The sequence below is a fragment of the Strigops habroptila genome, chromosome Z, assembly GCF_004027225.2.
Source record: "Strigops habroptila isolate Jane chromosome Z, bStrHab1.2.pri, whole genome shotgun sequence".
Taxonomy (NCBI): Eukaryota; Metazoa; Chordata; class Aves; order Psittaciformes; family Psittacidae; genus Strigops; species Strigops habroptila.
This window is the reverse complement of record NC_044302.2, coordinates 28,987,023-29,230,815: the sequence shown is the minus strand read 5'-3', so window position 1 is coordinate 29,230,815 and position 243,793 is coordinate 28,987,023. Positions and strand designations below refer to the sequence as shown.

General features: G+C 40.4%; 2 protein-coding genes across 4 annotated transcripts; one reads left to right on the top strand and one right to left on the bottom strand.

The window, feature by feature from the left end:
* Positions 1-24,165: 24,165 nt before the first annotated feature.
* On the top strand, positions 24,166-132,782 carry VCAN (versican). 2 transcript variants are annotated; one of them, XM_030512325.1, is made up of 15 exons: positions 24,166-24,456; positions 34,453-34,528; positions 40,680-41,051; positions 52,283-52,457; positions 52,569-52,696; positions 63,382-63,675; positions 75,703-78,879; positions 98,576-104,086; positions 105,916-106,029; positions 106,627-106,740; positions 112,459-112,617; positions 113,391-113,473; positions 128,118-128,262; positions 129,392-129,574; positions 130,047-132,782. In XM_030512325.1, the coding sequence occupies exons 2-15, from the start codon at positions 34,459-34,461 to the stop codon at positions 130,175-130,177; spliced, it is 10,656 nt and encodes a 3,551-aa protein (XP_030368185.1). In that variant the 5' UTR covers positions 24,166-24,456; positions 34,453-34,458; the 3' UTR covers positions 130,178-132,782. The 2 variants fall into 2 exon arrangements, with proteins under 2 accessions (XP_030368185.1, XP_030368186.1); XM_030512326.1 differs by having other exon boundaries at positions 24,184-24,456; positions 75,703-76,113.
* Positions 132,783-178,980: 46,198 nt separating this feature from the next.
* On the bottom strand, positions 178,981-239,967 carry HAPLN1 (hyaluronan and proteoglycan link protein 1). 2 transcript variants are annotated; one of them, XM_030512932.1, is made up of 5 exons: positions 239,894-239,967; positions 209,814-209,939; positions 197,709-198,080; positions 188,077-188,379; positions 178,981-179,514 (listed from the first exon to the last, which is right to left on the bottom strand). In XM_030512932.1, exons 2-5 carry the CDS (start codon positions 209,911-209,913, stop codon positions 179,225-179,227), a joined length of 1,065 nt encoding a protein of 354 aa, XP_030368792.1. In that variant the 5' UTR covers positions 209,914-209,939; positions 239,894-239,967; the 3' UTR covers positions 178,981-179,224. The 2 variants fall into 2 exon arrangements, with proteins under 2 accessions (XP_030368792.1, XP_030368793.1); XM_030512933.1 differs by having other exon boundaries at positions 197,709-198,083; positions 239,894-239,942.
* Positions 239,968-243,793: the final 3,826 nt, after the last annotated feature.

Below are 243,793 nucleotides of genomic sequence, written 5' to 3'. Positions count from 1 at the left end.
TGGGAAATTCCTACACGCATTGGTGTCGTAATGAACCAGGGGAATGTTGCCTTACAAACAATGAATGGATTTATGAGGAAGGCAGGTTGTTATCTCCCCCATGCTCCTCACTCCCCATCTCCTGTGTGCGCAGCCCTGGTCTGTGCCACACAGCAGAACCAAATGTGGTTGTTGTGTCCTTCCATTCAAGGTCAGAACTGACTCTAGCCCTGCACTGAATCATAATCTCTTCAGCCTCCAGATGTCAAAGTAATGATTTGCTATGATGTTTGGAGCAACAATGGGAGTAATGCTTCAACCAGTGTCAGGAAATTTCTTATTCACGTATTTAAATGTGGCACATTCATATCATCACTTTTTTAATAATGTTGTATGTTTGCAATTGCGGCAACAGAACAGCCTTTGCTGTGGAAGTCAGCATGTGGCCAGCTGTTGATATGGACAGGTATCACCCATTAAAGGGGGAATGTTAGGCATAGGTACAACTGTAGAACATCCTTCAGCTTCCTGCTGGCGATCAGTGGTAGAAAAATGTAGTTTCTCATCCAAGAGCAGGAGCTGTAACCTACAGCTGGACAAGGTCTAACTTGCATTTCAGCATGTTGTCTACCCATGTGTCTTCTTGTAAAATATCTTGGTCTCCACTTCGTTTTCTACACATTTGCATAGTGTTGCCCTGCATGGAAAGCATTTCTTGTCTTTCAGCCTAAAAGACACATTTCACTGGCTAATTATAGTATTTGGTTTCTATGGCTGAGTGCTTTTGGATTAAAATGCAGTGTTCTTGAGATATTGTTATTACGCTTGTTTGATTTGATCATAAACAGATAATAACAGACCTGGTCCCAGGGAATCAGCCCCAGCAGCTGCTTGCTCCCTCTCCTGCTCTCCCTGCCAGCCTCATTGCTCGATCTGTTGGGGAGAACATTGCAGTGCAATTGTTTGTTAGCTGTCTCCATTAACATACCAGACCCAGCAGCTTAAGGAGGACGATTGGTCATGGTGCCTCGTTTTCCTGTTCACATCTCACACTAGTTCGTTAAAATTATGAACATATTGTGAAATGAAAATAAATATAATTCAGGCTTATCCAGTGTAAAACTAGCTTAGTCATGCCGAGGTAGTGGCTGTCTACATCTGTTAATATCACCCTGACAGGCCTCAGCCTGAGACTTTTAAGACTTCAGAGGATTTTCTGAGATCTCTTGATATAAGCTCTTTCTCCCTAAAGTACAGGAACAAGGGCCAGAAAATATTTTTTGTTCTTAAAAACATGACTGCATTCAGCCCGTCAGTTGAGATGCAAGTTATGCTTTACCCTCCATTTATCCGGCACACAGGATTTGTCTTCAGAAAACCTGCTGGCCATGTGCTCACATGCTGCCTTCATAGCTGCCTACAACAGTGTACATCACCCAGCACCTGTCATGCCTGGTGCCAAAGCTCTCCAAAGACTAATTCCATTAAGAGCTGACTTGACATCAACTAGCTTTTGTCAAGGAATCTCTTCTTTTGCTCTCCCAGTGTGGTCTTAGCGTTAGGAGCAGCAAGCACCATTTGGTGCCCAGCGGATGCTGGAGGTGAGCACTCACCAGTTCCTCCTCTGAAACGTCTCCCTTCGGTGGTGGATCTGCTGAAAGTCCATAGCTGAGGTCCCACCTTCATGCAGTCAGCAAGGGAAGACAAAAGAGCAAGCCCAGTTTCTCACTGGAGTCCCACTCTGCAGGATTTGTGCATTTCACCTATGTTTTAATATCTCATGCTTCTCTCTTAGCTCTTGTGAGCTGCCCCGCTCATATGTGTTAATCTATTCAGTGTGCTGCTGATGATGGTGGTGCTACCAGCAGTGGTGTGTTGCAGGTACGCCTAAAGATGGCATTGGTTTCCGTGTGAGACAAGTAACTAAACTTTACACAAAACAAAGTGCTAACTGGTGTAACTTAGGGCGAATCTTCATTACAGAAACTGTGGAAAATAATGGTGTCATTTACCATTTAAAGCATTTTTTTCTGTTTTGAAATTTAAAATGCTGTAGAGAGTCCAGCAAGTAAGCGTTAAACCTTCTTTAAGAAGCACATATGGAAGAGGAGAATGTTGCTAAGTACAAGCCAATGCTGGATACCTTAAGCCCAGAGAGAGAACAGATGTTCTACCACCTGCGCACTCTTTTCTACCACAAAATAATTCAGATTTGGATGCTCCACACTGGATCAGTTTTTGTTTCTTTTTGAAAGCTGACTTCCCTTCTCCTTATATTTAAAGTACAAGTGGCAGCAGGGTGAAGCAGGGGGGAAGACATTAGTATTATGTCCTAGTTTTGCACAGTGCTTACAGGAAAATGTTAAAATGAAGTTTCTGTCTCTAGACTTTAATAATGTATGGTTAGTGTAAGTGTGTTATGAAAAGAACATAGTTACAGCAAGAGCATATGGCCAAATAAAAGAAGGAATCCAGCTTTTCAGAGATGCTGTTCTCATGGAAAGGGAAAGGCAAAAAACGACTGGATCATAGGTGTGTTGTTAGCTGCAGCTATTCTACTTGTTTTCCTTCCAAAATATAAGAATATTGCTTTAAGACATACAGTATGCTTCAGTGGTGATTTTTGGTGAGGAACTGTAATTCAGGCAGAGGGATGAGGTTTTAGGAAGAGACCTGAGTCAAGTGCAAACACTGTAAAACAGAATCACTGAGCACACAAGGTGTAAGGAACAGCTTAGATTGGGGACGGAATCCAATGAGTGTGCCTGGCATACGGGGTAGAAGGTGATGGAGAGGGTTCCTGGGAGACTCTCTTCTATTTGCTAATGGATCAGAGAAGCAGAACAAGTAGTGGCAAGAAAGACAGTCACAAAGTGGCTAAGTAAAGGGGTAAGTTAGATTAACCCAGATACAGTTTGTAGGTGTGGATCTTGGTAGATGTGAGCTAACAAACAGAATTAATTTTACTATTCACAGAATCCCAGACTGTTTTGGGTTGGAAGGGACCTCAAAGTTCATCCAGTTCCAACCTCCTGTCATGGGCAGGGACACCTTCCACTAGACCAGGTTGCTCCAAGCCCCATTGAACCTGGCCTTGAACACGGCCAGGGATGGGGCAGCCATAACTTGCGTTTAACTCTAAAGATGCAGCATCACTTCTGTCCACTGTTAGCCACGTAAGAGCTCTCAGCTTTGTACCGCAGTGATCCTGCTGAAGACAACAGGAGTTTTACCTCCCTTTGTGCAGAGCTTCCTAGGCACTGCCTACAACATAATGAGCTCATACTCTGCCGTGAGTGGCACACTGCCTAGACATGACAGTCCAGAATACTTTCATTTCTAAACAACTAGAAGTGAGTTTACTTTACTGACAGATAAAGATAAACAGGAGGAGGCAGCTGTAAAAAAAATTCCATTGACCACTGACATGAAAACATGTAGCTTTCCATAAAATAAGTACAAAATAAATAAAAGTGAATATTTAGGTTTTGCAAAAATACTTCCTCCCAAGCCCATTAATTTTAGAGGGTGATAGGAGCAGAATACGTGAAAAGGGAAAAGGCATGGCTTTCTAGGCTGAATTACCATACATTTCAATATTTGTATGTAGACATCTTTACTCTCTCAAATTAAACCAGTGCAGATGCCCTGCTTCTGGCTGTACATGGACCAAAGAAGAATTCTTTGAGATTCACAGAACAAGCCCAGATCCAAACAGAGTATGAAGCTCCTATTCCAAAGCCTTCAATGATCTGAAGAAAAGTATTAGTGACATAGCATGGGAAAAAGCCCTGATTTTTCTGGTTCTTTTTGTTTTGGGATTGGGCTTTTATGCTTGGTTTTGATCAGGTTTGGTATATACCTACAACAAGTGTGTGTGAGGGGATGTCGTGGTTTGAGCCCAGCTGGTAACTCGGAACCACGCAGCTGCTCGCTCACTCACCCCCTTCTTCCTGCCCCTGCTCCCGGAGGGATGGGGAGGGGAATCAGAAGAATGTAACTCCCATTGGTTGAGATAAGAGCAGTCCCGCAGCTAAGGTATAATACAAAACCACTACTGCTACCACCAATGATAATAATGATTAGGGAAATAACAAGGGGAAAGGATATAATTGCTCACCACCCGCCGACCGATACCCAGCCCGACCCGAGCAGTGATCTGGGCCTTCCGCGTAACTCCCCCCGGTTTATATACTGGGCATGACGTGCTGTGGTATGGAATACCCCTTTGGCTAGTTTGGGTCAGGTGTCCTGTCTCTGTTTCCTCCCGGCTTCCCCTCCTCCCTGGCAGAGCATGAGACTGAGAAAGTCCTTGGTTGGAGTAAACATTACTTAGCAACAACTAAAAACATTGGTGTTATCAGCGTTGTTCCCAGGCTGAAGGTTAAAAACCACAGCACTGCACCAGCTACTAAGCAGGAGAAAAATGACTGCTATAGCTGAACCCAGGACAGGGGAGCAGGTGTACACAGATGCAATCTTAGTCAATTCTCTACTTCACTTGCAAAGACCAGAAATAAATTTAGTGATGGTTGCAGTTAATCTATGCAAAGGTAAATCACTGATAGTATAAAGGAACTTAGAGCAATCTGGAAACTGGTCTGTAACCTTCTAGCAAATAAAAATACCATTTCTTTTTTTTTTTTTAATCTTCTCCAGTCCACCTTCGCCACGACTGGTACCTGGATTTAAATCCAACTGCACTTCTTATCTTGGATAACAGGCTGGTAAATGACAGATATCTTAGGGTTTTAGGTGCCTGGGAAACATGACCAAGCTCTGTACATGTTCTCTTTTGGTCACCTGCATTAAAGGTCAGATTGTCTAAGCCAGATCCTCCAGATCCTTCAGGACACTATCCCTAGAATGTAACTCCTGTCCAAAACCCAAGCCTTGTACAGCTGGCTTAAGTCATGGTAAAAAATTTTGAGCTTCTATGTAGTATTTCTCTCAGGTATCACCAGGGTTTACATGCAGCCTGAAGGTTCAAACCAGATTCTGGGGGGAAAATGTTTAAAAAAACCCCAGACAAACAAACAAAAAATCTTGAATGTCAAGCTATTCATATTCTAAAAAAATAATAATAAAAAAACCCATTCTTGTTCCTCACAGGAGATTTTACTTGTATCCGGATACCATAGTGCGTGACTACTACTCAACCACTGCAGATCATCTCATGTATACTCCTTCTTACCAAGATATAACTGACTGGTCCAAGACAAAGAGAAAAAAATACTAAAGAAAATCTAAGGAGTGAAATACTGCCAGCAAGCTCTCACAAATAAGTGATTTCCCAATGAAGATTGAAGGAAATGAATGGAAGTCCTTGGGATGGTAGAAACTATATATCAGCCATGGATCCTGAAATGGTAGCAAAAGACAGATACATGAGGCCAGGTTTGGTTAGAGATGCATCTGAAGAATGTGTAAGAGGAGTGACCACCATGAGACACGTTATTAAGCCACCTGCAGAGGCAAGCGAGCTCTTGGTGGTTGCAAGAAGGCAGCAAATAGAGCTAAACTTCAGCGATGACACAGCCTTGCAAAGCAGCAAGAAGCATGAGAAAAACTGGCTTATGTCAGTGAAAGACACTGCACAGACATCCTTTGTCTCTGAAATCACAGACACCCAACACAAACCATCTGAGCCCAGGATACTGCAGAGTATTGTCACCCTCTCTGTTGAGCAGCACACTATCAGCACTCTTAGGATCAGCATCTTCTCTTGATGCTGCAGCCACAGCGAGTGTGAGCTCATGGCATGATGGCTTGGTTAGGGTGGCAGACCTCTGTACCTTGGTTTGCCCCAGGGTTTAGATGTCTGAGTTGCTTGTGGATCAGCTGCTGTCATGCCAAGTCATTTCTCTTGTAAAAATTCACAAGAAGTCCAGGAAAAACTGGAAACAGAGAAGAAGCAGAAGTCCAAGAATTGCTTCAGATTATTTTGGGGATTTCCATCCAGGCTAGATTTTTGCTCCTTATTGTCTTTAAGTTAAAAGCCTAAATCCAAAGGAAAATTATTTTCTAAGGATGAGGAAATATTTCTTAATCCCAAAATAATTTTTGCATTGACTAAAAGCTATAAACTTTGGATCAGCCTGGAAAAGTTTGGTTTTTTTTTTTCTATTTGTCCTTTATTTCGTTTGTTTGCAACTAGCAGTTAAAAAGGAAAAAAACAGAACTCTGTTCTGTCCTCTGCTCTGGTTTTAGGCGTGAAGTGCCAATAGAGCTGCTGGGATTTATCGGAATGAAGCAATGAGCAGAGTTTGACCTTTCCCCATTCTCCCCAGGCGCCTGACTCTTCTGCCCTTGGGACCTTCTGAATATATTTAGGAAAGGTGAAGGACAGAAACTGCCTCAGAGGTGAGGTCATCTTTGGTGAAAACTTGCCTTAAAAGTTACATCTTTTGCCATCAGCATTGAGCAGTTTTTTCATGCTAAACTTTTATTTTGTTGGTTTTATGCATGAAAAGTTGGGTTGTTGTTTGGTTTTGGTTTTGGTTTTTGGGTTGTTTTTTTTTAAATATCCTGATGTATAACTTGCATTGACTAATACTAGCTGATGGATACTCCATGCCTATTACACAGGTTAAAATGGGACCTGTTTGAGTGCCTTCTTGGTGGCAAACCACCACGATTTTGGCACTTCACTTCTATCTAGCAGACATCTGCCAAATGATTAATAAAATATTAAGCTACGTCTTAGCAGGAATCCCTGTGGCACAGCCCCTTTTTATAACAGTTGGACTTTCTGTAACTGAGCAGAGCTATAAAGCTTTTGCTGGCACTAAACATACTTTTTCTGCTGGAGAAACAATATAGATAATATGTCATCATGAGAAAAAAAAGTGTTTTCCAATGCTATCATATTATGTGGAGGCATTGCTGTTACCTTGTTACTTGTTTGGTTTTTGCTGTTTTTTTTATCATGCAGAACATACAAGCAAAAACTGGCTGACAAATACTATAGTTCCTTTCAAAATATGACACAAATGGATCCTACAAACATCGGCCAACAGCTACATTCTGGGATTTGTTTTGAGTGCAAAAGAGGCAAGAGTGAGCTGAGAAATTAAGTCCCATAAATCTATCCTGTACATATTGCCAGTTTATTTACATGATACAGTGTTATGTTAGTTGAAGTGATCATAGGATAGTGCTAATAAAAGTGATTAGTTGCTTAGGCATATTTATTTAAGAAATGTAATAGATTAAAAGCCTTCTGGTCAGAGTAGATAGGCTATCATCTTTAAAGTAAAATAATTCCTGCAATTTATGACTCCTTTTGTCATAATTCAGGCTTTAAAACCATGAATCATGACTGAATTGCTGTTGACTGGGCTGTAGGCAGAGACACTCCTAAGGATAGATAAAAAGAAAGTGGAAATTTGTGATTGCTGAACTTTTCCTCTTCAAGTAGGTTTGAAAAGGCAACACTGTAGGGCTCATTTCTAGTGTTCCCCATGACTCTGACATTTTTAACTTTAAAATGTCTCTTTAGCAGCCGAAAGTGCTATCACATTATATAATACAAGCATTTGCTTTACATTTTCGTGGTAAGTCAGTGGAAAACGATATGTGTTAAAAAGACAGTAATAACATTCCTGTAATCCCTATCTATTATACTCTTCACATTACTTATTGCATTGACATTCTACATAAGCATCACAAATGTGATACTTGATCATAAATGGTGTGTGAGGCTAATTATAAAAACACAGCATACAGAGGAACAGAACAGACATTTCAGCCATCATGTGCTGATGGCCCCAAAGCCTGCAGAAAAGGGAACATAAAGGCTGATTGAGCTCATCAGGACCAGGGCTATTTCTGTCACCTCTTCTGCGGCAGCCTTCTCATAGTTGTATTTCTGCACACCAGAAATACCAGTGCCTCACCTCTGGGTAGAAAACTACTTACAAAATAAGCTGGTAAAAGGAGAAAGAGCTGCAAAAGGTGACTTAAAATTTCTCAGTCAAAATGGGATGGGGTTGGACCCTTTTTCTATATACATGTGACTCTTCACAAACTATGGGCTTTTCTGTGCATCTCTGTATAGCCTGGTGCTGAATAGGAACAAAGCGAGAACGAAGGTGAAATCACACATTGTGCAAAGAGCGGTGGATGCTGATTATGTGTGCTCAGATACAGCTGAAATGATCTGAATTTGGTCTGCTGATTTCATCTTTCTCCTTGCAAATTTCCTCTCCAAATTACAAACTACACTCAATCACTGCCTAGTGCTTGCTCACGATGAGTTCAAACCATCATCTGACTCTTACTTGCAGTGAGGCTTCCCCGTAAACATTACATGCAAGACACAAAGGTTTTAAGTGATTGCTCAATGGTGGAAGAAATACAGTATTGCTGCTCTACAGCAGTTGGGTATGGGGCAGCCATCTCTCAAATGATGTAACTCTTACTAGATACAAAGCTTCCTCAAGCTCCAAGTATTTCTATTTGAGAAGTGATAATGTAGTGATATTTTACCATGCATTTAAAGAAATGAAAGAACAGATGTGGCAGTTTGGATTTCTTTGTTTTAGAGTGGTGAGATGATGTATTTTATACCATATCCAATCCTGTGTTCTTACAACGTACAGAGATATTGAATATTTATAGCTTATCATTTTTTCCACTGAGATAGGTCACCCATTTCATACTAGTATTGATGCAAATAGGATGGGTAATTGGGAAGGCTTTTTGGAATGAGTGCTCAGATTTATTAGATAATGCCTCACACCAAACTAGAAATGGCTGCACTATTAAAATATCCTCTCTTTTTAGTTTGTCTGGCTGCTAATAGAGTATCTGTTGCTCAAAAAAAAAAAAAAAAAAATGGGCTGGCTGGACAACTTTTAATCTGAATAGGTTATTGTGTAAGTCCTTTTCTGTAAGAGCTTTCATTTGCTATCTTGGACCCAATAATGGAATTGCTCTGTATGTGGGAGCACTTTTTTGAGTTAGGAATATGAAAAACATTCTTGTGTGACTTGCTGCATGGCAGTAGAAATGTTAATATATGGGTAATATGTAAGCAGAAGGTTTCTAGTATCAAATCCTTTTGAAAGACACATGATCCATGTTTGAACTGAAGCTCCTTTATGCTACATGCCAGCAGGAGTTGTGGTACTGGTGCATGTAAGTCACAGCTTCTCGGTTCAGAACTTGCTTTTATTGGGCCAGTCCTTACAGGAACGCTATAGGTGGGCTTTTCATATAGGTCTGTGGAACCTGCTTATGTCTTTCCTCTGAGCAGGTGATAGATACATAGCCCAATCTCCCAGAGTGAAAACCTCAGTCTAAAATTGTGATCGTTCTCCTGAATCATTCATCAACATTGACTGTGCCCATAAAATGGCTGCAAATGCACTTACATTAGTTTCTTTCCATAAGCCTTCATTCAAAAAACACTTCACCTGTATATGTCATACAAAGTGCATTTGTATGAGTACCTCCATGGAATGATATGGAATTATCAGAATTACTGAAAAACTATTACATCAGGTTATATTCCTCTGTGTTTAAAATAATACCTGTTTTTTCCTGTCGTGGGGATGGGCTCAGAACACAAAAACCATGTTCGGTTTGTGACCGTTCTGTAGAGGCACCATTCAAAGGTACCGCCTGCTCTTTCTGACAGCCTATTGTACACACGCTATAAACACACTGATTTGTGGACTGATAGGACGAATGCCCAGGTTGTCTCCATTCTCCCAAAGGATCTTGCTCTCAATCCCTTCCTTCAGGCAAAAAGAACTGCGCACTTAGATTAATGCCACCTTATCTTGCCTTTCTTCAAAGCTTGCTTGAGTCAAATCAGGGCTCAGCTTTCAGCTTGCAAACTCAGAGCTGTGAACTAAGCCCCTGAACTGACTGTTAATGTATTTTTTTTCTGAGGATAATAGGCACACAATAACAAACACAGGGAATGCTACTAGTCCTCTCAATGTGCGAAGTGTGTGGTGTCTGTATGCATGGGCATGGGTGCATGAGCTCACACAAACAGGGCATCCTATCTTAGTCTATTTAATAATTGCATTATTATGTGAAGAGCTTACTGCAGTCTTCTGGGGAGGTTTAAATGCCTGGACCTGAAAACATGCATTTCGGAAAGATAGCATTTTTCCATTTAAATGCTTTCAGGTTTCCCCTTATAGAAGTGTAAGCACAGTCAACATATTCCTTTTGTTTCAGCTTTTTACTGAACACATCAAAGAATAAGCTCTTTGAAGTCAGTGGAAGAGTTCTGAGAAAATTCAAAAGACTTGGGATTAAGACCTGGGTATAGATTGTAAAAAGACACAAGACGTAAAGATACCTCCACTGTCTTCTTCTTTTAGAAAATTGGGCTAGTCTAATAATAAAATCTAATATTGACTAGTACAAGAGCAATAAAAATAATAAAATGTAGTAAAAGTATATAGATAAGTTCCAACTATGTGGTTACATATACACATCCCACAGTCAAAAATTGCAAATTAAATCTTAAGAATCCCTTTAATTCCTTGGGAAATCAGAAAAATTCAGAGATAAGACTGCAATGGCTCCTTGATTGTAGTTGTAGAAGTAACCTCCTATCAATCAATTGCTTTTGGTTCAGTGTTCCCTCCTTGTAGATTTTTCTCTGCTAGAGAGACCCAATATCTGTTCCCTTTATCCAAAAAAGGTTCCTTTCAAGAATTTGATAGCCAAGCATTTTTTAAGCTGTTAGAAGTTCACATGTTGTCTTTCAGATGTAATGACCCCTTCTGTTTCAACAGAGTATTCACACTCGTGATTTTGCCCACCCTGTAGCTGACAGCTGTAACCATGGCGCAAGCCTTCTCCCTGAATCATCAGGTCCAGAATGTGGACTGTGAAGTAATGAATATTAGTGAAAAAATACTAGTTTAAAAAAAATAAAAATTGTTTTGCTGTCTTTTTTTCCTCTTCTTCTGCCAAGAGAAAAGGTTCCTCATCAGACTCAACTGTCAGAAGTGATTGCACAGTGAACATGGCCATCTTCATTTGCAGCAGAAATGAAGTGCACTTGGGGAGTTGCCTCCATTGCATTCTGCCCTGAAAAGCCTGTCTCAGGGCAGGGAGCCTGAGTTACTTTCTTCATCAAAGCTGAAGAGTGTGCTACTGTTAGTTGGTACTAAAAGATAGTACCAGCTGTCTTTTGACAAAGAAGTGAAGACTGTAAATGAATACTGAAAAGCTACAGCACATAAGAAATAGCTAATTTTTTTCTTGACTTAGATCTTTGCTGCTTCTTTGCTGCATAAACCATTAACTCTTATGCAAAAATTATGTAAGGCCTTTCATGTAAGGTATTTCTATCCATGTTACACATTACTTTCAGTCTTAAAAGTCAATTATTGTCTTTGTAGCTTTTCAGCACCCAAGGATCATCTATAGTCAAATCATAGAATCACAGACACAATTAAATTGGAAAAGACCTTTAAGATCATCAAGTCCAATCGTTCCCCCAGCACTGCCAGGGCCACCACTAAGCCATGTCACTGAGGGCCTCATCCACATGGTGTGTGAACACTTCCAGGGACGGTGATTCCACCACTGCCCTGGGCAGCCTGTTCCAGTGCCTGACCTCCCTTTTGGGGAAGAAATTGTTCCTAATATCCAATCTAAAATAGTTAATACATTCCAACAGCAGGACATTGCTGGTGAGTCTCAGGGATGGCACTTCTGTATCCCACAGGTATTTTAATTGTGACCTTAATGATAATGAATAGCTTATTACTACCTTATATTTTAGGGGGCATTTTTGAGCTAGCTCCTTAATTTACCTTTACCATTTATTATCTGTAAATGAATGAAGCAAAATCTAAGAATCTAAAGATTTCCTCAGCTGTCTTGATTAAGAGAAGAGCTTTATTTGCTTAGGTTTTTTGATTGGATTGGAATAAACTCTATTCTCACATCAAAAGAAAAGCTTCTGCAAAAAGTTTTAGCACAAAGCAACAGAAGTAAAAATCTTTTCTTCCTCTTGTTTGCCCTTTTCAGCCCTCCTCTCTTTAGTTTCACAGTTGCTTCATTTAATTAAGAGGAACAAGGATTGTCAAGTAGATATGTGCAATGGGGGTATTAGCACCCATGATTCAGTCTCCCTCATGCTGATGGAAGTGATTATGATTTCAGAAACAGAATTAGTGCTGCTGAATGGTCCTCGGACACAATCAGCTACTCTTCGGCACTGGGAATTTGAAGAACGATCCTGTGAAAATTGATGTTGACAAGACCTCAGATCCTGTTCTTCATCAGCGCCCTGAGATACTGTAAGCATTGTTGTGTGGGAACTCAAACACAAACCAAGAGTCAGGATTTTCTCGGCTTTCAAGTCAAAATAGAAGAAGTGTTTGCCCGAGACGAGGAGAGGCCCTGGAAGGAAGCAGACCTTATACATTCAGGAAAGACACGTATGAACAGAAGATGCTGGGCAAACTTTGCAAGAAGAAGCAACGCTCCTGGAAAGCTTTCTTTAGTTTCTGTTGGCAAGTACAGCTGTAGATTTACCAGGGGCAAATGGGGCTGTAGGATCTCCACTGGCCTCAAAGCACCTCTCTATAGAGTGTCCCAATGCACTCCAGCATCTATACAGCCCTTCACATGTCCAGTAGTCCCACTGCCTGACCAGTGAAAAATCACAGTCAGTACAGCATCCACAACAATGAACGAATTCTGGTCTTCAGACACAGATCACTTTTAAGGCATTTCACCATCAGAACCGTTGGCTTCAGCTCTGTACTCACAAGCTGGAACATGCTTTTTCTTGCCAGCTTTGAAATATTATAGGTATAAAAACACTTTCGTCTTTTATCAATCCAGCATTTTGTACTGAGGATCAGTTCTTTTCTTTTTTCCCTCCTTTTTGAATACCTGGGTTCAAAATAAGGCAACCATTGCAGTGGTAGCTGCAGTGACATAATTGGTATTTGTTAATAAGGCATCAAATCTGTTGTACAAATTGGTGCACTGAAAGTCTTCAGCGTGATGCTAACGGACTGGAATATGTTAGGAAGTTTTAAAAGGCATTAATCCTGAGGGAAACTCACAGGCAGAAACCATCCAGCCCTCTGTGAATCAGGGTGAAATGATTGTGGCAGTGCAGGGAGCAGAGGGTGATCAGCACAGGCTACGCTATATGAAGGGTTTCACTAGAAATCACTCAGCCTCTTACAGCACAAAAAACAAAATTACAATGAACTGAGCAAATTCTGAGAAAAAGCATTGTTCAAGCCTTTGTATGTTGCTTTAAGCGTATGAGAGTTTATTAAACCACTCCACAAATACAAAATTGTGTGTGTTTCTGCTCAGTTTTATAAAAATACAAATACCTCTATTAAATATCTTGAGGCACTCCACAAAAAAACATACAGACCCTGCCCTACAAACTGAGATCTTGATCTTCATGCAACAGCAGTCCCACTAAACACAAAGGGAAGTGGCTAAGCACAAAAAAAACATGCAAGACTTGGCAAAATTGAGGCCCCTGAGTTCACGAAAGCACAGAGCTAATAAAGATGGATGGATAAAAAGTGTAATGGGAGTGTGCAGGTATGAATGAATATCTGGTTGCATCACAGATGATACAAATGCATCACAGTGCAAATACATCTGTGCACACATTAAACAAGAAATAATGTATAAATCCCCTCATACCCTTTTCCCATTTGCATCCCACATGCTTCTGCCAAGCCACTCAGGGCTGTGTAAAAGAGCCCACTGTTCGCCAGCAATCGGGGCTCAGAAAAAGCCACATTTTACTTATCTTTCCTCCTTTCCTCATGCCCAGATGTTTTGCAAAACAAACAAACTACATATCTACATATCATAGCCAGAACTATGTATCAGACTACATTCACTGAAAGCCTCACTGTCTGGGGCTGTACGATTCAGCAAAACCTTGGCTGGGCTGTCCACGAGCTTGCTGCTTGATTTATGTTTTCAGATGGAAACTATATGAAGCTCTTAGTTATCCTGGTTTTCTGCCAAAATCATTTTGACCTAAACTAGGCCTTATAGAAACTTAAAGCACAAGGTGAAATGCCAGATAATCCACAGCAAAACCTGGCTCTTTATTTTTTTATTTATTTTAAAGAAAGTGTAGATTTTCTCAGGCCAAACTCTGAAGTTTTCACTCATTTTAAATTTTCTCTGTGGGATGCTGTGAAAGGAGTAGCTGGAAGGCCCAAACTGGCTTTCTCCTCTTGTCTTTTTCACATGGCGTATTGATTGAGTCTGATACCAAGGCAACAAAGAAGGAATGAATGTTGAACTGGGACTGAAAGTTGTCTGTTTTCAATAACAAACTATCTCTAGAGGAAAAGATCCAGCTTTATACACGTGTAGGAGGCTGACAAGTTTCAGGAAAACAAATGCAGTGGCAAAGAAATCATTGTGGGCTTTGAGCATCTGAAAGAAAAATAAAAGCAGAGATAAGCGGAGCAGGAGAATATTCACCAATCTTTCCTTTAAAAAAAAAACAACCAACAAACCAACCCAAACCCCCCCTGTACATCAGTTTCCATCCCCTTGAGCAGATTAAAAAGAGTGGGCGACATTCATCTAACAGCATCAGAGCTTCGGGTTAATTACTGTAATTTGTAAGAAGGGAAGTGCCACCTAGCGGCACGGATCTTGCGGTTGCTCCTGTGAGAGGCATCCAGCTCCTGTGGATGGCCAGAGGTCCCCACAAGTTTGCTAAGTACTCCAGCTTCATACATGCTATTAATTCTTTATCACGTGCCAATGGGAATCATGGCACCAGGCAAACACAGGGGGCCTCCTAGTCTAATTTAGAGGGGACAATAAGGCCCAGAGACCAAAGATGGATATCCCCAGCACAGATGCATTCCTTTTAATTCTGTTTGGTTTACCAAATAGGAATTCCTCTAAGAAACCTCAACAAAGAAGTGGATTAATGAGAACCCTAGCAAAGAGTGTTTGCTGTATAAGCAATTCCAAGCCTAAGTAAAGCAATGGGGCAAAGTCTGATCAGCATTCAGCACCAAACTCAAATAAATTCTGACAGAAGTGGGTGAAAAATGCACCAGCTGCAGGTCAGCAAGAAATGCTAACAACCCCCAAACACTGGCCTGCCTATTTTCATTAATAGGCAAACAGAGAGCAAAACAAACACTTATTTTCCCCCTGCCTTTTATTGTCCTATGGAGTTTGTTTTGACACTCATCCTCCTCTAGTTATACTGTCCCCTGGTTTCTTCTGTTTTCATGGCATCTCACTGCTCCTTAATGCAAGAAAGGGAGGTTGCTATACTTCAAAGTGCTTTGTTGTAATAGCTTGGTTATAGTTGGCATACAGCAGCTATGTCTAAAGGACAGGCCAGCTTTTCCTTCACTATAAGTTGTTGCTTCCATGCTGTGGGATTTCCTCTGACTTACACGCTTTGTATTACTTGGCTTTCCCAATAGGCCCAACGCATTTTGGGGCTGTGGAATAGTTGGTGGGAACTGGTCAGAAGGCAACCTTCCCCCAGAACTGTGATCTCTCCTACCATCCCACAACCAGCATGGACCCTGGGGTGCCTGACACCATCTTCAAATGATTTGCTGATTGATCCACTGCACATAAAAAAGTGCGATATCCTGCAATTCTGGTAATAGGCAAGACATAGAAGCTGTGAAACTGGGTATGCTGCCGAGTAGCATTACTATTTGTGACCCCCACCTGCCCTTATCCCTCATATGTCTGTGCCAGGGGAAGAAAAATATGAGAAAGAAGGTGATCAAACACCCGAAAATTGGCTTTTCTTGGAATATTCTGGGAAATGATGGAGCTGAGGCCAAAGACAAGAAAAACAAATATGCCCTCTCCCAATCTGAGGAGACCCAGACCACCTCTCATCCTTTGAAATGAAATACCAGACAGGTGAGTTTGTGTATGTGCCACAGTCCCCCTCCTTTCGTGGCTCAGAGGACCTTTACCGGTGGCAGGACCAGTGGGAAGGACCAGCACCAATTACAGAATGTCCCTATGCCAGCAGATTTGGTAGAGTCTCGGGGGAACTTTTGCCCCAGTGTGAGAGGTCCTTATCGGCTCTGGAGCATGCCACCAACCCCGTTTGCTAACTCACCACGCAGAAGAGATAGCGCAAGCCGGTATCTAAGCACTTTGGGAATGGAAATGTCAACTGCTGGGGCTATTGTACTGAAGGCTTGTGCTCGGCCAGGTGTCCTGTTCAAAATAGAAAAAGAAGAGCCCTCCATTGCCCTGCTGCGCCAGACTAGGAGAAGTGGTAGGTCCACTTGGATTAGAATGGAAAAGGCTCACAAAGCTCATGGTACTTTGTTCTGATTTTGTACTGAAAAGGGCATTTTTTAGCTCCTATATCCAGTCTTACAAACACTAAAGTTGTTTCCATTCTCCTTCATCCTGGGAGACCCCACTCACCACAACAGAGCAAGCCTTTTGCTGAATATCTTGATAATAGAAACACTTCTTTTCATCCTTCTTTCAGCATCTAGAGGATAATGAAGCTGGAGAGGGGCTTTGGAATAACAGCCTGTAGGGGCAGGACAAGGGAGAATGGCTTTAAGCTGACAGAGGGGAGGTTGAGATAAGCTCTCAGGCAGAAGTTCTTCCCTGTGAGGATGGTGAGACCATGGCCCAGGTTGCCCAGAGAAGCTGTGGCTGCCCCATTCCTGGCAGTGTTCAAGGCCAGGTTGGACGGGGCTTGGAGCAACGTGGTCTAGTGGAAGGTGTCCCTGCCAGTGGCAGGGGGTTGGAACTGGATGAGCTTTAATGTCCATTCCAACCCAAACCATTCGAGGATTCTACGATTCTATATGTGTCTTCAGGAGGTGGCCATTGCTCACAGAGTGGCCAAAGTTGGTGAGCTTGGTTATAACTGAGCCCTGCAGAAAACTGCTCCTAAAAGGGCCCCGGAAACAGTGATGGGGAGGACATGGAGCTTGAGGCTCCTTGCACAGAATGCCCTAATTTGGTCTGCAGAGGCATTTTAGCAGCATTGCCTGATGCCTGGCTTCCAGGGCTTGCCAGGGGAGGTGTCTTTGTTCGCTGTACATGCCTGCTACTGCTGCTGGAGGAGACGTGACCTGCAGTGTGGTGCTGGTGCTTGTGGTGTGCACTGTGAATGGATTTTCACTTACTGACAGTTACAGGCTTCCCAAAGCACTGAGCCCATTTTCCTTTCAAAAAATGAGGTTGCTTTACAGATCACAGAGGGGGTGGTTCTGTCTTTGATTATTTTTACCTGTACATCGGGCAAACTTCAGGGCAAAGTTGTTTCCTTTTTCCAAACTTTTCTCTGGTGCCACCATGATTTATGTTCTGTGTCAATGCAAATAAGCTTCTTGGCTACTATGCTTCCTGCTCTGAAAAAAACCCCAGCATTAAAGATCACAGAACATTTAACAAAGCGTGGTAGTTTTCATCTGAGAGGAACTCCTCCAGCAGCTCCAGCAAGGATCGGAGGCTGTGCTCAGAGGTCAGCAGTGCTGGGACCCACAGCAGCAGGAGCAGAGAAGCCGTAACACTTGCTGGCAGGAGACAGGACCATGTACAGCCCTGCCTTCTCCTCAGAACCAAAGGGAAATGGTTCTCCAGTGGGAGGACTGGATATTTCTCTCTGCTTTTACACCCATCCTTTCCCCACTGAACACAAAAAGGATCACTTCCTACAGTAGGAAGTGATAAGCTTTCTGTGGGAGAAATGTTTGCAACTACCCCACGACTCTTATAAATCGTGCAAGACATATTTGCAGATGCCCTTGCCCTTTCACTTATTTATTTTAAGTGAAGGTGTCACAGATATTAGCCTGGCCACGTCTGGGAGCCAGACAGAAGATGTGGAATGCCAGAAATAGGCCTGGCTCAGCTCTTCCAACCTGCTTACACTCTCTTTTTCTCAAGGTGGGTTATGACTTTTCTTGTAGTCATGTATCTTTTCATCTTCCTTGCCTGCTAACAGCTACCAAAATTTCCGCCTTTTAATTCTGATGTGTAAAAAGGAGTCCCCAGGGAAGAGAAGTAGAGATTTTCTTGCATGGTGAGGGACAGGAGAAAAGTCTGCAGTCTCCCTTTCCTCCTCTTTTTGAGTCTTCCAGCTCTATTAAATTTTCTTGCTCCCTTTCACACACGGCAAAGGAGAAGAAACTATAGGTAGGCACTCGTGGAGTCAACGGGAACTTTCTAGTTACTTTTGTGGGCTTTGGGTTAATCACACTGCAAATGTGTGTTGTTGCTTTAGCAAAGGATGAGAAGGCCCAGGAAAAAGAGATTAGTTAAGAAAATCTCTCTTAATCTGTTTCAAGGCCCTATCAGTGTGGAACCAGACACAGTGAGTTTACTATTTGCACAATGGTGGTACCTTAGTATCATAAAAAGAGAAAAGAAAAAAAACAGAAGGAATTTATGAAAGGCTCATTTCATTTGGTAACAATAAGTGAACAAAACCATGCTCGATTATTCAGGATTACTTCTGCACTAAAGTTTATGATGCAGCCACAGAGTTATCAAAACAAAAATAATGTGTGTCGAGGATGGAGTTTATCAGAGGAAGCCCAGGACAGTATGGATTAGCACAACACTTGACTATGGCTCGGGCTGTGCCCTGCTGATAAGTTTCTAGTTTCTTTCCCCCTTTGCTTGCCTTGTCGTGTGTTTGGTCCTTATAGGGATCAGCATGGAAAAGGACCTTGGCAGTGACCTGCCCATCCTAACAACTCCTCCTCAGAATTACAAACCAGCTATTCTTTAAAGTGCCAAATCTGGCTGTGTAAAGCAGACTGCTTTTTGAGCCTGATGTGAAGATGGAGCCTGATACTTTGGCTTAAAGCAGGCAGAACCAAATGCCACCAGCTTTCCAACACAGATTCTGGTGGGATGAGCATAAGTAAAAACATCCCAACCTGGCCTCTTGTCTTTTGAGTCAAGGCAGAAACACTGAGGCAGAACAGAAACATACCATTGAAACGCAAGAGCAAAACATACTGTCGTGTTTGCCATCGTCAAGTGTTTTTGAAAGCCTCCATGTCCTGGACCTCCTCCTGATAAACTCTGTCCTGGAAGCTGACTATCTTAGTGTAGGTAATGCTGTGTCTGCATCATTACATTTAATGCAGAAATAATACCTAACCATCAATTGTGGTTTGTTTTGTTACCGGATGAAATACTCTATTCATGGTTTTTCATTGCTGAGTGCTTTCTCTCTTCCGTTACAGAGATATGGAGTAAAAATAGGTGGAGAAGGGTTTTGCCGCAAAAGAAACATTGACATAAGCCATCAAGTGCTTTATTTGAGAAAGTGGTTGTATACCCTATGGTTACCTCTGCTGCTAAGGTGGACTCCTTTATAGAGTTTTAATTTGGCTCTAAAAACTTATTTGACTAGAAGTGTAGGAAAGAAGAACTGGGAAAAGCTTTTCTTTAACACGGAATCTGAGAACTTGCAGAAGTCTATTGTTCTGAAAGATTTTGTGGTTTCTGAAAACACACTGGGTTTTAGATAACTGAATCACAGCAGAACCAGGAAGCAGCCCGTGTTTCTGCACCTTTAAGAGGAAAACTGGGCCGATGGACTCATTTTCAGCAGACCTGGCATGGCACAGCCCTCTGCAAGTAGATGGGAATGCGAAGTTACACCTTCAGAGCCAGTGGCCAAGTGGAATAACTTTGCAAGGATCTTTGATTTTCCTGAACTGACCTTAGTACTGCTGGCATCTAAATTACACAAATTATTTCCTTGACTTTTATGCAACGATTTTCACACACAGCAACTCAGGAGAGGGGAAAAAAAAAAAAAAAAAGAAAAAAAATAGGCATAGGAAAAGAAGGAAAAAAGGTAACTGTAAAGCCACAAAAGATGGCTTGAGAGAACCTATGCCAGGCAAGTTAGTGTTTCCTTGATAGACTGTATTTCAGATTCACAATATTCTTTCAAGTGTTGGGAAGATATATTTTCTTTTTTCCACAGATGTTTAATTTGATATTTGCACATTGGCTTTAGCCAAGGTCTAATTAATTTCAGATATTTCAAAACAATGGTTTCTCATAAAGAACCCTTTAGGATCTGCGTTTCACATTTAAAATGATAATCATTGTTGAGTCAGTAACATAAAACCTGTGCTTTAAAAGTGTGTAATAAAAATAGCATTTTTCTTCATCTCAGGGCTACAATGTAGCTGGAAGGATTATTTTCTTTTTTCTCTCCAATGATATTGCTTTAGGATGGAGACAAAGTGTAAACATTTTCCCTTTGTTGGGTTTTCTCACACAAATCTGAACATCTGAAAAGAATGATTTGTCATGGGAGACATTTGGCAGCCCGAGCAAAGGTTTACTGTTTCTACTTTGCCTAAAATATTTACAAAGAAAAATATCTGACATTCACAGTAAATCAGACAATGTTTCAGGCCTCTGACATAACACATGGGGGAAGTCTGCGTGGTCTCTCCGAGAGACGAGGAGAGGAGGTCCTGTTTCTGGACGTTTTTTGGTTCAGTGCTCTCGAGGGAGAAGAGGAGAGTTGAATAAAGTGGGATGACAATACCTAGGGGTTGCAGAGCGCTGTTTTTCTAGCTTGACCAGCTCCTCACTTTCCCCAGTCCTCCGTCCAAGGTCTCAAAAGCACTGGGAGGGAGAGTCTCCAGTGCAAACCACCCTTCTCTCTCCAGGGTTTCTTTCCCTCCCGGGCTGGGGATGCTCGGGATGAGTTCCCTCTTCCCTCCCACCCCACATTTTTGCAGCAGCACACCCAGAACAGGCAAAGGGGAGAGCTCCCTACCACCTCCATTACCCTGTGCCTTTGTCTCCCCATCCCACCTCCCCGTCCAGAAATCTCCATCCCCCCGCAGATACCAGCGGCCCCCGAAAAAGAGAGAGGAAGAGGGGAAGCGGCGGGAGGAGAACACTCGGGTTCTCCTCTGCGTCCTCTCTTTGTCGCCTCGCTCGGTTTCCCCCGTCGGGAAGGTGAGCGAGGGGAAGGGAAGGGAAGGAAGGGAAAGGGTCGGCCCCGCTCCTCCCGCCGCGGGGCTCCGCGCCTCCAGCCCCGGGGCCGCGAGGCTCCGCGGGGGCGCCGGGAGCTCCGCGCCGCGGAGAAGGAGGAGGAGGAAGAAGAAGGAGAGGGGGTGGAGAGAAGCAGGGGAAAGGGGTGGTTTCTGCATCCTCTGCTTTCTTCCTAGCTCCGTGAATGAGCGGCTCTGTCGCCCGGTTGCCATCAGGGCTCCCGGCATTCGGGGTGTGTGAGAAGAAAGAGAAGGGAAGAAAGGGAAGAGAGGGGAAGACATTTTCTTTAAAAAGTAGTCGCGTCTTTTCGTGAAAAATAAAAACGAGGCAAGCAAGCAGACTTGAAGCTGGGTCAGCCCCGGGGTTTAACTCCTCTTTGCTTCTTGGTGGTGCCTGTAGGCAGAGAGCAGCGCTCCCCACCACCTCCCATTCAGAAATTTCTGGTCATACCCAGTGCCTGCCGGTGCCTTCAGCTGGACCCAGTACAACGAGTGCCCCTGTGCACACAGGCAGCCACAGCATCCCCTCGTGGGGTTGTCTCACTCACTTCCCAGGGCAGCCACAGTTATGAAAAGGTGCTCATAGAGCAGCTCTGCAGGAGAGTAGAGATCTCTACACGGCAGGGCCAGCACCAGCTCCTCCTCCCTTCCTTTGCCTGGAGCAGTTGTTCAATCTCCAGTGCCCAAGAGTCAAGAAGTGGTGGAGAAGCAAGACTAGGGAAGCAGAGATGGCTTCTGCTTTGTTAAAGATCACCCCTTCTGCCTGAAGCCAAGGCAGGGAGCAGAGCAACAAAAGGTGAAGCTGGAAAGATGGGGCGGATGGTGTAAGCTAAAGGGGACAACTGAGCTACCTTCATTTTGACCATGGTGCCTGATCATTTATAAGTTTACCATTTGTCCTGGAGAAGGGGAGATACCCAAAGTCATGGGCTATGTCCTGCCCTCCTTTCCTGAGGCCTGGGGTGGTGTCAGAGAGCCTTGCCGATTCATCCAGAAAAGACCGGCCTACTGGGACTGGTGCAGATGAGATGTGTCCAGAGAGATTCTCACCTTATGCATGTCCTCAAATGCTTTCATCTGCAGCCCAAGAGGAGGCTGAGATAGTAAGGGGAGAGGAAACAGCGCCCTAAGCATGCATCTCACACACCCTTTATGTCTGGGAGGGCTGAAGAGACTTGTCTGAAGCAATGTTGGAAACATTTGATGTTAGATTTCTCCTTTCATTACAACATTGTGCTGAGGAGCTGTGTGCAGCCTCAGCAGTTGGGTTGCCACCTACACATGGTGAGGCAGGCAAGGCCAGGCTAGAAAAGAGCAGAGTTAACTCTGAGAACCCCCTTCACACGACTTAATACGAACTGCAATGCCTTTCTTAATGTGAACTGCAATGCCTTTGTGTGAATTTGCACCAAAAAGCCTCAAAAATAGGCCTGCATCTTTTTGAAAGCACAGAGTTACATTACTGTCAGTTGTAACACTGCAGAAGGTTCAAGGATGGAGACACCCATCCTTAGGTGGAGCAGGTTCAGACTATTGTTGTGGCTGCCCCATACCTGGCAGTGTTCAAGGCCAGGTTTGATGGGGCTTGGAGCAACCTGGTCTAGTGGAAGGTGTCCCTGCCTGTGGCAGGGGGTTGGAACTGGATGAGCTTTAATGTCCCTTCCAACCCAAACCAGGCTGTGATTCTATTGAGACAGGGCACTGCCCAGGAGGCACATATCCCATGCAGGGACAGACCTGTGCAAGAGGGACTAGAGGGACTGGTACCAGTGGGGTAGCCGTGGTAGGAAGGCTGCTGCACGCTGTCTGCGTTCACATGGAAAAGCAGGGTCATTCTCTCTTCAATGCGCTTGCTAGCAAGCAAGCCACTGTGGATTTACTCTCTTTTAAGGAGGAAAGACCACCAAGCTCTGTGAAGATGAGATAAGGATTCCATCCTTCTGTCCAGCTTCATTCACATGCAGGCCACAGCTCCAGCAAACCTGATCTGGTTCAAGTCACCAGGTCTCTGTTTCCCCCTGCTTGGCTGTCATAGCTTCCACCTCCATCTCCTCCAGCCTGGCACTGAGGGCGGTCTTTGGGCTTGTCCCAAACCCACTGTCAGCATAATTCTGTGCATGGAGTAAGCTGGAACGGTAACAGCAAGAGGCAATGGAAGAAAATTCCTCCTGCCTCTTCCTCACTGTTGTACCTGGGGCTGCCAAAAATCAGAGTGCCCAGAGCGCTGCAGTCAGACACACCTATTTCTCCAGGCTTTGCTTTTCTGGCTCCACATTTAAACCTTCCTGAATAAGGGGGGATTGTGGCACATGCTCCTCCGAGAGAAAGCATGCCAGAGGCACTGCTTTTGCCAGCATTTTGTGCCTGAAGGGTGCCTTAAGCTCCTGCCACGTACCAGCATAGGTACATTTTTGGGAAAGGAACTGCATGAGGAGCACAGCAGACCCTTTACTAAGTGGTAAATGTCTCTTGTAAAAGGGTGGTTTAGAGTTCTGCTTATGACTTCATCTGTGAGAGGGTTGGACGGCAAAGGCAGAGTGTAATCTTAAAAAAATAGGGGAAAGAAAAAGAGAAAAAAAAAAAGAAAAAAGAAAAATGGCTGGAGATGCGTGAAACTAGGGTGGAGGAACTTGGCTTGGGAGGCTGCCGATGTGAGGCTGCCTGTGAATTGGCACCAGCAAGGGAAGTTTGGAACAAGCACCAAGATATTCTTTCATTGCAACCTCTGCTGAGACTAGGGAAAAAAAAAGGGAGGGGGGAGAAGGGGGGGATTTCGGTCCCAGTCACTTTCCCCCATTTCAACCGGCTTCGGGAGCCAGGGTGGAGGAAGGTCTCTCCATTCTCTTCCCGGTTAATTGCTTAATTGGGGAACAATGCGCCTTTCTCACCCGCCTGCTCCTCTCCGGAGGGCCGGTGTCGGGCGAGCGGAGAAACCCGTCCCCGCCGTACAGGCTGCGGCTGCGGGGTTGGGGTGTGCGGGACCCCGAGGGCTTCCCGAGGGCTCCAGGAGGGTCGGCGAGGGGAAATTGGGGGACAGCCGGGGAGTGCTGGGGGGGGACGGACCGGGTCCGCGAAGGCAGCGCTGGGGGCTCTCCTGCGCCCAGCAGCTGTGGGAGCTTTGGAAATTGCAAGGAGGCTCTTGTGAGAGCTTGTGAACCCTCCTCTCCCCAAGCCAGCGCCCCTCCTTCTGCAGTGCTGACGGTACAACCATATAATAGTGATGGGTGGCTGAGGCTCGCATTTGAACTTGCAGGCGAGCTCCCTGTGCTCACAGCTCGGTCCAGGCTCCGCAAACCGGAGGCAGGTGCTCGCCGGCGGGGAGGGAGAGGAGTCCGAGCTCTGGGAGAAGGGGAGACCCCGGAACCACCGTCCTCTTCCAGCACTAACGAGGGGATTTACTCTTTCATGCGGCCACTGGGATCTCTGGACTAGCCCTAGCCACCACGCTGTGATTTTTTGCAGTCTCTGCAATACGCTACCTTTTAAGGTAACTAGAACTCCTTCAATGCGTGTTGGGGTTTTTTGTGTTTTTCTTTTTCTCTTTCTTTTTTTCTTTCCTTCCCCCCCCCCCCCCTTTTTTTTTTCTTCTTTCCTTTACATACGACTGCCAGCAAACACCTAGCATAAGATTTAAACCGGTTTTTTACTGCTGGTACCTGTAAGGACAAAGAGTTGTACTGCAAACCTTAAGCGGGAGGGAATAGCGATGATTGGTGAATTTAAACAACCTGGGCTAAGTTGAGCGACACGCGGGTGGAGGAAGGAAGGAGAGGAGAAGGGATGCTCGGGGACCCACCAAAATCCCCGGTGCAAAGAGGAGAACAAAGAAAACTAGGCAATAAAAGACTTTAGGGTGGGAGCCCTGACAGAAGGCTTTGACGCTAGTTCGTGTGAGGGGCTGGGAAGGTAGAGCTGCGCCTTGGTGTGCGGTGGGGCTCTGGAGGGAGGGAAGGAGGAAGGCTGCGTGTGTTCAATACACAAAGCGCCCGTGCGGTAGAAGAGGCGAGAACGGACCTTTCCTCTGGTCACTGGGTTTTCCTGCGCTGGGATAAGCGCGTGCTCAGCCTCCTCCACTCCTGCGTGTTCCTTCCACCTTCCTTCGGTTTTGTCGTTATTATTTTTTCCCCTTCCCCTGGTGTTCCTGGAAAGCCTCTCACAGGACAGAGCGGGGTTGAGGTCCTCGGGCAGCATCTCTTCGAGACAGGACAGCAAAAGGCGTCCTCTGAGCCACATTTTCGGTACTGGAAGGGGGGTAGTGGGTGAGGAGGAGGATCACCGGCTCAGTGGAGTAAAACGCACTCCGTTTTTGTGAGCACCCACAGCCCCCTTCTCGGGGCGCGGGCACTGCCTCGGGACTTCGCCTTTGTTGTACGAAGTGAGAGCATCGTGGAGGGAGATTGAGGGACTCCGGACGGCGGGAAAAAGCGGGTGTGTGTGGGGGGGGGGAGGAAGGGGGGGTCCCTGGGGGCACCGGCCCCACACAAAAGGGCGGCGGGGGGGCCAGAGCCAGCCCTCATTGTCCCCTCGACAAGTCCTCTCTGGCCGCCCCTCTTCCCTCCGGGGCACTCGGGATTAAGCCCCGGTGGCTTTTCTTTTCGTTTTCTTTTCAGGCATGAGTGTTGAAACGTGTGGAAGAGTGTGGGTGTTGGTTGGGTTTGGTTGTGTGGGGGTTTAGTTTCGGGGGTTCTTTTTTTCGTTAAAACGGGTCCGTTTCCTCCCTAAAGGAGTGAGCAAGAGGCGAGGCGAGAGGGGCACAGCGCCCGGCGGGGAGCCCTGGCTGTGGCGGCGGTGCAGGGCGGGCAGGGGGAGCGGTTCTCCTGGGGCTCGGCTCTGGGGATCTCCGACGGCTGCTGCTCAAGCGCGTCCCGGGTCCGCCGGAGGAGGGATCCCCAGGCGGGCGGAGTGAGGGGGGGAAAAAGCCTGGGAGGGGGGCGGCGGGACAGGGGTCCCGCCTCGGGCGGGCGCGGTCCCTGCCGCTCTCGAGGAACGGGCACGGTCCGGGCGCGGCGGCTGCGGCACTGCGGCGCCCCCTGGCGGATAGCGGCGGCGGTTGTCCTTTCGTACGCGCTCGTTTCCCGCCAGAGGGCTCCGGTTTCCCTCGCCTTCAAGAGGAGGGAAAAGAAAATAATCGTTAATAAATTAATGTATGAATTATATTTTTTAATTAATTGTCGCCGCTGCGTTTCGGGCTGTTAATCACGCTGCCCGGATCGACGCCGGAGCCGACAGTCGCTGTGGTGGTGGTTGACAGCGGGGCGGATTTCCCGCTGCCCGCCAGGCTCCCTCAAGCGCTCCGGGTGTGAGACGAGACACCGCCGGGGAAGGGGGCCAGGCTGCCTGCCGAGCGCCCAGTGCCGACGCCGGACAAGGAAACAAACCCTTGTCCAGCCGGCAGACTGGTCATAATGCTGAGCCCCACAATGGCGGTGCGGGGCTGTGGATGCCATAAGCTGCATCTGTACATCTTTCCCCTGCCTGTACTGGGCACTGGTGAGGCTGCACCTCAAATCCTGTGTTCAGCTCTGGGTCCCACACTACAAGAGGGGCATTGAGGTGCTGGAGCAGGTCCAGAGAAGGGCAACGGAGCTGGTGAAGGGCCTGGAGCACAAGTGTGATGAGGAACAGCTGAGGGAACTTCGGGGGGTTTAGTCTGGAGAAGAGAAGGCTCAGGGGGGACCTTATCACTCTCTACAACTACCTGAAAGGAGGATGGAGCCAGGAGGTGGCTGGTCTCTGCTCCCAAGGAACAAACAATAGGACAAGAGGAAACAGGCTCAAGCTGCGCCAGGGGAGGTTTAGACTGGATGTTATGGACAGTTTCTTCCCCAGAAGGGTGCTCAGGCATTGGAACAGGCTGCCCAGGGCAGTGGTGGAATCACCGTCCCTGGAGGTGTTCACACACCGTGTGGATGAGGCCCTTAGTGACAAGGTCCAGTGGTGGCCTTGGCAGTGCTGGGCAATGGTTGGACTTGATGATCTTAAAGGTCTTTTCCAACCCAGATGATTCTGTGATTCTATGATTTTATGCACTGGTAGGGCTAGAAATGGGAAGGATTACTTGCACATTTGTGAGTCTCAAACCCTCACTAAACTGGCACCAACTTCACTGGAGCACTTTGAAATCTTTGGCTGGAATGTGCTGTCAATGTATGGAATGTTTTATGGATGTATGGAATGTGGGGGATCTTATTCTTCATTATTATTGTAGACTCAAGCTGCATTTGAAAGACATTGAATGTTGACTGGGTTAAACTCAATTAATATAGTAGCAAGGACCTTAGGTTTTAAGACCTTGAGGGTCTTACACATCCCTCACATTACAATATGAAGTAATACAATATGAAGTGATTCCACCACTGCCCTGGGCAGCCTGTTCCAATAAAAAGCTGATATTAAATATTCTCAAATTTTTTAAACAATAAGTCCTTAAATTTATTAGTACTAACAAACTTCTCCTAGAGGACTGCTTTTCTTGTGCCATCCAAGTGGTAAATAATTATACTTCTAGCTTTTAAAATGCATGCTTGCAATCAGTGAAAACTTTCATAAAGGAAGTTTTAGTTACCTTTAGATAAAAAACTTTACCCATGGAAAGAGAAGCAATTCGGGGGCCTGGTGGAAAGTCAAGCTCATTAGCTTAAGTTCTGGAAAATGCACTCTAGTGCTGACGAGAAAGAGCACTCCACTGAAGCTGAGTGGATTAAGCTGCTTATTTGTATTAGAATACAGCAGTTTTCATTGAGAAAACGTATTGTACAAACAACTGCTATATTTCCATGTGAGCAAATGTGAGGCAGGTGCACAAATTAATGAGGGATCTAAGTCATGCTTTTACTGACAGCCTATGGCACACAGGCAGGTCTAGGGCAGGTGCTCAAATTAATGGGGAAAATAAATGGGGAAACATCCCTTTTTATGCTACAAAAAGTGCCACACACATGTTTCATAAAGAAGGAGCTTGGGACTTCATTCACTTGAGTAGAACGACAGGCTGTTCCCTTGGGATTGTGAAGGGCCTGGAGCACAAGTCTGATGAGGAACAGCTGAGGGAACGGGGTGGGGGTTAGTCTGGAGAAGAGAGGGCTCGCAGGGACCTTATCGCTCTCTACAACTATCTGAAAGGAAGATGGAGCCAGGAGGTGGCTGGTCTCTGCTCCCAAGGAACAAGCTATAGAACAAGGGGAAACAGCCTCAAGCTGCGCCAAGGAAGGTTTAGACTGGATGTTATGGACAGTTTCTTCCCCAGAAGGGTGCTCAGGCATTGGAACAGGTTGCCCAGGGCAGTGGTGGAATCACCGCCCCTGGAAGTGTTCACACACTGAGTAGGTGAAGCCCTCAGCGACATGGTTTAGTGGTGGACTTGGCAGTGCTGCAGCAATGGTTGGACTTGATGATCTTAAAGGTCTTTTCCAACCCAGATGATTCTGTGATTCTATGATTTTTTTCTTTTTGCTGCTTCTGCCACATGCCTCTGGCTCTCTTCATAATGTCGCTGCAGGGGAGAAGTGGGGCAGAAGAGGTCTGTGGGTATCCTATCCAGCAGGCGCGAATGCAGAGCCTGGTGTTTGGGGTGCTGCTGGGGTGCTTGCTCTTGGACTTCACACGCTCTCTCTGATAATCAATTTTTCCACCATGCCTCTGTGAGGCCATCGGGATGGCCCAGACCTGCTTCTGGCACAAACTAGCACAAGCCTGGGAAGCATGTCCTCAGGCTGCAGCTCCTCGGCGTCTGCCAGAGTGAGGCGCGCCAGAACATGCTGTGCTGTGGTCACTTCTCAGTCAGCTCTCCTGCCTGTGATCAGGCTGGGGCTCCAGCGCTGGAATTGTTCCCGGTGCGGCTGTCGGTGCTTGAGGAAGGGAGGATGAAGGTGCCCCTAGAACTTTCTTGGGGACTTTAGGAGGGTGTTTGTGAGTGATGATAGGCTAACCAGACACCACTGATGGGCCGGATGGCAGGCTCACTCCAACAGGTGGCAGCGCCAAGGGCTGATTAATAATTACATGGCAGAGACACGGTGAGACTGGCAAAGCTAGTTAGGCAGCACTTACAGTGAGGTTGGTACATGTCAGCAATTAACAGTCAGATGCATAAAAGGATCAAAGGCAAAGGAAAGTGCAGACTGCTTGTGTTTGAGAAAGGGTAGCAGTGATGAAGGTTTCAGGCAGAGCTCGGAAGGTAGCAAGAGTTGTGCTGCGCCTGGGGTCAGTCACTTCCAGCTCACTGTGTTTCACGGTGGAGCTGTGTAATTTTCTGCTTTACCCATTAGTAGGAGCAGCAACCTCAGTTAGCTTCTCTAGTGCCACGTTCTGTTAAAGTTTCCCCTCACCACCCCTCTTTTATTTTTTTTATTTTAAAGCTTTCAATGTGAAGCTGACTTTCACTATATGGAGGCAACAAGGGTCAATGGGCAGAAGCTCCTTTTTATGTGTTTAAGGAACATGGTCTAGCTTTCACCATACAGCTGCAGCACATATATTGAATCGGTCTCAGTGTGACCTGAGAAGCTGCAGCTTTTAAAGACAATGTCACCTCTGTGAAAGTAGCTAATTTCTCATTGTCCCAACTTCAGAGAAGTTGGGAATAGTTTTGTGATGGTAGTTCTTAGTCTGTTTCACACCAGGACAATTCATTCTGTCTTAACCTGGAGCTTAAAACAGAGACACACGATGTACTCCCATCTGGTTAAATTAGAATAGCATTGGTGTGAGATCAAGCTTACACTGTAAACTAAACACGAGCTGGAATTTCATCGGAACTTATTGCTCCTGTAAGTTTTTGCTGTGGTAAGGGAAGGTAGCAGTGTCTGCAAATATAGAAGCCCTGCTCCCTCCCCACAGAGACAACCTCTGCTGCTAGTTCTTAAACATGTGAAGTTTGTCAAGGACTTGACATCTTTTTGATTAAACTACGCTGTGCTCAGGGTTGCATCCACTTTAAAAATACAGTGCAAATTACTACTGTAGATTGGTCTGCCTGTAGTAGCTCCTAGTAAAATGGATCAGTCCAGTTGGAAACCAGCCAGCAGAAAATGCAAGTTCGGTCACATTAAGTGAGATACTTTTTTTAACAGAAGGTGGAAATTAAACACTTACTCAAGTCTTGCAGTCTTGAGTTGGCAGGATATTCTTACTGAGTCTCTAGTATTATGGTTTTCTCTTACTCTAGGTGTAGTGACACCAAGGGAGGCGGGGGTGTGTGTGGAAATGGTATGGTTAGAAGGATTTTGGCTAATTACTGTGGACTTAGGGACAGTACAGCAGGCAGCCAGCAGAGGCTTTTGCCAACTGTAGACTTCAGGAATGGGAAATAAAAACCCATTTTAGATCAGGGTTTTTTCTCTGGGGCTGCAAGGGAGCAGAGTCAGCTGCAGCCCCTGCCAGAAAAAGGGTAGGAGGCAGGAGCAGTCACATCCGCCAGTGGTGGCCTGCAAATGTGGGCAGCACTGAACGGGGACTGAGGTGGGAGCAGCAGCTTCCTCCTTGCCGGCAGCTCTTGAGCAGAATTGCTGGTACCAGAGCTCTGCTTTCATACAATCATAGAATCACAGACTGGTTTGGGTTGGAAGAGACGTTAAAGCTCATCCAGTTCCAACCCTCTGCCACGGGCAGGGACACCTCCCACTAGACCAGGTTGCTCCAAGCCCCATTGAACCTGGCCTTGAGCACTGCCAGGGATGGGGCAGCCACAGCTTCTGTGGGCAACCTGTGCCAGCGCCTCACCACCCTCACAGGGAAAAACTTGTTTCTAAGAGCTCATCTCCATCTCCCCTCTGTCAGGTTAAAGCCATTGCTCCTTGTCCTGTCCCTGCAGCCCTTTGTATAAAAGCCAGTCTCCAGGTTTCTTGTAGCCCTTTTAGGTACTAGAAGACTGTTATAAGGTCTCCCCTGGAAGCCTTCTCTTCTCTAGGCTGAACAAGTCCCCTCTACAAAGATAGGCTGACCTGAGGTGCTGAGCAAGGTACCACCATTGTGATCTGCACGCTGTCATTTGGAGGTGGTGGCAGGGGTAACTGCACATTTAATTCTGTCAGATGTAGTGGAACAGCACTCAGTAACTGAGCGTTCATGGGATTTCACCAAGGACCAGGGTGTGAAAACCCTCGTACATGGAGAACTGCATGGGAACTGTTGTTCGTGTTGCCTAAGGGCTGAAAATCAGACCTTTCCCCCAACATTTTTCATTGCTTGCATAAGTACGTAGGGGTAGAGGAGATTGAGAAAAATAAAAGGTTGAGAGATGACGTCCAGAGAGTCGAGTGGGGATTTTTTGGCAGGAGTCTCATATTAAGCTCCATGCTCAAACAGTGCAATTTTTCTTTTTTGAGCTATCCAAGCTCTTGGTGCAGCAGGTGTAATTCCTGCACTACTCAGTAAAAGGCTAAGTAGCCATCACAACCATAAACGCTCTCTCTTGTGAGTTCAGCAGTCACAGGATATCTTAGAAATTGTCCTTCTGCAGTTGTATTTCTGTTTTCATATTTCATTGTGGCTGTATGTATTGTGCTTAGTGATTGGAGGTTGAGGATATGAGGGTTCCTCAAATTGCATTTGTAATGCAGTCATCAACACGATGTTGGAGGATCAGAGCTCTGTGCTTATGGACAGAGCTCTGTGCTTATGGACAAAGAGGAATGGGAATATGAGATCTTCCCTGTACTCTGCACATGTAGTGTAGGACAGAAGCTCAATTCTAGTCCACTCAAGTCCACTTCTTTGGACTTGATGATCTTAAACATCTTTTCCAACCTAGTTGATTCTATGATTCTAGAGCTCTGAGATGGTTCTGAGGGTAGCAGCAGGGTTTGTCTTCTTACCAAATGTGAAAGCAGTTACACCACCTCTTGTCATGACTGTATTACAATGAGCTTCTGAGGGCAATAGGGCTCCAATTGGCATGTGCCACGTGTGCAGGCACTCCTGGTCAGGGCCAGTGCAGTGGTCTTAACACGCAGCCAGCCCTGTTTAGGTGCAGCACACCCATCTTCCAGGGAAAAAAAAATCCTTATTTCTTTTTCTGTGATTCCCTTGTTTCTAGTCCCAAAAGCCAAGTTTGCTTCCGGAGGAGGAGAGAGGTCAAGCATATGGGTAAACATGGAAATCTAAACTGATAAACAGTTTGTTCTAGATCTTTGTTTAGCTGTTGATGTAGCCAGTGTGTGACGCATGTGAAACACATGTGGGCAGAATATCTCAAAGGAAGGTCTGGAGCCACCCTGCTTTCACAGAGGCCAGAGCAGAGCACTGTCGGCAGGCAGGTCCAGCATTCACCACCTTTGAATGAAGTAGTCTGTTGGTCTTCTTTCTGTGCTCTCTTCAGAGCGCTTGTGTTACTGAAGGACCTAGTTGGCTGTGGATTTGGTTCTTGAGGCTTAAAGCAGTTTCAGGATACAAGGGTTGCTTGAAGGCCCTTCTAGTCTGTGCACATGTGTAGTCTCAGCACGACCTCTCTTTTTCTTTTTTTTAAATGTTGTGTAATAATGAGGATTATTTAAGGGTTTGTCTAAACAATCACATGACTGTATTTCAGAGCTTGTCCCTTACATTAAAAAGAGTTTGATGTCTGCAGCTCGTATGCAACCTCCTCACTTGTTACAATCTTCTGCAAGTCATATATAATATGCCAGAGCACAGTATAGATTTCCACAGTTAAAAAATGGACACTTTAATTTTCTCCATGTACAGCTTGGCTTGTGTAAGTGTGTGGAGAGAGAAAAACTCTGGCTGGCCGGTGTTGGGGCCATGTGTTAGAGTCTTCAGAAAAAGTTTTATGGCAGATGTAGCTCAAACTGAATGAAGTCAAAGAAGATCCCGTTCTTGTTTGAGACTCGGTCATAAAAGGCGCAAATTCCACTAAGTTAATATTGCAAAATAAGTGATATCACATTATACACTCAGCTCTATTGAACTCTGAAGGAGAGTTGGGGCGTCTTTGGCAACATGCAGTCTGCTTTAAGGAAAGCAGCTGTATTCTTTCCTCCACACCCTGGGAATAGGTTGCAGCATATGTTTCCCAGTGCAACCATCCAGATCTGGCCATCCATGCATAGCAAATGAAAAGCTCTTGGGTTTTCAGCCCTTTTGGGTGGGAATTTTTAACATGATGCTGTTATGTTAGAGATCGCCTCATTGGAAAGGCTTGGTTTGAGATGTTTTGCATCTTTTCTGAGCTGTTCAGCCGTTACAGGATAGATGCCAATTCACACAGACTCATGTGAAGTTTGGGCTGCAGCTGTAAGCTGGGGAGAAAACTTTCCTGAGGTTGAACACGTCACCAGTAGTTTTCTAAAGATGTTTGTCTGTGTGTCTTGCTATCGCGTTCAGTACAGCTTGCTGAGGTTTTAGAAAGTATTAGTAATGTTTTAACCCTAAAGCATTATACGTAAGTACTAAAGAACTACAATGCTAAAAAATATACATGTGCAGTACAAGTTTCATAGTTATAACAGACATCTATTGCATGTCTGTTTCACTATTCCTTAAAGCAGTTCAACTGTAATCTTTTGGACAGGGGAAAACTATTAGTTCAGTTTACTGGCCCAAGTAAAGAAATTAAGTAAAGAAATTAAGCAATATCACAAATTTTGTGATAAAAAAATTTCAAAGGCAGTGTTTGACAAACTGTTGTTGAAAGTAATTTTGTATGCTGGCTAGAGTACACATATGCGTAACTATGTGGAAGAGGGACTATTTATAAACCCCTTACAGTAGCTGACATTTATAGGACTTGCAATGCTTTTGTTAGTGTACTGAAATTTTCAGGATATTTACAAATTCAACATATGCAATTAAGAAGTGGAATAAAAATGAAGATATACTATTATGAACAAGATATTGTTATGTACATATGATATACATGGAAAACTCTTCAGCTGTTAGAAGGTGGAGCCTGTAAAGGAAGTGAGAAGCAAAGCCAAAGGGAACTGACATGTCTGAGTGTCACTCTGGATTTGATAACCTGAAACACATTATGAGTTTGTATTTAATAGGCACACATTGTCATTCTAAAAAATTTCCACTGTAAAATATTATATGGAGAAATCTTGATAGCAGGAAGTTATCTGGCAACTTGCAATGGGAGGAGTCATACTGTGGATGTCAACTCACCATCAAAATTCAGGAAAAGTTTGTCATGGGGAGTCCCTTCTGACATGAACCAGGTTGTTACCTGTTGACAAATGACAGGGTAGTTTGTGTGACAGACATATAACTACCCAGAGGTTGGATCTGAAGTGGCAACACCCCATCAGAAAAAAGTAACCAGGTTGTACTCATACATTGCTACCACTATATAGAAATAAACTATAAACAGTGAATAAAATGGCAGAAGATCAATATACTAAGAATTATTCTCTGTCCCAATGAACCTTTTTTTTTTAAGAAGATGAATGCTTTTAGTATCAGTGGCAAATACTGAGGTACTGAGTTACAACACTTGGTAAGGGCACAATGCAATATTAACCATGTCTTTGTTCTTTATTTGTAGGTCAAGATGTTGTTAAGTATAAAAACTATCTTATGGATGTACTCTACGTTAGTTATAACATACATGCTACCTAAAGGTAAGTCTGTTATACATCGAACCATTTATTCAAATCTCTTTTAGTGGTCTAATCAATAGGGTATTTCCCAGGATGTGGCAAATAATCAAAACTCAGGAGATTCAGTTTTTGGTCTTGCCTCTGCCACTCTTTTTTGCTGCACTGTGTAACTAACTTTGTTTCCGTGTTCTCTTCTTTTCCATACTGATTTATTTAGAAAACTCTTGGTGTATGGACATGTTTTTGGCAAGGTTTTAAATAACTGGCTGGTGTTTCCTGAAGTTTTTAAGTGTCGTTACTATAATTCAAGTAAAAATAAATTGCCATAGGATTACATTGTGTAGAGCAAAATAGATTGCCTTCTCCAAATACTCAAGAATGCATTTTAATCATTTAAATTGTGCTTCTGAAATGTGGGACCTGTTGGCCAAGCTGTCTCACACCTTTGTTTTCCATGATCCACTCAGGATCTCCTTGGACTAGATGACGTAAGGGCTGGTGGGAGGGCTAATTTTAGTGGGGGGCCGACACCTTCCATGGGAGCTTCAGCCTAGTGCCACAGAGGGAATAGTGCCAGCAGCACAGGAGTACAGCAGGTTCCTGGAAGAGACCTAGCAAGTGGTGAAACGAAATGGGGGAGGTTCTGGGCGACAGGAATACAGGTTTGGAATACCTCCAAGACAGATCCCAATGTGTGTGCTCATGTATGTTGTGCCACAGCCTTTTGGGTTTGTAGGTCACCACTTGCACCCTCTCTGTGTTCAGAGTGAAACCAGTAGCCCCAGTTTCTGCTTTGCTCTGTGATCTGTCAAGGAGCAACTGGGGACATGCCTCTGGAGTAGGCAGTCTGGCTGCCAGCCCCCTGTTGGAGTCTTCCATGAGCTAACCTGGTGACGGGTGCCTTGGGTGCTAGGGTCTCCAGCAAGGACATGTTACGGCAGCTGCAGGCCTTCAGTTTGGGTGGAAAGGAGGATCGCTTACTACTTCTCTTGGCAGTTACATGCTAACATTAACGTATGTATTCATGTGTGGTTGCCATAGCTATTTGAAAGTTTGAGTCAAACCTTTAGTAAGGAAAAGATCCCCAATGTGGCTGAGACTCACAAAATTGGGATAATAGCTTTCCCAAGCCTCAAAACAAGATTTTTCTTGATCTTCCATCCCTCCCCTTCTTTTTTTCTTTTTTTTTCCTCTCCAGGAACTCCTAAAACTGATTTTAGCCTCTGGGAGAATCAAACGTACTCATTTTTTTCCACCCCTCTTCAACATAGTTACCAACAAAGTCTTTAGGTAGTCCTGTAAGAGGAAGAAAAACACTATTGTGCTCAGTTGAGCCAACTAAAAAGAAGTGTGTTGTTTTTTCTTTCCTTTTTCCCCCATCAGGTTGGGAGCACCATCCTTTACTGTTTCCTACCATCACTTCCTCCTTAGAATAAGTAAGGCAAAGGATTCTGATAAGAAATTTAAACATAATGTTTCTCTTAGGACCAACTGAAAGTCTGTTCATGTTTACTTAGGGCATAGTTTCATGGTCTGCCTAATAGCACACACATTTTAGCACTAGATGTGATAGTCCTGCCCCTTTTCCATCCCCTGGTGCTAGTTTTCATGCTTTTCTTTGTGCTGACACTAGTGATTATGTGGGTGTGTGGCCAGCTGAAACAGGTAAGCGACTTGTTTGAAAGAGCATATGGCATTTCTTGAAGGTTATTTTTCCACTGGATCAGACCTTTGACTCAATGCCTTGCACAAATGCTAGCAGAATTCAGGGACTGGATCACTGACATGGAGTGGGATGGATCCTTATAGTGGTAGAACATGGGATGGCACCTTTAGATGTCCCCTGACTTACTCCACCTTTTGCCACCTCTTAAGTGGCTTGTGTTGTCTCCAGTGTAGACTCTTTAGTCCTTAAGCAAGTTTCATATGAACATGCTGGTAAAAGCTTCTCAGGAATATAGACCAGGTTCTGACTGGTCCTTGTTTGCCTGAATCTTTTGTAATACACTTATGTTCCTAGAATACACTGTGAGCTTTGTGGGTGTATATTTGAAGTTAAGGGACATACTTTTGCCATACAGAGTCTTAAACACATTCAAACAACCTCAGGCACTGCTACAGGTTGGGTGGAGAAGAAATTCAGAGCAGCCCTGCAGAGAAGGACTTGGGGGTGTCGGTTGACGAGAAGCTTGACAAGAGCCGGCAGTGTGCGCTTGCAGCCCAGAAAGCCAACCGTATCCTGGGCTGCATCAAAAGAAGTGTGACCAGCAGGTCAAAGGAGGTGATCCTGCCCCTCTACTCTGCTCTTGTGAGACCTCACTTGAAGTACTGCGTACAGTTCTGGTGTCCTCAACATAAAAAGGACATGGAGCTGTTGGAGCGAGTCCAGAGGAGGGCCACGAGGATGATAAGAGGGCTGGAGCACCTCCCGTATGAAGACAGGCTGAGAGAGTTGGGGCTGTTCAGCCTGGAGAAGAGAAGGCTGCATGGAGAGCTCATAGCAGCCTTCCAGTATCTGAAGAGGGTCTATAAGGATGCTGGGGAGGGACTCTTCCTTAGGGACTGTAGTGGTAGGACAAGGGGTAATGGCTTCAAACTTGAACAGGGGAAGTTTAGATTAGATATAAGGAAGAAGTTCTTTACAGTGAGGGTGGTGAAGCACTGGAATGGGTTGCCCAGGGAGGTTGTGGATGCTCCATCCCTGGCAGTGTTCAAGGCCAGGTTGGACAGAGCCATGGACCACATGGTTTAGTGCAAGGTGTCCCTGCCCATGGCAGGGGGGTTGGAACTAGATGATCTTAAGGTCCTTTCCAACCCTAACTATTCTATGATTCTAGGATTCTATGATTCTGTGTTCTGTATGTGCTATAAAATACATGTGTCTATGCCTATTATGTCTGCATGTTATGTTATTCTGTCATGGCTTTTTATATTTGTTTGGTTGGGGTATTTTTCCTCTTCAGACTTTTATTTTAAGAGTTTTGTAACATTTACAACAGAAAAATGTAAAAATTCTAGGGAAAAGACTTTGTTCTCAAGCAAGAAGTTCTTCACACGCTAAGCTGGTGCCAACCAGCTTGGTAATTTGAAAACCATCCTTTTGTTTAAGAGTATTACAAGTATTGTAGGTCCTACATAATGAGATTAAGACATGGTATAAAACAATGTCGGCAAATGCCTGCTTTTCTCAGCTTGTGTTCCAGTTTACAAAGTGTTATAAAATATTTTATTCATATTTTTGCCCACCATGTCCCTTTTGAGGAATAATCTTTGATATTCCTTGTTAAAGGAACTGATGATATTGATAGTGGCTAAAAAAGAGACATTACATGGGATGTAAGCATTGGGAAAATGCTAAAGGAACAAAAGGGTAATATGGATTAATAGAAAATATTGATGCTTTCTGTGTTGGCCAGTAAATTTTGCTTGACTAACTCAGACTGCTGCAAGAAAGCAAGCTTTTTGGGACTGTTGAGGATCATCACATAATCTTATGTTTCAGTGGCAAATATTATTTTTTTCAATAGGGAAAAGTTTCTCCCCTTTTCTTTTTCTTTTCCCCTCTTCTTACCTCCTCTTGTCAAAACAAAAAGTGCTTTTATATAGTGTTTTGTAATGCTTTCTACACATAGATGGGCATGTGTGTAGCTACATGGCCTTCTATTCTGGGATGTAGTCCAGTTTATGCTAGATCTAGTTTGCATATCATGATCATATGTGATGTTTACCAAGGGTTTCAGTCTGCTGATATGAAGACAGATTTTAAAGAGAGGAAATTTCCTCAGGGTTAGTGCTGATATTCCAGATCACTCATAACCAGAAACAGTGTTGTCAAAAGTTTATTAAAATTCTGTCAATCAGGATAATTATAACTAGGTCATTTTTCATTTAAGAAGTTCCTGTAATGTATATAGATGACAAGAGATCGTAATAAATACTAAGTATTTTGAGAGTGATTTTAATCTCCCACCTGTGCAATTTGGCAGTAATTCCATCATAATTGATAGGAGTGAGTGCTCATTCTGTTTCTTTATCTCTACCCCACTGTAACTTGGTGAAGTTTCAAGAAACTGAAAGTGATATAAAAGACAGTGGTGTTTCCATACTGTACATTTTCAGGATAAAACCAGTTCTTTCTAGTTTTTAGCAATCAATTGATTCTCAGTGAGTTGACTTTTCATTTTGTTATGAAAATAAAAATCCCCCCAACTCTCAATAGATTTATCCCCCCCCTCCCCGCCCCCCCAAAAAAAGTATATTCAATCAAAGCTTTTGAGCTAGTCTTTAGTCTGTACTAATTTCTGCAGGCTTGTCTTCAAGCTTTGTGAATTCTCTAGTCCTCAGTTTTATATTGGACCTACTTTTGTCTTTCCCTGTTTTATACACAGATTCTTGATAGGTCTGAGCCCAAAGTGTATGAAGTGATTAGTTTGACTATTACATGTGAGTTTTACCATCACTGGTCTCTGTGTATGAGTTAATGGAACAATGAAAATCTCCCTTAATCGCAGAGTGAGCATCTTGCTGGTAGATGCGCTCAGACAGTGCCATTCCATGTGAAGTTTTCAGCTGAGCTTTGGGTGCAACACAGCTGTTTTGGCACAGCACTACTCTGTTGTTACATTCTCTCTGGTCTAATCAGTTTTGATACAGTTGTCTTGACTGTATCTGCATTGTGTTCCCAAGAAGTTCCAGTCAGGTAGGCATGGATGGAAAGGATCTGAGGGACTTCCTTTCAAACTTCTGGGTCTTCCTTGGTCAGTCCATTTTTTTGTTTGTTTGTTTTTCAAGTTAGTACTTCATTGTTAAAATGCTTGACCATCAAGCTGATGATTCTTGTACTGAACGTTCTTAGATAATACAATTAATACTTTATGCTATAAAAGTCATCTCTCTCTGTTAAAAATAATTAACCTAATGAGCAATTTTCCTTTTTTCCCTGCTCTTCTTTTTCTTTATTTTTTTCCTTCTCTCTGTCTTCCCCTCAAACCTATTAGTCTTTACGGAGAGATTATATTTGTGATGATAGATAAACAGCTAGATAATTTTCATGTGTTGGTGTCTTGTATTTAACGAATCACTCTGTTGGTGGCTAGTATTTGAAATTACTGTGTTTCTAAACTTTATGAAGCCTAGCTCACTTCAAATTGAGGCTCAGCACGTTCCACCTTTCAAAAAATGTTCGCATGCAGGACAGTGAAAGAGATAAATTAGATACTGTTGTGCATCAGCTTTTAATCTTCATTAAGCCATTATATGTGATGAAATAATGCAACATAAAAAAATAAATGTTAGAAATCCTCTCTTCAGAGAGTTGCTGTGTGCAGGTTGGATGAACAGTAGTCAACTTCCCCCTCAGGATATTGTCAGATGGAAGCATTTCGCTGTAAAATGTTTGCAGCTGGCGATGTCATAAAAAATGATAAAGGTCCTATCATGTCAAATCTGAGCCAAGTAGGGGCTTTCTGTGTGCTTTGCTTCCTTTTTTGGTTGACGTCCCGAAATACTTTGTTTCTGCAATGCGTTAAAGTCCCTGAGGCTACAAGGAAATGATTTTAAAAGAATGACTCTTTGGGAGGATCTCTCTGGAAAGACTTTTATTTCAGCATGTATGCAATAAAAAGAGTTAACCCTTGAAAGAATAATGGAGTAAGGGTTGTCATCTATGCAAAGTCATGGGCTAGCTTTTACTCTTAGGACAGGAGCAAATGAACAAGCCACTGTGAGGTAAGGCAAAGTGTAAATATCAGTAGCTCCCCTGTATGCATGCTTTTGGCCAGCAATAGATACGAAGTAGCTCACCATCATTCACTCAGAGTGGTCTTCCTCCTATGAAGTAAAACCCCATAGCTCTTAAAGTTCATCTGCCATCTGAAATATCAAAACAGTTTCTGAAGAAGGTCAACAACTTGGTGGCTATAACAAATGGAGAGAATAAGTCAGAGAGAAGTGAATTAAATTTGTCCAAACAGAAAAGGGCTCCATCAGCAGCCTAGGATATTGATGCAAACTATTTTTTTTAGCTTGTATTAATCAATCCTGTTACAAATCAGATAAGGTTCATGTATTTCAGGTATTGCATGCATTGTATTGTTAAATAACAATATCTGCTTCCAATTTTGTTATTCCACTGTTGTGATTCCTCCTCTCCCTCTCTCTCCTTGTTTTCTAGCTAAAGCAGAAAAAACCACCATGATAAAGGGATCCCTCTCTGGAACTTCAGTCCTGCCATGCCTCTTTTCAACCACACCCACCATATCCTCCAGCTACGCAGCTGAGTATCTTCGAATCAAATGGTCAAAGGTTGAACTGGATAAAAGTGGAAAAGACGCAAAAGAAACCACAGTTCTGGTGGCCCAGAATGGCAACATCAAAATAGGTCAAAGCTACAAAGACAGAGTGTCTGTTCCGACCCATTCAGAGGAGACCGGTGATGCTTCACTGACTTTCTCTAAGCTGCGTGCAAGTGATGCAGGAGTGTATCGCTGTGATGTTATGTATGGAGTTGAAGACACTCAAGGCATTGTATCACTGGCTGTTGAGGGTAAGGATTTATCTATCTCATTCATGATTCCAGTAAAAACAATAAAAGTTAGTAATTAAACATATAACTAGGAACGTCAAGCACAAAGGAAGAGTTTCTTTTGTCCAAGTAATAAAGCTTGGATAGATAGGAGGAAACCCATGTAGCAGAAGCTGCAGGAAAACAAGTAGGGAGGTGGCTGCTTATGTTCTTCCAAGAGTTTGCTTGCCACTGCTATAAGGAAATAGCCTCCAAAACTCTGAGGGCATGAAGCGTACATGTAAAGAGATAGAAGAGGCAAGACTGTCAAAAGCACGTAAGTGGCAAAAGTTGCGTCTGCGCTATAGGTGTTTCTCTCCTGCTTATACAACACATGAAGTACAGTGTGGAGACTGCTTCAGAGCCTGGTGCTGTATAGCCCTGTCAGTCTGGCGCTGAGCCTGAGCTAACAAACTGTGCTGAAAGGCAGGACATATTAACAAGGACTCTGTGACATGTAAATGCCAATTCTGGACCCAAATTACTCTCTGTGCTTAGAACAACACAGTGCTGTGTGGATGTACCAGCTTGCCTGAGCCTTAGTTTGGACTCTGTCTTGCACTCCTTTGCATTTAGGTGTTTTTTGAAAGTTCAGTATTTACTCAAGTGACTGAATCCCAAAACAAACATTAATTGCTGTTAGAAATTATGGATTTGGCTATGGTTTTTTTTTTGTGAGCTTAATACTGCATTGTTCTTCCAATATGCTTAACCTAACTTGAGCAGTCTTTTGGCATTGATTCAACGAAAGGTTGTGAAGGTGTGGTCTTAATTTCGAAATACAATAAATTAGTGTAACCATTAATGTCTCTATAACTTCATAAACTCTTTAGTCCTGGAAAAGCAAAAGAAATCCTGGTTTGAACATTACTTTTCAGTAACTAGTGTACCTGGCATTCCTTACTCCTTTTCAAGTGCTCCCTTGACTGCACATACACACACACATATATATATATATGTCTCCAGGATCAGCAAATGTTTACTGCAATAAAATATGTGATGATTTATGGCAATACTTTGGCTTCTGTAGTTAGTGCTTCTGCAAAACATTGAAATGAAATGAGCTAATCAGATAATTTTTTTTTTTTTAATTGAAAGAAAATTTCACACACTCCATTTTCTTTCTGCAATTGTTCTTTTCAGGAGGGGAAAAAAGCCAGATCTTGACCAAAATGAAAAAGAGCTTTGTTAGATTGCAATTTGTGCACTCCATTTTCTGCATTAAGTAAATAAGTGCCATTTGTCAGACTCATAAGGATTTCATGTGAATGTTGCTGCTCAGATCTTCTGCCCTTATTTCAGTAAGGCTTTATGTATTTATGTGATTACAGCTTCTACTTAAAACCAAAACCACCACCACCACCAAGTCCCAAACATACTTTATTTTCATTATTTTGTCTTGATGAATCTACACCCAACTGTCATAACAGTTGGAGAGACCTACACTCTCTGTAACCTAAAGAGTTGAGGGCCAGCACAGTTCAGCACTGCGCTTTGGTCAGCTCTCCCAGGTGGAGCTGGTGCTTGCAGGGCGACCCATGAAGTGCTGCTAAAATTATCACCAGTTTTGCTAGTCTGCACATTTTTTGTTCATCACAAGTGAAACATAAAATGCATTTGTGTAGCACTCTCTTGAGGACTGAGAAAGCATGTTGCTTTAGCTTTTCAGTCAATTGAAAGTATGCATTTAAAGTGGCAACTCTGGCTCAGGTAATACTTGCTTGATCACACAGCTTAATTCTAGAGTGAAGCAGAATCGCCTTATTAAAGATAGGAAGCTTCTGCAAAATTCTCCTGTGTGGGGCAATTTAGGTATGAGAAGAAATTTTACTAGTGCTTTAGAAAGCAACATTCACTTGTTTCTTTAAGTGCCAACATTGTTCTGTGCATTAAGCCTAATTTAATAAACTTCTTAAAAATGGCCAAATGAAGTAGGCCAAATTTTGTCTGCAATATTCTCATGAAGCAAGTGAAACTGCTCTTTTGTTATCATAATAACTTTACAGGCTTTGTATGCTCGGGTTTTTTTTTGTGTAGTTTGAAAGCAATGCAGGACTTGAGTTCTAGATATTGTCAGTATTTCCATTTCTTTCCATGGTTATTCCCTCACTTGAAACTTTCAAACAAAAAGTACATTTCAGCATTAATGAAGCCTAGTAGATAAGTTTAGACAGCTGTTTCTTTTTCACATCAACCATTGCAAATAAGAGAATAAACAAGCTAACTTGAATAAGAAAAAAAAAAATACTGTAATTATTATTTCTATCCTTTCATTTAGATATGCTAGGAATACAAAAGTGCTACTCAACCCAGTGTGCATCAAATGGCTGTATTTTACCAGTGATGGAATGTATTGTGAATGAAAAATCGTATTTCTAAGTATCATTTTCTCTGTAGCATGTTTTTTCCCAGGTTAAGCTGTACAAGCTGAGCAGTGGGTATTAGTCATTGAAAGTAAACAGTAAATCTTTTAATGCCTTTTTTTTGGCCTGAGTCTCAAGACCAAGACTGTCCACAGAAGATGTGTATAACTGTGTATCTATTTTTCTTTGTGTAGCTATCACAACAGATAAATTTGATAATTTGTATGTAAATATCCAGCTAATTTGCTATTTTTACATGTCAGATGAACTTCTGAAGTTCAGAAAAGTCAGATTTATATATTATTAACAACAGTGTAAATACTAGCTTTACCAAGAACATGGAATGTAAATACAAAACTGCTGCCTTTGACCATGGCAAACCCGTATTTCAGTGCTTTGACTCAGTGCTTCAGCACTGAATCCTACCTTGCCATAACTATAATCAACTGTTGCCTAATTTATGCTCCTCAGAGATTAGGCCAAAACCAAAATCATGTCTGTATCATTTCAGACAAAATGTCTGTCTGTCCCAGTGTCTTGTTCCAATGAAAGCAGCCATAGATGATACCAAAGGGCAAACAAAACCATTTTTCCTATGTATTGTAATGTTTTTAGAGACTTGTCACCCATGAACTTCCTGAAGCAGAGGTTTTATGTTAGACCACAGCTGGATAAGATAGTTATTATTCTCAAGGAAGATGTGTATGTTTAATCACCTACATTGCCTTTGTCTCTACATCGCATATTTCTACTACGTCCTTTTTTTTTGGCGGGTAAAATCTTTCTAAAGAATGGCAGGATCATGGAAACTGCCATAATTCTATGCTTTTCCTTTGATTATGGGCACACCCTGTGCTAACCACTTGGGTATCAACAGCTGCTTATATTCTGTTCATGAGGAGATCAGAGGCATCACCAGAACACTGTGGCTTAACATGGTATCTTGTATCTGCTGAGCAGTGCTAACCTGTGTGTGCACTGTTAGCTTGCGATAGAGGTGAAATAATTTGATTTTAACACTGTTTAAACTGCTGAGCCTAAACCTAAGGCTGAACTGTCTAGTTTTCACTGGGGGTTTGTGTTTGTGTTACTAACTGGGTGACTCAGTTGTGTGTTCAGTCCTGGGGATCTAATCTGGGAAAAGTCATAGCAATGTAGGCCTAGATGGACGTGCTGGGTCACTTATTCTAGTTACTTCGGTTTTGCAAGTAACCATGTTACATACTGTGCAACATGCCTTTATTAATCCTGAAATCAAGCCAGAGTACCCATTCACACAGGTTATCAGGTGCTTTGCATATTTCACCTCTAAGATCAGTGCGGTTAGATTGAACTAATATGATACTATTTTCATTTTACAGCTGGTGAAAGTGTAAAAAAGACAAAAGAAACACTTAACTGTAGCCCAAACAGGAAGTTTTGGGGCAGCCAGATGCCTGCCCCACTCATTAATCACAACCACAGTGCTGGTCCTTGAGGCAGGGGACAGGACCAGTGCAGACAGGTCTACAGGCTCGTGTAGAGGCTGTTTCATCACACTAGATACCTCCTTTCCTGTTACTAATCATGGGAAGTGCTTTCCTTACACCCTGGTTGCTGTTGTAATTGCATCGACCTCAGGAATATTTTACATTCAAACCAGATCTAACAGTATTGCAGTGTTATATGCTTTGACTTCTTACAAGAAGAGAAATATGCAGAACAGGTCATTCATACTCATTTTTCCTTCTGTGTGTTGTCTTCTCTGCACAAACCTCTGAAATTTTCCCTTTTCCTCAGAACCAGCTTCTCCTTTATCAGTTCTTGTAATTTCACCATTCTTACAGTGTTTTGAGTGTTTTATTCTGATCCTTCTGGATGTTACTAAACCCACAAGTCATACTGTCTCATGTTAGGAGTCCTTGGCCTCACAGTTTTTGAATGCTGAATGGTCTAGTGGGAGGTGTCCCTGCCCATGGCATAGGGGTTGGAACTGGATGATATTAAGGTCCTTTCCAACCTAAACCATTCTATGATTTTGTCTTTATTCTTAGTAAGTAATTTCCTTACCACTGTGTCTTGAAAATGTCAGGTCTCAGGAGACTTCAGGTACTTGAGAGATGGTTTTCCCTTCTCAGTAGTTAACACTTCCTTTCCACCTTAAGCTGCTTTTGGGCACTACTGGATTTTCACTGTTGGGTTTTCATTGTATCCCAGTAGAAACATTTGGGAACAAGGTGGAGGTTGATGACCTTTTGAAGATCATCCCCAAGTGTTTGCTTGCCTGTTAATAATTTACCAAGTGCAGTTTCACAGTCTTGAATGCCAGGTCTGAAATCAGGAAACCTGAAGTGAGAGTGGGATTTTTTTCACCTTTGACAATTTAAGGTCACCTCCCTAGCCTAAGCTGAACGCACAGGCTGATGCTACCTTCAGCTCCTCTGATGAAAATCATGGGTTAAATGTGCTCTCTGCCAATCCATACCCCTGGTCACCAGTTAGAGAGGTTTAGATCACTAGTTTAGACTAGACTTCTAACCTTCAGTCAAAGCAAACTTTGGTGAACACTAGAAAGGATTTTATAAAAGTATTGCTATTGTCCACGTTTATTCTCTCTCTCTACTTATAAAAAGGTCTACTTCTATAAAATAGTTTTGAGGTACCTTGTGAAAAGCTGACCTAGAAATGCAAGGTAACAATGCTCTTCATTCTGCAACATAATTGAGTGTTAAATGAAATTCTCGTTTTCTGTGCTGCTATGATATTGGACAATAAAAAATAGCATGTATGACCAAGCGTAATCAAAATGAAAAAAAATCTGAACCACTCATTTTAGCTGATTTTTTGTTATGCTTCTTGTAGATGACTTAATTTAAAGGGATCAAAGTAGCAAATGGGATGCCTCCTGTTTTGCTGCTTTTTTTTTCATATCTTGCGGGTGAATATATTTTAAAGAGCACTTTATCCTTTTCTTACTGTTCTTTTGGGAGATCACTGTTAACATGCGTCACATTTTGGTAGTTTGTATTTGGCTTTGTTGCAAACCTGAGAGGCTATTTTAGTCTTTTTCTTTTTTTTAAAGACAATAAAGAAAATCCTAGACTTAAAATAGTGACCTAGTTAATGGAAACAAGCAGCAATTAGGGAAGCAGAGTAGATGGTAATTCATGTTTTCATTTTTATGCAAGCTCTTCTTTCTTACAGGCATTATAATGATAATAAATGAAAGTTGTTGGCAATGTGGGAAGCTGCCACTCACTTGTGCTGTTAGCCCTGAGAGATTGTGTGTTGACAACCTAATCGATTTGTTCTCTCTACAGCCAGGACTCCCCTTCATTATATCTGAAGTACTGCATTTGAAGAGATGCTTTTATTTAATCTTTTAGATTTATCTCTCCTGAAACCTTGTTGCCTCTTGATGCTGAACTTCTGTACTTCTTTGCTAACAAAATTAACATGGGCTGATGCATTTTTAAGCCCATGTTTTACTCTCCTGCATCATAGATCCCAAGGAGTCTCTGACTTTTGTAGCTGGGAAAGAGAGAGCACAATGGGTAGAGCCATCAAAGGGTGGGAGAGGGAAATTACTTCTGGGCGAGAAAGTCCCAGTGTCTATGTGCGATGCACAGAAACAGGGAAATGTGTCCCTCATAGAATCACAGAACAATTTGGTTGGAAGGGACCTAGTCCCTTCCCTTCTAGTCCAACCCCACTGCAATGAGCAGGGACGTCTTCAACTAGATCAGGTTGCCCAGAACCACATCCAGACTGGCCTTAAATGTCTCATGTCAGCTAACGGACAGGCTTCTGCATCAGGCTAGATGGAGGACCTTCTGTCCATGCAGCACATGGCATGGCTTCACGTGCAGGATGTTAGAGCAAAGGCCAGTGCTAATGGCTAAACTGGTTTTATGTTGTTGCCAACCCCAAGTATGGAGGCAGTTCTGAGAGACTGTGTATTTTTATGTTTCTTTTTTTTTTTAAGTGATTTTAATTTATGTAGCCTTGGCCTCAGTGAACACTTGTGTGACTTAGTATGTTGCTGTGCAGAGGCAACGGGCTGGGGCAGGTGGTCCTGCTGAATATTCAGAGATTAATATAGATGTAGTAAAGAAGTCATTCTCCTGAGAAAAATACATATAAATCTCAATATTAATCATTTTTCTTATCTGGATCAACTTTGCCAGAGGAGCTTGCATACACCTGCACGCAGCTGCATTGCTCTGTGAGGGTGAACACAAAGATTTTGCATGGAGGAGCGTCATGTGAGTTGATCTCTGTCCCTGGAGAGCAGGAGGACTGGGGCTGGCAGAGGACAGGGGTAGGTATGCACTTTCTCTCCCCACTAGGAGAAGTTCCCTGAGGGGTTTGGCAAGAGAGCTCCTGCCGATGCAAAGCAAGCCTGTTCTTCTCAGGTTGCCAAAGCCCAAAGCAGCGGTCAGAGATAGGTGCAAAACCTCAAATGAGGGACACAAATGAACTATTCATGCAGGAAGCTGAAAATGCTGCCCTCTTGCTTCCTTTCATACAGTCCTCAGTCCTGTAAACTCTATTTTGGCATGTATTTGTAATGTAAATTGTCTTCTGTATTCAACGGGAGGAGGATCATCAAACTGTGTAGTAGCTTTGGCAGTGGGTTGGGGGTTATTTCATGGGTCTGCACGACAGTAGCTAAGGCTTGAACATAAAAATTATCAGAATAACAACCACAACCAACATAGTATTTTCTCTTTAGATTTTCTCTGCTGTGTGAGAAAACTTCTGAAATTCAGGCTTTACACCAAGAATGTATGTTGCAGCAGTGTGAGCTCATTAGTGAAATAACTAGTGTTATTTCTCTATAACTGTAATTTATTAGCCATACCAGGAGCCCTTCCCTGCAGTTCCATGACATTTTGCTGCATGATACCCTGGCAAGTAATAAAGCAAAGTTGCAATCCAAAGGTTGTGAAACCACAGAAACAGGAAACCCTAGTTTGTTAAAAGTGAAATACTTTGCTTTCATTTTCTGGTCTAAGTAAATGATTAAAAGACATTCTCTTTTGCTCTGACAGAAGTGAATTTTGGACGCTACAAACTACTTTTCTGTTAGTGCTATTTCTTGCAGAGGCTGTTACTCCTTCCTGTAATTACATTGACTTTGTTTGCCAGCTGTTCAGAGACAACATTATACTGTTGTAGTCTGTTTTCCAGTTGCTTTATTTGTTTCTAGTACAGCTCCTTTCTTGCCTTTTTATTCAGAGAGGAAATAGACAAAGGGGAAAAAAAAAACCTTTACAAATGTTTTAAAGTGCAAAAACTTGGACAATGGATTTTGCCCCTCTCTCTCTCTCTAACTGAAACAATGAAAGTCCTGCACTTTAATCTTCTTAGCCCCGGGGGGTCTTCTAATTATTGCAGCTGTTGCACAGGCTTATACATACTGATGTCCTCCTTCCCATTCATCTTGGAGGCTCTTTTATGTCGATTAGCTCCTCACTGGAAATGGAAAAGCCTTCAACTCTTAAGAATAGGTGAAGTTTACCTTTTGGATCAGAGCTAGGAGAACAAAGCATTCTCCAAGTTCCTTTCCAGGATTTACAAATGACCAAAGGCTATTCTCAGCACTGCAAAAGCTACTTTAAATTGCCGGTGACATTAACTCTTTAGTCTTGCCTTACTGAACTATCACAGGGATCCCAAACATACACCAGCAAGGAAATGCAGTGGTTGCTTCCAATGTGGAAGAAGAGAGGTGAGATAGCCATTTGTGGAGAATGCACTCATATATTAAAGTAGTAGGAAGCTTTAAAGAAAAATACAAGTTCGGAGAAATATGTTGCCATCTCCTACTAATTTAATTAATCTTTTTGTGGTTGTACTGAGAAACTGTGCCCTTGTGCCAAGCTGAAGCCCTATAACATCAGTTAAGCAATCTCACAACAACAACAAAAAAGCAAATAGTCTAATGTAAAATACATTTTATTTAAGATTAAAATCACAAATGAAATCAACAAATTGCTTCACACACTTGAGGATTTGACCATGAGATAGTGCTAAATATTGTATTCTACAGAAACACCAATGCTACCAAAAAATGTTTAAGATGTTTGTATATTTTCAACAATAACATGTAGTAAAGCCTAATGCCCAGCTTGTGATTATTATTATAGGTTCATACTTACGATTCAGGGTAGATGTTTCATCTGCTTCTGCTGTAAGCCCTGTAAAGTTTGCACATTTCTTATTTCTGGACCCAGAACACCAAGCAGGTCACCTGAACTCATGTTTTTATTTACTACTGTACCACTGAATATAATAATGCTCATTCATAGCAGCAGATAACTTGCTAATGGTGGCAACCAATGTTACTAAATTCTGTATATGTCCAACATATACCACATGTCCAACTTGTATGTTCAACAGACATGTTGGACATGTGGTCGGGGACTGTATTGTTTAGGGCACACAAAGCCAAAATATGTGTGTAAGCACACACATGCATATAAATATACATATATATGTGTATAAATAAGGTTTTGCACATCTTAATATAGTGTAAATGGTATGTAAATTTGCCCTAACCATGCAATGGAGGATGTCTTTTAACAGAGAAAGTGCAAGGATATAGGAGCTAGTAAAGCTGTCTCTCTGATATTCCCTTTCAGTCCTGCCTGGTACAGATAGTCCACATTAACAAGAAAATGTGCTTGAGGCTGTGCTTTAGCACTGAGGCTGTCTGGAGCAGTGTGGCCTCTATCCATGCTGTTATGCTCCTTTGCCTCCCAGCACACATGAAGATGCCCACTGGAAGCTGTCCCTGGTCTTTGCTTGTTCCTGAAGTTTGCCCACTAATTGTTTAGAAGGGTGTTATGAGGCCTGGGCCAAATAATAAAGTGAACTAAATTAACAATTTAACAGTCCTGATGACTGAATTTCAGGCACCTGGGATATTTAATTTAGCCATATTTAACATAGCTGTAATTTTTCAGGGTGTATTCTTCACTTGCCACTGTTGCTAAACAATGGTTGGGTCCGTTTGAAGCTAAAATTACATCATTCTTGGAAGAAGAACCACTTGTGATGGGTTCTGTCAGGAGTCTGAAAAGGCATTTTATGGGGATATTAGTGGTCTGTAAACTTCCAGCTAGAGGCTGCAGCTAGTGTGTGACTCCATATTAAATAAGGAAACATAAGGATTCCCCATGTTTCCTCTTCCAGTTCCTGTTTCTCTTTCAGTAGATTTGATTAAATAAATGACAATTGAGGTCTACCTGTGATTAGTTTTTGGATAATGTATTCTATTCTAATTTCAGAAACTTTCTTAGTGAATCATGACAAGAACAAAAATTTGTGTTTTCAATTTATTGCCCATATCCATACCTTTGACAATTGGCAAAATACTACTGAATTTGCGTGCATGAGAAAAAGTAGTTATAATTATGTCAGAAGCCCTTGAATCAACATTTTATTAAGTAAGTTACCTGTATGTCTGTTTACTTGTAAATTAGCAGACTTCTTCCATCTTTCAACAACACCCTAATAACAAAGACTTGTTATGTTGCTACAATGCCACCATTTTCCCAAGCTGTATTACAGTATGTTATTTCCTCATCATTAAGTACTCTAATAAAATCAGCAGAGAAAATCAACACTTTATAGTTTATTTTTCTTGCTTTGTAACCATTCTGTGCAGTGCCATTACGTTCTGTAATGTTTTATGGTGCGGCAATGTTTCTGAAGCATTTAGAGTGCAATAAATGAGGTTGAAGGTTATTTTTTAAAGATCATCAGGGAACATCCTTTTGATGCTAAACTTTAAAAGACACAACAGAGGATGAGTGATTTTGCAAGGTGGAATATTTGTTTTGTGCCACTTCGGAGTCGGTGCCCTTTATGGTTTTAGGTGTGCATGTGCAGCTCTTGCTGAATTCATTAGGAATTATGCACATATAGAAAACAGAATGCGGCTTCTAGGCAGATCCTGTCTTAACCAAAACCATCTTAACTCTAAGCATCCTGCTCTAAATGTCTGATGTGCTCAAGTAACTTCTGAAATTGTCGAGATTCTTTACAGTACCAGAAAGGCCCCAAATAAAAACAAGCTTTGTTTTGTCTGTATCGTTTGTAGTGTTTGGAGGAAAAGATGGCGATGAAAAATGGACCTACAACAGCCATGTATTTATAAATGTTATATTTGTAGTAGGCTTTGATGCATAGGAGCAGGTATCAGGGACATCACCGATTAACAAATCGGCATCAAAAAGTACAATTATTTCAGTATCCAGTTTAGTTGCATGTCTCAGTGCAGCTAGCAGACCTCAAGCACTCAGGGATCCTCCATTCCCTGTTGGCACTCCTGCATGCAGTTACAGCAGATGGCTACTTTGGAAAGCCTATTTTTATGCCCACTTTTTCTGAGGTCTAGATGGATGTGTCATATAGGCTAATAAGCCAACATGCCAGGTAGCACTGTTGGCATAAGCAGCCTTGCCTGCAGTGCAATTAGCTGACCAGCACTTGGAACTGGAGGTGTCTGGGTAACTGTGTGAGGACATTGACAGATTTTAGTATTCATTCTCCCTTTTAATCACCATTTTATGTAATACAGCAGTGAAAATACATATATGGTTTAATAATCGTTTTTGTACATGTAGGGTCAGTATAATTTCACCCACTATTAATAACATACGGTGTTATAGAATTACTGGTAGCAGCCACAAGAGGGAGGGACATCACTTATATGATAACATATCTCTTAGCTTTTTGCTGTTTTTATTCTACCCATCTGTTTTCAGCATTGTAACAATTCCTAGGTAAAGTTACGGTATGATAATGGTTGCAGAAACAATGCAAAATGCATCCCTTAATGTAAGGGTTTTGCCTTTTCAGGTGTTGTATTTCACTATCGTGCAGCAACCAGCAGGTATACTCTGAATTTTACGCTAGCTCAGCAGACTTGTCTGGACAATGGTGCTGTCATAGCAAGCCCAGAACAACTGAAAGCAGCCTACGAAGATGGATTTGAACAATGTGATGCTGGCTGGTTGTCTGACCAGACTGTTAGGTGAGACATTTAAAAGGCTACTTGACACAGTTTCTCAAAATTAATATGCTTAGCCTGTACAGACTTAAGGTGCTGAATTATCATAACAAATACGAGTATGTTGCATTTCAGGTACCCAATTAGACATCCAAGAATCGGCTGCTTTGGAGATAAAATGGGAAAGAAAGGAGTCAGAACATATGGACGCCGTTTTCCTAATGAAACTTATGATGTGTACTGCTATGTTGAACGCATGGAAGGTAAGATAGGTCCATATTTACTATGCACTCCAAAATTTAAAAATGACTAGACATTCTAATGTGTCAAAGAAATAAGTTCTGTGTAAAGTAAGATTTTGGCTGTTTTGAATCTGAAGAGAATTGCTGAATGAAGTGAACCTATAGTTTGTGGTCTAGAGGCCTTGATTAAAGGCAAATGCGGAGTCTACAAAAAGACAGCCAGGTTTAAAGCTGCTATAGTAAGTGCAGCAGATGTCACAAAAGTTTCTGGTGAAGCATCTTATTTTCTGAATGTTATAATAGAATTTTCAAAGAAACACATTTAAAGTTTGAGAAACTATATATACTATATATATCAAGATGGATATAGTACTTGTGCTAACTGTATTATAGTTCATCAAGTATGTAATTAAAGTTTTTATGTGTCCATGGTATAAAATTAGACAGATATTTAATTGCAATCCAAATTTAATAATATCTCATTAAGAAGGGGGCATCTCAGCATTTAAAAGAAACAAGCAAGCAAGAACTTTCCAGTGAGGAATCTGGATCTTCTTTAGTAAGTCTTTGCAAAAGCTGCTAATTAAATGGTTATAATGCAGAAGAGTGATTACGATTCTGCCACATGGTGACCTTGAATCATGGATCATATTGTGAACCACACGGTACCTTGTGATCCATGGTTAGGGTGTGTGATCAGTTTGATGGTAAGAAGAAATATATGGTGATATTTTCTGTGATTGGGCAATTCTAGCATGCACAAATCTCTGTATTACATGTGTGATGTTGTAATTGTTTCTTAGAATCTCTCTTCTGGAGGTGAATTTAACTGTATCTTTTCAGTGAGCCTATAGAGATGTTCCAGACACCAGATACCCTTACGCTTAGACATTACTGTAACTAGTTAAATATGTATACTTAAAATATAAATTATAGAAATAGCTTTTCCAGTGCCATAGGTTTATTTTCTTTTTTTTATTGGCTTTGTGCTGGTTATGCACTTGGGAGCTTCATTCTAGTACAGAAACACTTTGCAACCGGGACCAAAGTAAGTCTTCCATTTACTGCCATGGTCTGAGCGTGTGACACTACTTCTGTTTTGAAGATTTTATTTCATACCAATTTTACTGTTCCTTTCTAAAATAATGTTATAGTTCCTAATCTTTTGGGCTGATCTTTGACTGATATGCATTTAGTTTAATGCTCTTGAAGTCAGCAGAACCATAAACCAATCATGGCTCTGAGCAAGCCTGCCTTTGTATGTATACATATTTGTAAGGAACAATTGCAAAATTAAAGTGATTGTTGGTTGGTTGTATTTTGTCTTAGAGCAGAAATAAATCAGATCATGCAAAGTTTTCTCCTGCTAATGACTTAGAGAGACTTCAGTCACTGAAATCAGTAAACCTTTTTCACTCAGTCGCCGAGGATCTGTCCCAGACTATGCTCACCTTGGAGAGTTATAAAATGCAAGTCATAAAAGTCTTGCGAAGACTCAAAAACCGTATAACTTGGGAATTCTGAAAATTAAGTGAGGGAATTTTGTTAGTGCTCAGCATTTTCTTAAATTTACTTATGTTCCAGCTGTATCTGTCAGTGAGCAGGACATCTGAACACCTTGAGTTCATAACATCACTTCTTGATAGAATTCAATTCTGAATCATCTCTGAATCAAGGCTCTTGAATTCAGTTTCGGTCTTTCCTAGCTTACAAAAGGAAGTTTTGACTAATCTGTATCATTCCTGGATGAAGAACAATGGCCTGCTCCTTTCCCTCTTAAGAAAGAGAAGTGTAACTAATATGGACAAGATATGGAGAAGCTTATCCTGGATGCATGTGAGCCAGCAGTTTCTCAGGGTCAAATATTCTCACTGAGCTTTTAAAAACAAAAATTAATAGAAGTCGAAATGGAAGCCTATTTCACACTGACGCTCATGTTCTGTGGTCAGAACAACCTGGAGCCATGCCAATGAGGTTCAAAGAGGTTGTAGCTACTGTGCAGCCATCTTTTGTGAAGATGCACATGCATCATGTTCATTTCTCATAAATATTAATTGATTCTTCTTTCTTACAAAATTCCATTTCCAAGATTTATGAGCTGGCTTTCCTCTGTGGATAGCTATACATTTCTGTTCTATTGTTATGGGTGACGTCTCTGTCCATGGCAGGGGGTTTGGAACTAGATGATCTTAAGGTCCGTTCCAACCCTAGCCATTCTATGATTCTATGATCCATTTAAACATATGCATGTCTTTGTGACCTATCAGCTGGACTGTGGTAATGTGAACTGCTTGGATATGAAACCTTCAGCATTTAAAAAATACAAGATAGTACAGAATATTGGGGAGATTTGGTTTATCAGACCTGGTAGCAATAAGCATGTTTATTGTACCTTCTTCCTTGCACAGTAGTTTCCTGTGGAGAACTGATTAAAGCGAATGCCCAGTTTCAGCCTGTACCTTAGAGGCTTCATAGCATAGGACAAGGGTTAAAGACCTACAAAAGCTTGTAGGTCTGGTGTGAAGACTATGACTGACTACTTCACCTTTGGGATCTATTGAAACTCTCCAAGTTACTATTGTATGGTAACAGGATGCTCATAGAGACAGGTACAGGTTCAGAATGGAACTCTGCAAGAGTCAAAGGCACCTGTGAGCTTCACTGCTTTCCTTACCAAAGGCAAAAGGATAAAAAGCCTTTTTCCAAATGATTCTCAGATTATGCATTTACAAAAATGTTCTAGAATCTTTTCTCCTGTATTAGGGAAATAGCACTGCATCTTAGGCTTGGTACATATTGCAGTCTTTTTTCCTCTGAAGAGGGTCTGAAACAAAACAGTGTGGTAAATGATGGCTGCATGTTTTGTTATGTTAATAGAATATGGCATTGCTACTAGAAGAACTTTACTGTGGTCATAAGCTGAATCTGAGAAGAGAGGAAAATTCCCTTTACATTTACAATTGGCTTCAAGAAAGCAGGGTCAGGTGAACACTGAGCACATAGGAAAACTCATCCTTAAGCTGTTTACATAGGAGGAAGGTCCCGTATGTGCTGTGAAGAGGTGACTGCAGTAAAAAAGGTAGTTAGCTAATTAGCTCTACAGCCTCAACCTACTGTATAGGGATTTTTTTTCTTATTTTATTGATCAATTTTAATGCCAGATAATAGTTATGCAAAGATGCTCCCCTCTCTTCTTTATTCTTCTTTTTTTTTTTTTCCCCCCTGTATTCTCAGAAGTTTTCAAATGAGCTGGTGTCTGAAAATAACTTCTAAAAGTCAGAAGGAGTGATGGTTTTATGGATACAGAATATAGGCATGTTATACTGACATGCAGAGATGTTAATTTATTCTGTTTGGATGAAGAGAAACAGATGCATGCTAGGAAGACACAGTAGAACATCATGGTATAGTGCAGGATAAATTATTCTTCAGTGCTTCACAGAAACCTGAGCCTCTGAGCCAAATTTCCCTTTTAAGATGGGTTTAAGGAGCCAAGATGGCTTTGTCTATATAATAGAAGCAGTTTCTGTAAGAACAAAGGTTACCTTCAAATACAGAGCTTGTTTGAAGTTACATAGCATCAACAAGATTATACTTTGGAACCACTCATCCACAGAAGACAGAAAATTAGATAAAATGTCAACGAAAGTTATTGGAAAGCCAACATAGCAGTAAACCAGATCCTGTGTTCTGTTTGCTGAACTATAACATGTTCATACATTGGTAGAAGACTTGCAGTTCAAGATTTAAAGTTATGCCAAATTTCTGATTGCCCTGTCCACCAAAGGCTGATTCTGCAAGGCACATTTCTCTTGTAATGAGAGCTCTCAACACTATCTTAACAACAAATGACATTCATGGTACATAATACACCATAGAAATGTGCTTAAGCATGACTTTTTTCCATGTGAATTTGAAAGTTCATATCTGCATAACCTATTCTGATTCAATGCCAAATCTATTAGACTGACTTGCACTAAACAGGTCCTTATTTGGAGAGTCTGTGTTGGTGGGATGACTATTCATGGAATAAGATGGTGCTTGATTAATGATATCAAAATCTGGGCCATAATGAGAATATCACTATGGAAGTCATCGAACAGTTATTGGCCTGTTGGCAGCTGTTAGTGTGTTATTCCAGAAGGCCATAAATGGTGGTAGGAATTCTTGCAATACATTTTTAAAGGAATGTATGTTGAATTTACAGCACTAATTTGAGTACTTGCACTGAGGATTTGTAGGAGCAACACCATTTCAGTTTTCTTTCTTTCTGGCCATATGGAAGCACAAAGTTAGCCAGAGACATGGATTGCTCCTTGAAACACAAACTAGTAGCTTAAATTAAAACCAGTTGTCTAGGCTAACTCTTACCATTATAAGTTAAATATTCTGAGTTTTGCTAAAACACAGAAGAATAATTATGGAAATGATTTAAAATTTTTGAGCTCCTAGTAATAAAAATAAGATTCTGGATTTGAAATATCATTAGATAGGTACTGGGCATGGTCTCTTGTTACAAACTGATTTACATTCCTCATTTTTCATCACATACTTCAGTGTACCAAGCATTAACAAAAACTTTTAGGATGCCTTTAGCTGCAGGAAGTGGTTTACTAATAAAGAGTTTAATGTAAAGTGATTGAGCTGCAAAAGTTTGACTATGACTCTGAGATTCTCTGAACACCTCCAGCTGATGCGGTGTCTGCACCAGTGTTTTCTATAGAATAATCCCTTGAATGGAAACGGGTGATATGGATGAAGGGGTTTCCAGTCTGCCTTCAGATCAGCATGTGTATTATTGATTTGATAGTGCTGTGGTGTCAGAGACAAAGTGAGATCCGCTCACCAAAGCCCACTGATGAAGTGAGGGGCTGTGAGTGTGTGGTGCAAAGCCAAAGCACAAAGTGCTCCATGCAGCATCGTCTTCTGGCCAAAGCCAGTTAGAAGCCATATATGTTTAACAAGCATATGTAATGTGCAACTGGGGACTCATGCTAAGAAAGTTCTTTTAGGGTGGCTGTGGGGAAGATTGTACAGTCTCCTTTCCATGCACCATTTCCCCTCCACTATGAGTGCAGAGAAGAAAAAGGAAAAAATAAAACCAGATGTCCTTTAAATACTTTCCACCTAGTCTCATGCAGCTTTGCTATTGTCATGGAAATGTCTGTGAGAATAATCATTAAAGAATTAATAGTCTAAAATATGACTTCAAGTGAGAAGTTTATTCTGTGTTGTGGGCAGGTAAAGATGTCCTCTGGAGCCCATTCTGATCCTAGAGCAACAGTTAGATTTTAAAAGAGAGACACAGAAAAAAAGGGTCTTTTCTTTAATTCCTAGTTCAGGGCCTGTGGTAGAGTCACAGCCTTTGCATTGTCTTATACTGGGTACTTCTCTAGCCTTGAGTTGTGTGACCTAATGCAGGGTCATGGATCCAAGAGTTCTCAAGAGGGGTACAGAGCCCAGATAGAGTAAACAAAAAATGAAATAATACCATGGTGGTTTTCAAGCTTAACATTGTATTTGAGATCACAACATAATAAAGCTCGTCTTTGGGAAGACCTGAAAATCCTGTTTTGTAAGAGTAAAGCACAAAAAAATGAAGAATATAAGTAAAAGCCAGTGACACTTTGAGACTACAGCAGAGCTCTCGAAGTGTACAGCAGTTGCCATGCAATTCTTCATGCTTGAGAGCAAGCCTGTGTGAAGAGTCTTGTCAAATGCAGTAGATTCTTGTTCAGCCTATGGTTTTGCATAGAATAGACCTAAGACATTCAGGAGAGTTTAATTACATCATTACTGATGTGTATTAAAAGGAACCAACTAACTTGTTCTAACATGTAAAAAAAGACTTCTTCAGCTTCTCTAGCCTTCTGCTTTAAAGTTGAACCTAGCTGCTTAGGTCTTTGTGGTTTTCCAGTCCTGGAGAGTGTTTCACAGTAATTTGTAACTTTGTTAAGGATACCTTTTATTAGTCTGATGTGTCAGAGAACCAGCCCTTAATAGCAGCAGGATACAGGAAGAGAACTGTAGCTGGGACAAGACATTTTGTCTGTGAAGTTTGGAAAGGGCAAAGACTGGAGCAGGAGTTGTATTAATAAGCAGGATAAGTGTACGAAGCCATCAAGGCCTCTGACTATGCTGAAGACAGATGAAACTTTTCAGGTCTGTCTTGGCCAAAATACATCTGTATGTTTTTTCCAGAGTATTCAAGACAAGGGTAGTGGTCTCCATCTCAGTGGAGGGATAGATCCTCTCTGCACATGCTTGTGGAGTAGTATCTCTTCACTCCTTGGTGTGCAAGCAGTCTAGTAGTCCTGCTGGTGGTTGCTGCACCCTCTTTGAATGGGCCTTTTGACCAAAGAAAGAAAAAAGGAGAAAATGGAAAACCTTGGGACATGTGGTCCCCAGGGTACAAGAGTAAATGTTTTCGTTTTGGAAGCGTTGATAGTATTCCTGCTTCTTTGCACACTTGATTGTGTCCTAAAAATTAAAGTTTGGACAGTTTTGATGTTTCCAAGGAAAGTAATGATGGCAGTGTGCCATGACTGTTTGAACTTTGAACTGCCGACCATGTGGCCGTGACCAGATGTTTATGAGGAGCAGTAACACCAGGCTACAGATGCAGGTGCGGAAATGTCCTTAGAATGTTCCACATAACATCAAAAAAGATATTTTCTCACTTCTAGCCACCTTTCATACTTGACTTGCAGCTGTAGTCATGGAACCCTGGAGTTCCAGCATCTCCATAAGTGCATCATTGCTTGATGAGCTTGGTGGGTTCCACCACCTCTCAGAACAATTAATGAACAGGTCTGGAGTTCACCACGGACCCATTACGCTCAAAAAAAGAGAGCTGCCAAATTCTTTGTGGGGAATGATATTTCTTCTCCTCAAACAAGAACACCACCAAGAAGCTAAGATGGAAAGGTACTGGAACCTTTTTGTCTTGTTTTTATTTAAAAATGTTACAGTTAAGCATTTCCACCTATGGGAACAATTATCTTTTTGTGTATTTAATATCCCTTTGGATATTTTTATATCTTTCTTTAGTTGCCACTGAAGATAGTGTAGAATCTGAGGACCCAAGCACAAGGTAAAGCTTGTGAGCACCAAATTCTGGATGCGACAGTAATAATGAAGGTTCCTGTGGCTCTAGGAGAGCAAAATGGGTGAAAAGACTAAAAATATTACAACCAGATAAATGTATCTCCTTAGTATTTGTCATTCCCTTACAGGGACTGGTAAGGACATTTCATGGGTGGTTGACCAGCCACCATCTACAACAGCTGGTATGTTAAGAGATGTGTTAAAAGCATTCAGTAAGAGACCCATAGTTTACCTCTTCTCTGCAGTGTAAGAGAATCCTTCAGATACCTGTAAAACTGTTTTCATGGACTTGTAGATTATTTTGCTGTGCTTAGCATGATGGGTGATGTGATGTGACATTGAGGAGATGATGCTCTGCTCTGGGAGGAGAGTCCCACATAGTCAGGCCCAAAGATCTCCTCTAGGAAGCAGCAGTCTACCAACACTTTAATTGTGGTTTCACTTTTGGGAAAAGAAATTACTGATGGGTTCTGTGCTGGAGGACTTACTTGGAGATTCATCACTTCTACCCTAGTCCATACATGTTGTGTAGTGATCCCCGGCTATGGTTCTAGCCTGCCCTTATTTCTGTACTTGCTTTTAAGATGTGTGATTCATGAAATTCACATCTATGAACATGACCAGCTCAGTGAGACGTTTCCTGATGAAAGACAATAAGTGAATTAACCCTCAAAGGGATGAAGTTTGCTGTAAAACCAGCTAATAAGTCTGTACATCTTAAGCGTTTTCCTTGCGGGTTGTAGTGAATCAGCTTTTGTCTTCCATTAAAAATCCTGGCTTTTTCATCTGGCATGATGATATATTTGAAGGAGAGGAAAAAGGCATGACTTTCATCAGGTGTCTGTTTTAACCAAGCAAAACAAACACATATAACAGGAATTTCCTGGTGATTCTTCAAGTGCTCTGACCACTGAGGCTGGATGCTCAACGCGAAGCCTGGGTTTAAACAGGAGCCAGCAATAATATACATTACGTTATTGTCTGTAGTCTAAACATTGTCATGGTCTCCATTTCATCCCCTGGTACTGTAGGACTAGCTTCTCTTAATCTGCTGGTCTAAGCCCTGGGGTTGGACTGCATAATATTACTAAGTTATTTGGAGTGTACTCCATCTATAAAAATATTGCACATGGCTTTTAACACACACAAACCTGAATCTGCCCTGCTTCGCTGTTGGTGGCTATGTCATTTGTTTCTCATCCAGGCACACTTTCTCTCTTAATTTCCTTGTTTCCAGTGTTTTGGCTGGGAAATTGAAGTGCTTTCAGATATCATAATACGGACACTGTAAGAGTGTGATAGAATGAGTTCTTCTGCTAAATATGGAACCCACTGTACTTCCAAAAGTAGCAGGTACTTTTAGAGACTGCATGGATTAAATACATTCTCTTAGCTTCACTGTTTATTTTTGGGGTTTTTTGAGGAAGTTTCTGTGCAAGGGTCTCTTAGGTACTTTGAAGGAGTCAGGATGTTTCAGCTACACTGATTGACATGCTGGAAGTCAGGATTGCAGTAAAAGTTCTTTTTCCTTGGAATCTTGAAAGCCTCTGTCTGTTTTGAGGTTGAGTCCATGAGAGAGCTCTGCAGAACCTGAACTGCATTGTATGATTTTCCCTGAAGTGCTTAGTTTTGTTTTTCATATTTCATTCCAACAGTTATTATGCATAGCAAGTGTACACTCAATGGTGCAGAATTTTAATGTATTTTCAGACTGGACAGATGAATTGTGGAGTCATATCTCCTAGAGTAAATGGCTGCTATTTGGAATCTGATTTTTGCACTTTACTGGATATTTTTAAAATAAAAATTCTGGAAGCATAGAAAAACATTCTTTAATAGAGAATCTTTTAATCTATATATTTATAAAGGGTAATATCTTTTTACCCTTTATATTATCACCACCATTCCTGAAATAAATTAGTATTTACTTGATATAAGATGGAATGACAGTAAGGGCAATTTGCTGATTGCTCTGGCACCTTTTTGACTTTGTGAATATATCATCACGAAGTCTTTAATACTTTAATATACCAAATAGGTGGAAAAGAATGTGAATTTGGACTTCACTCATTGGACTGTTCTGGTTAAGATGCACTTTTCCTTAAACACGTGGTTTTTATCATTTAGTTTTTCTGGTAAAAAAAAAAACATCTTTGGTAAAGATGGTATGAGTATCACAGCAGCTGACTCTAAGAATGAACCACATAGATACTGGGTCAGTAGAGTAGATTCAATACAAAGAAAGATATGCCACCCTTATCTTAAATGTTCAGTATTATATTGCACATGGGGCACATTCCAAGGCAAACTTACAGCAGATTTTCATGTAGAAATGCTCCTTTGCAATTTGAATAAGTAATTGTCTGCAAAGTGACCTCTCTCACACAAGTGCTGTTTGAACCCTGGGTTTTGAAGTCTTATAGTAAGACATAACTGTTCTCTAAGTTTCTTTAACAGAATACCGGTGACAGCTCTGAGGAATTAACACCCCTAACTTTAATGAAATTATGCACAAGCTCCATTTGGAGGCAGTGATTCAGATCAGTTGATGAAAAAATTGCTCTGCATGTCCCATGTCTATAAGCAGTGCTTTCCTGCAGCAGCGGCTGTCGTGTTCTGACCTATTGTAGCTGGGGAAGAGAGTTATTCTCTTGTAATGTATTTTGAATTTGCACTGTTTTCTACAGTTGAACATGTTGATTTTAGGTTTCATCAGTTCTATCTGAGCAAAAACTAGAAAGAAATCAGTTTACAGTTTCATTTCCCGGACTTGAACATTAGAGCCTTGATTTTGTTACAGTGAATGATATAGTTATGTTACAGTTAGGCTGAAGGAGGCAACCAAGCTGACTGTATAATGGTGATTTAGCTTGGAAGTAAAATATTAGATGTGCTATTTGTTTTGTTTCAGTTTCCCACTGGAAGGCTATTACTTACAAATTGTTTTTCCATGGAAACTAAACTATACTTGCAACATTCTAGGCTAATTCAGCTTTGTCACACAAAAGGGTTTTTCCACACAAAAAGGGGATGTGACATGTCTGGAGCACTCCCCCACCTTTGTTTTCCCGTGGGGCAAGATGAGAACTGATGGAAATGTGACATTTGAAGCTGCTGTGAAGCAGCCGGTAAGGAAAACTTGCTTTTACTGTGTGTATCAAGTGATGTTCTTGTGATGAGTAAAGAGGTAAGGTAAGAAAGAGGCTTGCAGATGTAAAAGATTTGTTTTACTGAGAAAGTAAATTCTGTTGGACTGGATTTAATTAGTGCAGTTGAATTGTTGTCTACTCCAACAGAGGTCACAGAGGAGCTTGAAGGCTGCTGTTATCTCTGCCTGGAGACTGAGAGAAGGACTCAATCTCCAACCACAGTGCACTTCATGGCATTAAGTTTGCATAGAAATGCTCATGCTTTGTGGTAGATTGATTTTTATATTCAAATCTGGGACATTTGATTTTTCAACTGATTTTTCTTTTTTTTTTTAGGAAAAAAGATTCGATCAAATTTTGGAAAAACCTTGCAGGACATTGACTCAAAGAAGGAAACTTGATAGTAAAATGTGATACTCAGTCTTTGTTATCTTTGTTTTCCTCCTCTAGCTGAAGTGGTTCATGTCTCAGCCCCTGAGAAGCTCACCTTTGAGGAAGCTAAAGAGCTGTGTCGGAAAAGAGATGGCGTTCTTGCTTCTGTTGGGAACCTGTATGTGGCCTGGAGGAACGGCTTTGACCAGTGTGACTATGGCTGGCTGGCGGATGGCAGCGTTCGTTACCCAGCCTCAGTTGCAAGGCCCCAGTGTGGTGGAGGTTTACTTGGGGTGAGAACCCTGTATCGCTATGAGAACCAAACAGGCTTTCCTTACCCAGATAGCAAGTTTGATGCCTACTGCTATGAACGTAAGCTTTTTTTTTTTAGTTATAATTTTCAGTATGCTCATCATTCTAAGCCTCAAAAGTGTTTTCTTTAATACGTATTTTGTTCCAGTTCTTGCAGAGTGCATGAGTTTTTTAAAAAAATGTTTTATCACTATGGCTTTACAAAAAAGAGTAAAGTCAAACCAAAAAAATGTCTTAAAGCAACACTGGCAGTTAAAGATAGGCAAAGTTTTAAGGTAAGAGTTCAAAATGAGTAATGTTTTTACACAGAGTGACACACTGTACCCACAGTCACCCTGAGTCTGTGGATGCTACATATTTTGGTGCCCCTGGTATGTTTGCATCATGTCAATGAACATAAGAACAGATGAAATGTCCTACTTGACCAGGTGAATGACTGTCATCTAACTTGATATTCTGCCTCCAGTGATTGCAGTAAGAGAGGCTGTTCTACAGACTGCGCAAAAGCATGGCCATTTTTAGGTCTCTGAGATACCAGTAATGTGAGGGCTATCTCTGGATTCCAGGCATTTTGTCTCATCATAATTTTTAGCATTTTAAAGCAGCTGTGAGTTCTAAAGCAGTTGTAAATTCTCTTCTCGCTTACCAAGTGTTGCGTGTGCCAGTTAGCTGGTGCTGTGAATGGTCTAAATTGCCACATCTCCTCCACACCTGTAGCTTTCCTTTGGCTTTGTGGTTAAATATTCCTCTGCAACCCCTTTCATCTTCAGTGCCAGCAGCCTGGCTCTGCTGTTATTATGGTGCAGCCTACACTGGCATAAGTTCCTTTTGTCCCAAAAGGTCTTCCTCGAACTGATCACTTCATAGGCCATCACCATGGAGGTCCTGGTCTCATTTGCCTGGCTGACTCCAGAACATCCCTCCTACATTTCACTTTGTCATTAGTGATGAGTACTTACTCTTTCCTTGCACCTCCAGAAACCCATCCTTATATCTTATGACGAGCAACATGCAATTTCTGTATAGCTAACAGATAACTGTGCCTGTTAAGAGAGCATCCATCACCTTACTTCTATCCTTTAAGTTCCTCTCCAACACAGGAGTGTTCTTCGTGCAAGAGGGCACTGATACTGTTGGAAGGTGCATCACATCTAAGATATCAGAGTGCTTCTACCCAGCTGAAAATCCTGCTTCCCTGATACTTACAGCCTCCCAGGGAGACTGGGCTGCTCAACAGTTTTCCTGCAGGAGTCTCTGTTCAAGGAAATTCCTGTGGTTGCAAATAGTACAATTGACATCAATATGTAAAGGCTACTAGTGTTGAGTTAAAAGTTCAGAACCTGGTTTTTAACTAAGAATATCTAGCTTTTTGAGTGCAGTCCTATGACCATAATTCAGAAGTTCTTGAAACGGGCAGCTTGTACTGTCTCCATTTTTGTGGATGATGAACCAACTGCAGCTGCAGATCTTTCCAACTTAGACACTGAAGGCGCATTTATGAACAAACCTTACTGTTTTGAGAACAAATCCCAACATCTGGTGTAATGTTACCCTCTGGCTGTTCTCAGACACTCTGCAATGTCTTAAAATAAGATTGTTTTTTTCCTTTATTGCTTGTGAGTAAGACGCTAAAACTTTGCATGTGGAAGTAGTCCTAATGGACTTCAAGGGAACAGGAATAAGAATTAGGCAAGTTCAGGAGTGTGTGCTCTAATTTGCAGAGCAGAGTTTTGTCATATCACTCATACTGTGCCTCTCTCAAATTGTTTATGAACGGTTTTAAGTATCATGGGTAAAATTGATTTTAATAGGGAAAAAATTCATCAGTCCTTCTAAAAAGACTGAAATAGGGACTGTACGTTTTGCCTGTAATCTCATCTGTAGTTAGGACAAATTCCAACTTTCGGTTTGTTTGTGTGAATTTCACCCTTTTCAAAGTGTTCTTTCTGGAAGTTTTATTTAACAAATTTTAGTGACATACTATTTGTTCTACAGCCATCCTTGATAAGTATTGGATTGTTGCCTTTTGTATCTTGCCCTTGATACACAGAGAATAAATATTTCATCATTTTGGAGTCCGGGAAGTAGACAGTCTATGACTATCAACCCTTTTACAAGAAAAACAAGAAAAGACTAAACAGAACCAACAGTTTGGTAGGGAGTGAGCTACTCTCTAGCAATTGTAATTGCATTGAACATTAAATCAGAATTAAATAAACTCTGCAAGCTAGGTCACTCAAGTTTTGCCAGAGACATCGGGTTTTGTGTAGGGAAATGCAGGAGTGCAATGCTGAACCAGATACCCTCCTTCAGGGTGCCTGTCTGACACATATTTCAGAAGTTACTGAAAGCTCTCTCTCGCTCTCAGAAGGTGCTTGAGATCTCACAGGAACCAGCTGTAATTCTTCATTGCTTTTGCTAGACAATTTATGTAAGTGGTGAATAATGAGACTCGCTGCCTAACATTTTGCTCTTCCACATCTCGAGCAGCTGCCTGAAGCAGCGGCTGTACAGTGAGTCACTTTCTGCTGTTGCAGCCTTGGAGCCAGCCCCTTTTTTGGGGCAGAAAAAGGGAGAGAAGATAAAAAAAAATGTTTCTACAGTATAGCAGGAATCTTGAGTTTAGGTCCTTGTTTCAAGCCAACTTTTGTCTGGAAGTTTCTTTCAAACTTCCCTTTATCTCTATTTCAAAGTTTCAGTGCAGTAGTCCACCACATAAAGTTCATCATCCTCAAGCTCTGACTGCTTTTAGCTAGGTACAAAAGCTTGTACACAGTGATTCCTACCATGCCACACAACAAAACTGTCCTCTCCAAGAGCTTGACTCTTTCCACTTTACTCCAATCCAGTGCTTACAGCTCTGACTCTGCTCATTATGTGTTTCAGATTAATTACATTGTTGTGTTTCCCTCCTCACCCGAATACCCAGTCACACCCGCAAAAAAACTTCAGTTGCTGGAAGAGAATTAAAACGGGATGTTACATGCATGTATGAGATCTTGAGCCAGCTAAAGTTTAAAAAAAAACCAGGCTTGTTCCTGCCTCTGTGAACAAGGTAGGATCAAGCCAGCTATCCAGGTAGCTCCAGGTTTGCAACACAGATCACAGAATCAGCTGTGTTGGAAAAGACCTTGCAGATCATTAAGTCCAACCTTTTAATAGATGTTAATCTGTCGATCTCAGTTTTTTTATGGTATCCCTGTAAAATTTCTTCTGCCTCCTGTGTGAAAACTAGTGAAGTTCCCATTGACTCAGCTCCAAGGGTAATGGCCACATGCTGCGTATTTAGTCTGAAGTCAAATGGCAGTGATGAAGGACCTACATCTGCCACTTCTACTTGCGCTGAGTAATGGTATACTCCTCAGGTAAAACCATCAAAACAAATGGCTCCCAGCCACAGGAAGGATGAGTCCAGCGCTTGAATTTACTCATCCTCTGAAGCAATAGATTTGTGGCAGAGCAGGCATCTGTTTTAGTCATTACAAAAACAAATTGTACATTTAAGAAAGGGCGTATCTCTTCCTTCAACACTGCTTAGAGTCTTCTGTGATTAAGAGTGTCTTTGGTAGAAAACCTCAAAATATTAATTTTAAATTGCAGTTATGAGACAATGAATATTTTGAACATTTTGCTTGCTTTTAAGAACAAATCACATTTATTAAAATACATGAAAAACAGTAACCGAAGAAGTAACTTAAAAATGATATGCACTAGTTTCAATAAAACAGCCAACCTGGACAACATTTAACGGTACAGTTGAGTTCAGGATTTTAACTTCAGCAGTTAAAACTGAAAAGTTAAAAACTTCAGCATTTTTGGCTAAAAAGTGACATTATACCCAGTGCCTTGACTTTATGAAAATAAAAGTGGCCCAGACTAATAGTACATGATTTAAAATCTGAAAATCTTGTTAAAAAAACCAAAAAGCCTTCATCACTTTGATCGCAAGTGTTTTTCACTCTACAGAAACCACATAGCTCTGGGTTTCTGAAACATTATCCACGTTTCATCTCATCCCTCCAAGACATTTTCGAGGCTTTTTAGTTTCTTTTTCTTTTTTTTTTTTTTTTTTTTTCTGAGAGATCCCTTATCATGTATCTGATAAGGCTTGAAAAAATTTCGTGTTAGACACATGATTAAGTACTTGAGGATTCTTGGAGGCCATCATCAGAGAAAAAGTTTTTCAAGTGTTAATATATAGAACTCCTAGAATATTAACATATTTACAAATAAAAAAAGAGAACGACTGTTGCTGAAGGGTTATTTTTATTTGTAAGAGAATAAAACATTGCATCAGCAAAAAAAGATTTCATTTTTAATAGGTCCCTATTTAATAGTTCTTGCATAAAGCTAAAGGGTATTTAATTCCATCCCGCATCCCTCCAGTCTCATCAGCTCTAATCCACTGCAGTTTGCGGGAAACTTGCCACAGACTTCAGCTGACTTTGAATGGGGCATTTTATACTACAGCATCTGTAGAATAAATTGTGCTCCAGAAGTGCACTAATCAAAATGTATGCAGATTTTGTCTTACATTCCTGCAGCAAAACTGATCTTGATGAACTTCATACACAGAGGTAGTTGAGTGTTTGAAACATAAATCTGCTTTTTGCTGAGAAATGCTGATATATTAAAGCTGATTTTTTTTTTTTCATAGAACTGTACTGATTTTGGCAAATCCTTCAGCAAAACATTTTTTGCTTGACTCAAAACACATGTTGGCCATTTTGCTCTGGATTTGACCATTTTATTTCAGCTTTGCTCTTTTGTTTTGACTTTGTTTTGTGCACCTTTGTTGTTTCTCTCTGGTTATGCCAGTTTGGTTTGGCATTATGACTTCATTTTAGCTGGAGATTGGAAAATTTCAGTTCTGAGACAACATTGCCATATGTGTTCATCAGGAATGGAGTCTACATTGTTTTAATTGTTTCAATATAGCCTCATCAGAACTGTATCCAAGTCAACTACTGCTTGTGACTAAGGGCTTATTTGATGCTGCATCCATCTAAAGCTGAAAATCATAGTGCACTTTATAGAAGAAATATAGAAGTAGCAACCTTCATAGCATGTAGCAGGACAGGCTTTTGTAATGTGAAAGCGGAGAATGATTGTCTCTCTGAAAACCTCTCCTCTGCCCACCCCAAGAACTCTCCAACCAAATCCTCTGTTTATTGTTCCAAGGCCACTTGCATGCAGTGTTCTTCTATGTAGGACGTTAGAGCAGAGAAAGAGGGAAAGAAAACCTCTTCTCTGGGAGGTCCTATAGCATGAGCAACCATGATTGTAGGCTCAGAAAACATCAACTGTGCTCCACTTGTCCAGCTGCAGCAGAAAGCATAAGATCTTTAGGCATAGCCTGAAAGCTGGCAGAAGAAATGCTGTCTTCCCTTTTGCTGCATGTGACTTAATTTGGAAAACTTTGAATAACTAGGCAGTTCTGTCCTTCTCCACAGCAACTGTTGGTAGCTGCGTATCCCAGCTATTTCCTGGATGAGAGAATTATTTCCAGCTTGATGTCAGGGACTGTATTACGAGAGATCTGTAGATTTTTGAACAGTTCAGGAATGACCACAGAATACTGAAAACATGGGGTGTGGTGACACCCAGGGAAAGAAATTGTCAATCTGAAGAAAAAGAACAACAAAAAAAGTTGACTTAGATGAAACAAAATATAGTGCTGAACGTAATAAAGCCAGTGTTCTCCACCATTTCACAGTCCAGTATCAGAATGAATAAAATGCCTTTGAGCAGGCAAGCATCTCAAGGTCATGGCACTGGCTGCAGTGTATACACTGTTGGTATCTGTTCATACAGTTGGCTCTGTTCATGCTTCCTTCCCACCCTGTGAAGTCAAAGCTATCCAAAGGGCTTAAGCTGCCTTACTGAGGCTGCTACCACCAGATAACAATTCTCTAGCCTTTTATTGTTTTCCTAAGAAGGTAGATCTCTCTGCTTCTCTGAGATAATGCAGTTTACCAGGACCTGCATAGCTGCAGAGATCTCTAGTAATATCCTGGACCAGGTGTAGGAGGAATAAATCCCTGAAGCTCTCTGCTGGCTTTATAGCGACAGGCAAACATCACAGAGGCTGTGCATGCTAACAGCTTGCTGCATGCTTCTTATCCCACTCTGCTTCAGCCACATGGTGAAGGAATTTTGAGAAAAGTCAGTCAGACCATGCCCAAAATGTCAGGAAGATCTCAATCCGCTTCAGACAGTCCTATGCCATAGACATCTCTAGTGTCTCATGCTCAGAAGGACGAAGACGTGGTGGCTGGGTGCAGCTTGGCCTTGTAATGCTGTGTAAATGATGAACAGAGAGAACCTGATTTATCAATCTAACTGATGTATGTGGAGCAACTGTTTGGATCCTCAGGAAGCGGGGCTTCGGGAGGAGATGCCTTTTTTGCCAGAGAAAGTGAACTTGCTTTTGTCTGGGTTATTCAAACCACATTCCTTAACAATAATCCCTAAGTGCAAACAGTGTGGATGGACAGAGGGAAAAAGGAAAGAAAAGAAGACATCGTTGAAGGCATTTTCCTTTCATTCCCTCAGATCACTGAATGGGTCAGGCAACAAGGACAGGATTAAGAGCAACAAGGTGAAGAAGATCCATCCCGTTAGGTGTTCAAGTACAGGAAAGATAAATTGGTTTTGCTCTTTATTGCCTTTGATCACTGCTGTGGGAACTGGGTACCACTCATGGGACATAACAGGGGTAATTTGTCTCCTTTCACACTAAGTGTGAAGAGCAAAGCAGCAAGAATTGTGTCATCAATTTCTGATCCAAGTTACAATCTTGGCTCTCTTTGTTCTTCAGTTGATTTTTGCAGTCAAGAAGCAAAGATTATTCCTTTTGTTTGGTCCTGGATACTGATTTCATTAGGATGAGCTGACTAATGAGGCTCATTGATTTGTTGTCCTCTTTGGCAGATCTATTATAAACAATGTGGAAAGAGAAATGCTTTGGCTATTGTTATTTTGTGGATAGATTGACAGGTTACAATTTGTTCACAGAACTACATTTGCATGGGGGGAAACCAGGAGAGAGCATATCTTTGCCCCTTCAAAAGTTATGAAATAGCAAGTGGTTTTACTTAGGAGTGTGTTCACAGAGCATAAAGAGCTGCTGTCTCTGCTGTTTTGTTAGCTGGAAGAAAAGGACCTTGGGCAAGGGTGTGAAAAGGATGCATGACCTTTTGTCATGATTTAAGTTCTCCTTACAAATAAGATTGACTAATAGCTTTTAAATTTCTTTTTTCTTTTTCTTTTTTTTTTTTTTTTAAGAATCCCATTCATTTTTTCTAATATTGCATGTGTTTTGTAAGTGGGAATGGATACTGCATTTAGATTTTTTAATTATTTCTATCGTTACATTTGTCTTGCTTTTTGATGTCAAAATGCATTGTAGGTAAGTGTGAGTATACACCTGGAGTTATAGAAAAACTCTTACAGCTGCAGTGTCAGAGTTTGAATCCTCCTTATGCTGCCACACATCTCACAAATAAAGAGTGGCACTCCTCATCCCCTGACCATCTTTTTGCTTCCTGAAATGAGTGACAGTGGGTACTGAGTCAGTGTCATAATGACAGGTTTCTGGCTTAGCCTGTAGGCCAGAGTACCAGCTTGGGGTTTTTTTAATCTGTTTTTTTTATTCTTAGACTTGTCCAGTTTGGAAGGTTCTGACAACAATTTAAATTCCAGCTAGCATAACTTTTGGAGCCAGGGGAACATTCAGGACTGTCCCCTCTGCTAGAGTTAGTAGCAGGGAAGGGACAGACACACAGAACAAACTCAGCAAAGCAGCAAAGAAATTAACACACAAAAATATGTAAAAATTAAGCAAAGCAACCTCATGATCTAAATGTGCTGGAAGATGTCAAACCATTAATTTTGACTGTCTCCACATTACTGGTATTTTGGAATAATTTAATTTGGCTGTTATTCACAGAAAGAATATATTATTTCCGGGTTTTGTTCCGACTTAAATAATTTTTTGTTGTTTTGGCTGTTGGCAATGACTCAAACCCAATTTATTTTTCTATCTGTAGAGTCTATGTTCTTCCATGTTCTTAAATATATACCTAAATGTAAACATACAATCAATATTTCTGAGTGCAGAGAAACTGCTCTAGTAATTCAAGTTAGACACATGGTTAAAAGTATTGTGGAACTGGTTATACTGAAAATGCATATATAAAAATTGTGATATATATGATACATATATAATCTTTAAGACAAGCATTTTCTCCTCCAGAAAGTACACCCAGGTATTCTGAAATTATTATTAAACAGAACAGAACGTATTAAAATCCTTATTTGTAAATCACAAAGTTGAACTATGTCTAAAGTGTCATGGTTTTTTCCTTGAAAATCTATTAAGTTTTAATATTGGTCCGTTATTTTGAATCCTTATTTAAACAATAGTGGGAGAGAAGGGAAAGAAAATGCTGCATAGTGAAAGCATAAAATAAAGCAACAGAGAGTGAAAAAATACAGTGAAAAGTCATATACTCCATCCAAAATAAACTTCATGCAGGTTGTTCAATACAAAAGGAATTGATTAAAAGATGACAATATAGTCTTTGATATGAGCAGCTGTTGGTGAGATAATTTGCTTTCTTGCTGCTAATATGTTCATGAATTTTATTAGGAAAATCTGCCTCATGTCTTGCATGCAGAGAAAGGACAAAGGACATAGCATATTGCACGGATGATGCAAGGAGTACAGTAATACAAAACATCTGGGTGGAGTGGATGACAGTTAAAACTGATGTTCAGTCTATTAAAAGAGCAATTTTCTTATGGTTTAGTTTTGCGTTTTTTCTTTTCCATGGGAAAAAAAAACCCAAACATTGATAGATTTCTCCTTGAAGAAGCAACTTCTTTTTGATCCACTCAAATAAGTTTGCAAACCTGAATGATCTGTATGAAAAATCTTATACATCATATTTATGACAAATCAGGTTTAATGGCAGTGTATTTTGATTTTAACCAGAACTGCTCTTTGCACTAGTAACCCTATGTCAGTTTCCACAGGAGAAAATTTGTTTATTGATAAATTCTGAAAAAATATGTGCTTCTCTCACACTAGCATATGAATTTAATATTTATTGATTCACTTATTAATATAAATGAATAAAATACGCTTGACTTTTTTCAGGTTTATTTCATAAATGAGTACCTATCTTATTAAGTAATTAGCAGATAAACAATATATAAGCACATCTCAGGCATAAATATGTAAACTTTTTGATTTTCAAACATTTCTTGGAAACTGGAAGGCTACATAAATGGTTATGAGTAAGCGCACACATTTCCCAGCAGTGATGAAACAAAGTTAATTCCCCCCTTTCCCCCCACCCCCACCTCTGATTTTAAAATCCATACTCATGCCTTCATTTTTGTCTAGCTTTGTCAGAGGATATTACTTGTTTGTATTCTTTCAGCCAGTGATCTTGATAGTTACTTAAAATATGGTAACTGGGGTCTGAACAAGTACCTGATGTTCACTGCGAAACAAATTCAATCTGCATTAAGGAAACTCACCCTACAGTTAGAAGTGAGAACGTCACACTATGCTGTCTCCTTTCTATTTTGCCTTTAAAAAAAGAGCTGCTAAGGCATAATTGGTGGATTCTTTGGTGCAAATTTAACAACTACCAACTACCACTCAGGACAGTGCTAACTCACTTGTATGCACTCTTCACTCCCTAGTTGTGAAGTAAATCTCTGATTTTTTTTCAAACCATCTTCCTGTAAGCAAAGAGGGAGGATGATTATAAGGATTTGTTGATTCTTGATTGCATGAATAGTAACTCACACCTGAATCACTTGGGCATTGAAAAGAGCAATAAACTCCAGGTTGTAGGACCCCAAAACACGAAAATCACTTTTGTTAAGGTTGTGTTTTGCTTAGTAGTATTGCAAGAACTATACTCCTCGCTCAACTGAATGTTTTGGCCTACCAAAAAAGAGTATATAAGTAGCTATACTGTAAAACCACAGAAAGATTTAATGTACAGTAGGGAAAATAGCCCATTCCTTTTTCTGCTGGTAAAGAATACCACCACTTCTAGACATAGCGATGTCATATTTTCTTATCCTCAAAATTTGCTTTTCACTTTCACTTCTCATTCAAGAAAGCTGAAATATCAGCCCTTTTCCTCTTTTTCCGACTCTGCCAATCTACCTGTTCTTCTAGAAATCCTAAGTAGCCATCATCTAGCAAGCCTGCCTACTTCAGGGTAGATCAAACAGTTCTCTTGCAAAGGTAACATTTTCAAAGATTGGTGTGTGAAACTAAACAAATATTTGTGTGACTCTAACTGACACATGTGGAATTCATATCTACAAATATCAAAAGGGTACCTAATTAGACATGGGTGTGTGAAAAAACCCGATTTGTGCATGCATATTGTGTATGCTTGTGTATAAACAGTCATTGCACAAATATATGACTAATTTGAGTCATTCTAAATTTTTCACTTCTTTTCTTATTCTTCTTTGCTCATATTGTTAGCTCCTGTGAGTCATGATTCAGACAGAGGCTGCAACATCATCTAGAAGATGTTCTTCCTATATGCCAGGCAAAACCCAATGTCAGAACTGACTTTTTTCCCTGATAACTGGTATTCATATCTTACATCAAGTAAAGGTTCCTGATCTCTTTTAGTAATTCACAGCTACAATGATGAGGCTTTGGTTTCAATATTTTCTTGTAAAATAATGTTACTGTTTTGGTTTCTGCATGTTAGAGGAATAGATTTCTTTGCCCTGTTAGAAGCTGAGCAATATTTTCTTTTGCAAGAAGCTATACATGTAGTTTTGTCTGTCTGGTAAGTAGTTAGTCCTCATATATGCAGTCTGTTTAATGCATTCTTCATATGCTTTGTGTGACTCAAAAGACCATCTTTTGCTCTTGTATGCATATAAGGCTTTTGACTCTCAGTCACTGAGCAATAACAGCACTGATTTAAGACATTTACATCATCCACCTGTCTGCTCCCATTGCCTTTCTGAAGGTAACCGACCTGGTAGAACTGGCAGAGGGGAAGATGTTTCCACCCTGGGCTTTTCCTGAGCAAATCTTGTTTTCTGAGCACAAACTCACCTTTTCATCTTAAAATCCAGTATCAGACTCTGCGGTGTCATGGTTGTCAGGACATGTTTCCTTCTAGATAGGGTGTAAATCTGGGGAGAAGGAGTGGAGAAAGCATAAGGCAGCAAGATTCTTTAAAACAGTGCAATTTGGTTCACTCGAAAGGTCTTTCTTTGTGTTTCTTGTGAATCTAAAATAGCTACCCCCTTTTCCTTCCCATCATGCATCACTCTGCGTTTTCATGTTCAAGACTCCCATAGAAGCACTTCTTTGTGTGGAGGAGTTTCAGATGTATACCTTTGAAGTGTTTCCCAAAGATCAACATCATTATAGTATTAAGTTTACAATCTTATGGTTTGCTGTTCTCACCTTTCCCCATAATAAGTTCCTCTTAGTATAATTTAAATGCAGGGCAGCAGCTCTTGTGGCATTGTAAAACTGTGCTTTCTTATGGCATGTTTGTTCTTGTTGCTTCAGCATGCTCTCACTCCAGTGAGGGTTCCTTTTTACAATTTGTAATTACGTGCTGAAAATAAACTACAGTGGTATTTCACTCCCTTTAAATATTTGAGTGGTATGCTACAGCAAGCTTTGAAGAAAACCCACAGGTTTGCAGTACTCGTCATTCATGACATCATGAAATAAACTTTTATATTCCCTGATGGGTACTTAGCTGTCTGACGGATACTTGTATAATGCGAGGATTTCTAGGGGCAATTATATATACTATTAATATGAAGAATACTGCTACTCTTCTCATGTCATCTGACTTTGTTAGATGTTCTGCAGCTTTATAATATGTTATTTTATGTCATATTATGTCATGCTGTTGTACGCTAAACAACTGCATAAAGCCATTGACCTTTATACTAATTTCTTGATGTAGCATCTTGATTTTGTTGGGAACATTCAAACCGAACTAAAGTAACATTAGTTTGTGTTCTGACTGATTGATTCCTTAATATTTTCTTTTTTTCTTTTTTAAGGTAAAAAAGTCATAACAGAGCCTACAACTGTCAAGCTGATGACATCTCTGAAAACTGACAGTGTGAAATTACCACCTGCCAAAGTTACTCTTAAACCTCCTGTTACTGAGACTTCGACTATTGAAGTGACTGTCACCAAAATAGAGGTTCCTGCTTTGGAGGAAACAACCCTAGAGCCTGAAGAAGATACAGAAATGACTACTGACATGGCTGAGGAAGAAAGGGAGATGGAGGTGCTCATGGAGAACATTCAGTTAACTACCCTTCTACCTCAGACTGTCACAGATGGCGAAATAAGCACTTATGATACACTGGGAAGGACTGAATATGATGCTTCACCTGCAGAGAGCACATCTGCAGCTTTGGAACTGGAGCACACTTACTCTGAAGCAGAATTGCCCGAGGAACAAGGTAGGTCTGAAAGCATTGAGGACGCTTTCTTGACCTCTATAATTTTTCAGGATAGCACAGCTGTAGCTAAGAGTTCCACTGGTTTGTGGGAAGATACTGAAACAGGAGATAAACAAAACCATGATGCTGATAATCAGACTGAACAAATAGAAGTGGGTCCCATGATGACAGCTACAGATAGCTTGTTACCAACTTCTCGGAGACAGTTTCCCAGGACAGGGACTTCAGTTTCACTAACAAAAGAGAGTATATATCTTGGTGCCCACTCAACAAAAGAACCCACAAAAAAGTCAATGGAGGCAAAATCTGACAAGAAACTTACAACTGTTGTAATCCCTAAAGCTTTGTTCACTGATCAGTATGATCTCACTGCAGAGAGGGAGGGCAGAGAGAGCCTGTACACCATTATGCCTGATAGAGTTTCTGGCATGGCTACTGGTAGCATCCCGGAATCAGATGTGCCTGCTGCATCAGAGACACTTGTAGACGAGAATGCAGTAACCACTGGACAATTTTCTACAGCAGATGAGTCAACTTCATTCATTAAACTTGGTTCTGCAACATTGTTTGATAATGAGGCGTCAGCTCAAGGAAGCAGAGAGGACCTGAGAGATATGCAGCCTACAGTGTCATCTGGAGTACCTGTATCCTTTTCTGTATCAGCTGTTAATCAAACAGGATCTGAGGCCATCACTCTCTCAGGAAGTACTGTTTCTCCTCAAAACCTTGGAGAAGGCACCACATCTGTTATCCACTCATCGCAGCGAACAGAAGGATCAGCTGCTTTAGAGGAGCAGGATAAAACAAAGGAGCCAGAAATGAGAACAATAGATGTTAAGATCACTCATGCCACAGCCATCATTCCTACTTCTTTTACAGCAGAATCTGAGGGACATGCTGCAAGTGAGAAGTTCACACAGGTTCCTCCAGCTTCTGGCATGTGGCTGCTGACAGATAAAGATCAGGGGTATATGACAGAAGAGTCTTCTCGTACTGAGAATATACATGAGCTAGATACAGAAGATGGCATCTCTGGAATGGAGAGTACATCATCTCCAGGGCAAATTACAGAACATCCAGGAGCTCTGATTTCAGCAGTTATAGATGAAACTGAGACAAGCATAGAGAGAGCTGAAGCAAAAAGTGATGAAGAAGCTGTATCAGCCAATTTTGATCAGACTAAATATATTACAGGTGTCTCCTACACAAGCAGCTCTTCAGATTTGGAAATGATCACAGTATCCAAACTATCAGCGGGTGAAAGCAGTGCAACAATGAAGTCTTTTAGCTCCTCAAGTGTTACTGTATTACCAGCTGCTGTGCCCACAGTCATGGAGGTAACTGAACATGAAGGAGATGAAACATCAGGATGTGTTTTGGAAATGTCTATTCCTACTCCAGAAGCTGAACAAAGCGAGGCTACTGAGATGTTGGTGGCAACATCTGAAGAAGTCTTTACTGAAATGGAGGTCTCAAAATACACAGTGACAGAGGAAGGCCAGACAAGCACTGCAACATCAACTGAGGAGTCAGTGGCAACACTTCAAGACAGAAAAGGAACACCACCAGCTGGCACTGGAGAGACAAAGGAATCTATTGTATTTACAGATGTAACAGAGGTAGATACTACAGTTCCACAGAAAGAACATGATGCTTCCCTAGTTCCAGCTACTGTAGAGAGTGAGATCACTAGAGATATGCAAGTTACTGCTCAGACTCCTTTTGATGGTATCTTTCATGCAGAAGTGCCAGAAACAACTGCAAAAGACAGTGATGTGTTCCCAGAGGAACCCTCCACAAAAGATCAAGATAAGGAAGCAGATACTGCTAGAAAGTCTACTTTATCTGTGACATCTGTCCAAATACCTGAACAAAGGACGGCACCAGGATCAGAATCATCTCAAACAGCTGTTCAGGAAAAACAGGATGAGGCAGGTTCAGCTTACGATGAGACATACCCAGTGACAGAATTATCCGTGCCAGCAGTGAAGGTCACAGATTACGGAAGAGTTCTGGGACCTGATGAAACTAGCACCAGGACCTTGCATCTCACAATGACTCCAAACACTGAAATTGCTACTGACCAAGAAGAGAAGGTAACTCAAGTGACGCCTATAACAGTGGGTACCCAAGCAAAACCATACGAAAGCAGAGGAACCCCTGCCAGAGAAGAAGACAGTGATGTAGTGAGCTGGGAATCTGTGTTGCCCTCCTATACGATGCCAACAGGTCATTCTACTGTGGAAAGCACTACTCATCTAACTTTGGGATCTTCTCCAAGCCAAACTCTGGAAGGTTCAGGAATATCAGAAGAACCTGGAGAAATCAAAACAGCTATATTTTCAGCTAATGCAACAGATAAGTCAATAATTCTCAGCGATGTAACAACACCTTCTGTTAGTGCTGTAGACAAAATGCAGTCTACATCAGCATCCAAACCTTTTGTTACTCAAAAGTCACCACGTATCATTCCTGAGGAAGAAGAAGAGGTAACAAGCAACGACATCATCATAATTGGTGAATCTATTTCTCCCAGTAAAGCCACTGCTGATGACGATCTGACAGGAAAGATGTTAGAACCAGAAATTGATAAGGAATATTTTACAGCATCAACTGCTGCTGCAGTTGCACGAGCTACTGCACCACCCAAAGTGAAGGAGGCCACAGAGGCTTTACAACCTCAAGAGGTGTCTCCTCCTACTTCACACCTTGATAGTGGAAATGACATAAAATTGTACGTTATTCAAATCACAGGCAACGATACAGGTAAGATTTTGCCTTTTAGAACTGCAGTCCAACAGAATGGACAGTTTCTCATAATCAGCTGGTGTACTTTAGAATATACTGCAGATGTTTCTTGGATCACTGAAGGATGCAAAGTGCAAGTTTTATTTAGACAGCGACTTACTAAATATTGGTAGGTCTATTTTTCTATCCATTAAGAAAACTTCTGAAATGTGTTATATGTGTGGTTTGGGGTAAGATTAATTTCTATACAAGAATAAGTATGAAATTGATGTATTTCCACTTATAAGTCATTATGGCTATAGTCTGGTTTTCTTGTTTAATTTTGTCAAGTCACTGATTTAACTTCAGCTACCTGTGAAGCAAGCATTTTAATTTCACAGCTTCCATTTCATGCATACTAGCCCTAAACAAACCACTGGATTATTTTAACATTCCATTAGTCTGTAGCAATTAACAATGCCATGTACAGTGTGGTCAGCTAAAAAAGGTTAAGGTACTCTGCTGTGTCCACAAGTGGACCTCCTGTGATTTGGGGGAATGGGTTTTGCATGATTTTGTAGCATAACTTATTTTTTTTTAAGCTGTTTTACAGTATCCGTGATGCAAATTGAGATAATTTTTAGTTTCATTACATTTTTTTTAGCTGATGGCATTGTACATGTGTATGTAGCTTCAATTCCATGGGTATTCAGAACAGAATATGAATATGTCTCCATAATGAAATAGCTGAAGGCTATACAATTTTATATTAAAGTAGCCTGTCAACTGACTATTGTTTAAGGTGTCTTGGTAAAACCTTATATTTTAAAATGAAATGTAAAAGGACTGACAAAAAGGATAAAGCTGAAAATATCTCTTAGGTTCGATGTTGCATTCTATTGAATTATTTTACAGCTATTTTTAAATTATTTTATTTTTTGAAGGAACACAGTAAAAATTCCTTTAATGTTCTATATGCAATGTCTTTGGGTGGTTATATAAAAACCTGTTTTCTCATTGGTTTTTGGCCATAACATCTGTATCTTTGAAGAACTCATCCAACAGAATCCGTAATTTATGGAAGTCTTTTGGTTGGTTTTGTCAGATTTGTGCTTGGTAGAATTTAATTCAAAAATCAAAAGGCAGAAGTAGTTTCCTGGAGATGTGCCGTATCAGTGTTGGACTTTTCATACAGTGATTTTTGTATCTTTATTCGCTTTATGCTTATTTTCCTACTTTATATTTAAAAGATGCAAAAATGTACAAAGTCATATCAGGAGCAGCTTAACTTTCTATTTCAGAAAATAATAGTTCTGTTATCTTAATGTTTAAACACTACTTCTGTTTCTGTGGTATACTGTTTTTTTCTGAAGCTTTAGATGTTGCCAGTGTCTTGGAAGTCTCAATTAAATGAGACAAGTTTGGTAAGTCAGAACAGAAGGGTAATTTCTGAAGATTAGAGTGAAGCCACATATTAAATACTTTTCTACCTGTGGAAATTTGGTTAATTCGGCTTCGTAATCAATGGTTGGACTGTGTAGTAGTGAACTATTTTTCCTTGTTACATTGTTCAGTTCTATTACAGTTTATTGCATATGGGAGAGTGGGTTGTGCTGGGCAGTGGTATGTTCCAGGCAGACAGAAAGAAGTAGGATGGTTTGGGAGAGTGTGAAAAATTGGTGTTTTATTCAAATAGTGCACAAGGTATATGGTGCAGGATTTCTCTGCATATAGATCAAGGATAGTCTTCTTTCACACTTTATTCAGAATGGTGTGGGTACTGTGATTCATTAAATTAAGAGTTAGTTCAAGATGGATTACCTCAAGGACAGTGGATCAATGCAGAGCTGCTCTTCATCGGTACTCTTGTTTTTACTTGGGTGATCAGGTCCTTTAGGATTTTCCTTCTGCATCTTCAACAGCTTTCTAAAGCTGTGCATGATTTTCCCAGTTATATATGTACATATGTGTGGGGGGGATGTTTGTATCAGTGTTAAAGCTCTACATCCTTAAAATTCTACCTTTAGGAATGATTTAGTCTGTTAGCATAGAAAAAAACATATTTTTCTTAAAGTATTATGAAATTATTCATATGGCAGTATCTGTATTCTATTTAAACATAAAGGGACTTATCACATATTTAGTGTAAGGCCAAAAAGAAGTTTTCTTTATTTTTATGTGTTCAGAATCTGACAGTGGAAATTCCTTCATTTAGCTATCCACAGAGAAAAGAAACCCTATACCTACTTACAGCAAGTTAAGTTAGAGCTGTCAGAGATTTATTCTGTTTCGGGATTAGGATTAGTGTTTTCTTTTCTTTGTCCACAAACGAAAAACCTCATCTGAAAAATTCTGTCAAACCTAGTTTTGCTTCTCTGTTCCTCAGTCCATAAACATTTCTTTGTGCTGAAGAAAATGTACACAGAAGGTGCAGAAGAGGAATGAATTTGGCAGATATCACTAATACATGCCTTTCACTATCATAGAGTTCAACTTCTTATTCTATCACTCTTCTTTTGAAAATTGATCTGCAATCATACAGGAACTACCTATATTGTATCTTTGGCTTTTTTTTGTCAGCTAAGTGGGAACAAGAAATACAGCTTTCATCATTACCTCTCTCTGATAAAACAAAGTTTTTTCCTCCCTCTATGTTTTCAAGGCAACATAGTTTAGGATTTTTAAATAAAATAATCAGTGATGACTATAAGCAAAGACCTTCATGATTTTCAAGTCAAGAGTCCAAAAGTACCTCCTAAGAAATGACAATTTGATTACCAAAGCCCTTCAAATAATAGCTGTTTCAAACAGGAATAATAATGAGATATTTGCCATATAAGAAGAATTGGGTATAAATTAATGTAATATTTTCCTTTTTGTGTATGCAGAAGTGTTGCAAATGTTTATGAGATTTAATATTTTTTCTTCTTTCTTCACTTCCTTATTACTCAGCTTTTGCCAGAAGCAACAATTTAATAGAGAAACAGTGCTCAGCAGAAATATGGTACCATGTTTTGTTTACTATCAGCTATATCACTTAATTACAGTAAAAACTTGCTATTATAGTGACACAGAGCTGCTCTCTGAAGCTCCATTTACCATCTATAGTGTAGGCATAATAATATTTAAGCACTTTGTGGAGGTGCTATTAGGTTTTGTTAGTTATGAGTAACATTTTATGCTCCGTGTAAAAGAGAAGGGTCCAACTGAATGGAGTTTTGAGAGATTGAGACATTTTTAGACGTTCCCAGCAAGCAGGACAGAGCGTATTCCTTGTAGCACAGGAGTCCCTTTGCCATCAGTGGGTGTCCTATTTCCCATTGCTGCTCTAGGTCTGATGAGTTCACCTGTGGCCATGCTGATGACTGTGTGGAGTGGGTCCAGAGAAGGGCAACGGAGCTGGCGAAGGGCCTGGAGCAGAAGTCTGATGAGAAACAGCTGAGGGAACTTCAGGGGGTTTAGTCTGGAGAAGAGAAGGCTCAGGGGGGATCTTATCACTCTCTACAACTACCTGAAAGGAGGATGGAGCCAGGAGGTGGCTGGTCTCTGCTCCCAAGGAACAAGCGATAGAACAAGAGGAAACAGGCTCAAGCTGCGCCAGGGGAGGTTTAGACTGGATGTTATGGACAGTTTCTTCCCCAGAAGGGTGCTCAGGCATTGGAACAGGCTGCCCAGGGCAGTGGTGGAATCACCGTCCCTGGAGGTGTTCACACACCGTGTGGATGAGGCCCTTAGTGACAAGGTTCAGTGGTGGCCTTGGCAGTGCTGGGGCAATGGTTGGACTTGATGATCTTAAAGGTCTTTTCCAACCCAGATGATTCTGTGATTCTATGATTTTATGCACTGGTAGGGCTAGAAATGGGAAGGATTACTTGCACATTTGTGAGTCTCAAACCCTCACTAAACTGGCACCAACTTCACTGGAGCACTTTGAAATCTTTGGCTGGAATGTGCTGTCAATGTATGGAATGTTTTATGGATGTATGGAATGTGGGGGATCTTATTCTTCATTATTATTGTAGACTCAAGCTGCATTTGAAAGACGTTGAATCTTGACTGGGTTAAGCTCAGTTAAATACAGTGGCAAGGACCTTAGGCTGTCTTATACACCCCTCACATCCAAGTCTACAATACCTCAGTGTACACAATATATAACTGAAAGCTGATATTAAATATTCTCAAATTTTTTAAACAATAAGTCCTTAAATTTATTAGTACTGAAAAAGCTTCTTCTGGAGGACTCCTAGCTTTTAAAATGCATGCTTGCAGTCAATGAAAACTTCCATAAAGGAAGTTTCAGTTACCTTTAGATAAAAAACTTTACCCATGGAAAGAGCAGCAATTTGGGGGCCTGGTGGAAGGTCAAGCTCATTAGCTGAAGTTCTGGAAAATGCACTGTAGTGCAGATGAGAAAGAGCACTCCGCTGAAGCTGAGTGGATTAAGCTGCTTATTTGTATTAGAATACAGCAGTTTTCATTGAGAAAACGTATTGTACAAACAACTGCTATATTTCCATGTGAGCAAATGTGAGGCAGGTGCACAAATTAATGAGGGATCTAAGTCATGCTTTTACTGACAGCCTATGGCACACAGGCAGGTCTAGGGCAGGTGCTCAAATTAATGGGGAAAATAAATGGGGAAACATCCCTTTTTATGCTACAAAAAGTGCCACACACATGTTTCATAAAGAAGGAGCTTGGGACTTCATTCACTTGGGTAGAAAGACAGGATGTTCCCTCAGGCTGGTGACCATGTTGTGAAAATGAGAAAGCAAAACAGCACTGCACTGTGATGTGTTATTGCATTAGCAGCTTTTTGTTGCATCAGATAGGACAGAAGAGTTTGTCTTTCACTGCTAAGATGCAAACCTTGCCACCTCATGCCCTTGTATGTTCACATAGCTCCTATGTATTGTAGAGGTGAGGGCTGCTGCTGTTGCTAGAAGGTAATGGATTAGCAGCTGAAAAAAAACCGCAGCCCAAACACTGAAGTAACTTTTCAGCTCATAAAGCTTTTATGAGCTGAAAAATGCTTGTGGGGGTGTTGTTTAACAGGGGTTGAGGGGCTGCTGGAAACATAAGTTCCGTCTGTATCAGGAGTAATTTGCACACCTGCATTTTTTGGAGACATTTAAAAGTCTTTACTTAGTGAATAAGTTTCAAAGTGCTCATTGGACCCTGGGACTCACACCAGCTCTGTCTGGTTTCTTGTGCCCTCCAGCTTTGAACAGAATGAAATTGCAGGAACTTGTGCTTTGTAGATGTGGAATTTTACAGAAAGAGGTTACAAACCTTTGTGTTTCAACATGCAATTCTCTGACATGCATATTTCTGTCTTAGCAATGTAAGAGGGCATGTGGAATTTGAATGAAATGCAGATGGTAATGAGTCATAGTCGTAAACCTTAACAACGAAGGCAGAATAGAGTCTTTTCAGGTCTGTCTTGGGCCTTGTCTTAAAATTCGTGTAATGCCGTTGTCTTCACAGATCCTTCTGGAGGGCTGTCTCAGATCATCATTGCTCTCTTTAAGCCTAATTCCAATATCTAGCCTGAATTGCTTCTTGGCCAGTTTATACTTGTTTATTCTTGCTAGCATTGTCTTTTGCTTGAATAGGTCTTTTTAGTGCCTGACACTTATCCCTTGATACTTTTATTTCTCTGTTTAGTTATAGAGAATAACCATGTTCCCTTTCAGCCTTCATTTTGCTAATTTCTGAGGGGTGGGAAAGTGGAAATGTGCTGGGAGGAAAGACGCTGGCTCTCTTCTGGAGACTGTGGGTATCGGGATGGTGCTCTAACCAGGCCAGACAATGGGGTGGAGGGAGAGGAGCGGCATGCCTTGGAACACCATTTCCAGGCAGCACCTCACTTGCAAGAGAGCCAGTTTAAAAGCATGCATTGTGTAAGCTTCTATCTATCTGCACCTGTACCCACATTATTCTCTTTTAAGGTTTTTTTTTTATGCCCACTGGCAAATATCTATCTGGGCACTTTTTGTAATATACACACATGTGCTATGTGCAATTTTTTGTGTACCTTTCAAAAATTACGTGTATTAATTATCGTGTTAGAGAGACTTCTGATGAAGGTGAGGAGACTTTGTCTTTTATGTGCTGAAATCACCATTTGTTTTCACTCAAATGAAGAATATATGCTACTGAAACTAACTGTTTATTCATAGGACCTATTTCAAATTGAAGTTTGTTGCAAAGGAAAGTTGTTGTCTCGTATTCACTGCATTCTGCTGCTTTATGCAGTGTCTGATAACATGCCCAAGTGGATGTGTAAGAAAAGGACTTTCCTGCTTGTGCAAGCTGTTCAGCTTTCCCAACAAATGCTTAATTCTTGATATCGCTGTCAGCTATTTAAGACAAGAAGAGTTACAAATTTAACTAAGCATCGTGTTGAGCTATTTAATTTGCAAGGGCATTTCAACTTGCATGCATTTGGATGTGGTGTTCCTGTCCCCTCCCAACCCATAGACATAGTTTACTGGTACAGTGTAAATAGGCTGACCTGAATTTGTTTCTAGTGAAGCAACAGTCAAAGTGGCCTCACATGGGCTGAATGAAGTTCTCATCTTATTAAATGCAAAATTTCCTATTTATTTAAGGGAGGGCTTGGCTGATTTCCTTACTAACTGTAATGTTCCAGCTGACATTAAGAGCATGGCAGCTCCTCATCAGCTTTGGAGGAAAACCACATTGCCTGGTGGCCTGAGTGTGCTGCAGTCAATGGACATGGTCTTATTTCAGTGTTTGCTGTCCTTCCTGGTAGTGTTTTGTTTTGAGCCCTGGGCTTCTGTGTTCAGCTGAGAAAGAAAACCACCTAGTAGTTTTGAAAGGGGGCTGACAAGAAATCTGCAGAGGGGCTTTTGACAAGGGCCTATAGGGACAGGACAAGGGGGAATGGCTTTAACCTGACAGAGGGGAGGTTGAGATGAGCTCTTAGGCAGCAGTTCTTCCCTCTGAGGGTGGTGAGGCCCTGGCATAGGTTGCCCAGAGAAGCTGTGGCTGCCCCATCCCTGGCAGGGCTCAAGGCCAGGTTCGATGGGGCTTGGAGCAACCTGGTCTAGTGGAAGGTGTCCCTGCCTGTGGCAGAGGGTTGGAACTGGATGAGCTTTAAGGTCCCTTCCAAGCCAAACCAGCCTGTCATTCTACAATTTCAAATGAAACAACTTTCTCAGTGTCTGTTCACTACTCAAGTTAATTTTCATGCCCTGAATGACCAAAATCTCTGTGTTATTCATAAAACATGGTATAGATATCGCCAAGTTCTCGTTTTATCTAGAGTAACTGAAGTGTTAAATGCTAAGTAACACGGCCAGGTTCTGATATCATCTTCCCCAGTGTAATTACACCATAGTAATTCCAATGAGGTGATTGAGAGCAGGATTGTTATGGGGGTGTGGGAATGGTAGGTATCATAATGTCTTCATAACATTTTTAACTTCTAGTTAATTCAATAATTAGATAATTTTTTGACTCAGAACAAGTTTCTGTCATATATTTAGCTTAAAGTAATAGACCTATTTCTTAACTGAACTGGTTGGAATTTTCATATATTAGAATACTCCTGTTGTACTGATGCTGTGTAGGGCTTTTTAAAGTAGGTTGGGCACCATCACATGTAAATGATATTTAAAATTCAATAGCAACAATTCCCTGTTTGAATGCAAGCCCTAATAAAGACATAATTGTAATAAATTCAAGCTTTTGGTACATTGGTTTTCAAAAACAAAGGAAAAGAAAAAAAAAAATCCAACCCCATATCCAACAGAGCTGAACTTTGAGGCTTAGAAAGTTTCACAAGCAGCTAAGACTGTGAATAATAATAAGTAGTCTTTAGGCCACTAGTGCTGGCTCTTCCTGAAGGCTTATTATGGAACAATAATTTCTTTTTTCACATTCCTTTATAGACTTCCATAGATACGAGGAACAATGCTCTCACATTAAATGCTGTTCAGAGGATGCCTACATATTCCCTGCTGGTTTTGCATTGTTTCCGAGGAAACGTCTCAGATCTAGACTAGGGATTACACATTTCTAGCTTTCTTACAACTCTTTTTTTATTCATGAGAGAAATGAAAGGATTTTATTCATAGGTACCATATAGTTTTTCATACTTCTGTTGTGAAGGAGACGAATCTTTTTAGAAGTTTTGTTTGCACATGGAGAAAGTCTTAAGAAAACCTATTGTAGAAAAGATGAACTGTCTTGTAGATGGAAACACAATCTGATTTAACTTTTCTTGAGGAAAGTGGGTTTTTATACCAAAGTTTTTTGAATGTGTTCAGATTGTAAAAAATCTTACTACTTATGATGAGGATATAACCTTTTTTGCCTTTCAGAAAACATTATCTATACCATTTTACTTTATGTGGAATGATTCATTGGAGATAGTGAAACTCTGATTGAATACAGAATGTGGTCCTGGAAATGTAAATAAAAGGATTTTTGTAAGTGGCTCAAACCCAAAAGATCTCAATAGAAAGTCATTCTTTTAACATGGGTCACTTGATAATTGTTCTAAAAGCACTTTAAAAGTATCTGCTGGCTATTCTTTTTGAGTATGTTTTTTAGTGGGGTCTTTTTTACAACTGTTCTTTGCATGGTTTAGATTTAATTAAATTAATCCTTGTTAATCCATCTAGGCATTTTTCTATCTTTCTCTTTTTGGAAGTGTTTAGATGATAAATCTGATTAATAATATATGTAATATCCACTGGTGTCTTTCAAGATACTTGTGATTATTTCCTCGTACAAGTCAAGATGTGTTCAAAGTGAGTGCTGCATGTTTTGTGTCACCTTTGGGAACATGGAGCTGAAGTTATCTATTTTTTTCTATCGAGTAATTAACAATTTTTTAAAAAAACCTGCTCAGTGAGTTGTACTAGGACTTTTCTTACAGTCCTCTATTACCAATATGCTTAGATGAGAACTCAGCTTAAAAATTGTATCAAAATTTCTCTTCATTAATGATTAAAGCTAAAATCCCTAAGGAGGGGAAATGCAGTTGGAACTTTGTTCCTCAGGGGCAATCTTCCATGCCTGCTTTGGTATTACCTCTGCTGTACTTCATTACTTTTTTGTTAATCAACCTTAGCTTAAAGAGTGCACAAGAAACACTATTTTTTAGCTTTTTAACCATAAACTTGGATTTTTCGTATAGTAACTCATCAAGGAAGAGTTCCATAGTTTCAGTTTGGGCATTAGGAAAAGAATTTCCAAATACGTGATGAATTTTTTTTTTCCCAAAATAACAGTGAAGAATATGCCTATATATACACAGACTAGCATTGGGATTTTCTATATGCTGTCATGGGACTTCTTACAAGGGCCTGTAGGGACAGGACAAGGGAGAATGGCTTTAACCTAACAGAGGGGAGATTGAGATGAGATCCTAGGCAGAAGTTCTTCCCTGTGAGGGTGGTGAGGCCCTGGCATAGGTTGCCCAGAGAAGCTGTGCCTGTTCCATCCCTGGCAGTGCTCAAGGCCAGGTTCGATGGGGCTTGGAGCAACCTGGTCTAGTGGAAGGTGTCCCTGCCTGTGGCAGGGGTTTGGAACTGGATGAGCTTTAAGGTCCCCTCCAACACAAACCAGTCTGTGATACTATCATTCTACAATTTTATTGTAGGATTTTGTCTAAACTGTCTTATTCTTTTATTGGAAGTGGTGAGTGAAATGCTTCTTGGGTTATTCATGTATTTACTACTCAGTCTTGTAGTAAGTTTTCAGTGACATATTTGGATAAATATTAAATATTACGAGCAGAATTCTTAAATCCTTTAGAAATGATGTGTAAGCTTGATACAACTGACAGACAAGAATAAAGACCACAGATGTTTCATGTCTGGTGAAAACAGATAGCGGTAATGGGCTTGCAATGGTAAGTGACCCTGGAAAAAGTTGTCACAGTGTCTTTTACCTTAGTGCAGTTGCTCCTATTCATGCTTGAAGAAACCAAATTTAGTGTAAGTTTCCACAGAATTTCTTGGACTAATCATCTGCAAAACTAAATTTGGTTGATTTCATGTCGTCAGGGAGAAAGGCACTAATGTCAAATTCACCATAGTTTGGAAATTACTAAATTGCAGTAGGCAATGGCTTGGTTTTGCTGGTTGTGGATGCTGGATAAAGAAGTTCAGCATTGCCAAGCAATAAGCATTGCTGAGCATTGCAGTGCACAGAATGGATAGCAGTTTAGTATGATATTGAGTTACCAGGATTACCAGATGACCTAAGAGGGCATAAGCTAGTTGTATACTCTATCCTACATGAAACAGTAAAACTATGAAAATCAATGAAGCTGAAGTATTTTTACATCTCCAAAATGTTACTCAAGCATTTATTTGTTCTTACCTTAATTTAATTATTTGGCTTCTTGTGCTATTCAGTTTTTCTTTTTAGTTTATTCTGTCCACATTCAGATCCTGTCAAGTATGTACTAGTTCTGAGTCAGTAACCATATAACCAATCTTAGTTGGTTATAGGATGGAGTTTGTGCTAATAGGTTCATAGTCAAAAGTTTGCCTCTCTCTGCTGTGGCTTTAGTGCTGCACCAAGCTCACCACAGCTAGGCATCTATTTTCAGCTGTAGGTGGCTGAAAACTTCTGTTCTCATGTATTGTCCAACAAAAATGTCTTTTTAATAAATCAAGTGTTTCTAAAACCAGATTAATATTTTTCCAAAACAAATGTTACATTTTCCCAAGAAAAAATGAAACAAAATGAAACAAAACAAAACAAAACACCTAGATGGAAAATGTTCTTCTTCTAAAAGAAAAATGGAACCATTCCTCATTTTTATGTATGTGATTGTATTATTAAAAAGAAGCTCATTCTCTGTATGCATTATATGGTTTTTTTGCCAGCTCTGAGCAATGAAATGGTTAAATATTTATAGGTATAGTACAACTTGCTCTCAGATAAGTCTTCTCCAATTATAAGCTTATTCTAGAGTATTTGCTGCATCAGGCTTCTTTTTCTGCTGTGCTTTTCTTTCTGTTTCATCTGCTGTTCACAAGTCTCTGCAGAGTTCAGGAAAGTATGAGGATCAAAGGCACCCCAGAAGTTGATCCAGGTAGATATTATGTATCAAAATACTGTTTGGTACTTAATTTTTTGAAGGCTTTCAAGCATATGGAGCTGCTCTGCTTTTCCTAATATTGTGTCTGAAAGAGGGAGTCACACTTCTGTCATTCGTCCTGTAGCAGTGGGGTTTTTACAGCCTTACATTTGTTTAACTGAGAATCTCGTCTATTTTTAGGCTGCTTTGGACGTTTAATACCCAAAGCAATCATTTTTGTTAACCCCTATACCTAAATTTATACCTAAATTTTCCCTCCCTCCCTCCTTTCCTCTCTTCCTCTCTTTCCTCTTTCTTCATCTTTTTCTTTACCTCTTTCATTCTTTCTTTCACCCCAGATTTTAGTTGTAATCAATAATTTTTCATTCTCATGGGAGGGGATGCTTTTCTCATGTTAGTAGGGCCAGAACTGGTTCTTTCTTGTGCCATCCGTACAATGGCAGAAGCATTTGAGTTTGCCTCAGTGTAACAATGGTGTAAGTGTAACCAAGGGATGGCGGTGAAGCGGGATAAGAAAGGACAAGACCTGCTGATAGCTCACTGTTTCTACCTTAGTCATGGAATACCACACTGAAATAATTTTGGTGAGAAGTTGCTTTCCTTCCCAACCAGCTCTTCTGTTTACTAGCTAACCTGGTGAGTTGTCTTTGGAGTTGGACTTTTCCATCTATATACCCAGGCAGACCTGCTCATTCAGATACTGTGTGACTGTAGAATCTGTCGAATCTGTCTTTTTGCATTACTTCAGATTTCAGCTGAAGAAAATGATTTATTACTTGCCAGTTGTTTGTTTGTGGTTGTTTAGCCCTGCAGAGCTTTAGACTTGTCTTCTCGTAGGCAATAAGTAAAAAGTTGTCATTAGAAGGATGGTCATGTCAGGAGGCCCTTAGGAGGAGACACTGCTACTTGGAGTGTCTTTCTGTTAATGACATGTTGGAAGAGGAAGGAAGTGGGAATAGCTGTGCTTAGAATATCGTATGACAAATATTCAGTCATTATCTAGGGAACGGTACCCTGCGCTTGCTGGGGCTTAGACATGACACTGCAAGGCTGCCATTTTTAACAACTTGACATTTTACTCAATCTGTTTTTCTTAACAAGTTTACTGCTGTGTCAGGGAGGGGAACACAGGAAGCAACGAGGCTGAAGGAAACGCCAGGGATTGCCAGCAGGCTTCATGATATGCTTTTATAACAAAGACTTCCTCAATTCCTGTCATGGTTTTTGCATCATCATGTCTATTACTTTAGCATTCGGCAGGGGTGTTTAAGCCCAACCATGTAACCTAGAGCCCTGTGCAAAGCAGATGTCCACATCAGCAGCATCCACTTTCCACAGGTTTTTCTGGTTACAGCCAACAAGTCTGTCAAGATGGAACTTGAGGGAATAGTATAGCTGTAAAAAAGACTGCAGTTTAGGAAAATGCCAGCAATTAATACTCAGGGTTTCAATGGGACCATGTCTTGCATGGAAACAGAGACACTCAAATATGCTAAAGCTGGCTGGATAAGTGAATTGGAATAGGCAAGGCTGACCACCCACCTTGAATTATTTTCAATTCCTGCCCAGCCAGCTGTGCGAAAATTGTTCTTTTCAAGTGCTTCCTTCCAGATATCTACTTAAGTATTTGAGATTTTTATGCAGGGTCAATTTATATTCAGTTTTTTAATTATTATTTTTACTGCTGATGAGATTTTAGAAATGCGAACTTCTCTTTTGACTGTCAGAGGGAGAGCAATACATAAAGTTTGATAAAATTTAGAAGCTTAAATTAAAAAAAAGAAGCCTATGGAAACATGTCCTGCATTGTTAAGCATTTCGAAAGGGAGCCAAAGTTAACAGAATTTTTAGAAATATATATTCAGCTGGGGAACATTTAAAATGAACTAAATAAGACATTTTGTTTATTTATACTCAAAAGTATTCAAGAACTGTATTTTACTAGACCTCATCATACATACTAGTCACATTAACATGAGGTAGAAGGATTAAAATACTCAAAAATTTCATTATTTCTGGACCTTTCTTTGTTGCCTTTTACTTGGGTGTGTATAATAGTAGCCATGTTTCTATAACACCTTAGACCAGCTCCTTGGCAGTATTCCCACCTTTTCCTGACTGAGGATATGGGGTATGCCTGGAGCACCATTGCACTTTGACTGTGCTTAGGTAGGTTAATGATATTACAAGATGGCACAAGTTAGAAGAATTGCATCTACTGAAGGCTGACAGTTGGAATTTTCCTTCAGCGGGAAACATCTGTATTTCAAAATCTTATTCCTTTTGAAATGAGATGAAAAGAACAATTAAAAAATCCCTTTTCTATGAAACAAAACGCCCCAAAAGATGTTATCAGAATGTTTTATTTCTGTAAAAATGAAGTTTTCTGTTCCAATTTAAATATAATATTTTAAGGAGGAAGAAGCAGCTAAATACAAAGGTTTTGAAACAACAAAAAAAAATATTCTTGCACAGGGACCATCTTGTCAGATCACTACTTCTTCAGTATGCTTTTAAAACAAAATATATTCAATAAGATTGACAAATTGCTGGGGAATTCGTTGAGTTTTGTTTCGCTGAAAGAGTTTCAGCAAACTGTAGTCATAAAACTGCTTGAATCCACCCAGACTACAAATCTGGTCCCTGGCAGAGCTGAGGTTTAGGGGAGTCAATATGTGACATAGAGCTGTTAAAGACTTTCCTTGTGCTAGTTCCTCTCCCAAGCCAGATACGAGGCTTCACTGGACTTTTAGAGAGTTTAAATCAAATATTTTGAACTTATTCTACTTAGAGGACTCCAAAATATTTTCCAGATGAAATGGAGACACCTGTTGGCTTAATTTAAGTCAGCTGAATTTAAGTCTGCTGGCTGTAGGCTCGCACTTTAGAAGTCACCAAACTCATCAGGAGTGCTCCACAGATGTGCAGGGATTTAGACAGGACACATTAAAGACATTAGTTTATGTTACTCACAGAGTCTTAAACAAAAACAGTGTCCATTATTCTGTGGATTGTCTGTTTGGATGTGCTTTTCATAGCAGCTTCAATCTGCAGCAAGTCATAGAATCCTAGAATGGTTTGTGTTGGAAGGGACCTTAAAGTTCATTCAGTTCCAACCCCCTGTACAGACAGGGACACCTTCCACTAGACCAGGCTGCTCCAAGCCCTGTCCAACCTGGCCTTGAACACTGCCAGGGATGGGGCAGCCACAGCGTCTCTGGCAACCTGTGCCAGAGCCTCACCAAATTAACAATGCACAAAAATAGACAAGATAATGAATCATGTGTCTTCCTTTGGTCTTCACTGCTGCCTATGTGCTTTTCATAGGATATTTTTACAATCTGTTCCTGCAACAACTTTCTCAAAATAATGTTTTTGAATGAGTAAGGGTCTGATCAATGACCCAATGTTCAGCTGTTGTGAAGCTGGAGACATCTGACTTGAGTTGTCATTTAACAGCCTTCATAAGCTGATGGTCTATTCTTCCACAATGAACTGAACCATTGCGCTAACTGCTAGATATTAGGTATTTTGTACATATCTGTACAAGACATGTACAAGAAAGAAAGGGAAAGAGATGAGGTGACATAACATGGTAAACTGAGTAGTTAACTTGTATGCATGGGGAAAAGCTCCCAGATTTTCTCTTTTTTTAATCTTAAATTATTTATTGTTTTTCTCTCTGAACCAAACTTTTTTGTTTTCATTGCAAGTTACTGCATTACCTTTTTCAGTCACTGAATTTGGAGAAATCTGATAGAAACCCACATATATACAATATTTTAATGTCATATATAATATATACAATACTGTAGTCATATCATTGTCTAAATCAACCCTGTTATAACTCTGTTGAAGCCCAAACCCAAATATTTCGGTTATGAAGTGCAGGAAGAAATTTGACTAACGCAAACTATTCTGTTTTTTCATTCTAACCTGTGTTGTGGTTATCAGTTCTTGGTAATGAATGTTATGGAGCTTGTGATAGTGTCACATTACGCAACAAAATGGACATTTTTGAAATGAACAGTCCAAAATGGTTTTGGTCTGTTTTTTGTCTTTTTTTTTTCCTTTTTTAAATCTATTCTAATCAAAATATGAAGCCTGATTCAAAGTCCGCAGAACATTTTATGAATCTTTCTGTGAATTTCATGGGTTTATTGTACTTCTAGTTCTTACTTCTAGTTCTAAAAAAGACTGAACTCCGTTACTTGTCAGAAATAACTCACCGTGTTGCTCTAAAGCAGTGAATGGACAAATTGCAGGAATCTATTCTGCTATATGTAGGATGCCAGATTAGATATTATCAGTCCCATTTTCAATGAGACTTCACAAAACTGTACTAAATCCATAAGTCTTTTGAATGGAATACTGTAGCTTTTGAAAGCTTGGAAAACATCATAATCTGTGTTCTATTTAACTCTCTGTTAATTCTTCTACAGCTGCATCTCTGAAGTTTGGGGGTTTTTTGAGAGAAAATGCTTTTTATTGCTTACTCTCTCAAAAATCATCTTTCTCAAGAAAGAATGTTGCTACACATTACATGGTTTTGGGTGTGGAGAAGTTAGCTTGTCCATCAGTAACACAGAGTCGATTCTATATCTGATCCAGTGACAAATTAATGTGGGTTTAGAACCAATTGTCATTAGGAAGGTTGTATTGGAAATTAGTGCCCAATCAGTCAGTCTCTCTGTGATTATATGTAGCAGCAGTCAAGTCTTCTTGTGGCTAAAAAGCACCCTGTAGACAGAATGATTTCCATTTCTTGCACATAGTTGACTGTTATTGAGATAGATGCCTATTCCATACAGGTAATTTAAAACATTTAGACATGTTAAATGGATTAAGGAACACTCTAGGCTGCATATACACTCATCTACCTATCTGTTCCATCTCTATTTCAGAGCATATGTCCTCGCTTTCCTCAATAAGAGGCTTTACAGATAAATCTCCTTTTGGACTTGTTTGGATTGGCAGTCTGAACTGACAGCCCTTGCTTTTCCTACTTTTTAGCTAGTTCTTTTTCACTTTCTTTTTCTTGGAGTCATGATAACAAAGCACCTCTTTAAACAAGTGTGCCTTTTGGCTTGTTTGCTGTGATAATCTGTGAACTATTGATAAACATATTTAGAAGTTAAACTCCTTCCTTTTAAAGTCCTCATTTCATCTCTTATTAATAATCTCAAGTCTGCATGTTTTTACTTGCAGCTGGAATGGACATGAACACAGTTAGGGGCAACATGTGTCAGCTGCATCCAGCCAGTTTAAAAATACTGCGAATTTTCTTGTGTCTGCCCTAAGGTCTAACAAACTAGTTCAACAGATAAGAATTTTCTCTCCTGTATTCATATTTTACAGTAGCACTTAGGTTTTCATCCTAGTGTCTTGCTTCTTCTTAAAGGACAAGGTAATATGAGCTATATTGTTACATAGATTATTGGCCATCTCTGGGGTTTAAGAGATTTTCCACAGCTATTATTCCTGAGCACTGGAAACTTGATTACTAACATTGAATAATCAAAGCTCTAGAAAGGAGAAGAAATTCTAATTTAAAAAAAAATAAAAATCAATTTTATTCATTACTATTTTTTAAAAAGCTGTCGGTTTGGGGTTGGTTGTTTTTTTGGTTGGAAAAAGAGCCCAAACAAAAATGCTTAGTATTTAGTGAAAGAGCCTTCTGAAAGTTAATTATTGGAATATCATACCTTTAGCTAATGTTCTTTAATGTGGATCTTTGTGGCATGTGAGATCTTGAAAAAGCTAACAAATTTAAAGTAAGGTCTGATAGAGATCTTTGCGTGTGTAAGAATTTGTATATGTCTTCTAGGTGAATTTGGAACAGATGTTGTTCACTAAATTTATTACCTGCCATAAATGAGTTAGCGTGAGCTAGTAATTTGAGGGACTCCCAGGTGTGCAGTGCAACAAAAATAATACACTGGTCAGAACTTGTTAGTCATGGTACCCTCCTACAAATTACAGCCTATCCAGTTCCATCCAGGTTTTATCCTTTTTTTAACATCTACTTCTGTGCAAAAGCATGCTACATGCTTTGTGCACACAACCCTAACAGCTGTGTATGAAATCATAGTTAATTCTTGTACTACATTAGCCTATATACCAGGTTAGTTATACATATTTCCTTCTTAAGTTGTGCACACAGTAAGCCATCTTTCTTGCCCATGCACATTTCTATATGTAGTTCTCTGGTTATGAATGTTGGTGCAGTTATTTTGTAGTGGATTTACTGAGAATCACAAACTCTCGAAGCTCCCTAGCAGTTCTGATTTGCCATCCCCCTTTCAATTAGTGAATTCCCATTTATTTTTGCATACACTGTTTTGAAAAGAAGGTGTACAATTCTGTGAAAATATGTTTCTTCATATGACTAGCGTTGCTATTTGCTAAAATTTGTGGAATCTGAAAGTGATGTTACTAGACATGCTTCTCCACATCACATTGCAGATCTTGGACAAAAAGCTAAATTCTTGCTTTTGTGCTTGAATGATATCTTAAAAGGAGATCTGAGAAGACTCAAATAAGTGGTTGCAGAAGATATATTTTTTCTGTGGCATTGGGCAGCCTCTGTAAATATTTCTAACCCACTGGAGGAAGGAACAGGGAGAAATTCTCTCTTACGAGAATTGTGTAAAACAACTTCTAAAACAAGCACTTGTGAGGGAGATTGTAGTTGTTTCTAGCCATTTAATGGAGCTGTCATAGCACAAAGTAAACACTAGGCTTTATTGGGGTAATATGGAATAGCCAGGCAGAAATGAGGTAAAAACCCGATTTTTTGTATTGTACTGGGAACACTGAACTTAGTGCCATACAAACTGAATATTTTAGTGGAAGTACACAATGTTGAAGGTGATTTATTTTCTCCAAGACTGGAACAGATCTTATTTTTTCCCCAAGTTGTTTAGAAATCACATCAAATCCTTGCATTCAGGACACCTCATTGCGTGTTCTTTGTAAAACAGACCTGAAGTTGCCATTTACTCTTCAGCTGGAGGTTTAGCAGAATGAACATTCAGTAATACTTCATGAGTTTAGCTGTAAACACAGCCTGAGATATTAGAACATTAATTCTCAATAGAGTTGCAATGACCTTTTCAAGACCCACATTGCAGCCAATTTGCACACACAAAACACTGCAAGCCAAAGAATCACAAGCCTTTCACAGCGCTGTGCGTCAGTTTAATGTGATTTAATACATTCTTTTCCAGAGTAATCACCTGACTACTCTATCTCTGAGGGCTCAGTTGTCATAGAGGTTATAAAATGTTCCTATGTGGGGGGCTTACTTCAAACTAATGAAATAGTTTACCTGTCAGCTTCTCATAATTTTATATATTATAAACAGTTTTAATAAGGAAGATTTGCTTAAAAACTTGTGTTCTGTGATATACTGCAAATGTTCTTTGGGGAGCAATCATTGCTGACAGTGGTCTAAGACAGGGTTCTATTGTTGGTTCAGATCCTCTACTGACAGATGTAGACAGAGCTCCGTCGGTGACACCAGTTTATACCAGCAAACAATAATTTTCTTTTGGGGAAAACAGTTGTAAACATAGACTCAGACGAAAGATATGTGCATGGAATAAAGTTTCAGCACAAAGTTTCCAGCTTCAAGCCAGCTGGCCAAGCCTGAAATTTGGCCTTTTGCTGAATCTTGTATCCTCTTTTTAATAACGGTAGCATCTATTGTCTAGAACAGATGGTTTGAAGTGATGTTTGTGCTGAGAAGACACATTTGAACAGTGTCTATGGAATTTGGGATCATAACTCTTAAAGGAATTTGCAAGGGCTTCTGCAGATAAAACTTTGCCTACTTAAAACTTCCTTGCCCTTCTTCGTCTGCTTGGCCACCTAGAAAAAAATTTGAGAGGTTTGTGATCTGTAGGAATGTGTAAATCATTCAAAGGGAGCAATAAGCAGAAGAAAATAGCTGGGCTTTGCTCACATTACTGTCTGAATGGCGATTGATTTTGAATCTGGGATATTTTTTCGTATTTGCGTTATAATGCTTTACAATACCAACTAGCAACAACTTTACAAAATAACTTTATTTACTGACCTAGTATAAAAAGTAGAGCAATTGATGTAGTTTTTATGGTGTTCCTAGGAATTTAAAGTACTTTATATTGAGAAAAATTGGAGTTGCAGAGGCATATTCTATATGTCTGAATTTATTTTAGACTTTGCATTGCCTAGTTTTGCCTAAGTTGGATTTCTGTTAAAGGTTAGCTGGTGTCTCAGGTCCATGGAAGCAGTTGCTGCAGGTTGGGACCAGAGTCTTTTGGTCTAAATACGGTTTTCATCTCATCCATTTCTTACCTCTGCTGAATCGTGTAGGATAAATTAGCTTACTTGTGGGTTCAGGATTAAGCATGGATGGCAATGGACAGCATTATATGAGCAATGCTTTCAATATACACAAAGGTTTTAATTAGAAAGTCAAACACTGTGACAGCATTTAACTTGGTGTGAATAGAGTAACCTGCTGAATTTACTATATTTCACTTCTAATTTTTTGTTTGTTTGTTTTTGTTTCCAGTGGATTTCTTGTACTTCATATGTCTATTATAATGCACAACTGTTGCTGTCACTTAGGGATTATGAAAAGCTCTCTTTTTTTTGCAGATCATCCGGTGAATGAATTTTTGGATCTGTTCAGTCGCCACATGCTTCCTCATGCAGTAGATGAATCCCACATTGATGCAGAATCAGCTCAGACTGAACCCTGTACTTCAGACTCTGTGCAGGATTCATCTGAATATATAATATTGGATCCTTTCTTTCCAAACTTTGTAGAGTTTGAGGAAGAGGAAGACTGTGAAAATACTACTGATGTTACAACTCCTCCAGCTTTGCAGTTCATCAATGGAAAGCAACAAGTTACTGGTGCACCTAAGAGCACAAAAGCTGAGGAAGCGAGAAGTGACCAAATTGAAAGTGTTGCACATTCCAAAAATGTAACCTTTTCTCAAATCAATGAAACAAACACTTTTATAATACCTGAAAATGAAGCTTCTGGTACTATGCAACCAAGCAAAGCTGGGGAAATGGTAGGGGCATTTAAAGTTACACAACCAACAGCAGATATTGCAATGTTAGAACCTGTTTATAGTGGTGAGGCAGAAGTTGCCGCAACTGGTAAATCAATAGCCATTACTTCTTCATATGAGCAGGCTCTGCAAAAAAATAAAGAGTCCGTAACATGGCGTGGAACTGAGGAGACCTCTACTAAAGATACAAAAAACTTGCTTCTGATTACTAACGAATCTTCTGGAGATGGCTCCACCGAATCTGATTTATCCAGATCTGTCTTCTCAGAAATTGTGACAGTGTCAAGAAAGGAAGACAGTGAAAAAAATTCTGGCATAACTTCTGCTCCTACTGCATTTGCTGTGGAAGGTTCTGCTGTAACTGCTTCTCTGGATGCAGTTTTTAATACTGCTAGAGTAAGCATAGGTGTGAAAGATCTTATACCAGAAGAGGCATCCCCTACTCCAGGAAATCATTATATATCAACTATTAAACTTAATGCAAACTCCCCTGCTGAAAGTCTTCTGGAAACAAGCAGTCATACAGCAAAGCCTGAGATGAGTGCTGCTTCTTTTATAGTTCTAGAAGGGTCTGGAGATGTGGAAAAGGACATCACTATAACTTCAGCCATGACAACAGAAACAGCAGTAACAGAAGCACTTTCAATGCAAGATATTTCTTTGGGTTCTGGAACAGTACTGCCACCAGAAATTTCTATAACCACTTCAGGAATCACTTCTGCTTTGCCCAGAGGAATCAACACTCTGTATTCCGCTTTTGATCAAAATCCTGAAGTAACTGTTGCCACCAATTCTGTGTCTGAGTTTATTACAGAAGAAGAAGTTGCCAGCTCTTTTGTAACTGAAAAGAATATAAAAAATGAAAAAGAAATGCAAACCACTGTTTATTCAAGTCAGGAAAACTCAGCTACTGCTGCAGAGGGAAATTCAGAGTTGAATGAACTTGGGAGCACTACTAGCGAAGTCAGAACTGTAAGTCAAGAGCCCACCCCCCTCAGAAAAACAGTACTGATAACAGGTACCATGAGTTCTGAAATAAAAAAGGTCACCACCATTTCTATCTTGAGAGAGAAGAAGCTTTTTATAAATGAAGGATCAGCAGAAGAACCAGCAGACATATTTTCAGGGAGTCCCACAAGAAAAGTAGTAAGTACTGACTCCCCATTTACTGGTCCAGGTTCTGGAGACATAGATGTTATCATTGAGTCTGCTACTTTGACTTCAGTTCCGTTAAGACCTATCACTGCAACACAAACAGAAAAGCATGAAGGAAAAGTTTACAGTATATATGACACTCTACTGAAGAATGCAACAATAGAATATGAAGAACGTGCAAGACCAGATGAATCAGCAATATCAATTTCAAGTACTAGGTCAGATGGCTTGACAAAGGAGCCTGGAGTAGCCAGTCAGGTGCCCCAGGATGTGTTTAGTACAGGAAACCTGGGAAAACAAAAGCAGGAAACAGAACCAGCTTACATAGCTCCTTCTGAAGTAAAATCTAGTCCTGATTCTAGAAAAGAGATAATATCTCATGTTGCAGCAGGAGTTAAAACTGAAGATTTAGAAACAGGCGAGGTCACATCATCTCCTGAATCAGTGGTTAGTAACAGCCCTTACGACATCATGGTGACCCATGGTACTGGCAGTACAGAAGGAATAGTTGAATCTACAGAAAGCAGAAATGCAGAAGTTAGTTCTTCAACTGTCTCATTAGGCAAGATTCTCCTGATTGAGCATGGCTCTGGAGAAGAATTCAAAGGTGACAGCAGCACCACAGAACTAATGCCTAATGGACCCATTAAAGAAATACTTGGAAGTCATTTCCCATTTATTGATCAAGGATCTGGGGAAGCAGACACACTCATTGAACCATTTACAAAACCAGCAGTTTCACCCACTAGGAAACCAGAAACACAAGAGAAATATGACAAAAAAGTTGTCAGCACACCATCTATGAATTATGCCTTCACTACTGAGCCTGGTGAGCTAGTTACAAGTACTGAACATGAATCAACCACAATGGAAACTGTAACTGACATGAGAATGAAAGAGAAAAAAATTGATGAACTGATAGTGGGAGACTTTTTGACGAAGACTCCTTTGGTGGAAGATGTATATTCTGGAGAAGATTGGCCACAGGAAATTTCAGCAAAAGCTGTAGAATCTTCTGAAGAAACAACAACAGACCCATTATTTAAAAGTACACAGGCTACCCATGAACATCTGGGATTTTTAAATGTTCCAACTGTCAGTCTGTATTCAGAAGAAAAGGAATTAGAAACTGAATCTGTTAAAAAAATACTTGTGCCATTTAACGATGACAGAGTAACTGAACCTGCAAAGATTGAAAGGAAATACATAAGCTCTGCAGTTACAGATACAGAGCAAAAGGAGGAGATGGTACAAAGTATTTTCCCTATGAAGGATATTCCCAGTTCATTCCTGACACCTAAGCAAGAAAAGCTAACAAATAATGAGCTCATCGGTGATGCATTATTTTCAGGACAAGGATCAGGAGATGACCTTGCTGTTATTTCTTCTGCAGTGCCATTGGCTGTCAAAGAAATCATGAGTACTTTAAATCGTCATACTTCTCATCCTGCAAATTTGGGACCCAAACTCTCCACTGACAGGACACAAGACTTTGACAGAGGAAGCACTGAATCAAATTCTGATGTTAATGAAGAAGTTACAAGTGCTGTAGCTGGACTGCTGTTAGAAACAGAAAACCAGTTCCCCAGCTCAGTGATCACGAGTTCTCCAGTGTTAGCAGAAAAGAGTTCCAATAGCTTCACCTCTGAAAAGATTAAAGAGATGACACATTATTTTGCTGCGACTGAAAAACCTCACGATAAGGAAACTAATTATAGGAAACGAGAAAATGAAACAGGTGGGACACCATCTACTTCTAAAGCTGTTTCTCAAGAGGAAACTTTACATTTACTGATTAAACATGGTGTAACTCCCATTTCTGTAATACTGAGTGGAACTCCTAATCTCGAAACAGAAGGACCACTTGTAACCTCAACAACAAAAATGCCGGGCAGGGTATTACCTGAAAGCTCTGGAGAAGGGTCTGGCTGGGTTGGTGATTTGGATTCATCTTCGGGTATGTTTACTCATTTATCAGTACCCCCTGTGTCAAAAGTAGAACTAAATGCTTCATCTAGTGTTCCTGGGGAAGCTTATTCTGAAGTTACAACAACAGAGGCACTGATAGATGGACCACAGACTGTCATCACAGGACTGGCATCCCTTTTTACAGAAGATAAAGAGATTGTGGCAAATCCATCTGCTGTTCAACCAAAGACAGCTACATCAGAAGAGCTAACAAGTGATACTGGGATATATGAGAAAATTATCCCCGTGATTGATGATAAAAGAAGTGTTATATTGAATGTTTCTGTTTATGGTGATATTACACTAATTGAAGAGCGACTTCAAATCCCATCAGAAGAAACAACTATTATAGACATGGATCACTCAAAATCAATGCCTGAAGATATAATAAGTGTGCAGACAATGCCAAACCTTGTTATACAGTCAACATATGGTGGTGATGATAGCATGACAGCTGAGGAGGAGAAATACGAACCAACACTTAAAATATTCGTAACCAAAGAGAAGACACCTGGATCTGATAATCTTTCTTCAACTACTTCAAGTCAACCAAGCAGTGAGTCAGTAACAGCTGGGCACAGACCAAAATCAGATGGCACGGATCTGGATTCAGGGAATACAATGAAGTTTGCAACAGAAACTCTAATCACTACTGAACTCTCTGAACTGGGCATCTTCCTTCCTACAGCGCCATCACTGGCAAGCCCTCATGTGCTTCATGAGCCTAAACATGTTGTAACAAGCACAACAGATGACAACTACAAGCTGAATACTTCAGCAAACAACCAAGTAATAGCAGATGAAAGTGAAACAATCTCTGTCTCTGGCTTTTCTGGAATGGAGCGAGAAGAACTGGATGATAAGCTGCCTGTAACTTCCTCTCTTACACCAGTTTTAACGACTGAGACAGAAAAGGCTTTGACAACTGACATGCTTGATGTAAGTATTGTCACCACACAGCATACATCTCAACTGACAACTGCATCATCTAGCAAGAATGAAGAAAAGCATCCCACAGTATACACAAACACAAAATCGGCATCAGCAGAGTATGAAGAAACAGATTCAGGCTTTTATTCTGTACCTCAAACTCCTAAATCTTCGGTGACTGTTCAGTTGGTTAATGGAATATCTGAGTACTCCGATGTAATCATTCCAAGTACATCATCTTCAAAGGATTCAGAGCAGCCTGATCATTCATCAGACGGAACTTTCAAAGAGGTCAGTTCTGATATTGCAGCAACATATAAACCACCCACCACAGATCTTCTCGTTAGGACAGAGTCTTCTCTGCTGGAGTTTTCTCCCAAGCCTGTTTCAGAAAACACAACTACTGAAAGTGCTCCTCACTTTAAGAGTTTTGTAACAGACAGGATAGAGGAGATAGAAACCTCTGCAACTGATGTGGCTGTTGAGGAAGAAGCTACTGTGTCTGGAGATTCTCCGTCAATACATGTCTTGCCTACTGCTTTTCTGAGTTTCAGAGAAAGAGTGAGCACAGATGTTCCAAGTGTTAGCACAGTAAAAGCTGAAGCTTCCTCTGGGAGAGTGAACAATCCCCGTCAAGAAGATGACAGAAGTACCGAGAGAGAGATCCCATGGCTTTTTTCTGCACCTGTTTCAGATTCACCCAATGGCATTGAAAGTGAAGTATTTAGGCCTGACCAGGAAGCAGTTACAATGCTAGCTTCATCTTCACAACCTTTGGATGTAAGCACAGAAACACAATCAGCTTTGCTTGGTCAAGAGGAGATCACAACAATTTCTTCTAACATTGCAACAAACAGCTTTGCCCCTGGAAATAGTCTGTATCAAAACGAGCAGTCTACAATAAGCTCTGAGGAACCAAACACTATTGAACTTGTAACTTCACCATTTTCCCTTCCCGAAGTCACTAATGGATCAGATTTCCTGATTGGCACCAGTGTGGGTTCAGTTGAAGGCACAGCAGTGCAAATTCCAGGTAACTTCCAAATACAATCACTGTTGTATATGTTTGTTGTGGTACATGTAAATGTGTGTCTTAACTCTGACAAGAGGTATGACAATCAGAGCACTGTGTAAAATAACAGCAGAACTTGCGAGCCTCAAGCTTTGAAATCCAGATGATTGTAACCCTTGTAAAGTGAAGGAGGATGGGAGGACCAAATCTCAAGCTCACTGACTTTTCCTGAGTGTTTGCATTGTGGAGCTCTGGATCAGACTTGAGGTGACCAGCCAGTTCTAAAAGATAGGAAGGTAACATTCATTGTGGTAGAGAATTCAGCTGTAATTATTTAATTCTCCAATTTCAGATAATTTTGTCTGATAGCTTTTCTGTGTTGGCATGACGACAGTACTTATAAAATTGATTTATAGGCAGGGTCGTTTTATAACATCTTGCAGTTGACTAAGAGAGTGGATCTAGTGTGTATTTTAGGATCAGAATTTTCTATAAAAATTAATTTCTCTTAGCCTGCAAGATAAATTTTCAGACAAGAGAAAACTGAGACTTCATGTTTTCAGCCTGTCTGTAACTTTCAATGGTTGATACAGTGTCTGTCTCTTATAAATTGCAGATCTTTTAGTTAAATGTCATTTAAATGTCACTCTTTTCAAAACCTCCAAAGCAAAATCCTGCCCACTAAATTACAATCCCAAATTTATGTAGACAGAATTTTCACGTGTAGGCTTCCAACTGAACCTTCTGCTCTACAGTGACTAGATAGGGAACTTAGTACTTTAAGAAGACATCTTTGAATGTCTAATTTGTCAAGGGTAAAATAGATGTTACTTATCTTTTATTTCGTAAACCATGGTCAGATTGTTTTGGAAAAATGTAAACAAAAATCTAAACTTTTCTCATGTCTTTAAATTAATTTAGGTTACAGAACTCTCCCATTTTTTTAAGTTTCCAAAGCCAAGGCTTTCTTCTTGTATGTCAAAAGGGCTGTCTTCCTCATTATCCTCTGACTCTGAGATGCTCAGAAATGGTTATCTAGTGCATACTTGTTAACTGCTCCTAGGCATTAAATAAAATGCAAATACCTAGGTTTCTAAACTCAGCTGAAATAAACATCACTAGAAGTCATAAAGCTCTGCAAGGAAAAGCTATTTAAATGGTAACTCCCATGACAACTGGGGATTGCACAGCAGGTAAGCATTTATCTTAATGTTTAATTCAGTTAAGAATGTATTCAGTACCTTTATTTGTGTTCTTGAAACATGTTTTTAAGAAAGGTGGGAAATATGCATGTGTGAAAGTATTCTTTCAAAGAAATTACCTTTTGGGCATTGATTGATTAAATACAAGAAAATGAAAAAACAGCAACTAGCCAGTATGTTCTGTGTACCCAATCATTCCATATAAACTAACACTGCTCAAAAAAAAAAAAAAAAAAAAAAAGGCAAGCATTTTCCATTCATTTTGCATATGTTTAACTATTTTCAGCTATAATTAATTACCATGTCATGCAAACTAAATCCTCAATAGAATACCATGGCTGCAAAATATAGTGCAAATTGCTATGAAATAACGTAATTCTAAAAATTATTTATACTGGTTCATAGTAAATGCCATGTTGTTGTTAAAGTTGTTAAAGTTGAAAATAACAATGCCTGAAAATAAGCTTTACTACTATATAAAATGATCTTACTATCCTTAGTCTATTAGATTAGTAGAGTCTCTGTAACAACAGTAAAGCCTGCTACATCCATGCAGAAATGAAGAATGATGTCTTTCTCCAAAAAATCAAAAAGACACCAGTTCCTTGAAGCTACAGAGTCAATTTCCTTTTTCTACTCATTCAACAGGCCAAGATCCATGCAAAAGCAATCCCTGCCTTAATGGTGGTACGTGCTATCCACGTGGTTCATTTTACATCTGTACATGTTTGCCAGGTTTCAACGGCGAGCAGTGTGAATTAGGTAAGCTGATGCAATCTAGACACTTCTTGAGTATAAAGCCTTCATACATGAGATCTGCAGAAATGCTGTATTTTGAAGTCGAAGAATACATTTGAAAAATTCTATAGTAAGGCCTTATTAAGAAGAGAACAAGAAAGAGAAGGAGATCCACTTATACCCCTTTTCTCTCTCCCCATAGAATGCACAAATATGTACACACACAAATGTAAGAGTTGTAAATGGACTACATGACCCAGAATTCATTACATTAAATTCATAAGCACATCACATAAAACCAAATAAACATTAATATTTGGGATAGTTTTTAAGAACTCAGGAATCAGAGTGCAGGATATAAAATTGTGGATTAGTAATATCACATTTCCTAAGGAAACTGCTGCTTGGCTTGTGAATGAAGAGGAAGGAAGATTGGACATCGCGAAATCAGTTATCATGCAAATAAACCATTCCCTTCGATCTTTTGCAATAATTCTGGATTGAACTGGTCCTCATATGGCTAGGTCCAGTCATAGTCATGACTGCATGACTAGGTATGAAGAACATTTCCCTTCTACGAGGTGGATGGATTATAAAAACACTTTTATTTTTATGCTGTAGATATTGATGAATGCCAGTCTAACCCATGCCGGAATGGAGCCACGTGTATAGATGGCCTCAATACCTTTACTTGCTTGTGTCTTCCAAGTTATATAGGTGCTCTTTGTGAACAAGGTAAGGTGTATTCTTTAATCTGTGGTGATTGAGATCATCTCTTTCCATTTCAATACTCTTCTGGCGAAACTAGACAAACCCTCCTAAAAAAGAGAGGATTGAAGAAACGGTAAAAATGTGGGGGGCCATCAGTGGTGAGGAGAGATTACAATTTTTGGCTATGTTAGACTCCCATGATTTCTGGCTCAGGACTCTTTGCTTAAGGTTACAACTGCACCATCTTTAGCAGATGGATGAGAACAAACTCTATCTATGCGCTAACCTGACTGGAAGTAACGTTACTGCTGTACCAAATATAAATGGTTATAGTGGGGAGCTTCTGTGTCAAAATAACAGATACACAGTTTTCAGGTGGCTTCAAGGCAAGTACAGCCTGCCTCTATTGGCTTACAAATTACTGGGAAGACACATAACAAGGTGCTCTCATTACTGTAGTGATGCTTGTGGGATAATGAGTGGGAGCAGAGTTACTCTCTGATCAAGCTTCTCTCTTAAAAAATAAAATACGGTGTGAAAGATGTATCAGAACCCATCACTTCCAACAGGCTTTACTAAAAAGTAAGAATAGTCTACTGAATGTGCCAGATTATATACCCATCCACTGGGGACCATAGCCTTCACAACTTCATCAAACTGATTTGTTCTGTGATTATTTTAGGGAAAGTAGGTGCAGGATCACAATTACAATCAAGTTGTAAAAGGCTTTCTAACTGGACAGCAGAAATCAGATTAAACACCCAAGTTTTTGTAATTGTTAGAACACTGCCTGCAAGAAATCCCACTGTACTTGCAAGAAATATTTGCAGTGCAAGATTACTCAATATGTTAATGTAGGTGGAGGAGTAGGGTAGCAAAATCTGTTGTCAGTAAAATTAGTGAAGGTATTTCTATGGGAAAAATGAATGGTGTTTTTAAGGATACTTTCCAAAGCTTGTGAAAATACTTTTCTCTTTTCCTTCAGCTGAATGGTTTTGGTCACAGGTGAATGAACTAGACCTTTGAATTTGTTTAATTAACATTAGGGTTTTTTTTAATGGGTTTTTTTTTTCTCATCTTCAGTGAAAGGCAGTTTGCAAACTCTTCCAGCTCAACCCATAGAGATTTGTTTGTAAGAGCTGAGAACTCTTGAAGCTGATCAACTCCAGCGCTTTTCACTGTTTAACTTTTTCAGTAGACTGGCTAATCTTGTAATTTGAAAGGGCTTTCCCAATCTGTTCTCCCAAATTATAAACTGACAGTGTTTTCACAACAAAAGAAATAAATGTTCTCACTCCCTTCCTCCTCCTCCTCGTTCCAGCAAATCTATAATAGAGAGCAGCTCTGAGTACCATGGTAGCTTTCAGCTGCTTTTTATGACCAACCTGAGAGCACATTTTAGGTGGTTAATGGGAACATTTCCTCATTTGTCAATCAGAACCAGAGCCCTGCTCGCTCAGCTTTGGAATTTAAATTTCCTCCACTTAAAGTCCTACAGTGGTTTGGGACTTAGGAAAAGCACTTAGTGCCAAATTTCCACTCCACCAGACAAAATAAAACAGTGTTGGCAATTCAGACATGGCTGTCTGGCAAGCAGGCTTTATTTCAAGGCATCAGTCCTGACCTCACTAGATTTAAAGACCAGCCAGGACGACAGAATGCGTACCTTGGTGCCACAGGAAAGGTGGAGTTGAGAACACTGAGATTATATTTCATTACTTTTGTAGGTTTTTTTCCTCCAATATATATACTATTTGTTTTAGAAAGTTTTGAAAAAAGCCAAGCTGAAGAGCTGTCTTAGGCACAGTGCTGAGTATTCAGAATGCCATGGGAGGCAACGGTAGCAGTGAGCATGCATTGCCTCTGGAAACGGAGCTCAAAGTAGAGGACAACTCCACCATGTCCAGGTCCCACAGCACTGGTGTAGAAAAAACATAGAGCTCAGAATTTCATCCAAATGCCCTCATGAGACTTTTCTAGACGAAGGGATCTTCAGCTAATGTGTTATGCCTGTGTCAGTGTTAGGAGGGCTTGTGATAACATGACAGTGCAGCTTCACATCAGGAAGTTCCTGCAGGAGGCACAAGTTAGAGGCGCCTTCAGGGTTATCCAAGATAGGGTGAGGGAATGCAGTCCTGCAACTCAGTGAGATGTAATTGGCTCCCAGAGAGACATTTCTGTTGCCAAGTGGAAACAGTGCAGCAGGTAATTTGAGCCCAGGAACTTCTTCCTGAAAAGAGCTAAAGTGGTCCGATGCTAGAAATAGAGCAGCTGAGGGTGTTTCCTTTTTAAACTAGATTGGTAACTCAGTAATCCAGCATCATTTCTGGTTCAGACTAGATTAAAAGTGAGTGGAGTATCTCTGGGTAGATAATACCCTTTTTTGCCCACCACATGTATCTTTTCAAAGTACAGATGTATATTCTGCATGTCGCTTGGTGACATTTGAACATCGCTTCTTAAAATGCAGGAATATCCCAAAAACACTTTTTCAAAGCATGACTGCAGGCTGCAGTAGATCTTGATGTGAGTCTTACTCTGGGAGAGTCATCAGTCTTTCCATTGTGAAAGCCCATCCCTCTGTGAAAAGCCATTATGAGAGCTCTCAGTGTTCAGATAAATGTTCTTTATAAGAACTGGATGAACAGCTGTTTAGATTTTCCTCTTCCTTGGCTGGCTAGAGTTTCCTTTCCTTTTTCTGCTTTTGCTATTCTAACTGGTGTCTACCTGCTTTCAAGGAACAGCATTTGTGTTTTAAAATTCAGATTTGGCTTTCTTGGCTGCAGGATCTCTGCAGGTGCACTAGGCTAGCCTATTTACCAAATGCAGCTGCATGCATGGGCCTGTGTGCCAGAATGGCACATACGTGTTTGTTATGGGACATGCCTCTTTGAGATAATACAACCAGCTGTTCTCTTCCAGGCTCTGAAAACAAAAAAGTGGGGTGTTTTTTAAAAATGTGTCAGGAAGAATGTTTTCTTACAACCCAAGTTCATTGTTCAAATGTCTGTGATTATTCCGGTCTCATTTGATTCACTTTGTTCCCAGAGCTTGGTAGCTTAGGATGGAAGTATTTGAGAAGGGCTCAGCAAAGATACTTTCTGAAAACAGATGGTCTCTAATTGATGCCTTTCAGCTGAAAAGGGTTTATTTTGAATATTTCACAGGAAAATGGGTTTCTCTTCAAGGTGTGTGGGCTAATGGGCCTTAGGCATTTGTTCATTAACTGAAGGCAGACAGTCAGAAAGAAAATTCACCACTGAGTAAGAGTCTCATTATGTTCTAGTACCTGTGTGGTCAGTCTTTATTTTCTTTAAGCCTCTTATGGAATTTCTATAAAGACAATGGACCTACTGTCAGCAGCTTATTGCAGCTGTTGAAAAAGTGTATCTATGTTTTAAACCTAAAGTGAGATTTTTTCTTAATGCAGTGTTTAGAGATGTTGTTATACACGTACAATTCCAGTTACAGAAAACAGAAGCTGTGTAAGTAACTCCTTGCACACATCACTGAAAAAGCCTGGAAATTGTCATAAATCTTAAGACTATCCAGGCAACTTTTAAAACATCATAAATATGGCAAACAAGATTTCACTCTTTCCATCACGTTCTGGAAAAAGGTTAAGGAAATGTGTGATTACCTCCCAGGATAAGCATACAATGAACACGGAGTATTGTATTCAGTAAGCGCTTGCACCTAGTCTGTTCACAGGTGATTGGTTCAGAAAATTTATAGCCACCTGCAATTAGACTTTGCTGGTTCAGTAAAGGCATTAAAAACTTATACCCGTGTGGAGGCCTTACCTTTGTGTCACCCTTTCAGTGTTTTTAATGTAGTAAGATACACACACAGGACAAAGTACTGCAGAGATGAAACAGTCCCCACATTTTTATTTGCCTGATTTGCCTTTTTCATGCTCTAGCCTCCTGACTCTCCCTTTCCCCTTTCTTTTTCCTCTCCTATCATCAATCTATCCTCTCAAAAAAAGCCCAAACAAACCAACAATATCCACCCCCCAAGCCAAAATAACCCAAAAAACTTCTCTTCCCCTTCTAAAAATCCTGTGTATTTTGTTGCCTCCAGCCCTGGTTTTTCTGTCTTTGTAGATTTAAGCTACAAACAGGTGCAGGAGTTATTCAGCTTTTTCCTTTTGGAAAATAATGTGCTATATATGATAAGAGGGTGGAGCTGTATGTGCACTGCAGTGCATGAGTTGCAACTAAGAGTATCTATGTCACCATCTGGCATCTTCTATCTTAAGAAAAGAAACTTTATTATTTATGATTCATGTTCAGGCCACTATATGTAAGTCTTTGAACTGAGTCTTCTAGGTTTTGTGTTTTCAAGCCTCTTTGCCTCCCCTGTGTGCCTTTCAGTAGATCTTCACTTGAATTACACACTTCTTCCCTAGCAGAAGCCAGGGAAAGCTTGATTAGAATAGCCTGGAAATGCTCTCTGGCCACGATTTTCTCAGCATGCAATGCTGCTTGTTATTATCTGACTTCTTTCCTGTGGGACAAGGCAGTCCCTGAACAAGATGAATAATAAAACCTTAAGAGCCTTCACAAAGGACATAACACTGTTAGTCAGCACCGTATGGTTAAACAAATGTTCTAGAAAGCCAGAGGCAGACTAAACTTTAAAATGGCCTGGATGAAAGAGATTAAAGCATCCTGTACCTCATACAGCATACAAAGAGGGAAAAGATAAAAAACTAAGAAGTTGGTAGTATAGATTACATTCCTTTGTCATAGCTGGGATTACTCAAGGCACAAGCAGTTTTCTGCAGCTTAACTTGTGGAACAGAGATAATCATTGTAAGCTTTATTATGCCTTTGTATTTGGTACATTTATGTCTGTACTGATGACTTTCAGAAAATGTTTTTTGATGCCAGACTCCTAAGACAATGATTGTTGTGTTATTAGCATTACCAGAAATTGTCAGAGAAATTCTGGTAAGCCTCTGAAGTGATATGTTGTTTGCATTTTAAAATGTTTATGTACATGTGCAGTTTAGTTTTTATCCGGGAAGATTTAAACACTTTAAAAAAAAAAATATATACACTTTGGTGCCTCAGGATGTGAATGTCCTCTTTCTGCTACAAATTAAGAAACAGCTTTGTGAGAAAAATTATTACACAGTTGTCTTTCAGTTGGTAGCTGCTCAAACCTGAGAAATATCATTGGTAAAGAATTTGCAATCATATATCCTTGGCATGGTCTGTAGTATGTGGCTTTTTCTGTACTATACGTAGAAAGATCCCTTCTGGCCAAACCATGGTGTTGACTATTGACTATATTGACTCACTGAAAAGAAGAAATACAATTTCATACCCAGAATGTATCTACATCACTGGAAAGGCCAGACAGTTGCTTTCAGACATGGGTTTGTTTGGAGATTGATAAAACTTGTTGGGTATTTCCTTTATCCAGAGTTATGGACTGAAGATATCCTGAATTTGTCCATACACAGCACAATTTTATGAGTGGAAGTTTACAAAGTTGCCGGTTGCAATTATACTCCTTACATAAGTAATATTCTTGCAGCGTGTACTGAAACTGGGTAAATAGAACTACCTGAAAATGTAGTGAGGTCTCAAAGATGAGTGTTGAAGGTTTGCATTTGTATTACTTAATGGGTAGGTATCTTCTTGAATGTTTGCCTTGCGGAAAATCCATCTACTTGCATGGAACACGCCTGTGTTTCACACCCATTGACAGTGATTTATTTGCTTGTCACAGACACGGAGACCTGTGATTATGGCTGGCACAAGTTCCAAGGACAGTGCTACAAATACTTCGCCCATCGACGTACGTGGGACACAGCTGAAAGGGAATGCCGTCTCCAGGGAGCACACTTGACAAGCATCTTGTCTCATGAGGAGCAGATCTTTGTGAACCGTATGTACTGTTAGGATTCCTCTAAACAAGAATGGGCACTGAGGGCTCAGAGATAGTGAAATATCCTCCTGATCACTCAGCCTTTTATATTTCCATCTTAAAATATAGTTTTAGAATGTTTAAAAGGCACACTTTGTGTTCTTCATGTTTACTTCTGCAGCCAAAGCAAGCTCCCTATCGCTATTAAGTTATTTGTTACATTGAAAACACTTAGGTTTTGAGGATGAGAACAAGAACTAGTGTTTTGGCATTGGAAATTGATGAAACTTTTTTTATTTTGGAACCTTTGTGCACGTGACATCGATGACGACATGACCACATATTGTATTAAGTGGGCATAAAGAAGGAGTTCCTGTATGTTTTGTTGCACAATCTAGACAATGCTGGTCATTGTGGTCATGGCCAAAACATGAAAAATTTAGATTAAAATACATGCTTTTGTTATTCTTTTATTTCCCCTTTTTTTTTTTTTTTTGCCCCTTCCCCTCAAATGCACTCAGGTAGGAAACTAATCTGCCTTCTTAGGGAGATTCCATTAGAAGGGAAGAGACTGGTTTGTTTTAAACTGTTAGGTGAGAATCTGCATTTTTATAGACACTCCAAAATAAAACTGAAAAGTTGAAAACCAGTCTGTAAATAGTTGTTTACATAATGAGGTGGAGAATCTTAAGAACATGATGTCTGATTCATTCTGTGCAAATTCTTTGAATTTTCTTTGGTGAAATCTCTTCCATTTAGGGGAAGGTTAATAAAAATATCCTCTGGTTCCTTAGGCATTGGGCATGACTACCAGTGGATTGGCCTCAATGACAAGATGTTTGAACGTGATTTCCGCTGGACTGATGGCAGCCCGCTGGTAAGATGCCTTTGAAATTAAATCACTCGTTCATTTCTTTTTGTGGTGGCTTATCAAATTCCCACCAGCAACAAGGGAAGCTGTATGAAAAAATGCAGTCACTAAATATACACCCAAGCAAACAGCCAGCAGACTTTTATTCTGGGATAACTACTATTTGGTGGCATAGTTCTGAAATCTTATTCTTAGTTCTTACTATTTTATATGTGGGAGCTCGCAAAGCTTCTAAACAATAAAAAGTCAAGTCTGAGACTGTAATTTTAGGATCTCTGCTAGGCCTGGCTTGTACTCTTCTGGTCCTATACAAGGACTCATGTGGCAATTCTTCTCTCCATTCTGTATATGGAAAAACATGTTTTTTTCTGATGAGGATATGACATTCAAGCCCTTGTGTTTGCTGGGTCTGTGGGAGTGGACAAAGGAGCCTCTCAAGTATTGCTGGAGATTGTTCGAGTCTGTATGGCAGCTCCACATCTAGAATAGAGAAGCAGCCATTCTTAGGTGGTTCAGGAGACCTGTAACCAATAATCTGTCCATAAAAATTTAAGATGCTGTTGATGCCTCTTATTGCCTTAAAACAAGAAGGAAAATCAGCAGAATGAGAGGCAGAACACTCTCTAGCCACCTTTAACTAGCCTAGATAAAAGAGCTGATGGATAGAAGAAATGATTGAGCTTTTTCCAACTCAAAACAGGGTGTTTTGTAGAAGGGACAGGGGATTTATTGCTCTTTAATACTCGTTGAAGAACGCTACATAAAAAACCAACCAACCAAATGAACAAACTGGTTATGCTTATTATTTTCCTTTCCCGTTGTGAATTCTTAAAGCAGAAAGCATCTGGAAACACATATGCACATGCTCACACATGCACGCAATGATCATTTCTGCATACCATGTGGCTACAACTTATGGAGAAAGACACCTAGGGCAAAATAGGCTTCATTTATTACCATTTCATGTAAATAACCAGAAGTTTAAAGTCCTCTAAAATGGCTTGTAAATAAGCCATTTCTTGGGGAAACTACCATATTGTCAGGTAGAAAAGAAAAAGATAACGAAATATCTTGTTGCCCTGACGGATGGCTCAGTGCATCTGTGTTGGTACCAGTGAACTCATTTGTGCTTGGAGTCACAAAGTCTTGCAGGATGTAGCAGAAGAGTTTCATTTCATCATTTTATCTTCCCTATCCTAGTGTATTTTGGGGAGCACAAGATGAGCCATGACCTTGAACTGTACTCATTCTGGATGAGCTATCCTCTGTCTCCTGATGTGTCCTCTTACACCTCACTGACAGTAATAGGCACCCACTTGAAGGTGGTTTAGGTCTGGTTGGAGCTCAGGTGTGGTTCAGGCCATCTGCAGTAGTTGGTCAAGGAGCCTATCCTTCACTAAGGGATCTGAAATTAGGTGAGATGAATTTGGGTATAAATGTAGTGCCTGAAGCGGCAGCCTATCTTACTCTGGGAAACCTAAAACAAGATACATGCTTATATATTCCAAAGACAAATTTGGTATGTCAGTGAATGATTAATTCAATGAAACTAAATTAGGACTGAGATTCTTTTCTTTCCTTTTTTTTTTTTTTTAATTCAGGCTACTGGGCAAATGTAGTATTAAATTTTTACTTTAATTTTCAATTTTATGAAATGAAGATATTTAAGAACAAAGTAAGACCATCTGTCCAACAGATTTCTCATTCGATTGATCTTTTTTCCACTTTATTTTTCTTTTCTTTTTAACAACTTCCCCTCTGCCTCTTCCTTCGGAAGCAATTTAGGTGTCTCTTGAAATCACTTATGTTCATTGCTTCAATAGCTTCCCCTCATAACTTGTTCCATATGGTTTCTGGATACCATGGTTCTGAGCAGCTTCTTCATTTGCTCCTTTTCCCTAGTTTTTAACTCATTTTTCATACTTCCTAACCACTCTTCTAGTTACAGTGATTTATTACTTCTCTAGTAATTAATATGAACAATAACATTATTAAATATATCTGCCTCAAATGTATTTCCCTGAATATGTCTTAAAATTCCAACAAATCTGAATGCGTTGTGTGTCAAAATGTTGCATCGTTTATGTATTTGCAGGTGAAGAGCAGTCATGGTAGCATTAAATGCATTAATATAATTTGTGATCATAAAAATCAGAATTATTACTTTAACATTCAGGTTCTAACTTGAATGTCTGAGATTAGGGGCAGCTCATGCATATAGCGAAAACCTAAATCTAAATAGTTCTTGTGTTCTAGATACCAGGGCGCATCTGTAATTCAGCTGTTTCTAACTTTGTTGCCCAGCTCCATGTTTTCTCCCACATTATATTATCTATCTACAATTCTATTCAACACTTCTGGCATACAGGAAATTTTCTTATCTGCTGAGGATTCCCCTGATATAAGAGTTTTCTTAGAGATACTATCAGAAAAGTCATTATATTCTTAGATAGGCTGTGTCATTTACAAGTGATGTACATTCATCTTCATCTTGATACTTTGTCGAGTTTTCTGCCAATACAGCTTGGTTTCATCTGAAAATCATGCTTACATGATTTTATTAGGTTTGAATTAAAAAAAAAAAAAAAGAATTCCGATGTTTTGGTTTTTCATTAAAAGAACAAAAAACAACAGCAGCAACAGCAAAACATGTTGTGGGTGGAATCGTTTCCCAGTGCTGCAGCTGGGCCAGTTTTCTTTCTGAACCACTAAAAAAAAAAAACCCTAAACAAACCCTAGAATAAGGAATCATTGAACCACAGGCTCTACCACTGGAGGTTATGGAACAATGCTTGCACTACTTTCCCATGGACGTAAGGAAACCCACAACTTAAATATTCAGTTGAAAGGAACTCTTTTGCCAGATGTTGGCACATATTTTATTAGGAATTTTTGGAAAAGGGATCAAGTAACTTTTTTTTTCTTTTCTTTCCACCTAAAAGGTTGTTCAACCAATGAATTCAGTGGAAGGGAATTACCCATATTTGACATTTTCAGCTCATGCCAAGTTGTGTTTCTCGAGATTTTTTAAACTGAAGCTAAAAGCCAGCCACCATTAAATAGTGGAGTTGGACAAATCATGTACATGAGGTCCTTAGTGGAGACCAACAAATGTACTTCCAAGTGCACTGCATGTTGTTTCTATTGTTTCTATTTCTAGTTGTGAGCTACTGGATATACATATACCTACTTAGCTACTTTGGAGTCACATGCAGCACTGGCACATAAATCTTGTGCTGTCTCACTTCTTTTGGTTCCCAAAATCCAGGGCACATGCTTGTCAATTTGTGTGAGATAAGGGTGATAAACTCACCTTTGTCATTGGCCTAGTAATGTGAGAAAACTTAAATTCTCAGATAAGGTTGTGGAAATTTCCCTTACCTCATGAATTAGTGAGTGATAGTTTCACCAATCAAATAAGCAAGGACCATTCACTTTCTGTATAGCGTCCAGATGAGATCAATTCATGCCCCTTCAGTATTATGGGAGGTTTGTTTGTGTTTTAAGGCATGTGGGACAATGAGACCAAAGGGAGCATATAGAATTAAGATTCTTACTGGGAAACCTAAAATGAATAAAAAGTACCCTTGTCAGGCTCACAGCCCTACTGAAAACAGGCAATCATTTTAGGTGCCTAGTAGTGGACTAGTAGTGGAACTATAGTCAGCCACTTTTGATTTTTGACTTTTTTTTTTTTTTTCTTTTAACCTCTATAGAAAATCTGGCTGTTAGCATTTAATCAAAAGCAGAAGCAGTCAAAAAAACCCTCTACTCCTGCACATTTTTCATGTATCAACTGGAATTTATGTTTAACTTGCAAAAATATTGCCAGTAAACAAGTCTTGGAATAAATGAAGAATGATCTTGTAAATACATGTTCTGATTCTCAGAGTTCCTCAAGGAAAATGTTGGTGTCTTGAATAATGAAGCAAGTGCAATTAAATTCAATGACAACACAATGAATTATATTTAAAACTTTTTGGTCCACATGACATCTGTCCATATCTGTCTGCCTGTTTTTCATAACAGGAACTTTTAAGACAAGGAAAGTTATCCTAACAAAACAGAAATGGGCACACTCCTGAATCATAGTACTGTAGGATCTGTTCCTGCAAAGAGAACTTGAGGAGACTTTTTGGTCTACATCACTGCAGTGTTTGATGCAGTTATCTGCATGCTTTTAGGGGATCTTGGCAGGTTTATTTCTTAATTGTAAAGTGGTTTTTAATTTAAAACTGCTCAGCAGTTTAATGGCATCATCTTGTGCAATGGATTGAGTTGTTTAAATAAAGTCTCACCATCTCCTGGTAAAAGACACCTTTTCAGTGTGCTGCACCCAAACACAGACTGAGGTTGAAAAGTGCAAAATAACATGAATAAAGTAGCTCTGTCGTACCTCTCATGCCCTGAAGCCAGTCCAGGTGCTACTTTTCATAAACAAATTACTTTCCAGGTAACTGATATTTGATTTCATTGAATTTTATTGGCCAGGCCAGTTTGATTATGTTTGTCTTTTTTACAATTTGTCAAAAAAACCCCCAAATTGTGAGCTTCTTGGCTAAGGTCAGAGCACTTCTTCAAAGGAGCTCCTTGGCTAAGCTTAGGCTACCTTGTCCAATATGCAGAACAAAAGAAGCTATAATTATGCCAAACTGTGGAATCCGTTGCTGGCCACCCGTATGAAACTAGTTTGTTCTGATTTGCTGTACAGTATCCCTATGAGAAGAAACAATCTTTTCTCACCTACAATGTGTTCCTGCCCTCTCTCTCTTTTTTCTTTTTTTTTTCTTTTTTCCTTTTTTTTTTTTTCCTTCTATTTTTTCTGTTTTTGAAAGAAATTATTTTTCAGTGTTTCCAGTAGTTGGGAGAGGTGAGCTCATGTTGTGGAGCTGATGGACCACATGAAAAACACTTTGGCAGTAGCAACAGTTCCCTTTTTGTATTAAGGGAAAAGAGCTGATTGCAGCTACGCCAGTCCAACATAAAAAGTGAATGCTTCTTCAGGAATCCTAGATCCGTACTTGTGGTGCAAGTTCAGTGAGAACTGGAGATTAGGGGCCACTTCCACCAGCATGGACTGGGAATACCAGCAACATCCAAGATTGCATGGGCCAGTAGGAAGGGAATTTGTAAGTTGCAAAGTTTAGCATATCTGCCTAATCACTAGCTTCAGATAACCTGTCTTAAAGGTGAAGGTAGTGAAAGCAGGTACTAAAGTGTGTTCAGAGAACTCACAGCATTGGAACATTTATAGAGTTTCATTATTCATTACTGCCTGGAAATCAAGCTAATTTCTGCTCAAGACCTTTCAAGTATGATTACACTGGCAGATGCAAGAGACAGAAGAAAATAATATAGCATTTGAAAGAGTATGTTTTGTTGAATCTCCTTTTTTTTCTATTGCAGTGTAGTTACAGGGCCATTCCGTTGGCATTTTGTGGGGGAAAACATTAGTTTTCCTCTGATTTAGAGTCTACACAGGAATGAAAATGGATATATGTAAGACTTTGTTTACATTTAAAAAATTACAGAATCAAAATTGTACTTGCACTTTTCTGTAGACTTTTCTCGCAGCATTTCTGTAACAGCTAACAACTCTTTAAGGATGAATCACGGACAATTTTCATCCCATAGTTATCATACAAAGTTCTGAGCAATAAAAACAAATATGTTTGGGAAAAATCAAAGTGATACAGGAGAAGAAAGCAAGGTCTCAATATTCACACAACTATGCGAAAAGAGGAATTTGTCCATGCCTGCTTGGATCTTTGTATACTTTCAATTTGATGTAACTCAGACTACAAAATAACAAAACTTACACTATCAATGGAGACATTTCATAATTGGCTTGATCAAAGGAGTCAGAGTGAACAGAACGTGACATTTGATAATATCTTAGGGAAATTGAATTTAAATAATTCACTTAGTTCTGTGAATAGTAACTTTTACAGCTGTAAAAAGCTGTACATCCAAATAGAAAAAAATCTGGTGTTGCTTTTGGCAGCTTCTCCATTGTATTTGGATTGCTGGTGTTTCACTGTTAAGGACTCTTCTGAGGAGGCACAGCTGGTGAAGGAGTCCTTTAGAGCTATTCATGTTATGGATTAAGCGCATACAGCTATTTGGGGTTGTGCCTTGGGCCTCTGTCTCACAAGCGGAGTTATTCATATCCTTTGGAAAATGCTGTTGATAATTAGTGCTTTGTAGGGCGGTGAGCTCACCCCCATTACATAAGATTAGTGCTGTAATAAGGAGCTGGCTAGTGTCTGTGGCCAGATTGTCTGTCACATGGAGAATGCTACCAGCTAGGAAAGTAATGGGGCATATTGCCACTTTTAAAACTGTCAGAGACTCTACGTTAGTTTTTCTTCCCTTCAGCATAGGAACATTTATACTCTGTGTTTTGCAGTGCTGGACCTCAGGTTGTCAGTGTTAGGTAGCTACATTAAAAAAAAAAAAAAACAAACAAAAACCCAACAAACCCAAGAGGAAAACAAAACAGAAGTTTAATGTTTAATTCTGGCAAAGAAAAAAAAAAAAAAAAAGAAAAAAAAAAAAAAGAGGGAAAAAGCCATCTCTTTTCCTGCCTTAATTGGTCAGTGAATCAGAATGCTTTAACTCTACAAATCTGTAACTGCACCCCTCTCAGAAAGAGTAACTTTGTTGAACATGAAAACCTTCAAAAGGCGTGGAGTATTGTAGGGAAGGGGCCTGCCTTTGAGGGTTAAATAAAGCAAACAAACTAAAAAGTACTGTAGTCAGCTGCAAACAAAAAGCTCATTGTGCCCATGTCCCACAGGATCCTTGGAGAAGGAGATTTTAAATCTACCAAATGTTTTGGTTTCGTGCTGCAGTCAGTCATTACAGCCAATTTTTAAGATGCTCATTTGACCTGCATTTAAATGGAGGAGAACTATATAATGTTATTAATGACAGGTATATTTTTAGTTCAGTATGTCGCAGGCAGTAAGGAGGGCCTCTTGGACAAAGTGGGGTTTTGTCTCATTTTTACCAGGAGGGTCAGCAGTTACTTCAGAGCCTCGTTATGGTTGGCTCTGGGCTAAAACTCTTGGACAGCTTCAAACCTGCAGTAATTGTTGACATAAATGACAAAGTGCAGGATTTTCAGTGGCTCTCCTGGTAGTTGTGCACAATAAGTCACACCCCAACACAATTTCCATCATGTTGATAATACATAATTATATTAGTGTGACTTCCAAAGAACATGTATTATATCAATCAAAACTTAACACTCTACAATTCTTTGCTTCCACAGTAAAACACCTGCCCATTAGCAAGAGAATTTCACCAGCTTTTTGCCACTCATTTTCCAGTCTCTGTATACTACGGTGCCTTCTGAAAAGCCCAGCATGCACAGTATACCCTCAAAATTGAACTGTACTGTGTGTGAACAATGATGGAAATTATTACACTAAGGAGAGTTAGTACACAGCAAATACAAGTCAATGAAGTTGTGTCGACTGGCTTCAATTTGCTTTTAAAGAGTTAATACAAGGCATATTTTCTGAATAATTAAACTGCTGTTAGTAGCAGGACTCAGAATTGAGTAGACATTGCCATCTAGTGGATATTTCTTGCCATGCTTAGTAGTCTCTGCTGCTTATGGAAATGTTATCATACTATGGTATTGCTTTAAAATAATGTCAAAAAGTTAGTCATCTGCTCCACAACGCCATAACCCCCCCAGAAATATGGGATTGATACTGCTTTTATGTTTCAGCTCCATCAGCTGGCCTTTTTCAATTGTGTTGTTTGAGTTCCTTAGATTTCTTTCCCAAATTATTTATTTTTGCTTAGATCTTACTGCTTATTCAATCTGAAATCAATCAATGCTTGTGCATATTCATAGATATAAATGAGTTTATGTTATTCAGTCTTTCTTTTTTCTTTTTTTTTCTTTTTTTTTGCAAGCTGTTGCATAGGAAATCAAAGAATTTTTCGATATATCCCACTGCTCTGTTACCAAAAAACTCTTTCAAGTGAAATCTTTTGTGAAGTTTGTTAGCAAAGCTCCTTCTGGGAGTTTGTCTTGCTCACAGTGTGCCTCTGTAATGGGCAGCGCTGGGTGCCTGCCTGATCCAAATCCTGCCAGTTTCCCAAAACCCATGCAAACAAAGCTCAGATTAACGGTTTGAGGGAAGCCATTCAACTATGATCTAAAAAATATCAGGCTTATGAGATGTGGGGTTTCTGTGTACTTCTAGATAAGTTTAAATATAGCAGTTGTCTTCAAATTGACTAGAATTTCTCACAGCAAAAATTTACCAACACACTTAGCTTGGTCCTTCCTTCAGCAAGTTATCTTATCATGTGTTTGAATGGTGCATGTGATCTACCCTATAGAGTTTAGGGCACCACCTACGTCTTTAAAGCAAGATATATGCTTAAGCACTCACTGAATGAAGTTTTCAACCTCATGAATACTTTTGGTGAGTTCTGTCAGACTGCTGCCATTCATAAAATTAAACAGAAAAATCCTTTGAAGGACTGGAGTGAAATTAAGTGAAGCAGAGCTTATGCTGTAAGGTAGTTTCTTGTCTTTCCCAATGTATAAACGCATCTACATACTAGGTGAACATAATGGAAGTATTTCAGACATTGCCAAATCTTCACAGTAATCTGTGTGATTTTTTTTCTATCAAAAGGAAATGCAATCCCTTTCAAATTTCCCATGAGTCTCTCATGTAACAGAATCAGTTCTGTATAACAGGATGAGCCACAAATCAGAGTTTTCTGAACTGACCCATATACTCACTGTAACCTTGTGCTGATTTTCTTGTAGTTCAGCCAACCTATAAAGCTGGGTAATTGCCAAGATTTAATGAAAATGAGATGTAATTTTTAGCTAAACTATCGAATTATAACAGAACCTCCACAGGGAGGGACTTCTTTAGGGGCTTTCCTCATAAAGATTTCTAAGAATTTGTCTCCTATTGTGAAGAAAATGCATTCCTATTCATATCGGGGGTGGGAGGGGTAGGACAATAGCCAGTAAACTTTGCAGTCATAGTTTCAACTTGTTTAGTGATAAACATCAGGCAAAAAGTGTTCCTTCACTTTAACATGAAGGGCACAGGGAGAATCAGGTTAGCCAGTCCCTATATCTTTCCTTGGTTTTTGGTTGTTTTCTTTTTACTTGCCTCATTAGTCTTGTATTAAGAAGCAATCAGATAGGAAAGCAGCCAGAATGAAAGAAAATAAAAATCACATTGGAAATAACAAATGCCAAAAAGTGCCAAGAGAGATTTGTACTTTAAGCTTATTTATACATACTGAAAACGTGCTTCCTTTTCCCAGGAGGAAACCCTTAACCCTGTAAATCCAAATAGATGCATTCCTAGTAAATTATTTCCTATCTTTAGTTAGGTACAAAAGGTTATTGGCCTTTAGACAATAAGGAGGTCAGGCAGTAAAGGTTTGTTTGCATCAGCAGTTTATTTTGTTGTGCTTTATTAAACACAGTGCTTGTTGACTATTTTGGAATGCCAAATCCAGGCAATTGATCTCAGCCACTTGGTGTGCCTTTTGGAGATAAAGGAATGGCTGAAACTTCCAAATGAGTTGGAAAGCTGAGACACTGCTTACTCGTAGATTCACCTTGGTGGTGCAAACATCTGAAAGAGCTGAGCTAGTTACTCATTAATAAGGAAGCAAGTCCCTCAAATAAGGCTGCTTATCTTAAAATTGAAACAACAAATCTCCCACAAGGTAGGATCTTGTTCACAATGAGAAGGCCACGCTCATTCAGTTTGACTGGCAGCCATCTGAATGAGAATAGATAGGAACTAGCCAATAAAGTTAGCTGCTTTAAAGCTCTTGCTATAACCCTGCCTTTCTTAGATTTAATTTATGTGCAATGTCAGCCTGTCACCCAACTGGCAGATTATGGCTGTGAGTTAATTCAATGCCATATAAGGAAATCCTCCCCAAAAACGAGAAACTTCATAAAATGTCTTCATGGGCTTTTGTAACCATCACATCCAAACTCCTTTGGTGAAGCAAAAGAATACATTGTCACTGTTTTACAGGCTGGGAATCAGCCAGCCGAGTGCATTGTCTAGTGCCACGTAGGAAGCCTGAAGATCTGAACCCCATCTCAGCTGCAGCTCCAACCCATGGACCATCCACTCTCTTTCTGCAGGAAAATTTTCAGTGCTGTTTAGCAGAGAAAACTAGAGCAAGTAAATCCAATGTGTCATAGTGGGCTTTGCTTTAAACAAACAGATAAAAAAATGCACAAGAAAGAATAACAAATTATTACAGTATAATTAAAGGCATAAAGAGCATAACAGGAGCTCCAGTTTTCAGCCTGAAATGATGGGAAGATAGACTAGTGGTGTGGCTCCCAAAGGGCCAAATGAATGTACAAAGACCAAAATCCTGTACCCAAGGCTAGTTCCTGCAGTTACCTGATTACACAGCAACCTTATTTTTTTTTAACAAAAACCACCAAACTGGTGTCTTGCCATCATGGATGTTGAGAGTTGTGCAGAGTGGCTGCTGCAGTGGTGCCTGCCTAAGCCTGTGGTGTGTGTTTCCAGCCTTCACTGCCCTGCATTACTTTGAACTTCCGTCTTCACAGACATCTCAGCAAAGCATGCTTCATAGCTGGAGCAGAAAAGTGTAGTGGGACAGACCTCCTTCGAAGCACATTTTGAGTCATGTACTAATTACAATTATATGTCCTAAAAAGTCTGGAATGCTTTGCATTTTAATCCGGGGGAAAACTTCACACATGTCATCGTCAAGTTACTTAAAAATCGAAGGTAGCAATACCCTCTGTGTGATCACCTAGTGTAAGTATTTCCACTGAGGTCTAAACTGGTCTTAGGAGCTTTTCTTCCACATATTAACTTAGCATTTGAATCTGTCTAGGTTTTAAGAAACATATCTTATGAAGGATACATCTGAGAGTATTGCTAAAGATATTGACTGGAGCTTGGTTGTTGGCAGAAGGGTATCTTGAGCTTTATCAATTCAAACACAGTGCTCCTTAGCGCAGCTTCATTGGTCTACTGGGACAATAACAGTTCACATGAAGACATAACTTAGCAGCAGGGTGGTTGGAACGACACCGGCAGTTTTTGGCTTTTCTGTGAATATGGCTGATCTTTTTTGGATGTGATCTTAAAACCCAAACAAACCTGAATGGTACATGTTGCCAAGGAATTCAGTTATTTTTTCCTTTCTTTTTGTAAAATATACTTTTCTAAAAGACAGTAATGCATTGAAATATGAGGATCTTAAATGACATAGCCATTTCAGAAAGGGCATCTTATTCAGGATATTTTGAGCAGTGTTTCCCTACAGAATAATTATGACCTGAGTATCTTAGATGCTTACTGCACTTATTGCAAGGGTAGGAGAGTCTTTATGCTTAGCACACTTGGTGTGAGAGATTGTAAGGGACGCCTTTGGAAACAAACACTACAAATCACTATGTGACCTCAGGGACTTGGTTCTTTCTCGTTAATTTTTTGCTGATGTAGACTTACTGGAGATAGTGCAGCCACCCCTGATTTACACTAGGGTAAGTGAAACCCAGAATCGTACTCCTGGTCGTGCAAAAATGTAATCTATAAGTGGAAAGCAAAATATTAGTTTATTTGTCTAGCAACTTCATCCACTCAAACTGTGAGAATTTTTTTGTATCATTATCCCGTTATCAGTGACTAAATAAGGAATTGAAAAACTACAGAGGAGCTGGGTGGAGACCTAGGAAAGCAATTCAGCACTCTGGAACTTCCTCTGCTAAGCAATTCTGGCACTAAACCCAAGCAATATCAGAGTTATTCAGCCAAAATAAATCTGTGCAATGACGGTATCAGATGTGAGGTAACAGCAAGTCACACTGGAGGATATCAGACATTCTTGAATAAACCACAGGGCCTAGATATAATCCTCTGCCATTATATCGCAGCCCTGCCAGCAAAGCAAACACAAATTTTGGAGTCATTATGGCAAGGCAAGTAAGAGCATATGTGCTTAGGGTGGGAGCTGGCAAGCTGCTCAGCACCTTCAGCTCACACGCCCCCAACAGCCATTAAATACCCTTCATTCCCACACTGTGATCCCTGTGGAATCAAACTGCTCTCTAGTATCATTTCCACAAGAAACAGCTGCAAGGCTTGTTGAAGTCTTTCCTTTGCTGTCAGGACAGTATTGATTAAACTTTTCTACCACTAGCTTTCTCTAATTTTTCTATGTGTCTGTATGTCTGGGTGTATTCTTGAAGGCGATTGGATTGCCTCATCTTAAGAAGTTGCTGTCCATTATCTGAGCAGTGTAACCAGCCATGCATTAAACTCGTGACTGAGATTAGCAAATCTTTTTAGCCAGGTCGGGCACTCAGAGGTGATCACTTCTTTCTGCTCCCCCCACCTCTGCAACACTCAGGCTTCCCTGTGGGGCAATTTTCTTGCATCTTTAACCAGCCCTGTTGTAAAAAGGTGCTAGACCCTTGGCTCAGACGCCATTCCAAAATACGCTTTTGGTAAAGTGGTCTTGGATCATGCTAAGTTACATTAATACACTCAATGCATGGGCATATTCCTTCCTCCTCGTTTTCCTTCTCCCTGTACCAGGAGATATGCACAGAGTTTGCTTTTCTTTTTTTGCACTAGGTGTTGCAGGAAGCCTCCCACACCACAGATCCCATTTGGCTCACATGTTTGGTATTTGGCTACTGTGCTTGAGAAACTTAGACTCTGATTTATAAACTAATGTGAAATGCTGAATTCTGGACTTGAGTAAATGAGTTAATATGTATTGTAGTTTAGGACTATTGAGCACTGGATTGTAGAGATTGAATTAAGCTAGTTCCACATAAAAAGGGGGATGTTTTATTAAAGGTAATCAATTCAGTGCAGGACAAATTTATCTAGACCATGACTGTTAAATTGCTTGGATAATAAAAAACCTGTGATAGGTAAGATGGCACCTGGTAGGAAAAGGTTAAGTATTTAAGTCAGTTTTTTCATAGTTTGATTCATTGTAAAGTAAATACTACTTGTGTGGGGTATGTTAACTTTATTTCTAAAATGCGTTTGCCCAGGCAGTGAATAGGGGTTATTTCATAAAGTTAAGAAAATAGAAAGCTAAACTTTTATGACATTTATATGCGTCAGCTCTAGACAGAAAGATGTAAGCATTGAGGAAAATATAAGCACTGTAGAAACAGTGTAATTTTGACCATACAAGGGGCTAGCTGCCTGGTTAATGTCTGGCATTTATGTGAATTCTAGTTCTTTCAGATCCTATTTTTATCCTTCATTAAATTCTTCTTGGAGTGACACAACAGAAATCCCAAAGAAAATTGTTGAGAATAGTTTCCCAAATCTTCTGTTGCTGTTCTTTACATAACATTAGGCAAATCTCAAATTTCTGTGCTTCATTTGGGATTGAGATGAAACCTCTGCAAGGACAGTAGGCTTTATGTCCCCTACCAAGGACTACTGCATAGATTTTCAGTCAGTGTTACTCTCCCTTTGTTTCTATTTTTCCTGTTTATTGATTGAAAAAAGACTGAATCCTCCTTAATTTTCACCCAAAAGAGACACTGCAATGACAAGCTCAGCCATGCTTGAAAGAGTGCACTCCACAGTGGAATACATGTGGGTTCAGCCCATGCGTGGAGCTGTGCTCAGCCTACCAGCAGCTGGCATCCTCAGCTCTTGGTAGGGACATATCTTCAGGCAGATGCAGAGGTGAAAGCTGCAGTGCTGTGGAGCTAAAAAAGTGCAGATCTGCATGTAGCCAGCTTGGATCCTGATGAACAAACTGCCCAAACTGATATGCCAGATGTGTGGCCAAGGTGCAGTTCTAAGCAACTATTTTTTTTTTTTTTTTTAATGCTAAAGATATTTTTCAGCCATTTGAAGGTTCTTTTTATTATTTTTGGTTCTTTTTATTATTATTCTTTTTTCTGGTCATATACCAACAATGAGATTTCCACTTTTTAAACTAATGCACCAGTTTCTGGTTTTATGTATTCATAGATATCTGGAACTAATTTTTCTACAGAGGGCAGAATTTGAATCATCATTTCTAAAGCTGTAAGGCTGCTGTATAAGCTCTGTCTGCCACCTAGGTCTTTTTAATGGGAATACCGATCTGCAATGATCTGGGAGCACATGCTGACACCTTTACTTACTTTACATCTAATTCTGCACATCATCTTATTGAATGACTTAATTAAATGAGGTCAGAGAATAAATAATCTGAGTCTGAGAGCCTGTAATTTGCCATTTAGTATATGTGGGCTAACGAGGGTTATGTGCTATTTACTGCATTTCCTGGCATTCCACTTCATGTCTATGTAGGAAAGAATGTGTTTCAACACATTTAGGATCAGATTTTGCTTGCCATGAATTGTGTCACTTTGTTTTGTTCACCTGACATCAGTTTACAGTAAGTGAGAAGTTAGATCAGAATATTTTTTCCCATAAAGATAATCTGTTAATAGAGTGGAAGGATATTATAAATCTAGCTTTGCTTAGTTCATGCTTAACAGCCTGAATCAAGCAATTGAGATTGCTCTTCACCAAAGGTAATGTGTGTTCTTCTGTAAAATGGAATGTAAATATACTCCGTCACTCGGAATAACAGCTTTGCTCCTTTTTTTCTGCAGCAATATGAGAACTGGAGACCAAACCAGCCAGACAGCTTCTTTTCTGCTGGTGAAGACTGTGTTGTTATAATATGGCATGAGAATGGGCAGTGGAATGATGTACCATGCAATTATCACCTTACTTATACCTGCAAGAAAGGAACAGGTACGAAGTTTCCAGTAACAAGAATGTTGTTCTTTAAATCCCAGTTTTATAAAGCTAAAATGACAAATTCTAGCTTATTTCTGGTGACCAGTACAGGGAGCCTTCAACTGAGTTAGCCTCACAGAGTCATCTTCTACCCACACATTACATCTTTACCTAATCTGTTCTTGAGTCAGGCACAAAAGTGTACACAGTTGAAATTCTTGGTTAAAACCAGGCAAATTTCTTCTTAGGTACAGATCTCAGCTAGAGAGGCCCTCATGTACCTGGCAGGCCTGCTTTACTTCTATGCCATGAATATATTACCAACTCTTCTTTCCTGGAATGGCATCACTGTAAAGTATTCGGGCAGCAGAGCATTGGTAGGCAGGCAGGCAGAGCAGGCAGCTGATTACTGGTATGTGGTTAGCTTTTCAGCTTCAGTTGTGAATACTTTTCACCCAAGTAATGCTGATCTTTGTCTTCCTCCTTTCTCAAACCACCTCGTTAATGTCACAGCTGGAATCTGAAAAGCTCAATTGATTTATACACTGTCAGAGCTGATACAGGAAACCTGGCTGACACCAGGACCTGTAGCGCAATAGTTTAGGAATTGCCTTTGTCTCTTCACAATGGGAAAGTAAGGAAGCAGACAAAATCTTTAGCGTGCTCCATTGTTCCCAATTACCAACATTTTGTTAACATGTTTTCTAAGCTTTGATGGATCTGTCAGTTCCAAGTGCTTTTTAAATAGCCTATTGTTGAGGAAGACACAAGAGTTATTGAAAATGAGACTTTTCTTTTAAATGCCTGCAATAACTTCACTAGTTTTCAGAGTTTGCAGCTTTTCAGTGACTTCTTTGTGTGACTATGCCAACCTTTTTGGCTCAAATTTACATCAGAAATTTAAACCAAAAAAGCGATGGTAACCATACTATCTGCTGTTTTCCAATTTTCATCATTACATTATTTGGTCTACAAGACTGGAGAACTACAGAAAAGACTGATCTCCCCATCCTTATTTGGCTGTGTCTCTTAGGAGCCTGAGGTCCCTTGACATCCTCCCTTAGCCAGGGTTTAGAGGTCAGTACCATATTCAGAAGTGCATTTACAATCTGATGTTTTGTGTTATGTTTTCTCTTCCATTCAGTTGCTTGCGGTCAGCCTCCTGTTGTGGAAAATGCAAAGACCTTTGGGAAGATGAAACCTCGTTATGAGATCAACTCCCTTATTAGATATCACTGCAAAGATGGTTTCATCCAGCGTCATATTCCAACCATCCGGTGTCAAGGAAATGGAAGATGGGATATGCCTAAAATTACTTGCATGAATCGTGAGTTCTTTGAAAGCAAACCAGTGCTGGATCAGACAACAGACTAATTTAGGATTAATAAGTAACAAATGTAACATTTTAAGAGAAGTGCAAATCTGGTATGACAGATTATGACAGATTATGACTGCTCAATCTAGCTGTAAGAAAAAACATATGGCCTCCAAAACTAACGGAAAATGTTCCTCTGCTGTTTTTACAGAAATCATTAAGATTCTTTTAAAGTAAACAATACTCTTACAAAGCCCCTGAAATCAACAGGTTCCTAATAGCACTAACGATTCTTTTTGCAACCGTGGTCTAACTACATGTGAGAGATGTTTCTCCTGTCTGTAACATGATTGTAGTATCAGTTAATCATTTGTTAACCCTCTAATTAATCAATAATAAGTGGAACTGTAGTGTGAAGTGTAGCCAGCTCTTAGTCGTTAAATAGTTTTAAATTAATTTCCCTTTTCCTTCCTTCTCATTGCAGCGTCCACATACCAAAGGACTTACTCTAAGAAATACTACTATAAACATTCTTCATCAGGAAAAGGAACACTGTTAAATTCATCAAAGCACTATCATCGCTGGATCAGGACATGGCAGGACTCAAGGCGCTGAGAGCGAAATGGTGAATGGGGATCTCTACCATTTCAGCCAAAGTCATAACTTTCTGTGCCTTTTTCTATCACTTATTAGGAGTATTATCAAATTGTTTTGAAAATATGGACTGCGGTATACACAATGCATTTTGCAAAAACATGGTGTTTATCAGAAAATTAAAAAATAAAAAAAAAGGAGAAGTGCTTATGGGGATAAAAGGAAACCATTTCCAGCCTATAAAGATATTAGTTTTCTATATGCCATCAGTGTGGACCATTTTATGATATATACCAGCCTTCTGCAATATTTAAACAGCTCGATTTTAGCACCAATGAAAATGTAAATAAGATGATTTTAATGTGTTTAATTGTGTGTTGTTTTTAAAATCTTGTATATAAAATGAAAAGTCACACTAATTTCAGGCATATTTATGGTTAGAATGGCCTCAGAGGTCTTCAGTCATTTAAGACATTGTTTTTACGTTGTTTACCTAGGCTGGAAATGGTTGAAATAACTTCACTAACTGAAATTTGCTATTATCAGGTGAAGATAAACACACAAGTGACATGAATTTGTCTTTTTTTTTTAAATGGGAACTGTGCCGATTCCCATCCAAGGTACAGTTTTTGTCCATGTGATGCAAAGTTTAGATAGAGCACACAGAAGTGGCATGAAGCATGAAATAGGGACTGCAATGTGGAACTTTTTTTTCCTGCTCTCCATTCCAGCTTCACCATTCATGAGAAAGGACTGCATGGAGGAGTTGCGTATGACAAAGAGGGCCTGTAAAAAATCCAAGTGCTAATACATTAACTTTGTCAAAAGGGGGCACTTTTTGAAAAGAAATTAAAAATGGGAAAAAAAGATTAGAAATTACTTTCACGACATTAACCACAAGGTCTGCATTCTAAAATGGAGAAAGACCTGGTGTTTGGGGGATTTTTTTCTTTTTTTTGTAAAAACAAACAAAAATCAAAAAAGTAAATAATTTTGTATATATAACCATTTTTTAATCCTTTTATAAAGTAATGAATGTTTGTGTATGAATGCTGCAGCTGTGAAGCGTACATAAATAAATGAAGTAAGCCATACTGATTTAATTCATTGGATGTTTTTTTACCCATGCAAAGAAGATTCAAAGAGCTCACCAGTGCAGTATTGGCCCATGAGCTCTAGTTTTAGAACCATCTTTCAGTTTAACTGCTATTTCCCTGGAGAACAAAATTCCTTCTAAACAGGATCATTTGTTTGCGGTTAGATGGGTGAAAACTTGTGTGACCTACAGAAGAATCAGAATCTTGGCTTTCTAGAAAGATGTGTGTGCACAAAGAGATTATAGGTTGTAGTTGGTGCAGTCTGTATGTAGGAGTTCTCTATTATGGTTTCTTACCCTGGTCAGCTCGATGACTGACCTGGCTGTGTACAGTAAGTGTAGAAGGTAACGTTTGAAACGACCTCTCCACAGAAAGGACTGTTATTTCTGCAAAGTGCCTTGCACACCTTTGGGCACAGGACAAAAAAAAAAAAAAAAAAAAAAAAAGAGGAAAAAAAGAAAAAAAAAAAAGAAAAAATAAATGAAAATGACAGAACAGTAAGTTCCCTATGACATACCTTTTAAAATAACATTGCAAATAGAAAACACAAGCGGGAGGTTTACACCTTTGTGTTAGCGGGGGTTTATGATGCATAGAAGTTTGAAGGGAAAGGAAAAGATTTGAAACCCAGCCAACATGTGAGTGTTTGTACCAGGCACAGCTGCCCATGGAGTGACCTTGCTACAGCTCATTGGGAACGGTAATTATAGTTCCAGACAACATCTCTTAAGGAATTGCAGTGACCGCCCCATTGAGTGTACCCAACCCTTGTGCACTCAATGTGGCAGTGCTCGCTGTGCTGGCCGGTTCATTCCCCACCCCTCACCCCCAAACAATGCACATAATACTTTCCTCTATTTATATTATTATCTTGTATAGTGTATAATGTGAATGTCTGGGTTTTTTTGTGAATGAAAGTCTAAAATCTTTGTAACTTTTATATCTGCTTCTGTTTCACCAAAGAAACAAGGTTTTGCTATACTGTGACTTGTCTTGTTATTGCATGTCTTCCTGTTTAAATCTATGCAATGTGATTTTTTTCATATGAATACAATTAGACTGTCAGGTACTTCACAATTATCATGGGCTTAATCAAGTGCCCACTGGAGTCAAAGAGAGTCAGCTGGCTGAACTTTAGTAGGTGCTGCATTTGACTTTATATGAGCAGCTCTAGGGGATATTTTAAGATATACATTGTATGTTTTGAAGTTGATTATTGCTTGTATAAGTCCAGGCTCTGTTCATAAATATACAGTATTCTACACATCACTTCCTTGTACCAGAAACATACAGAACAGAAAATATATTTTAACACTTTGCAAAGTTTCTCACCATATGTGTAAAAAACCCTGCATAGATTTGTTGTTTTCTTGTCTACTTGCTGGATTTTAAACAATGTTGTAAGGCATTCAGATAACATTGTGATTGTAGTTTTAAATAGGTTAGATACAGTGCTTATATTGATTTTTTTTTCATCTCCTTCTATTACTCATTATAAAATAGGACTGACAACATTCCTTATTAAAAAAAAAAAAAAAAAAAAAAAAGAAAACCTGTTACCCATGCTTGTTTATTTAGACAGAAAATGCAACTTTATTTGTCGCTGGAAACTTCTTCTGATACTGATCTAAACCCCAAATGTTCCAACACCAACCCCTGCAAAATGCACCACAATGAGCACTGTGACTCCTTTACATGGAGCATCTCCAAACTCCAGTATGTGGAAGTGTGTTGGGACTGGAGTAGAGAGATAGAAGACAAAACTAGAGACTTAAATACAGTTTTTCTGAGTGAGTATTTCTTAGCTCTGCTTTCTTGCCTATCGAGTTAAAACAGAATTCTTTCTTACTTATTTTTCAAAGTTACTCTGTATTTGTAGAAGAGTCAGGTTTAAATTGTGTTTTACAACTACAAGCAAGACAAATATTAGAGTGGTATTCCTGTAGTAGTCTTCCCTTGTTGCATAAGTATTAAACATTTTGTTTTTACTAACACACCCTTTGCAATTTGAAAGGATACAGAAACATCCATAAGAGGTGGAAAGATTTGGAGGGGATGGGGCATTGGTGATTAAAGTATTATCTCAAAGGAGTACGGGTGTGCACTGCACATCTTAGGTTGCCAGCAGCATCTGGAGTATGTAGTCCCACCAAGGCTCAGGCTGTAGGTTTGTGCACAAAATGCTATGTGAGAGCAACTGCATTTTGTGTGCTCATGAAAACCTCTGCAAAGTAGCTATTGTTATTCCAAACACCTTCCTGTCCATTTATTGACAGTATCTGACTTCCCAGCGTGAACCTCAGTGCACAGGGTTTACCTCCTCAGAGATTTAACACCACACAGAGTGGAAATAAGCCAGGCCACCTAATTCAGTATTGTTCTCAAACAGCAAGAGAAAGTTTTCTTTTTACTACATGGTAAATGTTGACTTTCTGCATTTGGAAGAGCCATGTTTTTGTCTGTTAATAAGTCTTACTGCTGTTGTGTCTCAAAAAAACCCACCCAGTTCCTCTTCAGCATGAGGAGGGCTGCTGAAGGAGCAGCAACTGCAAATATGCTTCCTAGGGTGAACTTGAGTGGCATGAATCCCTCCTGGTGGGCAGAGGGGCATGAATCCCTCCTGGTCGAGAGCTATTTCTTAGTCCAGACAGTAGGGAAAACAGGTGGTAATGTTCTTTGCTTAACTAAAAAGCTTGTAGCATGCTGTTCTGTCCATAGGTAGAAGATGACTCAAGCTGTCTGTAGGCTTCGGCTCTCCAGGTAGCAAATTGCTCCTTCATCAAGAAATGTTTTAAGATGTCACATACCAAAATGACTGAAAAAAATCCTCTGGGTTTGGTGCAACAGTTCATGCACAAAGGCAAACACATTCTTTCACAGAGAAAACACACAACTTGTATCACTGCTTGTGAGCAGTAACATGCACAGGACTCTGCAAGCACACTGGTTTTCCCTGACAAATGATGGAAGTGATACAAATGATGTTTGGATGAAACACTGAGAAAAGCTGTTAGTACAGATAAGCCAAGAAGTGTAGTCATTTTAAGGACAGAAATATCATCCAAGAAAAGGTCTATCACTGGAACACTCCAGCAGGAGACCTGGAAGGAAACAAGAGCCTGTAAAGCATAAATTGATGGTAAATTTTTGTTTTCACAGCAAATATATTCAAGTGGGGAAGCCATTAGCTGTTACTGCTATAAAGGCTAAGTTACTGTGTAAATGCAGATTAATAAAGAGAAATGGGACCTTGAGGTGTATTAGCAAGGAATTTATTCCAGGGAAGGGAATGGATTCACGATACTACAAAAATGCCTCCAGATTTCCAGCTGCCAATAGCCAGGAGAAGTGTATTCAAGCTGGAAATGGTCCAGCAGCTTGCTTCTGGCATGGTCGGAAGGATGAAGGAGCCAAAAGAAAGGCAAACACTGGTGGCAGTCCTACACAGACGCAGCAGTCCTAAAGAGCAATTTCATGGCTTCTGGTTTTAAGCTCTAGAAGTTATAGTGATGAGAAGTCCCTTATTAATTTAAGACAAGAGGTAACCAGTCTAGGAAATGGAATAAATGGTGTGGTTTTCTTTCGTAGCAGGAGAATAGCAGGAATTCTAATCCTGTGTTTCTTACACTACAGTGTTTGGGGTAACAATTACGCTTAATATTTCTACGTGGTAGGGAAAAAGGGAATGCAGAGGCTGGGCAGAGGTCAGACACACAGATCTGAAGCAGACACAGGTAATGGATGCATGTTTATAAGGTCCCTGTTTCTCCACAGTGGCTTCAAAGTGGCTTTTTCCTAAGCATGTGAGGGAATTTTTGATTCGAAAGGCAATAGGATCCCAGGCTGCTCTCTTCATGGTTAAAACAAACTTTTAATAACATTAGAAAAGAGGAGGAAAGCAGCAGATGTTGCTGGCAGTGCTATTTGCTTGCTGAATGAAGGATCCCTTTGATAGTGAAAACCATACATGTTCTTCCACTGCAGCTTGCTCATCTTAAACCGTGGCAGCTTCCATATATGCTCAAATCCTGACCAAGGACAGTATATGGCAGGGTGGTGGGACTGGTGGTGATCCAAGTACACTTTCCATGTTGAGCTCTTGGTGTGTGAAGAGGCAGCCCCCAGCTTCATGTGGCTGCAGAGATGGTGCTGTACCTGCATTACCTGCAGTGTGAGGTGTCTCAGAGGTGCAAGTGCCACGCTGGAGCTAACGCTCTGTGTCTCCTAAAAGGACATTTAAATAGAAACATGTGCTCTGCTGACAAAACTTTTGGTGTATTTCAAACCATGCTGTGGCCAGGCTGGTATTTGCAGCTTGAAAACGGCTGATGGTACAGGGCTGAAATGTCAGCTATGCCCGTTTGCTTATGGGTAAAATAAAGAAATTTTCCTCCCAGTAAGCTGAACAGGTCATGCTGATTTTCTCATGCTTTTAGGCTGTAAAGAGAACCCTAGCCTCTGCACAGAGTCATTGATCATGGAACGAGATCAATTGCACCCCATGGAGCCTTGCAGAAACCATCTCCATTAGATATCTCTGTAACAGGATCTGCCGCATGTTTCAGCAAAGGTCTGTCTGTTTGTGCTGTGCCATCACTGGCAGGGACCAGTGGCAGGCACTTCAAACATGACTGGAAAAAGTTTGGATCCTTTCTCCCCTGTGTCCTGCAGCCTGGCTTCCTCCCTGTGGCCATTTTCTAGACTGATGCTTTCAAAGGCAGAGTAAGAAGGATGAAAATCATCAGAAAATAATAGTGTTATGGAAGGAAATTGTGATGTCAGAGGTGAAAATGCAGGAGGAATGATGGGAGGAAAAGTATGTGGGTATTGATGTGAAAATGGAAAATCAATCCATGGTTAATATTGTGTTAGGGAGGAATTTGGATTTATACCAATGAATTTTTACCAACCAGACTGTTATATCCCCAGTAAGTGCAAATCAGTATAATAGCCACATATAATATACAGCATATACTATCGTAGTTTTTAGAAACTGGCCCAAATGCATGTGCTTTTCGTTTAGTTTTTGTTTGGACTCTATGATTTCAGATGCTTTTTTAAAAAGCTACTTCAGTCCTTCAGGACTTTATTTAAGACAGACCTTTTAGCCTGTGTTTGAGCATGTGGGCTGCACTTTCAGTCACTCTCTAGCTCTCAAAAATTGTTAGAAAAAATGTTTGTACTTGTAAAGCAAATTATTTGATTTCAAAATGACAGGCAACATGGACACAGAGATCTTTCATGTTGACTGAAGTGACATTAACACACTGCTGATGTGAAATGACTTCCGAAGATAAGAGCTTAAGACATCCAGCATCATTTAATGTCACTCTTGAGTGGGAGATTCTTCCTGTAGAAAAGATTCCAAATGTGAAAATTAAGGAAAAGCTTGGACTTTAGTCTACAGAAGTATTTTGAGCTTTACAGTATACTGGGTACTAGCTAACACACAATTACACAGAGAAGCGAGTTTACCTTTTAGGACATAGTTTTGTAGTTGCATATAGCAAATCTTCATTTTCAGGGGTAAAAAATCAGATCGGTGTATTTTGATTGACTCATTACAGTGGGTCCAAAGCATTATTAACACCATCAAGGCAAACCTGAGAGGAAAAAAAATTCATAGAATCACAGACTAGTTTGGATTGGAAGGGACATTTAAAGCTCATCCAGTTCCATTCCCTGCCATGGGCAGGGACACCTTCCACTAGACCACGTTGCTTCAAGCCCCATCCCGCCTGGCCTTGAACACTGCCAGGGATGGGGCAGCCACAGCTTCTCTGGGCAACCTGTGCCAGGGCCTCACCACCCTCACAGGGAAGAACTTCTTCCTTATATCTAACCTGAACTTCCCCTGTTTCAGTTTGAACCCATCCTATTGTCCTATTGCCACAGGACAGAGTCCCTCTCTATCATCCTTGTAGGCCCCCTTCAGATACTGGAAGGCTGCTATGAGGTCTCATGCAGCTTCTCTTCTCCAGGCTGAACAGCCCCAACTTTCTCAGTCTGTCTTCATATGGGAGGTGCTCCAGCCCCTTATCATCGTCGTGGCCTCCTCTGGACTTGCTCCAACAGTTCCATGTCCTTTTTATGTTGGTGACACCAGAACTGCACACAGTACTCCAAGTGGGGTCTCACGAGAGCAGAGTAGAGGGGCAGGATCACCTTTGCCCTGCTGATCACGCCTCTTTTGATGCAGCCCAGGATATGGTTGGCTTTCTGGGCTGCGAGTGCACACTGAAGCCGGCTCATGTTCAGTTTCTCAGCAACCAACATCCCCAAGTCCTTCTCTGCAGGGCTGCTCTGAATCTCTTCTCCACCCAGCTTGTAGCTGTGCCTGGGATTGCCCCAACCCAGGTGTAGCACCTTACACTTCACTTTGTTGAACTTCATGAGGTTGGCACTGGCCACTTCACAAGTGTGTCAAGGTCCCTCTGGATGGCATCCCTTCCCTCCAGTGTATCAACCGAACCACACAGCTTGGTGTCATCAGCAAACTTGCTGAGGGCACACCAATCCCACATTCATGTCGCTGACAAAGATGTTGAACAGGATATGTCCCAACACTGACCTCTGATGGTCACCTCTCATTACCCATCTCCAGTTGGACACTCAGCCATTGACCACAACTCTCTGCATATGGCTATCCAGCCAGTTCTTTATCCACTGAGTAGTCCATCCATCAAATTGATGTCTCTCCAATGTAGAGACAAGGATATGGTGTGGGACAGTGTCGAATGCTTTCACAAGTCCAAGTAGATGACATCAGTTGCTCTGCCCCTACCTGTCAATTCTGTGGCTCCATCATAGAAGGCCACCAAATTGATCAGGCAGGATTTCCCCTTAGTGAAGCCATGTTGGCTGCCACCAACCACCTCGTTGTTTTTCATGCGCCTTAGCATGTTTTCCAGGAGAATCTGCTCCAAGATTTTGCCAGGCACAGAGGTGAGGCTGACTGGTCTGTAGTTCCCTGGGTCTTCCATTTTCCCCTTCTTGAAAATGGGAGTTATATTTCCCTTTTTCCAGTTGTTGGGAACTTCACCTGACTGCCATGACTTTTCAAATACGATGGACAGTGGCTTAGCAACTTCATTCACCAGCTCCTTCAGACCCACAGATGGATTTCATCAGGTGCCATGGACTTGTGCACGTTCAGGTTCTTGTGCACATTCACATTCTTCTTCAAGATGCAGTATGGAAACAACCTTTATCCAAGGATCATGAAGAAATGCTTAAGAATGAAAAGCTTGATCTTACAAGATTTTCGCACCTCCTCCCACTCGTTCTTCAAGTAGATATGGGCTTGTAAAAACCAATTTTCAATACTAAATGGTTCGGTACCTGTGGGATTTAAAGCTTTGTTCGAATATGTATTAATACAAGTATCTTATTTTGCAATATGGTTAACATTATGCCCAGAGGCAATGCTTATAAAGGTAAAGCCAAAGACAACTAAATGACCATTAAACTATGATTCTACGAAATAAACAAATGATGAAATGTTCATGTTTTGCTCCGTTGTGTGTTCAGGAGCAAGTTCAAAATGGCTGGATTAAAGGAGAGGGCTGTAAAACATGACTATCTGCAACATAACTATTCAGACAGAAAATGCATAATGAGGAAACTGTGTCTACCATAACCATATAGTAAAGAACTTCTCCTAATGACTAATCTAAATCTCCTCTCTTCCAATTCAATTTAATTGAACTCAAACCAAGTTCTAACTTTGGAAATGTTGGAATGCAATTAATTCTTAATTTTTTTATTTTTCTTTTTAGGTTTTGCTTGGAAACTAGTGGTCTGGACATCTTCACTTTTTAATGAAGTCTGTATAGTTGTTTGGACTTGGAAAAAAAACTTTAACCCCCTAATTATTATTACAGGCCTGAGGTGTGAGAACTGAACCTCAAGCCTGCATGGGCAACGAAAAAAAGAGCTTCTCAGGCTGTAGACAGACACAGACACATTCAGAAGTTCCCTTTGAGACATAAGAATTTGCTCTGATAACCACTATGTAGATTTTATTAATAATGTTATGGTGAACAGACTTGGGAAATGCCAGTGCCTATTAATATATTCTTCATTATGGCCCCTGCTAAAGTTGTTTGAAACTGAAATGGAAAAAAGATATTATTTCTCTTCACCATTTGAATCTTTGTGGTGGTGGCACGTATCCTTATACATCCTTTTATAAAAAACAGAAAACACTAGTGGGAGTGTAAAAATGCGTGTTTTTGGCGAATATGCTGCTTGTTCCTCCCCCTCGGTGTGTTGGCTACTTCAAGAGAAATCTGGTATTTGTTATCATATTAGGATCAATTTTCAGATTTAACCTTGAAGTAGGAGTGTGCCTCCTCTTCACTGAGAAAACTTCACAGCAACAGACTCTCCGCAGCAAATAAAGCTCTCAGCTACCAGTTTGTCCTTGTAAAACGACAATCCTTGCACATGATAGCCTTTGTAATGTAACAGATCCTTCCTGAGGATTAGTGTCCACTGACTTTGTGGTTATTACCAAAGCTGTGTCAGGATAGGGCAAGAGAGAATGGCTTTAAACTGAAAGTGGGGAGAGTTAGATCTAATATAATATAATATAATATAGAATCATAGAATCATAGAATCGTAAGGGTTGGAAAGGACCTTAACATCATCTAGTTCCAACCCCCCTGCCATGGGCAGGGACACCTTGCCCTAAACCACGTGGCTCAAGGCTCTGTCCAACCTGGCCTTGAACACCACCAGGGATGGAGCATCCATAACCTCCCTGGGCAACCCATTCCAGTGCTTCACCACCCTCACTGTAAAGAACTTCTTCCTTATATCTAATCTAAACTTCCTCTGTTTAAGTTTGAACCCATTACCCCTTGTCCTACCACTACAGTCCCTAAGGAAGAGTCCCTCCCCAGCATCCTTGTAGACCCCCTTCAGATACTGGAAGGCTGCTATGAGGTCACCACGCTAATATAATATAATATAATATAATATAATATAATATAATATAATATAATATAATATAATATAATATAATATAATATAATATAATATAATATAATATAATATAATATAATATAATATAATATAATATAATATAATGTAATGTAATATAATAAATATAATATAATATAATATAATATAATATAATATAATATAATATAATATAATATAATATAACAATATATAATCTAAGGTTATAATAAAATATAATCTAAGGTTGGATGGAGCTTGCAGCAATCTGGTCTAGTGGAAGGTGTCCCTGCCCATGGCAATGGGTTGGAATTGGATGAGCCTTCAGGTCCCTTCCAACCCAATCAATCTATGATTCTATGATTATTATGTTATCTTTTTTAGTTAGGTGTAATCAACAAAGATAAATACCAACTAAACTAAAAATAGCTGCCCTTTTGCTAGAATACACAAATGGCATTGCCTAGGATACATGAAAGCCAATGACATTGACCACAACTAAATTTTGGTCTCCCAACACTTGTAGTTTATAAACTCACCTTTCAGATACCATGATCAGGCAATGCAGTAAAACCTCTGCACAATGCCTGCTGACCACTGATGAGGTGAGAACATATTATTTATGGCATCTCCAAAGTGCTTTTGGTAGCATGCAGATCAGTTTTGGGGACTGACCTTGAGAGGCAACAATGGTATACACCTGCAGACTGGATGGGGATTAGGGCCACAGCTACTGCTGGGTGGGATGTAACTTCCTCCCTTCACCACATTTGAGAGAAGTGCTAGAAGCTGTCGTCTAGGATTTCTTCTTTCCTGCCATGTATATCTTCCATCACTTCTTTGGTCTTAATTGTCTTTGCCTCAAGGAGCTTATAAACTGTTGGCATTAAAGCTTCTGTCCTTCTGTCCTCAAGATTCTAGTCTGATGACCTCAAAAATTGCCTGAGATGGAGCCTTTTGAGTTAAAATGTCTGTGCTTACAAGCCAAGACTTTCTAAATGAGTTTATTAGGCATTTGACTCCCTGCTACTTTATTAGAAGTTTTATTTTCTGTTGGTAGCTGAGATGGACAGTGTTATTTTTATTAGCTTTGTGATTAGTTACTGTCCTTTGCAGTATGAGGTGTCTTTCTCACAATCTGATTTGTTTTCCGGCAATGCCAGGCCAAATCAGACTCAAGTACTCCGTCTGCTGATGTTTCCAGTTCGTAAGAAACACTGACCTCATGGGGCCTATGAATCGATGCTTTCTTACAAGGAAAATGTACCACAAGCTCTCTCCAGAGATATTCTTGTATGAAGCAGGAGCATCCTTGATTTTTCCAAAAGCTTTCTGCAGCATTCTGTAACCACGGTGGAGTGCACAATAGCATTTTGAGTATCAATGGATGGCAAAAAATCAGCAATATGCAGGTTCAAGCCAGACTTCACCAGTTTGTCCCAAATATTGTCTGAACTGAGGAGTGAAAAGAAAACATTGCACTCCCAGGAGCTATTTCTCAGCTTTCGTCTTGGAACAGAGGATTGGAAGGATTTCATTTTCCCCTTCTCTGTAAAAATGTCTTCTTTTCTAAAACATATCAGTTGGAGGAATGAAAAATCCTGTATCTTCCAATAACTTTTACCTTTCCTTATATCCCTAGCCAACCTTGGCTAAAATAGAAAATTTAATCTTAAGCCAGAAATATTGATTCACATGGAAACTGCAAACCACATGTTTAAAAGCATATTCCATTTTCCTATCAGCCAGTCAACAAGAATTGCAGATTTTGCTTTCTTCCCTAACAATAATTGATGAAGATGGGATACCAAAGAAGGTGAAAAGCTGAGGGCAGTTTTGCAATAGTTATCAAGACGGTTGCAGGACACAAGTATTTTTCACTTTCTATTTTTCACTTTTCTGTTTATTTTTCCTTACAATGTGTTTAGAAGCCTCTGAAAATCTCTGTGTTTCATTTATTTGGCATGTCTACTGACAGCGACTGAAATTCATAGAATCATAGAATCATAGGATCATAGGATCGTAAGGGTTGGAAAGGACCTTAAGATCATCTAGTTCCAAACCCCCTGCCATGGGCAGGGACACCTTGCCCTAAACCACGTGATTCAAGGCTCTGTCCAACCTGGCCTTGAACACCACCAGGGATGGAGCATCCACAACCTCCCTGGGCAACCCATTCCAGTGCTTCACCACCCTCACTGTAAAGAACTTCTTCCTTATATCTAATCTAAACTTCCCCTGTTTAAGTTTGAACCCATTACCCCTTGTCCTACCACTACAGTCCCTAAGGAAGAGTCCCTCCCCAGCATCCTTGTAGACCCCCTTCAGATACTGGAAGGCTGCTATGAGGTCTCCACGCAGCCTTCTCTTCTCCAGGCTGAACAGCCCCAACTCTCTCAGCCTGTCTTCATACGGGAGGTGCTCCAGCCCTCTTATCATCCTTGTGGCCTTCCTCTGGACTCGCTCCAACAGCTCCATGTCCTTTTTATGTTGAGGACACCAGAACTGTATGCAGTACTCCAAGTGAGGTCTGACGAGAGATTACAAATGTCAATAACTCTGTGTAGCAGTGGCCATTACATTCGTATCCAATTAAGGATCTAAAATACAACACTAGCATTCCTCGTAATTTGCATGGAAATTAAAGCAGTAAAACTCACTCAGTGAAGTTTATTCCTTAAATGGTTTTTGATTATGAACTGATCTCGTGTACTATCCAGAGAATGCCTGTGAAACTCTATTTTGTTCACTCTTCAGATGAAATAAACTTGGTTAGTTTATTTTGGGTCCAGTACTAGTATTTGTCTTGCTGGAAATGGTAAAGCAATTTCATATCTGTTATCAAATAATTGCATCATAATGATGAGCTTTTTTCCCTACCTCTCTGGCATGAGTAAGTGGTTGTGATGACTGAGATGACCACTGGAAGCTCGAGGTTCTTTCTTCTTCTTTCCTTTACAGCGTGTGTGGCAGGACAGTTCCCTCCAGCACCAAGAGGGTGACGAGAAATAGCAGTGATAGGAAAGAGCAATGCCATCACCTCCCAAGCTGGGACGCCCCGCCGTCCCCTCTGCCCTTCACCAAGGAGAGGTTCAAGGCAGAGGATTGAATATGGCTTAGGCCAAAATGGTCAGTTTTGGTGTTAGAGGTTTTTTCCCACGGTTTTGGTAACACAGGTATATTGCTGTGGATCTCACAGGCTGTGGCTGGCGGGTGGCGGCATGGTGTTGTCCATGTCATGGTCATTCCCTTGTTAGCCCCATTAGAGGAGAGTAATACAGGGTGGTGAGGTGCTGGCACAGGTTGCCCAGAGAAGCTGTGGCTGCCCCATCCCTGGAAATGTTCAAGGGGATGAGGCTTGGAGCAACCTGGTTTAGCGGAAAGTGTCCCTGCCCATGGCAGGGGGTTGGAACTGCCTGAGCTTTAAGGTCCCTTTCAACACAAACCAATATGATTCTATGATTCCGACACTGAAGGGCTGCCTGCTCAAATGAAACAGAAACCAGGTGAGCAAAGTCTTACTGAAACGAGGGTGCTGAGGTTGTCTTTGCGAGCAGGGTGGAAGCCAGAGCTGGGGAAGTGAGGCTGTTGGGGCTGAGGTGATGCTGGGGAGACTCCAGCATCCCTTCATTCCTTCTCCAAAGGGAATCCCTTCTGCAAAGCTGCATGGCTGCAAGCGTGGGGCTTGCACGGGCTTGTCCTTCAGGAAGCCAACGCTAGATGTCACACGGAGGAGGGTTATTGCATGGGGTACTCCACTCCGGCTTTGGATGGGCTCTCCATACCAGATGCAGCGGGGCTGTGGGAGCGGTCTGCGAGGGAACAGTTTTTTCTCTTCTATTTTATTTTTATGTTTTTCAGCTGCAGCTACAGGTTAACTCATGCTAGACCAGCAGTTATAAAAACGGCCACTAAAGCAAATAAACCCAATGAATTTCATACATTATCCAAAGGAGAATATAATCTTCTATTCCCATCACAGGTCTGAGTTGAGACCTGAATTCTCCATTTCCAGATTTCATCTTAGATTCAATGTGCCTCTGCTTTAAGTAAGGCATGCTTAGGATCATTTCAATTAGATAGGCTGCCATTTGCAGGTGAAGATTACTTAAAATCGTGTTTTCAGACATTTGGGATTGTTGGTGAGAGTTGCTATAGAAATGCAAGCTCTTGCTGCAGTTACTGATAATGTGGAAAATTCAAATGAACCCAAAGCTCTGTGAGGTGTTTCAGATAAATCACATACATTTCCTGTACACAGAGAGCTGTCTGACTCAATTTTAACAGTTCATCTTCTCTTTTCATCAATATCCTCAGTTCTCAGGCCACATTAGGTACTGATTCGAAGAGTGACAGGTTTGTGTTTGTACATCACTCTTGATAACGTTTCTTTTTTCTGGCTGTAAAGTTCCGTAGCTTTATTAGTTAACATATGAGCCTTAAATTTTCCCCACATCATGTGGAATTCTACAAATCATATTTGCAACCCTTTTATTACTGAATCTTTGGATACTCTTTGGAACAGGGGGAAATTGTGTGTCTCTTTTTTCTGTTAAAATCACTAGAGTTGCCCAGTGGTGTTATGTGAGTTGTCCTGAAGTTTGGCTGCTTTTACTACTGAGTAATCATTTTAAGTGGTTAACTAATGCCTGAAACTCAGTCTCCAAAACATTTCAATCATATACTTTTTTGCCCAAATCATCAACAGAGAGAAATAGATACTGTCTTGATTGTCTGTTAAATTTTTTGAGAAAAGAATTTGTCTGTGATATGGAAGAATCTAATCCAAACAACACAGCTTTGCTGGTAAAAGTAGGTTAACTTGAAAGTGTAAGGAAGAATACCCTGTGGTGTAGGCTCAGCAAGTCCACCCCATTTGCATGCTTCTAAAACTTTTATGGCTTCTTCCAGTGAGCTAAAGCATCCTCATTTTCTTTTTTTCAAGCCCTTTCAGCAACCCATGTGCATCTTTCCCTGTCACCCTCCATATCCCAGGTCTGTGAATCAGCACATGAAAAATACAAGTCTAAAGTATTTGTAGAAACAGTGGAGTCACTCCAGCAAGGAGGGAAAAATCCCCCAACAAACAGGTATTCTAGACTGGACTTTTGTTAGGGGTCTATGCCAATGTTATGTGCTAGCACAGATATGCCACCTGAGGCGAAATGATGCAGACATGCTTGTTGTGAATATAATGCTGTGAAGTTCAGGGGAGGTGTATAGGCAGACTATGATTTTCCTACATAGATTTGCAAATGAAGCTGCACAGGGTAGAAATAGGAAAGTGAATACTTGCTTCTGCGCCTGCTGCTGCACCCATGTCCAGTGTTAACTCAATGGTTTGGTAAAAAAGTGTGTACACAATCATAGTGACGATTGCTCAAGGCTGGGAAAATGGCCACAGAGGGACATTGGCAAGCTCTGTATGATTGTAAGAAGGAATGGCCAACAACCAACACTGCAGAAAGATGAATAAAGCAAACATGTTTTTCATTGTCTGTACAATTACCACTGAAGAGAATGGATTTTCTTTGTCTTGCTACTATCATGATAAAGCTGAATGCATTTCTGGAAGTGAAATATGGAGCAGGACCACGTTGTACCTAGTGAAGCTTGAATGTCCTATGGTAGCAGAAGGTCAGTTCCCACCAGGTCTGGCTTCATGCTCATCTCTCAAGCCTGAATGTAGCACATGGTAATCAGCTTGAAGGGTTGATTTCTTCTTTGAAAACGAGTTTCAGTGCACTAAAGTCAGCACTCAGGAGCTGGACTTTGATGTTACATTTGGCATTGAGCCCTGCAAATGGATTTTTTTTTTAATGTTTTCAGTTTTGGTCTTGGAAGAATTTAATGATATACAGTTGTGTGTATATCATTAAACAAAAATGTTTATTGCAAGTCATATTGTTGGTGTCCTCCAGAGACTTGCTGGGATAATCAGTTTCTTTATTCCCTTCACAGGGCATGTATTCTTCACAAAGATATCAGACAGTTGATGTTGTACATACGATGCATACCTAACAAAATTGGACACTGTATGGAGTGAAATAAAGCTGTTGGCATGAAAGGGCAGTGTTAGACTACAGGATGGATCAATGGAAACAGAAGCACATTTCCATTTGATTTATAACTAAGTGATCTATTTTGGAACCTCTAACAGTTTAAAGCTATACTTCAGTGATTGCCTTCTTCCATGATCAGTCAAGATTTGAGGTGTTTTGAATAACCTGAACATTATCTTAATTTTAGTTAATCCACAGACATTTTTAATGTCATAAAGCAATGAATCAACCCCTATACATTCAGTGTTCAAAGGTTATTTTAACCTGAGTTAACTTGGAGTTAACTGTCTACCTCACTGCTAAAGACTCTGCAGGATTTAGCATTTATCCCTCACCTAGATACTGATTTTAGTCCTCAGTCCAGAAGAGATGGTGCCCAGAAGCAGTTCTGAGTACCAGCAGTGGTCCTCCTGGGGATGTGGGGGTGAGCATCTTTGCTCATTGCATGAAACTTTCCACACAGTCATTGGCAATGAAAACACAATGCGGTGGCCCTGGGCTCATGTACAGAAGGCAAATTCTAACCAGATGGGGGTTATTTTCCCTTCTGCTCACATCAAGAACTCAGTCTCAAAACAAGTACAGTCATGGTGTGAGAGACCATTGCTGAGTTAAGAGAGAAACAGTCTTTCACAAGTTGTTGACAGTTGGCCAGTACTCTGACTTGTTTTGCATGTTTCACGTTTGTGCCCAGTTGGCTGCATTCATATGGGATCACTTGAGGATCAAGTTGTAACTCTATCATGCAGCAAATGTAGATGTCAGTGTGAATAATTGCTTGGTTGTGCTTTATTTTTTCCATCTTACACTGAAATAAAAGGCATCTGGTTTGTTTGGGGTTTTTTTAATTTTAATTTATTTTTTCCCTTTTTTTTTTCTTTAGATTCAGAGTTTAAGAAAAATCCTAAAAGTTCTTGTTGATTTGGTTGAATAGTTGGTCACATGATTGAAACCCCATTTGAGCTCAGATGTTACCCACTATTGACGGGTAATAAAAAATTGCCCAATACTAGACATAAAACAATTATATTCTCTTCTCTCTTCTCCAGAGTTATGATTCAATTTTTTCTTGACTTTTGATTACTCATAATTTTTCTAAGACGTTTTGTTATTTGGAAGGCACATTTTTATTTTTGTGTTCTCTTTATGTCTTCTTTTTCGCCTCGCCCCAGACTTTTCATAAAACCTTGATAACAATATTTTTGTTTGTATGGCAGTAAACTGCCCAAGTTGGAAACAAACCCTAATTTTAGGAATAATGCAGTATTTTACCCAAATAAAATGGCATGCAGGCATCATAGAGTAAAAGTTATCCCCAATGGTGTCTGCACAGTTTCTTGTGTCAGTGATATGGACCTCTGCAAATTTTGTGTGGGTTCTTATTTCTTCTTAAATTGTTTTTAATGCTTATTTTAGGCCCGTTATCCATCTCTTCCCCTGAACACCTTTAAAGGTCCATGGAAGATTTCCAAGAGCGCAGTAGAAGGATCCTTCGTGGAAGCCGGTATAGTTCAGTACTGGGTGACACAAGACAGTCAGGTATTGCTGTGTACGGCCAGGGCCAGCATGGAAAGTGGGATCAGAGGAGGGCTTGCTGAATAAGTATTCTTCTCTTAATACCAGGGGCAGCTGTGAAACTCGGCTTTTTGTTGTTTTAACTTGCAAGAGCAATAAAGTCATGAGTCTCTGCTGTATTTCCAGCGTGCAGCATCCTCAGTATCTCCACTCAAAACTTGTCAAATAGTGTCAAAGTATTGGAAATGTACAGTTATTTGCACTTCTTAGCAAGAGGAATGTCTTTAATGGAATCCAAGTCAGCTTTCCACCTACTTTTCATTGATTGAATAATGCAGAGGGTTGGAATAGGGTTAAGGATCAAACCCAACATCCGGACGTGCCAAATGTACCAGTCTCCCAGGTACAAAGGTTACTTTTGCTAGCTAAAATCTCCTCCTGAGTGAAATATATTTATCTGAATTTTGTTTACTGTGAAATGTTTGGAAGCCAGTTTTATTAGATTCTTGACTTTTTTTTTTTTTTTTTTTAATTTGGTCAATACAAACTCAGTTTCTTCTTCAGTCATGCAGTTAATGGGTGAAACAGGCAAAGTTCAGTAGGATTCAAATAGTAAAGAAGTGCATTTAATTTATATTCATTCAAAAGTGGTCACTTATTAAAATGTACTGATTATTGTATGAGTACATGTAAAAGAAAACCCAAGTAATGAGAAGTATTAGATATTTCTTATGAAAAAGTGGAGGCAAGGGGTGCTAGTGATAAGATCCTGGCTGTGCTCTGGTGTACTTCTCCCCCTGACCAGAGTCCCAAGCCTCCACAGACCTGGCATTTGGTCTCTGAGTTGAAAATAGCAGCTTTCACCATTGATTAGGAGAGACCTGCACTTTCAGAGAACTGAAAGTTCTCAGTACTTTCATTTGCAAGACCTTCTGGAAGCCGCCTTGGAAAACTCTGGCTGTGCTGGAACGAGAAAAGAGTGACCACCTCAACATAAACTTGACCTTCTCACTGACATCTTAATAAGGACATATTTCTTAGTCTCCACTGGTTTCTTTGCAGGGCAGCTGCTCACTTGTGCACTGACTCTTGGAGGCAGTGGTCTCACAGGCTTTTGCTTCAGTAGCCTGGGGCCTAGAGATAGACCCTGTCACCATCACCTAAAATTATCAGTGCCTTACCCTTTGAGCAGCCCCGTTTAAACGAGCAAGGCTCCCATTGCCAAAAAGGAGTTGTAGCAGAGGTGTGCTCCCATGCTGTTTTGTCATGGAACCATAGAATCACAAACTGGTTTGGGTTAGAAGGAACCTTAAAGCTCATCCAGTTCCAATCCCCTGCTGTGGGCGGGGACACCTTCCCCTAGACCACGTTGCTCCAAGCCCCGTCCAGCTTGGCCTTGAGCACTGCCAAGGATGGGGCAGCCACAGCTTCTCTGGGCAACCTGTACCAGCACCTCACCACCCTCACACGGAAGAACTTGTTCCTAAGAGCACATCTCAATCTCCCCTCTGTTAGTTTAAAGCCATTGCCCCTTGTCCTGTCCCCACAGGCCCTTGTCCAAAGCCCCTCTCCAGGTTTCTTGTAGCCTCTTTAGGCACCGGGAGCTGCTCTGAGGTCTCCCTGGAGCCTTCTCTTCTGCAGGCTGAACCAGCCCAGCTCTCTCAGCCTGTCTCCAGAGCAGAGCTGCTCCAGCACTCTGATTTATCACTTGCTTTCCCCAGATCCTGCTGAGCAGGGGAGATTTCATCATCGTGACGAGACCACAGCAGAAGTGCTACATACCACAGCTATTTCAAGTCCCATTTAACAGTAAAGGAAGCACAATTTGAAATGCACTGGCAGCTCGAAGGGGTGAATGAGCAGAGCAGCAGGCAAAAGGTAATCCACATTGCAACGCTGTGATACGGCATTGCAGTAGAGGTGTAGCTATGGTGGCGGTGGCTTGGCAGCAAAGGAGACCTGCATGAGTTGTACAAAGTGCTAAACTGTGAGAAAAGAATTTGGATACGACACTTTCACGAATTCTGTGGCCACATCTGTGAACTCCAGCTGAGATGCAGACAAAACTTGCTGATTCCTTGGCAAGAGACAGAAAACAGCAGGGCTGTCTTTTCAAAAGACGTCTGGTCGTTTATCTTGGGACATCCAGTCGATGAGGCTAAGTCAACATTTAAGATGAAGGGGTTAGTGATCTCTCTTTTCTCTCCTCCGTGGGCCTGAAGTCCTATCCCATCTGATTTATGAGTTCCTGCTGGTTTTCAAACGGCCCCTGATCCTCCCTCTGAAATCTGAGACCCGCAGGACCCTCCTGAAGGTTCTCCTTCACAAGCAAGGGGAAAAAAAATCAATTTATAAGTTTTCTAATGGATGTTTTATGCCTATTACCCTTCTATCCTATCACTATATATGTTAGCAGAAGAGAAAGGCTACAAATTATTACATCTCAGCTGTCCTCTAGTAGGCATCATTTGGGATAACCTGCTGTGTTGCTCTTTGTCCTGGGTTCAGCTATAGCAGTCATTTTTCTCCTGCTTAGTAGCTGGTGCAGTGCTGTGTTTTTTAACTTTCAGCCTGGGAACAACGCTGATAACACTGATGTTTTTAGTTGTTGCTAAGTAATGTTTATTCCAACCAAGGACTTTCTCAGTCTCATGCTTTGCCAGGGAGGAGGGGAAGCGGGGAGGAAGCAGAGACAGGACACCTGACCCAAACTAGCCAAAGGGGTATTCCATACCACAGCACGTCATGCCCAGTATATAAACCGGGGGGAGTTACCCGGAAGGCCCAGATCACTGCTCGGGTCGGGCTGGGTATCGGTCGGCGGGTGGTGAGCAATTGTGTCCTCTCCCCTTGTTATTTCACTAATCGTTATTATCGTTGGTGGTAGCAGTAGTGGTTTTGTGTTATACCTTAGTTGCGGGACTGCTCTTATCTCAACCTTTCGAGCCCCACGTTGGGCGCCAAAAAGAACTGTCGTGGTTTGAGCCCAGCCGGTAACTCAGAACCACACAGCCGCTCGCTCACTCCCCCCCCCCCTTCTTCCTCCCCCCGCTCCCGGAGGGATGGGGAGGAGAATGGGAAGAATGCAACTCCCACGGGTTGAGATAAGAGCAGTCCCGCAACTAAGGTATAACACAAAACCACTACTGCTACCACCAACGATAATAACGATTAGTGAAATAACAAGGGGAGAGGATACAATTGCTCACCACCCGCCGACCGATACCCAGCCCGACCCGAGCAGTGATCTGGGCCTTCCGGGTAACTCCCCCCGGTTTATATACTGGGCATGACGTGCTGTGGTATGGAATACCCCTTTGGCTAGTTTGGGTCAGGTGTCCTGTCTCTGCTTCCTCCCCGCTTCCCCTCCTCCCTGGCAAAGCATGAGACTGAGAAAGTCCTTGGTTGGAATAAACATTACTTAGCAACAACTAAAAACATTGGTGTTATCAGCGTTGTTCCGAGGCTGAAAGTTAAAAAACACAGCACTGCACCAGCTACTAAGCAGGAGAAAAATGACTGCTATAGCTGAACCCAGGACACTCTTCAGTCAGATAATTTGGCTTATGCTTAATCTACTGTGAGCACTGTGTGACTCCTACAACTGTAGTGTCTCTGTGCCTGATAACAGTCCTGATGAAGTAGGGGAAAATTATTTCTATTTTACATAAGACACACACAGAAGATGCAGAAATTAGATGTATAGGATGACATGAGGGTTTTGTAGTAACTTGTACTTGTACTATATTTGTACCCAGCCTATACAAAAATGAAGCACCCTAGCCACCTACATCAACCTCTTTTCTGCACCTTAACAGAGACTTTATTGCGGGATGGAAGAACACTTACTGATGGAGTAGCAGGCAGTCACAAAAAATCAATCCAAAATGAACTGTTCACTGGATGGCTTCCAATGAAACTTATGGCTTGACATCTTCCTGACAGGTTTCTTGAGAATGTTCAGAGCTTGAGAGAAATTGATGGTGTTTGTTTTAAATTTTGCAGGAGGAAGTATCAGTTGTGTGTGTTTTGTTTTGGTGAGGGAGGGGGTTGGTGGGGTATTTACAGATCGGTCCTTATTATTTCTTCTATTATCTTGATGACAATTGAAGTACATTGCTGTGACTTAATATAGAAATCTTTGGCTGCTGTGATGTAGCCAAGCAATGGAACTTGATGTTTTTGGCAGGAAGAAAGTGAATGCAGTAGAGTATATGCTGCATTTGCGACATCCCTCCACTTCTTTTCCTGAGTTTTGAAAGCAGTGTTTCAGGTCCCAGGATTAGGCAGGACAAAGAAAATATCCTTTCAGTAAAACCTATGTGATGCTCGGGAACTTTGTAAAAAGCTTTTCTGAATCTCTGTATCTTTCTCTTGGGTAAGGTGAGCTGGCTGGCTAGGGCAGGTCCCAGAGTCAGTTACTGGATGGAGCAGCTCTGAGAAGAAGGACTTGGGGGTGTTGGGTGATGAGAAGCTCTTAATGACCCAGCCTCAGTGTGCACTTGAGCCCAGGACCCCTCCGTGTGCTGGGCTGCATCCCCAGAGTGTGAGCAGCAGGTTGAGGGAGGGGATTCTCCCCCTCTGCTGCGCTCTGGGGAGACCCCCCCTGCAGCCCTGATCCAGCTCTGGGGCAACAACACAAGAGGGATGTGGAGCTGTTGGAGCCAGTCCAGAGGAGATCACAGAGATGCTGCGAGGGCTGGAGCAGCTCTGCTCTGGAGACAGGCTGAGAGAGTTGGGCTGGTTCAACCTGGAGAAGAGAAGGCTCCAGGGAGACCTCAGAGCAGCTCCCAGTGCCTAAAGGGGCTACAAGAAACCTGGAGAGGAGCTTTGGACATGGGCCTGTGGGGACAGGACAAGGGGCAACGGCTTTAAACTGACAGAGGGGAGATTGAGATGAGGTCTCAGGCAGAAGTTCTTCTGTGTGAGGGTGGTGAGGTGCGGGTACAGGTTGCCCAGAGAAGCTGTGGCTGCCCCATCCTTGGCAGTGCTCAAGGCCAAGCTGGACGGGGCTTGGAGCAACGTAGTCTAGGAGAAGGTGTCCCCGCCCACAGCAGGGGATTGGAACTGGATGAGCTTTAAGGTTCCTTCTAACCCAAACCAGTTTGGGATTCTGTGAAATCCATGGCCATAAAACACCAAAGGATCATGGGACTGTGTGGCTTTTAGAAACTCTTTGACCACATGCCATTAAATCTTAAGGATATTTGTAAGTAAGGCAGCAACCTTACTGGAGACACTGACTCTGTAATAACTTGTGACTCCTAAAGACTTTAAAGGACTTATCCAAAAAACAGCTTGTTGTTGACCATCAAGACAACCTTAGATGTGATGAGAACTTGATACTGGTGTCCCTTGTCCACTATGTTGCACATCAGTAAAAATGGCCAGACTAGTTGGACATATCCATTCTGTTGCTTGTTAGTATAAAAAAAGAGTGGGTGAAACCTGAAAGCCTGATTGAAATCAGATTTGTTTAAAACAAATACCACATTCTGCTTTGAAGGTCTTGAAATTAGTTTTCTTAAGCAAATTTATACAGTGTCTTTTGGGGCCTTGTCAGCAGTGCTGCTAATGCAGCATGAAGCAAAAACATTTAAAAATCAGATTTCACCCTTCCTAGGACAGTGGTTACTTTATCTCCTAAACTCTTGATGCTGTGCTGATCAAGAGGAGAACAATGATTTTTTTTACCATACTTTGTTGTGCAGTGCGCTTGATACAAGATAAGCTACCTGCAGGCACTCATTTTGACAGTATGAGTAATAGGAATTTTGTTGAATTTTCAAGGCTGTTTTCTTTCACAAATGGGTAGTCTTTACTATCTTTCTTTGATAGGCGTCCAGTTCCTGAACACTGCTGCATTTTTGAAGGTGTCATATCTCAGCAGCTAGCACTTTAGAGTTAAAAGCTCTATGTTTTTTAACCAAAAGATGTGAAAAATGCTGCATTCCTCTGCTTTACCCCTCATTTTTTTTGTTATGATCAGTCTCTGAAACAACTTGCCACTGTCCTTTTTCGTTAAATAATCTACTAAGCCAAAATATTATGCAGTCAAATACAGGTGCCAATGAAAACTAAGTCACATAGACAATAAAATTAATCATTTGGACCTTTAGTGCTTGCAGCTCACATACAAGATTGTCCAGTATAATGACATGTTTTGCTGTGGATAGTATTCAAGGGTGCTTACTCTCTGTGTCAGAGCAACAATATTTAGAGGACTTGCACTGTTCTGTAAAGTAAATCCAGATGAACCCAGATGTTGATGTTATTTTTCTTAACCCAAGTCTGCTGCCTGTACTCGGAGCCTTCACAAGTCTACACTGAAAAATACAGCTAGGTGAAAATGCAAGAATCTACTACAGCCTGCGAGGCTTTGGGGAAACAGAAAGGGGATAATTCAGCCAGCAGTACAGGCACTGGACCTGGAGTTTGTAAGGACAACTGAGCTGGATGGTCCAGGCGTTCAGGAGGGGAAGTATGAGGTTGGAGGTGCGTCCCCAAACTATGGTGGAGACCCACATATGGACCAAGACCAAAAACCTCCACATGTACCAGTGTCGTGGTTTGAGCCCAGCCGGTAACTCAGAACCACACAGCCGCTCGCTCACTCCCCCCCCCCCCCCCTTCTTCCTCCCCCCGCTCCCGGAGGGATGGGGAGGAGAATGGGAAGAATGTAACTCCCACGGGTTGAGATAAGAGCAGTCCCGCAACTAAGGTATAACACAGAACCACTACTGCTACCACCAACGATAATAACGATTAGTGAAATAACAAGGGGAGAGGATACAATTGCTCACCACCCGCCGACTGATACCCAGCCCGACCCGAGCAGTGATCTGGGCCTTCCGGGTAACTCCCCCCGGTTTATATACTGGGCATGACGTGCTGTGGTATGGAATACCCCTTTGGCTAGTTTGGGTCAGGTGTCCTGTCTCTGCTTCCTCCCGGCTTCCCCTCCTCCCTGGCAAAGCATGAGACTGAGAAAGTCCTTGGTTGGAATAAACATTACTTAGCAACAACTAAAAACATCGGTGTTATCAGCGTTGTTCCCAGGCTGAAAGTTAAAAAACACAGCACTGCACCAGCTACTAAGCAGGAGAAAAATGACTGCTATAGCTGAACCCAGGACAGTATCCACCCCTTATTCCATACCATTCACGTCATGCTCAGATCCCACATCTCTCAGCACACCATCACCCCTGTCCCATATATACACATATATATACACCCACACCCACACACAGAGAAAGATATCGTTCCCTAGTCCATGGACCAATCCCTGTAAAATTGCTGAACTCATCCAGTCCATGATGTCAGGTTCCATCTCTTGTAATAGTCTTTCAGGGCAGGAGGGACGGTACATAGTGTTGGGTTGTTGCCTGCTGATGATACCGCCAAACTCATCTGGTCACTGCTGAGCTCGTCTGGTTTCCTCAAAATTCATTCTTTGTTGAGGTGATGATCGGAGGGAAGTCAGGGTCAATGGCTGGTGACCTGAAGATATCTAGCTGGTGGGCTATAAAAGTGTTATAGAGCAGGCAACAGCGTACAATTGAGTTCATTGGCTGTTTTCCCCCAAAATCAAATCCCCTTGAGGTACACATCGGACTTCCCCATCTTCCCGCATTACCCACCAAGTATATCCAGGTCCCTGAGCAAAAGCAACCCCACGAGTGGGTTTGCCTTTACCTGAAGCAGGAATAACCCAGACTGTCTTCCCCAACAAATTCTTTATGTGCACCACAGGAACTTTATCCACCTCTACAGTACGTAAAAGTTCTGATTGGGCTGGGCCAGCCCTGTTGGCAGATCCCCTACTGTTGACCAACCAGGTGGCTTTTGGTAAATGTGTATCCCAGTGTTTGAAAGTCCCACCACCCATTGCTCTCAGTGTAGTTTTTAACAGCCCATTGTACCGTTCGATTTTCCCAGAGGCTGGTGCATGGTAGGGGATGTGGTATACCCACTCAATGCCATGCTCTTTGGCCCAAGTGTGTATGAGGTTGTTCCGGAAATGAGTCCCATTGTCTGACTCAATTCTCTCTGGGGTGCTGTGTCGCCACAAGACTTGTTTCTCAAGGCCCAGGATAGTGTTCCGGGCAGTGGCATGGGACACAGCGTATGTTTCCAGCCAGCCGGTGGTTGCTTCCACCATGGTAAGCACATAGCGCTTGCCCTGGCGGGTTGGTGGGAGTGTGATATAGTCAATCTGCCAGGCCTCCCCATATTTGTACTTCAGCCATCGTCCTCCATACCAGAGAGGCTTTAACCGCTTGGCTTGCTTAATTGCAGCACATGTTTCACATTCGTGAATAACCTGGGCAATAGTGTCCATCGTTAAGTCCACCCCTCGATCACGAGCCCATCTATATGTTGCATCTCTGCCTTGATGGCCTGAGGTGTCATGGGCCCACCGGGCTAAAAATAATTCACCCTTATGTTGCCAATCCAAGTCCATTTGAGCCACTTTAATCTTAGCAGCTTTATTCACTTGCTGGTTGTTCTGGTGTTCCTCAGTGGCCCGACTCTTGGGTACATGAGCATCTACATGGCGTACCTTCACCACCAGGTTCTGCACCCGAGCAGCGATATCTTGCCACAATGCAGCAGCCCAGATGGGTTTACTTCTGTGTTGCCAGTTGCTCTGCTTCCATTGCTGCAACCACCCCCACAGAGCATTTGCCACCATCCATGAGTCAGTGTAGAGATAAAGCACTGGCCATTTTTCTCGTTCAGCAATGTCCAAGGCCAGCTGGATGGCATTCACCTCTGCAAACTGACTCGATTCACCCTCTCCCTCAGCAGTTTCTGCAACTTGTCTCAGGGGACTCCACACAGCTGCCTTCCATCTCCGATGCTTTCCCACAATACGGCAGGACCCATCAGTAAACAAGGCATATTGCTTTTCACTCTCTGACAGTTCATTATATGGTGGGGCCTCTTCAGCACGCGTCACCTCCTCTTCTGGTGACATCCCAAAATCTTTGCCCTCTGGCCAGTCCATGATGACTTCTAGAATTCCTGGACGACTGGGATTTCCTATTCGAGCTCGTTGTGTAATTAGTGCGGCCCACTTACTCCATGTAGCATCCGTTGCATGATGTGTAGAGGAGACCCTGCCTTTGAACATCCAGCCCAGCACAGGCAACCACGGTGCCAGCAGGAGCTGCGCTTCAGTTCCAGTCACTTCTGAGGCAGCTCGAACCCCTTCATAGGCTGCCAGTATCTCTTTTTCAGTGGGAGTATAGCTGGCCTCGGATCCTTTATATCCCCGACTCCAAAAGCCAAGGGGTCGACCTCGAGTCTCCCCTGGAGCTTTCTGCCAGAGGCTCCAGGTAGGACCATTCTCCCCAGCTGCGGTATAGAGCACATTTTTCACATCTGGCCCGGCCCGGACTGGTCCAAGGGCTACTGCATGAACTATTTCTCGTTTAATTTGTTCAAAGGCTTGTTGTTGCTCAGGGCCCCATTTGAAATCGTTCTTCTTCCGGGTCACGTGGTAGAGAGGGCTTACAATCAGACTGTAATTTGGGATGTGCATTCTCCAGAACCCCACAACACCTAAGAAAGCTTGTGTTTCTTTCTTGTTAGTTGGTGGAGACATTGCTGTTATCTTGTTGATTACGTCTGTGGGGATCTGGCGGCGTCCATCTTGCCATTTTATTCCCAAAAATTGAATCTCCTGTGCAGGTCCCTTGACCTTATTCCATTTTATCGCAAAACCGGCCTTCAGCAGGATTTGGATTATCTTCCTCCCTTTCTCAGAAACTTCTTCTGCTGTATCACCCCACACGATGATGTCATCAATGTATTGCAGGTGTTCTGGAGCTTGCCCCTGTTCCAGTGCAGTCTGGATCAATCCATGGCAGATGGTGGGGCTGTGTTTCCACCCCTGGGGCAGTCGGTTCCAAGTGTACTGGACGCCCCTCCAAGTGAAAGCAAACTGTGGCCTGCATTCTGCTGCCAAAGGGATTGAGAAAAATGCATTGGCAATGTCAATTGTGGCATACCACTTGGCTGCCTTTGACTCCAGTTCATACTGAAGTTCTAACATGTCCGGTACGGCAGCACTCAATGGTGGTGTGACTTCGTTCAGGCCACGATAGTCTACTGTTAATCTCCACTCTCCATTAGACTTTTGCACTGGCCATAGGGGGCTATTAAAGGCTGAGCGGGTCCTGCTGATCACTCCTTGGCTCTCCAGTCTGCGGATCAGCTTATGGATGGGAATCAAGGAGTCTCGGTTGGTGCGATATTGCCGCCAGTGCACTGTTGTGGTCGCAATTGGCACTTGTTGTTCTTCGACCTTCAGCAACCCCACAACAGAAGGATCCTCTGAGAGACCGGGTAAGGTGGACAGCTGCTTAATTTCCTCTGTCTCCAAGGCAGTGATACCAAAAGCCCATCTATACCCTTTTGGGTCTTTGAAATACCCTCTCCTGAGATAGTCTATGCCAAGGATGCATGGAGCCCCTGAACCAGTTACAATGGGGTGCTTTTGCCACTTCCTCCCAGTCAGGCTGATTTCAGCTTCCAGCATAGTTAATGCTTGGGATCCTCCTGTCACTCCAGAAATAGAAATGGGTTTCACCTCTTGATACCTTGATGGCATCAGAGTACACTGTGCACCGGTATCTACTAGAGCCTTATACTTCTGTGGGACTGATGTGCCAGGCCATCTGATCCACACAGTCCAGTAAACCCGATTATCCCTCTCCTCCACCTGGCTGGAGGCAGGGCCCCTCTAATAGTGATCACAAAATTCTCCACTTCTGTCTTGTAGAAAGGGATTAGTATTCCTTATCACAGGAGCTGGAGTAAAATCAGCTCTTCCGCTCCATCTGGGAAACTGCTTGCCAGAGACTGGAGCAGCAGCTTTCCTGGGAGGATCATCCTTGACCATTGCTCTCCTCTTCAGTTCACGCACCCGTTGCTCCAGAGCTGAAGTAGGTTTTCCATCCCACTTTCTCATGTCTTCTCCATGATCCCGCAGGTAAAACCATAGGGTGGCCCGTGGCGTGTACCTCCTATATTTTCTTTCTCGAGCAGTAGGGCGCCTTCTGTTAATAGCTGAGACATGGGTTGGTACGCGTGGGGAGCTGGATAGATCGGATAAATCGTCTCTCAATTGTTTGAACTCCTGGGACAGTTTTTCCACAGCTGAAATGATGGAAGGGGTGAGATTGTCTTCGAACTCTCGGAGTTGACGAATCAGGCAATCCACTGTTGGTGATACTCCGTCATTCCAGGTCATTGATGCCAATGTGTGGGCAGATGATGATGGCGCACTCCGTGTAAGTTTCCGCCACATGGGTCGTTTACATTCGACTTCATCTGGATCTACGGATGTGTTCCTGGAATCCGGCCTACGATAGATCATCTCTATAATGGCTGATTCCCTCAGGGACTGGATGCCTTTCTCTATCGTGGTCCAGTTGGCTGAGCGATTCGTAATATCGTCTTTGTAGGGAAACCTTTCCTTCACAGCTGCCGGGAGCCGCCTCCAAAGACTGAGGGCTTGCTTCTCTCTTGCAATTGCTTTGTCAATTCCTCCTTCCTTAGCAAGTGATCCCAGCTGCTTGGCTTCCCTACCTTCTAGTTCGTGACCGTCGGCCCCATTGTCCCAGCATCGGAGCAACCAGGTGACAATGTGCTCCCCTGGAAGACGGGTGAAATCTTTTCGCATATTCCACAGCTCGGTTGAGGTCCGGGGTCGAGAAGTGACCTCTTCTTCTTCTTCCTCTTCCTCTGACCCACGTAGTAGTAACTCTTGTTCAGATGCTGTTGCATGTAGTAATGGCATTGGGTCTTCATCTTTCTTCCCTTCGCGGGTTGCTCTTTGTGCCTTTCGTCTGCTTTTGCTTACAGGGGCAACAGACATTGTCACAAACTGGCCATTTGGTTTAGCTGCAGTGTTTGTCACTGTGGTTGGAGTGGCTGCAGTGTCTGCCACTAGGATTGGAGTGGTTGCAATGTCTATTGCTGGGGTTGGTGCAGCTGTTGTGCTTGGGAGTTGAGTAACACCAACAGCTGCATTGTCTGTTGCTGTCGGGGTTTGAGTAGCTACTGTGCTTGTCACTGGGGTTGGTGTAGCTGCGGTGCTTGGAGTAGCCATATTGTCTGTTGCTGTCGGGGTTTGAATAGCTACTGTGCATGTCACTGGGGTTGGTGTAGCTGCAGTGCTTGGAGTAGCTATATTGTCTGTTGCTGTCGGGGTTTGAGTAGCTACTGTGCTTGTCACTGGGGTTGGTGTGGCTGCGGTGCTTGGAGTAGCCACATTGTCTGTTGCTGTCGGGGCTTGAGTAGCTGTTGTGCTTGTCACTGGGGTTGGTGTAACTGCTGTATTTGAAGTTGGAGTAGTTGCGTTGTCTGGTGAGGTCAGGGTTTGTGTAGCTGTTGTGCTTGTCACTGGGGTTGATGTAGCTGCTGTACTTGGAGTAGCTGAGTTGACTGTTGTGGTCAGGGTCTGAGTAGCTGCTGTGCTTGTAGTTGGCATAGCTGCGTTGTCTGTTGTTTTGCCATCAGATCCAGAGACATTTTTTTCCCTTTGAAGGTGCTGGATAGTGTTGAGCAGGGCTCTGTAGGCATAGGCCAAGCCCCAGCACATTGCCAAGATTTGTCCCTCTCTGGTATAACCAGGACGACAGCACACCTCGTTAAAGTGTTTTAGTAGTTTTTCCGGATGTTGCACTTGTTCAGTGGTGAAGTTCCAAAGCACTGGAGGGGCCCACTGGCCTAGGTACTTGCCCATACTATCCCACACACCCTGCCACTCATAACTGTCCAGCCTCAGGGAAAATCTCCTGGTGGTCCTCCTATATCGTCGTCTAACCCTAGACCAGATTCGAACCTGATACTGCTGCATTTTTGACATTAAACGAAATAGGATGTTCCTACGACGGGATGGCCGTGGGTAAAACACACTCCGTATGTTTGCCAACATGCTGATCCCCAGCACAATCAGCAGGCAGGTTTCAAGGGTACTCAAAGGCCATCTAAAACCTTCAGAACTCTCAATTGCTGTTGCAAATAGGCTGGTGGGGGAACGGGGGGTGAAAGAGAATGCTTCCTTCGTAAGTTTACCCCCCGAGGAGAAAAAAAAAGATATGCAATTGCTAAAATATTTCATTATATACCTCCCAATGTATAGTGGTGATGGCCACGCTGGAAGCACAAACCAGACCAGTTTCATGATCAATGAGTCTATTGTATTACAAGTCATTACCATGAAGTACAGTGAAACAAGAACCTTAGCCCAGGCCCCCCAGCTGATAAACACTAAAACAGCAAATAGTGGCTGTAAGTAAGGTACAACATGCTGAAACTCTGAGATCAAGCGCAACACGTCTGAGAGCCAAATAATCACCATTGTGACGAGTAGTAACAATGAATGCTTATCACAAATATGATTAAACACACTCTGGTCAGATCTGTCGTTATCTCAACCTTTCGAGCCCCACGTTGGGCGCCAAAAAGAACTGTCGTGGTTTGAGCCCAGCCGGTAACTCAGAACCACACAGCCGCTCGCTCACTCCCCCCCCCCCACCTTCTTCCTCCCCCCGCTCCCGGAGGGATGGGGAGGAGAATGGGAAGAATGTAACTCCCACGGGTTGAGATAAGAGCAGTCCCGCAACTAAGGTATAATACAAAACCACTACTGCTACCACCAATGATAATAACGATTAGTGAAATAACAAGGGGAGAGGATACAATTGCTCACCACCCGCCGACCGATACCCAGCCCGGCCCGAGCAGTGATCTGGGCCTTCCGGGTAACTCCCCCCGGTTTATATACTGGGCATGACGTGCTGTGGTATGGAATACCCCTTTGGCCAGTTTGGGTCAGGTGTCCTGTCTCTGCTTCCTCCCGGCTTCCCCTCCTCCCTGGCAAAGCATGAGACTGAGGAAGTCCTTGGTTGGAATAAACATTACTTAGCAACAACTAAAAACATCAGTGTTATCAGCGTTGTTCCCAGGCTGAAAGTTAAAAAACACAGCACTGCACCAGCTACTAAGAAGGAGAAAAATGACTGCTATAGCTGAACCCAGGACAGCAAGAAAACTCTGCTTTACTGTGCTGCATTTGTCTTTAAGGATGTTGTCTTTACGCAAGCTGCTAACAAGTTACCCTGGATTGTTTAGCTTAGGTTTTGTTTTGGTTTTCTAAGGTCTGCCAGGGATTAGGAACAGCCAGGCAGGCAGATGCACGTCAAAAGCAATGCCAAAGCCTGGCTGTCCCATACAGCAAGATGTTGTGCAAGATGTCTGGTGAGCCCTGGGTGGGGAATCCTTAGAGCCAAAGGCACAGCACTTTGTGAGGGCATGGTTCAGTTCGCAGAGTCAGTGGTATCTGCTTTACTAGTAAGATGCTCCATCACAGCTGATGAGCCCTGCCTGTCTTCAGGACCAGCCCTCCTAGGCACGAGGTTGTACTGCTTCACAGAGATACTTCTTCACACAGATATGTTCATTGTGCAGGAAAATATGACCTTGAATATACCCAGAAAAATATTTATTTCTGTGGTTGTTCCTAATTCCAGGTAAAACTGATTCAATCAGGCTTAAGGACAAGTCCGCGATAAATGGCCATTGTAAAAGTAGCTGCTTCAGTCATGTACATCAGCCATGCTCGCCGTGCTGTGAAATGCACTCGGCTATCCCTTTTCCTCCTCCCTCTTTTCTTTGGCACAGACATGGAGATTGCTCAACCTCCGTGCAGTCTGGAACACAAACCTCTACATGAGTGCTCTCTGGAACAGGAATCAGAGAAATCACTTGCAGCCAGCATAGATAAAAACATGCAGTCTCTTCTGAGCCGTTTCAAGACCATGCAAGAATCAGGATAACAAATCTGGAGATGCCATCAAACAAATGAGGTTGTAGCAAACAAATACTTTTTAATGAGCTGGAGAAGTTACCTTTCTCCCTCTCATGATAGATTCCCAAAATGGGAAGGAAAGAAGCGAGAAATTTAGAGTTTGGAAGTTCAATTTTTGCTGAAAACAGGAATTGTTCGTTTGTTTTAATAAAACATGCTGACATGTGAACCTTCACCCCCATTCCAACCTAGTCCTTTTTATATCTTTCAGATTGTCCTAGCTCATTTTTCTCTATACTGCAGTACACATGCTGCAGGTAGAAAAGCCATTGCAAAGAAACATCTATTCCCAAATTACTAGGTATAGCAACTTGGATTCAGCTTGGGTGAAACAGGCTTTATTTTGGCACTTGTATGACAGTAATGGAGACACATTGTCTGTTCCAATCAGGCCAATTTTCCCTGTGTCTCTATTGCAGACCTTGTTACCGAGGCCCTTTCTTCTGGCCCCATCCTGATGAATTTCCACTGTTATTTTCCCTTGGTCCTTGTGGATACCTGACTTGGTCGGAAAGCCCCAGTGCTGGTCAGAAAGATGTCAGCTGAGAAATGTCGACTGCCTCTATAAATCATTAGGGCTATGGGGCTTTTTTTTAATTCAGTAGGGACAATATCCATTATCTTTCAAGTAGAATTTGGATTACACAAAACCATAAAATTCATCTGGTGACTTCCAGTTCTAACCCAATTATTTCTTCAGTGATATTTGTTAAGAAGTCAGCTGGTCTTGATTTAAAGGTCAGGAAATAAATTTAAACTGACGGAGAATTTCCACAAATGATAAATCCATCAGAGTGGTTGGTCTCAATCTGATTAAAGTAATACTTTAGAATTTGTTTGGCATAACATTTATTCTTTTGGGGAGGAAGGGAAGAATGAACAGAATCTTTTTTGAAATTTTGGCTTGAAACTATGGTTTTCTACTGCCAAGTTTTCATTATAATTACTTTTTACATTAGTAGTCTGCCACTAATTCAATATAAACTTAACGTAACAGGAGTTTCAAATATGTTCAAAGTGAGGTTCTTAAATACTGATCTCAACTCATTATAAGCATGAACTGACAAAGAGTTATAGCTGTGTGAGTTCAAAAATAAATTAAACCAGTAAATGAAGCCTGGGAATTAAATGGCACATCCTGACTCAGTTTTCGTTCATTCTTTTATTCATTAGCCTCAATGCACATGCCTATCACTCTTCCTCTAAGTGCAGAGTGTACAATAGGTCTGCTAACACAGAGATCAGAGCAGAGATTGGGACTCTGCTGTCCTTCAGGAAGGTCACAGAATTATATCATGGCTCTGTCCAATGGACGGTCGGAGTCTGACAAGACATTGTGTCTCAGTGGCAGGTTCCGAACATCAGTAATACAAAAGCCACCCAGGGCAATGCAACAATCTGGGTAAAAAAGGTAAATAGCAAACACAGGACTTCAAAGCTACCCTGAGAGATAGGAGAAGTCGTTTATCTCTGTGGTGTCATGTCATCTGGTAAATGCAATTATCAGACTTTTCTTCCCAAATTCCCCTTCCATAAGTAACAGAAGAGCAACAAACCCAATTTTGAGCCCACTTTGGAGGGTGTCATGGTGCTAAGCTGCATAGTGACCTTGCTTTGAAGGACTTGTGTTTATCTAGTGGGACTTCTGGGACCTGAGTCATTTTGCTGCGCATCTGGTTGGGTATCAGAGTAAGCCCCAGCTGAAATCTGTCCAAGGAAGTAAAAGGAAAAACAGGTTAGGAGTTAAGTACAGAGACAGGAATGTCAGGATCCTGAACTCCCCAGACCTCAAGTAAAAAGTGTGCAGAACGGGCCTCTGGTTTCTCCTCCGCTTCCAGAAACAATACCTGTTTGGCTCTGTGGCGTCTAACAATGAGCTCTCCTTCACTGTCTTTTTCTGAGAAATCAGAGAGAAACGGAATAGGGAATCACTGCTTGTTACAGCACGTTACAGAACCAGCCTATTTTATTTTTGCAGTGTGGAAACACCATTAAAAGGCATTTTCCTTGTAACTGATTGTGGCAGTGTTTTACTTATGTCTAGATCTGGCTTCCTGAGCAGAAGTCATACTTTTACAGACAGCCATACATTTAAACTCAGAAAAAAATTAAAGGGATCAGAGAAAATATTTTCTCCTTTAGCTTATTTTCTCCTTTAGCTTCTAAAAAATTAATATTTTCTGCATTTTTGTTTTGTTTTGTTTTTTGTTTTGGGTTTTTTTCTTTTATTACTTTGACAAAGACTTCAGTGGATGACAGCCAGCAAGTAGGTAAAATACAGTCAAAGACTGCCCTTGTCCACATGTTTAAAATGGACTACCAAAAATGCATCATTTTTTCCAACATTTTTGCTGTGTGGAGCATGGAAGGTGATTCCCCCCTTCACACCCTTACATAAACATTTAGACAGAACTGCTTTAGGCTAACCCGAAAGGAAAATTCTGAGTGCTTCAGAAAGCCGGTGGGAGGAAATAAAAACTTAAAACAATTTCCACTAAATTGCTGGCTCTGAACACAATGTCGTGGGCTTGGCATACATCGTGGGGTTTGAGTCAAACAAATGGCCCTACAGAAAACCCTGAAGTTTTAGACTACATCTTCACAAACTGCCTCTGTTACTTGTGAACCACTGGAAAAGGAGAGGAGGAAATGTCCTACTGCCTTGGGAGAGCACATTAAATAAGCTTGCTGTCTTTTTCTATTTCCTCACTGAAAAACATAAGAATAGTGAAAGGATACCCTATGTAATGCAAAAAATAAAAATGCATACCATCATAGACAGACATAAAGGGTATGTATAAGGGATCTTACAACAAGCACCTTTTTTCTTTTTTGAATAAAGAGGTCTTTTGTAAGAGGATTAAAGGTTTCAATATTCTTGGTTTGTTACAGCTGAACCAGCTCTGTCAATGCTCTCCCCTCCTAACCCAGCAAAGGGAAAAACCAAGAGCAGGTCTAAATTCGGTACTTGGGAAATAGTACTGAGCTGAGTACCGAGCTTAGACCTGTCCCTGGTTTTTCCCTTGCTGGATTAAGTTAAACCTCATAATTACCAAGTGACCCATTCCTGAGTGCTGCAGTTAGAGGTTTCAATGCCATGTAAAGACAGATCTGAGACTGGAAAACTATCTATCTCAGCTGGTCATCCTGACCTGAATTTATCTTATGCTTTGCACTTGCAGACCAGTACTGGTAATATTCCCCCTCCTTGGACTGTGACGTAATGGCACAGGCCAGCATCACTGGCCTACGTTTGCCTATGTGCACTTGGCTACAGCTCTCCTGCTGCAGGTAACCCTTGAGACTCCCCTTCATCCTACTGCTGTGGCCCCCACTCACCCTATCACAAATAGAGAAAGTCAATGGAAGACCACTGTTTGCAAGGAAGTGGAGGTGACCTGTTCTACCTTTCCAGTTTCATTTACAAAGGATAGTAGCAGAAAGCTCTGCTGTCTACTTAAAATTATTTTGACCCACCTCAAACTGAGAACACAAAGCTGAAACACCTAAAAGTGAGCAGAGGAATGCTTTTAAACCAGTAAGTTTTGTCTTTGTTGTGCAAGGAAGCTGTTGTATTTCTCTATATTCCCATAATATGTGTAGTACATGTGGGGATATGAGAGATGTCCTCACATAGACATACCAGTGGGCCTCCTCTCCTGGTTAAACATCTGAGAAAGTGATGAGTAAAGGAGAAAAGGCAGGTCTTCTCATCCTATCATCACCATCAAAACTGAAGCTTCTATTTTGATTGTGTTCTAAAAGATGGATGCATAGAATCATAGAATGTTTTGGGTTGGAAGGGACCTTAAAACTCATCCAGTTCCAGCCCCCTGCCACGGGCAGGGACACCTTCCACTAGACCACGTTGCTCCAAGCCCCGTCCAACCTGGCCTTGAACACTGCCAGGGATGGGGCAGCCACAGCTTCTCTGGGCAACCTGTGCCAGGGTCTCACCACTCTCACAGCAAAGAACTTCTGCCTAAGAGCTCATCTCAGTCTCCTCTCTGTCAGGTTAAAGCTGTTGCCCCTTGTCTTGCCCTTGTCAAAAGCCTCTCTCCAGATTTCTTGTAGGCATGTCACAGAAGATTTTGGCCAAATAACTTTGTATGTCTAGGCAATCTGCAAATCAGATTTAAATATTTATTTTGTACGCTTAATATAATGCCAACAATCATAATGCCACAAATTATAATGCCTTATATAATTAAAGCAAAACTGTAGGAAAGGATGCAACAAAACACACAGGTTTATGATGTGAGAGGTTTTCCAGAACGCTTTTCTTGATTGTGCTGGCTTTGGATGAGTGGGGAGGGTTGGAAAACACCAGTCTCTCTCCACATTCCCTGCTTGCGTTAATCTGTAGGCAAGTGCTACTTCACAGATCTCTTGTTTACTCTTCCAATTAGGAAGCCACAGTTCAGCCTATCTGCTACCAGCCAGGCCTAAATTGCTTTGTGTAATTAGCCAATTAGCTGCTGTTAGTGAGCTTTAAATCATCTTTCCTTATCGGTGCTTTCTGTAAGCCACTTAAATACTTGAATGTTCATAATGTTGCCCCAGAAGGAGGCAACACCTTTGAATTTATTTGAAGGTTTCTGCTCAGCTGTTCCACCCAGCCTGTGAAGCTCATTTAAATTACTTTTAGGGGACTTATACCTTGAATACTTCATTTTCTGGCTTAAAAAATCAATGATCGTCCAGGAGCTGAAGGAGACCAGGAGCGATTGAGGAAAAAAGCACAACTTCGGGTTTATTGCTGAACAACATGATCTGTGCAGGTCTTGACCTCTAGCAGCAGCGTTCCTTGTCCCACATGGTTTTGATGGAGGTGCGAACCCCACTGTGAACTCAAGCCATGGGCATGCACAGTGCGTGTTATCTGCTCGCACCCTTATCTGGAGGAGGTCATGGGCACTGGCTGTATACCCCTGTTGGCAACACAAGCAAGTATTTGCAGAGAAGGGGATGGAGGCACCATGGCTACCTCCTTTTGCAATTAGCTGATGTCCCATTCCCATGAGAGCTATGTCTAGCTGTAAAACGCAGTTAACAGGTTCATCCGTTAACTTTCTTCAGGCTGGGTGGCCACTTACTCCTATGCATCAGGGCTAAAAGTCTAAGTAATTTGTGCAGGAATGCAGTTTGGTGGGGCAGAGACACCTCAAAATCTTTGTCCTTGTGTTACTGAAATGCTGAGCTTGGTTTTTTTCCCTCAGTAAGTTAGGTCAGCTTCAGAGAAAGAAACAATGAAGTATACAAGCTGCTTTGCATTTTTAATGCTTATAAATAAGCGTATACCAAATGGGCAGGGAATCTTTAAACAGCAGACCAAATGTTATATAGTTTTATGACAAATCAATGCAACAAATTTTTACTGAAGAGTTCTGATAAATAAACCATTTCTCTGCATTTGGGAAATGTGGTTGATTTATTAACATGGAATTTTAATCCCTGTATTTTTAATTCCCTCCTTCAATGGAAATAGTGCTGTTCAGATATTTGATGTCAGAGTTCGCATTCATAAATCTAAGTCACATTCCCTGGATATAATTTTCAGTCTGCTAAATGCAGTTCCTGCAATGACTTTTATAAAAGTGTTTATGGTTTAAGATATGGCTTAGGCGGACTTCTGCTTCAAAGTTCGGCTGAAATGATTGCCTAATTTGTAATGGAAATGAAGTTTAAAAAACTATGCAAGAGTAGATATGAATTCCTAATTGGTCATGGCCTTGTTTTCCCAGTGACATGCATAAATTTTGTCCCCAGTGCAGTCACAAGGGAGACCGTTATCCTGTGCATGTAAATCACTATTTTGTGGGGTGCAGGTTTTCATAATTGGCTGCAGACATAAGAAAGGGGCTGCCCCACCAGCTGCTATGAACAAGGAAATTCCCGTGCATCTCTTGCATGCAGTGGGTGTAGCTTGACAAGTCTAGCTACATGAGTCTGCAATCTCCATTGTATTTTGCCTTCTCTCTTGGTTTCCTGCCACGCATTTTCGAATTTGAATGTTTTATGCAGATTGTATGAATAGTGTTTCAATTTTTCTTGTCTTTCTGATTGAGGATGGATGTGCAGAGCTGGTGGTTTTGATGGCTCCCTTTGGAAGCAGCACACACCTAAAGCATTCCATATTTGTTCCGGATAACTGGCAGGCCAGGTTTGTATCTGCCACAACTTTACTCCTTGATCAACTTAAAAAATAGTAGAGATGGATAGGCAAGCCAGACCTTTGTCTTGCAGTGTGAGGGGTTGGGAGTGGAGAGTGGGGATAATTAGAAACTGCCAGTGCCTCTGTCTGGGCAGACTTTCAACATCTTTAATGTGGTTGTCTGGATATTTGCTCAAAGCTATCTTTTGGTATTGATGTTCTTCCCAAGGCCTAGTCTTCATCTATCCATAATTGAGGAAGATTATTCAGAAAAGTGTGGATAAGGCTTTATTAAGTGTCTCTAAGACTTACCTTGAAGTCTGCTTCCAGCTGGGAAACCAACATAAAGATTGTGCTTGTCTCAAGAAAAACCTTTCAACGTAGCTGAAATCCAACCTTGTAACCATCGGTATCTTCTAACACCAAAAGCTATGAAGAGGGATGTATTTCCTCTCTAGAACAAACTGAATGTGTTGTTGGGGAAGACCACAACTATCATAGAATCATAGTCATAGAATCTTAGAATGGTTTTGGTTGGAAGGGACCTTAAAGCTCATCCAGTTCCACTCCCCTGCCACAGGCAGGGACACTTTCCACTAGACCAGGTTGCTTCAAGCTCCGTCCAACCTGGCCTTGAACACTGCCAGAGATGGGGCAGCCACATCTTCTCTGGGCAACCTGTGCCAGGGCCTCACCACCCTCACGGGGGAGAACTTCTTCCTAACACCTCATCTAAAGTGAGGTGACAGAGGTGGGGTGACAGAGAGGTGGGGTGACAGAGAGGTGTATGTTCAGTTACATGTTACAATACATTTTGCAATGCAGGCGCTGACTCTTCCATGGGTTGCTGTCTGTGTTAATGGTCAATAATACTTATTTTCATGTTCGAGAAACAACAGGTGAGCGGATGGCCCAGGCTATGTGAATCCTGCCACAGTGACCTGTGTTAGTGAGAATTTCATCTGAATTTATGTAGTGCATTGGTGTCATGTATTAGCCCATCAGGTTTTGCTGCAAAGTCTTAAGTTATGGACATGCTTTTATATTAAAGGACACTAAGAGACAGGCCTGTGTTCATAAGGGATTAAATTTAAGCAGGCCTAGTGGAGCAGTTTGCAGTAATACCCACACAGGAGTAGGGCTTTACACAGCACATATACTGCTACACAGGTTACCTGGGCTGAGCAGCTGGATGACTCTCCTCACACAAGGAGTCTTGTAATTTAGTCTCCAGTGGCCATCAGGTGCTGAAAAAGTTTATGTTGGAGAAATACTGTGTCCTTATTGCTTGCTGCAACTGCTTTTGCTCTAGTTGTATTTTAAACAAAGCCAGTGACTCATCTATCTGTATCCAAAGCAAACACATAGGTTTATATTGGATATTTTTGATGAAGCTGTCTAAAATCTCTTCTCTTCAGCATTTGATAGCAGACATGTTTCTTGCTCTGTTGATGCAGTTAGTGTAAGGTGGGTCTGCGGGACTCAGTCTCCTCATTAGATGGAGTTTTGGTGCGTTTCTTCCCATGTTGGACACTCATGTACCTGCAGAACTCACATGGAAGTGCCCTGATCCCTATGTAACTCTCTATCCCTACCTTCTCAGCTGTTAGTTTAATGTTATATGGGATAATTAATTTTTTTTGAGGCAGCATTTTAGAAATGAATATAATCCAAATACAAATTTTCATTATTAATTACATTTATCCGATGTGTTTCTGAAATTAGTCCCTTTATACGTGTTTCTTAAAAATCTGCTGGTCTGTAAGAATAAAAATTCCCTCTAAAATGACTGATTGAATTCCATGTACAGTTAACCTTGCATGACTGATTACTGCATTACTACTGTAATGCTGAGAAAAGCCTTTTTAAAGAAAAATATAATAAAATTGGCTGAAAATTATTAAATTAATTTGTACTGTGGGTCAGTGGGGTAACCTCAGTGTTGAAAATGAATTGGAAAAATGAATACGTGTTTAAGTAATGAAGTAATGTTAATGGTGATTAAGAACTGTCTTGAAGTAAGTGTTCTTCTTTTGTAGGGTATTTCTTTTTTTAAGGTTTATGTACAAATTATTTTCCTTTTGCCAGTGAAGATCAAGACTTATATGATATCTTTAGATATTTTTAAATGTAGATACAATTTTTCTGGAAGTATTCAGCCTTGAAGGCCATGTCTCAAAAATGTGAAAGATGGGCTTTCCTGGTGCAATCCTTGGGGCTTTCCTTTTATGATAATTATCTTTGAGATAAGTTGGTATTTGGATAAGCTGTGGGAATTGAAAACCTTTTCATAGCTCTGTGTTTTCTAGCTATGGCCATTCTTCGCATTAGGATGTCACCTCTCAGTGTAATAAAGGTGAACATGTTACTATAGCGCAGAGATGCAGAGAAATGAAAAGAAGGGTTAAAAATATCCTGAATGTTAGTTTTGTGCTGAGTTCTGAATTTTTCAGAACTAAATATCCCAAGAATCTACCTGGAGAGAAGCTGATGCGGTAAAGCTCAACTATACCCTATTGCAGTCAGTAACAGCACAAAATCTTAATTTAACTGGCTTTCCACACAACCAACGCTCAGTGAATGCTAATAATGCTGTGCTGCTTTGATAACTAAACAAAGAAATTTATTGTTAGTTTTCTGTGATGAATGGGCAGAAACGAGATTACCTGGATATTTTGCATCCGATTGGGTTATAACAGCTTGATGGAAACAGTATGGCTGCAGTTCAGTACTGTCAGGTTGGGGCACAGTCTGAAAGCTACTATTAAACCTTATTTTTGTATTGTCGTTTTAACAGGCTGTGCACAGGTTTAGAATGTGTTTGTGAAACTACCTGGCTCTGAGAATGTGTTTGGGAGCTGCTTGGTTTGATAGCCAGCTTGGGAGAGGTTTGGCAAAGCAGGCTGCGTCCTCCGTTCATGCCTATGTACTTTGGGGTATACTCAGTGTCCAAGACTGATCCCACCATATTTCAACCCCCAGACCTCAGCACTGACCACTGCCAGCCCCTCCTTTCATTCCATCCCTTTTTCAGGGCATAAAAGACCCAGAGGAGAAGGGAGGACCCACTATGTGCCTCCACCCAGGAACACCGCTCAAACACAACAATGCATATTAAGTTTCTTCTTTTTGTGAAATTTAGGCGAGAAAATATTATCCATTTCTGTATGCAAAGCAATTGTGGGCAAAACATACATGTAAAGCCAAAGCCCTTCATAAGCCTCATTGGATATGATGGCAGCCTTGCTGACTCCACCAGGAGCTGGAGATCGGTGGTATGGGTACAAGCATGCTGCATCCAAAACTGCCAGTGGCTGGCATCTAACACTGTTATGAAATACAGTTGGTCCATAATCCCCGTGGCCACATGCTTGTAAACAGCACTCCAAGTTGTCCATCTGTGCTGTGTCTGCATTGGAAAGTAATTCAACACAACAGGAGTGGTTCAGTAGGTTGGAGCAGTTACTGCTGAGTTTCTTACTTCTGCACAGTGTGAGTTATAGAGCTTTTTTCATCAGACTCTATATTAGTTCAGGACCTGAAACAAAACTCCATGCTATTGATGTGGTCTGAAGGTGCCCCAAGGATTGAGGGTCAGTTCAGACTCATATTTCCTTTATGGCTGGAGACATTTGATGTCCACCTCAGCTTGAGCTTCCAATTTAGTTTCCTCCAATGAGAACATAAATCATGCACGCCAAAATTCCACTCTAAAACAATCCAGAGAGCAAGAAGTGGGATGATCAGAAGATACACTTCAAAACCACATAGCTGACTTCAATTAATTGCACTGATTTATTTGTTTTTAATGTACATGGGGCCATTTATAGCTGTGACCTTAGCCCATGCACACAGCATTTAAACTGTCATCTAAGTAAAGAAATCATTGTTATTTTTGTTATAGTCACAAATTTAGAAACACTTAGCTAGCAGATGCTTAAGTTCAAGGAAGAGCTAAGCAGGGTCAAGTGAGCAGTTTAAGCATTTCTTCCACTAGAGACCACGAAAAACATAAATATGAAAGTCAACATGATGGAAATTGCCTGAGAATGTAGGACACCCAGGAAGTGGCAAACCTTCAATCAAAGCAACAATGAATGTCACTCTCCAAGACCAGGAACTGTGAAATTACCTGCTATTACTGTTTCTTTGTTTTTCATACTTCAGTATAATTATTAAGACATTGTTGTCATCTACTGAGTTTGTTGGCTTCTTCCCGTCCTCTTTTTCATCTGTTTTTTGTGGTGTTTTCTTTTTTTTGGGGGGGAAGGGGAGGTGGTTTTCTTGTTTATTTTATTTTAATTACTAGTGAAAAATAAAAAACTCCAAGTCAGAAGCAGTAACAAGGAACTAAAGTCTCCAAAATAAATATTGTTGAAAGTCAGGAAAAAGCACAGTCACTGATGGGATGTGGACTACACCATTTCTCTTTTTTGTGTTTGAGCTGGAACTTCAAAATTCAGAAGTCTGATCTTTTTCTACATAACAGAAATCCAGAAACTTAGTTTTCTTCTAGCTATTAAAGAAATCAGACTGAAATTAAGTAGAAAGCAAATGGCATCATGCATGTAAGTACAGTGAACAGCAGAGTAGGAAGTTAAGAGCAGAAATGCCTTACAATATATCTTTTCCATAGAGGATAAACCCCAGACTGTTCTTGTTCAGCCCGTATCAAGGCATACCAATTTGGCTTTGCTTGCTAGCCTTTAAAAAAAAAAAAAAAAAAGAAGAATCTATTAAATACCCACTGGACACATTGGAAAATGCTCTAGTGCATAATTCATTAGCTGAGTCTCATGTTAGGGCTGTTATTACTAGTCACACAATTGCTTGTCTCTGGCACCTAATGAAGGAATAGATGGACTTTACATTTTACCCTGTTGTGGCTTTATGAATTGAGACATTCTCAGACAAAACACAGAAAATACTAGACTCAAAGGAATTCTCATGAGAATTTCCTACTTCCAGTCTGAGGCTTGACAAAGAAAAATAAGAAATCCTTTCCAAAGTCTTAATTTATTATTAATTTGTTGGGTTTATTTTAATTATACATTTAAACCTGTGGTTAATAATTATTGGGCAAAATCTAACAAAGGCAAACTCAGTGTGAAAGATAAGGAGATAAAGTATTGCTGTCTGTTGTCTTTTCTTTTTCTTACAAAATCTTTCAGGTCACCCCTGTTTAAAGGGGACTATCCCTATTCATGGCATGGAAAAAAGAGTAATTATTTTTCACTAGTCATTATTAATTATTTTTCAGTAGTAATTATTTTTCATGAATTCATCTTGCCTTGCTCTTAAAATAAAAACTACTTGTTAGCTTGGGTTTTTTGATTTGAGACCCAGAAAAATGTTGTCTCTTTTTACATAGTAGATTACCTGACATTGGAATTTTACTGCTCTGCAGCATACTTGTTTAACTTTTGTAAGTGCTTCTGAAAAAAGGAGAAAATGGCTGACAAATGTGTAAGATTCAGCTTCTTAAAACCTTCAAGTAGAACAACCAGCTGTTGTTGAATAGCAAGCTGATGGTACCCTCTGTGAACAAATGTAAGAAAGGTTGAATAGAACGGCATCCTCCTACTTCATTTTAAAAGTCTTTAGGTGAAAATCTAGACATTTGTGGTTTCATGGTATTTCCACTAAGTTTTAAATCCAGTCACTTCCAAACATGACGACAGTGTCTCTATTTTGAATAGTGAGATGTTGTCCAATGGGAGCTTCTACTATTAATTAAAATTCTAATTATTGAGGAACTGCTTCTACAAAAGGCATTTTTAATTTTATGCTTAATGTTGTAGAGTGAAATCGTTATTAGTTTTAAAACTGTTTTTACTAAATTGTTAGAAAATAAGTAGGTTTGTCTTAATAATTTATTCATAGTAATACATATTTCCCTTATTTTGAGTGATGAGTTTTCCTAAGCTCTTTGTCATCTATTTTAAAACACAGCTGATATATTGAAACCTTCTTCAAGATTATTATTTCTCAGTGAAGTGGTGTAGTGTAGGTTACTTTCAGGGTTAATTCACTTTTATTATTCACAGATTAATGAAAGAATGCAGAAATAATATTAATACAGAAGCTGAAAAGATGGCCTAGTGCTTTGAGTAACTAATACTTTGCTTGACACTGGAAATCTTTCTCTTTGCACATTGCAAGCATTGATTTTTCTTGGCTTTTAATTTCTAAGGCCATAGCATTATACAAACAATTTCATAAATTTTCCCATAGATGAAACACTGTTCTGTGTCCAATTTCTAGTGCTTCATATGCACTGTAACACCAACCATGCAAAAATAATAATAAAAAAAGGCTTTCTTATTTATGCTTTACTTTATTTTAGAAGATGGCAGAGAACACAAAGAAGAAATTTTTACTTGCATTTCTACTTCCAAAATGCTTCAAAGAAGCATAAAACAAAGACTTGGGAATACAGTTTTCTTTATTTTCATAGTAAATCATATTCACAGAGTAGGTCTTGTTTGTTGTGGGTTTTTTTTTTCCCTTAGTCTTGTAATCACTAAGTTTACTATGGCAAAGTAAGTATTTTCATACTTTGATCTATTCCTTTCCTTTTTGTGTTTTCTGGGACAGAAGTACAAGAATGGCCAGTCAGGAAGGAGAAATCATCATATTGAAAAGAACATGATTTCATTGTTGTCAATTCATGGGCATTAAAATTCAGATGATACACTGTGAAATACAAGATAATGACAGAGAACATTAATTAACTGTATTGATAGAATATTTTCTCATGGACAGAAAATGGCACAGACTTTTATCCAGTTCTTACGCTGATTTTTAAAGTTTTTATCCAAGCACCTAGCTAGCTTAGTCAAAAATAAGAGAACATTCTGACATTTGATATTATAAAAGGAAATGGAGTCAGTAGCTGTAAGAATAAATATAATTCGTGTCTTTTTGTCTATTTGTGCCCACTTCTCAGGTAATCATACACTTTTTATGGGTTTTTTTTACCTGCTTACATTAGAACTAATTTTTTTCATACAAACATATTAATCAAATTATCCAATTATCTGTACCTTTTACAATGACACATAATGTTGCATATCAATACACAGATCTAAATCTAGCCTGATACCAAGGTAGACTACTGAGCTCTTCATAAGTAACACGATGAATGCAAATTCACATACTGTGACTCCATTACATGAACATATGGTTTCTAGCAAGCAGTATCTTCAATGCAAACTTACAGGCACAATTGAACTGATAAATTTGGCCATCTCTGATTGTACACCAGCTCAGCATCAATCTGGAGACCCAACTCCTTTGTTGCCTTGTGGCCTCTTTGTGCTGCCAAGCTGGGAGCTCAGGGGCTGTCCCCAGAGCTGAGGGATCACCTGGGTGGTGCAGAGCCTGCTCAGCCACCAGCCCTGGGTAAGGGTGACGCACAAAGCAGGGGTGGGTTGGGGGGATGCTACACCTGGGCTGTCACAGCGGAAGCCCAGAGTATGGACACAGAAGGCATAAGCAAGTGCAAGCCTGAGATCGCTGTGATTTAGGACCTGACCAGCCATCCCCAGAGCGTTGCAAAGTTGATGAAAGGCTGAATTCACCTTTCCCGCAGTGCCTTTGGTCTAGCAGTGAGGGCACTTTAGCCAGCCCTACGAGTGGGTTGGATGTGTACATTTTGTTTATGCAGGCAAAATATCATCCCCAATCCTGCAAAAAAACCAAAAGATGTGTCTGGGTGGAACCCTGTGAAGGGTTTCCCTCGAGAGGTAAAAAACTAATGTAAAATTTCACGAGGGTCTCTTTGCCTCGGTACAATAGGAAAACCATGCAGCCTCCTCCAGATTCAGCAGATCTTTAGGGAGGATAGAGCCTAGAACCAGCTGCATAAAAGGCTTCCCTCTCTACAGCAACTCTGGATCTAGCTGGGGTAACAACTGGGATATTCCCTATATCTTTTCCCATCCCATAACCTCCCCGTCCAAGCTTCAGAAAAGACAATGAAATAACCTGCACCTTTTTTCCATGTTTCTGAAGGTTGGATGGGAGAATAAAATGTATTCCTCTTGGCCGTGAGCCAGTCTAGCATACCCCATTCTTTTTCCTGTATGCATATTTTCAATTTTTCTCTTCATTTCCATTTTTTTCTCCAGGAGATTCAGAAAAAGTTCTGAATGCCCTAAGAAAATGTGTGAAATGGACACTGATTGAAAAAATGGCTGTTTGGTAAAGATTACATGGGTTTAGGGGCTTGCCCTGTAATAAGCCTCTATTTATAGCTAAGTGATAGAGTTTCAAGAAAATCCAATTCCTAGTGGACTAAAAAAAGGGGAGGAGGGGCTTGGCACCAAGATTGCTTTATTTGTACAGTATAAGCAAACATCCATAGTGGATGCAAATATCCTCAGAAGGATGGAAATTTTCCTCTGAGCTTTGATGGGAACGAACTCCAACAAAATACCTCTTATGCTATTGTATCTTTCCACTACAATCCTACCATATATTGTTCCTGGTTTGTTGGCAGAGTTTTAAAACAGGACCACAACCACTCCAAGAAAGAGATTTATTTACTCATGTCCATGGGAAAATCACTGCACCAAACCATTCATGAAAGCATACCAGTTGTATCCTACTTTGATAAATACCACTAAATCTCATTTAGCTATGGAAACAGTGGGAAGCTATAAAACTTTGCAAAATACAAATATTGGTCCTCTGAAATCTTCATAGTCAGCAAGCACAGAATAGGAAAAAGAGTTCTCCATTCTTAACTGGTAGAATCAATACTGGATAGAGAACATCAAAACTGCCTAAAAGATTACTCAAGACCAAGATATTTTTTAATCAGTGGCCTCTTTGTTTTTTGGATATCCAGCTTGAGACACCATAAAAGGAGTGAATTTTCAGAAAGCCTTGAGCACCCACTATCTGAAAAACTGGTTGCATTAAGGTATCTGAAGATGAGCACCACGAATTGCTGCATCCAAAGTAAGTTTGCATCGGAAATCCAAATTCCCTCAAATTGGTATTTAGGAAGGACCTAGTGCTTTAGGCAGCTCTGAAAATCCCAGGCACCATGCACAGCGCATGTTTATCTCTGACACTTGCAGATAGAGGTAAACATCTTCCACCAAGACTGCTGCAGAGAAAAGAAGTATTTCAATAGTTTGGGTTTTTTTTCTGTTAACTCTTTGGAGGATTAACTAAATAATTCAGGGCTAGTGTTACTATTTTTTTCATTGATAGTTTAAAAAGCAGATATACTTTTTAGGTACAAATAAGATGTAAGGAAATGAAGTGTGGTTTGTTTTTTTTCTTCTAAATCTTAACAGCTGTTTTCAAATTTCACTTAATAATCTTGTTCTAAGACTTCATAATTTTAATGGTTTTTTTTCTAATTTTTATTTCTCATGATGTGTAAATAGGTAAGAATATTAAATTTTGTAATGTTATTTTGTTAAGACAATAACATTTCAAAGGCTAATGTAAAATCAAGCTGCTACAGTTTACATTTTCTCTGTCCAGCAGTTCATTTATACAACTGCCCTGAGTAGATGCTATATGCTGCTGAGCAAATGGCCTTTAAGAGTTTAAAAATAACTCAGTAAAGCTACTCAAAGGTAATGCAACACTTTTCAGGCATCTTTAATAAGAGTTAAGAAAAAAACAAGGTTTTCTCAATAGTTAATTATTCACCCCCTCATCATCGATTTATACACAACAAAACTACAATAAAAATGTTCAGGAGAACTAATTGCGCTTGTTCCTATGTATAAGCTTATTTTTCGGAAAGGCAAGATTTTAGATTTTAAAACTAGTCCTATTTTTTTGGACTGTTCTAGCTGCTTTTATTAAACTCTGTGTTATTCCCATGCAAAACCAGTGAAAACAGTTAATTTTCTAACCTATGTTATTGTGAGGGTTTTTGCAAAACCTCACTTATCCCCTTTAACAAAAAGATTCTCTTATTTCAAAATTCATGTTATAATTAATTTGCAATGTTTCTCAAACTGGTACAAAGGTGTAAAATCTGTGCTTTTAAAAGCTTCTGCTTTGAGTAGCCTTACATTCCATAATTGTGCCCTAGCAATCATCAAGCTGTATTGCATGCCCCATTCATGAAAAGTATACTTTGTTGGGATGACATAACTGAATTTGGCTCTAAAACTTCCTTACCTAGAGCTTCCGTTAAGTTATATTAATTTAAAATATCTATGGAATGGTACTTTAAAAAAATACTCAAAAACCCCCCCCCAAAATAAAACAAAAATTAATGGGTTGGGTTAATGAAAATGACTCTTACAGTAAGTAAAAAAGGTTTATCACAGTTTTGGTAACTTGCATGAGTTCATATCGAAAAGAAATTTTTCACATATTTTTAATGAATTTAAGACTTTCGTGCTCTAGGTATTTTCAGTTGTATGCTCTGAAGCAGTAGACACCATACAGCTTGTGCTTTTTATCAGGGAAGCCTACAAAGCGAACAGCTGCTTCGTTGGGACTGCAGCGTTTCCTTGGCCTGGAGATTGGGTAGCGGACACTGCCGTCAGCCAGCCAGCCGGCATCGCAGCGGTCATACCCCAGGAGTTTCCAGGCAGCAAAGATCTGGCCAACTTTGGCAATCTGAGCTCCATCCTTCAAACACGCCTGGACTGCTTCATCGTAGGTCAGCTTGGTTGGATGAATTAGGTAGTAAAAACGACCTAGTAAGGGAAAGAAGAAAGAAGTGTCATTAGGAACATGATCATGGATTGGATCATAGAATCATGGAACAGTTTGGGTTGGAAGGGTTGGAAGGTACTTTATAGATCATCCAGTTCCAACCCCCTGCCGTGGGCAGGGACACTTTCCACTAGACCAGGTTGTTCCAAGCCCTGTTCAACCTGGCCTTGAGCACTGCCACGGATGGGGCAGCCACAGCTTCTCTGGGTAACCTGTGCCAGGGCCTCACCACCCTCACAGGGAAGAATTCCCTATATTCCTGATTCAGATAATGTGACAATATCACAATGGCTTTTGAGGAGAAATGGAGATGTTCTACTGCAGAATCATATCAAACAGTGTTTCATTTGTGACTGTGCAATGTGGGCACTGCACTGTTAAAAATATCTCAATTTTTTCTATGGTGAGTTCATAAATATCAGGAGTAAAAAAAAAAAAAGTGGTGTAGAGATCACAGACTGTTTGAACATAACAGTAGTGCTATATTTACTTCGGCTGGCATAGCACGGTAAAGCATCCCCACTCTCAGTTGCATTCCGTGGTAACTGAACTGTTGCAATGTGTTTTCATCCTCAGAGATAGAAAATCAGCAAGAAAAAGATTGGGAGAGAGGAATGATGGAAGACACCTTGGGATTTCGAGGAAGGTCCCTGTTCTTCCTCTAACTTTATGGTGCAAGAGGCTTTTACCAACATGGTGCCAATGACAATCCAGGGAAACAACTGAGGAACACTGTAGATTTCAGCCAAAGCAGATCTCATACAGCTGTAGCTTACTATCAGAGAAGGGATATCAGTCAAACATCCGAAGCAGTGCACTTCTGCATGATGCTCCCGGCACTAGCTGAAGACCCTTACAAGTTTTCCTCTCAGAAGCACGGCATAGCAAGATCTGGACTTTGATAGCATTTGGGTGAGGGGGGCCTGGAGATTTACTCTCTGACAAGGCAGTGGGTGACCTTGTTTCTGATTAAGTACAAGCAGTGTTTTCAGATATTTATTTATTTATCTTTAAGAAAGCTGAGATATTGTGCAGCTCCTCAGAAGCAGAGCTTGGGCCTGTGGTAGATCAAAACCATGCGTGCCATTAAATCTTCATTAGCAGTGTCAAAAGCATGGGCAGCAGTTCTGCAGCTCTGTTTCTCTTTAGGCATCAAAGGGTATATATATCCTCACCGTAAGACAGCACTGAACTGATAGCGCTACTAAGAAAAATGTGCCCCCCGTCTCAAGGTAATAAAAACATATGCCAGCAAGTAAAGCTCAAAAAGGAAGTCTCCCCTACTAATCCATAAGCTGCAATAATACTGATGTTAATTTAATTTACCAAGGAAATATAAATTCATTGTAAGCCTTTCATTCATTATTTATCACCACTGATTTGACAATTAACCAAGTGTGAGGTAGAAATAGATCACAGAGGAACAGTGTTTATTTGAAGAAATAATTTCCAAATAAATTCACAACTTTTCAATCTGTCTTGTGAGAGGCAAGTTAGCTAAAACACAAATGAATTTATTTATGTGGGAATCTTCTAATTCCAGAGCACACTCGTTACTTCTTAATTAAGAAATTAGTCCAGAATAATATCCTTTTTCTTCCTCATAAAAACTAGGCAAATACACAAACAGAATTCTGCTCATTTTCAGATTACTTTCTTGAAGAAAAAGTGATGAGCAAGACGAAGAGTTAGCTCAGCTCCAGAACCCTGCAAAACCCACTTTTTGCTAAGCAAAGAAATGTCAGGTGAGATGACAATATAAAGATAATTGAATTAACTTTATGTAAAGGTTGGAAATTGTATACCATGATAAGAACATTAGGGGAAAAAAAAAGGCATTTACATTGCAGCTGTGGTGGAGAAGAAATGTTTAAAATATTTCATTGCTGTCAGAGACAATTTCTAAAGTATTTCCACAGAAAAACTGTTGAGAGGAGATAATTTTCCCCTTTGTAAAATGCTTGCTTAGCTCTACTTAAGCAACTTGAAAGCATTTACAAGGTGTTGCTAAAGAGATGTTTAGTAAGTAGAAACATGTTCCTACTATGTTATTAAGAGGTTTCCCCAAAGCAAACAGGATTTCAGACTTAGGGGAACAGGGATTTGGACTGATAGTGTGTAAACTTCACCTAGCTTATTAGTTGCTCTTCAAACCATATGTCAATTGAATGTAATTTCCTAGGGATTTCCAGTAAGGTCAGGCTTTTGACATATGACATCAATAATAAAAACTCCTATACTTTGCCTCTTCCTTAAATAGAGGAACTTTAATAGTAAACCCCACAGGGGCGCAATGTGTAACCAAAATGTCTGATTAAATAAAATTCTGTTAATAACGTTGGTACAGATTTGCTGTTTTTCCCCTGCTAATAGGTTAGAAGGGTTTCTAAATGTTCAATCTTAATTGAGTGGAAGGAGGCATTAACTGTGTCTCTCATTAACATCCTGTAGTCGGGTCACTCCCACAGAGGATAAGCGTGCTTGATTTGTCTTCTCACATACAAATCATGAGCCAGAAAGTTTATGCAAACCTAATAAAACCCCAGCTATAATAGCTATTTTAAGTTTTGCGTGTAACAGAACAGCTTAAAGAGGAAAACCTGAGCACTTGGCCTGAATACTCTATACCCCTGTGACCTTGGGTGTTCGAGTGCTGCACCACCCTTGGAGATTTTTCCAAGCTCAGCTCTAAATTGAGAGATTTATTACTAAGCTTTTATATTGCAGCTGGGTGTGCTAGGCAGTGGGACATCATCTTCAGAGGCATAGAAACTCAGTGTCACCCCATTTGCTATTTCCTGTACAAAGTGCTAAGGCAGTGCCTTAGAAAGAGGGATCTTGGTGGAGTTCTCAGGAAGGACGCCTCCATGTGCAGTTTGCCATGGAGTACCTAAGCCCTAAGACTACTCCCAATGGCTTATGGTGTGCTGGGGCAACCTCTTGCTCAGCCTTGTGGCTTTGGTGCTGTGCAAGGGCAGCTGAGCAGCAAGCTCTGCTTGGTGGGTGGCAGCACATGCAAGAGAATTGCCAAGTGCAGGACTGACTTTTGCAGCCCTATGCTGAAAATGGCCACAGAAACCAGTTAAGTTGTTTTACTATGTAAAAGTGCTCTAATTTGTGGTTTCATATGGCCATAAGAGACATTCTCAGCAGCCAGAAGTGTATATCTGTGGCTTGTACAATGCATATACCCCATCATCTGCTCAGCAGACTCAGTTCAGTATATCTCACATCCTGCTCAAGCAAGTCGAGAAGAGGCCACGGTGATGCTTCAAGGGCTGGAGCAGCTCTGCTCTGGAGACAGGCTGAAAGAGCTGGGCTGCTTCAGCCTGGAAAAGAGAAGGCTCCTTAAGGGGAGACCCTAGAGCAGCTCCAGTGCCTAAAGGGGCTAAAAGAAACCTGGAGAGGGGCTTTGGACAAGGGCCTGTAGGGACAGGACAAGGGGGAATGGCTTTAACCTGACAGAGGGGAGATTGAGATGAGCTCTTAGGCAGAAGTTCTTCCCTGTGAGGGTAGTGAGGCCCTGGTACAGGTTGCCCAGAGAAGCTGTGGCTGCCCCATCCCTGGCAGTGCTCAAGGCCAGGCTGGATGGGGCTTGGAGCAACCTGGTTTAGTGGGAGGTGTCCCTGCCTTCTGCGGCAGGGGGTTGGAACTGGATGAGCTTTCAGATCCCTTCCAACCCAAATCATTCTAGGATTAGAGGAGACTAAACGGTTGAGCAAGCCCATTGCTCCTCAGAATTGAAGAACATGTTAAAAATCTGTGCAAAAAGTGAGGTGCTTTCTCTTCATTTCATCATAGGGTCCTGATTAGCATTTTGATATCCAGTGATCATCTCAAATAAACAGATTTTGAATTTATACATTAAATATGTGGGAATATTTTTTTTAATCCTCTTCCACATACCCCCACCCACCATCTGGTATCAGCAGTAACTCAGAAGCAACCACTTCTAGGAAAATATTCAAGAACCACAGACTGGTTTGCATTGGAAGGGACCTTAAAGATCAACTGGTTCCAACCCCCTGCCATGGGCAGGGACACCTTCCACTAGACCACGTTGCTCCAAGCCCCGTCCAACCTGGCCTTGAACACTGCCAGGGATGGGGCAGCCACAGCTTCTCTGGGCAACCTGTGCCAGCGCCTCACCACCCTCACAGGGAAGAACTTCTGCCTAAGAGCTCATCTCAATCTCCCCTCTGTCAGGTTAAAGCCATTCCCCCTTGTTCTGTCCCTACAGGCCCTTTAGGTGTGTTTATTTCTCTTTTTGGAACAATAGCTACACACTCCCAGCGATTCCCAGAATTTTATTCTGAAATGTTCAAATTAGCAGTCATCAGAAGTTAGAGATGACCTTCTGGACCCTTCTCACATTTAAATGGCTTGTGGTAGTTAACTTACCACACACATTACTGTAACAAGCAGGTCGTTCACAGCTGCACTTTTAACATGATCCCTAAAATTTATTTTTTGTATTTTTAACTTTGTTAACATGAGTTTTTTACTTGATTCTGCTAGAGCTGATAACAAATCAATTATATGCTGTGGTTCTGTGTGCAAAGAATAGAATAAAATGCATGTTAATAAGCAGAAAGTGTGATACTTATATTTTTTCTTTGAAAATGTTCAATTATAGAGGAGCTGATAGATACGTTTATATTTAGCTGTCTTAACACTTTTCAGTGCAATAGATTTTTTTTGGTTTTTCCTTAGAGAAACTCACTGTTCTTCTTCAGAAGACCTTTGAAATTAAGCAAAGAATAAACACTCAGCTCTACCATTGTATATTCTTTGTGCTATACCTCGTGGGCTCTGTGGGGGAGACTGCAACAAAAAGATTCATCTGCATTTATTCCCCCAAATTGTAGAAGCCCAGATTGGCTTTCTAGAGGGACTATATGGAAAAGGAGCATCCCCATTCCTTGGGACAGAGCAGAGAGTGAAATTGGGGTGGTCTGCAGCACTTAAAGAACCTTTGGATTGTGTCAGGTTGTCCCGCCACACAGGGCAGGAAACAGACATTGGGAAAATTTCCAAATTTAAGTTAGGTACTTCCCACTTTTGTATATTCATTTTCAATAGCCTTTATAAATATGAGGAATGTAAAAGCAAGATGTTGCCAACCAATAGTTGGCAACCAATCTCTACATAGAAAAATTATGTTATTTCCAATATTTTGATGGTTTAATGAATAGCATTATGGTACTGTTACTCTTTGCATTGTTTTATGAAACACATCACTATATATTCTTATAAACTGGTACTACTACATACGAAGTGTAGGAAATACACTTTTCGCTTTGCCTGTACAGACACAAAACATGAACAGTTCTTCTATGCACCAAGAGAAAGAGTTGAGTATGAAGCAGAAAATATAGGCAAAAGCAAAATGTTCAAGTCTAAGAAAAGACACTGTAGAGAGTAATTTTATAAAGTACTAAGATTATTTTGTATTGAATTGCAGACAAACTTTGTTAAAACAATTGCCTTGTGCATGTAGCAGGAATGCATACAGAATTCTTCATAAATGGTATAAACCCCCCTTTTTTACCAGTATTTTTTTCGTGTATTCAGCTTATCACATGAAGGATCCAACAATTCCAGAGTAAAGACACTGAACCTGGATTTGAACGCAATGCATTGATGACTACGTTTTCATTTTTCACCTTAATTGCTGAATGTAATTTTGCTGTTTTGTAGCTTTATTCTTCAGGGGAAAAAAAAAAAAAAACCACAACAAAAAAACCAAACCAGCTTTGCATGGAATTTAGATAAAGACTTTTTGCTTTGACTGCTGAACTATTTAAAATTCAGTCCTATTTTTTGTTATAATCCCTGATATTGTAATGTATTTGGGGAATTTCTTTCCCTAAAAAGCACCCAGTTAGCAGAAATTTAAACCTCATTACCCTCTTTCTTTATAGCAGCTCCCACAAGTGACACTCTTTGAGATTATTTTTGGGGTTTTTTTGAGCTTTCCTTACACTGGGGACCTTGGCATTTTCCCAGCTCTCTTACATAAACCTGAAGGCTTCTCTGTTTCACACTGTTAGGAGACTCCTGCAGTCACTGCCACCGCTGGAAATGCATGGTGTTCTAACCACTTCTCATTTTCCTTGGCTCTTCCTGAGCTGAGAGAATCAATACTGAGTGTTGCAGAAATAGCTCTTTTTGCCTGTAGCTACTATCTTTGGCAATTGCAGCCTCGTGGCAAACGGGTTATTATAAGCTTTTCCCTTTACAGTGAGAAAATTGATGTATGCTTTAAGCATACATAAGCTATCTGAACTCTTGAGCTGAAAATAGGTAATTGGTATTTTGGGAGAGTGACTGGGTTTACTGTGGATATCAAGGTAAGCTTGGGACATGAAAAGTGGGGAACATAGCAGGGACATATGAGGATAATATAACCTGGTGAGTTTCTGGTTAAGGAAATGGATGCTGAGAGAAGCAGAAGTCCAGATTTTCTGCTGACACCTTGAGAGAGAACACTGAGTTGTAAGGAACTAGACAAGATAGTGCTTAGCTCTATATATCATCCTACTGCTGTGGAGTTCTCTGTCTTGCAGATCGGTTTAACAGACTCACCAAGGATGCGATTAATTTTTGTGACCTGTCTTTGACTTCTCTACTGCCTGTAACATTATCCTCACCCTACCTCATTCCTTTTTCTCCTTCTTTCTCTGTCTTTCGGTATCAATGCACAGACAATGTTTATCTGTCAGAACTTCTCTTTTTTTTTTCCCCCCAGATATTATTTTTCACTTTCCTTAAGAGATACTGAGGCACTGTCCAGCTGCTATTGTGGAGAAGGGTGGTCATTAATGAGCAATAGTCAAAAACATTTAATCTGCAAGCATTTTAAATAGTGCAGCAAGTACATTTTAATTCTTTTTCCTTGTTTATTTTATTTCTCAACACTATTTCTATAGTACAGACTTAAATCTGCAATAAGATATGAGTTTATATAGGATTTTGCCTTGGATAAATCAGGCAAGAAAAACATGCGCCAGCATTTAATGGAATAATGCAGCATGATAAAAATAGCTGCTAATAAACAAAAAAATACATTTTTGTTTCTGACTGCATCCAGCCTAATTTAATATTCTTGGTTTCAGGATATAGGGTGGGGAGGGTGTTGAGAATGTGGAGCAGACTTAGGACTAGAGCATATATACCTTCCAAAGAAGGGCAATGGAGCTGGTGAAGGGCCTGGAGCACAAATGTGATGAGGAATGGCTGAGGGAACTGGGGGGATTTAGTGTGGAGAAGAGAAGGCTCAGGGGGGACCTTATTGCTCAGCTACCTGAAAGGAGGATGGAGCCAGCAGGTGGGGTCAGTCTCTTTGCTCAAGTAACAAGTGGTAGGACAAGAGAAAAGGCCTCAAGTTGAGCTGGGGGAGGTTTAGGTTGGATGTTAGGAAAAAGGGTTGTCAAGCATTGGAACAGGCTGCCCAGTGCAGGGGTGAAGTCACTATCCCTGGAGATATTTAAAGGATGTTAGATGTGGTGCTTAGGGCCATGGTTTCGTGGTGGACTTGCCAGTGCTGGGTTCACTGTTGGACTTAATGATCCTAAAGGTCTTTTCCAACCTAAACAATTCTACGATTCTGAGAGCAAGGCTTATGTTTATTTTTTGGTGTGCTGCAGGACAAAAATGCCTCATTGTGGATAAGCAATCTGTGCATAAACAAAAAAGTCGGTGTTCCTTGGTCTGGGTGGGCTACAAGCCAAACATGTGCAAAGTTGCGTAGGAATATCCACAAGTATGGTGTTGTAGAGGATTGTAGACCTCTTTTGCACATGTTTACTTGCAGCATTCTTCTCATTCACAGCAATGCTTTCTAAATCCTTTTCAGCCACTAGATTAAACCTAAAATGATACCAAGCTGATATCAAGTCATTTCATACCTAAAGTAACGTCTATTAAGAGCAAAAAAACTTGCAGTCACTAAAATAAGGTTTAGAGCAGACCAAGCTCAGAGCAAAAGTGAACATGGTTTTAGCAGTGTACTAAGATTAGGAATCTAAATTATTGGGCATAAAAGCTAGAAATAGGTTTGCTGATAAGGAAGTATTAATCATATTAGACCTGGTACTTGAGCAGGAGCTGCTTGACACAACAGCACAGACAAAGTGGTGATCAGAATTTTGTGTTGGTGATATATTTAAGTTGTAAAACATCATAATTATAATTGAATTCAACAGGAAAGCTCAATTAACGAATCACAGGTTTCTTCATCACTTTAACAGAAATAAACTGGGCATATATCAGCATTAAAGAGTACGCATAAATTTTAATGGGGTGACGGCACAGATATTAGAAACTCCTGCCAATAAAAGTTCTGAGTTGTAAAAACCACCTACATGAACATGTGGCAAAGACAACTTTAGTTTGTGCAAGAGCCCTTGTAAATTCAACAATAAAATTTTCCAAGCCTAACACAAGCTTTGACAAATCAAATAGGTCTTTGCTGCCATGGGAGTTTCTTTCCTAAGCACAGAAACAGTCATTTACAAGTTAGGGGTGAAGAAGACTCTTACCATTGAAGTTTGAAGTAAAACAGAAGACATCATATCGGCTTTTATCTTTATCCCAGAACCCGTAATTCCTGACCCCAGGCACTGTGTTCTTCCCTCCGCAGGCCTCCCTGGGCTTGGTGATGGGGTACTGCACAGAGCCGTCGCTGAGCCAGCCTGCATTACACCAGTCCAGCCCTGACCTCCAGGCATCATAGAGCTGGTCAAAGGAGGCAATAATGGAGTCTTGGTCCAGGCATGCTAGCTGAGCCTCATGGAAGTTTAAGTTGTAACGACCCAGCCGTGGAGAGTAAGGGAATACAACGCCTGAAGTGATAAAAAAGGGGAGAAACAGCATTTACAGTCATTGGAGACTCTGAGAGTGCTTAAGGATAGGAAGAGCTGGTTGCAATTTTGCAACTACAGGTTTTTCATCAAAAAATTCCAGTTTATCAGCTGTAAGATCAATTTTGCATTAAAAAAGAAAAAAAAAAGTAAATTAAAATTCAGCCTAGTTCTCTTCTTTGTGGGATGGGATTTGGGGGTTCTCTGGCAGTCATTTAGCAAGGAGAAACTGTAGTACAGTGGAATATGAACTATGTCTTTTTACACATACATTTTAAATTGAAATGTTTTGATTGACACAAAAAAGTGCTATGTTCTTTGCATGGACCTGTGACAAGATTTCATGAGAGGTTCACAGCAGTCGTTTTTTTGTTTGCTTGTTTTTATTTTATGTCATATTATGTCATATTTATGTCATATGTTAAGAACACGAAGGTATTTCATGTCTTTCTTAATAACAACCTTTCAAGGCTAGACTTGTAGGAGGCATAATTTTAGTGTCCTGAGACCTTAAAGTAGGAAGTGTGCAGGGAAATAAAATCAGTGAGGCTGTATATGGTTTTGGGGAAACCTTTCTGCTATTTTCCAGCTGGTTTTTGGCAGTTTGTCATCACTGAAGGAAGGAGAGCTCCTCACAGAGGGCATCAGGGAGCACAGTTTCTTGAGCAGAAGACAAGTTTCCCCACTTGCAGATGGTGAGTCATGTAGCACACAGCATGCAGCAAGGCAAGATGGCCCTAGTAGGAAGCCATGTGGGACACCACCTTCCTTCGCTGCCCCTATGGTTGCCAAAAGCACTGCTGGCTTAAGCAAAGGATGCTCGCTGGACAGCCACTGTGCAAGGAGCATGGTCCTGCCAAATGCTTCCTTCTACGCCTGAGGACCAGCCACAGGCCAGCCCAAAGCCCTGTCTGTCACTCATCAGTGGTGAACCATTGCAGAGAGATGTGGCAGAGAGACTTTCTCATAACAGACGACATCCAAGTGGAGATGGAAAACGTGGGGACACCTCCAGAATTGTTTCAGCAGCAACACTGAATCAAAGTCGTTGCTCTTATCTGACAGATTTTTCCATAGTATATTTTCTGCTTGCTTTATGAAAAAGATCTGTAGTTAAAGATCACTTCTTGAGAATGCTGAACCACCTTCCCATCTGGGTTCTGATAAAAGAGAAGAGAGAAACTGGAAATAAAAGTTTAGATAAGACCACCCTGATCTTTGGCAGGGTTTAAAAACTTAACCCAGATCTAAATTTTACAGTTGGCTTTAGCCCAGTCTTATAATAAGCTGAAATAAAACAGCATCAGAGAAGATAGAGCTCAGAATGTTTATTCTCAAGCACCTCTGTGGACCTAAGTGCTGTAGGATGCAGAGGGACTGAAGACAAAATAACACGAGATGAGCCCAAAACTTTACACCGGTATAAATATTGATTTTTCTTTTTACTTTTTTCCTGCTGTTGAACTCTCCCACCTGTAACAAGTTCCTTGCCTCTAGGGCAATGTAGCATAGGAGACAGAAATTACATTATGGTCATGCAAGACTGTCACCACGCAATGAAGCCATTCTTCTTTCCAAACATTTAAACCCATTTCGGTGTCCATTCCACCCGTTATCTTAACATCTCCTTTCCTTCCCTTTCTCCCTCACTCCTCTATTGTCCAAGAAGTGTTATTTTTGTTAAACAAAATTTTTGTTATTACTAAACTTTGGTGACTTGGTCCAGGAAAATAAAGCATGCAAATGTAAACTTGGCAGGGTAATAATAAACAGTATTTTGCTCTCCTTTGGCAATTAACTAGAATGTCTGCTGAGGATCTTTCGTTTTGTAAATCCTTTGTTAAAGGGCTTTTTGAGTTATTAGCTGTTCTGAACTATAAAGCATGAATGTAATATAATACAACATGTGCTGTTAACTGTAACTTCATAAAGAAGCTGTAGACGTTTAATATTTTTCTAGATTCCTATTTTTCCTTCCTCCTCCTCATCTCTTTTGTAAAAATTTATTCATTGCCCCTCAGTGCTAGTGGATAGAAATATCACTGGCTATAATAAACATGTAGCAAACATCAGAGAGGTCCCAGTTTTAATACTTTATTAGAAATCCATTACTTCTTATTTTTCTGGAACCACTTCCCCAGACAACTGACTCCTTGTCCAGTACATGTGTCTGATTTGCTTACACATGGAAAAAAAAAAAAAAGACTAAAATCATCAGAGATGAGTATTTCTTAGTCCAGATCTAAACTTACATACTTCTAAAAACTCAGCAACAATTAATTGGAAACTATTCAATGAGATTTGAATCCTTAAGGTTTCCACAATAGCTTTTTAAAAGGGGTTAAATATGCATGAAAATTTGTTACAAATCTATTGGAGTTTGACACTTGGGGACATAATGTTTTAATAATATATATATGCACAAGGCTGTAATATTAGCTTTGGGTTATATTGGGGTAGACTGCATAGAAGCTGATTTTTGTTTGAGTTCATCTGCAGTGCAAGCCTGCAACTGATTAGCATTAATTTCACCCTACCGATGGGGGTGGCCATTGGTGATTCTACAGAGCAAAATTGACTGGGTATGTGTTTTGTGTAGCCTTGCATTACCTTTCATCTTTGTTAATTTTTTTTTTCTTAATTTCCCTATCAAATCTAGCTGAAATTCATAGCTAGATCTTACTACTCATCTTCCTTTTGTTACAATTTAGCAGTGCTGAACTTTAGTTAATTGCAAAGCATCTTCTTCAGTCTTGGATCTTATAACTCATCAAAAGATAATCCATCCCATCTGTTTTCGAATGGCCAAAAGCTGTCCTGAGGCTTGTTACTGTTCCCAAACTACCGACTGAATCTAAACTCCTGAATCCAATCCTGTGTTTTACCACTTGCAGACAAAACACCCACTTCCAAACATTAATAAATTCATCATAAAAAATGGAGAAAGATAAAAACTTCCAGCCTCAGGTGGTTGGAATCAAATTAGTTTGTGGGAAGACTGAGCTGAGGAGTCTTAACTTGACCTTTGTGATTCAGCTCCCTACCCTAAGGAAGCAGGTAAGCCACCTGTGGAGCCTGAATAGGGAATATTAATTTACAATATAGACTTCTCACTGTGGCTCCTCTCCCAAACACATGGTTATCTGGAATAGGTCCTACCCCCAGGGAAGGACCTCCTTTCTCCCAGAAAGTAGAGGAAGAACCTGAGACACATAAATTCAGTGGAGAATAAATCTGTTAGTGGAAAAGGAGGGCTAGGTAAGGTTTGCTGTATGCATCTATGACAATGCAAACACAGCCCAGAAAATTACTTTTGCAATGGAAATTAGGATTTCTATCAATTAAGAACATAACAACTGGATGTATAACATATCCTCACCATACATACACCTGTACTTCCATACACCTCACATTCAATTCCACAAGTGGAAGCTCTGCTTCACTCACTGTGTTTTTTAGGGAATGCAAAAGAGATGATATTTGTGTGTCCTCTGTAAGCTATTTTTATTTCAGACTGTTAGAAGCAGGTAATCCCTACAATTCAGTGCAAGGGCTTTACAGTTACTCAGTAGCTACAGGCGCATTGTCAGTGCAAGGAGCTGTAACAGTTACCCAAGAAAACAGGGTGAGGAAATAAGCTTAGAAAGCTCAACTCCTATAACAATTTATGGGTGTCTATTAAGCCAGCACCACACACAATTAGCAGTTTTAAGAGTATTTACACATTCAGCAAAATAACACAAATTTCTGTTGACCCATATGGAAAAAAAAAAAAGAAAAAGAAAAAAGAAAAAAAGGTCTTTTTACAGCCAGGGTAAAGAAATGAGCTTCCTTAAGTTCTAGCCCAAACAGAAAAGTACGTTTTCTTGTAGCCAGTGTAAACATAGGGTAACAGTAGGGCTTGCTATATACTATACTGTAGGGTACAGTTTTAAGCTGGCAGGTTCACACACTTGCTGGCAAAACTTTCCATGCTGGGTTTCTGAAATTCTGTAACAAGTGGTAAATCCCTCATTTTCCTTGAGACTCCATCTCCATTGCTCTGCCTGACAGGACTGACCATCCACCCACAGAGTGGGCCACTAGCTGTTAGCAGGTATTGATCTCCCTGAAAACAAAACTGAAGCTTGAGATGGTGTCCCTCCAGCCCGCAGCATCCCACAACCAAGCTGTCAGTGGGATTGCTTATTTCTGACAAGCACAGGCATATGAACTAGACTCACAGTGGCCTGGGGGCAGACTGTTCCCTTATGTTTTAAGGGAAAATTTTATCAAAAATTTTATAAAAATTTTAAAGCTGTTGTCTTTCCTTACTCTCCTAAGGGTAATTAGTACTAATTCCTTTAGTATTTGCTTTTCAGTCATAATTTCCAGATAATTTTTTGCTCCTGTGTTTTGAACTTTTTACCTCAACTGCATCTTTCATTTCCCACAGCATTTACAAACACAGTTGTGTCTGCAAAGACCTGTTACCCTTTCACAGAAGGAATTACATTGGCCTGTCATTATTTACTCTTGAAAAACTGTTGTCTTTCACAAGACCTTTTGCGGCCTTCTAGGGACTCACAACTGCTTTTTCATTGTCCTATAAAATCAGTGTTATAGTGGACTGTACAACAGATTGTCACACAAAGGATATTTAAAATAGCTTTTTGTGTATGAATGTAACAGAAACACAGAGAAGAAACAAATATGAGATAACAATACCAGGCTGAATCTTATTTCTACAGCTGTTGACAGCATAGAGTTGGTTTCGGCTTGTTGGTTTCAACCAATTCATGTTCGTTTCAGCCACAAATTCCCCATTTGTTATGTCCAGCTTAAGGCAAGTAACCAGATTAGAAAATGATTGCTGTAACAATTTAGAAGAATTTGTTTATATGAGGCTTGCAGATTTGTTTGATCTATTTTGAACTACAAAGTCTGTTTTTGAAAGAGGTGCCTGTTCTTTTTCTAACCCTATCTTGGACGTAAAGGCTAACGTACCTCTAAGCCTGATCATAAAACCTGAGGAGTTTTTCGGTTCATGTGGAGCTGCCCAAAGAGTTAGCTTCTATCTAGAAGCAGTTTTCTACAGAGGTTTTTAGTGGCTTTATCTAGACCTGCATATTCCTGGTATTGCAAAAAGTAATTATTTCATATCCTGTATTGCAAAACTTATGTGTTCAGTTATCACCTCTGCCTGAAGACAGAAACTACTAAAAAAAAGTCTAATAGAGTGAAAATCTGCTTTGGGCAGTTTAGCCTTGTTCCATTTTCTTTGCCCACAAATCTCATGAAGGAATAGTACACGAAATCTGTGCCTGAGCAGCATAACTGAGGGCCAGTGATGGAGCCTTTACATGCTGGGAAGCTGAAGTACACAGATTTGATGTAGTGAGATCTATTACAGTGCCTAGTATTCATGAGAACGAAAAATAGTAAAGCACTAACATAAAGAAAATTCAATGTAAGCTGAGAATTCTTTCTTTGCTTACGACTCAGGCGACAGTATCTACGTGCCATAGGAGGCCTTTAATTTGTTAAGGATTTGACTTTCAGAACATTTGATAGAGCGTAAAACTAATGATCCATATTTTATGTGCAGGAGGAGAGTAAGGCCAGTTCAGTAAGAAAATGGCTTTGGTGACAAGGACATGATAAAAAGTGTCCTTCTCTCTGCAGTAATTGACACCGCTTGCAGCCTCCATGCCCAGCACAACCTTCCTGCCCTTAGACTTTGTATTTAAGGTGGCCAACAGGATGATAATCATGGCATGATCAAATAGTTCTTAAAGCCGGTGGCTGCAAAATACTGCAGTGAATCCTAGTCCTGAGCTGTAGCTGCTAGACAGCACTGTCTCACTAGTGTAGGGGGGAAATGGTGTGGTTCTGCATCGAATAATAGTGAAGAAAACATACCAAAAATATGTAAGGTATGTAACAAACACAGAGTGAATCTAATTCCACTGTTTTTTCAAAGCTAAAAGTACCCAATCATTATGAACGGTTTATTTAATAAGAATCTCAGGAGGTATTTGAGTCTAATAAGAATAAAACACTCCCACATTAGGAGAAGAAAAAAGGTCCACTGAGGTAGAGGTCAACTATTTTCCTATTGATATATTAACATGCCTTCACCTAGCCAAAGCTGTACTGTTTGTATAGTGAGCTCACACTGGAGCCATCAGCTGTTTTGCACAGCTAGTGGGCATTCCTGGGTATAAATGGTTTTGTCTTGCTGCCAATTAACATCCTTAGGGCCACCATCTCAGGACATCAGGCTATTGATGCAAATCCTTCCCACTGTGAGATTAACCTTATTATTTATAACAGATGTAGAATGTTGGAATGGGCTGATATATTTTTATTTTTTTCCATAGATGATTTTTTTTTCTTCTTGATCTATTCTGGATTGCTCAAATACATGAAATGGTAAAGCAAGCATTACATAAAGCTGCAGATAAGATTTAAAAATAAGCACAGGGGCATGTAAATATAGGAAAATATTCTATCAGCTATTAATGTCCATTTTAAATATAAGTGCATTTTAATCATTATCACTTCAGAAGGAAACCTCATTGTAACTTACACCCAGAATCACCAGATTTAATGGTCAAAAGCAGGTTTGACACTGACACACTCACTGGTTTTCTCTGGAAGGTTACATTTTACTGTGAGGTTTTGCAAATTAAATCTTCCTTTAGTTTAGGATACATCACCCTATAGTATCAGAAATGAACAGTCTCACACCTGTCCCACATCTGACAGAGGTAATTAAAAAGGAATTGTTCCTTATGTTAGCCAGACAGCAGTTAAAATATATAAACTTTCCTTTCAGGAGAGATCAGAACACCCTTCGTTGAAGAAATATGGTTCATCCTATCCTTATGAATTTTCTGATATTGGAGGTGGGGGAAAAGAGGAAGAAGTGGTGCTCTTGGACAGGATGGGCTGGAGTTGGCATAAAATGTTTAGTCACAGCAGTAAGCTAAAGCGGATACTGTATATCAGGAAGTGAGACCTAGACCTTGTATCCAATGATCTGGTGCTATATCATGCAACAGTCACAGTAAAAAAGGTGGAAAATCTCACTTTTTTCAGCTGTCTTGCTGTCTGCAGTACAGGAAAGATTTCTCACTGTTTTTTTACTCTACTATTAATCAAATATTGTCTCTCAAATGTGTATCTCTCCATGTGCACACGTACCAAGCTTCAGGCAAATCTTCCCAATCTGCCACTATAGCCATCAGTATCTCCCCTTCCCCAGGAAATCCTGGCACAGCAGGAAGCATTTGTGCTGGAACCTCCTCGCTTTTAAGAACAGAAGGCTAATCAACTTTTGCTTCAGTGGCACAATGCTAAGTAGCACCAGCTGAGTATCTGATGCAGATGTGTGGTATGATGAAGAATTTAAAGATTTTACACTGACTCTGACCTTTTTACACTGATAAAATACCATAATGCTGTAAAACACAGGGAAATCTCAGTGTCAGATATAGTTATGTAGTTATTTATCTGAATATGTCGAAGCCTGATAGAGGTAGGTACTGAGGATGAAACGAGACTGACAGAAGAATATTATCAAATTATAGAGCATCCTCAGAATCCAGGGGAGGGTTGCAGGACTGTCTGCATGACAGCGTGAAAGGAGAAGAGACGTGCTGGGGTCAAACACAGCTAAAAGAGATGCTGCATGTTTCCGACCTGGCACTTGCTAGTCCTCAGCTGCAGTAAGTAGCTGCACTTGCCACATTTTTATTTACATCCTTATTGTCTGGAAACCACCCTTTGAGGTGGAACACTTCCATGCTACCCACCTCAAAATGCATGTCCCAGTCACAGGGCCCGTACCTGCAACCTGGGCAGCCCAAGAGCTTTGCTTTCATTTAGGGAAAGTTGAACATTCCAAGCAGAAACTGCTCACACTTCAGTGGTTCATCTCAATAACAGCATCTGCAATGAGCAACCACTGCATTGCATGCCTGAGTGAAGAGGAGATTGAACACACAAGGGCCCCTGACTAGCAAGGAAGAATAAAGTAAAATGCTTTTTCCTCCTACTCATTTCTGTTTTCGCTCAAAACTGTTTTAGACAACTTAAACTGGACATGTGTATGTTCAGTTTTATGTTGTGTGAAAAGAATAGCGTGCATTCTTATTAAAGATGGATTATGTGAGGTGAAACAACTTAAATCAGCTATCCTTCTGGCATGGAAACTGTTGCAGGGTCTTTCTGCATTCAGAAATTGAAGGTTTCAGCAGCCTCCAACCAGGAATAGAAGAATAGATGAAAAGGAGTTAGCTAAGGCCTTAACATCTGTTTGGTTCAAGAACCACTCAGACAGTCTTATTGTGCAGGGTAACTATAAAACCACCATAATATACAGTAACCCTCAACAAAAGAGTCACCTGTTTCACTTGTTTAAAGGTTTGAGAGCCAGGGGTTTGATTTTCTTCTTTTGTATTTTTTATTCATAACTACTTTTCACAGATAAAGTGATTTCTATAAAGTTCTCTCTGACACACGCCTGCTGGTAAGTATAAGGATAAGGGAGACAACTTCACGCAACTTTTAGTTTCCTACTGAGTTCCGTGCAGTCTTTTGGGAAATAAGGCCAAAAGCTGGTTTACATGCATTGTACCTCACAAAAATTATCTGAATTTCTTAAGAGTAAAGGAAAGCTGAATATTTGATTCTCTTTTTAAACCTGTTCCACTAATTCTTCTAATGCTTTGTAGTCTACTGTTTTGAAGAATATCGCTGAAAGAAATCACTGCAGACTACACGTAGGAGTTGTCTTGGCAGGCAATATTGAGGTCTATTTTATATAATTATAAAGCTGGAAAAAACAAAACCGTTGTCTCCGGAAAACTACTTTAACATTTTTCCTCTTTTTAAGAAGATTTGTATTTCCTTGGTAATCCAAAATGTCCCAAAGTACCGTAAAATGTATGTTAGGAGAATATTTAATATAATTTTGCCTAAGTCTACTGTAAAAACATGCAATGACTTCTGTAAAGTGCTAGGAGGACATTAAAAACATATGGGGTTCTTAGTACTATGTTTGATCATTCTATTTTGCCTACCCACACACCATGTCTCACTGGAAACAGAATATAGGCTAGCATAAGTTATAGAAGTCCTAATCTTCTTCTAATTTATGATTGTTGTCATGGGCTGTCAGGCCAAAATCCCCAAAGCACAATGAATCCCAGTTCTCAGCTTGCCGTTATCAGTGTTAATAGAATATCAGCAGTATTAGCAGAAAACGGCAGGTATTCATCAACACTGAGAAATTTGAATTTAAGTATGATTCAAATGTTACCTACCTTCCAGATTCAGAGCTACCACCGCTGTGTCATCCTCTAATCCTTCAATCACCTCACATTTGTATCTCCCGTAATCCTCCAGTATTATATTTGTAATTATAAGAGAGGCATCGTTCTCACTGCTTTCCCTCAGCAACACTCTGCCCTGGTAGTTTCCGTAGCTCTTTCTGTGCTGTCCCATTGCAACAAAGACATCCACTTCTTTGAGGTAATCTGAGGTGAGTTTGGTCCACTTGATCCGGATCTTGTGGGTTCCTGAGCCAGCTGTTGATGTGTGTTCGTGGTAAAACTTACATGGCAGTGTGACATTGCCACCGCGGTGGGAGAAGATTTTAGCTTGCTCTGCTACCACAAGTAGACGGGGTCCATTTCCTGCTAGGAATCAAGGAGGAAAAACAAAAACAAGAATTAATCTACAATCTACCTTTTACAGAATGGATATGATCAATGCCATAACAGCAACCAGCTGTATTATACATTAGGTCTGCAACATCATTTCATTGCAATCATTTTGTACCTATGCAGTACTACGATGTACAAACCAGTTCTATATAATTATTTATTTAGCTGTAAGTATGTCTGTGTGTGTATACTCTCAGAGAGGCAGAAGGGAAACTGGTTTGCAGGAATGCCCCCTCATATAGGCAGAGACCATCCTATACACTTCATAGTCGTGAAGATAAAGTTGTATATATATATTTACAGAGCTGTACAGCTGGTGGATGAATGCCATCATCCATAAAAAGCTTCACACCAACATCCTGTATTTCCCTGTGAGTTTTTCAAGAGCTGTATTTTCTTTTGAACCTGTCATTATTTTATGTCTGATATTTTGATCTCACTTTTCACATAAACCTGTATTTGATTGGCTGGGTCTTCTCCTGCTTGTCCTCACTCCAGACTCCCTGCTCTCTTTTCTCTCTACTAGGCTGTGACTGGTGTTGCTCTATGAAATCATTACATTTAGGACAGTCAGCTTGAGCAGGTGCTCGTTTCCAACCTTAACTTTCTGGGGCTTCTTTGATAGGCTGTGCTGCCCTGGGAAAATCCTGGAAAACAGAGATTTCACAGTGGCAGTCAACAGGTGTATCCAAAACTGAGAATATTTCCTTCTTTCTATACCTCTTGCCTTTGTTCTGCAAAACTGATTTAGCAAGCTCAGCGTTTCTGTACATATTGCTGTTGTCTATCACTGAGACACCAATCAAAGCTAGTAATGCATCACCAGTGCTCTGCTCACTGGGAAGAACTACTGACCTCACTCTACATAACAGATTGCAAAGAAAGACTTTGTAATTCCCTATGTGTGTTCAGAAAAGCCAATGCAACTGCCCAGAAACATGATTCCTAACTCTAAAGCTTGGTCTGAATCACAGAATCACAGACTGGTTTGAGTTGGAAGGGACCTTAAAGCTGATACAGTTCCAACTCCCCGCACTTTCCACTAGACCAGGTTGCTCCAAGCCCCGTCCAACCTGGCCTTGAACACTGCCAGGGATCGGGCAGCCACAGCTTCTCTGGGCAACCTGCGCCAGGGCCTCACCACCCTCACAGGGAAGAACTTCCTAAGAGCTCATCTTAATCTCCCCTCTGTCAGTTTAAAGCCATTGCCCCTTGTCCTGTCCCTACAGGCCCTTGTCCAAAGCCCCTCTCCAGATTTTTTATCAGCCCCTTTAGGCACTGGAGCTGCTCTAAGGTTTCCCCAGAGCCTTCTCTTCTCCAGGCTGAAGCAGCCCAGCTCTTTCAGCCTGTCTCCAGAGCAGAGCTGCTCCAGCCCTCGCAGCATCTCTGTGGCCTCCTCTGCATGTGCTCAAGCAGTCTGTCTCTCCCTAACTGCAGAAAAGCCAAGGCTAAGTTCCTGAAAGCAGGAACTGCTGAGAAGCTAACTCTATGCTGCAGGGAGGCATCAGGATCTGTTGCTCATCAGTGTCTCCAGACAGTCCTGGGCTTCTGAGTCTTGTTGACAGGTCTGCTGACTAAATGATATATTCACCTAAACTGTAATTTCAGCCTATCTTCACTACTCGTCCATGCTGGCTACACTACGCAGCAGAAGAAACACCAGGGTATGGAGCATTTTATGATTATGCAAAAAGTTCAGGGCTGGTAATTACAAAGACAAACTTCATGAGTGCAAATGTCCATCTGCTTAAGGAAAACAGATATCCCAAATGTGTAGTTCTTTGCCAGGAGATGCTGTTGCTATTACCTTCACAGGACATAACAGCCAGGGCACCAGCTTCCTGAAGAAGGAAGAAGCTTGAGTGCTGCAAGTTGTTTTAGCAGGATAAGAGACCTCCCTACCTAGTGAAAAATCATTACTGAAGAGCAGCTCACCTGCAGATCCATATAACTGGTTTTCTTTCTCACTGCCCTTCTTCTCTGGGGTGAGCAAAGGCTCAGGGCTACTCCCATAACTCATCTTTCCCTTTTCAGAGGAGAGCATCCCAGGACAGAGGTGATCTGAGGCAAGGCACCACGGAAAGTGTTGCTAATGCTGTTTCCACAGGACAAGGAGAAGGAAGAAAGTAAAGGCAGCCAGAATGGTTTGTTGGTGAATTTCCCTGTTTCCTTCAAAGACGTCCCACAGCCTTCTGTCCACCTTGGGAGGAGGAATGTTATGCTTTGGGGTGGTTATTACCAAGAAATCTGAATCAGAGCTCAACTATGTTGGGTCTTTAATACTGAAATAGTCAATAAATATTAGCAGAAAGGACTGGGGCAGAAGAGAGAGTCTGACTCAGGCTGCTAACACTTGCTCTTTCTAACAACTGCGAGTCTGTGCCAGCAAGACCTGGAGAATTGCCCAGCGCACTGTCATCTCTGACTCCAGTATTAGCATCCTAATGCGGTGGTGTACCTCTCTCCTGGCTGCTTCCCACCTCCTCTGGCCCTTTGCAGCAGCCATTACCTGAGTTTATATCTCAGTAAGTATAAAGAGCAGAGGGGATGGGAACCTGGGAAAGGAAAGCACGGTTTTTCTCAGTCTGTGGCATCTCCAATGTCCCTGGAGTCTCAAAGGGAGATTCAACGCTTGAAACATGCCTCCACCATCATGTTTTCTAAAAGCCAATTCTTTTCTACAGAAAAAGAGATGATGCGGCCTTCTCTCTGTCCAGACAGCAGGGAAGAAAATTACATTGCTGCTGCTCCCAGACCTAGGAGAGGAGGAAGAAAGAATCTCTGGCTTTCAAAGAAAAGCATATATCAGGCTGGGGGATGCTGCATAGTTTCTTTTTGGGATAGAAGACATGCAGAAGACACGCAGGCAGCAGGGATTTGGAATTAAAAATGAGATGACTGGGGTTTGGCAAGAGGCCAAAAGGTCTTTATTATCCAGAAGCCAGTGAGAATCAGGGCCAAATTCACCTAACTGCGTATTTTTGGGAGTATAGCAAAATGAATGGTCTTGGTCTTTCTGGAGTTGACAGAGGAGGAGTTAAAACCCACAACCAACAAACAAAAAAAGTCCAAACACAGAGCAAACCAGAATCCCTTCATTTACAATATGTTTAGCACTCTGGATGCAGCATTCCAGCTCACTGCTGTGAAAGTCAGCTCAAATGAGGAATGAATCCTGCTTCCTCAGTTACCTTAATAGAACAAGCTGTTGAGAACTAGTGATCTGATCATGGAAGATGGGGTCAACACTATTTTACAGGCTCATCAGATCTGTCTGCTTTCCTCATTGGGTTCCTGATGAGGCTGCTCTTTTTGGATAAAATTATCTTTGTATCTAAATGGCAGGAATATCCAAAAGATGAGTGCAAAGAGGAAAAAGATGGGAAACATGAGTGTTACCAGAAAGTCCTGCATGTTACTTGAAGAAGAGAGTAACTTTTTTCCCCAAGAACTACTTTCTTTAGAAGTACCACCAAAGAATTTGTAAGGGCAATGGCCAAACAACTATAAACTCTGAAAACACCAGATAATCCTTCACTAATCAGTTGTCTGCAACAGGACAGTTTGGATCCCTGCTGGAGACAAGGCAGACCACATGCATTGCCACTCAAGAGCCTCAGACAGTGGACTAATGGTGAGGAATGTGCTGGGCAGCCTCCAGCTGCTCCTTCTGTTGGGAACAGAGATGGCAACAGCCTGGTTATTTGCTCTAGTCTCAGCTCTAAGGTCAGAAATTGGATGAGAAAGGTTTGCTAGGTGGGGTTTTCACCATTTCACACATATTTTGCCTTGCAAAACAGCTTAGCTGTTAGGACAGAACCAGGCACCACTGGAGAGTAATTTGTCACTTTTTTTTTTATTCCTGCTTCCCTAATATCAATTCTGACAGGCTGTAGCCTTCTGTAAATCCTTCTGGTGCAATTAGATGGATGACAAAGGCAACACAATGCAAATAAGCTAAGATAGCTAAAAATGAGTTGGTCCAAGTTGCCGAAACTGACAAGCCACACCAGATAACACACAACAGCTATTCAGGTCATCTTTGCTGTGTCTCAGTGGTGCCAAATAAAGCAGGTATATACTGCAGGCAAAAGGGTATCTTGCTACCTTAAGCAATAAGCATAGGCAGCAGCACAACATCCACCTCTGCTTTATTTTCCACCTCACTGAATGCTATGCAATTAGCACTGCTGTTCTGGTTGTCATTACTTTGTACACATCTAACCTTGACTTCAGTGTGATCCCCATTTCAAGGACAGTAAGTGGATTTGCTCTCATGCTGTCAGAGCTGTCAATTCAGTCTCACCTGGCTGGCTTACTGGTTTAGTTCCAAATTTTACTTCTGGACACTCCCTTAGATCTGTTTGCCTTTTATGCTGGTTTTCTTTGGTGTGGGGTTTTCTTTTTATTTTCTTTTTGGTTTGGATTGGATTTTTTTCTCTCTCCTAACTGGCTTCTGCACTCAAGAGCAATGGCAAGCCAGTTTGGAAGGCCAGGAACATAGCGTGGGGCAGATAGGATGAGTCACAGTACGAATCCTTGGCAAACAGCTTTATCCACTTTATCCACCAGAACTGTCCAGAAGCTTATGCTGACCTGGCCACGACATTTCATTATTCCCACATTTTAGTGGACTAATTTACAGAGCAACAGTGGAGAAAAAAATGTGCATTTTTAAAGAGAAAAAAAAAAATCATTAAGTCAGAAATCAAATCATAGATGTGTTTGGTCAGACAAACTCATGTGTTGCCAAATGTTCCACATAGTGCTAGTAAACCATTAGGCTAAGAAGACTGTGTGCCATCCTATTTTAAATAAACACAGAGCTGTTTCTTGCTGTCCTGTAGCATTACCAGGCACTTGAGGGTAAATCTCATTCTAAAATATTCTCACTCTTCCTATAGCAGTGACAAGTTTATTTAAAACTCAAAAATATTTTACATGATAACAATAATTCCCACTTGCTATAATATGGACCGAAGTGCGTTACTGATATACATATTTATGTGTGTATTACTGAGAGAACCTGAAGGAAGAATTACATTTTTCCACACACTTTTCCTACTACATTTTTTCTATGTTTTAGAACTTTTTACTTCTGGTTTTAGGGGGAAAAAAAAAAAAAATCTAAAAACTTACATCGGCTATAAGACTAGGAAAAGCTGTTTTTATTTTTCCCAAGCATTAATGTAATTTTGTTTATGGCATGAGAAAGAAAATACAAGCATCTACCTCCTGTGTCCCTGCCTCTAAACTGACAGGATAAAATAATCTACACACTACTTTTAAGTTTCGACAATTTCAGTGAAAATGTTCAGGTTCATTGTTCCAAATAATAGTACAGCTAAAAATACCCATTTTATAAATGACAGAGAAGAAATCTGTCTCTCCAACATAACACATGACAAGATTGAGGTAAAATGTTTTTCAGTTGATGCCATCTACTCAACCTGAGTCACACATTGAGGTGAATTGTTAAAGTGGCAATATTATCTCAAGTTTAGGTTTCTAGGAGACCATTTCTTCTTTCTTATGGAGCACATAAAACCATCAGGGAAACAACAAACTTTAGCTCTTCTAAAATATTGCCACCTTTTGCCTTAAATAACTTAAAGAATATGTTTACTTCAGCATAAAGAAATTGCATGAAGATCAGGGCTCATAGAGCAAAACAGAACAGAATCGTGACACTGTCTTTGCACCTTTTCTGCAGAGAAGGAAATCTTCATGGGTGGCATTGAGAATGTTTGACAAAAATCAAAATATCACACTACTGAGGAACGTTTCCAGTTCTTTAATTACCTTTAAATGCAATATGTATGGAATTAGGCTCATGTAGCAAGTAAAGGCAAATTGGTAACTTAAATTTATGTATTTTGCTTCTGTAATAAATTCTTACAGCTTCTTTTTTTTTTTTTTCCATACCGGTACCTATCATTTAAGGTCTATTCCAGCATATACAGTCCTGAATACGTTTAATGAAACCAACATGCCAACAGGAGACGAGGTTGCTCTTTGCTGACATTTCTATAATGTTTCATGGTTGTTGCAACATACCATAGTCTGAAGAGGAAAGTAAGTTGTGCTGATGTAAAGGAAGCAGCCCAATTGCAAGAAGAGACTGCAACATGGATCATGACATAATCTAAACTGTCCTGAATGCCAACAAAACCAAGAAGAAATTTAAGCTGAAAAGATAAATGCAAGAAAATGGAAAGAAATAACAGGTAACCTCACTGAAAATAGGAAAATACAGAAAGATAGACTGAAGAAAGAAAGTCAAAAGGAAAGTGGAAAAGCATGGAACTTGAGAAGATAGGAGTTAATGTAAGAGGTCAAATCAGTAGTGCATCTAATCTCCTATCATGTTTTGGGCTAGGCCAGCAAGACTATGTAGCTTCTTTCTCTCTGTTGGATCTGGCTTTTTCTGAAGAAAAGGAAGTGGACTGTAAATAAAACTCATTACAGTACATTACAAGTGGGACAATGATTTTGTCTGCTTTACTTATTGATTTATTGATTTAAGATTATTTTTTTTTTCAGTGGGGCAGTATTAGAAAGTTTTCTGCTCATTCCATGTTGACGTCTTTCTTAGTGTGTATAGATAAAACTGTGCAGAGATCTTGACAGGCAAAAGGGTGTATTCTTGTATCTGAAAGGTAAAGAAATGCTGCATAATAAAAATTCATTTATATTCGAAGAAAAGCTAAAAAGTTTAAGGTTGATCCTTCACAAACCAAGCTTTGTATTCTCTTTGCTGTCTTTCTTGTATTTCTAATCCCTGAACAAACTGAAGGCATCTATTAAAGGCTCCTGCCACCCTTGCCTAATTAACTTCGCAATTACCATAATGGCTTTGTCAAATTCATTTGTTTCACAGACCAGCTACACACAGAAGAATGCTCTTTTCTCTGAAGGGTACTCTGCCTCTTCAAGTAATTGGTCAACAACTACCTCTATGAATAGATTAGACAGATATGCAAAGCTGAACACTGGAAAAAAAAAATCATCCTTTCTCATGGGACACAGTCCTTCACAGATCACGAGTTCAAGGAAAACTACATCTTTAATTACATTTATATGCTTAGAGTACTACTCCTTTTTTGTTGTGGTCACTTATGTAACTAGAGTATATTTTTGTCTCATTTTCACATTCATTAGGTGATTTCATTTAGGAGTATGACTTTTTCTGAAAAGTGAAACTGGTATCCCCTAAGGCACACACAGTTTGCTGAGGTGGTGGAGGCCAGAGGACAACACATCTTATTTAAATCAGTTCTCTCATTTGCTTTTATCCACAAGAGTTAAACCAGAATGACTTTTGTATGCAGACAAACTACTAGAGAGGAAGTTGATATGGTCAATACAGAGCAGCCTGACCAAAACCATGAAATCCACCACAGGCTTCAGGAAAGGAAATCAAGTCACAGAAGAGATAAAATGCAGCATTAGATATTTTATTAATTTTGTTCATATATATTGGAATGAAAGCAAAGAATAAAAGATATAAACAAAAGAAGTGGGTCAGAGGAAAGAAGTAGAAAGGAGAACTAATAAAGGTAGGAAGGTAAAAGTGTCTAGTGGATGAGAAATTTGACTGAGGTCCTTTTTCACTGTATTAATCAAAAAGGGGAGAACCAGGAACTACAGCTGACACTGACAGTAGGAACAGACATATTAATGAAGCCAGTGACTCATTTCTAAGAAAAATTGGAAGATTTAAGACAGGACACATCTATGCCTTTTGCAGTGTTAAAAAGGTTGGCAAGTGTTTAGTAAAGCTGAAGAAATCTAGTTTCAAGAGAGTGGACATTTGAAAGACATAAGCTCTGTGTTCGTAAGAGCAATGACCTGTCAGTGTAATAAAAGAAACCAATAAAATTTATTAAATAATATTCATTCTGGTTAGCAAATGCTGAATCTGAGAGAGATGGCAGGAGTTCTTATACTAACGGAGGAGCAGCAAAGTGAGGTAACTAGATCTGGTTCCTGGCACAGAGTTGTTAAGGGAGTGAGAAGCATGCTGAGATAGCCGTCAGATCACAATACAATATTAATAGGTGGTTGCTCTTTAGGAAGGCCAAATGAAAGATAAACATGATGAGGTGGCATTGTGAATTAGTGGTTTAGGAGGCTGTGAAGGAATAAGAAATGACGGCGAGGACAAAACAAAGTGTGGATCAAAAGCATGTCAGGAAGGGCTGTAAAAGATCTTAACGCATCAGTGAAATAAAAGTCTTTTAAATTGTCACAGCTTCATTTTGTAGTATGGAGTCACTACACAGATCAAGGTGGAAGACAACAGACCAATACTGCAAGTGTTATATTAACAAATCCTCTCTTTCTAATAACATTGGGTTTGATGCTTTGAAAGTATGATGTTGCTGAAAGTACATGAATGCATTGGTATCAAATGAAAACATAAAGATGAAAGCTGAACTCATAAAATATAGGCTATTCAAAGGAAAGAGTAGAACACCTCACAGTCTGAATTGCTGACTTTACTATTGACACGTGGTATGGCAAACCTATTGGCAGAGATAATAGCTCATCTACCACTTTAAGAATGTACCATGTGTTTCTGGACAACAGTTACATAACAAATACATATAATGAAAGTAATTTAACCTTTAATAGGCTGACTAGTCTGACCTCAACAGCAAACAGGGAATTAGAACAATTTGTGAAGAAAAAATGTTGAAGAACAGAAATGGAGTAAGTCACTGGAAAGAGGGACAAAGTGCAGTGGATATTTACCAAAGGGTGTCAGGCTAATTTGATATCAAATATATAATAACAGTAAATGCATAATGCTAGAGAAATGTGATGTATCAGTTGCTTGGAGCTTATTTCCAATGATATTGGAAATACATGAAATTAGACAGAATGGAGAAAATAGTTGTTTTGGTAGAAACTTTATTAAGCGTCTAAGAACTAGATACAGAGGAGACTATTGTTTGGGCTGAAACATCAATGCTTAGCCTAAAAAATTCCAGTGAACTCTCTCCACCATAATTTTTGAGACTCCTTGATATTTCCACTAATGTCACCTTATAAAGTAAATGTGACCATTGAATTAATAAAATTTGTACATGGCATATTATTCATCACTGAAGGGAGGACAATGGGTATTTAGAACGTTTGAAGGAGGAAGGGTGGAAAATGTATGGTAACATTTAATGTTGAATACATAGAGTTTTAAGACCTAGATTGAACAATTATTCATATAAACCTAGTAATTGGAAATTGCAAGTGATGAAGGAGAATGACTGCTAAATATCTATCACAATAGATGATTGATCAACACTGCAGCATGGCTGGGAAGAGTACAAATTTGATCCAAAGTCTGAAAAACAGTGCATTGATAGGTGAAAAGCTGCAAAAAAAAAAAAAAAAAATAGTTATGCTAGTTTAAATTCTTATCTGGAATCAAATTCTGCCTGGGCACACTCAGGCAGTATGAATTCAAACGAGAACAAGTGTAGACACGAACTACTAATGTTACCAGGTAACTGGAGGTTATACACTTAGATAAGAATTTGGAAAAGTTTGCTCAAATGATAGCTGTGAGGATGTAGGGTTATCTTATTAATGTTTTAAGGTGAACATCAAAGAAGAAAATTTGTTATTTGAAGCTAAGAAACAACACTTGAAGCATAAGGCCATGCAATGGCTGTGAATAAACAGGGAGAATCAGGAGAGTGTTTTTTGTAGCAGGAAGATAGGGTCCAAAACTGCCTTGCAGTAATGAGCTTTTTTAAAAATTAAACTAGATAGACCTACAGAAGATTGCCTGATGTGAAGAAATTGGAATAGAGGACAGTTTAGTTCATTGCCTCAAGAGATCCCTTTCAGCTCTGAGTACTTGACTACACAACATCTATCAGCACCTTTTGTAATTCCAAAGCATTCCAAAACATGCAATCCAGAAGGAGTTTAGCTACACATCTCTTGGCTATCAGCTGTGGAGAGGAATGCTACACTCCTTAATGTAATACAGAATACCTTTTGTATGAAGTTATAACACGTGTTCCACACGCTTCCTGATTTCCAGCTCATTTCCACCATACATGTTGATGCAGAATTGGGTATAGTGGAATCCCAACCCTTTTGGGATTCCACAATACAGAGAGGAATGAAGAAAATTAGCGCTGAAATAACTAACGTAAGTTCCAAGCAGTTTTATTTTTTTTTGTTTGTTGTCTGTGTATTTCAGAACCTGAATCAGCTGATGGACTAAGCTCATGGCACAGCGCAATTTTAAGCTTTCCTTGAAGGAATAAACTCTTGAGGTTCTGATGAGTTTTCATAGGTAGGGAGAACGATCCATCTTGAAACTTTTATCACCTTTGAACTATTTAGCACTTGCAGACTGCACTGTACACAAGCTGAAGGGCTAGTGTGATAAGCCACACACATGACTTTAGAATTACACTAAACTGCCGACTAAGCAAGTTTTGATTTGGTTTAATTATTTCCACTTCTTCAACTGTTCAAAAAGATAATAAATTGAGTTCAGAGATAAGAAACTGCACTATACAAGGAAAGGCAAACTATATATGTCTTAAACATTGATGTAAAGTTTGAAATTTACCTTAGGTAACAAATATTCGTCATCTCACAACAATGATATACCTTCATTTTGATATAACACATTCATTTGACCTTCATCCTGTGAGTTTCCTTAACATGAAGCCAGCTATCTGTTATTCCTTATTTGACCTTGACAATCTGAGTGCCTATTTTAACAGGTACAGGGTACCTTTAACTTCTGTGACTTCCCAGTGAACTTTTGAATGTGAAGGCTTTCTTAGTAACCTGCCCTAACTTAGTAATTCATACTTACACAAACACTCAAATAACCCAGTTTGCCAGCTCAGAAAGAGAAAGGAATCAATCTTTAAAGAGAGAGAGAGAGAAAGAACAATAATGCTGCGTTTCTTAATTTTGCAAGATTGATTTTAGCCAACATCAAGAAATTTATAAATGAAAGCAGGAAAATCCCTGTTAGTTCTGTCTGTCCTTACTGCGTAAATCCCCTGCGTTTTTCTTACAGAGGATGACCCTCAATGACTAAAGCAGGGACTGAAAAAACAGCTGCATTGTACTGCAGACTCAAATCCTGCTACAGCTATAAGCTCTACGATTCAAACATAAATCAAACGTGATTATGCAGAAGGCCAGTATAATACTTAGTGTGAATTAAAAGTATGAGGAAAGACATATTTCTTCTGGGGTAAGCTTTTTTTTTCCCCCCCTAATTTAAACTGCCTAATTATGATCTCAGATGTGCTGAGCCTTTTAAAAAAATTATCAGCAATAAATTTGTGTAATTTGAAGAACTGTGTACGACAGTCCTCTTAAAATCAAATATATTCCACAATAAACTATAGGTGTTTCAACTATTGCAGTTGCTTATTACTTACTTTAGAATGCATGCTTTTTTCCTTTCTCTTAAATCATGCTGTACTTTACTCACTAATCTTTGCAAGGTTGTGACTAAGTGCTATTAAACAGTGCAACTTTCATTTTTTTTTACTTTCTGTAGAGTAATAATAATGCAACAGACCCAGAAAAGAAAAGGTGTGGTCACCAGTAATAATAATATTTTTTTTAAAGTGCAGCAAAATAAAAAAAATAAGGCTCATTAAGCACATTATTCTCAGCAATGATGTTTTCCTCAGCAATCTGTAGACACCTTACCTTGAATGTGAACAATTCTTTCATGCTCCAGACTTGAATTGTCAGAGTGAGGTTCAGCCCAGCAGATAGAAGTCAGCACCAGAAAAAGCAGACTCTTCATCTTTACAGTCAAAAGAATCTTCTTCACTATAAGGGCATCACATACAAAGAAGCTTGTGAATTTTTTGATACCTTCAGTGTTGCACTGCACAACTTATAAGCAATGGTCTTATGAGGGGTCTATAACATATTTAACCCACTCATCAGCTGAAAAAGTTACAGCAGCTACTAATTTTTTAGACATGAAGACTGGATGTTTTTATCACAGACTTTCATTAAATGAAACTCTCAATCCACATTTAACTCTGCCTACGCAGAAATGAAACATGAAAAAATAAAAGCACACACACAAACATCCATAAATCAAACTCCTTGCAAGATCATATGTAAGCAATACCTGTGTTTCAAAAAAAGGTTCTAGTGTACTTTTGCTTTTCCAGACTTACTCTAGATCTGGTCTGCAAATACAGTTAAAACAATCAAAGCTATCACTGTATCTACATCCACTGCATGATGCAATCTGCTGGTGACAGATTTTCAAGATTAAAACAATCTTCTCATAGGTTTTGGCATTTCAATCAAAACTGTAAGTTAACTTAGCAGTCAGGGTGGTAAGTTTGCTTGACCTAAGCAGTAAAGATTACAAAACGTTTCTTAGGCTGACTAGAAAGATCTATTTATTTCAGATCCACTTACCATTTTAAAAGATGCCTAAATACACAATGAAATGTTCGAAATCATGCACAAAGTAGGTTAGAGTTGTATATGCTACCACTGCAGTTGCCCTGATTGATTTTTCATTCACTTCTACCTAGAATGCTGACGCACCAACTTAGTGTGCCAGGTAGGGTCTCTGCAGTCAGCAGAGCTGAGCGCTGCAGGGAAAAATCTCTGCCAGCCTCTGAGTTGTAATTAGGCAAATGAAGACCTGAAATAGAAAAGGAGGCATAAAATGCAAGAGGTTTTATGTAGAGGGTTCAGGCTGCTGTGTGTTTTATAGGTATGATTTTTGTGACCCTGATTTCTTGAAATAAAAGGTAGCTATTTCCCAACTTTGCCTTTCAAGAGACTAGGATTTTTTCCCCAACCATCAAAGAGTGGCTACACTATTAACATACTTTTTCTGTGATGCAGTGACAAATTTATTTTTTCCCCCTTTTTCTCTATCAAGGTAGGAATACCTCAAAGTTGTAGTGCACTCTCAGTCAGAACCTGGGTCAATGTCTGAGCTTTGCAAACAGTTCCTGTCCCCAGACTTAACCACCTATGTGTTTCAAGTCTAGATTCAAATATCGTAATCTGAGCCAACCTCTATTACAGACTCAAATGCAGAAATGCTGCTTCTACATTTTCATAACAGAACATGCATGCTACTTGCCTGCGCTTCCATTTCTTCAAAGCGAGTTTGGGTGGGAGTTCAAAGCCAATTCAGCATCTCATACTCCTTACTGTGGAGTGTCTAGAGGTAGGACAAGTGCTGGCTGCACACTGTTTTCCAGGTGGTCCAAGCTCAGTAACTCAAGGCTCTCTGGCCACTCCCTCTTTCCTGGAAAGCAGACGACCTCCATTCCGGAGAGCAAGGACAGATGTGGCTCCCGCTGGAGCATGTCAACCTGAGCCTTGGCTAACCAGAGGAGTTGTATTCCTCCTGCATGGTGGGACCACCAGCCTGGCTGATGGAAAGGGCAGGGTACACTGGCGTAAAACCAGATGGCTCCTTCTCTCACAAATCTCAGCCCTGTCACATGATGTTTTTCCTTTAAGAGTGAAGAAAGCTTTAGGTTTGGGGTTTGGGTTTTTTTTGGCTCTTGACTAAAAACTGACAATTATTTTTTTTCTTAGTGGGGATGAGAGTTATTGATTTAGAAATAGTCTGGTTAACCAAGTATCTTTGATTTTGAAGGCAAAGTTTATTCCCACCTCAGTCTGCAGCCTAAAGCCTATGCTGGATGTAAACTTCCTGGATGCAGTAAGTGGGAGTAAAGCCCACGAGGGATGTACAGACTTGCTTTGGGAGCGCCTTAGCTGTGCATTAACATGTTACCTCTACCTCTTGCCACAAACCTAGTATTTTCCATGGTACTAGTGAAAAGATACAACCACAGTGAGAGGTGGTACTACAGCATCCCCATCTCCACCAAACTCTGTGTGCACAGGGACTGTAGCTCTATTGTGGAATAAGAAAGATATACCTTCTGGTTACATGGGTGGAGAACTCCACACATGCTGCCATTCTTTGTCAACTCCCTAATATGGTGGGGGAAAGTCTTCCATGTAGCATCATCAGATTATAATTGTCAAAACAACTAGTTTCAGGATTAGCCTGGTGCACTGCGTGGGCAGGATATACTTTTCAGAGATATTTGCCAGTACCTTCAAGAAAATATCATCTTACTTGATAGAGCTTATATGACAACATCACACAAGCGAGATGAGAAGAAGGTCAGCATGACTTCGATATCTTCTCTTCCTTTTCCTCTATTTCCTGAATGCAGCTGAACAATTTCAGATGTCACATGTTACAGACATGGTACTAAATCAGCCTTATGACCATCATGGGTTTTTTGAGGGATATGGTGGTACTTCAGCTTTGTTAATAGGCAAAATTTGCAGTGCTGGGCTTCTGGTTGCCACGGATAGAAAGGGCAGCCTAAAGTGTTTATTGTGTGCACAGGAGCACACACACAAATAGCAGGTGTGTGCATGTCTGTGCTCTGTTTGACTCTGGTAATGTTCATCTGCACCTCTAAGGTTTGTTTGTCAGACTGCACAGAACTATCAAGAACTTAAAAACTATTTTCCAGGAGAGCAAATGCCTGGTCAATGTTTTAGAAAATGCATACAACACATATCTTTGCTTAAGTCACCAGATGCTTCATACTTGAGGTCGATCAACAGAGAGTGAAGTTTTAGCTGGGCAGAATCATCATGTTGGGGGCCATTTCAACCGTCCATTTAAGTCTGAGCAGTTTTAAGGCTGCTCCCTTTTGTTGCCATGTTCAGCAGCAGCTGAGGAAATGTGGGTGTCTGAAGCAAGGAATACCCTGACCTCCTTTCACTTTCCTCCTTGGGATTCCCCATGATGGGAGCTGTGGCATCGTGCCAGAGCAGTGCAAAGCAATGTTACGAGGCCAAGAATCTGACCCCTGGTGTTTTGTAGGTCATCCAAAAAGCAATTAGCCAGAGGAATTCATATCCTCAGCTCCAGCCAAAGCAATAGAAGTTAGACTACATTTCTGCAGCAGCCAAGGAAGACCTTGGGGGAGACATGATAGGTGTGGATGTTTTTATATTAAAATTAATAAAATCTTTGCTGGGAGTAAGTGAATTTTTTGTAAGAAATGGTAATGATTAGTCACACTCAAGAAATTCGCACTGGTTTCAATTACTGCAGTTTATGAATCTGTTATCTCCCTGCACAGGGATACAAAGAAGCTGAAAAGTAGTTTTTAAAGGGAGACCTCAGGGCTCAGGAAAATGGTCAAGGTGACTGCACATTCAGTTTTAAAATTCTTAAGAATTCTTCATTCTTAGATACAATTTGAAATTCTCATATTAATTACCATTTTGTCATACTTATCCAGCTACAATTCATCTACTAGTGGCAGATCTAAAAGGCAATAAAGCACCGATGTTTGTAGTTTAACATAATATTCTGAAAATTAACAGAATGCCTTGAAGTAATTCAACTGCATAAGTAAAAAACATTTCCATGAAGGACAGAGTACTGAAAAATAATGTTACATACCAGTCTCTGTTTTTAATAAAATAACATATTTCTTATTTTCTATTGCAACTACTTTCTTGCTACGGAACATAAGAGCATCTACCGTGTAAAGAACAAAGGTCCAATTATCTCTACATTCTCTCTGACAGTAGTTGAAGCCTAAGGAATGTTTTTGTTCACAGGAGTTAATTTTTGTCTTACATTAAGACATGATGACGTCCTGTATCGAATGCTTACTTTTTTGAGAAGAAGATCCTCAGAAGCCTGAACTTACAATGGCGCAAGAGCATATGGTAGTTCACCCACCTCCTATGATCCTGCTGCTGACACTGTCATCCTAGTAAGATGGTGCTTGAACTAGATTTTACCTAACTCATGCAAAAATCTGTCTACTTTTGTGGAAGCATCCCTGCTGCTTTGGATCTTGCAGGGCTGTGATTCCCTCATAGCTACACAGGTACCCACAGGACCCTCAGAGAAGAGGGTATTGAAACAACATACTATGCCATCTTCTCATGTGTGTAACTTCATAGTGCAAAGAAGGTTTAGGAGGTGAGAAGTCCAAAAGCAGATACCTGTGGAAGAAGGAGATGAGGTACAAGTGCAAGAGACAGAGAGAAAACCTCACTCCTAGGGCAGACACAGAAGATTTCTTCATAAAAGCTTTTGTCTTTCTGTGAGGAAATATTTAATACAGTGAGACCCAGCAAGTAAAGACAGTAATCAGTAATATCTAACACAGGTAACAAAATCAGTAAAATCAGCCTCAATAATTTAGGGTTGAAATAACCCCCAAATGTATGGATTATTCACATCCTAGCACAAACTTGCTGTATAATTAAAGCCTTTACAGCCTCCCTCTCTGTAGAGCTCTGTTGTGTCTGGGAATTGATGTTAAGCACCAGAGAAGTATCTATTAATGAAACAAATTCATGTATTTTCAGGGACAGGGTGTCAGCTGCAGTAATTGAGAGTCTCTTATCTTTAGACACTGGTAGTAGATAATAGAATAGGATGAAGACCAGTCTAGGCATATACTCACACACTCTCTTCAATAGCTTTTCCTGAAACTAGAATACTTCAATCTAGCCAATTACACAAATTTCTGGTATCAAACAACTGGTTCAAGCCTCTTAAAGGTCATACCTTATATATATGTATAGACACCCAGGTTTAGGCAACTGAGTCAAGACACAAGGATGGAATTCAGCTCCAGATCATGGACACCCAAGTCAGTGTGTCTGTATATAAATTTTTTACCTTTCACTTAGGAGTATAAGGTATTGTTACAGTCATTTTACACCTAACCACTGTGGCCACTGGAAGTTAGATGTGTGTTTAGTTGACCTAAGATGTCTTTTTTCTATTCATTTTTGTCTTTGAATAACTTCATCTACCTACAGTGTGACCTCTTTGGAAAAGTGGGAATTGTGGGCTTGAATCTTGCATACTGACGTGGAGGGCACATTTTACATAGCCTCTTTGGCTGAGTGATCTAACAGAAGGCTGTTTTGCAAACAAAGTACAGATGCAAATTTGTTTAGTTAAGGACTCATCACTCAAGATTAAAGGGACAGCAAGGGACAGAGGTGTCTGAAGTGTAGGTTTGGCTCAGGGGTTCCTTACAAACCATGATTCAGAGTCCCTCACATAATTAGCAATGTTTTTGGCTAGCTCTTCCCACTCAGTATGATAAGCAATACTTTAAGAAACAAATAGTCATCTTTCTATTGACTGCAGAAGAAGGGTGAGTGTTCTGACTCATCCTGGTAGCACTGACACACTTGTTTTAGATATCCCAGTGCCAGAAGTAGGCATCTAAAGTAGGCAACAACAAAGTCAGCCTTACTCTTGAAGAGCACTTAGCTTCTTATAAGTATTTACAGTCTCCTTCAAAGAACTTCTGGTCTTCAAAGGCAAAAGTAAAATACTCCACTCCAGTGATAGACTTAAGACCTCAGTAAAATCAAATGAAAATCCGCTGCTTGACCTGGTATGCCCTTAAAACATCTAGCCTTGATTCTACTTTTCACTTACTTTGCTAAGACGACGGGTTCTACCCAGTGAAAAAGCCCCACAGGCTGATGGAATTAAGGCAAGACAGGTTCAGCAGACTGGTCCCCAAGTTAAATTGTTCCCACAAAATAAATTTTGCCAATGCCATGTCAAAAAGAAAGAACAATTGATGGCATAAGAACGATGTTTACATGCTCCATTAGAATGACTTAGAGCAAGCATTCCAAGACCTCCTCCCATGCTACTTCATTAGTTAAGGCAATTTGGAAATGTATGAGACTGTGTGACTCTTGGGGCCACCTAAAGTGCCAGATGGTCAATGTCTGGAGAACAGGCTGTCATAGTAGTTCCCTAACCATAGGCAGAACAGTTCAGTGGAAAAGCAGCATGACCATTCAAAGACATCTGGAATTCCCTGGAGTCTATTAGTTTCCTGGGAAGAATGCTGATAAATTGCTTGCAGGGAGAAAGAAAATATCTTTACAATCTTTGAAGTGTCTGCCTTGTCTTAGACATGAAATCTATTCCAGATACACAGGGTAACAATGGTAACAACACTTTTGACATTATTCATAGACTATAGCCAAGGTCATGTGGACTAGCTTTATGACTAGAACTTAGAAAATTTGGCACTCTAGGTTTAATGCAGAGAAGGATCATGCAAATGTGCTTCAGTTAAGGTCTATCATTGATGGAATACTGGTCACTCAGTCATTTGAGCAGTTTTCTTTCTTTTTCTTTATAATGGACTACACAAATGTCTTTAATTAAGGAATCTGGATGTTTTTGTTTGAAGTATGCCAATGGGATGTTCTCTGATAACACATAATGCAATACCATAGAAAAATAACTCTGTTCTTTGCTTTACAAAGCAGATCCGCTTGCTTGCAGCCCCTTCCTTTAGAGAAAGTATTTACACCAATTGCCACACATATTAGTGGTCTTCAAAGAACTTCTGCAGTCCAGCTTGAGAGCTGGCTCTCCAGCCAGATTGTGCTGATATGCTGACATTTTCTTCATCAAAAAGCCTCTTTTAGCCTTAAGCGTGCAAGCCTGGAGGTCACTGGAAGTCATTAAGAAAACCTGATCTCTCTCTCTCATTTTTCTTACCTCTTGGTCATCTTTACAAAGCTAGCTTTTTTCAAGCCCAGGTCCCCTCCTTCACTTACACCTCTTCTTCAAGGTGCTTTCTTGGTTGCAGATATACTTCCTAGTTGCCTGCATAACTTCTGCAAGGCCATTTACTTTGGGAAGTTCTGACAGAGTTTTTTATCAGCTTGTTTAACTTTTACCCTATCATGCGTCCAGTTCTGCCAGGTTTTTTTGAATGCTTGGATTTTTACAGGGACATAAATGACTTCAGTTTCTAGCAGTCTCTTCCCTGCCAAAGGTGAATGGAAACTAGGTGACTATCTTCTTTGGATCATTAAAAAAAATCTCATATATATACATCATTTGACAAAGTAGGTTCTTATAAACTGTTCTTTTGACCTGTTTATAATACTAAATAAAAATTTAGTTATATTATTATTATTATAATTGATGTCTTTGGGAATTTGAACTGCCTTTCTATATATGAACATGCAGTGCTAGATTTCATGCTTTAAATTCAATGTTTAGGACCATTTCTAAGCAGTCGGGGCAGAATTTTGGAGGTTTTTGTGTACAGTGAAAAGGCAAAAACTTTTTCTCAAAGCCCATTCCAGTGAGTGGACATTCTGACATTTAATTAATTAACATTAGATTGAGACATTTGCTGATGAGACTGTAAGACTGTTAGCTCACACTGGTAATGTTCAGGTTAGTGAGCATCAGAGCAGCACTTCTAACTGTTGCCTGGCCATTAAGCTGTGCCAGGGCAGGACCCAGGGTGACAAGAAACAAATTCTCTAAATCCTAGTCTCATTTCATAGTTTTCTCTGCTCATCCATCCTATAAACCATGCTGTGTTTTCTCCAAAAGTCCTCCTGTGCTCTCAGCCACCTAAAACCTGCCAATGTTTTGAATCAGACTGAGAAGATGTATTTAAGTGACCTAAGTCTTCTCCAGTTTCCAAAAAGTAAAAGTGTAAACTTGTTGGAAAAGCTGTTATTGCACATGAAAATCAAAACGAGCCTCAAACAAAACCCCCCTATAAGGAAAAGAAAAGAAAGACATTTCCTTTTTGTAAATATGGCAAAAAGGAATGAATTCAAGAGAAGACAGAAGAAAATCATATGCCAATACTGTATGTATGCCAATATGTATGTGGAAATTCTGTGTCATTGTAGACAACAGCTTTCTAAAGTCCTTCAAGCTTTTTGATAAGCCAAATGATCTAATCACAATTTAAAACTTAGTCTTACATTTTTTGCTTCAGAAATATTTTGAAATTTATGGGAACTGTAAAGTTAGGAAACGGTCCATATAATGATGATACCCTGAGACATGCAAATAGGCCAGATCCTATAGGTTTTAGCTAAGGGAGGTTCAACATTTCTGAGTACCCCATATTTAATTCAATGAAGTTCTCATTTCTTTTCCCCAGCTAAGCGGACTGTTCCAGCAACATAAAAATAAAAATTAAAAACATTAAGAGTGCTTTCACATCCTAGAAGGATCCTACTACGTGAGAGAACAGATGCACTGCCAGACTTACTGAGTGGGAGCCTGGTGCCAGCCTGCTGTAAGGAATCACAAGCAGTATACCATTTTTGGCATGGATCCTGGTGCAAAGCATAAAATGGGACTCCTTGTCCAGCCAACCATGAGTGCTAAGTCCTGGCTTCCCTCTCTTTTGTGGTCTGAGAATTGCATTGTTGGCACTCTCAATGTCATTGAGAGTGACTTTAACAAGCCACTCAGTTTCCTAAAGAAATAATAACAATGATATAATGCTCTGCATATTTTTAAAATTGCTATTACACATTGCCAATGCGAGTCCCCACTGAAACATTGTTTCTATAGAAGGTAAACACTTCAATTTTATAACAAACAAACAGCACTGTTTTCATCAAACATCTGCTTCTTACTGCAATGATATGTAAGTTTTCTTCGGGAATTTGGTCACGAAGAATTAGCTGAGGGTGCAGCCAGATCAAAGCCATATGGGGATCACTTATAAAAGCACAATTCTTTCAACAATTTTTTAATTGAATTAATCAGCAATCAATGGCAAAACATACTTTCTACTGAGATCAGTTATTCTTAAGAGAAGGAAGGTCTAGAGGTTAAGGCATGAGTTCAGACTCTGGGGGGCATAAGTTTAACTCTACCATTTCTACCCTTCATTTGGGACCTTGGAGGGGGGTGGAAGGGGTAGGGAGGATTGATTTGAGATATCTTAACTCACTCTCTGACACAGCGTGACAGCAAAAACAGAAAACTGTTGCTCAGAGGGTACTGTGAAAGTGGATATATTTAGAGTTAGAAGGAGCTCTTACATTGCTGCAATGAGACATATCAGTACCTAGAACAGAAAGGGACTTCTTTGTTAGGGGATCGCTTAGAAATACAGCACACTTTCATGTGCTGAAGGACAATGTCATAGTCACAGAATCATAGAATCACAGACTGGTTTGGGTTGGAAGGGACCTTAAAGCTCATCCAGTTCCAACGCCCTGACACAGGCAGGAACACCTTCCACTAGACCAGACTGCTCCAAGCCCCATCCAACCCAGCCTTGAACCACATGTGTACATGCAGTTGACCGCATGTATACACATAAGCATGCAGATGTCTACTTGTACCAAGTTTCCTCCTGGTTTTCTTACATATATTTTCACTGCAATACCTCAAGCCTTAGAGCACTGGGAAAATGTATGACTTATGATTGTTTAGTTAATTTCTTGTTAGTTAAATTCTATTGAAAAGAAATAATAAACGTTTTAAAGATTGTGGATGTTTGTGAGACAGTGTATCTAAATAAAAGCAATGCCTTCAAACTGTATTGCTAAACAGTGTTATCAGTATTAAGCATACACTTTTTTGTTTGTTTGTTTGGTTTACAAAACAAACAGCAACAGCAAGAATACCACAAATTCAAACTATGGTCTGAAAGTTCCTTTTGAGGCAAAAAAGTGTTTGACTCATTTATTAAAAAATACTCAATTATTTATATAAAAAAAAATTCTTTGCTGGTTTACAATGACAATAACAGAGTTATGCAGATATCTTTCTTCAGTCAGATGAGAGAAAGATGCCAAAAATTACTCTTTATCCAAAGGTCCAGATTTTGTATATACCAGTTGCAGATACTGGCTAATAGTGATTGCAACTCAGCACTTTGAACTAAGTAAGTTAACAGCAACACTAGAAAGAAACAGGAAAATAATTTCTTGGGTTCAAGAAGAAAAGATAATAATGTGAAAACCTGTAAACTGACAGTCCTGAAGAAATACATCTGGGAAGCCAGAATGGATCTTTGTGATGAGTGAACAGTAAATGCTGCACCAGTGAAGGAGAAAAGCTTTGCTACAGATAGATCAGACCAGATTAGTTCTGGGTGCAAACAAGAACTTCATCCCATTACTATATTTGGTTCCCAGGAAAGCATCAAAACATTGGCTGTGACTCAAGATGGGAAATTATTATTTAGGATAGAGAAGGAAAAGACTGGTATAAAGAGACAAAGAATTTGGGAAAAAAAAAAAAAAAGGCAGATCATAATGTAGTTGTGCTAAATCACAAAATTTTGCTAGAAGCATCACCAGATGAGTTCAGGGAGCAATCTCTGGACCAGATTTGTTACATGGAGTATTTTAATTGATGAGTTGGCACAGAAAGTAGATATATACCAATTTAATCTGTGGGTGAAAAAAACATTGAAGGCATTGTCTATATGTAGCAGAATCAGTACATGGTACTGGATTAAGTGAATGGTTAGTTAGATGACCTCCACAAGTGCTGCAAGAGAAACTGGAATTTTTGACAATGCAGACGCCAGGGAGTGTCACAGAGCTGGACTGACTAGTTTGTATCACCATTGGCTTGGCAACCTCTTTTCCAACTCTCTACCACTGCCAACACCTTCAGACATACTGCCTGCATCCCTGGTTTCATGGGGTTAGGAAGAAGTAATTTGGACTAGGACACGTGCAGGCAAGGGCTATTGCGGCAATCAGGGAAAAGGAAGACCTGTTTTATAGAAGGAAACCTAAAGAGCTTTTCTTGGTTTGTCTGGCAAAGCGCAGCTGAGCAAGGATATAATTGTTCTCTATAAATATATGACAGAGTAAATGCCAGAGAAGAAAAAGAACATTTCAGCTAAATTTTAGGAACAGAACAAGGGGGACCATAAATAAGTTGAAACTGGAAATTAAATTATTTTAAGCTAGAGTCTTTCCAAAGATATTTTAGCAGGGAGGAAAGAAACCCAGCTAGTTTTAAATCAGAACTTTCTTGCTCTATTAAAAACTGCCTGGGATGAAGGGGAATGTGGACAGAAAAGGACTAGGTCATGACTTAGGAGATCACTTTTGTTCATTCTTGTACACCTAACTTCCGGCAAAGGCCTCAATTTAAGCAGTTTAATCAACTCCTATTTCAAGCAGAAATTTTTTCTTTCCTCTTATGATAGGTCCAAACTCTCCTGGCTACTGCTATTGATGATATGATCCAATATACTCAGACGGGGCTTCCCATTGCTCCACGTACAGCTACAAACACGCTCTCAGTAACTCTCAGTGATGACAGCAAAGCATCATTCTCATCATTGGATCTTCTTATGAGAGATGTCTCAAAGCAGTTGTAAATATTCTGACTTAGTATCTGACTTCTGTGATTTCTCAAGCAGACTCTATGTGTTGCAGAACCCTGTTGTCCCTGATACCAATCATTAAACATCTGCAAATGAAATGGAGACACATGTGGCTGGCTTAATGGCCCGGCTTTTGCAATGCTGAGTCATATGGAAGGTTTGGTTCTGTCTGCTGCAGTGGTTATGTGCAAAACATGAAGAAGATAGCTCTCATGTTCCAGAGGCATGGTAGGGCAATGCAACCTTTTCACAATGTATTTTAGTTGTGATGCTTTTGAGATTTAGGATGACATAAAGACAAAGGAAAATGGCAGTTCCATTTCCACTTTGGGCCACTAAGAAGAATGACTGAGGATATTAAGTTGAGAAAACAAAGACAATTTTGACACATACTTGTAAATCAAAGATGTAGCATGAAAAAGAATACAGGAGCTCCTCCAAACACACTATCCTGGTTTAACATCCTCATAAGGTGATAGTATAATGGTTTAAATAAATTTCAGAAAATGTAAAATACATAATTAACAGAATAATTTGAAACTGAAAAAATCATAATGCAGAACATGTCATAGTAAACAAAACTCTCCTGAGTTGTGTAAGAAAAATAGCTTGCAAAGTATGCAGTTTAGAGCACCCAGTACAGGAAAAAAAGTACATCATTCAGGTGTAGAAAGATGTGACTGAAGAATGTGTATCCAGGAAACATCTACATTCTTCATTACAAAATTAAGGAGCATAGAAGCATAAATTAAGAAAAAGAACGTATAGGAAACCACAGACAGCTCAGAGTTGAGTTTAGTATACACAAAGTTACAGTATACACAAAGTGAGAGAAAAATACTAAGGCCAGGTTTTAATTTGCAGAGATATGACACAAAACAGAAGACATTAAAAAAAAAAAAAATCAATGTCATTGTTAATTGAACTGTTCTGAAATTTATTTTGGCTGCCAGCAATATCTGCTGGCTTTTGGCCAGTCCTTCAGGTAAAGTAAAGTAAAGTAAATCTGTGTGGATTAAAAAAAAAAACCAAACCCAAAACATAAACAACACGTTTTCTTGACAATCTCTGAATAGGAAAACTTGGTTAACAAGGAAATTGATTTGGATTATTCCAGACAAGGGTATATCCCTGCTTAGACAATAGTAAGAATACCAGCAACACTGGTAGGCTGAAAATGAATGGAGTTTCAAAGATACATAAGTAGGATATCCAGTTTGAATAAATGGCAAACAGATTGGATTCACATACTTTTTGCAAGTGCCTCTCAACCAAGTTAGAGGGATCAGCATTTCTACAGTCTCCCAGAATAAATGCAAGGCTTTTGTTTGTGCTTTAATGTCCTTGGGATTATGCAGGCTGTTCAACTTCACAGACTAATTCCCAGTTCTCAAGTAGCACTTGTCAAGGCATTGAACACCCTCCAACCAATGTTAACCAATCCACATCCTCACATCTGAAGTGAAGCTGTGCTTAGGAACACTCATATGCTCAGAAGGGGGTCTCTCACAAAGATGTAGTAAATATGAGCCAGAGAAAGTCTGCACTATTCCTGCCCCTTTGTTGAATATATATCCTTTTCCTAAGCAGTTACTGCAGGTGATCATTAGACACTGGTTAGGGTTGACTTTTGCCTTGACACAGTATAGCCCTTCTCATGCTCTTTTTTTCTGTTACTGAAGCTTCACTAATACTTTCAAGTACCCGTCTCAGAGACTAGAGCAACAAACTGTGAGAACAACAGGAAAATTTCCACAGTAAGCTCCCCTCACTGCAAAGAGGGGTTTTAAAGTGGTGGCCTGGGGTGAAGAACTGAAAAGCAACAGAAACAATGCATTACTCCTCTCCAAAATGGTCTGAGTGGAGATGCCCTGCCCCAAAGCGCTGCTAGTGGAAAAGGAATTGGTTTTCCCTTTGGTGTGCTAATGCCTGGGGTTGTTGAACCCATCGCTCCACAGGGAAGAGAAGAAAACAGAAGGAACTACTAAAGATTGCCCTGGAAAGTTGTTATTTCTGCTCATTTCTACTCAGAAGCCCCTCAGTCTGTACTACAGAATTCTGTGTAATACAGAATAATTGTAATTTTTCTCCATACTGCATGTAATATCACCTGCTTTAAGTATTTGTCAGTCCATGAGAGATCTGTACCAAACGTCAACAAGGTTTACCACTTCCTTATTACGTTTATAAATTAGGGCTGTGATTTTCCACTAGGACCATAAACTATCAAACAAGCTAACTGAGATACTGGCTTCTACTTAAGCCAGCTTTCATCTCAGTGACTTGTAGAAATTTCCCGAGCTACATAAACTGCAGAGCATGCAGGGCATGGGATGCTGTTCTAGGATCTCTCACTTATCCAGTCATTTCAATCTCGTAGGGTCAGCTCAGTTTAATTTCTTTCTCAGAGGCCAAATGCACAGATTCACTTACATACAAATGTCAGGACTCACAGGCTAAGTGCCATTCTCCAGGCTGTTTTGCCAGGGCACGCTTTTTAAAGAGTCAGACAGCAGGGGTTATAAAAAAAGCCCCAAACACCCAAACCTATCCCTGTGAAGGCTTCAATGAATCAGCCCTAGCAGAGCTCCACCTTACAGCCTGAGGGCTGCCAAAAAAGAGACTGGGAGCTGTGCTAATCCCTAATCAAGTTTAATCTACACTGGAGAAGGTTTGTTGATATAGCTGGATAGGTAGAGCGATGCTGACAGTCCTAATACAGGCATAACTGTAAGAGGAAAAAAGCCTCCAAGAGCATGGCTGGTAGCAGTTGGTGACCAAAGCGGACTCTTATAGAATGCACAGGTTTCTTATATTTGTGCAGCTGCATCAGTGCTGCAGTCCACATGACACTGTGGACAAGTGACTTCTGGAGCAACTGCAGACCCTGAATCCTGCTCTCCTGTGCCTATGACTGCCTTGCAGAAAGCCTATGGTCTGCATGCTGGAGCCAGCCCAACAACTTGCCTCTATTTTGGCCATGGTGGGGTATCTGCTGCTGCAATAGCTACCACTGTTCTGAACTTAAGGGCAGACGCTCTGCCTGAGCCACAACAGGAAAAAAGGTGAAACCCATCTTAGGCCACCCATTGTACATATACAGTGCTACATATATATGTGCCCATATTTATACATGTGTAGCATTGCATATGTACATGCACAAGTATATATACATATTTATGGATGACTATTCAAAATTTGGCTGTCAAACATACTCTGATAAAACAAGATATGCTTTTGGCTGACATGATTGCACCAGTTAAAGCTTGTAAGATAAACCAGCATGCAGGAATTTTGTCATCCTTTTTCTAGAGATGTCTACTTGAGAGAAGGAAATTACCAAACGTAAAATCTTCAATAAAATAATTTGTCTCTCTGTTTTAGTCCCAAGGCATCAAAAGACATTATTATCTGCTCTGAAAAAAGAATGACTACTTACGCAGTTGTTATAGATCCCAGGTAGATAGTCAATACTTATTCACAAACTATTAACTTGCTGTTCTCTGGGACTGGAAACTCAGGATGGACTTGAGGAGGTTCCAGATGCAACCTCCATGCCCACCCCTCCTTCATTCACACCACAGTGTAATGGTTAATCTGTTTCTAAAATGGGTTATTCATACACAACAGTTATTTTACATTCTCACATTTGTCATATTAGGGGCCATAGCTGGTATTATAGCATAAAATAGTAAAGAAAATGTCACTGAAATTAACAAAAGGTTAAAAGAACATGGTTTAATTGGCTGATGCATGATAACAATCTTATGAAATAACCTTGGGGTTTGGTCAGTTTGAGAATGGATACTATCTAAAACCTGTTTTCATGATCCTCAAAATTAAATAATCTGAAAAGCATAAATATAATAAATGAGTTTTTTAAATAATCTAGTCTCACCGGAAATGCGGTAGACAGCAGAAATCTATTTCTAAAAAATCAGGTCATTGTTCTAATTAGATCTGACATAGACATAAAAGCATGTGTATAAAGCCTCCATTTAATGAAGAACAATTTTGCACCTCCAATGTGCCACTAAAAGATTACACTACATAGAATTAATGCCTTTCAACTGTGCTATTTTCACCCGAAATTTACATGACACATCTTTTGAGGTATTGTCACGGATCTGTTTTATATAAATGTAGAGCAAGGGTGATTTTCCTTGCACTTCTAGGCTAACTTGCAGCATTTAGCTTTGATCTTTGTTGATGTCAAGATGGAACAGTTCCTGCCATTAGATACCAGAGGCATTTTACTCGCAGGGAGTCAGAGTGTCTCAGATCTGCTGCAGAGAAAAACAATTAATGAAATGTGACACTTTCTCTTCTTTGGTAAGAGAAGAGCAATTGCAGGCACAATGTTTTCCTTCTTTTCTCCAAGAATGTTGGTGAGGAGCTGGAGGAGAGGAAAGGAACGCTTTTTGGCTGAGCATCTGACTGGGACTGCAATTTGAGGTGTGCTTTACATGGGTCACCCAAGGGAATACAGCTCTTCCTCAACTGTTAATGCAGCTCTGAATGCGCAAATGCTCTACTAAGCAAAACAGATTGTAGTCTAGACTTTGCAGTAAGGGCAAAAGTGCAACTGCAAGAACGACTGCAGGTTCCCTGCTGAAACCATGGGGAGAACAGGAGTGGAAACTTAGACAAGTCTAACAATCGTACCCACAAATTGCCATCAACAGATCATCCTGCACAAAACAGAGGCTGGTTGCAACAGATTGCATCTCTTGGAAGCAGAGGGAGAGTGGAAGGATAAAACCAAAATCAGAGGTTGAACTGAGAATATGCTGTGGCTGTGCACACAGTTACTGTGTGAGTTAGTGGGTGACCTGTATTTTACAACTAGGACATCAAAGGCTGTAAAGCCAGATGCTATTTAAGAGCCAAGAAAATACCTTCATTTTGCTATAAAAGGACCGGCACACATATTTTATGAAGGATTTCAAATTGATTATAAGAAAAGGAAAAAAAAAGCCTTCAACACTAAACTTCTGCTCCAAACACCTCTATTTAAATGTCTCAAATTAGATTTTGTTGGAAAAAAAGATACTGGCACACTCATAACCCGACATACTTTCCATTATAAACTCATTTCTAGTGTAAACTCTGAATGTATAAGCTATAAATAGCACCTTGACTACAACATAGACTTTCATTATGTGCTCTGAATTCAGAAACAATATTTAGACTTTAGCTGATTTGTTTCTTTATAATTCTTCATCACTTTCATCATTTATTTATTATTTACTTACCTCTTAACAAAATTTTGTAAGAAACATTTTCCATATATTACTCAGACAAGAAATAAAAGGTGTTTGCAGCGAAAGGCCTCACACTTGCTGCTCAGTGAGCAATATAGTGCAGTTCCTTGCTCTGCTATGGCATAGCAAGCAGAAAGAACTTGCCCATGGCAGGGGGTTGGAACTAGACGAGATTTTATCTCTCTTCCAACCCAAACCACCTGCGATTGTATGAACTGAATCCTTCTTTCAGCAAGTGGAGGAGTAAAGCCTTTAAAACAGTAGAAATCCAACTAACCCAAAGATTTAATACAAGACATATTGACCAGACAGATGACATTGTTGGCCAGCATATGAAATAATTTTACCTGATTTGAATATGCAGTAAGAAATACCTAAAAGCATTGCCTTTAAGTCTACAAATTTATAAATTAATCATTTCAGAAGCTATACCTACTTTAAAGTGAGAACAAAGTCAGAAAATCAAAAGGAATGTTGGCCTGTGAGTCAATGAGCCAGAAGACATTAGCATATGCAATCTTTACTGTAATTATTTTTCAGGCTGCTGTAATAACCTTTGGAAAAGTAAACAATGGAAAATTACATGACTATCTTGAACAAAACATGAGCTAGAACTGCCTTTTTTGTCTTCTTCATATGGAGCAAAAACCTTATTGCTCAAAGCATTTTGACCAGATTTGCACTGGCCTTCTGCTTGTGTAGACATTTACATCTTCATAAAGTAAATGCTCAGCATTAACATATAATGTATCTTAAACAAGCTGACTAATGGGGGGTTGCACTGAAAAAGGTACGGATTTCCAGATATCATTTCCATTACTATATGTATATTTTTTAGTTTTAATTTTGATCACTATATGTACGTAGGTAATTGACAAGTTGTATAATTTTTTTCTATTTTTGTTGTTGTTGTTTACACATCTATTCTGTGTAGTTTGTTGTATTTTTTCTAGAAGCCAGTTGAAAAGTTTCTAGGGCAGAAGATGACTTTCTTTTAAACTATTCAATTCCCAGCACTCTCCGGCTACCTCACTTCTTTACCTATTGACTCTCATCTTCATTTTCTTACTTTTCCATACTCTTTAGCATGCAGGCAGCTCTTCTCCATTTGGAATAATGACTATTTGAAGTACTAAAGTGGATGACAGGCCCAAGCCATATGAGTGCTGAGAACTAATCCAGCTTCTAGAGGAATTGTTGTTTTGGATGCAGTGACTATCTTGCTGTGATTCAGAATTGCATGAAAGCTCACAAATCCCTTTGGAACCATGAGTCTAGTATAAAAACAATCATGTAGTATCAACTGAGCAATGATTAATGATAAAGATGAGGAACTCAAGCAATGACCAATGATATAGATGAGGAACTCCATGAAGTTCCTCTGGGTTTCCTTTATTTTAATCCCTCCCAAAGCCCATGGAGATAGTCGGGATTTAGATTGGCTTGCATGAAGGCAGATATATACACTTTCTGGGATAGTGTCACCAGAAGAATTATACATAGCACTGAACTGAAGGTAATAATGTGCCTTGCTTGACTGAACTGGTTGCACAGCCACATGCTGTAAGTGGCACTGTACCACTAGCAGATAAATTGTTGAGGTTGCCTACATGAATACCTATATCTTCATACCGTCCTTGTGCAGAGCAGAAGTTTTATCATCCTATTTTTATAGATGGAGGAATGAAGGACTAAGAGCTCCCAACTAAGTGGAGGCCATGTGGGGATTTAAGTCTGAGCAGGGAACTGAAACTATGCTTCTCAAGCAACAGTAAAATGTCTTAACTACTCAGTAATACTTTCTTCCCTATTGCAAGTAATACATAATTAAAAGATAAAAATATCCATTTTCAAATGCCTGAATCTCAAATTGATACTGTGTTACACTCTTTCTGCTAGTACAGCAACTACAGTTCTTCCCTTCAAATGGCAAGGAGTTAAGATGGTCCTTTGTGGGCACTTCTTTATGCACTGAGAAATTCTCAGTCTCAGTGGCAGGGAGATACAAGCAATAAGGTGCTGGTCATCAGCTTTTCAATGAAGTTGCCTGACTTGTAATCATACTAGAATTCCTGCAGCAGTGACATGATAAACTATACTGTAAGGAAACAGCAAGCACTAACTTATCCCTAATGGTCTATTTTATGCCTATGGACCTTTGCCTATTCTCTACTGTGATTTTATTTCAGAAGGAGGAAAGCAAAGGTCAGCATCACAAGCAAATCCGTTGGCTTATTCCTCACTGTCCAAGCAACACACTGTATGGAATATATTTGAAGTCATTTTGAGATGAAAGATAACACTTCAAAAGGCTTTTCTAGCACTAAAGCTACCATGAAGTACCCATATCTTCCTGAGTCAATCTAGAGATGCTGATCAGTTTAGTGCTGGAGAATTGCATTAAAGGTCAAAGCCAAGAGCAATTAAGGACTGCATGATAGGAAATTGAAGAGTCAATTGGGAAACACAGTGTAAACAAGCCTGATGTTTTCTTTACTTTCTTTGCCTCCTTCTCTAGATTCAGCTAAACACAGTTTTAAGAGGACTGTTCAACATTTGACAACAGCAGTTATCATGCACAGAGGGGGCAAGCTTCCTTCTCACACCTCCCTGTTCTCGCTTGAGGAAAAGCAATATTGCAGTTTTGATATTTTTCACTCTTTCTTTCTGACTACTTTTGCCCTTTTTCCTCTTTCCTTAAATAGCGTGGGAAAATGCTGCTAAAGTGGAGGCTTGGCATCATTTTGTAATATCTTGTCCTTCTTTATTCTTGTGCTTTTGAATAGCCAAACAGCCAAGAAAGAATCCATAACTCTTTAGCAAAAATCAATGACTCTTTTTCTCTTCAGTACTGTGAGTCTAGATGATATATGATCAAATATGAATTTGACTGTAAAGACAAAGAATCAGAGATCAGCTGAGGGTAGAAAAGGCCTCTGGACATCACCCCTGTGCTTACAGCAGGGTTGGGCAGAGCAGGTTGCTCAGGCCTGTGTTGTGTTGGGTTTGAACTGTCTCCAAGAATGGAGATGCTTCCACCATCTTAGGGCAATCTGTTCCAGTGTTCAACCACCCTCACAGTCTTATATTCAAACAGAATTTTTGGCATTTCTGTGTGGGCCCCTTGCCTCCAGCTCGTGTCACTGAGCCTGACTGAGATGAGAATGCCCCTTTCAGTCCCACTGAAGCCAGTGATTAAGAGAATTGCTAGACCAAATAATGTAGTCAGGATTCTCTAATTTACTTCTGCAGCTCACCTATTCAAGCTTTCCACTGTAAGCACAAAGGCCAAAAAAACTTTTCTTAGTGGGAGTCAAGACTCTTATCTAGTATTATGACTTTGAAACTGATGACCTAATAAAACAAACCCACAAAACGTTAATGAGAATTTCAAGAGTAGATTGTTGTGCTTTCTAGGCCATCTGCCATATTTAAGCTTCCATGACATAGAAACATGAACCAAATTCTCCTTGATGTAAGCCCACATGTTCTTCCTTTGTGCTATATTGTCCTTACTGAAGTTTAGGATGAACTTACATGTCTGTAGAGAAGCAGAATTGCCTTTTAAATTTTTTTCAGTTCTGCAGGATTTCTTAAAATGAGAATATGCATCCTAAAAACAGGGGAATTAAAAGCTATAACTGTATACCAGCAGAGTGTTTATTTTTTCCTTTTGTTCATATTTATTTGCACATTGTACAGTAACTGAAATTCAAACCTTTAATTGCAAAATAAGAGGCATATTCTTGCTTCTGGTTTTCCTCTGGACTACGAAGACTACCTATAAGCTTCCTTGAAGTAGACACAATGGGACTCTGACTCTGCTGCCAAAAGAGGTGGCATTTCTGTGGACTTAGAAGACAGGAACACACAATTTACTGAACCAAGATTCTGGATTTCTAATGACTTTGGGTCACAGTTTAGGGTATATTCAAGCCTGATGTAAGAAATACATTAATTGGCAATTTGGTGTCAAAGGAACTCAAAGATGGTGTTTTTCCACATTGGAGACCTCCATTTCCCTCTTTATATATATATCTGTTAGGGTCAGCTCTTGCCCTTCACTATGTATTCTCCATTATTACAGTACATCTGTAAGATTTTATTTAACTTTTATGTGAAAAACTCAATATAAAGTGGACAGTTAGTACTAACATATATATAAAAAAATATATATAGAAGCATAAAGCCTGTAAATCATAGTTCTATGGCAGTTTCTGGAGTAATAAATTAAAAAAAACCAAACATCAATGAATATCACTGCCTGCAGAAGGGTTGTTTTCCAGGATGACTATTTTGCACACTGCAAGTCACAGAAATATAGATTTGCTGAAACTCACAATCAGCTAGAAATAAAAAGTCATGTTTCCCTGATATAATGTCAGTAGAAGGCTCAAGTCCAAACAAACAAATTGCAATAATTCAGTAACGGTGCAGTCCTGAACCAACATTCCTCAGACAATATAATAGAATCTGCATCAATCATCAAATGTACCAAATATAAGTCACCCTCACAATATGACTTAACATGATCAATGTCTCCTGGTCTGGACATAAATGTTTGTGATCCCTTGACACTTACAGAGTGGTACATAAATGTGGTAGCTTTAATTTTCTGATAGATGACCATTATTCCTTGGCAATGTTCTATTCAAGTGACATTATCTCATAATTCTTGCATATTTTTGCTGCTTGATACTCCTTCAAAAACAGTGAACCTAAAGTTTCTATCAACTTGGTACTTAAAATGTATCACTCAGTGCAGTGATATGCATAGGTGAGGATACTTCTTTTGTGACAGATTTGTGGTACATGATTAAAAATAAATAATCCTCAAGCTCCATTTACCCAAATGAGAGTTGAAGCCAGACTGGACTCAACTGTATCTGCAAAGATCACATATTTGAATTACTGCGTTCGAGAACCGAGCAACCTTCAATGAACCACAAACTGTGAAAATTCATTAACCTCCTTAGACGTTGTTAAACACTCTTCTGCTTGTTTAGATGCCAAAGCAAGTAATAATTTTCAAGAGTATTTCTCCCATACAAACCTACCAAATTCAATACAATTGTAGAAAAGTTGTCCAACAGAAAACCAAAAGGAGTCACCACCTTCCTACTTCTATTTTGTCTAGCATGGTGTTAAGAACTTAAACAATGGGATTTCACATGCTTTCCAGGCAACCTATGCCTGAGTTTTCTCATCTTCTAGAAATCTCTTTCTCCAGTCTTTCAATACTTCTCTCTGCTATAGACATAGGGAGTGAATGATTTACTTTATCTTTGTAGCACCTTTTTGTAGTTTAAAGACTATTATTATGGCTTCATGAATACACTTCAGTGTATCCAATATTAGGCTAGGCTAGGCTAGGCTAGGTTAGGTTTTTCAGATGGCTCTTCCAACTCATGCTTCCTAAACTATCATTATTATTATTTTCCTTATGACTTTCTTTATCTGGTCTGCACAGCTCTCAAAATGAAGTACCTGGCCCCAGAACGAGCCCAAATAAGACCTTCAACCCATTCATCTTTGTAGATTGTTTTCTTGCTGCCTCAGTTTACCACATTCTATCTGTTGAAAGACTTTTTTTCCAGTTTTTTCTCCAGTTAGGCAAGAACGTTTTAACTTTGAAGCATAAATTTCAAAATAATTTGATCTCTCCCTATTTTGTTTTTCCTAAAAACTTAAGCATAATTTCTATTCCATTATGCAAGTTACTAATGAAAATATTGAGAAGTACCAAAGCTGACTAACCCTGGCAAAATCCTATTTGATATGTGCTTCTATTTTCACAGTGAGCTATCAATTTCCTAATCAGTTTTGAAAACATGTCACACTAGTTTTATCAAGACAAAATCTTCCTAGCTTGCTTATGAAGATGTTATACATGTCACTATCATTCTCCCATCTTCCTGGAGAATGCCTTATGGATTTGAAAGTTTTTCTTATTGTCTGATTTGATCAGAATAGAACACACATTAAAATGCAGATGCAATCAGATATGAAGGTTGCTTTGGAAAAATGTAATAGTTGCATCCTTCTTTTAGCCTGCTCACGGGGGAAAACAGAATGAAATGCCTGGAAACTGGATGAAACAACCCATTCATTGGCTAAAGGGCCAGATATTGGTTTTAAAGAGAACCATTCAGACACATCAACAAATGTTTTATTATTCTTTTGATCTGCTCTGAGAGATTCTTGGTTAGAAATCACATTTTTTCTTGCTGGATTTCTCGGGACATATTGCTATTTATTTAATTGCACAGCACCTTTGGCCTCTGTACAGACATTCTACTTCTACCTGCTCTTTTCTGCTTTTTATATTTTACGTTCTCAGAATGAGACCGACATGTCACACATCTGGAGTGCAACTGTTTTTTCTCTGGCTCAAAGGAGCTGTGTTGAAAGATATATAACCTCTGCAGCAGCCAAGTGCTTCTATCTGTCTCTTACTATGTGCTCCCTTACGTGTGGGGTGTAAGGAACCACGTCACTTCAAACCAGCACAGAGAGAAGTCACAACAGTGTGTCATATTAGGCACCAGCCCCTGCATAAATGACTCTGGACATGATGCTTCTTACCCTGGCACTCAGGGCAAGATAAGGTAAGGGTCGATACCCTACCTGGTTGATGGTTAGCAAAAGCTTGATTTCCGTGTCTTCACTCATTTGCAATAACATTTGAGAGAACAGATCTGCAGTATAATGCAGCCAGATTATAGTCTGGTTTACCAAGCCTTTTAATCGATATTTAAGAGTAAAAAGATAGTTGTTATTTTTATCAATAACAACTGCTGAATTACCATTCTCTCCATTCACCGTTATAGCTGGGCAAACCCCACAAAATGTTTGAGAGATCAACATCTTTACTGTCTCTCATTGGTTCTTGGCTCACAGAGATGACCATTAAGTTCCCAAAGTACATCAAGACAGCATGACTGATATATGTGCCCAGATAGACCACCACATGCACAACCAGACAAATACACAGTCACTGCATTAATAGTTGCAAAAGACTTTTCAGATAGAGTCCAAACATAGTACATCAGTGAAAATATGTTCTAATCAAACTAATCAAAGAATACAGCAACATCTGAACAACAAAACAAAACAAACAAAAATCTGCCTGCCTACTTGACTTGCTGATAAAAGTTGAATCACACTTTGTACACGGATTTTAAATCTCTATAATCAAACCTGTTAAAGAAAAAAGTTACAAACTCTCAGCAAAACTTGAAGTTTTGCTTCAGACATTTGGAAATATGGAAACACAGTTTATCTGAAAATAGCAATGTGCCTACTAATCTTTCAGGTTTTGCATGAAATTAAAACCGAAGAGCTTCACTACTGCATGGACAGCTTTTCAGGTGTTAGAAAATGAGCAATCACCTTAGGCAATAAGCAGCACATACCAGAAGGTGGCAGCACCGTGAAGGTCTGCTGTGACTGCAACACAGATCTATCACTGCAATTTCAGTAAAAGAACCACCGCACCTACTGCTACCTTATGATGCTCTCACAGTGATTACACAACAGAAAGATCTGCAATGTGCTTTTCCAATTTCTAGGCAGTATTTTTGAATGTAACTCAGGGCTGGGTTCTTCTTTTGCTTGAAAATATGTTTATGGGAAAAAAATATCCCAATAACCACTGCATAGGTAATTTGGGATGTAGCATCTATTTTTCTCAAATATTAATAAAAAGATGAGTAGTTACTCAGTTCCTATTGGAGAGGCTGGGAAGTTATTTTAGCAATAAAAGATTTTTTCCTACATTAAACATGTACTACTTCTACACAGAGATTCCATAGGTTCCGGTCTTGGCTCCTCTACACTTTGTAAATGTGCACAGTTTTACTTAAGGCTTTATTGACACCACCAGGGTACTTATGACCTTTATGTACTGCTTTTTGTTCAGCCATGTGTGGTATTCTGAATGCCATTCTGCAAATAGACTAATAGTTTTATTCACTGAGCCCTGCTGAGTTTCTATCGATTTCACTGGATTACTAACGGAAGGAAAGTTGCTTATATATTGTTTTGCTGCATCAGAATCTCACAGCACAGTGGTATTGTACCCTGCCTTTTGAGTATATGATCTTCCAAGATGCAAGTGCCAAGCAGTGAGAGCTGCTAGCTAGCTGAACAATGAATCACCAGTTTTAAAACAATGGAGGGTAATAGTCTGTATATGCTAAAAACTACAAATCAACAGTAGCGTGCCATTTTACACAACTGATTTTTAATCTCCAAAAAAGTTTCAAAAAAATAAATTACATGTTCTAACAGGGCATCTAAGCATACATAGATATATACATATACATATGCATAGATGCACACAGATTGCCTCTCCTTTGTGTGTATAGTCATTATTGTAGGAAAGGAGTCTGAATGTAAGGAAATGTCAATCACAACAGATGCCAGTATATCTCATGGCATAAGGTACTAATACTTATTGATACACTTTAGATGATGAGTTACCAGGTACCATGACACAAACAGTGAAAAATAAAATTACATTAAAAAAAAAAAAAAAAGGAAAGAAAAAAAAGGAAAAATACATTCACTTGCAAAAGAAAAGAGCAAAAGTGATGAACCCCAAATTTGAGCTACCACTAAGCAACTTTTCCTTCTTTTTCCCCTGGAGTAGTTCGAAACATTTGTTTTCTACTACTTACATTTCTGCAAAACACATTTCTAATCTAACCTGTCTCCATTGCCCATATGTTCCTTGTAGGCTGCAAGCATTTAAAGTAATTAGGAGATATTATTAATGGAAAGCTGTCTCAAGATAACGGTTTTCTGCTATTAGACAAATGCCAAGATGACATTTTTTTTAAGCAAGAGGCATATATCCAGGCACATTCTTCTGGTCTCATGATTTTATTTCTCTTATACCAGACAATTAATGCTATGGATTCTGCTGTAATATCTGATATGCCATGCTCTGGGAAATGGTGGTGACTCTGTGTCAGCGACACTAGTAGAAAGCTTTGTCCCAAGAGAGACTCTGAAGCCTTGCAGACACTCTCATTAATACAGTTTGGGTCTGATTCATTAGCAGATCTTGTGATTCACAGTACTAGACCAGGCAGAGCGAAAAACAAAGGTATCGACCTATGAAGTACAGCATCAAATCAATTAGCCCATTTGCAGCTGAGGTGTTTTACCTTCCTAGACTCATTTGTAAACTTTGGCTGATCAACGGAAAGGCAGATTTCCTTCTCACTTTAGCCATTAGCTCATGCATCATGTTAACAACTTCCTATGGTAATATTTCTTATAATTCTTAAGAAAAGATTTCAAAACAGTCAGTGCAGATTATTGGTCTGTGACTTCTTAATGCATGTTTTAAATGTTTGTTTTCAGAGCCATTGATCATGTTCAGGATTTCTATTCTGACATACTAGTTAAAAGGAAACAAACAAACAAACAAAAAAAAGGGTTTTCAAAGCTAGGTGAATGAGAAGGATATTGAAATTGTTCTGCTAAGTGTGATGTTGCCATTTGATTTACTGTTCAGATAGTGATGAAAATCAGGAGGAAGTGAAGCACAGGGAGCTTGACTTTGCCAAGTATTTTAATATTTCTTTGCTCCAGTAGCCATTGTGGCACTTGAAAAACGTAGGATCAGAACCATAGATTCATTACGTGGTTTAGGTGCCCAGGAGATGACTGCAGTGGAAGCTGTGATGATGGTGAAATTTTAAAAAAGCAGAGGAAGTGAAAGCATGTAAGATGGTCACATAGCATGAAACAGTCACAAAGTATATCCAGATTGATGTATGCCTGCTTAAGCCCCTGTCATTTCATGGGATATTTAAAGCTATGAGAATTGACTGAACCTGAACACCTACTACTGAATAAACAATCCAGTGGACCAAAAAGCAATTTTCCTTTCCCTAATAAAGAGAAGGCATAGCCTAAGCAATAAGCATGTGTGAGGTCTGAGGAAGGCGGAGATAAATGACACGCACAGAAAAGGAAGATGGAGAGGGTTTATGACCTTTTATTAGCCATCAGAAGTAATTTGACATTTTCTTTGTCTATGCCTATCATTGACAAAATATTCAGGGAGAAAACAAAAGTGGGTTTAACAAAAGTACATCCTATGTGATAAAGGAGTTTTGGAAGGAGCTTCAAAAGCCTTACTGCTGAATATAGCTTCTCCTGCCACAATATTTGTACAGAAATCTCTTCACTTTTAGAGTAACAGCTCAATATGTCAAACTAAGTATTTGTGGCGATTTGTTGTTGAATGATTTAAAAAGTCTCTGGAAATAGATATTAATGGCAAATTACATTAAATATAAGATGAACTGATTTTTATTGAACCTAATAGGCACTTAAAAAGCAGAAAGGACCTCCCTTCATAATCTGTGGTGGGGTGGGAAGCTAGATGATAGTTTTTAATAGTAAAACCGAATAAAATTAATCACCTACAATAAAGTTGCACCTGAATTAGTTGCAGATGTTCTGAATAAAAGAAAAACCTTCTGAAATACTCTTTTCAATATCCACTAGGTGGCATACAGCGACCGCGTTTAGGTCACCTAATCTCCACAAAACCTCCCATTCATACAGCAGATAAAGAACTGCATTATTAATTTATACCACTGCATCCACTCTACACCTAATATTTGTTTAGCCAGCTGTTTCCTCTAATCCTCCTTAAACACCGTTGACTGAAATTCTAAGTATATTCAGACTTTTTTTTTTTTTACCCCAAAGAACATTTTGTTACAAGCTGCAAGTTACAAGCTACCTTTTCAAGTGCAGTACTGTACACTACAGTTACTAACAGCAGAGACAGAATGTCCAATACTTCCTCACAAGCAATAGAAGCAGCTTGTCGCATGAAAATATTTTTTTTCCCAAAAAAATTTTTCACTTCCATAGGGTTTTCAGTAATGAAATGAACTGTCAGTTTTACAATGAAACAGAAATGCAAAGTATTGCAACTTCCAAGGACAGTTTAACTACCACTTCAATGAAAAGGCAAATGAAAAGCAGAAAATACTTATTTCAGTTCTCGCACTTTAATCCTTGCAGCGAATTGGAAAACCCTGAATGTGTTTTAAAAAAAGCAATTGCAGAGTCACTATTCACTTGAAGATATCAAAACACTTTTTAAAGGTTGGTCAATATTATTTCCAGATTTTTCCTGAGGGGCAAGGAGGTTAAGTGACTTGATTAAGTAAGTATTGATAACAGTCCTTTTGGCTCCAGACTGTGGCCAACAGAGGACAAAAATATTTCTTTTAGTCACATATCAGCATAAAATCAAACAAGCTGGGGACCTGCAGTAGAAAATGATCTTCTCACCATTTTACAAACTGTAAAACCAACAGTGCACTGCAGCATGCCACAGAAACCCTCCAACCTTTTGTGAAACCTCCCCCTGCAAGCCCTAAGCCTTTGTACTACTTCAGGGTAGTTTTGGTATCTGCTAGTTGTTTTAACCATGCCAACAAAATGAGAGGAAACTGCATCCACTAGGTTTAGAATGAAAGGTTGCTATGCTGTTAATTACACTGTCAATCATGTCTCTGAAGAAGACGTTGCTGTGGATAATACTTTTCTTCATAATGATACAGGGGTTTTTTTCTCCTTCTTATTAGACTCTGCTTATACATTCAGGAATCTTGTTAGGAAGACAGGCCTTTTGGCACAATTTCTGTGTAGACCAGCAGTGTCTTGATTCTTACATTGACTTCTTTTTTTTTAATATAACTTGAAAAAGCTGCTTTCTACAAATTTTTCCTATTTTGCTTTAACTGTCACGTTGAAAACTCACAAATTAATCTTTTTTCTTTCTTTCTTTCTGTTCCTTCCTACATTCTTCCTTCTTTCCTTTCCCCTTGTCACTAAACATAATACAGGTAAGTGCATACAGGTCAGAGCCTCAGATAATGCATCCAGAGCAACTCCACAAGAGTTGAAGATCTGCCTCCATTTGGTATGAAAAGCCAAGGAAGCACGAGCTGTTTCTTTCTAGCACAAGGATCTAGCATTCTGCATGACATGCCTTGGCATGAGACTGCTGACTCCTGGTTCCTTCTACATGGGAACTGAAAATAATTTTCCTGTTTATGATACATTTCTTCATGTGCTGAAAATACTCTGTCTCTAGAAACAGTGTTTATTGGGAGGGTATGTACCCATAACTACACAGCCTCACTGCATTCACATTTTCAACTACTACATCATACATATTCCTAACAATGTTTTCCTAAAAAGCAATAGGAATCTTTCCAGATTGCTTCTTTCCACATTTAGGCACTAGAACAGTCCTGCTAGCTATATATACAAACTCATTGCTGTTAACAATCTACATGATTCTCTTGCGCACATTGCCAAGTCCCCAGCGTCTCCTGAAGGTGTTATATCAGTTACATGACATCACACAGCAGCCTACATGACAATATTTTTCTTCCTTGAAAGATCCTACAAGTAATGAATCCCCTTTCTAATGATACACAAACAGCAATAAACCTCCTTAATGCAAACATGCAAATACTTTCCAACCCTTTACATCTAAACCTATCACGCAAGTAGTTTTGCCACAAAAAACATTTTGAATGACACCTGTATATGCATTTGACCCCCAATCTCACAAATAAACAGCCAGTAAAATGATACAGTTATGATAGCCATGGACCAGCTAATGTGCGGCTGTACATCCAAAATGCTGTGGCATCCTAAATCTTCTTGGTGAGTGGAGATGACACAGAAACCAATGCCAAATGCTACACAGGCTTTCCCTGACAATGAACAGCCAAATATGACATCAGTATGTAATTTATCACACCTTATTAAAATCTTACTTCTAACTGGATGGTCAGTACTTTATGAAAACCTACTTTCAGCTCTTGAAATTCCTGCTTTGTCTAATGTCCTCCTTTTCCTATGTCTTAAAAACTTCTAAAAGCATCTGACTGGATGGAGAAATCCCTCAGAAAAGACAAATCTCTACAAAATGTATAATCCCATAGGAGAAAGCCACAGAGTAGCAGTACACAACCTTCGTCTTTCAGACGGAATCTGGAGTTGCAATATGATCTCTCCTTTGGTAACACAGAGCAATTAAAGTCAAACACATTGAAGTTAGCCAGTTTCAATCTGTCTTTCGCCCTTGCCCCCCGCCTCAGCTGCCAAATTAGATCGCTTGAAAATTCCTCCAGTGCAGCCCTGGAGCTGATGCACAGGCATTGGTTACTGGATCCCCATCCAACTTCAAGAAATAACGGAGAAAAAACCTTTCTCAAAAGTTTGGTTATAATTTGTTTTTTACCTTGCACAGAGCTCCTGAGTTGAGATGCTCTCAGAACTCTCCAGCAGTTTGAAACAGAGGACAGCGAAGTGCAGAGGAAGTTTTTGGTGCTCACCTTAAGTCAGTGTGTGTGTGTGCCTATGCCCCGAAAGACTCTTTGTGGCTCTGGGTGGCACAGGACCTGATCCAGGGAAGAGAGAGCCACTTTCTCAATGCGAGGAAAAGAAAAGCAACACGTCATGAGTTAAGTACGCCTCCAAGATGTCTTAATTACAGCTCAACATGCTTTCCATTCAGACCCCAGGAATGAGAGGAAAAAATAAACCCACACACGCGGTTTCTCTCTCACACACACCCACCCCGTCCCAGCACACTGCCCTGTCCCTCCAAGTCCCTGTCCTCGCCCCTTAGGTCCAGCCCTCCCAGATCCACACCTAAAAAAGCCTCTTCCAATGCACAGAAGTCCCGAGCTAAAAACTACCCGGGGCTAAAAAAAAAAAAAAAAAATTAATAAAAAAGCAGAGGGAGAAGGAAAAAAAAAAAAAAAAAAGAAGTGGTAGTGTTCCTCATGAAGAGATCATTGAATTTAGGAATTTAGGATGTGTGACACCCTGAGAAACACGATCCTTATTGCCTCTGCTCCCCTCCCAGCCCCCCCAGGTGCTTATTTACCCCGCACCCTACCATTTACTCTGAGGGTGGGAACATGGTTACAGACGGGGAGAAAGTGATGCATGAAAGGCGGCGGGGGGAGGATGTAGTGGGGTGGAAACAGCTGGAGCTACCAGGATCCCGTTGTGTTTTTGTTTTACCCCCAACTTCCAATCGAATTATTAATCCAGGAAACAAGCCCAGCTTCTCCTATTACACCTCAGATACGGAACATGCCTTGCTCGCAGCACTGGCACCACGGAGCCCTGAAGACAGCCAACAGTTGGCCCCAAGTCTTTATGCAATTTCTGAACACCACCTCGGGTTAAAGTGCTCCTCCAGCACCAAAACCCTCTGGATTATGGTGCTTTTCACATCAGGAGACACATGACCTCAAAGGAGTCTGCTAAAATCCATGCAATATGTGGCTTTAACCCCCTAAATCCCATGGCATGAAACGCACACACATCAAACCTCACCTTTTACAACTGCAGACAAAAGGTGCTGCCATTATCTTATTTCTAAATGTGTCTGCTATTTAACATAAACAAACAAAACCAAAACCCCAAATCAAACAACAGAAGAAAGACAAAGGAAAAATAAAAAGGCCAAGCCTTGATGATGGACTGACTACTGGCTGACAAATTGGGGCCCAAATAGTTTTTGGGTTTTGCCTTTTTTTTTTTTTTTTTTGGTGGTGTGGTTTTTTTGGGTTTTTTTTTGTTTGTTTGTTTGTTTGTTTTGTTTTGGGCTTTTTTTTGGTGGGTTTTTTTTTTGTTGTTTTTTTTGGTGGGTTTTTTTGTTTTGGGGTTTTTTTGTGGGGTTTTTTGGGTTTGTTTGTTTGTTTTTTGTTTTTGTTTTCTGGAAAGTAGGTGTAGTTGCCCATCTCCACTTGAAAAAATTAAAATTTTCAATGCTCAATCTTCCAACAGCAGCAGGAAATGTAAACCTGAATCCTCAACCTCTAAATTCTGCTAGATGAGAAAATGCAGGTAACCCAGGCAACTTGGTTCATTTTATCCCCTTTCCCCGTTCTCCAGCTAAACAGAAGAATGTGGCTGTGTCACACCCACTGCAACTCTCCAACATAATTTTTCAGCCCAGATCCTGCCAAGCTGTTATCATTGTGGGTGTAAAACTCTCAGCCTTCACCATCAAAAGAGGATGCAGCTCATCAATCCTCCTCGACCAGGAAATGCCAGAGCTTAACAAACACATCCTGGTGCAAAAGCTCATCTGAAGACGTGGGTTATACCAGAGCCACCAAGCAAGGGTCAGCCACTGCTGTGTCCCATCAGCTCCTTCACGGCAGATCCCACTGGCCAGAGAAAGAACAAACACAGCTCTACTTCGAAACATCAGGGTGTGCGCTCATTAAAAAAGGTGAAAAAAGAGGCGCAATGCCTTTATTTGACGATAATCAGGTACAGGTGGACACAGGCGACGCACCCGAGGTGTGAGGTACGGCCGGGCCTGGTCCGGGGGCTCCGCCGGCGCTTCGGGGTGCCTGAAGCGAGCCCGGCCCGGCCCCTCCCGCCCGAACAAAGACACGTTTCTTCCCAGCGGCGGTGACCGGCCCGCCCCGCCGGTCCCCGCCTCCCGGCAGCGGCCTCCGCCGGGGAGGAAGCAGCCTCATGTTTCAACAACAGAGGGGGCTTTGATGCGGCAGGGCGGGGCGCGGCCCGGGCGGGACGGTGGCGGCTGCCCCACCCGCCCCGCGGTTCTACGGGCAGGGCTGAGGCGGCTCGGCGGGAGCTGCTCGGGTCGTCGCCCCGCCAGTCGCTCCCTTCGGACCCTCCCCGCCTCGGTTCCTCGTCCTCCTCTCTCCCTGCTCGCGGTGCCGTGGCTGACCGCGGCGGCTGGTGGGGAGAAGCGCGGCCTGCAGCCCGGCCCCGCTGCCCTTTCGTGGATACCCGCAGCAAACCCACTCCGCGCCTGGCTCGAAACGGGCAGTCGACAAGTATTTCCACTGCCGTTATCTGCCAGGGTGTTTTCTTTCCTTTCAATACATTAAAGGTTTTTTTCTTGTAGAGGCAGCTGGAGACGGACTTCCGGCAGGGGCTTGTAGGGACGGGACAAGGGGGAATGGCTTTAAACTGACAGAGGGGAGATTGAGGTGAGCTCTTAAGCAGAGAAGTTCTTTGCCGTGAGGGTGGTGAGGCCCTGGCACAGGTTGCCCAGAGAAGCTGCGGCTGCCTCATCCCTGGCAGTGTTCAAGGCCAGGTTGGACAGGGCTTGGAGCAACCTGGTCTAGTGGAAGGTGTCCCTGCCTGTGGCAGGGGGTTGGAACTGGATGAGCTTTAAGGTCCCTTCCAACCCAAACCAGTCTGTGATTCTATGGGAAAGCCTTCTAGTGTATTAAAATTAATTTGGGCACATTATGGCATTTTAAGACTTTCTAATAGAATGGTGTTAAACAATATTCTTTGTCAGTATGACCCAGCACTGGCAGTGTTCAAGGCCAAGCTGGATGGGGCTTTGAGCAACCTGGTGTAGTGAAAGGTGTCCCTCTCTGTGGCAGGGGGTTGAAACTAGATGATCTTTAAGGTCTCTTTCAATTCTGGGATTATCAATACAACGTGGGTTCTTACAAACTACAGAGGCAATAAGCTGTTTGTGGGCTGAGTAGGGCTGAAATGCTCTGTTTCTGCAACTTGTAAAGAATGTTGGGGTTTTGTGTAAAGACCACAAGCAACATAAGCAGAACACCTACTCCTTTTGCTTATGGATGGAAAACTGGAAAGAGAGCAGTGGGATGAGGAAAATCCTGCCAGCTCCATTGATAGCAGAGTCCATAGCACTCCCTGAGTAGGTACAAAATTAAGGTATTCTTTTTCCCCTGAATCTTTGATGAAAAAGTATCAGCTCAATACATACATTTGAAACAAATGGAAAGTGAATTAGCTCATAACATTCTAGTGTTTTGTTTCATGCCTTTTTTTAAACTCTGAAACCCACATGCAATGCTATACTGGATTTAGGGGCTTTATAATCACAGCTAGATGTGTATCTGAAAGTCTGGTGCAAAGCAGACCCAGAAGCAATCTGTGGTTGAGGATGTCCCTCAACTGCTGGCTGCAGGATACCAAGAGGGTGGGTCAGTAGAAGATTTGTTTTTCTCGTGCTGTCTTTCTCATATTCAGCCTTCAGTCCCCCACTACTAGACTTTACTGAGCAAGATGCTGGACTAGATGAACATTGTTTTGAGGCAGTTTGAATGTTCCCATATGTTAAGTTTTAGATGTTCTCATCTTGTGTCGAGCAAAGATG

Coding starts and splice junctions, on each gene's coding strand:
- HAPLN1 (XM_030512933.1), bottom strand. CDS start 209,913: ATGAAGAGTCTGCTTTTTCTGGTGCTGACTTCTATCTGCTGGGCTGAA. Junction 198,084..209,813: donor AAGAATTGTTCACATTCAAG/GTAAGGTGTCTA, acceptor CTTGATTCCTAG/CAGGAAATGGACCCCGTCTA. Junction 179,515..188,076: donor TTTTACTTCAAACTTCAATG/GTAAGAGTCTTC, acceptor TTCCCTTACTAG/GTCGTTTTTACTACCTAATT.
- VCAN (XM_030512325.1), top strand. CDS start 34,459: ATGTTGTTAAGTATAAAAACTATCTTATGGATGTACTCTACGTTAGTT. Junction 106,741..112,458: donor AGGTGCTCTTTGTGAACAAG/GTAAGGTGTATT, acceptor TGCTTGTCACAG/ACACGGAGACCTGTGATTAT. Junction 113,474..128,117: donor GGACTGATGGCAGCCCGCTG/GTAAGATGCCTT, acceptor TTTTTTCTGCAG/CAATATGAGAACTGGAGACC.